General features: G+C 38.0%; 2 protein-coding genes and 2 long non-coding RNA genes across 14 annotated transcripts; 1 reads left to right on the top strand and 3 right to left on the bottom strand.

Annotated features, from left to right (window-relative positions):
* Positions 1 to 31,234: 31,234 nt before the first annotated feature.
* On the top strand, positions 31,235 to 57,705 carry LOC308187896. The gene is made up of 4 exons (XR_013944993.1): positions 31,235 to 31,544; positions 43,689 to 43,771; positions 51,793 to 51,866; positions 53,046 to 57,705. It is a non-coding gene; the product is annotated as an uncharacterized lncRNA (long non-coding RNA).
* Positions 57,706 to 66,096: 8,391 nt separating this feature from the next.
* LOC308187879 (uncharacterized protein) lies at positions 66,097 to 143,926 on the bottom strand. Of its 10 annotated transcripts, XM_080576305.1 has the most exons (6): positions 130,300 to 143,926; positions 112,807 to 112,883; positions 111,981 to 112,100; positions 109,476 to 109,506; positions 108,425 to 108,446; positions 96,910 to 107,984 (listed from the first exon to the last, which is right to left on the bottom strand). In XM_080576305.1, exons 1-6 carry the CDS (start codon positions 130,354 to 130,356, stop codon positions 107,971 to 107,973), a joined length of 321 nt encoding a protein of 106 aa, XP_080432431.1. In that variant the 5' UTR covers positions 130,357 to 143,926; the 3' UTR covers positions 96,910 to 107,970. The 10 variants fall into 10 exon arrangements, 4 of the variants coding, with proteins under 4 accessions (XP_080432434.1, XP_080432433.1, XP_080432432.1 ...); XM_080576308.1 differs by lacking the exons at positions 96,910 to 107,984; positions 108,425 to 108,446; positions 109,476 to 109,506 and adding exons at positions 66,097 to 70,510; positions 87,188 to 87,253; XM_080576307.1 differs by lacking the exons at positions 96,910 to 107,984; positions 108,425 to 108,446; positions 109,476 to 109,506 and adding exons at positions 74,550 to 83,813; positions 87,188 to 87,253.
* A 7,601-nt stretch (positions 143,927 to 151,527) lies between these two features.
* On the bottom strand, positions 151,528 to 178,354 carry TMEM47 (transmembrane protein 47). Of its 2 annotated transcripts, none has more exons than XM_080576303.1 (3): positions 177,838 to 178,354; positions 163,998 to 164,138; positions 151,528 to 155,316 (listed from the first exon to the last, which is right to left on the bottom strand). In XM_080576303.1, the coding sequence occupies exons 1-3, from the start codon at positions 178,061 to 178,063 to the stop codon at positions 155,138 to 155,140; spliced, it is 546 nt and encodes a 181-aa protein (XP_080432429.1). In that variant the 5' UTR covers positions 178,064 to 178,354; the 3' UTR covers positions 151,528 to 155,137. The 2 variants fall into 2 exon arrangements, with proteins under 2 accessions (XP_080432429.1, XP_080432430.1); XM_080576304.1 differs by lacking the exon at positions 151,528 to 155,316 and adding an exon at positions 158,806 to 163,259 and having other exon boundaries at positions 177,838 to 178,284.
* An 80,216-nt stretch (positions 178,355 to 258,570) lies between these two features.
* LOC308187889 lies at positions 258,571 to 265,535 on the bottom strand. The gene is made up of 5 exons (XR_013944985.1): positions 265,436 to 265,535; positions 263,926 to 264,041; positions 262,115 to 262,207; positions 260,958 to 261,121; positions 258,571 to 260,847 (listed from the first exon to the last, which is right to left on the bottom strand). It is a non-coding gene; the product is annotated as an uncharacterized lncRNA (long non-coding RNA).
* Positions 265,536 to 268,484: the final 2,949 nt, after the last annotated feature.

Genomic DNA, 268,484 nt, shown 5'->3' with positions numbered 1-268,484 from the left:
GGGAACGAGTTAAAGCGTTTCAGTAGAAGAGGACTAACCCTGTTCAGTAGGTCAGAGGCTGAAATTGTTGGGTCTGGCATACATAGCAAGTTACCAGGGCAACGCTGCACTCTGTCACCAGCATAATGCAGTGCCCACACAGCAGCATTTGCATAAGCCTGTCCCACAGAGATCGCTCATGAAGGGGTGGCACTTTGAAGCAGAAGCAACAAAGGCCACTAGGCTTATGATAAAAATGTGAACTCTCACAAGAAAGTGCCTGCCTTTGTTTTTGATTAACAGCACAAACAGTGGCACATCAGGTGGAGCTCCGGCAGGTGCTAATAAAGTTACCTAATGTCTCTTACTCCTTAGCCCTAGCTAAAAAGGCTGCACTCACAGGATGGAGACAAAGGGGAGAAATCAATGTCTTTAAAAAAAGAAAAAAAAAAAGAAAAAAGAAAAAGAAAGAAAGAAAGAAAGAAAGAAAGAAAGAAAGAAAGAAAGAAAGAAAGAAAGAAAGAAAGAAAGAAAGAAAGAAAGAAAGAAAGGAAGAAAGAAAGAAAGAAAGAAAGAAAGAAAGAAGTAAAAGCCTTGAAGTCAAACATGATTAGCATTTCTGTGATTTTCCCCCACATCACACTGCAGTCAGAGATCTACTTGTCATCATCTCAGCTACCTTATGTCCTTGATAGTTCAGCATGATATTTACAGAGAAAAAAGGAGGAGAAAAACTGCCATGTCATTTTCCAACAAAAAAAAAAAACATGTGGTGTTGGTTTTGCTGAGCTAGAAAACATGCATTTATATATATATATATATATATATATTCTTAGCATTACATTAAATGTGTTTTCTAACATATTCTAACATTATTTCCTGGGAAGGGATCACAAATGTCACTGTTTTAGGGGATATGAAAAACAAACAAACAAACAACAAAAAAAAATAGAAATGTATTCTGTCCTCTGTCTGTTCATTGTGTTTTTAAAAAAGAAATGATCTTTAAAAAATAAATGATCCTCTAAGACTCTGTACAGAAGATGACAGTGGAGAGAATATACCTTCTAGTGTCTGATTGGTTACTACAGAGAAAATGTGAATAGCAATGAAAGTGAACCAAAACCACAGTTTAACAGCAAGACATTTCTTTGTCCTCACATTCGTATATGAAATTATAATGTTAAAGTGAAAATGTGGCAGGTTACAATATTTTGTCAACAAAATATTTGTTATCAAGACCAATCACATTTTCTTTTGCCAATAAGCTATTTCTTGTTTTAATGCACTTCTTTACAGCCATGCACCATGGGTGAGTTCTCAAAACCCTGTCCTTTGACTTTAATTATAGAAAGCTCTGTTTTTCAATTTATGTGGGAAACATTTTTTCCTCACTTGTCTGTGTGTCTACATTTCTATAAATACTGAATGACATCTGTGCTCAGCTCTCGCTCAGGCATGTCCTACTAAGTGATGACACCATCACTACACTCATGGCATGATGGGATCGCATCTGCTCAATCATTCCTTGAAGCCCCCAACACCACCATACAGTCAAAGCAATATAAGCCCAACACCTTTTTACTTATTTTGGTTTTGTAATATCTGACAGTTGTTCCAACTGCAGGTGTTCCCCTAACATCTATGACAAAAATTAATACAAAATTCTATTGGTCTATTCTCCCACATGCCCGGTGACAGGACAAGGGGGAATGGGTTAAAGTTGTGCCAGGGGAGGTTTAGGTTGGATATTAGGAAGAACTTCTTTACCAATAGGGTTGTTATGTATTGGGATGGGCTGCCCAGGGAAGTGGTTGAGTCACCATCCCCGGAGGTCTTTAAAGACATTTAGATGTAGAGCTTAGTGGTATGGTTTAGTGGAGGACTTGTTAGTGTTAGGTCAGAGGTTGGACTAGGTGATCTTGGAGGTCTCTTCCAACCTAGACGATTCTGTGATTCTGTGAAGTCTTAAAAAGAAAGTACTTTGGTCATTTTGATGCTTCAGCCACGTCCTTAATCAAGATTAAAAATAAAATAAAATAAAAAAAATTTACAAGAATCATCCCTTTTCATATTATGAACTTTTTAGTGCTATGAAGTTAGTGGTGAGATTGATGAAAATGCTAAAGCATGGTGGACATTTCACAGATGCACAGCTGGGGAAAAAAAAAAAAAAAAGGAAACCTTTGAGAAAAGAAGCTCCTGGCTGACAGCACTGAGCGGAAGAGTGGGAAAAGTCAGTGAATACCAAATAGTATGGGTATGGTCCATACCCAACACTGTGAAAGTATTCCTTACCTCAGAGTTCTGACTTTTTTTTTTTCTTATCATATATCCTCTCATCTGTCAATCACCTCATGATCTTCTGACTGACAGCAGAAGGCAATCTCTTTACCACAACTCTGAATGATTCTATTAGTGAGAATTATTTAATAACATGGTATGTTTTATCTCTGCCTATCTTGGTTTTAGGTGATCTCAGTAAGAAGCTAGAAAGACTAGAAGGAACTTGAAGAAAATGTGTAGGTAGTTGCAAAGGGAAGAAGAAGGTAAGCCACAAATGCCCTTTTGTGGAATGTGAGTATACTACTAACGTTCTTCTAAACACGAAACTGAGATGTGACCATGATGTCAGTATTAATGCACATACACAATGCTCCAAGGGAGCGTGGGTGGTAGAAAAAAGACTGTTTTGATTTTCTTTAAAACAAAGTAAAATCAGAAAATGTAAGACAAAGAATATTGTTTTAAATTGTTTCTCTATAGAGTGACGAAAATTGCAATAGAAAAAAAATCCCCAGATAATTAAACTGAATTATATTTCTATTACATGTTTGAGGAATGAAGAATTTTGTATTCTTAAATTCACTGCCATTGTGAGCATGAGTATGTTTGCCAACATGTCGGTGCTGCCTAGGCCCTCTGTGTTAGCTAATTTTCTTCTGATGGTTGTCTCTGATCCTCTTCCTTTCCATTATCATTTGTCACCAGGTAGGTAAAAGCTGATGCTTTTTGAGCTTGATAGGCTGCAGGTTCAATACCAAATTGCCTGCTGGTCAATGTAGTGAACTTTGAAGGCTGAGCTGCAACATTACATTAGCAAAGGAGTGCTGATTTGTTTTTCTCTAACCCAAAGGCAATCATTATAAATCTAAATAAAGATATTTCTGGTCTGTAGGAACTGTAACACTGATTACTGGGGATTTTTGTTTGTTCGTTCTATTTTTTTCAAGCTATTAATCAAAACTTGCCTACTATCTCCAACACATTCTTCATCTTGGTTGGAGATTACAAATACAGTAACTCAAATTTCTTTGGAAAGCTTATAGTTCTACACCTCAAAAAAAAAAAAAAAAGTGTTTTATTCTTTCAAGTGTAGAAAAAAACATTTGTTCTGCATATACATGCTGAAGATGTTAGAGTTTTGTATCTCAGATCACCTACAGATTTCTTTGTTCTTTGCTACATTCCTTTTCTCCGTCTAACCACCACACTGGTAACAGGGCTGAATGCATTCTTATGACATAATGGGATTTTTTTTCAGTTTCCTGGTAGAAGAAATAAAACACAAAAGAAAAAATGGGTAGTGGAATGACTTTGATAGAACTGTCTCTGATAGGTACTTCTCTTCTCTGGATTTGTTTGTTTTTATGTCAAGATTTTTTAAAAATAACTGTGAAAATGAGAAATTATTTAATATATCATGTCTCTGAGTGGGGTACTCATTCAATTACTCTAAGAATTGTTTGTTATTGCTTGTGATCCTGCTGGGCAGTGTGTATAGTTCCAGCTGCAGCCCTCTGAGGAGAGCACACACTACAAAAGTCGTGCCATGCTATGACATCACTGTTAGAAGAAAAAAGAAAAAAAAAAAAGACATCCATAACCTTCCCTATTAATTTCATCAAAGCTTTCAGTCTCCTTCTGAAAGTTTCCAAAGACTTAACTAGAAACAATTAGAAATGGTAAACAAACAGAAAACAACAACTTTAGTCACTGTTTTTTTTTGTTGTTGTTGTTTTTTAATTCAAATAATCCAAGGTTAAGTTAAAAAGACAAATCTTCAGCAGAAAAATCCGCTTAGTGGCAAAACAAGAGAAAATTCCCCTTGACCAAGTCTTCTGGCTGTATCGATATCATGTGCCCGTGGGCATGTTTCCTAAAAGGACATTATTTCTTTGAGGCCTTGAATTTTTTTCTCCTAAGCAGCAGAACACGTGGGGAACTCCAGCTAATAAAGAATGCAACATCACGTCTCCTCAGCAGCACCACTACCGGGAGCGCATTAAGCCTGTCCTTTGCTCTTCACAATTGCTTCCCACAGAATATCAAATCATGTTGAAGGTCTCAACACTTATCTTCAGTGCTCACCAAGGCTATATCCAGAGAGGTGAACACAGAGCACGTCAGAGCTTCTGTGTCCTAATAACATCCTGCCTTCACACAGGGATAAGACTGGGGCACGTGGAAAGCCCCATTTACCACTATACCTAGGTTTTTGTAGGAAAGAAATCTGCATGTATGGAGGAGAAGAAAGCAGTTGCTTCAGATGAAAAGCAAAGCAAGGCAATGGGTGTAACTATACACCAGACACAGGACTGAAAATTTCAGACAGCTTTTTCTGGCACTTGAGACTACAGAAATAATGATGACAAAAAATGCAGCCCAATAAGAAAGATGTGATTTCATCTTTAGCAAAACTGCTGACACAGATGCATGCCTATTAAAGAGAGAAAAAAAATATGACAACAAAATAGGCCATTTAAAGTTCTTTAGGAAAGACAAAGTGATAAACACTGCAGCTGAGGCCAGCTTGCTCTGCAGCATGCAGTGCTCATTATATTTTACACAGTTTCACAGTACTTTACATGATGGAATACTTAACAAATTCTTTTTATAGACACAAATTATTCCTGTAGTGACTGAATACTATTACATTTTAATTAAGAATACTTAAAATTACTGGATAATAGAAAGTGACAAGGATTTGTACTTCCGGGCTGTCACATTTTTCACACCAAGAAGTACACATTTTTTCACACCAAGAAGAACACATTTTCAACACCAAGAAGTAACAAAGAAAACACAGTTTAAAATGCTTCTTAGAAAATATTTCTTTCTAAAATGCAGTTTGGAAAATGTTTCCAATTCCTAACCTGCATTTTAAATGAGCTGACATCATTGTAACCTGTAATATTCAAGTCATGAGATTATTAATTATTCATAATTCTATGAAAAGTGCTACTAAAATCAGCCAAAGCCGCTTGTGTGAATGAAAAAATATAGAGTTGGAGGGTTTTTTTTTGTTGGTTGGTTGGTTGATTTGTTTCTTTTTCTTGTAGTAGAATTCAAAATAGCTCTTATTTTTAAATGTGAACATTTTGTCTGCTCAATTTAATATCAAAGCTTGATGCAGACAATTAAAACTGGACATACACAAATGAAAATGCAAATTTGAGCTTTGAATAAAAGTTGGAATCAGAACAAATCTTTGGGTTTTGAAAAGTTGTGTTTACCTTTATAATACTAATTACTGCAAATAAACATTTCTGGAACCAGAACTGAGAGTTCATCAGTTGACTGCAAAACTGTGCTAGAAATGTTTTGGGTAGACTTAGGCAACTGGACATAAGAGAAGTACCAATACTTTGAGTTGAATGTCTGATTCTTTGTTTTTCGCTTCATAATAATTTCTGGGAACCAATATAGTTCTTATGTCTTTTCTAGGTTGATTTCAGTTTCTTTAAGTAGACTTTACCATGAAGCATTAATTTGACAAAAGATGACCCAGTCAGCTAAAAAGAAAGCCGTGATTTGAACTGAAGGATTAGATGCACACTTTTCCAGTGTCACTTTTCAGTTGATCAGATTTGAATTATGAACTACAAAGGAAAAAAATGAGATGGTTAGAATTAAGGACTTTTTCTTTTCATTAACAAATGTAAGATTGCAGGAAAAAGTACAGAGCAGCATGCTATATGCTACACTATCACTTTAGGATCTCTTAAAATTTGTATCACAACTTGAAATGCCTTTTGCAGATGCCTCCTTGTTGCAACTTCCTTTAAACTCAGATCTGTTCATGAACTTTCATTGAAGTATAATGCCAGGAAAAGTAAAAGACTTTTTCTCTTCCAGAATGACATATAGCCCTCTTTCCCACCCTTTTTCTTTTCATTCACCTAAGCCACCAGTTTTACCTCCCTGGTGTTGCAGATCAGTAGAAAAAAACTGCAAGGGATCAAAATGAACAACCTGTGCAATCAGCACCAGTTTGGGATCATCCCTCCTAAGTAGCTAACCTGGGAATATCAGGTTATAAATCCTAACCGTCTACAAGGGTTATCCAGAAAGTTTATAGGCTCTTAAATTGATTAAAGCAGAACTTAAACCAGCACCCACTTACAAGGCTTTCAATGTAAAAAATAAATAAATAAGTAAATAAATAAATAAAAAATTATAAAGCTATAAAGCTGCCACGTGCTCTGAAGGCCAAGAAAGTTTGAGGCCCTGATCAGCATGTAACTGAATAATAATATATCTGTGCCTATTTAGAAACCAGACAGCTAGAAAATAACCTCTTGCCACACACTGCAACACAGACGCATACCCACAGAACCCATTAAAAAAAAAACAAACTATTGTCTCTTTCTTCTTGTGTTGGGTTGGCCCTGGCTGTGCCAACAGTCATACTCCCACCCAGCCACGAATGTTCTGCTCTTACTTCCTTCCTTCGCTCCAGTGTGGGCTGTCCATGGGACACAGGGAATACCTGCTGGGGTGCCATGGGGCATCTCCACCTACTCCTCTGACCTTGGCATTCCCTCTGTTGTTTCTCACTCTTTTTGCTCCCTCCTCCTCTGCCTCTCTGTCATTTCTTGCCCTTCCTGATGTACATTCTTCCAGAGTAGCCACCAGCTTGGCTGATGGGCTCAACTGTGCCCTGTGATGGGTCTATTTTGGAAGGGGATGGAACGGGTTGTGTCAAACAGAAGGCAGCCCCTGATCTTTTCTTAACAGAGGCCATCCCTGCAGTGCCCCCACTGCCAAAACCTTGACACCTACACCCAGTACACTCCTGCATTTTTGTGTTATTAAAACAACAAAGTCTTTTAAAATTTACTGAAGATCTTTTCAGCTCTGGCAGTTTAGTGTTATGTGATTGGGCAATTCAAATTGTAAAGATTAAAAGATTATGGGAGACTAAAAATAAGTAATTCAATGTCGTATTTTTTTCCATGCTGATATCATTCTTGTGGTTTTGTTTCATTTCTGCAAACTTGCCATCTGAGAAATTAAATATACAAAGCAGTCTGATTTTTTATGCTGTATGCCCTGAGCAAAAAGTGGTCTGTGAGTAGCCATCCTATTTCATGGCTATTTGTACATGTGAACATGTTTTATGTTTCATTTCACAGTAAGCTACTGAGCAAACACTTTTCCATGCATTCTCTTGTATTATTTTAACAGCCTGCCTGCAATGTTTCTGCCTTGTTTTTTCCACTGCTGCAGTCTCCAATACAGATAAAGTTCATCCCAATATCTGAACATGAGGAAAACCACACAAATTCCCTACACTATGCAGAGGCAACTGCCACAATTTCTTTTTAATCTTTATGTAGGATCTTAAACTGGTCAAAAAAGCCTCTCACAGTGCATCTTATCAGGGGGTGTGTTCCCTCCCCTCTGTATAGAGAAATTCAGTTCCTGTTTGTGGTGGTTTTACAGCAGTAGGTAGCTTAGTACCACCACACTATGCTTTTGCTCTCCTTCCTCAAGAGAACAGGTGGACAAGATATAACAAAACAAACAAACAAACAAACAAACAAAAACTCATGGGTTGAGATAAGAATAGGGAGATCACTCAACAATTAACATTATGGGCAAAATAGCTTGGGGAAGATTATTATTATTATTTTTTCCAACTGATATCAGACTAAAACAGTAAGAACTGAAAGCAAACTAAAAACACCTTCCTTCCCTCTCTGCTTCCCTTCTTCTACCTTCTCCTGCCAAGTGCTATAGGGGAATGGGGAATGACGGTTGCGTTAAGTCCACAACACTTTGCCTCTGCCTCTCTTTCCAACTCATGCTCTTCCCCAGCTCCACGTGGGATCCTTCCCATGGGATGCCATCCTTCCCGAACTGAGCCTGCAGGGGCTGCCCACAGGCAGCAGCTCTTCCAGCACTGCTCCCACACGGCTCCGTACCGCGGGGTCCATCCATCCCCCAGGAGCAAACTGCTCCAGCACGGGTCCCCCACGGGCGGGCGGCAGCTCCCCCCAGACCCCCTGCTCCTGCGTGGGCTCCTCTCCACGGGCTGCAGCTCCGGCCCGGGGCCTGCTCCTGCGGGGGCTCTCCATGGGCCGCAGCCTCCTCCAGGCCACATCCACCTGCTCCACGTGGGCTCCTCCACGGGCTGCAGCGTGGAGATCTGCTCCGTGTGGGACCCATGGGCTGCAGGGGGACAGCCTGCTCCACCAGGGGCCTCTCCAAAGGCCGCAGGAGAACTTTTGGGGAACTTTTCCTCTGTGCCTGGAGCACCTCCTGCCCTCCTGCTGCACTGACCTTGTGGGCTGCAGGTCTGGGTCTCACTCCTCATTTTCTCACTTCTCTCTCCCAGCTGCTGCTGCACAGCAGATTTGTCCCTTTCCTAAATCTGGTCACTCACTGGCTTGGCTCTGGCCAGCAGTGGGTCCCTTTTGGAGCCAGCTGGAGCTGGCTCTGGTCTGACACAGGGCAGCTGCTGGGCTTTGCTCACAGAGCAGAGCTGCAGTCCCTCTGCTACCAAAACCTTGCCACATAAACCCAACAGACAATTGAATACAGCTGCTTGACCCAGTAAGGACTGCAGCAAAATCAAAGTGAGTTGTCCGAAGTGCTTTATCCAGGAACACAGGAAATTGCACAGAAACATCCCCAACCTTTGATATATCAGACAAATAGAGGGAACCAAAACTAAAGGTGCATTTCTAATAGGTTCTGGTGCAGCCTGCAGATACCTCAAAATGAAGAAACACAGCTGAGAGAAATTCCTAAGAAATGCTCTACTAAACCACTCAGGCGTGCTGCAAACAGTAAGGGAGTATACACCTGATGGTTCTCAGGACCTGGGTAGATTATGAAGAGACGTGAGAGATCCTACTTCAAATGTTCCAGTTATCAAGTACGTGGGCATGCAGCTCTTGTTAGGTCTCAACTGAGGATCTGACCCTATTCCTTTTTTTTTTTTTTTTTTTTTTAATCAGTACTCCATCCAGCATAAAGCATAAAGTTTGTGCTTCACTGGTAAACACACTCCCTCTTCTCTGGGATTAACTTCTGCCTTTGGAGTTGGACAATTTGGAAACTTCTTAATTAAACTCTGAGTGCTTATACCCAGCACAGTACTTGACTTAGAGATTACTTCTTCATTATCTAACTTGCCAAAATGCTTAAAAAAAAAAAAATAAAATAAATCATCAAAACATAAAGAAGAGGGTATAAAGCAGAGGAAGAGGGTCAGCACGAGCATGTCTGCTGCCATTCACCTCCAGCAATTGTATTTAGTGAAAATATTGAAGTACACAAATGTTAGGTGTGAGCGTTAGTTAGAGATGAACATAACTTTTGACATCAGTAAAAATCAGAAAAAAAAATATGCAAGATTTGGAGTGTTTCACTTTCACATATCTATTTATCAGCAAAAATGTAGGGAGGAGATTTTTGACTATAGCATTTTCCTGACCAACAGTTTTCAAAGTTATGTTTACAGTCCCCAGAATTTTTTAAATCTTTACTTTCATCAATATGAAAAATGTATTTTCCTGTTTTTGCAGACAGACCTGTTCAGACTCAAATATCCAAATCCTATTAAAACCATTCTCTCTTTTTGTTAAGCCTGAGATCAGTATGGTCAAGTAAAACAGCTGATGCTTAAACACAAGTTTCAGAAGATGAAAGAGCAGAAGTCAAATATAATACCAGTGAAGTTGGCCAATTTTCTTCAGGTGCAACTGAGATTATAATACCAGTTCTCAGGCTAGGACAGATTTTTTCATGACAAGCTACCCTTACATTATTTCAGTTATAAATTCTCTTTGCAGAAAAGAATAAAAGACAGCATCAAGGACAGAGGTGCTGGTAAGTGAAAGTGAACAACAGCTTTTTTAAAAATATACAGGATATTTTTATTTAACTTCTAAAATTCCAGGGTAGAGGAAGTAAACAACATTTTAATGAAAATGTACGTTAGGATGTAGAGGTGAGTTAAAGAAAAAATCCAGAACCATCTTCAAAAATATTAACTACTTGCATCAAAAATAAACAAACAAAAAAGTCCATATGCCAGCTAATCCATGGATTCTCATCTATGAGCTCTTTGTAAAATACATGAAATGACTACAGCAACACCAGAAATGCTGAATATATCTGTGTTTATCCAGGCACAATGTACACAAGGCAGATGTTGGATTGACCTCTGCTTAATGAAATCTGTTTGATGCTTTGGTTGTTCTTCTCAACTCATTTGAAACGTCCATGAGGGAGAAAAAATGTCAGTGGTGCATCTTTAAATTCCAGGAAAAGAGCTACCCACACACCTCGATGGGAGGATGCCAGACCCAATCTAAGACAACACCATGGCAACATTATCTCAAAGCATGTCTCAGACTTCTTTAAATAGTTAATGTAAAAGAAAAAGAATCTGAGAATAATGGAGTTATAACATTGTTTTCCAAATGTTAAGCTACAGCTTGCTGTTTCAGGCAGGATTCAGGAAGAGAATATGGGAAGTGATGCTATCTTATGGATTTCCTTCTCAGACAAATCAGTGACTGGTAGACAAACAAGGGCAGTGAAGTGGGGAGAAGAGGAAGGAAACAAAACTTTAAAAACTCTCAAAACCTCTAGTAAGAAAAAAATACATAATACCAAAGCACTACTGCTCAGAGCATATATAGTAAAAGTGTTTCGCTTATATTGTTAAGAAAACAATGTTGTAGACTAACAGATAGGCTAGAGAAAGGAGTAAGGCATGTCAAGCAAACAATTAACTAAGAAAGCAGCAGAGGGTATTAAAAAGCGTGGGAAGGAAAAGAGTGGCTTTATGAGTTTGATGTAGCTTTCATTGAATAGCTGTATTGGTTTGGAATGATGTACACAGCATGCTTTGAGACATTTTTGGACTATCTATAGTTTGCCACAGCAATATAAAGTGGCATTCAAGAGTAACACTTTGAGGAAAAAGTATTAGTAGATGCCAATTAAAGTTAATATTGTGACAAACAACTGACTACCAGTTTTCTATTCTTAAATTCAAAAGGAAACACTTCACTCTCTGACTACTTCTTCCTTAATTGCCTTAGGAATAAGAAAAATGTCTTGTAATTGCTATTATGTTAAATTTTACCTCTATAAATATACACAACACCATCAAGGTCAATAGATATAAGCAGAATGCTCTATACTTCTATTTTGTCTGAGAAAGGACCTTTCTACAGATGAGAGGGAAAGCATGCATCCAAAAAATAACAAGTACAGGTTATCTACTGCTCTGATGATTTGTAACTCTGTCAAAAAAAAAAAAAAAAATGTTTATTTATTTATTTATTTCTATTTTACTGAAACCGTAAGCTGATAAGTAAGAGGTAACAGGAGAATGAATGTGAGCTCTACTGAGCAGTCGATTATTGCATGGAATTAATATGGAAAGTATCTTAAGGGGGACCTGAAAGCATCAGAAAAGCTGTTTGAAGACATGCAGAGCTATAGAAGAGGGCTTTGTTCTTCAGATACGGTTTTATTTCCTAGCAATATTTATGCTCTTAACAGATGGTGTTTGCTTCTTGAAGCTCCAGAGAGTCAAAGGTAAAAATAGTACCATACAAGAGTAGTGTTTCAAAAGCATTTTTAGAAGGTCAGTTTTCCCTTCAATTTCCCTTCACAAATGTTTCCTCATTTGTCTGAACTCAGTGTTAGCTTTCAGTTTTTACCAGTACGTTCATATAATTGCCTTAATGCTAACATGGAATTAGCTTTAAGAAATCAGACCATGAATGTATTAGGCCATATCTGACAAGTGCAGTAGCAGATATGGATTGGTTTTTCAGGAGTTTAGGATTAAATTTGACTTGAAACCTCTGAGAATAATTTAATTTCTGATACCCTCTCCTTACCTTACCTCCTACTGCCTCACTGCAAAGCAGCAATTCCATTCCCATTCTTCCCTTTCATTTTGATGTAAAACTTGTAGGAAAGAATTGTGATAGTGCCTCCATTTCTTGCAATCTCTAAAATAGGTAGATACAAAACAATGGGTTATACTGAGTTATGAGTCTGGTTGATTGGTGGTGGTTGAATCAAACGAATCACAGAAAGGACAAAGGAACTAAAACAATTATGTAAATGTAAAGTTTTCTTACATATCTTTTTGAAGCTATTTGAGACAGAAAAATCTGCATATTCCCACACTTCTATCATTGTCTATGTTAACATATTGTTTGCACTATGAATTAACACACAATACAATGATTATTCATTAAACATTATGTTCAAAAAATGCCATTGAATTATGTTTGCATTACTGTACCAGGAGTGTCATAGCAAACGCTATTCAAGTTTCCAATCACAACTTACTGAATGTGCAAAACAGATCTACAAGGAGAAAAAGACTAGCCAGTGGAAGTCAGAGGAATGGCTCACAGGGTAACAACATATAAGTGTGAAGCGGTTCACCGAAAGCAATACTCTTTAGCCAGAAGTATCCAAATAGCTGCCTGTTGCAGGTTTCTGCATCAGTTTCTTCATTATATTACTGAGCTAGCACAGAAAAATTTGACATAAGAAGGAACTCTTTTAGAGTCATAGAAATGCAATCCTTGGTTGAACACAGCATTCAGTCCACTGAAGAAATGAAAACTTTTTTTTTTTTTCCAGAGCTTTTTGTTTAATTTCCCACTGTTTCTTTCCTGAGGGAAACATAATTTTCTTAATAACAGTATAGAATTTTTAAAACATTTTTACAGAGCAGTGCTGTGAGTGAGGGTAATGGTTTCTGGCCACAGCCTCAGTAGATGTTAGGGTAGGTGGGGAACTGCTCTGCTGGGTATCTGTAATGGTATGTTTTTATTTATTTATTTATTAGTTTTTATTTTAAAATAAGTGAATCAACCAGAGCATTCCTTACCTTTCTGATGTCAAGGAACAAAAATGATTTTAAGGTAATTATTTTGCTAGAAGTGATTTTGACTTTCACATTAAATTTGCTATTTTCATACTCAAGAGAACTCTCTTCTTGCTTGCACCCTTCTGTCTTTGCTTATGTACAATTGATATAGTAGCAGTTTTTAGAAAGGCTGAAACAAGGTATAGTAGACAAACATCTAACTCATGAACTAATGAACCCAGCTCACTAAAATTTAAGGCATATTCCTGCATGTTGAGGACAATTTATTTATTTATTTAAAGGATAGTGCATATTATGAACATTTTCATACTTTTCCACCTGCTTGAATATTCTCCATGAAATGTTAAGTCTTACGGGCCTGAGGCAGCCCAGGATCCAAGTGGGGGAAAAATCTCTCATATATTAATTCCTGCCTTTTAAGTTCTACTCTCTGCTAAGGTCTTAATAAGATTTATATAAAACCTGGAAGTTGTTCCCAGTTTGGGTCCTTGGAAGCATACTTTAGTTTTAAAGCTGCTCATTTTTGGGTTATCATCTGGGTTGGAAGGTGAAATAGTTGCTCACTTTTTAAACTCCTGCTTCTGCCTTTCTCTCAAAATTATACCCAGCTTTGCAGTCTTGTTCAGAGTCATCAGCCTCATTTCTTGACAAACTTTAGCCTTGCATTCTTTCCAGCTAATCTCCTGTCTTTCTGCATTCACATATCCCTAATGCTCTTAGGAACCGTTCACAACCACACAAATCTCACTAAGAGGCAGAAGTAGCCCATAGTGAGGATCCTGTTTTCATATTCATCCTTCATGCTGAAAGTGGCAAACTCTTGAGCTAACATTACACTGAAAAAGCTGTTAGGAGCCTTCAAATGGAATTTTCTCTTGTAAAAAGTTTGTTTAAGAAAAAGTTTTAATACAAATGTAGTTGAGAACAATTTAAAACAAAAACTGGGAGAAACAGCCATCAAAGGATAGTGCTTTGAGCCACTGCTTTTCATTTTTCATTCCCTCCAACATAAGTTTTCAGTAGCCTATTACAAACTGATTTATATTGGAAAGGTTATTGTTTATCAGCCATTTTTAAAAACATATTTCCTTTCCTTCACTTGCTCCTCATTTTTATTTATTTATTTATTTATTTTTCCTTCCCAGCTTACAAAGTGTCAACACTTCAAACTTCCAGCTGGATGTCATGTGTACCTAATGGGAGCAATAAGATGACCTCACATGGAAGTCTGTGTTGCCATATCATTAGTCTTACTGCTGTTACTACAAGGCATTCTAGTTTTTACAAATTTGCGAGCACTAACACCATCATCTCTGGATTCAGTAGATATTCTGGATTCAAAAAACACTTCAACAAATTGCTTTTAAAAGAGTTACCAGGGGGTGCTTCCTCGTTACTTTTAACATGTATATCTTTTCCACAGCTCTTGGCATTAAAAATTCAGTGTTGCCACTGCTTCTCTACTGGAGTTCTTTTCATGCAAAGTACATTCAAAAAAATAAACAGATGTTTTTTTGCTTACTGATGTTTTAAACCTGGACCTTTTCGCAGACTGTTTCCAGCATGGCCAAGAAAGAGTGGCGGTGCTTCAGGCAAGGAAGCAGGACTTTTCATATTGTCTTTGTTGGTAGAGAAAGAGCTCCTAAATGCTTCCACAAAGGCTACAAACTGGTCGTGTCTTGAACATATATGGAAATCTCTTTAACAAAACATTGTTTTCCAATGTAAGTAATGAGCTAATAACTACTTCTATGGATATAGTCTATCATGCCAGAATCCAAAGGCTTTTTGTTGTGTGGCCAGCTCCTCTTCAGTACAATGCTCTGGGTTTCAGCATTCGCTTTCAGAAGTCAATAAAATTCTCAAAGAAGTCAATAAACATAATTCTTTAATTTTAAGGTAATCTGAAGAAAAAAAGAAAAAAAATCTTTCAGAAGATTTGAAATATCCTGGTTTGCCAGTTGGGACCTAAAATATAAAAAAATTCTGTGTTGAGTGTGGTATCCTGAATGTTTGATGTGTTGCTTCAGCGTCATGTTTCTCTCTAGTATCTTAAAGGAGTTGTGATCCAGAAATTTCCCTTTTACCTCAGCCTTTATTTTCCCATAGCCTGTCAAAATCTTTAATCTTAGGTTAGGTGCTTTTATTTATTTATTAATTTTTTTATTCTGTGTAGAATATCATGTGGTTCAGTAGCTTGCCAGTTCTTGAAAAATAATTGTTCAGTTGTCTGTGAACTAAGATGGATTTTCCAGCTGCCAACGTACTAGACTTTCTGGGATAGTGTGTTGACAATGTACTTTTGAAGTAATGTATGATTTCAAATTTGTGTTTGCCCTTTCTCAGCAGGCCAACTTTGTACTTGTTTGCATTCAAATCTCCCTACAAACTCTTTCCAAAGAAAAGTGGTACCAATAGAATCACAGAATGGCTTGGGTTGGAAGGGACCTTAAAGATCACCTAGTTCCAACCTCCTACCATAGGCAGGGACACCTTCCACTAGATCAGGTTGCTCAAAGCCCCATCCAACCTGGCCTTGAACACCTCCAAGGATGGGGCATCCAAAGCTTCTCTGGGAAACCTGTTCCAGTGCCTCACCACTCTCTGAGTGGAGAATTTCCTCTAACATTTAATCCATATCTCCTCTCTTTTAGTTTAAAACCATTCTCCCGTGTCCTATCATTGTCTGCCTGAGTAAAAAGTTGCTTTCCAAACTGTCAAAGCAGTCAAAGCATTTCCATGTCTGAAGAGGTCATGAAACAGAGATAAGTGCAGATGTGACGACCACCATATTGCCAGATACTGGGAACAGAGCCAGGGTACTCTCAAGCTAAAGGCAAAAATTTCCACAGCTTTTACTAAAGTGTAAAGTTGCATATGCAGGATGGTGGCAGAATTAAGTCCCTCATGAACTGGGTTCCAAAGTGAGTATATAACAGTCAATTTAAGAGATGAAAAATCTCATCCCATGTGTTAGATAATCTATTACTAGCTGGGGATATTGTATGAGCGTGCCACAAGATGTCATGCATTATATCAGCATGAACAGACTCAGAACCTCTAAAATTTTTCAGCTTCATGTGCTCAGCAATTCAGGAAAAATCATATTTCTTTTTAATAAAATGCATACATATTTGGACAAGCACATATATTTTCTCCTTTTGTCATAAATCAGCCATTTTCTTTCAAATGGGTTTTAGTTTGTTTCTTTCTCCTGCTGAGAAAAAAAAAAAAAGGCAAAAAAAAAAAAAAAAAGCTTGGTCTCTCTTCTAGAATACCTCTTTCCTCTATTTTTCTGGATGAACTCAGAAGGGTCCTATGATCCTATGATTTTCCTGTACCATGTCATATTCCTCATCATTCTCTTTAAATCCACAAGGTAATACAACAGTTTTATCCTTAAGATAAACAAGCAATATTGGAAAGAACCTTTCTCTAGTCATTTGAACATTAATTTTTATGCCCAGCTGTTGGTAGCTTCCTGAAAGGCAGATGATAAAATCTATACCACTAAAAATCAAAAACGTATTCTAAAGTGTCAGCAGAATACTATCAAAGCAATATGCTTTCAGTAGTCTGGAATCCTGAAGGGGAAAAAAAAAAAAAAAAAAAAAAAAACCTTTAATTATGTATTGATCTTTGGAAGTTTATCAGACAAAAACCTTGTATCAACATATGTAGAATTCACATCAGTACACAAATATCAAACCCACTGAATGTTTTAACGATGTTCATAGGCCTAGCTGTGTAGCTGACTCTCATTTGCATTTAGGTTTTCTCATTTGTTTGAAAAATGAAAAATACTGCATTAACTCCAAGCCTGACTGAGCTCAAATATGTACCCTAAACACATTGTGTGGCACTTAGGCAGCTATGTTGTAAACAGAGGAAAATGAAGTAAATTAGATGACTTGAGGTGGTAGGAGTTTACAGATTTCACATGCAAGATTCTTTTACACTCTACAAGGGAAATATACTATGCTTTGTTGTACAGTATACCACTATTATGTATCTGGGTGTATTTCACATGTTCAGTACAAAGTTAAAGCAACTTTCAGTTTGACTTCACTTTAAACAACCAACATGGATCCAGAGAATAGCCAAAAAAAAATAAGAATTTTAACTGTGACACACTGGTGAACTGAGGTCCACACTCATACAATGGTAGCCTGTGAGAGGTAAATTACAGAAACAACAGCTATTGCAATCTCTGAAGTTTCTATTTGATCAACATCTATGTAGCAGACGATCCATAACAACCTGTCATTTATCAATAGTGACATCCTTCACCTTTGCCTCCAGAAAAAGAACCATACTTGGTTAGTTTACATAATCCAAGGAAAAAGACTGCTCGTACAACTTTTGGCGTGACTGATGGCGGACACTTAGTCTGTCACATACCTGTCCATGTTAGAAACTTTGGAAAGAAGACTGTGTCTTCCCAAGTTTTTTGCACTGTGGTAAGGTGATAATGGGTGGAAAATTAAAACAGTATTAAAGCTGGGGGCAATGACTTAAAGTACCTTGTATGCTGTTGTTGTGGGTTAGAGCTGGTTGGCAGCTAAGCCCCCTGCACAACTGCTCACTCACTACCCCCAAATGGGATGGGGGAGAAAATCAGAAAATTAAAGAGAAAAACTCAGGGTTGAGAGAAAAATAATTTAATAGGTAAAGCAAAAACTGCACACAAGAAAAGCAAAACAAGGAATTCACTCATTACTTCCCATCCACAGGTAGATGCTCATCCATTTCCAGGAAAACAGGGTCCACCACACGTACCAGTTCCTTGGGAGGACAAACTCCAAATTATTTCTCTTACCTCCTCTGCCCAGTTGTATTGCTGAGCACGATGCCATATGGTATGGGGTATCCCTTAGTTCAGTTTGGGTCAGCTGTCCTGGCTGTGTCCCCTCCCAGGTTCTTGTGCACCCCCAGCCTGCCTGCTGGTGGGACAGTCAGAGAAACATAAAAATCTTGACTGTACAAGCACTGCTCAGCCACAACTAAAACACTCTGTGTTCTTAACACTGTTTTTGTCACAAATCCAAAACATAGTACCATCTAAGCTTCTATGAAAAAAATTAAATCTATCCCAGACAAAACCAATACAGATGTGGAAAAGATCTTGAGATTTGCCAGATCAGAAGGTATAAAATAATTATTTGAATTTTGATAGGTACATGTTCCCCAAATTGGAACTCCCAATATGGATTGTTTTAGAAAAAAAAAAAATGAAGGAGAGAAAGCACAAACATACAGACAAAGCTAGCAAGAAGTCAATTCCCAGGAAAGAACAGTAAGGTCATTCAGAAGAAAATCTGTTATGGCAATAAATCCCCTCAGAATATCTGGGAAATAAGGATGGTGAAAAGCACTGTCTCTCTCCCTGCAGTGGCAGTCTGTGCTATCTCACCACTGAGTCAGATCAACTCAGGAAAGCATAGCACATTACCCACCTTTCTCTGAATGGTGAGGGAGACATCTGCCACAGCAGGATACTTACATAAACTCCCTGTAGCATAATGCAATTCCACTCATGTTTCTAAACCCTCTGTCTTTTGTACAAATCAAACTAGGAACCTAGGTTCTTGTGCACCCCCAACTTGTAGTTTGTACAAGTCAAACTAAGAATCTAGTCATAGTATGAAAAAAATCCTCAGCTGTTCTTTCTCTGAGTGTTTGCATGGTCTTTCTACTGACTGGAACAGTAGCCAGTTTTTGGAGTCAGTTTACGGACATGAAAGACTTCCATTTTACTTCAATAGCCTGTAGGGAATCATTGCTATATCTCTAATGAGTTATATTTTAATCTAAGTCTACTCTAAGAAAACTCATTTCCTGACAGGACATTCCAATTAACTATATCTTTGTATAGTTAAATATGTATCCTATGTAATGATTTCATCTAAGCATCTGGTTATTTCTTTTTGTTTATTTGTTTGTTGTTTGGTTTATTAATTAATTAATTAATTAATTAATTAATGTATTTTCCTGGAGAAGAGAGGGAATGTCTTTTTGAACTGTGAGATTTATTTTAACATGTGAACACTTTGCCATTCTGTCTGCAGTCTGATTGCCACCAGTGCTAAGCAGTGAGCACTGGTGTCAACTGCATCACCCTTCATCATGTTTTGGGAGAGGATTATCACTCAGGTGCACTCACTAAGGTCCCTTTGGATTTTATTATAAATCCTGTATGGTCAAACTTAATGAGTCAATCAGAGTATCTGAGCAGGCAGCACAATTCAGAGACCCAGGGATTTGACTGGTCTTGCTACAATTTAGTTGAGAATAGCCTCTGATGCAAAGTACTTAATTTTCATGCTGCTGCACTACCTGTCAGCTTTCTCCTGTTTTCTCCCCAAATGGCTAGACTTAGAGGGACAAATGGCACTTTATAAAGTGCCAAGCAGTTGTTTATAGAAAACAGTTTTGACAGAAACATTACAACTTTCCTCTGGTTTTCTTTGTGTTCTTTGGATAAAGAAGAACAAACACCTGGTTAGGCAATCATTTGTCATGAAAGAAGACCTGATAACTCAGTACAGAAAATAGTGGAGGCAATCAAGTTTTGGTTTGAAAACAGCATTCTGAACATATGAGATTAATCACTACTACCCACTGGCAGTGAAGCATGTTTCAGACTTGCTCTTGTTTTTTTTTAGTGCTTATGTTCATCTCTAAGAAGTACTACACTTTTGATCTATCATTTTAAAGAAAGATTTACTAATTAGAAAAAAAAATCCACCTTCAAGTCGGAAACTATTAATAATGATTTACCTCTTTATTTAGCTCTCTACATTTTAAAAAGATTTTCACACTTTCATCTTTGGAGGCAAAAATGAAAGTTAATTTACTATCTGAATAAATTTAGAAGGTTTCATCTTTAATGATACCTTAAATAATGCTGTACTTAAAGTTTTTGTGGCAAGCTAACCTAGCCTTAACAAGAGAAATCCTGACTACATAAAACATAAGATTGACTTTACATGCTTTTTGTCCTGGAAGAAATACAGTCTTTGTTACCAACTGCTATGATAATATGTTGCAGTTGAAAGGCTAGTGAGACAAAAAAGAAAAGTCTTACTATTTGGCTGAATTTGTTGCTCACTGTTTTCAGTAACTTCTACGTATATGAAGGAAGAACTGAAAGCCCTCTTGGTTGTTACCTCGATGATGGCTATGACAGAAAGGTGCCTTATAATTGGGCATCTTGAAGCTGTTCCTCACCTATGAAATTTATTGAATTTCTCTTGAAAAGAAAAGAAAAAGAAAAGAAAGGATAAGGAAGGAAGAGAAAAATGGGAAAGGGAAAGGGAAAGGGAAAGGGAAAGGGGAAAGGGAAAGGGAAAGGGAAAGGGAAAGGGAAAGGGAAAGGGGAAAGGGAAAGGGAAAGGGAAAGGGAAAGGGAAAGGGAAAGGGAAAGGGAAAGGGAAAGGGAAAGGGAAAGGGAAAGGGAAAGGGAAAGGGAAAGGGAAAGGGAAAGGGAAAGGGAAAGGGAAAGGGAAAGGGAAGGGAAGGGAAGGGAAGGGAAGGGAAGGGAAGGGAAGGGAAGGGAAGGGAAGGGAAGGGAAGGGAAGGGAAGGGAAGGGGAAGGGAAGGGAAGGGAAGGGAAGGGAAGGGAAGGGAAGGGAAGGGAAGGGAAGGGAAGGGAAGGGGAAGGGAAGGGAAGGGAAGGGAAGGGAAGGGAAGGAAGGGAAGGGAAGGGAAGGGAAGGGAAGGGAAGGGAAGGGAAGGGAAGGGAAGGGAAGGGAAGGGAAGGGAAGGGAAGGGAAGGGAAGGGAAGGGAAGGGAAGGAAGGGAAGGGAAGGGAAGGGAAGGGAAGGGAAGGGAAGGGAAGGGAAGGGAAGGGAAGGGAAGGGAAGGGAAGGGAAGGGAAGGGAAGGGAAGGGAGAAAGGAGAAGAGAAGAGAAGAGAAGAGAAGAGAAGAGAAGAGAAGAGAAGAGAAGAGAAGAGAAGAGAAGAGAAGAGAAGAGAAGAGAAGAGAAGAGAAGAGAAGAGAAGAGAAGAGAAGAGAAGAGAAGAGAAGAGAAGAGAAGAGAAGAGAAGAGAAGAGAAGAGAAGAGAAGAGAAGAGAAGAGAAAGAAAAGAAAAGAAAAGAAAAGAAAAGAAAAGAAAAGAAAAGAAAAGAAAAGAAAAGAAAAGAAAAGAAAAGAAAAGAAAAGAAAAGAAAAGAAAAGAAAAGAAAAGAAAAGAAAAGAAAAGAAAAGAAAAGAAAAGAAAAGAAAAGAAAAGAAAAGAAAAGAAAAGAAAAGAAAAGAAAAGAAAAGAAAAGAAAAGAAAAGAAAAGAAAAGAAAAGAAAAGAAAAGAAAAGAAAAAAGAAAAAAGGACATACTCTTAATATTGTTAAAAAATGTGAGGACAGTACTTCGAATTCATTGCAGATAAGCATCAGCCTGAAGGGACAGAACCAGAAATAGCACTATGAAAGACATAGTACAGTCATGAAGCTCCAGAAAAAGCACCCTCAATCTAAGAAAGATAATTGTAAAAGAATATTTTTACTATAATGGTGATTAGCTTCTTCTGGAGAAAACAAAAACTTCTGGTATTGCTTCTTCTTCCTCCTTTCTAATTTCTACAGTGAGGTGGAGAAAAGTGGTTATATACATGTATATATGTTCCATGCAATGGATAAGAGGATCTTCACCAAATTGTCTGAATAATGGAAACTGCACAAGACCTGAATTTTGGTTAACGTTTTGAGTCAGAAGAGGTAGAGCTAGATATATTCAGATCCTGCATACTTGCTATAGCATAGAGACAGATGGCCAGAATACACTATCTAGGGTAATGACATGCTGTTTCCTTCCTCAAATTAATTGTGAGGAGAAAGCTATGCATTCAGCAGCAAATTTGTTACACAGCATTTATTTTTTATTTGTTTTAGAACAAATTATAGAAAGTGTGAAGCTCCTGTGAAAGGGAATGTCCAAAGAATTATTAACAAACACAAACAGGAACACTAAGCCAATACTTCCAGGCACCAGAGTTTCTAGCTCTTTCATGTTTCCCACTGTCTTAATGAACCTTAATGAGAAAAAAAATGAATGTGAGGGCCTCTGAGCTTCATACCTAGGCCAGGATGAAATAGGAATCAGTTTCACTGTGGAAATTCAGAGATTCTTAGTGACAGCTGATTTTGGAGGATGCTTGAGTACACCATGGCCTCTCATACTGTGGCATGGGTGAGACTGGGCTGCACTCATGGAGGGTAGTTGCTTCAATTAAGAACAAGCTGCTGAGAACTGCCTGCAGGAAGCCATTTAAGGCAGAGGAGAGTCTCACGCTTGATTCAGGGGGTGGCCTCCTTCCTTCATCATGCTTCTTCTCAGATTTCAATTTGGACATCCAAAGCTCCAGTAAATATTAAATCTATCTAACACTGAGATGCCAAGTGAAATCTGCCCAAGGATGTTTTTAACATTTGTCCACCAAATGCTCCCTGAGCCATTTCAAAACATTGCACAATTTGTCCCTAGGTCAAGTGATTTTTAATGCTGATCAAACACTTATGTTTTCCCCATCTTATGCTTCAAACTTGGTTTCTACATAAAGTGCCTACACATTGATTTAAGCTTCTAAACTCTAAGTAATTTCCAATATATTAAAATGCATTTTCCTTCATTGCCTTGGCTTATTTATTTGTGAAATGACATCTGAAATGTCTTTATTTGGTTTCTATCCCTTTCATAATGACACCTTTGTTTGATAGGACATTACAGGATGTCAAAAAAAAAAATCAATAATGAAAATGAGTGTAAGCTGCAGCTGATGTACTTATTTCTTAATTGATACATGCTGGACACATAATCCTCAGCTCTTGATTATATTCTTCTCTTCACACTCTACTTGCACTGCTTTTCTGGTTAGAAAAAACTTTTTGTTTGTTTATTTTTGCTTTAAAATAAGCTATAGGTTATTCTTTTTCTGCAAGCACATTAGGTATAATTTTTCTTAAAAATGAAAATATACATTTTGCAACATATACACCAACCTTTACTCAATGGATTATATTACCAGAACACTAATGTTATCATGCAGCCCAGATTATGTGTACACGCATGTACAGAACTATTCAAGCAAGGCAACATACACATCTGTTTGTAAATGATTTTAGAAGGCAAAGCTGTTTCTGTCCTCCTTTCTCTATGGCTTTGTAGCTTGAAAATCAGACTGATTACCAACTAAGCATATGTTGAGTAAAGTAGTAAATCTTTTCATGCAGCTTTATTGTTATATTCAACCTTTTATTATTATTATTTTATTTATTTATTTATTTATTTGTTTGTTTGTTTTAAGAAAGGTTCCTTTCTTTTGCATTTCTATTTTTTCATTCTTTTGCAAACATGTCTGTGTATGTTCTTTACCACTGGATGGTGCTCTCAACATACAATAGATGGCCAATCCCTGAAACATATTAATCTTAAATTCCCTAGATAATCACCAGCAAAACTAATTTCAAAAACTAATTTTTATCAGATTACAAAGGAAACTAAATGAAAATTGTGATCCCCTCCCTGCAGCAGCAAGGAAGGGTGGAGAAGGAATGTTTCATCATATCAGCCTGACAGTCATTCCATGGAAAAGTGTATTTTGTTGAAAAGTATCCCTTTTTTCCAACCCCCCTCTTTTCTACTTAGAGGACAAGAGATGATCAAGAATATTGTCTTCATTTAAAGCCTGCACAGGCATTTCAAAAACAGCTGGCTTTGATTGCTCTATCTTGCATTCCTTCCTGACATTTTCAGTATAGCAATGTGTGCTCCTGCAGCCTGCAAAGCTGAGCAACCTTCTGCTCTGATACTTAGATTGTTTGCAATTTTTAGGGAATTGGGCTTTTGGGGGGAAAGGGGAAGGGAGAATGACAGCATAAAAAATGGCAAAAAGCTTTTCCCTTTTAAGAGTGACAGAGACCTGTCTTGTATGAAAAGCAGAGGGGTGAAAGTAATACAAGTCCTACTATACAAAGAATTTTTTTTCACATTTGTTTTTGCTTCAGTATCAAGACAAGCCTCAAGTTTTGAAGTTTTCTGGAGAACCCCTCCTATGCTTTTAAAAGGTCAAAATAAATTTGTTTTAGGTTGATCAAACCTAATTTGATTTTAAAGAAACCAAAACCTACACTGAGCTTTAACTAATACTGTGTGAAGCAAGTTGAAAGGAAAGGTCATTTTGACTGAAAAACTTTTATTGCTATTGTTTTTAAAAGCAATCCAAAACAAATTTCAAGAGCATTAGGAAACATATGGAAGCAGTCACGGAAGAAAGGTTTCGCAGTTTTCTATTAATTTATTTTTTTTCAGTTGAAGAAAGACAAAACATTATTAAGAAGTTTAGTAAACTTTTTGTTCAAAAGTCTTTATTCTTTTAATGTATCATTTTATATTTACTCTGAGAATAATCTACACTAAATTACTCTTTAGATGGTACCAAATATGTAATCTCCTACCATAGATACTGTTCAGTGTCCGTTTTGAGTGTGATGGATTAGGAATGGTAGACTCCAGTACAGCTCTTCCCTTCATTTGTCTTTCATTTACTGTCCAGTCCTGCTCATTTGTGACCACACAAGAGTACTATTGCAAGTTATCTTTCTTACCATTTTAAAATTCACTCCTGAGCTTCTATTTGCACCTCAGAGACTCAGAGACATGTTGTAGAATACAGGATATCTGTTTATATGAGTAAAATTTCCGCCTTGAATCAACAGGGTTAATGATAAATCTTTGTTGACATCAGGTAACAAATCAGATGTACCTGAAGTTTTTAAGCATATTTTTATGTGCATTTAATGACAGGAATGTGACAACTTTCTTTTTGTCTGATATCGTTATCACAGTTTTTAGTTATATCTCATCAAGGTTTATTTTTAAAAGTTGCCTTTTAATTTCAGCCTGACAACATAAGAGTGTTCCGTACAGCATCTCTCAACACTGCTGAATCAGCAGATGCAACACTTGATACGATATGCATGCTGAAGCTTGAGGTTGCATAATAAACACGAATGCTTCATGCCCTGAAAAAGTAATCACCTGGAACACAGCACATAAACTGCAAGCTAAAAGCAGATTTCCTTTTTGGTTGTCTTCCCCAAGTAGGCATCAAAAATAGCATGGAATATAGTGCATTAAAGAGTATATTACTTTAAGTTTAGATTTAGATTTCTTTTCTAGAGTATAATATTTACAATTGGGCTTACAGGTTTTTGTTGTTGTTGTTGTTGTTTTTCCTTCCACATGATTTAACACAGCAGACTGTATTAAAAACACCTACATTTTCCTCTTTATTAAGAATATCTTTCTCTTTCAAATGGAAAGTCTTTTCTTTACAACGCTTTCATTTCAGAGAAATTATTCACCCCTGGGACAAGTAGCAAGTAAGTCTTTAAAAAAAAAAAAAAAGTTGAAAATGATATAAGTTTGAAGTGAGACACAAGTGATTCACAGTCCTAGTTCTGGTCTTCACGACAGTGTGAGTTTCTTCCTTAACAATGCTACAGAGAGCTTATCTGTGCTTGCTGGAAGTCACATGCATGCGGCATGCACTCTCTTTGAGCACTCTCTGGGGCAGCTATAACACCGAGTTACACTGTGTGGGGATTATTAATCAGAATCTGTCTGACTGAAATAAATCTTTTTAACTGTAACCCATCAAGCCACTAATATCTGAATACTGGCCATCTCATTTTATTTCCTTATTCTCCTTATCAGTATCTCCACAGCCAGCTGTACTTACAGCTCACACTCTTGAAGCTTTTCTCTCCAAGAATCAGTCTGTGCACCTCTCTGTTCCTTTTCTGATAAATTTCCATTCCCCACTGGTAGGCGTGACATAACGCTTGCCTCTTCTCTGATGTCCTTTGGATGTTAAGAGCTTGTGGTTGGTGGACCAGGAGCCCTTAATAACTGTGCAAGTGTATCTACACACAGAACATAAATATGTGCATATTTCTTCCTAATGGGTGATTCTGCCAGTCCACTGCTCTTCACAAGAAGTATTTTATTGATAAAAGAGTTGAGGAGAGGAAAAAAAAAATCTGTCAAACAACTCTGGAGCTGGCCAGTAGGAAATAAAGGCAACAAACAGGTATCATCAGTACTGCTAGAGAGGAAAACAGAGGTCGCAAACATTTTGAAAAAGCTGTGTTGTTTCTCTTGTGTTCACTAGACTTTACTGACAAATGCTGTTCAATGACTAAGTGTGAATCTTTTTCCTGGATAAACTATTGCCCAGGAACTAGGAGGGTGGAAACAGAGGTTGTGTGACAACTGCAAGCTCTCTTGTAACAGCTGCAGCACAGAGAGGACAAGTTCTCTTTCACTAGTAAATAAATAAATAAATAAATAAATAAATAAATAAATAACAATTGAGTAGAAACTAGGAATATAATTGTAGAACTGTCCACCTCTCCACATGTGCCAAAACAAAACACCCACCAGAGTATAATTTGAACTAAGACATGAACATTGGGCCTTGCTGACAATGTTGTATACTCTGTAGCTTTGTGTCACACAGCATACTGTGACTTCATCCACAGTAGAATCACACTGATCCTAACACACACCTAGGGAAACACATCCTCCCCTTTCATTCCTCAGTTTCCCTGATTCATCCTCTGCCAACTCTGCATATGTATTCAGTGTTATTTATATTAGTCTTCAGCATGGAGTGGGTATCCACCAGGCATCCCAAAATGTAAAGACTATTGACACCGCTGTTTTCAAAGCAGAAGCTTACATTGTTTAATCATTGGGCCTATTCTTCTTTTTTTTTTTTTTTTTTTTTTAAAGGAGGATATTGCAGAATCATTTTCATCGTAATCATCTCACTTTTACCTCAGTCTACCTCAGAAACTGTTACTTGGTTATTTGACTTACTGAATCTCCAAAATGTACTATTTTGAGTGTGAAGCTTTATGGACTGTCATAATTATTATGGTCTCAGTATAACTGTGTGTCCAATTAGTCACTGAAATTCTATCTACATAAATGTTTGAAGAGATACTTCCAGTGGGCTTGAAGGAAAAGGACTAGCCAGCTTTCCTCAATCTGAAACTCCCTGAACCGGTTAATTACTGCCATGTCTCATCTCAGTCAAAAGCCAGTAATGAGTTCTCTCATTTATATTTTTGTGCCACTTTTTGTGAACTACATGATTCAGGGTTTCACCCTGAATACTGAATCTTGAGACTCTTCACACTGAAAAATGCTGACCAAAGAGGGAGGAGGAGAGGTGGCTTTTCTCTCCCACTGTAACAGGGAGTGAAATGCAGGAGAAACCCAAGATAGTATAATGGGGAAATACAGATATTATCAAAGCAAAACAACACCTCTGTTTTATTTTATTTTTTTTTAATTAAGAAGTATGATGACTTCTTATGATGGTATCTCCACCATGGTGAAAATAAATGCATTTTGAGGAGAAAGATTAGATCCATCTATAAAAGCTCCACCATGGAGAGATGTTCTATAGAAGGTGCCAAAAGGGTGTAAGCTATATGCAAAGATACAGTACCTTGTGTGGCTAACATGTAAATTACCTTAAAAAGGAGAGGGCCATTTCCAGTTAACTTAATTCTCAATGGAATTAGATAACACATTTTCACCTTTTATAAGTTTATATACTTATAAATCTTATAAGTATAGAACTCTACTATCTGTTTTTAATGTTGTGAATAAATTATGCTGCTTGCATTTAACTTTAGTCTGGCTTCAGATAAGAGAAATTTCAGTGTAACTGGGTAGCAACAAGATACCCACTGTCCAAAACATCATAAACATCATTAAACCAGGCACTGAGGTGCCTGAAAGTATTCTGGTTCCTCAGCACATTCTCCAGAGTATTCAAGAGTCACATAACCAATTCCTATAGAAGCTGCATGGGGCAGGAGGAATGATCATTTTACAATGGTCAGGAGAAGAAGAAGGAGAGAAGTATTCCAGCTTTTGGTGGTAACTGAGAAGATCCTCTGGGACTCAGTGAGATGCTGGGGAGCATGTTGTAAGCAACCTTCCCCAGGGAACATGCATCTCTGCATTCCTTTTTGTTCATCATCATGCCAAGAACAGCACTCAAAATCAAAAGGAGACCATGATGTCACTTGATAAGAATTTACAAAAGAAAGAACATAAAAAATGGCTGCCAAAACACAGAAAATTTTGTGCGCAACTCCAGAAAATTTGTGAGATTCTTGTGGCAGAAAAGACGGGAAGAAAGTGTAACAAAGAAACAAAAGCAAAAAAACACCTCCTGATTGTACCAACTAAAAATGTTGACAGTTCTAACTGCTGCAACACTGGGTCTATAAAGTGAGCTACTGTTTAAGCCTGCAGTATACTGATATACCTAAGAGGAGCCTTCTGACCTTATTAGCATATAAAAACTCCAAAGCTGTTTTGTCTTCATATCATAGCCACTGACTAACTGGAAACAGAAGACTGGAAAAGCAGAATAGATACAACCTGCAATCTTTGCCTTCACAAAATTGATATAAAAACTTCTGAATTCTCACATTTTTTATTCTTTTAACCTTTATGGGACAGCTACACCGTACAATCAGATTACCTTTATTTGCTCAATACTGCATATTTACATGGCAGTAAAGAATATTTGACAACAGCTGAACTAACACATGCGGAAAACTTCGGCAGCTGAAGGGCAAATAATTCATTAATGAAGATGAATGGAACATTTTTGCTATTGTTGTTGTTATTGCCAAATAATGCCAGCTGTTCTTGACAAAACTGTTTGTGAAATTCGAGATTTTTTTTTTTTACTAATTATTTTTTTTTGTGTGTGTGTAATTCTTTTAATGTGAAAGTTGATGATGAGTCAAAATAAACTGTTCCTGTAAAAAGGAGAAAATTCAGGTCCAAATGATTTCCAATGGCTCATAAGAATTATATTTTTGTGATATTATATATATAATATATATGGTACTTACAAGCCAAAATTCATTCAATTCTGTTAAGTACCGCCAGTAAAAACAGTTTCTCTCTTCTGTGATTTTCTATACTGTCAAAAGTAAAAAACATTCTTAATCCAGTAAAAGTTAGAAGGTTCACAGTATAACACCTCTTTAAATATAGTCTTTAGATGCTAGGATCATTTTGGTCACGTCAAAGTGCATCTGATCATGCATTTTGTGCAGCTGGAGGGAAATAAGCAAAAGCTTTACCAGCATTTAGAAGTACCAGTCCTCTCATGCTCTAGCTAAGGCATTGAAAGCTGTCACTAGAAATGCTAAAGATGCAAGTATTCTCTTGAAGAATTTATCTGTCACACATTGACCTCAGAGGTGAATGTCATTTTATCTGTATGAAGACTGTGAAGGAATTTGGAGAAACACTCACCCAAATGATAGGTTCACTTGAGGTTTCTAGAGGCTTTGTTTATATTAGTATGCTGGGGCACCACATGACATGTTGCTGGTGTTTAGTTCTTTGACTGTCTGGACTGGGCACATGCTGGAATGTGCCTGTTCCTGTCCAGGGAGCATGACTTTCTTTTCTACAGGGGTTAGTTACCTTCAGGTTATATCTACACTCACCTTTTGCAGGCCTACAGTCTCCTCCTAGATGTACACAAGTAAGCTAGTGAGGTGAGTGGTGAACCCAATTACTTAGCTCCATGACAAGGAACTTATCTTTTCCAGGAGAAGGAAAGAAGTCAGGGAACAAGGTAAACAATGACAATTCAGTGGTTTCTAATTTTGTTTTCATTCACTAAATATATTAAACAATTATTTCCAACATTATCTCAAAACAGCTGTGTTCAGGTATCTAATTTTACGCGAAAACCTTATCCACATATGTGAGTGAGAACACCACCTTCATTTCAAGTCTCTGCTTATTGGACTCAAAACCAAACATTAAATCCCAGGTTAGTCTCAATCTAAGAGACCTGTAGTTTGACCCTATACCCTCAGTACAGGAAGGTGTGACTATAACCTTATGGTGAATAACTAATAACTAGTTTGCTAACCTGTCACTAGACACGTCAACAGGACTTCAGGATAGTCTATATGTACTAATTCCTAAAACAGGCACTAATCTCAGTATCTCTTGATGCTGTAGGATTGATTAAAAAAATATATTAATAACAATAATAAAATAAAAAAGACAAATATTACCTAGGTTCTGTTGAACAGAAATTAGTAAGTATTCTTTTTTCCCTTTACTTGCTCCCTTCTGTCTTGTAAGATGAGAAATACAGAAATATTCACTTTCAATGTAAAGGTATATCTATTTACTCTAAATATCTTAGTCTAAACATCATCTGTTCAAAATTCCCAGTAATGGCTACAGTTTAACCAGTAATGGACAATCCTCTGAAGGACTGTATTTTCCTTTATGTCTGGTTTAAGTTACTCCTACTTCATCCCTTACAAAGCATCCTTCTCATTTCAACATCTTTCACCAGAGATGTAAACCATTCTGCTTCATTACAGCATTTTCAATGGAACATAAGAACATAAGCTACTGCCTTGTCTTCATTTTTTTTTTTTTTTGTCTGAGTTCTTTCCCCAAGGCTAAACAGTAAATGAAGTTTGTTGTTTTTAGAAAACAAGCTCTCTTCACAAAGGAAAGTTTATCTTATTTTCATGCCTGCAGAATTCAGCCCAGCTTTGTTAAATGTCATGTTTTTATCCCCAGGAGTGTAAAGTGAGAACACCGGGACTATTGACTTAGGTGAAGATTTTGGTATGGGAAACTGCGAACAGGTGGATATATTTACTAGTACTCTGGGGTGTGTAATTACAAGTGGCTTGCTTGACTGCTTCCTGGACATATAACCAGATGAGGTAGTGGCAACCCAGAACTTGCTTCTGACCCTCTAGTAAGATCAGTTACTTTCTGTTTTCCTTTTGGACAACACCTGCAGCACCGCAATACAAATAAATTGTGTAATCAGCACGGTTAATCCTCACATGAATTAGAACATTGTAATGAGAAATGTTGTCTTGGTGACAAAACAGCTCTGATAAGATTATGTCTCCAGCCCCATGTTCCCATCACTGGACCTGCACACTGACTTGCGTCATGGCAGCTTGAGTAAAATGATCCAACCATTTGTTGATGGTGCTTTTATTTTCATTTTTCTGTTGTTTTCTAACCTGAATGACTCTAGTGAATTTACAGCAAGTCTTCAACAAACATTCATCTGCACAACCACAGGGGTGGGGCAGATAAGAAGGCACAGGGACTTCTGAGTTTGCTACTGAAAAAAAAAAAAACACACCACACACACCACATTGCCTCCTAAGCCCAGTATGCCATCACAGCTCCTCACCTGACTACCCATTTGTCCCCGTGCATCATCATTCGTGATGCCAACAGAAGCGGTGAAAGAAAATGCACAACTACTCTTGATAGGAAGAGAGCAGACACCAGAAAGGTACAGCCATGACTATGGTTATCAGTAGCCCATTCAATTATATGGCTTTCTCACCCCGTAAGATTAGTGCCTTCTCTTACTTATTGGGGATCCTTATTTTACTATTGCTTAACTGCACTATATCTACATTAAAAGCCTATACAGTCACAAATACTATATAGTCTTTAGATTTATAATTTACATTTTTAATGTTGTTTTTTTCTTTTGTTTTGTTTTTCCCCTTGGAGCTGAAAATGTATTAAAAGTGCTCTTGAGTAGCCTGTTTCCAACAGGTTCTATGTGTTGTCTCAAAGCAGGTTTCTTAGACTTTTTGGCTTGTGCATCTTTTAAAAACTAATTTTCGTATGATATTTACACATTTCAGAGGCTTGGTGATATAATTGTGAAAGATTTGTGCACACACTCAAGGACATGAAGAGACCTGAGTAGGCAGAATATATGCTGAATCTGAGCTTCATTGCATTTCAGAGGAGCAACCTGGGTGCATGTTTCTTTCACTCTATTGTCAGCCATACTTCGCCCACCAAAGACAAGTACAATATAGCCCATATATTTCCATGGTAAAAATGAAAATACCACCAGATAAATATCTAAGGCACACTCAAAAATATTGTAGAAGAATCTGGAACTTTTAAAAATAATGCAAAACATTGGCAGAAATTTCCTTTCTTATGTTTGTGAGAACACCACTTATATCAGCCTTTACCATTGGCAGCACATAAAGGGAAGATGGCTGGTTTTTAAAGGAAGCATAGTCACAACACCCAGACTAGCAGCAGCCTGGATTCTCCAGAGATTGTCAGTGAGAAGCACCAAAAGGGACTTAAGGCATAAACTGCTTTTGAATATTAAGCATATTTGTTTTCACCCTGGATAAAAAAAAATAATAATAATAATAATAAAAGGTTAATTGCACAAACAAACCATATTACCAGGACCATAAGACCACTTGAATTTACATCCTATTTATTGTTACAGCTGCCAATACCCTCAATATGAAGTGCAGCAGTACTATTTCAAGACATTCAGAACACATTTATGGAATTTTGAATGTGCTAATATAATAAATCCCTGGCCATGAAAGGAAAAGAGGCCTTTACCTCGTTAAATTTCTCACATAAAAATCTCTAATAGATTTGAATGACATATTAGAAGCAATGTTACAGGTAGCAGAACTTGTTAAAATATAGAAAGTTTTGCTTGAAAGGGAGCTCTGATGAAATATCCTTTCATCTTTAAATCAAAAGTAAAAAAAAAAAAAAAAAAGAAAAAAAAAAGTTGTAGTTCTAAGAACAGAATCATTAAAACAAGTGGTCTTTTGGACAATTTAAGGTACCTATTAGAACAACAGCTAGAACAACAGCTTTAAGAAATCTGAGTTCCCTAAGTAGGTTTGGTAATTAACTTTTGTGACCATTTTCTAAAAATAACCTTCTGTTCTCATGTACCATTTAGATTTTGTTGAACTGACATTTTCTAGTGAAATATTGTTCTTTCAGAGTTTTCAGTCGGCTCTCTGAAATTGCTCTGTCAGAGCCTGTATATGTTAGCTTAAAAAGCAAGACATGCAGAGCTGAGCTATTGTCCAATTCTCTTTCCTGTGAAGCAGCTGCTGAATTTGTCCCCTTATTAATACAGCAGTCTGGAAGGGGAAGTTGAAGGATTTGGTAGTGCTCCCTTTAGCATAACTCATATGTCAGTCCTATTTTGGTGTGTGTGTGTGTGTGTAATATTTTAATGCTGTAATATTCATGTAGAACAAGTAGAGTCACAGGGGAAGACATAAGCATTTCATTGCAGGTCCTGGGTGCCCGTCACCCCTGACAGAGGAGGGGTCCTTACAGAGGACAACTCAGAGGCAGACCCTGATTCAAACAGAGTCACTCGCTGTCCATCAACTCACTGTGCTGAGAGTCAAGAGAAACAAACAGATTATGTTATTTGGCTTGTTGGTTACCTACATTTAAATAGTGCTAGCACTGCAAAACATAGTTAAGGGGCAGTTACCTATTCCAAATGACCCTGGAGCTCCATACGAAGATTTTAGTATCATATTGTGATAGTCATTTTAGTATTACAAGTTTCATGACTGTTAGATTGTTCAGGACTGTTTTTAGGAGGGGCTGCAAGAGAGGCTAAACAAGTTTTTATGATATTTCTTCTGTGGGATAAACAAGCTATGTGATCTTTCCCCTCCTTCCCTTTAATAAGATCAGAATAGTATTTTCATTCTTCTTAAAGGCTCCTTCATTTCTTCCTTCACTACCCTGCTGGCTACCACTCACTAAAAAGAAGCATTTCTGCTTGCATCATGTAAGTGTCTGAACCACTTCTTACAACTAAATAAAACTTCTTCATTTAGGTCTTTGGGGTCCAAGTTTCTGTTAGAGTGCTTGACACAGTGAAAGAGTAACAGAACACTTACATAGGATTAAAATGCCAGAATGGTTTTGGGGTAAATTGCAGAGCATTCACAATGCTAGTCAGAATAAAATAAGTAAGAGAAAAACCAGCCAGGAGCTTCCCTCCCTCTTAATCTCATTTGACTGTAAGTCAGTCTCTCAATTCTGTTCAAACATATTTTTGACAAAAGTTGAGTAAGGAGCATTTTCATACTGCCAATACCATTATTTTACAAGTTATAGCCTTCAATTTTGTCTTCCATGAAAGGAATTATAATTGAGGTGAAACTTAATTATATGCTTCCTTTAATCAGGTGTCTTTTGAGTGTTAATTCATCTGGAGGACTATCAATGCTAAAAACAGTTTCAAGCACAGGACCAGCTCATGTCTCAGACCCTGGTTACCAGAGTCATAGTCCTCTCAACACAACATAGTTAAACATGGCCCCAGTGACACCTCAGGAATGCACTTTGCTGTTTGTTAAGTTCAGCCCTTTGACAGCACATACTTGACAATGAACCAGCTTTCTGTTGAGTGGCTGCTCTAACAGCACTGTTTTATAATGCAGCACATGTTCCTGTCATCCCCATATACCTGTGTTCCAGCTTCATTTCTACCTGTGCACCCCTGTGCCAAACTTCTGAACTTTTTAGGTTAAACATCACTGTGTATTAGGCAACATGTATAGTGAAAACTAGTTTTATGTAACATGAATGAGAAAACCAAAGTTGGTCACTAACTCTGTTTGGAAGTTATTCCTTCCAGAAAACAAATTTTAAGATGAATAAAGTCTGGAAGAGGACACCCCAGAACCTGTTTGCTGGAATCAGGGAAAGGTGTTTCTCCTCATGAATCAACCTGCAATGCTTACTAGATATTGTATTATTTGAGAATTTAATCTTTGTGAAGTGTTAGGCTGAGATTTTCAAAGCTATGTTTGAGATTCAAACATTCAGTTCCCACCGAGATGAAAGTTGGAAGCAGTAAGTCTTTGCATGATTACCACAGCAAAAGTAGTCAGAGGACTGTGAATGGGGAGGGCATGGCTAAGACAGGCAATAGCATATGGCTGACAATACAGCAATAACAGCAGTAATGTTGATATAATTTACCACAGGTGATTTTCTGGAACAACAGGCATCAACAAACAAATCCAAAACAAACCAGCAAATCCAAACAAATCCAACAAACACTGTAGAGATGAGGATTCCATATGAAGAGGCCACTCAATCATTCTTCATTGGATTTACCACTGGCTTAATTAACAAAAGCAGAATTTTCTTGGTAATTATTTTAAGTTCAGAATTCAGCTCTATGTCAGTTTCCTTTAACATTTATTTTAAACATATTTAAACATTCCTTAAACATTCCTTAAACATTTAAAATACAGTTCTTCAGGTGACAAGGCCTGATATATACTTGGATGGGAATTAAGTAACTAAGTACTGTCTGCACAGGTCAGTACTTAGTACTTATTACAAATAAGTGCTTTCATAAAGTAATAGCTATTTCCATAAGGCTTAGTCATTATAATTATGTTTATACACTTTTCAATTTATATACAGATCAGTTTGCAAAGTAGGTCAAGTTTGACATGTGGCTCCTCTTTTTCTAAGTAAACAAGAGTAGGTCCAAGACTTTCATAATTGATTATTCATTGCCTTTAAGTGGGTTCTGGTCTGGGATGTGCGCGGTGACCCCGAGCTGCCTGCTGTATTTTACAGCTATTCCTCAGCTTTGAGTTTTCTCATTAAAACCTGTCTGACGCTTTCTGCTTAAATGCAGGTCTCCACTGCTAAAGCGGTACTTTGCCACTGGATGGAGCTCTCAACACACAATTGACATCACGCCCCCCAAACTGCCACATTCATTTCAAGGGCTCCCTAAATACAGAATATAAATATATAATGCTTGGTATAGTGCATCTGAAATAACAGAGTGAAATCCAGTTCTGAACGCATGTAAAAATAGTGCAGGAAAATAGCTGTTCACATTTAATCTTTCAAAACAGGGTTCATGAATTGCTGTTTGTGTTAACCCCAAAGAAATGAATTAAGTGGTAAGACTGAAAATATGTAGTGATGTGTGCAAGGCTCAGAACAGTACATCATACCTGCTAATAACTTGGAAATTGCCATGAGGTATCACCAGGCAGAAAAACAAAAACAACAAATAGATTAAAAGTAAGGAATGTTGCAATTCTGCTCTTTATTTATTCATTCATTCATTTATTTATTTATTTTGCCTTTTCACTTTGGGTATTTGTGTAGTTCATATAACCATAATACTAGGGATGCATATGACTTTTATTTTTTCTCTAGAAGTAGGGAGATGCATTTTTCACATTTTACGTTTACTGAATAGACACAAAAAGGAAGTGTCATTGTAAAGGTCACAAAGGAAGTTTATAATAGATAAGCAAACAGTGTGAGACTACCAGGCACCAGACTTGTGTTTGCAGCATCAGAACTCCCTCATTCTTAATAGTCTTCTAAGAATTTAAACAGATAGAGCTTTCTATCTTCTGCGTTAGGAGAGGTTTTTTCTTTTGCAACTGCTGTTGCACACCAGCCATGTTCATTGTTCATTAAAAATTAATAAATTACGATTCTAGTTAGACAATGTAAAGGCGTAGGTGGAATCAGTAAAAGCTGCAAATTCTGTAAATATGCACTGTGAAGGCTGCAGCTTCTAAGAAAGGAATAAACACATGAGGGTGCTGCATGGTCTGTGACAGCTCCTAACTTTAGTAGGAGCAAATGTGAGGGCAGCAGAAATAATTCTGCACTGATGCACATTTCACCTGTGGCACTTCTATTTCTCCTATTTTTGTTCTGAACTAGTATGGAGGAGCATATTTTAGTTATTTTCTGCTGAAGATTAGCGATCACACTCTTCCCCCCCCCCCCCCCCCTTCCCTTTTCCCTGTGTGGTCACTCTTCAAACTCAGACTCCACTCATTTTTCCTCATGCAGACTTTGCCATTTCCTGATTAGGCAGATTTAAGACTAGTAGATGCTGCACTCATTCTCTTTTATATTGCTAAAATTGCACTTCTGTCTTTGTTGCCATCTTCGATTTTTTTTTTTCCTTTCCCAAGCCCCTGCCTTAGACTTTTGTCATTTTGGTGAAAAGAAAAGCTAAAGAAATTTCACTAAAAATTAAAATTTCACTACCAATTAAAATTCACTCCTGAAAACTTGTCTAATTGAAAACTGGAGTCAAATGAAAGACAGCTGTATTTAAGCTTTTTTTCCATTTCTTTCTATGGAGTTGTTTTCACCTTGTGACCGCTCACAAGGTCAATTTTGCCATTCTTGCCATCCTTAAAATGCACTATCCCCTCACCACCAGTGCCATCTTGCCTTCTAAATTGTATAACCATAAAGAAATTTCTCATTACAGACATATAGAATTCAATAATAAGTCTTTATACTTTGGGTCTGCAAAGCAGAACTGCACAAAGACACATTCAGAACAATTGGGGGCCTGAGGATAATTTGTTAGGACAGAATTATTTCCAGAGGAAAAATTCAAGGTGCAAATGAAATAACTGCTGTTGTAGAGCTGAGAGACCCAATGGCAGGCTGGAGAAGATAGACAGTATATATTTTACAATGAAAGAAAAGAAACTAGAAGAAGCTTCACCTTCCAAAACTGTATTAGGTTTACTTATACTCTTCAGCAATTCAGTTTCAACAATCAGAACACACTTGCTTTGGGAAAATATCATCATTCCAGTTCATGGAAACAGACTGCTCAAGAGCCTATGGCAGCCTCAGCATCCACAGCCACAGAGCAGCAGAACAGCTGGTGCACCATGTTGTTCTGGGACAAACACGAGAACAGGGTGTCCCCAGTCAAGTAAAATGCTTGGTAGCTGGGCTGAGATTAACAAACAATGCTAACAGGCAGCATCTCTTAACCAAGTGAGCACTCCAAAAAAATGTCTATTGTCATTCACAGGAAGGCACTCCCCTTCCCATAGTGTAGTTGAAGTGACTGCTGTGGTCATAGAGCTTTCCTTTAGCTAGCCATCCTGCCTTATCAAAACATCCTCTTACTGAAAACCAAGCAAATACTTTGGTTTATGCATATGAAAGAGTCACGAGGCTCAAGCTGGGGACTCTCCTCCCTTCAGAAAATGTTCTCCCCCATTACTCTAAAAAAATTATGAGGTTCCAGACGTTTTACAGTTTCTTTTCTTTTCACTAGTGGTAGAAAGGTGAAAATTTCCTGTAACAGGGTATATTATATTTCTGAAGGTTCTGAGTAGCATAACCTAGTTATAGCAATGAATAAATAAATAAATAAATAAAACCTTACATACTATTCACTGAAACATAGTTTGGCCGAATATCTCATTGAGCCGCATCAAAACTGTGTTGTGACTTGTGCCAGTGGATCACGTATGCTCCTTGGCAGAGTAGAATTTGACATCTGAAGGATGCATTTTTAGTGGCAGTGTTTGGAATAGTTCAATTACAAACAGTACTTTCCAAGGATACAGCCGCTCAGTGTAATGATTTCATCTGTTTCCTTGGGGGAATTATGTGATGAATCCACACAGAGCATCTGATTGCATTTACCACCTGCAGGTGGTTTTAAAGTCCTTTCTTGTTTATTTTTTTTTTTAGGAATTTTAGAGCTTCACTTACCCAATGGGTCTGATTATGAGTTTTAGAAAGGGTAGTAAATTACATTTCATGTATGGGTATCACTATAACAAAGTCTATTGCTGTATATCACTTCCATAAGTTGTTTACTAGAGAACCCTACCAACAGGGACATATATTTCCTACTGAGGACATTTGGTTATAGGAGAATGTTGAGTTTCTAATGGAGCCCAAAACTACCTTTTAAATAGAGCCCGTAGAATGAACTGTATGGCAATAAACCTTTCTGCAAAATATGTTGGGCTTTCTATGGATTCCATAACACATTTTGAATTAGGTTTATTTGCACTTGTTTATCATGTCTGCTCGCATTTAAGTGAAGGAAGATCTCTCCTTGGTACTACAGCATACATCTCCATCTGTTACTGCACACTCAAACCATTATATAGTATGCAGTTGAGAAGCAGAGCTCCATTCCAACATTTTACACTTTTACATTAGTCTATAGTCTTTGAGCACAAGCATTGCCTCACTTTTGAGATCTCTGACTTAAATTGTTTACTTAGAAGACCTCTATCTAGTCAAAGAACAAAGAACACACAAGTATGACAAACTCTCATAGACCTGTTATTTTCATAATCAGTAGGATATGTTATGTGCATACAAACTTAAACAAGCACTTTAAAATTAATTCATTGATTAAATCCCTACAGGTGTTGTAGTAGGACTTTTATGCAGACTTCTGCAAGGCCTGTAGAAGTAGTTGAACAGGTCTTCAACATCAAGTACACTTTGAACACCAGCTTCCTTTTATTTTGACTCGTTTCACACAGTATCTCTCTGATTTGGCAAACCGTGAAAGTGCAACCACAAAGAAACACACAAACATCTAGATAGTCTGAACATTACAGAATCTTTATAGCTTATCAGTTTGACAACATGTTTTAGAGCCCTCTAGGGAACTTCAAGAGTTGTAATCCTCCAAAGGCAGATCAACAAAACAGGTCTCTTGTAAGGGTGGGATCTTTTTAAAGCACTTTTACAAGAAATGCTTACAAACTTCTACATTATGAGATACAGCAGGAAAAGAATTATGATTAGCAGCTTATATCCCCCTTAAGCTGTTTACTGTAAAAAGCAGTAAAATAGCTGAGACTATAGTTTCCTCTGCTACTAAGCAATGAATGTTGATTTTGATTCTGCAAGTTTGAATTCCCAAATTATCAACTAAGTTTTATTCCATTTTTCTAAAAAGAACAATTTTGACAGAATGTTTCTGCCCATCAGTCTTTTAAAATGTCACTTGTGGGTAAGATTGTACAAGGTACTTCATAAAAATTACAACCATAAAAAAAATCTCCTTTAACAATGCCTTCATAATGGATTACCTCATGTAGTATATTTTCATTAGTTATTGTATTACACATTGAAGATGTGGTATTTCAGTTTATTCTTTCTTCTCATTTGGAAGTCTGGCAAGGAGTGGAAGTGAGAAAAATGATCTTATCTGATTCGTCCCTCTCCATGACAGAGCCACAGGAAACCTAAATCTTGATATAAGAATCTACCCAACTCTCACAGACATGTTCCAAGCAGGTACAACATCCTTCTTTAGTGCAGTCAGTCATTCTGGGTGTAACACACCCTACAAAAGCTTGGGACTAGCCTGCTTTCTCTGACTGCAGGGAAGAAAAAAAAATATATATATATAATAATAATAATTTAAAAAAAAACACTCTGAAAGCTATATCTCCCACCAGGGATTCTCCATGTACATTGTTTAAATCACCTTTTCCCTCCCATGTCAGTTTCCTCTCAGGTGTGTGTCACAAAGGAGCATCTGCAGGGTCATTCCTATCTTGGATGGGAGTATTAAAAAGAACAGGGAAATAGGTTCAAGTTCTCTTCAAGCTCCTCTTTAATTCTGATTGCCCATATCAGTGTGCAAACTGGAGCATTTTTGCCTTACTGGAAAAAGTCAAAACAGGTGGAGATGCAACAAAACAGGTGGAGATGCAACATCTGCTACATCAACAAGCAAGCTGCTTTAACTACTTATTTTCTACATTCATATTTCATTCTCTTTGTGTCATGATACATCTGAGATGGATAAGTCTATCCAGTCACTGGAAATGGAGCCCAACTTGGCTCCAAATCTCTTTTCTAGTAGTCTGTGAAGATACAGTGGCACCTCCAAGCCTTAAGGAACAGATCACGTGCATGGGACAAATGTCCCAAGCCCCATGCCCTCAGCTGTGGGCACAGACACAGCAGCTTGTAGCTTTCAGTTCCAATAAATATAGGCACGTTAGAGGAGCCTCTTAGTGCAATGTAAGAAATATGTCTCCTCCAAAGCACAGTTTGGAGTCTGCACTTGACAGTGTGACACAACTCTTGAGAGAGATTGAGGATGACAAAATACAGACATCTGCATCTGATTTTAACTACAAAACAGTGTAGAGTGACAATGGAGAGAAAGGGGATCTTCTAGGGCATGATTTATCTCATGCTAAAGATGACATTGTTACCGATTAAAAAAGGAGCTAAGGATGACCAGCTGAGATGCACACAAAACACTGTAGTTGTCTAAAGTTAGTGAAGAGTAATCTCCCTTTATTTCTTATACTTTATGAAAGTTGGGGGTTGAGACACACCCAAACTGGCTTTCCCATGGAAAGGAAAGCAGCAGCATGAGGTCAACAGTCATCTATCTGGGCATATTGGGTTATAGCTAAAGAGAGGAGAATTAAGACACAGACCAGGATTCATTACTACTTCTGCTACATGGCTTGTTCGAGTGTACATTTGCAACAATGAGTAGCCCCAGTCTCAGCACCAGGCAGTCAATTTTTGTTTTGCTTTGTTTTGTTTTTTAAAGCAAAGACAAACTGGGATTATAATACACTAATTACACTTCTCCCTTCAAATTATTTTCAGTAGCACCCAGGCCTTTAATCATGATCTTTAAGAACTACACGACCATAAAGTGCTTTCTACTTCCTGAGCAGTGTCAAGCTACGTTTATTTTATTTTTATATTTCCCAAGAGATGCTATAGTGGGTTATTATCTCCCTTTTTATCTGCATCCGATTTGTCCACTGCTAATTCCAGTTTCTACAGTCCAATAGCTATGACCACATAAGCTAAATAGTTTCTGAATAAAGTTAACTATTAAAATGCGGCTGATGTTATGTCATAAAAATGTTATAAAGATAATGGTGCAGAATTCAATCTTGGTTCTTTATTTCCACATAATATATTCCATATTTATGTAATACTTATTCTTGCCCTGACCTAGCTTGCTGCATGGAATCAATCTATATGTGAGCCATAAAACATATCAATGCATCTATAAAGTCAGCAAGATATTCTTAAACATTTTTTCCTCCCTAAGTAAGACAATTGTATGAATCTAAATAAATATACTCCAAGTAATAGAGGCTGTATTAGAAAGTTTAATAACACTACATTAAGACAACATATTGCTATTAAGACAATGAGCTGAGCGTTTCAAGGTTCTTACCACCCCACTTTGTATGCAAAACTCATCTTTCTTCATAAGACCTCATGTATTAAGTAACAATTTTTAGTCCAGATTTCCTAAGGAACTAAAAGTCTCTTAGATCCAAGCTTCTGTTTCACCTGCTGATACAGAGATGTACACTCCTCTTAAGTGAGTGCTAATAGGCATATTTGTTCTAATTGTAAGATGAAATCAATGTAAGATCAACCTTCAGCTACATCCTAGAATTTAGCACAGAGTTATGCACACACCCATATAAGTAAAGTCATCTCATGCACAGTATCAAGGCCTTAAAATGTTACATTTCTGGAAAGAACAAGGGCATTACTGGCTAAAAAGGCTAATAAAAGTAGCAGTTTAAACTGTCAACCACAAAAGCGTTGCATTATACATAGTAATGGTATAAACAAGATAATAAAATAGATGAAGGGCAAGAGGTAATTGGAAGTCATGATACTTTTTGTCTTCTTGTGGTGGCATGGCTCTGCAACAGGAAGAGGGAACTATAGCACCAGTTGACGCTAGCCATCACAAAAACTGTCCTTGCTGGAAAACACCTACAAGCCCCTGCCACCCTTTAACATTTTTCAGAAATCCCTCCCAAAATACTCACAATGTGTTGTTTAAGTTACCCAGATCAGATAACTGAAGTGAGAAGCATCTCTGCAACACAGCCGGTCTGGTTCAGCAAATGCCAAGGTCTAATGGTAAAGTAAGAATAACGAGTATTCAGCAAAACTTAAGGTCAAACATTTGGCTAAGTATTAGAAACAAAAGTTTACAAGAAAAAAAATATAAAGGCACTCTTCATCTCAATTTAAGAGTTTTTGTTTATTTGTTTGTTTTTTACTTTGGCTGTTAGAAGCCATTAAACAAGGAAAGACAGGATACACAGCTTTATTTTTTTCTTGATGTTGTCTTCAGTTTTACGGCTGTATTCTTCACCCTGAACTACAGTGATTACAGACTAAAAATGTAAATGTCCCTACAGTTCTCCAAAATCAATTGTTTTACAGTTTAATCTGCAATTTCCAGCCCTCGTATTACACTTATTCCACTGAATGAATATAATATAGAGACTGCTGCAAGTGCTGTTAATGACATGCATTTCTCCAGAGTTTAAGTCCAAACTTTTTCATCCCTACCCATAATTTATAATAATCTATAATTTATGAAGCTCAGCATCAGTACAATATCAGTTTTCTGCAATAGCTACATGCAATAGATTGACTTTGTGACAGAGCATTTTGTCCAGTCCCCTTTCCAAACAGGCACTGTAATTTTTAGGGGTCTGTTATCAGACATAGTGAAGAAAATTATGTATTCTGAGCTATTTGATACATATACACATAAGTCGATTTTCCTTAATTGTTTGATGTGAAGACTTTTTTGGAGTCCTCCTGAACCAGCTGACTGACATGAAATTATTTTCCTCTAGATCATGTAAAACAGACAGAAGGTGTAATGCATTGCAACATCTAAGGAAATAAATTTAATTTCTTTCCTTTCGCTCCCTATTTCTCCTTGTAATCTAATCACAGCCAACCATAATAGTAAAATTTTATTTCATGGGGAATTAAACATGAGCTGTTTTATACACAGAACAATCTAAACTGAAGAACATGGGAGAACCTGGAGTTGCTGAGTCTCTTCAATTGGTCAAGTAATAGCATGGAACTACCACTGTAAGTGCGCAACAAATTAAAATTCTTGTTTCACCTACTTCTAAAGCTGCAATAATCAAAATGGTTCCTTTACAATGGTCCAAAAATCTGTGATGCAATTTCAATTAGTAGGGAGCCATTAAAGAATGACCTCAACTAAACTTTTGCAGAAATTTGAAAAATATACCATCTTTTTGTTTTTGTAAGTTAACAAATCTTTGCAATTATCTTCTCAGTATTAAGCATTATATTTCTGAATATCTGGATATACACTGCATGACAGTATATCACAATGGAAATTAATCAGTAGGTAAAAGAGTGCCAGTAGAGACAAGTGAAACAAATGAAGAAGATGTAATTGCAATTAGTATAAGCTTGTGTACCTTAAGAAATTTGTTCATATCTTCTGCCATGAAAACAGACTCCTAATAGTGTTGAATAATATGGAAATTATTTGACTGTGAATCAAGACCTCTGAGTGGAAATCAATAAGTATAATCATAGAATCGTTAGGGTTGGAAAAGACCTCCAAGATCATCTGGTTCAACCATCACCCTACTACCAATGTCACCCACTAAACTGTGTCCCTAAGCACTAAGTCCAACTTTTCCTTAAACACACCTAGGGATGGTGACTCCACCACTTCCCTGGGCAACATGTTCCAATGCCTAACCACTCTTTCTGAGAAGAAATGTCCTAATTTCCAAACTAAACCTCCCATGACGCAACTTGAGGCCATTCCCTTTACTCTTATCAGTAGTTACCTGTGAGAAGGGGCCAACCCCCAGCTCCCCACACCTTCCTTTCAGGCAGTTGTAGAGAGCAATAAGGTCTTGAGCCTCCTCTTCTCCAGACTAAACAACCCCAGTTCCCTCAGCTGCTCCTCACAGGACTTGTGCTCCAGGTCCTTCACCAGCTTTGTAGCCCTTCTCTGGACATGTTCCAGGGCCTTGATGTCTTTCTTGTACTGAGGGGTCCAAAACTGAACACAGTACTTGAGTTGCAGCCTCACCAGAGCAGAATACAAGGGGATGATCACCTCCCTGGTCCTGCTGGCTACCCTATTCCCGATACAAGCTAGGATGCCGTTGACCTTCTTGGCCACCTGGGCACACTACAGGCTCGTGTTCAGGCAAGCATCAACCAGCACTCCCAGACCCTTTTCCTCTGCACGGTTTTTGAGCCACTCTCCCCCAAGCCTGTAGAACTGCCTGGGGTTGTTGTGGCCAAAGTGCAGGACCCAGCACTTAGCCATATTGAACCTCATCCCATTGGCCTCTGCCCATTGACCCATCTTGTCCAGGTACCTCTGCAGGGCCTCCCTACCCTCCAGCAGATTGACACATTCCCCCAGCTTGGTGTCATCTGCAAACTTACTTAGGGTGCACTCAATTCCCTTATCCAAATCATCAATAAAGATATTAAAGAGGATGGACCCCAACACTGATCCCTGTGAAATACCACTGGTGACCAGTTGCCAGCTGGATTTCACTCTGTTCACCACTACTCTCTGGACCAGTCCATCCAGACTTTTTTAATCCAGCAAAGAGTGTACCCATCCAAGCCATGGGCTGCCAGCTTCTCCAGGAAAAAAAACTGTGGGAGACCATGTCAAAGGCCTTGCTGAAGTCTAGGTAGACTATGTCAACAGCCTTTCCCTCAACCAGCAGGTGGGTCACCCAGTCATAGAAGATGAAATTGGTCAGGCAGGACTTGCCTTTCAGGAACCCATGCTGACTGGGCCTGATCCCCCGGTTGTCCCAAATATGCTGTGTGAGTGAATTCAAGATGACCTGTTCCATCACCTTTCCTGGCAACGAGGTCAGGCTGACAGGCCTGTAGTTCCCTGGGTCCTCCTTACAACCCTTCTTTTTTAAGCATCACATTAGCAAGTCTCCAGTCATTTGGGACCGCGCCAGATGACCATGACTGCTGATAGGTGATGGAAAGAGGCCCAGTAATCACATCTGCCAGATCCCTCAGCACCCTCGGGTGGATCCCGCCTGGCCCCATGGACTTGTGACAGTCCAGGCAGAGCAGCAGGTCTCTAACTGTTGCCACCTGAACTGAGGGGGGTTTCTTCTGCTCCCCTTCCCAGACTTCCAGGTCGTGAGACTGAGTACTCTGAGGATAAGTGGTCTGGCTAGTAATGACAGATGTAAAGAAGGCATTAAGAACTTCAGCCTTTTCCTTGTCCTCATTACTCATGTTTCCCCCTGTGTCCAGTAAAGAATGGAAATTCTCCTTGGCTCTCCTCTTGCCGTTAATATATTTGTAAAACATTTTTTGTTATCCTTGACCATAGTGGCCAGGTTGAGCTTGTACTGGGCTTTGGCCTTCTTGATTTTCTCTCTACATATGCTGGCAACATCCTTGTACTCTCCCCAAGTTTCCTGTCCCTTCTTCCACCAGACATAAACTTTCTTTTTCTCCCGGACAGTCAGCAAAAGTTCCCTGTTCAGCCGTGACAGTCTTCTACCCTGCCGGCTCATCTCACAGCACACGAGGAGAGCCTGCTCCTGTGCCTTTATGACTGCCTTCTTGAGAAGCGCCCAGCCTTCATGGACCCCTCTGCCTTTCAGGAGTGACTTCCAAGGGAACTTCCTTACCATTGTCCTGAAAAATTCAAAGTCTGCCCTCCAGAAGTCCAAGGTAACAGTTTTACTGACACCCCTCATGACTTCTCTAAGAATAGAGAACTCTACCATGTCATGGTCACTCTGCCCAAGACAACTCCCTACCACCACTTCTTCCAGCAGTCATTCTCTGTTCATGAAGTGCATGTCTAGCAGGGCACCCCCTCTGGTAGGTTCACTAACCAGCTGAGTCAGGAAGCTGTCTTCCATGCACTCCAGAAACCTTCTAGACTGTTTCCTCAGGGCTGTATTGTATTTGCAGCGTATGTCTGGGAAGTTAAAGTTCCCCATGAGAACAATCCCTGGTGATTGAGCAACTTCCACCAGCTGCTTATAGAACGCCTCAGCCGTCTCTTCCTCCTGGTTTGGCAGTCTATAACAGACCCTACCAGGATGTCTGCCTTGTTGGCCGACCCCCTGATCCTTATCCACAGGGACTCTAGCTTATCATTCCCAACCCTGAGCTCAACAACATCAAAACACTCTAATATAGAGAGCCACACTACTGCCCCTCCTCAGTTGCCTGCCCCTTCTGAAGAGCTTGTAGCCATCCATTGCAGCACTCCAGTTGTGGGAGTGGTCCCACCATGTTTCAATGATGGTGACTAGGTCATAGTTTGCCTGCTACACAATGGCTTCCACCTCCTCCTGTTTGTTGCCCATGCTGCATGCATTGGTGTAGATGCATTTCAGTTTTGCCATTGCCTTCACCCCCAACCCTGGGACTGATTCCCCAGGCTCATCTCTACTGAGCCTCATTTCATCCCTGTTCCCCTTCATACCTAGTTTAAAGACCTCTTGATGATCTCTGCCAGCTCCTGGGCTAGAATCTCTTTTCCCCCTTTGAGACAGGTGGGACCCATCAGCAGCCATCAGGCCAGTGCCGAGTAAACCTCCTCATGATTCAAAAACCCAAAATTCCTGCAATGGCACCAGCCTCTCAGCCACATACTGACCAGCTGGACCTTCCAGGTCTACTCAGTATCCCTCCCCACCACTGAAAGGATAGAGGAAAACACCACCTGTGCACCCACTCCAACCAGTAACCGCCCCAATCCCCTGAAGTTCCTTCTGATAGCCTTCAGGCTTTTCTCAGCAATTTCATCACTGCCAGCCTGAATTATTGTGAAGGGGTAATAATTGGAGGGGAAAAACAGGTCAGGAACTTTCCCGGTGATGTCCCTGAACCAGGCCCCAGGCAGGCAGCAGACCCCTATGGGTAGTGTCCAGCTGACATATAGGGCTCTCTGTTCCTCTCAGAAGGGAGTTGCCTTCGACCATTACTCTTCTTTCCTTCTTGGTAGAGGAAGTCTTGAGGCATGGAGTTGACTTCTTTGCCGTAGACAACCTCTTGGGTGTACCTTCTCCCACATCCTCACCACCCTGTCCCTCGAGCTCCATGGCCTCAAACCTATTGTGTAAGAGCACCTGGGGAGGTGAGGCAGGTAGGGGGGGGGCTTGCCGTCAATGCTGAGTAGGGACCTATTTCTATTCTTCTCCATCTCTCAGGTCCCCTCCCTCCGCCTGACAGTAACAGGGCAGGGAGTCCATCACTATTTGGGGTGTATCACCCCAGTGCCTTTCTTTCAGGCATGGCAGGGAGTTACTCCACCAGTCTAACTGCTTGCACTCCCTGATAGTCCTTAATCTCCCACGTCCTGCTTGAGCTCTGCCACCAGGCTGATCAGATCTTCCACCTGCTCGCACCTCATGCAGGCAGTATCTCTGTCACCCTCCATTGGTAGCAACAGGTTCATGCACTCCCTGATTATTAAATAACCCTGATTATAAATCATCACTCCCTGACAATTTCTCTCTCAGGATCCTACTTCAGAGTTTATAGGTCTCCAGAAAAGACTGCCATTTTAAGTAACTAAAAAAAGCTAGAGTAAATATAACTGCACTACTTGTATAATAGTGCAATTTAGCAATCTCTTCAAGATTTTTGATTAAGAAGAAACAGGCTACAGCCTACTGAAAGACATGAAGTATCCGCTATCCAGCAACCCACCTTCCGACTGATTAATGTTTGACTGATGGGCTCCTTTACACAAGTGCACAGGAAGAGTTTCTATTTTTTTACCCTGACATATTAGTATTTTAGAAGAGAAGAAATGGAAAATGAATTAGGGTTTTTCACTTTGTGTTCTCTACAGAGTTCAGATGATATTTAAAATAATTAAAAAAAAAAACCAACCACAACACATGACCTAAAGACACATACACACACAGCCCAAAACCCATCCATATGAGGTGAGTTTTCCAGTGCTCATAAGCCTGACATAATGAAGCATTTATTCTCTTGTATTTTCTGGATGCATTTTAACTTTTCTTTATAAGAATTATCTAGAAAAAAAGAAAAAAAGTCCTTTGGATATTCTCTCATTAGTATGCTTTGGCAACTGAAGGTAATAACATCAGTCAAAGAATACAAGACAATCTCCAACTTAGCCTTCCAGCAAATGTTGTTAATGACCTATCACATATTTCACTGAAAAAAGAAATAGATCCACATAACAGTCACTATAACAGTGGGCAGACCAGCAGGCTGCTTCATCTGCTTTTAATTTCTAGTTTTAAATTACACTTGTACCTATATTAAAAGAAGAGAAGGAGAAGGAGAAAGAAAGAGAAGGAGGAGAAGGAGAAGGAGAAGGAGAAGGAGAAGGAGAAGGAGAAGGAGAAGGAGAAGGAGAAGGAGAAGGAGAAGGAGAAGGAGAAGGAGAAGGAGAAGGAGAAGGAGAAGGAGAAGGAGAAGGAGAAGGAGAAGAGAAGGAGAAGGAGAAGGAGAAGGAGAAGGAGAAGGAGAAGGAGAAGGAGAAGGAGAAGGAGAAGGAGAAGGAGAAGGAGAAGGAGAAGGAGAAGGAGAAGGAGAAGGAGAAGGAGAAGGAGAAGGAGAAGGAGAAGGAGAAGGAGAAGGAGAAGGAGAAGGAGAAGGAGAAGGAGAAGGAGAAGGAGAAGGAGAAGGAGAAGGAGAAGGAGAAGGAGAAGGAGAAGGAGAAGGAGAAGGAGAAGGAGAAGGAGAAGGAGAAGGAGAAGGAGAAGGAGAAGGAGAAGGAGAAGGAGAAGGAGGAGAAGAGGGAGGAGAAGAGGGAGGAGAAGAGGGAGAGGAGGAGAGGGAGGGGATGGGAGGAAGAGGAGAGGAGGAGAGGGAGGGGATGGGAGGCCAGGCAAGGCAAGGCTAGGGGAAAAGAAAATAGAAGCCTCTAGATATTTGTGATACCTTTCCTTCCTCCACCTTCAAGCCTGTTTCCATATGATTTCATGTGATACCATGACATTAACAAAAGTAAACCAAGTTAATGTGCATTAATACAAGTTTCAGTTTGGAAGCCTGGTGTCAGATTTTGGAGGTCTTTTTTTTTAACAAAGCTTTGGATAGTCATATTCTGGGTTATGGAGAAAAAAATAAATATTTACCTTAAAGAAGTTGTAGTAATAAAACATAAAACCACTACTAAACTAATAATCAAATTAACCCAATGAATTCAATAACCTGAAATAAGTTCACAATGTTATATTGTTTATAAAAAAGTTTCCATGTGCCTAACAATTCAATGTAGTCTGAATTTTAACCTGTGGTATTATTGCAATAAAAGGAAAGGCTGCAAATCTATCTCTGTAGTTGAATGTTTACATGTAATTTAATAGTCTAGTAAATACTAATAACAAATAGCTATGGCCTACATAATGATAAAAATTTGACTATTGTACTGGGTCTGGAGAAGTAGGTGCAACTACTATTCCAATAGAGAAAGAGAAGGAAGTTTGTTTTTTTTTTTTTAATATAGAAAAATGTAATTTTAAAATAATTTTTATTGTCAAAAATATTTTGTGTACCTATGACAGAAAGGATATAAAAATTATTATACTCTGTTCATTCAGAAATCAACCACAAACATTTTTCCCTATAGATCTTTTCTATATTCAAAAGGTTTTGCTCTGCTATACACAAAAGAGGATCAATTATGTGCCTTGGGAAACATGAGAATGGGTCCACAGGTTACATCTTTGAACTTGACAGTTAAATTTCCAAACTTGCACAGCACAAATCTTGAACTCGGACATAAATTTAAGATGATTTTTTCCTAATAGAAGGCTGAGGACTGACAGAGAAAGAGTTTTGCTTTTTAAGAGGTTTAAGGAAAAGAGAAGAGAGGGATTTAATGAGATATTCTAGAACTACATGACATAGTAAAAGGAGAGCCTGAACAATGAACATGCCCAAGAAATCCAGATTATAGTATTAGCACTATTAGCCATATTCAGAAGGTCTAAATTCCCCCCAGGTCTTTCTGGCAGTCAACATTTCCAGCCCTTATTACTAGCTGACTAGTCTTTAGAGATTTTTAGCCAAAAGCTAATGCCATGCAGAAGGATCTGGACAATCTGAAGATATCACAGGGTAACATGCAAGTTTACATACTGTAAAGGCTCTTTTAAACACACAAAAGTTGTCCTGGTCTATGTTTCAACCACTCTAGTTTTCTGTTCTTGAGGAACATCAAGGAAAGTTTGACAACTTGATGCAATTTGTTGTGTCCTTCCAGAGCTTACAGAGAACCTGAAACGATAGCTCATGTTGGCTGTGACACACCCCAACACTCTAAAATCATCTGCTTCCCTGAGAAGAGAGCTCTACCAGGAGTCATAAATCAAAGCCTTTGATTTATTCAATGTAAAATCTCAGGTTTAGGGAAAAAAAAAACATGGTATTGTAGTTGTGGCTATAGTGATGTAAATGAAAGTAGGCTGTACCTAAATTAGTGAAGCTGGGGAAAAATACAGTGCACTGAAAAGGTTACAGATGGTTCTACTGTCACAAATGACAAGTTCAGTCAGCTTACATGAAAAATAAAGTGCTACTCTATCAAGGATAAAAGACGCAGGCTTATAATCAACTTCATCAGTTACTTCAGGAAGGATCTTTTGAAGGAGCAGGGAACAGAGTTAATTACATGCCCTTTTCTTTGTCTTTTTTTTCTTCCCTATGCAAACTTCATATGCAAGATGCACCTATGAAATAAACCTCTCATGAAGTAATATTGTTGTGTATGTGCTTGAAACCCATCAACATGCTTTTATTTTGCAAACATATTCAGAACAGCTTTAGGCTTAAACAGGCCTTCTCTTGACTCAGAAGCAAATAGGAAATCCCTTCTCAATCTCGTTTTGCAAACTGGTAAATTAGATTAGTGGAACCAAGCTTTCACATCTCCTCTTTATACAGATTAATAGTTTATTTTTATGTTGCAGTATGAACTGCTACAGTAAGAATCATAAACTGTTTGAGCAAACAAACCCTGCCTTAGGGAGAGGGGATTGGGTAAGGATGAGGAACAGAACACAGTTGACCTTCAGGAAGCTCTGTCTTGGCTGAACTGCTGCCCCTCCTGGTTTCTGCAGAGATCTCCCATAGCATGTGAGGACACCATGATCAGGAGCGCAGGAGACCAATGGCAAGGATTGATCCAGTGCAGGTAAAAACATTTATTTATAGGGTCTACTAAGAAATTTCTGTCTGAAGGAAAGGTGTCTGTGTTATTTCATTCTCTGGGCTTCCTTGAAGCAGAAACGGCTGCTTTTGCCAAACTGCTGAACTATGCAACTAATCTGCAATATCCACAAACAGAGGTTGGAATGAGATACTCCAGTTTATTTTCATTTGATGGGGCTTAACTACTGAGCAAAGTATTTAGAAATCAAAGGCTAATGCTAACTCTTTTTACGACCTCTTTCCCTGCCATACATGGCCTTCTTGTAGTGAAATTTTCTTTTCAGGATGAAAATAGGAATTTAGATTGGACAGACTTCAAAAAAAAAAAAAAAGTAAAAACTGTGTTTGTAAAGAGACATAGGTAACATAATTAAGTTTTCTGTTGAGATATTTTTTTTTCCATGTTTGTAGCACTGACAACTGAAGTGAATTGTGCAAAATATATATATATATATTTTCTCTGTCTTACAAAACGAACACATGTTAACTGCTCATAAAGTAAGTTGTGTACATTACTTTAAAATATTTAATTTTGTTAAAATCTGCAAGTTCTTAAGGCTGTGGAAAACTACTTATCCTTACAAATAAACTATCTTAAGGCACACAATTCTGTGCAAGCTGTTCCTTTTCTATGTTCTTTTCTTCCTTTTCGTCGTCTTTTTTTTTTGTTTGTTTGTTTGTTTTCATGTAACAAATGTTCACTAAATTAGAAGACACCATCTCATTCCAAAATAAAACAAAATAAAACCTATGAACCAATTTTTACCTGCTCCTGTTTTTCCACTTAGATAGAATGATGTTGAATAAACAAAAGATGCTACTGTTTTAGTAGGCCATAACTTTACTCTTAGGTTTACAAATTTTCCAACATAAACAACTAAACAAAAGAATGTGACCCTGAACCCAGCAGCTGGTGTTGACAGGAGCAGTCATGAGACATTTCCAAACATGCTGCCAAGGGTTCCTTACAAGTTTTGTGAGGAGACAAAAAGAGAGACCTCACCAATATGTGCATGTTGCATTTTTATTTTGGTTTGCTTTTTTTTAACTGTCATGGTTTCACAGGTCACCTTTAATTCCTATGGAAAAAAAAAAAAAAAAAAGAGTAACACTGCTTTGGTAATTTGCCCAAGTATAAATCTGCTTCTTTGTTTTTTTGCAGAATTGGAAACTCAGTTTATACTGAATTTAAAAAGTGAATGAATCAAAAATATTGGAGGAGGTGGAAAAAAAAAAAAAAAGAAGGATTTTTTAGCTGTAGAATATATTGTAGAAAGGTCAGACGTATCAGCCTCCTGCTTTGTTAACTCACATCAACAATGACTTCAATGGACTATTCTCTCTTTTAATATGAAGATGGGATAATTTTGCCAAAGTCTTCTCAAGCAATTGGCAAGTGAAAAGTCCTGCATCTGGGCCAGGGCAATTCCAAGCACAAATACAGCTTAGGAGGAGAATGGATTGAAAGCATTCCTGTGGAGAAGAACCTGGGGGTTTTGGTTGATGAGAAGCTCAACACGAGCTGGCAATGTGGGCTTGCAGCCCAGAAAGCCAACCATATCCTGGGCTGCATCAAAAGAAGTGTGGCCAGCAGGTCAAGGGAGGTGATTCACCCCTCTACTCTGCTCTCCTGAGACCCCACCTAGAGCACGGCATTCAGCTCTGGAGCCCAAGCACAAGAAGAACACGGACCTATTAGAACGAGTCCAGACGAGGGTCACAAAGATGATCGAGGGGCTGGAGCACCTCTCCTGTCAGGACAGGCTGAGGGAATTGGACTTGTTCATCCTGAAGAGAAGGCTCCAGGGAGACCTCATTGCAGCCTTCCAGTACCTAAAAGGGGTCTACAGGAAAGCTTGGTTTGTCAGGGAGTGTAGTGATAGGACAAGGACCGATGGCTTTAAACTAAGAGAGGGTAGATTTGGAACAGATATTAGGAAAAATATTTTTACTGTGAGAGTGGTGAGGCACTGGAACAGGTTGTCCCAGATGTGCATGCTCAGTCTCTGGAAGTGTTCAAGGCCAGTTTGGTCTAGCTAGAGGTGTCCCTGTCCATGGTAGGTGGGTTGGAAGTAGATGATCTTTAAGGTCCCTTGCAACCCAAACCATTCTATGATTCTATGAATTTCGATTCCACTAAATGTAAGGTCTGCATTAATATTTTACCTTATACCCTTCTACATATCTCACATTAGAAAAAAGTCTCATTATTGAGATTACTGTTGTCTATGAACAGGGAAACAACTATAAGTAGGGTCTGGAAGACAGGAATCTACCTTCTGATTTTGTTTTACGAGGTCTTCTTAAAGTATCTGTTAACTGTGGTACCACAATTGTGAAGCTGAATTTGGTATGAAATTCACCTATAGCTGAGAAGACTGAGAGAAGGGAGTTGATATCAATATTTGCATATATTCTGGTTTTATTGTATTAACTGACAGTGTAGTTCCAGCTATTTTGAATTGGGTTCACTAGAAAAGCAGATATTTTTTACCTCTTCAGTACACTGAACAGCATCACCAAATATGCAATACATAAACAAATGTTCTCAGTATACTTCATTTTATTGTTTAAATAGTATCTGATCACTTCAACTTCATTTATTTTGTAACTCTACTACAGGGCTAGTTCCAGTTAAATTAACATTTATTTCAGGCATCAGTAGAGCTGGTCCTAGTAAGTGTCCCTGAAAGCACATCCCTCAGTCCCATTCTGGAGAGTCTTCCTATGAAGCATGAAAAATACGTATTTTAAGACTCTGAAGACATTTCCACATTAAAGGTAGATTTTTTATTTTTATTTATTTATTTATTGGTAAAGCTTTGTAAAAGCAGAAAAGTTTTCATTCGGACCTTAAACTAGTGAATTTACATTGCAAACATCAGGAAAAATAAATAAATAAATAAATAAATAAATAAAACAGAGTTAGTTTGTAGCTCCAGATTGTACAACTTTGAAAATCCATTTTACCTTCCTTTTTCTTATGCCTATCCTCCTTTCCAAAACACATTACCATAGGTCGGAATTACAGTTGTATACTTCAGACATATTGTACATTGACTCTAAAAATTTATTGCAGCTGTAATGCTTGATTTGGGTATAATTAAAACAATCATGTTGTATGAACACGCACAAAGGCAGTAATTCCATTTTCCATTGTTTGTCTGAGAATAACGCTTTAAGAAAAAAGAAAAAAAAAAGAGAGAGAGAAAGATTTAATATAGCATGTGCTATACTCAGGAAGAAGGAATTGCTAGAGAATGCAACTGTAACAGCTTAATGTAACTAGAAACCATTTGGCCTCAGTCTCATATGCATACAATGTACACATGGGGTATATGGGTAAGGGTAAATGCAGTGGTACTGCCCAGCCTCTACAGCAGCTAGAGAACTGCAGTAAAAGCACATCATGGAAATCCTTTGACTTGCTTGGGTAAACTTACAGAGTTGAAATGTAGTGTTTCTGTCACCATTCTGTACGAACTTACATGTTTAGAGATCTGTGTTAAGAGGATCGGCATTACACTTGACGGGTAACTCAAAGAAGGTGCAATGCCTGAGTCCTTGTGACTTTGGGTCTCCATGTTAGCCTCTTCCCCAACTATCCCTGATACCTTTTGCATTTATGGCAGAATTGAGATTAAAGCTGTGGGAATCTTTCAGGAAGTGATGCAGTTACAGACCCTCAACAGAGTGGCAAGAGCCAAGCAGGTAATACACCAAAAAGAGCCCTTAGCATATATATGTATGTATGTACATGTGTATGTATACATGTGTATGTATATGTATACAGATATATTTGTTCATATATATACTGTTCATTGAGCCATCATTGTGACAAAATTGTGAAATAGAATAAAAAGGTACAGGAATAGTTTGAATTACATGTAGCATGTTCAGCCACGGTGATCCTATGTCTGTGTTATCAGTTTTGTTAATGCTTCTATTTATAACCTATATGAATAGCAAGATGCAATTATCAATAATGTAGGTTAATTGGATCCTACTTTTATCCAATTAACCTTTGCAAATGATTAAAGTTAACTCTCTCTATACAAGAAATGTGAATTGTCAGAATTATTCAGCTAGGTCACAGAAATGAGTAATCTAAATACTGAATTTCTTCAAAGGATTAATATCTTTATGAATTTTAAATAAGATTGATGAATAAACTGAAAAATGTTGAGGAAATTAATTTCTTACTCAAAGAATAAGTGACAGCAAGTCTGTGAATGATCTGCTGGATTTCTCCATAGATTTAAATGAAAATATGTTTAAATGAAAATTGTAATTAATTTTCAATGAAAGAATAAATGACTTTGAAAGTACATGCAATCTGACTACAAACATACTGAAGAGAGAATTTAGCGCAGCTGGAAGTATGTTGTTCCATCTCATAACATTTTGCATCTTCCTTTTTTTTTTATTCTTCTTTTTTTTTAATTATTATTATTTTTCTTATATTTGCCTACCTTCAACTTTCATGTCTTTAGCTGTGAACTCTCTGCTCATAAATAATTAGTAGGGAGAAAAGAGCAAATTAATCTTAATCTCAGCACAGTTCATCTATGTGTTCTTTGGGAGTCAGTTCAGCATGAAGAAGTGATTTTTATTTTTTTTTTAAAGTCAATATTATGTACATTTGTTTCTTGAAGAAACAGAAATGCAACATTCATCTGACTAAACTCAAGATGAAAGGGTGATATTAAACAACTGCAGTAGTCATGGGTGGGATGATGTGAGGCATCAGAGAAAGCTGATGAACCTTCAGAGAAAGAAATAAATTGTCAGTACCAGGCCAAAAAGAAACTATAAATTGCTCCTTAAGACATAATCGTGCTCCATGCTGTTGTCTCTACCTTGAAAAAATTGTTCTGAGTCCCATGCAGAAAAGCGCTCCTTGTGTCCAGCTGAGTGATCCAAGACAGAGACTTAGTGGCAGGACTTCATCCTAATGTAAAGTGTAAGCAAAGTTGTACCAACTGAAAGAACTGCAACATCCCCAGAAGGACAGCCAAAATGATAATACTTAATGAAGGATATGTATTTAAAAAAAAAAAAATCTGTTCCTCCAGTTGAAAATATGTCCCAGAATTTTGGCTAAATATTAGGGCTGCCTTTGTAACAGAAAACAACTTGTAAGCACATTAAGAATCCTTGCAAAACACCTGCATATATTACCATAAACCTACAATAAGAAGTGAACAGTAAATTTGAACCCCAAATATTGTGCTCAGTCTGGTGGCTCCCACAAAATATGTCAACAGAATCAATCAAGTTTTTATACACATACCTAAGTGGAGACAAATTCAGCACCAAGATTATGGTGGATACTCAGCAGTATCCAAAGTCTTGATATTCAGACACATTATTTCCTCTTGTAGTAAAGGGCAGATAGCACTATTTTTTTTCTGCAGTTTGCATATATCTTTACTACTAAAACAAGAGCACAGCAAAACGAACCATATCCACATTATTAGCTGGCTGTGATTGTTAATTTACTGGGCTGAAATCAATATAGGGGTCAGGAAGCAAATGTTAATTGTACTTTATATGCTTGTCTGAACCTGCTACACATTGTTATAGAGTGCTAAAACTCTCTAAGAGATAAGGCTATACATTCCCCTGAAGGCAGTTTGGAGCTGACCCACTTACGTCTGGAATTAGAAAATTCAGTTCTATTTTGTTGTAAGATTTTGTTAATCCATACCTATATCTTGGGACACAATGCCCAGTGCTCCATTCCTGCCTTCATCTCAGGCTGCCTTTGGTGTTCAGATTAAATTCCAGCAGGCAATGCCAGCATTCTCTCCTGGTTCTGGCAAAACCTATTTTACAAGTTCCACAGAAGAATTCATTGAACATATTTTTAATCTATTATTTAGAGTTATTTATAATAAAGCCAGGATCCCATGCCACCTCGATTCCCATGGATTACACTTTCAGTCTTACACTCTCACTTCGTTTGCTGCACTGGTAGTGTCAAGGGTAACAACTACTAAAGCAAAAACTGACAAGGGGCAAACACTGCTCTTGCGGATAACAAGTTGATTAAAAATAAACAAACAAACCAAACCAACCAAATGAACAAAAGCACAAAACGACAGACACAAAAGCAACCTCCATGCACAACACCAGTAGTAACAGGCTTTCTCAAAATGAACAAGATAAATTATCTTCCCTGACTAATTAGTAAATTAGTAATGCTCAGGAAAAGAGGAATGTGCTAATTTCCCAGAAGGAGGATATATCTGAAGCCCTATTCCTTGACCCTTTAAGTAGCACATTAGGGAGAGACTCAGAGTTGCTGTATCTTGCAGTTTAATTAGGTGCATGTTTAAGAAAAACTGATTATTTGGTAGACCCTTAATCTGCAGTAATCTCTCATACAAATGCATAACTGCAAGATGGGTTCCTAATTACATTTTATCAACTGTTCAATCTATTCAGAGTCCAAAAGAAAGGCATGTATATGCAGTTCTTTGAATGCTGTTATCCACTATTCTTTGTATTTCTTTTGTTAACTTTCTAGAGTACAAGTACTAAATAAAACAATGTAGCATAGCAGGCCAGAGCAGAATACTTTGCTTTCTCATTTTACATTTTTAGTTCTTTTCGAGCCATATTCAGTAACTGTCCACTTTTGACATTGTTTCTTGTTATTTTGCTCAAATAGCCGAGGAGGGATACAGCTCCACTGAGCAAAAAAATTATTAATAAGTCTTCCTCCATAACATTTTTACTGTTGGTCCCTGTAAAACTGGCAGAGTAATTGGAGCTGGGAGTGACAGGAAAAGATTTTACAGAGAAAAAAAGTCAAATACTATAAGCACTAAGATTTTTTTCCCTGGTTTTAGTTTTACACAGAGAGAAATATGCAAGATGATTTCTTCTAGCTGGAGTATTTTAAAGTCTTCCAGAAATGAATCATAATATCTATAATATGCATATCCATACTGTAATTTAACTGGTCTTTAGTACAATGAATCTCTAGTGTGAAATTTCCTTGTTAATGATCAGTATAAACTATGGTTCTTAATGCAATTACGAATCTAAGGCTTACAGTCTATAGGCAAAAGAGTAACAATACGATATCATTAAACTTCTCGTTTCATTCACTGATACCTATAGGGAATAAGCAGCCATTATTGTAAGCATCTTACTTTTTCTATCAGCATACATTGAATTACGTATTATAGGCGCTTCATTCCCTAGTCTAAGTAAATAAACGGTTCCGTCACTAACTGTTTCTCTGTTAAATGTCTTTTTTTTTTTTTTTTTAAATAACATTAAAGGAAAATAAGGCAGGGTAGATAGGAAAAGAAGCTTTCTTGTGATCAAAAGCAAGCAAGCCCTCCAGACCCTTTGGAGAGGTTCTTCTATTTGAAGGAAGATCCGACCTACCACTACTATCAGTCATGGGAATCCTTTGTAAACATGAATCATGCCCTACCACAGGCCACTTATGCTAAGGCCTGGAAACCAGCTCCATCCTATTGAGTTTCCCAGCAGAGCTAGTGTAGCTGCTTCCCACAGACTGCAAAGGTCCTTGTAGATGCTAGGGCATCCCTTCCTCCACCTCAGCTGTGTCAGTAACCTGATGGAAAAGGCTTAACACCTTTTGCTTCTGTAGGAAAGCTGCACTTGCTCTGGTTGGCTTTGAGCTGATAATGCATTGTGAAAGCCAAGAGCTTTCAGCTATAACATCAATAGGAATAGCATCAGCTATTGATTCTCAGCTAATGTCTCTTTCAATAGCACATGGTCTTTCAGAAGAGTAAATGGGCCACATGGTTTTTGGAACCACAAGGAATAACCTGGGTGAATAAGCAATGTTCTGTAAGAATGTTTTCCTGGGTTGTCACCCTAAACCCAACATTTATAGATTAGAAAAGTTGAGTGAGTAAAATCAGAAAGGTCTTTAGAAGATATTTAGCCAGCTAAATGTCAGATATTTCTGATGGATAATTATTTAATCTATTCTTTAAAATCTCAGTGATGCTGACTTCATTGCCTTCTCAGACAATGAATTCCATTCATTGTCATCTTTATACTCAGCACCTTTTTGTCTACCATCTAATCTAGATCTTCGTTGCTGCAAATTAAGTTTGTTACTTCCTGTCTTAACCTTTGGAAAGAGCATATTGCCTTCCAACTTGTAGAAGGCAGTCTATCTGTAATTGGAGACTTCTATTACATCTTTTCTCTGTGCATTGTCCTCTAAATTAAACAGCGTCAGTTCTTGCTATCTTTCTTCACACAACTTTTTCTTCTAGACCTCTGATGCACTCCTGTTGTCTGCTCTAGATTCATTAAAAGGTCACATGTAAACCAAACACAGTAATTCAACTGTGGCCTTATTAAAATGAAAATATTCTGAGCTTTACACATTCTTTAGACAGCCTAACATTTGTTTTCTTGGTAATCAGCATGACATTGTTGATTACCACTCAGTCTGTGATCCAACTTATTCTCTCTAACCATTGCACTTTGTGCATGTTCCTAATTAATTGTTTTCCTGTTTCCAGGCAAATTTTAAGAATAATTCCTTAAGATTAATTAAGACTAGATTTATTCATTAATTAAAATTTTATTTGGGGAGAAAAATTTTGATAGATAAGAACATATTCATCCAGTTACTAGCTCCTCTTTAATAACATTTTTGTTTTAGCAGTTTTGTGTTAAAGAGCTGTTAATCCAAATTGTTATAATGGATCTAATGTATGGAAAAATGCCCAACAAGCGAATATGTAAACTGAATATTATGTGGCTGAGGAGAGGATCTGTTAGAAACCTCATGTATTCACGCTTCTCTAATAGAATATTTAATTAAATATAATATTGTCATCTCTTACTGACTTCCACCTACAGTCAAGTTTCAAAACCAGAAGATAACATTGCTGCTGTGAAGGAGCAGCCACCAGATTTAGTACAACACTGCATTCAGCCAAAGAGAGAATACTGTAACCTCTAACGCTGTCAACATAGCAGTCGAGTTTTCATATTCAAAACATTCATCTGGATTCCTGTATATTAATTCTCTACAGAGAAAGAAGATTTTACCACAGTACCATGAGAATAAATATGTCATTTAAGGCTACTGATTCAGATCCTACTGCAGTGAGGGACAAGGAGGAGACAGGAAAGATACCCCAAAAAAAGAGCTGTGGATGGTAATAAATATTTTAGTGCTACAGGCTACATGGTTTTGTTCACTGTAATACTTTAAAAGGTCTCCTTCTTAACCGACAGCTTTTAGATCTCATCTCATCTTTCAAATCTCCCTAACAGGGCTATACAACCCTTTTTGCACAACACTGTGTTCCACCTCTTCTTAGCAGTTATATTTATCTTTGGGGGCAGGGGCACCTCTTCCTCTCCTTTTCCAGGACAGAAGCTTGCAGAAGGATGATGTGGCCAGACAGCTAGCTGTGACTTTTGTGCCAGGGACACACCTGCCTAATAACTTACCCCTAATATTTTCTTCCTTCTAACTGAAGGAACGTATCCTAGAGGTTACTTGGTGGGTTCAGTGATGCTATGTGTAACTCCTGTATATGTGAAGGATCCCCAAAAGTATAAATAGACTGAGTGTGCAGAAATAATTTCTGGATTTTCACAAAGAATCAAAGAATAATCCATTTAATGTTTACAGCACTGAATGATTGATGCTTCCAAAATCCATTTTAATGTCCTCCTTGAAATATCGTTCCTTTATTTAATCTTTTTGGTTTATTTTATTTCAGCAGCTAGGTGCATATAATCTCCTGCCTTTTAGTGGTATTTGATAAAATAAATGTAGATCTGTTAAAATATGTTTCATTTAAAATAAATTACATACTTCCATAAAGAATGATTTGGTACTATGTTTGTACATAAAATTAGATGAGGTGACTAAAAGCCAGTATCACAGTAAGAAGCAAGCAGCATTCAGCTTATGATATATTAAATAAAAATATTCTAATAGCTATACTGAGTTCCTGCAGATAAAGTTTCATGCTATATTGAAGAACTGAAAATTTACAAAATGGTGTTAAAATTAAAATACACTTGAAAGCAAAGGACACAGTCAATGTTAGAGAGCTTATTAAGGACAGTGTGTATACTCTGGGCTTTAGCCTCTGGGATTTTGGCTAGTGCTGTAATAAACTGAGTAGCTTCAGTGAACATCTCTATCTCTAGAAAATAAGTATACAAAATATCCAACAGAATCAGAATCAGACCATCACATAATAACTGTCCTATATCTGAGAAGTTACCCTAAAAACATTAATATGTTATAAGGAGAGAAAAGATTGCAAGAGCATCTTGAGAGATAGGTCTTAAATGGCTAATAAGTCCATCCAGTAACAAAGTGAAGTGGCGAAGCCAGAAAGGCCTTTTTGTTAGACAATTCATAAAAAAAAAAAAAAAAAAAAGATGGATTTTGTCAATGGGAAGGACTATGGTAAACATCTGGAGTTGAAATAAACCATTGTGTTCATTTTATTTGAACTGATTTAGGAAGAAGCAGGAGAATACTTGAGACAGAAAATAATTAATGTAAATAATGCATGGGAAGTTTTTACACTGATGCTTTCAATTGAAGAAATGTGATTAGCATTTCACTTCCCGATTGGCAGTTTTAGGTCACTGGCCTAGTCTAGCATGAATAAAATCAGCGAATGAAAAATGGCAATCATGAAGCAAAAATTAAAGAAAGGCGATTTGGAAAGGGAACTTTTGCTACATCTAGTAAAGAAGATTAAATTTAATACCTTATTTAATGTCACCATTAATCTGTCATTGCACTGGGTCAATATGTGCAGAGGCAAATGGAGACAAAGAGGAGACTCTGGGTAATGGAGCTTATGTGCATTTCCTTCACTTTGAAAGTTTGACTCAGTAAAGATTAAACAGACGGAAAATGATTATACCCGGCCTTTGCAGTGCCCTTGAGCTCTGGGGCCCTCCCTAAATAACTGAGTAATCACAGATGATGACTTTAGGCTCAGAGGCACAACCCTTGGAAAAGCATTGCCCCAGTTACAGGTAAATTCATTTGTCAATGTTTTTCAGGTTCTGGTACAACTGAGTACATGGAGCTGCCCTTCAGGTGATATATTAAGCCCCAAAACTGAAATGTTTTTTTCAGTATCAGTGATATGATGCGTTCTTCACACTTACCATTATGAAAGTCCATGTTTTTAATTTGTAAATAGATACACATATAGATACACACGCATATACATGTATGTGTATGTATATGCATGAATATACATGCACAAAATATGAATACATATACACAAAAAACATCCTAATTTTTAAATAAATTAAAGTGCATCTGCACACTAAAGTTCAGGCATATGTTTAGATCATAGCGACTTAAGTATGAGCATAAAAACAGTTTCCTGAACTGGGTCATACTACCTGATTTAGAACATTTGTTCCTGTAAATGCAAGCAAGTATGGAGCTTATTTTCCATTACTTTTCACATGGAATAACTATTTACATTTCTCATTTGGTGTTCGATCACAGATATAAATGACAACCTTAAGACCACAAGAAAGTCAGACCATGCATGCATTTAAATAGTGTTGTGGGGTTTTTTTTAGTATACAATGGTAATAATCAGAATGTGCCTGTACCTGTAACCATACGTAGAAATAGAAAGACTTTCTGTAGATCATTGTAAGCAAAAAGGAGGTAGTTGTGGGGAAATAATGATAGTAATGACTTTGTGAGAGGGAAATATGAGAAATTTTTAAACTCTTATCACTTGAACTTTTTAACATTTATGAATCTTTTTAGTGTGTCAAAGTGGCCTTGGAGATACTGAAAAATTCTTGGGCTTTGTGCAGTCAAACCCAGGTCTCCAATAAGAATAACAAAATAAATGTTACTTCTAAAAAAACTATTTAACATTCTCACCAGAAAGAGAAAGAACTTTCAGTTTACCATTAAGGGACATTACACTATTTTTCAAGTATGAAAAGGATTATATGAACAGTAAGATCTATATCCTACGATAAAACATGAGTGTAAGAGGAAGGTGTTTTTTTTTTCATTTTCTTTTTTTTTTTTTTTCCCTAAATTGGCGAAGTAACAGTGATACAGAAACACACATAACCAACAGAAAAATGTAATAGAATTTGTTTAGATCTCAGTCCCTAAGTTAAACTATGTTCTTGAATCAAATTAGAAAGATATGTTAACATGACAGTGTTAGAGAGTCTGTCAAATCTAATTAGACCCACTGATTGTCTGAAAACTGGCTGGGAAATTTTTAGAGTCAAAGTCTCCTGCCTTTGTTTATTACGCAGTTAAAACATTTTATTGGAGAATCTGAAGACAAAAGGTGAGTTAAGAACATATAATTTTGTTTTCTTTTTCAAAACAGAATACTTTCCTGAGCATAAAAAAAGGCAACAGGAAATAGCAAGAGCAAATTAGACAGAAGATACTAATGGCCAGCAATCACACATAAGATTAAGTTTGAATAAGGAGAAAAGTTATTTTTCAGTAGGAAATCTGAAATAATGGCAGCATGGAAGTCATATATAGCTCCTTTCTGTGATTTCATTAATGTGTGTATAGCAGAGAGAAAAACTAGATGCACATGTGGATAACACATGAGTGGATAACAATAATGAATCTGGGTCTTTGGTCTTGTGGGTACTTGACACATATATTCCCCCACAAATTTGGCAAGGACTTTGTATACCTCTTGTGGAAAGGTGTAGGTATTTCTACATCTGAATTTTACTTAAGGAATGTTTCTAAAGTCTTTTTGGGGGGTGTTTTAACACTATATAACACTGCCAAAGAAACTGAGAGCTATAGCAGTTCAGATACTACATTTCTCTTGTGACTGGCACAGACTTGTGTATGATTGCAAATTAAGACATATGTAATGATAATGACACAAAATATTCATTCTAGGCTTGTATTTCTAGGGGCTTATACTCATCAAACCTTTCATCTGTTGTGTCAAAAGCATCAGTCTGCTTCTTGTCAAAAAGATATATATATATATATTTATTTCTTAAGATTAGGAAAATAATTCAGCTGTTAGAGGAATAAGTCATTTTCTGTGTATGCTTTGTTTTTAATGCTACCTATTCTTCCCCAGGTAGTGCCAATTAAAGTAGGATATGGAAGTGAAAATGTAGGGTCTGACTGGCCTGTGCTGGTGTAGCAACAAAAAGAGAGAAGCATTCTGCTCAGCCATAGCAGCAGGGGAGCGTATGTAGTGAGGGTTAGGAAAGCCAGACCGTCTCAGACACTGATGTTATCTCGACTTCAACCAGTCAGCTGCATCAGTGTGCTGGAGAGCATAGGGTTCTTGGTAACAGAGTTGGAACAATCTACTCCTTTTTGATATTCTTAGGCCAAATTTAGATGAGAATAACAATATACTGCTCTTTTGGGACAGCAAAATTTACTTTCTAAGGGAAATATTATTGTGATTGGATCTTTACTATTTCTGAAAATCCATGTGATTAGGAGGATCAGAGTCTTGAATTTTAAAATGAATCTTTAAAAAGTGAGAAGATTAACTACACTGAAAAGAACCTTGTGATTATATGGTTAAAATAAGTAGGAAATGCTAACATTTGTATCTTTTAATTCAACTCTCTTGTGCAAATGTGCATTATTTTTCAGACACTATTTTCTTGTGCAGTACTGAAGTAATGAGGTCTGCTCAAGACACAGTGTCTGCAATCCATCAGCCTCCCCTAAATCTGTCTTGGGTTGTGAACTACTGAGAGCTGCATCTATAATACAATTTTGAGACCCTGCTGAAATATATGCCTTGGCTTAACTAACTCCTCCTGTGCTTAACTGTACCACAGCAACTGGCTTCAGGCTCCCAGAAGGATCGATGCAATACTCCTTTTAGTTGTTGCATGTCTTTGGCCACCAGTAAGTGAAGGTAATAATACAAGTATTGAAGGCTTCTGAATCCAAGTGCTTTAAGTACAAACTTAACAAATGCCTGTTAGTAGTCTGTGTTCAGGGAGACTGAAGACTATAATCTTATGTTATCTAAACAGTTGAGGTGCAGTCCCCATTGTAATCATGCAAACATGATTACAAATAGCAGAGACAACATATCCTGTTTTGTTTCTGAATATGAACCTAGGAAACAAGGTGTCTAGTAATAAAATACCTGTGTGGATTTGACAGTATCTTAATTCAAAGCCAACGTCCTTCCTGAAGCTGAAACAAAAGTGAAACAAATTAAAGGCAGGATAATTTGTAGGATAATCAATTAAAAGTCTGTAGCAACAGGTGTTTAACAAGCACAATGTGACTCCCATTTAACCAATTCTTTATTTTGAAAATGAGCAGAAGAGCAAGAGTACTTCTAGTTAAGTCTGTTAAGAAGCCCAAAGAAAATTCTAGGACAAAAGCAATGCGCCCATGAATCAGAAACAAAGATCAAAGAAGCAAACAGTTGGAGGTGCTCAAATGTCATTAGCTGGAGTATCTCATCTATCACCTGTGGGTCATGAAATATGTAGAATTCTTGATAGAGGCAGTGAAAACTGTCAAGCTCAAATGTTGGAAGTTAAGGTTCTAAGTGCATTTAAGGTATTTGTACAATATGCTAGGCTAACAAAGCTTGTATTGTCTTAATTTTGGACCTATTTAAACCATGTAAATGTCTAAATTTCATTTGTTGTGCTTTCCATTATTGTCAACAAAGCAGAAATATTTTCAAGTTGTCACTTTTGCAAGTACTCAATTCCATCATTCAAAGATTAAAAGTGAAAAAAAACAAAAAACAAAAAACAAGCAAAACCACAAAACAAAACAAAACAAACAAAAAATAAACAGCAAATGTATTACATTACATCCGGCATAGGACTGAGATTCAAAAAGGCTTTTAAGAGCTTAAGTCTCAATGAATCTCTTGAGACCTGGGCTCCAAAATGTGTTTGTGAGTCTGTGTGTCAGTATATTAAATCTTCTACTAAACGTGCTGCCAAAATATTTAAGGAACATGAGATGTTTTTAATAATTCAGATATAAATACCCTTTATCTCCTCTCCCATAATTCTCCTAGATATAAACTTTAAAATGTGATTTATTATTAGAAATAATAATATATCATGAAGCTTCTTAAGAAACGGTCCACCTTTCACCTTTCCCTAAATTAAGGACAATGCTGTTATCTTTTTCTTTCTTTTTTTTTTTTTTTTCCTTTTTCTCGTTTTAAGACCTTTGAAGAATAAGAGATTATGAAGTAATATACTTTTTTTTTTTTCTTGCCTGTACTTTAAAGAGGCTTCTTTGGCACATAGTATTTTCTCTGTACTGCAAATCATAAGTATTTTTCAACTACTGTCTCAGTTTAAACAAAGATCTCAGAATACTGAAGCATCTCTGTGAAGTTCATAGATAGATTTACTCATTTTTAATACGAGACTTTAAATCACAAAATCTCAGAATGGCTGAGGTTGGAAAGGACCTCTGGAAGTCACCTGCTCCAATCCCATACCCAAGCAGGACCACCCAGCACAGATTGCCCAGTAACATATTCAGGCAGCTTTTGAAGATCTCCAAGGAGGGAGACTTCACAACCTCTCTGGGCAGCCTGTGCCAGTGCTCCATCATCCTCACAGTAAAGAAGTGTGTCCTGATCCTCAGATGGAACCTCTTGTGTTTCAGTCTGTGTCCACTGCCTCTTGTCCTGGTACTGGATACCACAGAAAAGAGCCTGCCTCCATCTTCTTTGCACCCTTCTTTCAGATATTTACACATGAACATGAGCCAGCAGTGTGCCTTGGCAGCAAGGAGGGCTAACTGTATCCTGGGGTGCATCAGGCATTGTTAGATGGTCAAGGGAAGGGATTGTTCCACTCTGCTCTTTGCTGGTGCAGCCTTACCTCGAGTACTGACTCTATTTTTGGGCACCACAGAATAAGAAAGATATAAGAAAGTTAGAGAAGGTCCAGTGCTCTTAGCCTTCCCTTATAGGAGTGATGCTCCAGTCCCTTCATCATCTTTGTGGCCCCGTGTTGGACCCTTTCCAGTATGTCCATGTTTCTCTTGCATTGGGTAGCTCAGAACAGGACATAATACTCCAAGTGTGACCTCACCAGTGCTGAGTAGATGATTTGTCTGCACAGGCTTTTGCAGACAAGTTTGTACTTGTTTTGCTCCCAGCTGTCCAGAAGTAAGACAAGTTGAGTCCAGAAGTAAGACAGGTTGAGTTCAAGACCATTCTGCATGACTCAGTGCAGTCATATGACTCCTGTGAGCATATGGCACACACATACTGTATTCCACAGGGAGGAACTTCATTATATACACGAGAAATGTCTGCAGTCTTGTCTCAGAGAACAGATTTGAGGAAAGCTCAATAAAACACATTAAGGTACTTCTTTTAATAATGTTGTTCATTGCTTTGGTAAGACCTGGAGTGTTATAGTGAGAATATGCTCCTTTTTTGTCAAGACCACAAAAAAAAAAAAAATCTTCAGAATTTTCACTTTCACTTATCAACAGTCTCACATTTGACAAGATGCTCTGAAACTTTAGTTTCTTGATATGTGAGAAAAATATTTTTTGTGTTTTTGTAACCAGTTCAAAAGGAAATTAAATGTGAGATTTATAATGAAATTCTGTGGATCTTAGCTGTGCCTATACTGAATGACATGAGAAGGGACCTGAATGAAAGGATAAAAGGATTAGTTCATGCATATGACCACCTGTTTCCTGGCTGTAGCCTGTAGTCTATATGGCTGCAAAAAAAATTTATAATGTGTTATCCTTAAAACCAATGCAAGAATTCCAGAAACAAAAGCCTTACTAGCAAGTTTTCATTTTTTTATTTTTTTGTCCATAAAAGTTCTTTGTGCTTCAAATTTAGTCAGCAGTCAATTGTCCATTCATTAATATCTGCATTGCTACCTTATTAACAAGCATAGAAACACAGTAACTAACTCAGCTAAACTTTTTTTTTTCTGGATTCTGTAGGGTTACCACAGTGCAAAAGTGCACTGAAATCACAGTCCATGTGCCTTTTACCTTTTACACCAGAGGCCAATATCAGAATTACACAGTTAATAAAAGAATTGAAATTATAGAATCATTCACGTTGAAAGAGACCTCTAAGATCATCTAGTCCAACTTTTAACCTAGTACTAAAACATACCTCTAAACCATGTTACTAAGTTCTACATCTACACATGTCTTGAAGACCTCGAGGGATGGTGACTCAACCACTTCCCTGGGCAGCCTATTCCAATGCTGCCCAACCCTTTCAGTAAAGAAATTTCTCCTAATATCCAACCTTAACCTCCCTTGGTGCAAGCTGAGGCCATTTCCCCTTGTCTTACCACTTGGTGCTTGAGAGAACAGCGCAATCCCCACCTCATTATAACCTCCTCTAAGGTAATTGTAAAGTACAATAAGGTGTCTCTTGAGCCTTCTTTTCTCCAAGCTAAACAACCCCATTTCCCTCAGCCACTCCTCATAAGACTCATTCTCTCGACCTTTCACCAGATTTGTTGCCCTTATAAAAAATTGTTTATACAGCAAAATTTAAATCAAGAGACAGAAGCAACTTCACTTATTCTTTTGGTCAGATAAACCAGGTAGACTTCATTGTTAGTTATAAACTGTCATTTACATACCTGCCTGCTGGCTTGTCTTCAACTATTGGTTTGACTTTTGAAGTCATATTTAAAAAAAAAAAAAAAAAAAAAAGTTTTTTTTTTTAAATCATACTCAATAAACATCAAAGTTGCTGAGGTATACTGCCTAAATGCACAAAGTTCCTTAGCATCACTCAGTAAACTTCTCTTACTCCAACTTAAGTGTCTCCATAGACAAAATGACCTGGCACTTCAAGATTTACAGCAGTCCATTTTTTCCTGTAGGGACAAATGCTCCCTGTTTATTGGTATCTGTGAATATTCTTTCCAGAACAAGAAGTATCTCCTCTTTAAGAGTCTTAAGCCACCATCATAAAGCCTCCTGGCTTCGGACAAGCTCTTGAGCTCTGAACAATCTTTTCTATTTAAGTGCATGTAAACTATTCCTCCAGGGTCTTAGCCTCACTAATGTCATATCTGGAGAATGTTAAGTCTGTCAAGTAAATCTGTAGTAATGTTTCTCAGTCACTTCATTATGATAAATACATGTTAGAAAATTTTATTTATTTTTATTTTATTTATTTTATTTTAATACCTCTTGGTTATACCTCTTGGTTATACCTCTGCTGTTTCTACTGATCTTTGTGTTGGCAGACAGCCTGCTTCTCAGTTCCTTTTGAAAGCTGGTATGTCAATATTATAGTAACTTTGTCCCCTCTCTCTCCTGCTCAAGGTTTCTTTTTTTGGGAACTCGATAACACATTTTCTTCTGTAAAATCTAAATAATTTTAGTTTTTGCTTTCATTAATCTTCATACATATACAATATCCCCTATATATATATATGACTGTAAATATGTCTGAACAAATGCATCTGACCTGCACAGTCCACATTATTTAGCATGCCTTTACTAAGAAAGAAAATAACATAAAAATAAATTCATTATCTCTCTTTAGTTTTGTCTGTTTTTGGCATTCCTTCTTCATTCTTCAGCTTATCTTCCTGGTTCTTCATAACAAATTTTCACCTTCCTTTTGTCTGCAAGAACCAGGAAAATCCACCTAAATTTTGTAACCTACTACCTTATCAAGTAAAGTGAAATTTAACCCCTTCCATTCATGTTGCAGGTCCTTTGAACCTAATACATCTTTCTTTTTTCAAAGGCAGCACTTTCTATTTCTGCTGAAATCCTTTTTGAATTAAAATTGGGCAAATTATCACTTATGCAAAACTTATTGACATAGTTTCAATTATTTTCTTCATCTCATAATAGCCTATTTTTAATGTACAATATTTGTACAATTTTTTTTACAAAATTTGTACAATATTTGCAATGCACTTGCAACATGCATTTGCATTTTCCTGTGGGAATGGGAATGGGAATAGATTCTAACATAAAAGTCCATATTTTAAATCCCCTTTTAATATGATTCCTAGTAATATTTTTATTTCCAGGCACAAAATTCGGAGCTTTGAATCACGGTTCTCTGAACTCACCCTGGGTCAACATGAAGTAGATAAACTGAAAGCAATAGAATTACCTGGTTTCAAAAGAAATTTAGGAGAACTACTATTTACTCTCTAATGGTGAGAAATCTATAGTTATCATTCAAGTATTAGCATTCTAGATTCATGCAGTAACAAACAATATTAAGATTATTAGGCACAGATAATAGCACTGTATCTTGCAAACACATTTTGCCCTGCTCTGTGCTATCTTCCATGTGTCTGTTCACCCCTGCTGTTTTGCTTGGTCCAATAATACCTCCACACCTGCACCCTTTCCTTCTCCCAACTCCACTTCTATGGAGATGTTAAGGGACAGTATCTATTCTATGCTTTAAATCTTGCAAGAGATCAGACTGAATCATGAAGGCAGAAAGCCACATACTGGGAAAAAAAAAAAAAAAAAGGAAAACAAATATCATATATTAATATAATAACTAGTCAAATTTGATAAACTGGAAATGTGGGATATGTCTGTGCTTTATTTCTAGAGCATTGGCTCCATTAACACAGATACTAGTCTTAAAAAACAGAATCTGAAAACTGTCTGCAGCATGACTCCACAAAAGGTAACTAACAATTACGTGTATATTCACAGACAACAGTTAAAAATCAAAACCATAACCATTTGTTGTGATGGAAGATGGGAAGATGTTACTGTTTTTTTTTTTTTTTTGGTTTGTTGTTTTATTTTTTTTCCAAAACCAACTCCTACTTGAGAGGCATAATTTTAAATGCATTTATCCGGCCTTCTGAACTATTAGAAATCTGTACTACCTAACATAATTAGTACTTTTTTGTTGATTTGCCTTGCTGTTTATTCTTGGTTATGGTGGCAAACTAAGGATTTCACTGGCTGCTCTGCAATTTTAGAGCATCATTAAATCATAATATATGTCACACAAGTTGTCTGCAGCATTCAGTACAAAACAAAATAAAATAAACTAGAAATCAGGTTTCCTGTGTCTTGAAAAAGATGGCTGTACCATTCAGATTAGAGTTTGACTTCCTCTGAAGGAATCCAGTAAACATTCCTGCAACCTTGTTAAAATGTTAGAACTAAAAAATAACATGCGTCAAACTGTACATGCAATGACTTACATCACACACATCTCACTTTACCTCCTCATCTTCTAGCACTTCTTCTCTCCTATATTTTTCTTGATGTATTTCTGATTTTCTCATCTCCAAGATTCACTTCCAAACCACCATCAACAAAAAAACACATTTAAACAATTTTTTTTTCATATAGAAGCAAAATCCAAATCAGTCCCCCCCTTTTCAGTTCATAGAAGTAGAAAGCTAGAAGCTCCTTATGTCAGCAAGAGTCCTTTGAGCATTCTTTCATTAATCCCCCTACAGTTCTATTTTTATGCTACTGCACTTTAGCCAACTTTAGCATTAAATGGTCCTTACCCATGTTTCACATTTGATAGTTTGTTTTTTGTTAATCACTGTTTCTCCCTCAGGTGGGCAAAAACATATTTTGTCTTTTTTCCATTTTTTGGTCAAGGACTACATGACAAATAGATACAACATAAGTTCCACATCAGTTCAGGATTTTACGATCGCAAATGAAATGAAGAATGCATACTATTGCTGGACACAGATTATATTGCAAAACACAAATGTTGTGATAGGCTAATATTGCTACTGACACCATTAAGATCCCTCTAGGGAAAACATATTCAAAGTGATTCCCAAAATTTAGTGCACGAAAACTCTATTGTGAAATTCTAGTAAGGAAAAATTAGAAGAGGAATTACCCCTGAACTATTAGGAAAAAAAAAAGGGGCGGGGGGGGGGGGAGAGAGAGACAGAAAGAAAGAAAAAATCAGAGAAAGAAGGAATGTAAAAGAGGGAGTGAAATATATAAAAATAAATTTATGAAATATAAAATTATACAGTTATTAACCCTTTTGGACATCTTAGGGTGAGACTTCATTACTGTGGGACTTCAACTTCCCAGACATATCCTGGAAGCACAACACAGCCCAGAGAAAGCAGTCTAAGAGGTTTCTGGAGAGCGTGGAAGATAGCTTCCTGATGCAGCTGGTTAGAGAGCCTACCAGGGGAGGTGCCCCACTAGACCTTCTGTTCACAGTGACGGACTGGTGGGAGATGTAGTGGTCGGGAGCTGTCTCGGGCAGAGCGACCACGAAATGGTTCAGTTCTCTATTCTTGGCGAAGTCAGGAAGGGGACCAGTAAAACCGCTGTCTTGGACTTCTGGAGGTCTGACTTTGAGCTGTTCAGGACACTGGTTGGCAGAGTCCCTTGGGAGGAGGTTCTGAAGGGCAAAGGAGTCCAGGAAGGCTGGGCACTCCTCAAGAAGGAAATCTTAATGGCTCAGGAGCGGTCTGTCCCCACGTGCCCAAAGACGAGCCGATGCGGAACTAGACCGGCCTGGCTGAGCAGAGAGTTGTGGCTCAAGCTTAGGAGAAAAAGGAGGGTTTATAATCTTTGGAAAAGAGGGCGGGCTACTCAAGAGGACTATAAGGATGTTGCGAGGCTGTGCAGGGACAAAATTAGAAAGGCCAAAGCTCATCTGGAGCTCAATCTGGCTACTGCCGTTAAAGATAACAAAAAACGTTTTTACAAATACATCAACACAAAAAGGAGGACTAAGGAGAATCTCCATCCTTTACTGGATGTGGGGGGAAACTTAGTTACAAAAGATGAGGAAAAGGCTGAGGTGCTCAATGCCTTCTTTGCCTCAGTCTTTAGCGGCAAGACCAGTTGTTCTCTGGATACCTGGTACCCTGAGCTGGTGGAAGGGGATGGGGAGCAGGATGTGGCCCTCGCTATCCATGAGGAAATGGTTGGCGACCTGCTACAGCACTTGGATGTACGCAAGTCAATGGGGCCGGATGGGATCCACCCGAGGGTACTGAGCGAACTGGCGGAGGAGCTGGCCAAGCCGCTTTCCATCATTTATTGGCAGTCCTAGCTATCAGGGGAGGTCCCAGTCTACTGGTGGCTAGCGAATGTGACGCCCATCTACAAGAAGGGCCAGAGGGTAGACCCAGGGAACTATAGGCCTGTCAGCTTGACCTCAGTGCCAGGGAAGCTCATGGAGCAGATTATCTTGAGGGTCATCACGCGGCACTTGCAGGGCAACCAGGCTATCAGGCCCAGTCAGCATTGGTTTATGAAAGGTAGGTCCTGCTTGACGAACCTGATCTCCTTTTATGACCAAGTGACGCGCTTGGTGGATGAGGGGAAGGCTGTGGATGTGATCTACCTTTCCTTCAGTAAGGCTTTTGACACCGTTTCCCACAACATTCTCCTCAAGAAACTGGCTGCTCATGGCTTGGACTGGCGTACGCTTTGTTGGATTAAAAACTGGCTGGATGGCCGGGCCCAAAGAGTTGTGGTGAATGGAGCCAAATCCAGTTGGAGGCCGGTTACTAGTGGAGTCCCCCAGGGCTCAGTGCTGGGGCCGGTCCTCTTTAATATCTTTATCGATGACCTGGATGAGGGGATCAAGTGTACCCTCAGTAAGTTTGCAGATGACACCAAGTTAGGTGCGTGTGTCGATCTGCTCAAGGGAAGGAAGGCTCTGCAGGAGGATCTGGATAGGCTGGACCGATGGGCTGAGGTCAACTGCATGAAGTTCAACAAGGCCAAGTGCCGGGTCCTGCATCTGGGGCGTACCAACCCCAAACAGTGCTACAGGCTGGGAGATGAGTGGTTGGAAAGCTGCCTGGCAGAGAAGGACCTGGGAAGTGTGGCCAGCAGGTCTAGGGAGGTGATTGTCCCCCTGTACTCGGCTCTGGTGAGGCCGCACCTTGATTACTGTGTTCAGTTTTAGGCCCCTCGCTACAAGAAGGACATGGAGGTGCTCGAGAGAGTCCAGAGAAGGGCAACGAAGCTGGTGAGGGGTCTGGAGAACAAGTCTTATGAGGAGCGGCTGAGGGAGCTGGGCTTGTTCAGCCTGGAGAAGAGGAGGCTCAGGGGAGACCTCATCGCTCTCTATAGGTATCTTAAAGGAGGCTGTAGAGAGGTGGGGGTTGGTCTATTCTCCCACGTGCCTGGTGACAGGACGAGGGGGAATGGGCGAAAGTTGCGACAGGGGAGGTTTAGATTGGATGTTAGGAAGAACTTCTTTACTGAAAGGGTTGTTAGGCATTGGAATGGACTGCCCAGGGAAGTGGTTGAGTCACCATCCCTGGAGGTCTTTAAAAGACGTTTAGATGTAGCCCTTAGTGATACGGTTTAGTGGAGGACTTGTTAGTGTTAGGACAGAGGTTGGACTAGATGATCTTGGAGGTCTCTTCCAACCTAGACGATTCTGTGATTCTGTGATTCTGTGATTCTGTTGAATGCAGAAGTCTGTTTACATTTGCAGTTCTCCAAGGAAACTCTCTGTTCTGATATCATGATCTTCCTATGTTCAGAGAATAACTGTTATTATTGAGAAGTTGTTTACACCTAGTATAAGTAGACACATATTGTGTAGATCTGAGAATCTGAGAAGGTTATTTTGTACAAAACCAGCACGTGATTGTACTGGAGGGCTTTCTATGAAACTGTAACTATAACAAAATAACCCTTTTTCTATTAGAGAAGTGCTTTTTTTTTTTTTTCTTTTTGTCTTCTAACTAACCAAAAAACTTTTTCAGCTGTCTAACCAACCATTTTGAGTCCCACAGATTCCCTATAGGAAGTGACTTAGGCCCCACCATTGTCAATTTATCTCCTATTCACTGTTTAGTAGATCTATTTTATTCTCAGCAGATGTTCAGACTGCCTTAATTACTGATGGTCTGGTCAGAAACTGTATGGCACTTATTTCATGAGCTGCTGCTGCTACCCAGAACTGACTTTATGCTTTTTTTTTTTTTTTTTTTTTGCTAATGCTTCCTTTTTACTTTTAAGCTTAGAAGACATTCCTATTCAACTAAAAACTGTAATGTAGCGGTCTTAGGATTTTCAATTTATATAAGGTAGACAGAGAAAGTATTAGAGAGTAGTGAGATCTTTTGCTGAGATGTTGAGTCCTCAGTACAGCCAGGTGCAGAACTCCAGGCACTTGGCTCTCATTTACTAAACTGAGTATTAGGCAACACTGCCTTCCCTGACGCTCCTTGTGTCACATATCAATCCACTGGATTAATATGTGGTGAGCAGAAGTACTGGATAAGCAAAAGTTGTGAAAGTGAAATAAAAAATGGCCTTTATAATATTCACTTTATTCTGAGTTTAGAAGTGATTTTTTTATTGTGAGCCAGCAGTACCGTTGAGCCACCTAAAGTTCAATCCTCCTCCACAGAGAATTATTACAAGGACTATATTACAAAGAATTATTTTGACTGAAGTCAAAAAATATGGAAATGAAAGTTACTAACACACATTTTGCAACTAACACTCTAAGGCAGTGTGAGAGATGCTTCTATAGCTTATGCAATGAAATGGTTAACCAGAAGTTGCTATTGTAGCCAGCCATAAGCCAAGCCAAGACACTTCTCACAGCTCACCTCTACCCTTCCTATAAGTAACAATTTAAAAAGTGGTATCATATTACATGAATATTCAAGATCTTTAGAACAAGAAATGGGTTTCTGGTAGATCTGTGCATTTCTTTCCCTATGTATACTTTCCAGATAGGACCAAAAGTAATATGAAATAATGTTCTTAAAAACATTTTTCATAAGACTAGGCCCAGCAAAGCTAGAATCTCATGAGAAAATTTCTGAAAGCTTTCCAACTCATTCCTCTAGATTTAATTGACTGGAATGGCCTTCAGTCATCTTAACTTTCAGCTGTTTATTCAAGACAAACATAAATGATGAAAGTTCTGTAGTTGCCTATCACTACTACCATGATGCAAAAGCATATGATTAATCCTGGCCCCATTTAGCATCACTGTGGTCAGTCCCCACAGGAAATATTATTCTTGCCATGGTTTAGGAGCATTTAATCTGATTTGACAATGCTCAATCTACTTCCCAAGTCCTTGATTGATTTCTTCTTCTTTGCTATGGTAGTATGACCATTGTCTTTTGATTAAGACATTAGCATTGTATGTGACCTACATCTTTTGCAATCTAGTTTTCCATAGCTCATCCAAGAGTACGATTTATCTTAAACAGATCAAATACCATAATAGTTGGCCCCAATAGGTGCTTTTAAAAAAATGTTTTTAGTACAGTGTAATGGCTGTTTCAAAGATTCCAAAGACTTAAACACTGAAAAAAATAGATGTAATTCAGCATACTAATCATTTACCAATTATACTTTCATTTGGGTTTTAGTGGGGTAAAGTATGTTAAGCAAAAGTAGCAGTCATATTCAAAATGTTTGTTCTGATGATCAAGATCTATGAACTACGGATTGTTTTCATAATCAACTTTCTGCTTTGGAAACTTTAAAGCTCATCATGTCCCGTTCATGGAAAGCCTAAACCAAACATTTGATTCCCCCCAGATTTAACTAAATTGCTGATCTTGCAGTACAAGCCTTCCTTTCTGATGCTAATCATAGACACAAATCCTTATGCCAGTCCAGCTGGTATAATAAAGTGTCTATCATTTCACCTTTTCAATAAAGACATTGTTGAAGTATTACAGTCTCTCAATGTGTTTGTAATACAGCAGAGTTCATAATTTAATCTTTTAGTACATGACTACAGAATGTATTTATTTATTGATTGATTTACCAATCTGAGAACATGCTGCTGTTCCATGCATGGACAAACAACCAGATAACATATCAGGAATAAACATCTTGTTGTCAAACTTAATTAGAACTACAGGTGGTCAAGAACTCTACTAAGACACAAAGATGAATAATGAAGACTTTCAAGCCTTACAACCTCTTTGTGTCTTTCTGTGCCATCAGTATTTTAAATACACATACCCGCACAATTTTCTTTGCCCTGATGGCTATAGGGCTGATTAAAAGAAGTAAATGCAAAGGCCAAATCCATCAAGCTGAGCTTTAACTTCCTAACATGGTGCAGAAGGCCATAGATCACTTCTGAACAGGACTTAAGAGATTAATTTGTGCCAGCAGTCAATGACAGGCTTGTTAGGAGAAAATTCCAATGATGCTAACCCTTCAAAAAGCTGGTTATTAACTGCATCGATGACTGACTCCTCATTAAAGATCACTATTACTGTCTTCCATAGTGTTTCCCCTTTGACCCAAATGGTTAGTGAATTTTCAGGACTTCCAGTTTTTGCTGTAAAGAGAAGATAATGATGACATTTTTCTTTCATTGAATGCTCCTTATTTCAAAGAATGCAAATGATCTCCTGCTTCCCTGAACCAAAAAGGAAACAAAACAGTCAGGAAGCAGTTCATTGGCTCACTGTCTTTTTACAGAATTCACTGACTTTCAGCTTGCTCTTCCAGTGCAAATCACCTTCAATCAAATATATCAAAACTTTTTTAAAGCACATTTTTATGATAATACAACAGACTGGAAATCCTTGTATAGATCCACCCCACAAATCATTAATATTTCTTGAGAGTGCCTTAGTTTTATGCATCAGACACACACTACCTTGACACTTATTCCATCAGTACTGTTTGCCTGAGAAGGCTTTGCAGTTACCGACTTTTGAGTCAAATACACCCACTCTGCCACCAACTCAGAGAGTAATAGTGCCTCCTGCATAGCTACATGTCTATGAAGGAGAAAACATACCCTGTCACTTCCTCTTATGTTACACAAGGAAGAAGATGGTAAGGACAGCATCTACTTAAGAAGACGGTAAGGACACCATCTTCACTTTGGGACGTGCCTTAGAGCCCAGACTTGACAAAACTGACCAACACTCAAAGATACAACCAGAAGCAAAGAAAACAAAGATTTCAGTGTGCTCACAGGGAAAATAAGTTGATTTTAAGAGGAAAGCCATTGCCCAGGGGCCAAGTCAGGAAACAGGACAAGTGTTAAAAATTTCCATGAACTTCATGCCAAACAGATGTCCACAACCTTTATTTTAGACGAGTATTATACATCTCTTTTATTCTTTATCAGAGAAAAAGCTTCTCTTCCCCAGGGCCTCAGGGCTTTGCACTGACATTTCAGCCACCCAAACCACTTTCCTGCATCTTTAAAGTCTTCTGAAATCAGGTCAGGAAGAACCAGGCCTTGACCACCTACGCCTTGAGCGAAGGGTTCAGTGAGAGGTACACAACTGAGACATTTTTTAGCTGGAGACCTGTCCTCCAAAGTCCTCCAAATTAACAGTCTTGACAGAGCAATGACAGAGCAACTTTTTGCTCTAGGCAAATCAAAGTTCCACAATACAATTGTTTGCATGTTGGGACTGGCAATTCAGAAGGGGAAAAAAAAAAAATGTAACTAAGCCATCTGCCCAGAAAGGCAATTATCCCAGATCTATGACTACACTTGCATTGACATAGAATCTTTAGTAATACCCTCTGCTTTTTACACACTACGTTTTTCTGCCAGCTTCTCTTTCTGACTTTTCAGATCTCTTAGGCCAGCTTCTCTGCAGAGGACTGCAGTGGAGGTCAGGCAAAGCCTCCTTTTCACAGAAGTCTCTATGCATACAGAGACATGTAATTCTATGGACTGGCTTACAATTCACACTTTTTCTCACCTCCTTCTGTAGAAGCATCTGCTTCTGTGACATGACCTGAGAGGAAAAATGAAAAGATACTTGGCAATTTATGACAGAGGAGACAAGATCAGAATAAGCAATAGCTACTCTTCAAGAGAGATTCAATGGTTCTCTAAAATATTTGAAAGCGAGAACAGACTGGGATAAAGCAGTGGGTCCCTGCAATTGTTAGGGCTGGTCAGACTTATCTGCTGTATAAATGCTTCACTGACAACACAGTCCAGAAAGGACAGAAAAATGGCAATAGATGCCCTTTTTTAACAGCACTATTTTGCCAGAACAGTTTTCTGAACACACTTGCGAACAAATCTGCCTGGAGTCTGATATGCAGTGACATTAGGGTGTAGAAAGAAAAATATTTTCATCTGAGACCAGAGCCAAACTGATTCTCTCCCACCACTGGTATAAAAAACAGCTCTTACCCAAGCATCTCTGTTAGAAGAAGCTCCTGTTCTTGGCTCCACAGAAGGCATAAGTGAAATATACAGCAAGAAACAGGACAGTCCTGTGTTGGAGATCAGAGCAGCACTAGAATCAGGAATTTGCTGGGTACCGCATGCTGGATGATAGATATAGGCTTCTTGCCCTGTCTGTCCCAGAGGACCACATATAATGAAGCAGGATAACAGATTGTTTTCAGCTATTGCTTTCTGATAAGCATTCACAGATAAGGTTGAACCGAAACTGTAGGTCATGCAGAAGTAAGGCCCACACACTCATCTACAGTATCCCAGCGTGTTGATTTGACAAATAGCAGGTGTTTACTTGTATAGGCACTGAGGTCTATACTGCCCAAACATTCACTGCTGGGAATACAGGTGACTGTGATTGACCACTGGAGCCTTGTGTTCACATGCCATCTGCATCTAATCAGATGGGGTCACCAGGGATCACAGAATCATAGAATCATTCACGTTGAAAAAGACCTCTAAGATCATCTAGTCCAACTTTTAACCTAGTACTAAACCATGTTACTAAGTTCTACATCTACACATTTCTTGAAGACCTCGAGGGATGGTGACTCAACCACTTCCCTGGGCAGCCTATTCCAATGCTGCCCAACCCTTTCAGTAAAGAAATTTCTCCTAATATCCAACCTTAACCTCCCTTGGTACAAGCTGAGGCCATTTCCCCTTGTCTTACCACTTGGTGCTTGAGAGAACAGCGCAATCCCCACTTCATTATAACCTCCTCTAAGGTAATTGTAAAGTACAATAAGGTGTCTCTTGAGCCTTCTTTTCTCCAAGCTAAACAACCCCATTTCCCTCAGCCACTCCTCATAAGACTCATTCTCTAGACCCTTCAGCATCTTCATTGCCATTCTTTGGACATGCTCCGGCACCTCAATGTCCTTCTTGTAGTGAGGGGCCCAAAACAGAACACAGTATTCAAGGTGCAGCTGCACCTGGGCCAAGTAGAGGGACAATCACTTCCCAGTCCTGTTGGTCACACTATTTTCGATAAAAGCCAGGATGTTGCTGGCCTTCTTGGCCACCTGAGCACACTGCTGGTTCACGTTCAGCTGGCTGTTGAGCAATACCCCCAGGTCCCTTTTTGCCAGGCAGCTTCCAGCCACTCTTGTAGTGCTGCATGGGCTTGTTGTGCTGCAAGTGCAGGACACGGTTGAACTTCCTACAGTTGCCCTCAGCCTGTCGATCTGGCCTATCAGATCTTTCCACAGAGCCCTCCTACCCTTGAGCAGATCAACACTCACACCTAACTTGGCGCTGTCTGCAAATTTACTGTCTGCAAATTTAATGATTTATCATTGAGTACTGAATTTACTCAAATTTACTCGATCCCCTGGTCCAGATCATTGATAAAGATATTGAAGAGAACTGGTCCCAGTACTGAGCCCTGGGGGACACCACTAGTGAGCGGCCTCCAGCTAGACTCCATTCACCACGACTCTTTGGGCCTGGCCACTCAGCCGGTTTTTAATCCAACAAAGCATACACATATCCAGGCATTGAGCAGCCAGCTTCTTCAAGAGAATGCTGTGGGAAATGGTGTAAAAAGTCTTACTGAGGTCTAGGTAGACCACATGCAGAGTCTTTCCTTCATCCACTAAGCACATCACCTTGCCATAGGAGGAGATCGAGTTCATCAAGCAGGACCTGTCTTTCATAAACCCATGCTGACTGGGCCTGATCGCCTGGTTGTCCTGTAAGTGCTGCATGATGACACCGAAGATAATCTGCTCCATGAGCTTCCCCAGCACAGAGGTCAGACTGACAGGCCTGTAGTTTCCTGGATCCTCCTTTCGGCCCTTCTTGTAGATGGGCATCACATTTGCCAGTTGCCAGTCTACTGGGACCTCCTCTGATAACCAGGACTGCTGATAAATGATGGGAAGTGGCTTGGCGAGCATTTCCACAAGCTCCCTCAGTACCCGTGGGTGGATCTCATCTGACTCCATAGGCTTGTGTGTGTCCAAGTGGTTTAACAGCTCACTAACCATTTCCTTGTGGATTTTGAGGGCTTCATTCTGCTCCCTGCCCCTATCTACCAGCTAAGGGGACTGAGTAGCCAGAAAACAACTGGTCTTACTGCTAAAGACTTTGGTAAAGAAGGCATTAGGTACCTCAGACTTTTCCTCACCTCTTGTCACTATGCTCCCCCCGCATCCAATAAATGATGAAGACTCTTCCCACAACCCATAAAGGATAGGATCCCACTCCTCTACAGTCAATCACGCTGTGCACAGAAAAAAAAAAAAAAAAAGAAAGAAAAAAAAAAAAACAAACATGGCAGGAGTGTATTGGGTTTACATGGCAAGGTTTTGGTAGCAGGGAGCTACATAGGGTGGCTTCTGTGAGAAGAGTCCAGCAGCTGCCCCATGTTAGATAAGGGCCAGCTCCAGCTGGCTCCAAAGGGACCCGCTGCTGGCCAGAGCTGAGCCAATAAGCAATGTTTGCTCCTCTGTGAGAGCATATTTAAGAAAGGGGGAAAAAAAAATGTTTCACAACAACAGCTGGGAGAGTGAAGAGTGAGAAACAGCTTTGCAGACCCCAAGGTCAGTGAAGAAAGAGGGGGAAGAGGTGCTCCAGGCTTGGGAGCAGAAGTTCCCCTGTTGCCTGTGGAGAAGCCCCTGGTGGAGCAGGCTGTCCCCCTGCAGCCCATGGGTCCCACACGGAGCAGATCTCCACGCTGCAGCCTGTGGAGGAGCCCACGTGGAGCAGGTGGATGTGGCCTGGAGGAGGCTGCGGCCCATGGAGAGCCCCCGCAGGAGCAGGCCCCGGGCCGGAGCTGCAGCCCGTGGAGAGGAGCCCACGCAGGAGCAGGGGGTCTGGGGGGAGCTGCCGCCCGTGGGGGACCCGTGCTGGAGCAGTTTGCTCCTGGGGATGGATGGACCCCGTGGTACGGAGCCGTGTGGGAGCAGTGCTGGAAGAGCTGCTGCCTGTGGGCAGCCCCCGCAGGCTCAGTTCGGGAAGGACGGCATCCCGTGGGAGGGACCCCGCGTGGAGCAGGGGCAGGGAGGGACCGTGAGGGAGCAGTGAAGACAAAGAGTTAGGGCCTGACCGCAGCCCCCATTTCCCTGCAATGCTCAGGGGGAGGTGGAAGAGAGTGGATGGGGGGAAGGTGATTTTAATTTTTCTTTGTTTCTCACTTCTCCAGCTTGTTAGTAATAAGTAATAAATTTCTCCGATCTCCCTATTCTGAGTCTGTTTTGCCCGTCACAATAATTGTTGAGTGATCTCCCTGTCCTTATCTCAACCCTTGAGCCCTTTTGATTGTATTTTCTCATCTTTCCCTTTGAGGAGGGGGAGTGAGAGAGCAGTTGTGGTGGAGTTCAGCTGCCCAGCTGGGTAAAACCGCCACAGGAGATAATGCCTTAAGCTCCATACGTGTGAAGTTGCATCTGTAGGAATCCACGTGTGTAGTCTGCCTCTCTAATCATGTCAGTAAAGCAGGCTGTAGCTCCACTTTATATCTGTCACTGAATTTAAAGAGAATTAAAAATGACAATCTATCATTTAGGAGAGGAGGAGTCTGCAGGCACAGAAGAGAAAAGGGTTGATCTGTGCACAGGTGTTAGTCAGAAGTCACTGACCAATGTGTGCTTACAAAGGTCAGTCCTCTGTTCCACAAACTGTAGCATCAATATGTTACAGGGGGAGAAGGATAGTCTGATTTTACGTAATTAAGGCAGCAAACCTGAAGAACAGCACAAGCTGTTAAATGAAGGAATTGCAGTAATGTATTGTAAAAGCATCAGCAATCCAATGGTGCTGGTCTGTGAAGGGAAGATAAAGCAAGTAAGTGCAAATGGTTTTAGCTGTACATTTTAATATCTAATGTTAAAGATGTGTCAGTGTTTCCATTTGCAAACCTCTATCTCTGAGTATAGAGGTTGTGGCTATGGAAATGAGCCCAAACTGAAACTCGACATGTTGTCTCAGAAAAAGGATTTTTTGTTGTTGTTGTTGCTGTTTCATTCTTGTAAAAAATAAACAAGAGGTAAACAATACATGTAGTGTTAGAAATGTTTCAAACATTTTTTCACTGTGTCATAAAAATGTTTGCAATTTGAAATGGAAATGAAGTTCAGAAGCTATTGTGACAGACTTTTTTTATAAAGAATTCAATTAAATTTTAGCATCTTAGCAAGTCCCAGAGCCAAGTCCTCAGTAAGAAACAGGGCTGTGAGGAGTGTCTGTACTCTTCCTGTGGTATACAGAGATGCATCAGTTGCTGTCATGTAGATGAGCTTTCCTTGCATCAAGGACACTTCCTTAGCTCAAGGATATAGGAGCTACTGACCTCCTTCTCTAATGGCTCCCTCCCCTTTAGTATATACCGTCCAGCTCCATTTGCTAGATGGGATTACCTACCCTCCTAACCAGGCAAATTTCAAAAAAAGGATCAACAATTTTTCCCTTTTAAACCAAGCTTTGAGAGAAAGCTGTTTGTTGAATACAAATTTTTCATGGGAAGTCTTTTTTCCCCCATACTTTCAAGCCTAGTAGAACATAAGAACAAAAATGAAATTAAAAGCATATGATTCACCCCCTTTAAAACAAACAAACAAACAAAAAACAACAACTCTTTACTCTCTATAATTTCAGAGGGATTCCAATATAGTACCTCTATCCCCAAAGTTCTGAGAAGTGTGCACTGTATTTAATCTTCTTGAGTTCACCTCTGTTTCACATTCTGTGAACCTGCACTATACTTTCAGGAATGTTTTTCAATGTAACAGATATTAAATGAATATTCAAGAGTATTTGTAGGAAATACATCAGATTCCTGCACAAGCATTCATATCAAAAACATGATGCTAAGAATTAAGCTCATTCAACCAAGGAGCCAAGACCACAGCATGCAATCTGAGTGCAACTAATCAACTCTTCTCAAATTATTAATATTTAGAGAGAATTGCTGGGGACCAAACTGCAACTGAGAACTATTTGAATAGCAAGCCCATTTGAGAAAACTTTGTTTTGCAGAACATTCACAAAGAGAAAAATAAACATGATTTATTGAATATATAGCTCCAAAATATTTTCTCATTCCTAGAATCTACTCTGTCTAAAATAGTTCCTATGTACAATCAATTAATAAGAGTAGCAAAAATGTGCTGGGTACATGGTGGGGCTGTGGAATAATCTTCAGTATTCATTTTTGTACAAACACAGAAGTGCACAACCTTGGAAACAATGGTTTGAACTTCATTATCAATATATTTTGTGGGGGTCCTTTTTTTATTCCTCCCTCTCCCCCCCTCCGCCCCTCAATTCTGGTTGCAATTCTGTTCTCGTTGGTATGGTATTCAACTGCCTGTGAGAGTAATTATAACCCAGTTCCATTTAGTACTGTGTGCAGAAATAGTTCACTTAGATTGTTAAATAGTATTTCCCACTTCTAGCTTGCTCTAGTCTATCCTAACATCTGCAGAAATTGATATCATCTGTTATGTGCTAGATTAATAACATTTCTTTCCTGAATAGTATTATTTGAGTTGTTCTGTTTGCATTAGTTATGTTTCTGCATAATTTAACTAAGCAGATTGTGAAGATGAGGCCAAAATAGAGGTTTTCACCACTATTTTGTTAATGTTTAGTGCTTTATTTCTAAAATTATTTGATAGTCTTACAGAAATATATATATATGTTCTTTAATATCTACTCTTTTATCTGGATTCAAATGCATTTAATCTTCAACATCTTCCGTACAAAATCCCAAATTTCTTAACAGACAAATTCTTTTTAAAGGAGCCCAGCCCATCTCTTTTGGGATAATGAAGGCATCCAGTCATGCAATTATAAGTCATATTGGGATTAATGGTGTAGCTCACTGAGCCCTATACTGCTATCTCTTCTATCTGCAGATTATCAGTTTCACTAAACAAAGTGTATAAACAAATGTATTTGTGCTGTTTTTTGTTGGTTTCTTTGTGTTGTTTGTTTGTTTGTTTGTTTCATTTCTGGAACAGCAACAGAGGTTTTTATAATTTTCACTTTTTATATTAGTTGTTTCCATGAATTATTATTTACAGGGATGGGAGTGATTAGCTCTCTGATATCATCTTTCTTTAGAGTGATCATTGAAAGGATAACTTCTTTTCCCTTGTTTGATGAGACTGAAAAATCCTACACATTACTTTCACTAAGCCTTCACAGACTATTGTTTACAACTATGCCTCCTTCTGCCCCTCTGGTTTTGAAAGTAAAATTCCCTGTTGGAAAGTACATTTTTAATGCCTTTTTTTTTTCCCGTTCTTTTTCTTCTTCAAAGGGAACTGTTAGAAAAGAAAAATTGAATCTGAAATTTCCACAGACTTCTAAGGTTATTGCTGACTCTACTCATTCAAGCACTATCATTATCAGTAAGCTCAGGAAAAAAAAAATGTGGTCAATGTATGTGTGAAGAAAACAGGTATGTCTCTCAGTTATGGGATGATTAAAACCCCAGTGGAACAGATGAGATGACAAAATATGGAATGAAGATGAAACTTCAAAAAAAAAAAAAAACCACACACCACTCTATCTGTTTAGGTATTGAATGAATATCTATCAAAAAAATGTAGGTTCTTCAAAAGTGATTGCGTTTACAGAAGCCAATGCAACCACTGCTAGTTTTCTAAAACTGTCCATAGCATTAGTTTACTCAGATATAGAAGTAGACAATGCTTTTATTCAGCATTGTTAGATGCCAGCTCTCCAAGGCTCTATACGGTTTTCAAATACGCCGTAATGCAATGTCTCTTGCAGAGAAGCAGTGGTCCATGACATGTAGTTTAAACAATCATTTTTATTTAGCTGACATTTCACAGTCACCTGTATGGTCAAGGGGCAATTCTGATCTTGTCTGACCTCTCAAACAAGCAGTAACCTGACATCTTTTCTTCTCACCAGTAGTGTGTTATGCTTTCCACTCACACTACATAACCTCTGCTCAGAGAAGCCCCAGACTATTCCACTCTGCTGCTCCTTTCCAGTTCTGGGGACATGTTCTGTAGTTTGCCCTATCTGTGTCTATCTATCAAGGAGAGGTCTACCCTTGCCGTGAATCGTCCATGACAAGGAGGACAACAAAAACTTTTGATCTGCTACTCAGAATTGGGAAAATCAGAGCCAAACTGCAAGAGTCTGAAATTTGGTGCAATACCTGAAGTTAGCCCAGTAGGTGAAATTTCAGGTTGACCTGAACAGCATCTTATGAATGCTCATGGTGCTGTGAAGAATAAAAAAGAAAGTGAAATGTTAGCATGAAGAGATTGAGTCGAAGTAAAGCAACATAACTAAACCAGCCCATTTTCTGAATTCCTTTCCTAGCGTCTAAATTCACTATGAACCATTTTGTTATTTTCAGAACTTGCAGTTACAACAGGCAACTTTCTTTGTACCTGAGAAGGCCTACAGGAATCAGAAGACACAAGGAACAGAAAGGTTTTGTTCTGAGCAAAAGGAATCTTATGTGGGAAAGAAATGACTTGCATAATGGGAATTTCTATAGGTTTGCTAGAAATCATCATGTTGACCTTAAGGTACCTCTCTTTTTTCCCCATCCTCTGATTGTCACTGTTATGTAGTTATCAGAGATATTTTAAAAATTATTTTAGCACTTCTTAAAGCAATTGCATTGATTATAGCAAAGATATTCTTCTGGAGGCTTAGCAAATGAAGCATTGGGTAACAATATAAAGACCTTTTCACCACTAGGTCATCATTAACATGATCTGGTCAAATACTTAATGACAGAAAAATGCTGCCATCTAATTAACAGTGCATTGTGGCCTATATATAATGAGCTGATTTCAGTCCATATCCTGTTCAAAACGTAAGAAATAATCAATTTAATTGGGGATTAATTGGCACCTGACTTGTCAATCTTGATAATCTTTAGGGCATAGTCTTTATTTTGAGTGTAAACACCTTAGGGGAGACATTGTTTATTACTACGTTTGAAAAATTCTGCACCATCATCCTTGCAAGTGTTATTTTTGTCACAGATCCAAAACAGCTTACCGTGCTATTCTTGTAACTGGAGAAAAACAGATGAGCTGATTTGAAGGACTTTCAACCTACTGCCTTTGAAAAAGCATTTGAAAAGTAAGCATTATCCTCAGATTAGTGAAAATTCATACTAAGGGCAGAGGTTCATCTTTTGGTTTGGACAGATTCTCAGTTTGTTCCAAATAAGTACGCCTGTCTCATGTTATCATGTAGAAAAATCTTCTGGAAACCAACAAGTCTCTCTCTAACAGAGAGTATAAAGAAGGCAATAAACATGCCTGTCTCAAACCTTAAAAATCTATCAGCCTTTTTGTACCTAAAGCAGATAATGCAGAACTTTGAGTAGGCTTTTGTCTTAGTATGCACATAATAGTGTTACAGGGAGCCACACAAATATATCTCTGGGGCAAAAGATCCCTGGATCACAGTGAGTAATGCCCATAAGTATTAGCCACAAAATATACATAACCAAATAATTCAAACTGGCTAAAATAAGTAGATACCATAAATTAGAGAAAGAAAAAAAAACTTACTGCACGCATGGAAATTTCCTCAGAAAACGTTTATCTTCATCTCTACAATAAGATTCTTTATTAACTACATAATCTGGGATACACTCAGTTTTGCTGAACACAAGAGGGAATAAAAAGGCCTAAATATGCTAAGCCTTGCTTGATCTATGCAAAGAGATTTTTCTCTCTGCAGAAGATTTGGTGAAGTAAAACCACATTTGATAAACATGAGCACATGGCTTTGGTTTTATGGTTCTTACGCTAAGCTAGGAGGGGACTAATCAGACCCTGGAGACGATATGAATTTGACAACTGACCAAGGGATAAATGGCAGGAAACTAGTAGGGGAGAAAAAAAGAAGTGACGATGAAAATAAGTTGAGGGAAAGGAAAAACCTTTTTGACAACATCAAAATATCACTACAGGAACCTTTAGTTTTTGGAGGGTAAGTAACAATGAACTGAACAAGGAAAGTCAAAGCTGTAGAAAGATGAGGAATGCAAGGCTATCTACTGCAAACACAGAGAGAACAGAGCCAGAGGCAAGTATGACTAGCTTTGCTGGTAGCCACAGTAGCCGGGACTCCAGGACTCTCCACACTCTTTTTCATTTTGAAATCCATCTTTCACTCCCAGTAACTAAGGTCACCACATTGGGGCATTCACTGTTTGCCCTTATGAAAACCATTCTGAATATGACAAATAGCATTTGTATTTGCCTTAAGTCCTCATCAAACCCACCTGCGGGAACAATTCTGCTTGCCTCCCTGAAAACTCTAAGTAGAGTGGATATTCTTACAAGATTTCCAACACTTCTATATTTTCAGGAATATCAGCAGAAACTTTTTTCCAAAGACACCATTTCAGTACAATAGATTTATCTTTGGAAAGATGAAAGTGTAAATATGTGATGGAGGATATTACTGCAAATGGACATTCTCTTTATAGGCTTATGAATTTAAACACGGTGCCACACTACGTAGTTTGGAATCAGCTTGTAATTGTCTAGAGTATAATATGAGTAAAGAAAATTCGTATTTGTTCACAATAAATTTCTTAAATGTATTTCAAGTGGTATCTGTGTATATGACCTTGTTTCCAATACAACTGTTTCTACTAAATTACTGCTCTTCCTTAGAACTGACAGGAAAGGAAGATGGCACCAGCTGAGAAATGGAATTTTATTCATGAAAAGTAGCATAAGCTGGTTCCAGTTTCTCTTCGGATAAGAGAAATCCTTACAAAACATAAAAGAAGTTGCTTTTTAGGGTAGGAGGCTCTTGAATTCAGCAAGAGGAGAACCTTCAACACATTAAAGATGCTGGCATTTTGTGAGGGAGATTCCATTATTTCTTTCAAATCGTCTTTTCTCTTGACATCTCCATCATCAGCAGAGCTTGTTCACAGCTCAGCAGCCTCATGTGAAGCACTATTGGCTTCTCAGAATCCCATGGGGAGTAGGGGTCAGGTTGGGCACTTCAGGCACAAATACATTTTGAGAAGAAAATTGCACCAAATGATAGGTTAATGGCAGTATTCATGTCAAAAGCCAGTGGAACGTGAATGGCCTTCAAATAAGTATTGCTCCAGCCTACATATTCAATGAGATCCATATTCAATGCTTCAGGTTCAATCAGTGATTTTGATAAGTATGTGGAGAATCTCCAAAAGACATCTTTCAGCAAGGCATGGAGGGTACATTTTTATAGTTGGTTCTACAGAGGAAAACACAGCTGCTAAAGAAGAACAGATAAATACAGCCACATAAATACTTTCTGAATCTTTGAGTAAAAATAAGAGAAGAATGTAGAACAGCAGCCTTTATATAAATACAGATTTTAATATCGTTTTTTCCTAAGAGCAGCAGAAGTAGTAAAGCATGGTGGATGCACCGTGTCTCCCTGGCAATCCCTCTAACTGCAAGATGTTGTATTCATTTCTGGTTTCCTGGACACTTTCTGTCTGTGCAGGATGGGCCTGATATTTTTGCCAGTTCTGAGAAACAGCTCAGTTTTCCTCACTGAAGACACTAACTCACACTGCAGCATTCTACTAGTTTTCTTGAAACTTGCAGTATCTTAATTCTTGAGATTTCTTTCCTTCCACCAAATTTGATTTCAATGGGATTAAAACTTCATCAAGTTAAAATAGTTTTAGGGGTAGTGGTCAAAAGGAAGCTGTTAGTGAGATTATCTCAGCCTGTTTTCTTCAGGGAAGTAGGTGAAAAATGTACCTAACAGAAACAATTGTTCCAACTAGATGAGGACCTAACATTAAGCCCTGCTTTGAGATATTATTTCTGCTTGAAGTAATAAATGTACTATTTATTACTCAAGTTCTCTTTGTCAAACTGTTTGTACTGCTTTGGTGAAATTTATATTATTGTTTTGTTGTGGGGTGTATAACTCCCACATGCAACCTAGAAACCAGAAGATTGGTAAGAATCAGTACCAGGTAAAAAGAAAAGTCAACCTTTTTGAAATAACTGATTTTAATGGTAGTTTTCTGTAAACATTAATCAAGAAAGACAGGAAATGGTCTAAAATAATGTAATACAAATATCGCAGGAAAGAAATACAGAAATAGGCTGATGTTTATAACAGAAAGAAAATAATACTGAAATTCTTATATGTTTAAACAGGACAAGAAACACTAATAAGTGGTCAGCTTGTTAGGACTTAAAGTTAGCCAAGCATCACATATTAAGATGCGAGAAGCAACTAACTCATTTCCCTGGAGGGTGGGAACTTCAGCATGAACAGGAGTTCAATGTCAACAGCACGCTTTTTCAAGGCCAAGCTCTGCTTAGCTCTGATTTTCTAATCTGTGATCTAAAACCTGTATTTTTGCAAATATAAGTGCATGTAGTTAATTTGACACCTTGCTTCTAAGGCAGACTAGACCTAAATTTCAATGAGAAGTCTTTTAGTGTTACTATATCCTCACTTGCATTCACTGTCACATTTGCTATCTGTTGAATGTATTAGGATTTTTTTTTTCTCAGTGTCTGGATGACAGTTTACTGGAGTTTTGGTCCATGACTTGGGCATTTGGATACTAGGTAACAATGACAGATATTATCAGCTAAGCCAGTATTTCTCTATACGGCCAGATATTTTTAATAAACAAGATCCAGTTTAAGAATTTTGGTAGGAAAGCTCAAACTTAATAGGCTGAAACTTTCATAAACAGGATTGTTGTGAGGATAAAAAGATGAAAAATTGCTTATTAGCATATATTACTGAAGATGGATATTCTCTAGATGGGTTTATTCACTGGATTTAAATTCTGCCATGAGCATATGAAGAACAGGATCAAAAGGAGCCCCCAGACTCTTGGGTTAAAAAGACAGAGCTCTCATCTCTGCTGGTTATTTCTCTTAATGCACTTTTCCCCTTTTCCAAATAAATCTGTTTCAGTTCCCTCAGATCTGATTTCTAACGCTACAGATTATTATTATTATTTTTTTTCCTCTGGGTAGAGCTCTGCTGAGGTTCTGACAACGTCCACTGTCTTTCTCTGCAGGTGCTGGTTGTCATCCTCTCCACTCAGCTGCAGACTCTCTGATCTTTCAAAGTCTGCTAGGAAATAAGGTGTAGAGACTTACTCAGCCCTACTTCTTGTCCTGTGTTTTCTGTCAGCTTCTTCCCTCCCTCTCTCCATTTATTTTCACCTGGGATTCTTTGATCACAAAGAAAAGTTTGGATATACCACAAATCACTCAATGTGCTCACGGCAGACAAAAGGTTGGAGAATCAATAAAACAGAATTTTGGCCAGTTTCTCATTTCTACAGTTTTGCACTATCTGCACAACCCTTAATGCCCCATTAGAGTCTGTGGGAGGTATTTGACAAGCAATGGTGCTCACACAGCTATTCCCTCCTCTCCTTCCTGTTCCTCGGAAAGTGGCTTAAATAGATTTCTCAGCACAGCACTGGTCTCAGGCACCCACTCACCGTTTATCTTCCCTAGTCATTAATCACAATCATGTGCAATTTAGAGCAGTTCTTGGTCTTTTTTCCCTGAAATGAAAGAGTTGCTCTTGTCATGAATATTATTGGTCATGAATCACAGTGATTTCCAGTCATGCCATCAATTATAAACATAGCTAATTGGAGTGCCGACAGGGCTGCATCTCTTCACAAAGAGGATCCTGCCATGAATTTTACTGGCCATAAATCACTGTGTCTTCAAACAAGAGACTCCCCTTCACTCTTTTCCACTGACCTGAATCCAAGGCACCAGTATTGGCTTCCTGGAGTTATCAGGCTATGCGATGTCATAAATCCACATCTAATCAGTTCACCAAGGAAGATACTGTATCTCTCTCTACCCATACTGCTTGCAAGTCTCCCTCATGGCTGTCATATCTTTGCTTTACACTGGCATCATCAGGGAAATTGGCAGAGTTTCCTTACAGGTCTCATGCCAAGCCAATATTCCCCACACTTTTTCCAGGCAGACACAGAGATAACGTCTATCTAAAAAATGATTCTCATTTCTCTACTCAGACGGACAACAAGTGCTGCCTCCAAGCAGTTTGTCAGGACTTCTGGGTTGTATGCTGCTGCTGCACAAATGCTAAGTAGTAGACAAAATCTATCACTTTTTTTTCTCAACGATAGCATTCATGGGAAATGGATCTTGCGTTGGACTGTGCACAAGGAGGAGGGAAGCTGGGATTTTGAATTGTGCCTAGCAAAAGAACAAGAAAATTGATTGCCTTCTGCCTTTAACTTTAAGCACAATGCAGCAAGAGAGAACAGAATTCAATAGCTCTTCTGGATGTCATGCAAGATAAAATCCCAGAAAAAAAAAAAAAAATCAAGACGAAATCTGTTTCCTCCTCAGATGAAAAAAGTATCACCCTACAAGGGATGGAGGAAATGGACACTAATGTGAATGAATTCATCAACTCCTACAATGCCAACTTCTCCCCCACCAAAACACATCACTTGCAACACAACAAATTCTACTTTTTCAAATTGCATTAATGCTATTCACACAATTAATCACCAAACCACAATATTCACTCATTACCTCAGATTTTCGGTGACCAAGAACTTTCCCTTCTGGCTTCCTGACATTACCATGGATTCTTTCAACTACTCCAAGTATCTTAATCATTTTTTCAGCATACTGGAGTATACTGAGGTATGTGGGCCTCAGACATCTAGGATATCTAGTCCTCACAGGTTTCAAAAGAACAGTAAAAGACCTGTGCTGCAACCCTGGAGCCAGTGCCTGGGTGATGCCCATGATCTGCACCATGATTCATGACATGACCTATGGTGTGTCCAGACCAGGCCCTGTGGTGGCTGTGGAGAGCTGCTTTGAGATGCACCTGCCCTACAGACATTCCACTAGGACTCGCACTTACATACATAGCAGTAAATACAGATTTTCTCAATGAAGCTGGAGTAGTTGGTATGTACAAGCAGATGCAGGGCTGCCTACTGCCCGCTTGGGTTTGTCCTGTATTTAGAGGCCTCCCTACTGACTTGCTTACTCCCCTCCAAACCTCATCCAACACAGCTTATCTCTACTCCTTATTTTTAGGTAGTTCTGTTACCTAGACTTGGACCTGTCCCATCCCTAGTCTCTATACCAACATAATCATTAAAAAACTAACTATATTCTAACTGCTAGTCCTAAAAATTAACCAAGAAAGTAGTTTAAGTTGTTTTAAACACAGCAATCAGCAACTTACAAGGTGCTAACTCTCTCTACTGCAGCAGATCCCCCAGACCACTGTGAGACCACTGTGAGACCACTGCACTCTATCTTTGCCAGTACTTCATCCCTTTTAGTCAGCAGCTGTATGGAAAAGGGATTGTGAAAAGATTTGACAGAAATATTTTTTGAGTCATTTGGTTAGCTTAGTGGAAGTAACCACTTTATGTGAATTCAAAAGCTGATTAGGCAAGAACTGTAAGTACAGGCACGTGAGAAGCTCTGTTCAAACAGGAGTGAAATTGCCCATATTTCCAGCAATTCAAGCATTAGTGAGCTTAGCAGAGCGAAGACTGACCATTCTAACAAACTTCTGTCTGGCCAGCTAAAACCTTTCCATTACCTAATTTAACCACTGTGCATATCTTCCAAAGTGATTATGACAGTAAATTGTTCACTTTCCCCATTGAAGATGATGTATCTCCTTCAATTAAATCAGAATATAGATTCAAAAATGACAAGATGACAATGCCTCATATGACCTTTTCCTCCATTTGCCTAATGAATAAATAAACATCAGTTTAACAATAACACAGTTTATCATGGTCTATTGTCTGTTTCCAATTGCCCTTAAGCAATAAGTTTACTGGAAAAAAAATGTTCTGAACTTTTTAATATAAAACATAAAAAAAACCCACGTTACTAATCTAGGGATAACATAAGTCCCATGCCTGAAATATTTTACATTTGGCAAAAGAAAGAATTCCTTACTCAGTCTCAACAAAGGGTGAATGATCTTATACTTAATTTCAGATACATATGGTCCATCAAGATTAGAATAAAATCATTGAAGGCCTCCATTCTTTTTCCTTATTGATATAGTACAACCGGTGACACAAAGTCAATGATGTCTTAAAAAAAAATGCAAAATGAAGAGTCCAAGAAAATAAGAGTGAGAGGAATGATGGATGCATCACACAAAACTCCCAGTACACACAACTGAGTTGTAAAAGAGAACATGGCTTAGGGCAGAGGACAACAACAGGTAGAATCCACTGGATTACACACTTCCAGTAGGGAAAGCAGGAAAATATTGAACTGTGACAATTTAATTGGGAGCCAGAGAAGGAGAAGCACAGTGAACTCTCCACCCAATTATACTGTTGTTATTGCATATAGTGGTGTCCCCTTAAATCTCATATAGAGCAATCCCAAAAGATAACATATTCTGTCTCTGCACTATCCACCTACTGGAAGGTTTTTACAAATGAAAATTAATTATAAATGGCAGCTAGTCTTATCATTCAGGGGTAAAGTACACCTTGCCCAATCTGTTTGCATCAATACAAATAATAGTTAAAGATTATTTTTAATATATATGTAATTATATACATTATAATAATCCCCAGATAATATTCTCTGCAGCAAGTGTAATGGAAAGGATATACTGCTTTGAAGATGAATTGCTAAAATCTAATGTTCTGCACATATTTATGATAATTCCAAGTTAAAGTTCACCCACCCCTTTGTTCAGCAGATGCACATAGTTCTTTCTAGTTGATGCAGATAATTGCCATTGTTATGTTTGGGAACTATGGATAGAAATCGCTCCTCTCTTACTCTTTTTCTTTGTATGCCTGGGTATTTCATTTACTTTATTCACCAAATGATATTAGAAAAAAAGCTTATGCACTCGGATGAAAGGTGTTTTTAAATATATATATATTTGAAAGTCCTAGATAGAATTCTGCCTGATCACTTCTCAGTAGGAGTGTCATAAAAAAATATATCCTCATAAAGATATTCTGTATCTCCAGCGGGTCCCTGGTATCTTCTGTGTTTCTGATGCTGCAGGAGCATGATTAAGTTTTGTTAGTATTTATTTTTTACTTGCTATTACTTTTTTCTTTTCTCTTTGGCAAGAGCAAACCAGAAAACCCTGAACCATCAAAGACATTTACTTGCCTAACATTAATCAGGGTGGTCTCATTATGCAGCTTTAAGCTTTTCCAGTATCAGAGCTTTTGACTGTACAGTTGAATCAAAAGTCGTTTTGTAGGTAGGGTAGCCCGCATAATGGCACTATGGTCCTTGGTAATACTGTAAGGTAAATAAATAACAATTGTTTGAATCACAGGAGAAGAGAGAGTTTCTAATTGGGGGAAAAACAAAACAAAAGAACAACAACAAAAAAAAAGAAAGAATGCACAGAGGACTGCATTTTTCACTGATGATTTGAACGAATTAGCAGCTTGCCTCCCCTTACAGAGGGAAATGGCATGTAACAGATAAGCAGCTGTACAAAAATAACAAACTTCACTTACTATATGCACCACTGGAGCTTGCTGCAGTTGTGCGTGTTTTTAGAAAATTATGTCCTAAGCACTCTTATTTTTACCAGTGTTTGTATAATGAGTATTCTGTTCTAATTTATTTTTAATGTGCACCTTACCCCTTACTGCCAGCCATTCTTTGAATGAAGTGCTGCTTCTCCATGGGTATTTCTGCATAAATATTTTATAACTGAGCTAAATTAAATAATTAATTAATTAAATAAATAATATCTATCTATCTATCTATATATATATAAAACACCTTATAACTGCTTGAGGATAAATTGCTAGAAAAGTGTAAGCAATCCTATTTTGCTTTCACATTTATTTTTGGTATTTTACAACGAAATCTCACTGAGGCAAACTCACAATTTTATTCCAGTTCACACTAAATGGCAAGACGATAAGTTCATTATCAACACGAATAGAAACGAAACATAAATACACTAGTGATACAGGACACCTTTGTCATAATGGAGATTATAGAGTAATGGCTGCAGATCTACTGGAACCTGATATAAAAAACATAGCTTTGTACACCATGCTAACTCTGTAGTAGCTTTTGCATCACTTTGCAATCAGGATATACTATGAAAACAAATAAACATAAAATGTTACCATGTACAATGTGAGAGAAGTTAACACCATATAAATTTAAAATGAATCCATGGTAGATAATTATCTTCTTCTGAACAATGTTAGAAACTACCTGACTGAAATTGTCACCTTTTGTGATCACACTGAATGCTTCATCAACACTCTGTGATAAAGAATCAGTTTTGTGTCAACAGTGTATACCTGTAATCAGTCTAAAATAAATGTCTAATATATTGGTCACTTACCATCTGTGATCTTGATGTATCTTCACAGAAGAAGAATAACAGAAAATGATGAAATGCGATGACAGATGCACGCGTATTTAGGGGATATGCCTGTGAGGACTGAATTCCTCATTTATTTATCTTCATGTTTGAGAAAGTTCAAATAAAATGATTCCCAGAAAATTAATAAGAGAATAGGGACTCAAAAAAGTTTCATTACAAGATGTAAACAAGCTCTTGGAAGCACATGCTTGCAAACTGTAATCAGTACGAAAGCACAAAAGAAAAAAGACAATTGCTTTGAATCACAATTAACCTCAGTCAGGACAGTTTGTTGCTGCTGCTGAATTGGATCATTTTTCTTTTTCTGAACAAAACCAACAAATTTCTTTAATGTATGCCACAATGACTGGATGCCTCAAGGGTCTATGTAGTATTCCTTTGCATAGAAAAGATCCACCAGAAGTTTGATTAAATGGAACTAAAATAGATTTGCTTTGCTGTAAACTGCACAGAATGAGAGCACCATCTTCTTCCAAAGCCAGGAGACAACTTAGGTTGGGCCTCAGCCATCAAGGGCAAGGGCAACTGCATTTCGTGATAAAAAGCTATAACAAACCCAGGGTACTTGGACACATCAAAACAGAAGTAATTATTTGTTTAACATAAGAAATCCACTTACAAGGAAAAGTCAGTAAAGGTCATCCTAAATTCCCTGTCTTGGAGAAGACAGATATTGCTAATAAGAGCGGGAAGCCTAACTGGCACGATCAAGGTTTACAGTATAGTTTGGAGTGCTACTGAAGATTATGTAGATACACAAACACTGAAATGAAACAGCTTTGCTTAGCTTGCTGCCTCATTAATGAGCACATTGTTCCATCTTAAATAATAATGGCAACCTCTGCTAGGCCTTGGCTGAAGTGAGTCCAGCTTCAGCCTGTCTTTCCTGAAATGCTGACATGTCTATCCAGGAAGACGGAAAATAATGTCCCATTTTAGAAAGTGCCTGACCATGAAGGCTGGCAACAAGTTACACTGCAGCCCTTCTAGCTAACAAATAGCATAGGCTTACTGAGAGAGAAGAGTTTTCCCGCTTCGAGTGAGAAAAATCCCCAACAGGAATACTCACATCCTCCTTCCCCAAACTGAACAGATAAGAATTAATCTCCTTTTCTTGTTGTAGGGAAGTGTACTCACTGTGCATCAGCCCAAACAAGTTTCATCCTGAGGCGGTACTGCCTATCTGCTATTAGCAGTTTGGGCTTCTGGGCAGAGTTGTCTTGCTAGTCTTAAACTGGTCTTGACTGTACTTAAGCTGAAGCTGTCTTCTCTGCTTACTCTTTCTGATAACTTCCTTCCTTGCTAGCTGTCCTTATCCCAACTGCAGTCACTAGTTCCTCTTGCTAGGCCCTTTCCACTAGTGATTTCTGCTAACCACTTCTTTCCTCTGTCTGTTCGTGTCAGCCACGTGCTGCTCATGCCAGTGTGTGATGGTAATATATTCTCAGGGCAAAAACAGTAATACACAGATGCCTTTGCCACGTTAACTTTCCTTCTTTATCTTCTGGGCAAGATGTTAGCAAGTATTGAATTAGGTATCTGCTCAGCCCAGGCCCTTCAGATATAGGTGGGTTGCTCCAGTAAACAGTTGTGTTTTTTTTAACGGTAAACTACTTTTGCTACAGCAAAAGTATTTCATCCTGTGGTGGTTTTACCTTGCTAGGCAGCTGAACTCCACCACAACTGCTCTCTCACTCCCCCTCCTCTTCTGAGACCCAGTACACATGTATAACATTCTTTAAAAAACTGTAGTCTCAAAGGAAATGCAAATGAAACCTGTTTAGGTTATTCCCCATGTTAATTCTCTTTAGACTCCTTTACCCTTAACCAAATGTCCCTTGTCATCTAGACTGTCTCCTTGTGGGACCTCTCTAGGGCTATTTTTAATCCTGATTTAAAAACAAGTGTATACAATTTCAACAATTAATTTTAAAATGTGGCCTTATATATAGCAGCACTGGCACAGCAAAACAGAGGATAACCTGAAGTGCAGGAGCTGTATGTAATGTGTGGCTGGTAGTGACAATAACGGGACCCTCATAGAGCAGATTTCCCAGGGGAAAAAAAAAAAAAAGAAAAAGAAAAAAAAAAAAAGATTGAAACAGCACCCTTTTTTCTTATCTGTGTGTTTCTGAAAATACCATGGGCTAATGAAAGAATATTGCTCTAGAAAACAGCTCCCTGGGGTCAGATTCAGGTTAGATATTTTCTGGTGCCACATAGAGATTACAGCCATAAAAGTAGTTTCCAAATAACTTTCTATGTACGTATCCTGAATGCATTGGCAGACCAGATCCTGCAGCCCTGGCCCAGCCTCTTTGAATCCTGTAGGTGCTTGGCCTCAGTGCCCTTTCACTGCAGCAGTCCTCGGAGGCAGCAGCAGCTGCTATCCTTTCACTCATGCCTATGCCTTGCTCTGCATCCTGGTTTCACGTGTGTTGCTGAGCCTTCATAGGGCAATGTTTGCAATCCATATGCTTTTTTCTTGATAAAGGGAGACATTTCTGGCAAAACAGAGAAGAAAGAGAGAAGCATTGAATCTGTCTCCAGTCCTTCACATATATTTTGAAAACATTTTGGAGAAAGAGAATGCAGCTATTTCTTTCCACTGATGATTTCTGGGACTTTGTGACTATCCAGAGCCTTGGAGTTCACTATAATTACCTACTTGCATAGCTGCAAAGCGTTAGGGGCAGGCACTAAGAGGAGTACCTCTGCCACAGGTGAAGTTATCTATGCTGCAGAGTGTCTGGAAACCCCGGGACCCACTGAGCAGGATTCTCACAGATCTAGATGTCAACAGCTTTGAAAGATACGGCTCATTTGCTGCCCCTGCAGGCTCCCAGAGTTTCTCTTTGGTGAGGAGGAGGTTGCAAAATGAGGCTTGCATTTCTGTGGGAAAGATATCCATAGGCTTCTGTGCAGATGAAAATAGAAATTAATTCAACACCTGTAATGCTGTTTAGAACTGGAGATGCTGGAATATCAGCATCATATATGAGATGCTCTTGACACTTAAAGTAATTGGAGGTATTCATACCACATCGTTTGAAGGCACCTGCCCTGTTTACATGAGTTTCTGTTCTGACTTACCCAGCAGAGATTCCAATGTCTCTCCAGTCACTGCAGAGACTTCTCTAGATACTGGTCTAGCTGCACTGTTATGGGCAGGATCTCTCAAATTCAGGTCTAGGTCTTCATTTCTGACCAGCCACATCAATCACCTACATATTGGTGTGTATACTCTGGCTCCATTTTGGCATGTCAGTTTGCCCTCTGGGTGAGGAAAGCTGAATGCAGAGGAACCGGAAGTGGGTATTTGAGTCCTTCTTCAGTTACAGTATGGAGGCATCTACATTATGCCAGTGTCCAGCTGGCTGGCTGGCTGGCCAAAGGCATTTGAGCAGGTCTTTAAGCCTTCCATTGCCTTCATACCTTGCCTCAGAACCACAATGTTCAACTTTGTGTTATCATTGCTACTCCACAACAACGATCCCTATCTGACAGGCTGCAAAGAAACTTTGTCATTTCATAAATCACTCACAATATCATATGTTTAGAGAACAGTTAGTAGAATATGAGAAAAATCAAGTAAACATTAGCAAAGAACATGTCTGAATTCACAGTTTTACTGCTAACTACATTTCTTGCCAATTGCATGAAATTATTTTGTGAGAGATCACTGGGTTCACAGCTCTTGTTCACTAGGAACAGGGAAGAAATAAATAAATTGAAAAAAAAAATTAAGAAGTTAAAAGCAGTACCGAGGTGCATGCCTAACACAATTAGTCTTCTGTTACTACAAGGATGAAACAGGATGTTTGGCCTGGAAATCAAAACCAGTCCTCCCATTGCCAGCAGTCAGGTCAGGTGTGGCTCTTGCTAAGGCACACTGGAAAGTCAATAGTCTGGTTTTAGTGTCCACAGGCACTGAACTAGATTGCCCAGGGACAATGATCCAAAACACCTTAATCTATCATTTTCATCAAGACATCTGATGAAGCTGTTGATGTAGATATTTGGATTGCTAGAAGTTTGAGAACAAATGAAGTTGTTAGAAGACTGGAAAACTGGGACTAACGCCTTATGAGTTTCACTTAGGGAACACAAGCTGTCCAACACTGCCCCATATGTATATTTGTTCAGGCATATGTACTACAACTGTATGGATAAAAACTGTCTAGAACTGTCTTCCATTAGTACTTTGCATGGTCCTTCTCAGGGGAAACCAGGGGCTAATCAGATATGAGCACTATATCTTGTTCTGGAGACAGCAGTGGTCAAGCGCAGCAGAAACCTAATGCCAAAACAGCTCACTGCTGGCCACATATAGCAAATCTGCCCCCTCTGCTATGCAGTGCACATATCAGGAAAACTCCACAGACTGCTTTTGTACGGCCAGATCTCTTCCCAGTCACACTAATAACATGTTGCCTCTCACATAGCAGAAAAAATCCAGCTTCTCCTCACTTCATGGAACTCACAAAAAATCTCTTCTCTCTCTGTTAGTCTGATCTGTGAGTCTGTCACCTGGGTATATTTCACAGCAATGTCATTTCTCTCAGACTCTTAAAAAAACAGAAATAGCTGATGCACCATCTGTTTCCAAACAATACTTCTGGAACATATTTTGCCAAATAAGGTTTCCTTTTTTTTTTTTTTTCTTTAGCCTTGTTAAGACATGCTTTGAAACAAAACTAATAAAGGTAATATGTTTGATAAACATCTTGAGGTCACTGAATTTGTTACTTCCCTCTTTTTTCCCCTCTGTTTTTCAGGAATCCCTAACACTTCAGTTTCTCCTGGTCAATTGCTGTGCCCAACTCTACAGAGACAGAAGGAAGACTCTTGCATTCAGACTTTGTAATAGAAAGGAGGTGCAAACATCACAAGGAGAATCACTAGAAGACATGAGGAAAGCTATGGAGAATAGCTAGCAGGCAGACACTGTTTTCACCAAAGATCTCTCATCTCTCAGGCAGAGGACCAGTAGAAGACTTTTAGTGTTTCCACTCCCAAGATTTGGGAGGTCAATTCTCCAGCTTGCGAGTAACTCGCACCTGGTGAATTAAAGTTGCAAGAAAGAAGAAGAGGGGAGTGAAGTGGGGCACTGTGTGCATTTCATGCTGGTGTTTTACAAGTGTGGAAGATCATCTTAAACTTGATCTCTCTAGTGGTTGCCTATATCCCTTGTCAAAGACCTCTGCTCATTTGAGGGTGAGCCATGGTCATGATCTCACTCCCCTGAAACTACTGCCCAAATGAAGGTAGCATTGCCTTAAAGGAAGGAACATTCTCTCTACCTCAGGTAGAGTCACCACATCTGCACAGGTGTCAAGGGTAAAATACGGAGTGAGAAATCTTTTGGGACAAAAGCTCCCCTTCCATTTATCAAGTCTGATAATGGATTTGTTTCAGCTTCCTTGCTGCAGCAGTCTGGGTGCCCTGAGTGCAATGAGTTATTTATGGAGGCTGCAGCTGTGACTGACATAATCGGTATATGAGTCTTCTGGACACAGAGGCACACAGGATGTGCCTGAGCAAGGTGACCCAGAGGAGTCAGGTAGTGGATGGAGCGGCTTATGGTGGAGTGAACTGAAGGGAACCAGAATAGCTACTCTCCCTAGGTCTGTCCCTCATGAAGTGTGTGTTGCTTGACTGACAAACTTCATTTCATGTTCAGGTTGGTACCAACAAGGGTAGTGACTTGCCTTAAGGTCATATACAGTACCAATGCCAAAAGTTATTTTAAAGGTATTTAAATACAGGATATTTAATCACCAAGTGAAAGGTATTGGGATAAGGCACTTCTGAAGTTTAATGTGAACCTTTGGCTATTTTTTTTCCTCTTTTTATTTTCAAAATTTCATCAAAATGATAAGTCTACTTAAACAGCGCTGGGAAATTGCCATAGAAAAGTGGTACAGGTAGTTTTACTGTTAAGGCAGATCTAAATGAAATACAATGTGATTTATTTAAAGGCAAAAGACTGTGGGATCCTTACCAGAGATTTGCTTTTTTATCCTTTGTGTCTACTCCTCCTTTTCAGTTCTAGTCATGTCATTGAGAAAAGGAATAAGAATAAAAGCCACTCCACTACTAAGATCTCAAAGAAATTCAACTCATGAGGTACAAAAATTTTATTCATTGGCATTGGCTCACTTTCTCATCTCCAGCTGACTGAGGCTTTGCACTCTGTGTGCATATATTTGTCCATCAGGCAACTTTCTGTAAACCAGCTTTTTCTCTCAGATTTTGAAGTGGTGAGAAGTGAGAGTCACCTATCATCCAGAATAATGCTTTAATCCTCTCCTAGTACTGCTAGCACCTCAACCTGCTCTCATGTTCAGAGAGTATTTTCTTGGTCATAGGCTTGTCATAGTGGTCCAAATTGTTCTTATACTTCTCTCTCTTAAGGTAAACAACTCTTTTAGTGCCTGTACTGACACTGAATTTAGCTAAAAATGAAAGAGAAAACCTCATCCCATCCTCATACTCCCCCTCAACAGCATTCCTTGCTTCATTACCAGCCACTTTGCAAGGTTCCTTCAGGTAGCAGGAGCTCCCATCAGGGAGCCCAGACCTCACTGCCCAGTTCCACAGGCATAATTTTCTTGGCATTGCTTCTTCATAAATTCTCCAGCTAGGAATGCACTTACAGTGGGACAAGTAGAACATTGTGCAGAATTAAGCTACTTTTCTTTTTATGGTTAAGTCTCTCTAACTGGAACGGTTTCTTAATCTTACAGTGTGATTTATATGGTGGTGCAATTTTACTATTTTAGTTACAGATTAACTCAGGAAACCTATACACACACACACACACACACACACTTGTACATGATCATGTATATATATCAGATGATCATGTATATTAGCTGCAGTTTAACATTGGTACAAACTAAACCTATATAAATGTGGTTGCGTCACCATCCCTGGAGGTCTTTAAAAGACGTTTAGATGTAGCCCTTAGTGATATGGTTTAGTGGAGGACTTGTTAGTGTTAAGTCAGAGGTTGGACTAGGTGATCTTGGAGGTCTCTTCCAACCTAGACGATTCTGTGATTCTGTGAAATCAGACATAAGCTACTGAAAAAGTTTCCAAATCAGTGTTTAGCTTTTTAAACAATTGCAAAAATAAGCCATTTAAACTGGTAGCATCCCAGATTATGCTAGTAGCCATCTTTTCTCTTGGTTGAAAATTATTGTCAATACATATTTCAAGCAACATTTCACAAAATACTGCAGATCCTGGAAGAAACTACAGAAAACCAGTCTTGATTCCCTTAAACAGCTCAAAAAACAGATAGCAATTATTATAATGTGCAATATATAATGATCACATTCATGATAAATTAGCTTCACTTTCCTTACAAAACAAAGGGAAAATACCGAATGTGCCATAAGGTTGGTTATGACCCTGCACATAGTCAAGCTTCCAAACCAGTATTTTTTTCTAAAAATAGCTTAAATGCATTGTCCCAGTCCTAGTGAGGATTATTTGTGTCACGAGCCTGGTACTACTAATAAAAAACTACAATAGCAACTGCATTTCTAGTTCTTTACAGGATCAGTTCTTGACTTTTTACTGAGCCATAACTCAACACTATGGCATACAGAGCTGGCTTCATATGGTACTACAGTCTGACACTATGACCAGATAAAAGACGGTGTTCTGGATGCAGATGCATCATTCAGAAGATTAATTCATGGGATTGTTTACCATCACAGAAATAGGTACATGTGTCAGTGCTCTTACCATGAAAGCAACTTTCAGACTAAAATTGTTTACTTTCCAACCTCAAATAAAAAACTAAAATTTTGAGGAATGAATCTTATTTGCAGTAAAGCTACTTTTCATTGCAGTGACAGTTCAAAAGCTTTCAAGTGAGTATAAATTACACTTCCTACACTTTAAAAGCTCTTTATCTTGTCAAAATGGTATCAAGAAACTTCTTTGTAATATGTCTCCAATGAGGTAACCAAGCACCCCTTTCCTTTTTCCTAACTAGGTCAAATGATTTTTTTTCCTAATCAGGTGATAAATAAATTACAAAGTCCTAATGGCCCCTATTTTTCCTCTAAAATTCACATTGTAAAATATTTTCTAAAGTGTACATGTGGAGTGCGTCCAGTTAGTGTGTCAAGCCTTACAAAATTATATTTTGAAGAGAAATTGTACCAAGTCTTTAATTGGTGTCAAAGTCATATTTTTCCAACATCTCATATAAAAATAATAAAAAAAAAGATTATTAATTAATGCTGTAGATAGACTGATAGACAAATAATAGATAAACTGAGACTGAGTAATGTTAAAAATAGATGAATAAAAACCAACTATATATACATATATATATATATTGGCCACCCCTCTATCTCCTGTGAGAGAGAGGAGAAGGCCATGTTCTAGCATGTTAAATAGAGTAATAACACTCTCCATACAAGGCTTGCTGCTGGAGCCAGAGCAGCTCATCCTCTTTTCCCTCTTGTTAAGAGGGAGCTATAACTTTTGTTCCCCTATAATCAACCAAATGAAACCGCTTCTATAAACATTTAAGAAGAAAATGGTTGCAATGAAATCCTACAGTTGTGGAGATTGTCTCACCTAGGAATGTCTGGCACAATAAGACAAATAAGGAAGAGCTCCTTCAAAGATCACTTCTGTGGGTTTTCTCATGCAGCAAGCACGAGTGGCCATGAGGAAAGACCTGATTTCTAAGAACTGCCTAAGTGATACTCTCAAGCTGAGTCTCCAGCTTGGCACTGCCATTTATTATTATTATTATTAATTATATTATATATCATAATAATACAATTATATACATATAATAACATGTATAATAATAATAATAATAATTTTTTATGGCAAGAAAACTAAGAAAACTGCAATACCCGTTGTGCTGGCTGAACTTTCTAAAATGATTATTTACCTTGAAAACAGCTAGAGCTTATCTCTACAAAGATCCAGCCTCTACAAATACTTACATGCATATTTAAAATTATATTCTGAAGTCAAGTGGGCTGCTTGTATGTCTACTGCTGAGTGTTTATCTAAGCATTTCCAGTATATAAGCATTCATCAATAGAGAATGACTTCTCATGAATCTCCTTACATTATTATTCAGGACAGGCATTATGTTGCTCATTTCATAGAATCATAGAATAGCTTGGGTTTGAAGGGACCTTGAAGACCATCTAACTCCAATCCCCCTGCCATAGGCAGAGAAGCCACTTCACTACCCTTACAGTGAAGAACGTCTAGTCTCCTAATGTCTAGTCTAACTCTATCCTCTTTTAGTTTAAGACCATTCCCCTTTGTCCTATCATTATCTACCTGAGTAAAGAGTCCTACTGCATCCTTTCTACAAGACCTCTTAAGTATTGAAAGGCCACAGTGATGTCTCCCTGGAGCCTTCTCTTCTCTGGGCTGAACGTGCCCAGCTCTCTCAACCTTTTTTTCATAGGAGAGGTATGAAGATATTTCAAGATACTCTTTCTTCTAATTATGATTCCAGGCATACTGTCCTTACTAGAATAACAGCAGGTAGAAGCACTAGCAAGATGTGAACTTTGGAAGGTCATTTAACTACCAAGAAGGCCAAACAATCCTGTACAGTTTCAGAGAATGGTAGAATCATAGAATGATTTGGGTTTGAAGGGACCTTAAAGACCATCTGCTTCTAACCCGCCTGCCATGGGTAGGAACACCTCCCACTAGACCAGGTTGCTCAAAGCCCCATCCAACCTGGCCTTGAACACTTCCAGGGATGGGGCATCCACAGCTTCTCTGGGCAACCTCTTCCAGTGCCTCACCAACCTCACAGTAAAGAACTTCTTCCTCATATCTAATTGAAACCTACCCTCTTTCAGTTTAAAGCCATTACCCCTTGTCCTATTGCTACTCTTCCTGACAAAGAGTCCCTCCCCAACTTTCCTGTAGGCCCCCTTTAGATACTGGAAGGCTGCTATAAGGTATCCTGGAGCCTTCTCTTCTCCAGGCTGAACAACTCTAACTCTCTCAGCTTGTCTTCGTAGGAGAGGTGCTCCTGCCCCTTGATCACCTTTGTGGCCCTCCTCTGGACTTGTTCTAATACTTCCATGTCCTTCTTGTGCTGGGAGCCCCAGAGCTGAATGCATTACTCCAGGTGGGGTCTCACAAGGGCAGGGTAGAGGGGCAGAATCACCTCCCTTGACCTGCTGGCTACGCTTCTTTTGATGCAGCCCAGGATACGGTTGGCTTTCCTGACTGCAAGCCCACATTGCCAGCTCGTGTTGAGCTTCTCATCAACCAACACCCCCAGACCCTTCTCCACAGGAATGCTTTCAATCCATTCTCCTCCCAGCCTGTATTTGTGTTTGGGATTGCCCCAGCCCAGAAGCAGGACTTTGCACTTGGCCTTGTTGAACCGCATGAGGTTTGCACAGGCCCACATGTCAAGTCACTCAAGGTCAGCTCAAGGTAGAAAAAAAATCACAGCTTACCTTTTCACATCCCAGTATACGCATCTTCATAATTCTCATAAGGTTTGAAGACTTACTTCCAGTTCCCTGAAGTTTAATGGTGCCAGACAAGATAGTCATTGCCTCCAATATGGGGATGATGAGACAGCAAATGGGAGAGGAGTAGTTTTGTTCAGTTTGATCATGTGAGAGACATGAGGCAGACTGTGAAGATTACTTCAGGCCTGTTGCTCCATTATGCCTGAATCCCATCTCATGGGACAGGTATCCCAGGAGAAGAAGAGAAAGCGAGACACCTGAGACACCTTGTCACCAGACTGACAGTCAGTCCCAAGAGCACTGCAGAGTGGTGTGTCTCTTTTGCCAGACTGACTGGCACTAAAGCTCTACCCCAGTACAAGAGTATTAGGCTGTGTGAGTTCACAAGTGCAAAAAGCAAAGAGGGGAAAAGTATCATCAGAGATACTCTAACAAAGAAGTATGTGATGTAGCTGTGGCCCTTCTGCACCAACATGCACCCTTCATACCTTTCCAGACTGAGGTCAGCATCTGCAGATGTAGAGGAAGAAAGGAAAAGTTGTGCGTTAATTTTACATATCCTTCTTCTACAAGAGTGGAAGCTGTTCCGTTTTTTTTTTTTTTTTTTTTTTCTCCTTTCTCTATTCCTCTTGGAGGGTTAGCCAGCTGTCTGAGCTGGCCATAGGCAAAAAAAAATCTCATAAAATGGCCTAATATCCATACTTCTTTTGCTAAAAAGACCAGGGCATGTTAAATTCATGATGACTGGAGAATGCAAACAATTTAAGAAATTGCAACTCAATCTGACTTTTAGAATATTTGAGTAATTTGAGGTTTAGATTTCCACAAACTTGCAGGAACTAAATAAATACATACCCTTTGTGGTTGTGGATTTTATTCTGTTCCTTAAGAAAACTTACATTTTGACTGAATGACTAATAGCTATGCAAACGAAGAAGAATTTGGCCCTAAAATACTTGCAATTTTTGCAAGATGTTTTTATAAATTTTCAAGTCTAACTTTAAATTTATCACTAGCTAAAGTTTAGCAATTTTGCCTTGTTTTTGCCTGCAGTCGCAATTGTCTTAAGACTCTCATCACTATTTCGGTTTAAATTAAAATGTTGACTGCAGAACAGCATTTGTTCTTTTCTAGTAGAAAATGAAAGTATTGGCAGTATTCTGAGATGTTCTTCACTGCTTTTGAAAACACTACATGAGCTTACATAAAAGAAGAGCGGGACTGGAGTTAATGAAGCGCCTTCTAAACACAGATCATTAGCTAGCTATTGTGGTTGTCTGAGAGCAATGCATTGCTTCACTAGGAAACAAATAGAAGTTAACTGGATCAATTGTACAGTATGCATCTTTTGAAACAGCATAACTTGAGTGTCTGAAGTAAAATATTCCATATAATATAATGCACATCCTGTATTCTTGTATCACATGGCTACTCTTGAAATGTTAGTTTCTATTTAACCACTTGTTTTCTCCTCATACTAGAATGTAGCAGGTAAATTTTTAGCATGCCGAATAAAAAGTGCAGTTTAGCTATACTTACAAGTGCTTTTACAGGAATCGAGGTGTTGAAACTGCAGGATGGAAAATGGCTTCATTAACTTACATTATTAGGAAATGTTCTGATAGAACACAGAAAATTACAAAAAAAAACGTGTTAATAAATATTAAGAAATGTTAAGAAATAGCAAAATAACAGTGGATGTATCATACTTTAAGGATTAAGTTGCAGAAGTATTTTTTTTTATTTTAATCTTCAAGAAACTCTTTTAGTTATGAAATTACTTAGCAATTTAAAAACTACTTATTTGAATTGGTCAAATGAATCATGCTGAAGTTTTTGATGCACCAAGAAGAAAAGGAGGCTCTAGGAAGACTGAAAAACTTTTTGATACATCCAAGAAGGAAAGAAGATAAGTTACAGGACAGAAATTCTCTTTTAAACAATGAAAAAGACAGTTTAGTGTTCCTTAAAAAGAGTCAGCTTTCACTCATAGTTTTTAGAACAAAAGTTTGAATTGTTCCTTTTGGAATCCTAATATGCTACATTGTTCCAAGGGAGAAAAAAAAAAAAAAAAGAGAGAAAAAAAAAAAGCTATCTTTAAGACCCAGTAATATCTAGAAGATATGTAAATAAATGAATGGAGGCAGAAGTGTTCCCACAGTTTGGCTACTCACATTTTCCAGAATTTTATTATCCCAAAATAATTTAAGAAAAAATTGCCAAGTAAACTCAGTACAATAATCCAAAATTTTGTATTCCTTAATTTTCAAAGCTTGAACAAACTTTGTGATGAAGACTTTTTTTTCTTTTTTCTTTTTTTTTTTTTTGCTAGCTTTACTATTCCAAGCCAAGAATTTCAGAAACTTTTCAGATGCTACTAAAGCTATGTTTTTTTTTTTTTTTTGTCTACTATTTCATTGTTGACCCTGCAGCTAGACAAAATAAATAGCTCTTCAACTGGAATTGATATTGAATTCCTCTTTCTCAAGTTCCTATGAAAAATTATTATAGTCACTCTAATAGTAATTTGCTCATCTTCTCTCTAACATTTTAAACAAAATATGAAATTTTGGCTCAAATGAAGTCTGTGGAAAAGTCCTATTGATTTTAAATCAGAGCAAAATTTTTCTTACAAATAAGGAAATACAATTTTTCCTAGTTGTTAATCTAATCTTCTGTCATCTTAATCCTCAAAATCTTCAGTGATTTGATCTTGTACACAATATTTCAGAAGTAGTTAACCTACTACTATTGTTGTCGCTGTTTTTGTTGTGTCATAAGTTTTGTTCCTTCCATTTACTTTTGAACCAGTGAGCATAAAGTAATATCTTTCATCCCAGAGAAAGTGTAATAAGTGAATGATTAAAGCTATTTTTGTAAAGCCTAGCTTCCTTTCTAAGAATGCAGTACATAATTTAGAAAATCTTGCATGAACACTGTATTCTCAACTTATGCAAAACAGTTTGTTTTTCATATTGCTTTTTGTGGTGTTAGGTTATTATCCTTGTTATTTATATTATTTTAATGCATGGTGTGAAAATGTCCCAAAACTCATAATTTACCGTAGAGTTATTTACCCTTAAATCATGCTGAGAAACAGTGTGAAGAGGTGTAAAACTATGACACTGTTTTCCACAGGAACAGTATTTTCCTGGAGTCACTGTCCTCTTGTGGTCTGCCTCAGCTGAGAATAAATCTTGTTCCTGTTCTGCCAGTTTTGTATGAAAAACCCTTTCTGTAAAATTTGTGCAATTTTCCTGATTAACTGTTTGAGTTTAGCCTTTTATTATTTTTTTTTCCCTTAGAAAATGTCAGGAGCTTCTCTTGAGCTTTCTTAAGATTTTTCAAGGGAATGCTCTCTGTCCGCATGACTTGAAATGTAATACTGTATTTCTATGCATCCAGCCTTGACAGAGCTATTACAGAAATTCTTTATCATTCTTAAGTCCACATATTAAACCATAAATGTGAATATGACTGAGAAGTGAAGTTACTGGGAAACCTATGCATGTAAATAGTTATATGTATTCATTTACTTCTAAGTACAAAAGTGGAAGAAGACTTATAAAGCGTGTGCTACATGAAAGCTGGTAGATATTTTCCAATCATTGCTGAGTATCTGCCAGAAGACATAAAAAGAGAGAGGAAAGTGCTAGTGGAAAGGAGAATGAGGAATTATAACAAGAATCTTTTTTTTTTTTTTTTTTTTTTTAAAATCCATATGACGTACAGCAGAACTGAATGCATTTTTTTTTTCCTGGGAAGTAATGGGTATTAATAACAGCGATAGAGCAGTAAGAAAAAGCACATGTCACATAATTTCGATTTCAATGCATCAGCTTCTGCTGTGAAAGCATTTGATGTTGCTTTATCAACGTATTTAAATTTGAAGAGTGCTCAGATGTCTTATATCTTTTTTGTTGTCAAGGTTAGAACTGGTTGGTTTTCTTTTATCACATTGGTTTTTTCAACCTTAATATAATATAAGAAGAAGCATAAGCCCATGACCAATTTTTTTTTTTTTTTTCCTGTGCAAAACAGTACCTTGAGTATTGTGAAGGACCCAGTTCTGTTGAAGAGGAAACGATGCCATGGGAGGAAAAGCAAGACATTTTAATTCTGCATGAGTGTATGAGTGGAAATTCCTTGTACTTCCTAGTGTTCCTAATAGGAAAAAAAAAGGAATATCAAAGCAATATTATTTTTATAATATATAATGACTGACCTAAATAATGACAATTCTGTACATATGCTACCAATATTGTCTTATTTTTGTAAATGTTCAAAGCTATGAGTAAATCTTTGAGTGCTCAAAATTACGGATGACGTTGAAGACTGAAGAACCTTTACATGCCTCTCACCTCAGCTTTGTCCTTGGATATACTTTGAACAAGGTTTAGTAAGAACTTCAGAACTGGGTTCCTGTGATTTATTTGTTTTTGCCAGGAAACAAGTGACGGCCTTTTCACAGTGAAGCCAAGGCAAATAACAAATGCTTCTCTTACATTTGTAAACACATTTGATATTCATTAATTTTCTGAACAGAGAAAGAAGCAAAGAAAAAAAAAATAAACTGGCCAATGAATCCTGCAGAGTAAGTATAAAATAAATAAAGCTTTCCAGAAACTCTTTACATTGAGACAATACATGCATATATTTTTAAGTATACCATTATAAAACTGTATATGCTGTTGTATATTGCAATCATACATATATTGTAATATTCTTGACTATCAGAATCATCATACATTGATTCTGCAGCTTCTCTTAATTAGGGAACTATATAAGCAAGTAGACTCCAGTTGGGCAGGATGTCTCCTGCAAACAAAAGCAGCAAAACTGATATGCAGACAAGTGGAGTTTCCCTCACCTCTCAGTCCAGACTACAAAGAGAAGTCTGCTTATCTCTTGATGCTCCCAGATGTCCCAACAGAAAAAGGAATAAAACTGTTGATAAGGATAAAGAATAAGAATAAGAAGGATAAGAATAAAACTGTTTGAAATCCAATTGCTCAAATAATGTGTCAATATAGAGTATATGTTAATGACACTAGAAAGAGCAGGACGTTTCACTTTAAGCATGTGGTAACATTTTACATATTACACAACTATGTAATTAAGTGTGTATACGCCATGCAGTATACTGCAGGTGGGTATTTTTATTAAGACCTACCTACAAGATATTGCATCAGTTAAAATGAACAAAGGTATTGTAAATGACAATTGGAAAGTCTTTTAATGAAAGACGGAGTACTTGGGTTTGGAAAATTTCACTACAAATTGTTCTCTGCAGAGTTTGTTAATTGGCCCTTTTTAGGCCAAATGAACAAGGTAACATATTCTTCTTAGTCAAACCATTTTAAAGCTATTGCAAAATGTGGACAAGTTTTTCCATAATCCAAGGGTAAGCAAATTTACACATGATCAGTCAGAGAGACATGCTAATATTGCTAAGATTTGGAAGGAGGTATATGAGCATTTGGTATTACTGTGCTTAGATTAGGTTTTCTGCTGATATTAAAAAAAAATATTTTTTTTTTTAAATGAAGAAATATTCAAATCCTAACTAATGTAAACATGTGGTTTCACAGTCACCTCTGCCTGCCCCATAAATTACACTTCTGCCTTTTCCCAAATGTTCTGTGTCCATATTCCCATCAACTCCTTTGTGTTGCACCGAGTAATCCCAGACATTAAGTGGACCAGTTCGTTTCATAGGTCTGGCTTAGAATTAGTCGTTTTGCTCCTCATCAGGGTTAGCTTCCACCTGGCAGGAGGAAGGCAGCAATGGGGGTGAGTAGCCAGGGATATCAAGAGGGTTGACCGCCTTTTTCAGAAGCAGTACAATCTTAGGTAATCTTAAAACCATCATATAACAGCACTATTACTTTACCAGCACAAAACGTTTGGATTAGGCAACCTTCATCCTTCTGAATATAGCAATTGACAAGTCTAATCAATACACTTTGACTTCTCCTCTGGAGAAATAAAGTACCTTGTGCAAGGTCCCACAGGATGTCTTTGGAAGCAGAACAGAAATCTTCTGAGCTTTAATGGTTGAGATATACCCTGCAGAAGGCTTAACTTCTTCTGCCATATGTAGAACATTTATCACCCTCTATTTCAGTATCTGAGGACTTTTTGTCATTTTTTTTAGAATGTTCATCTATGAACAAAGATATTTGTAATAAATATTACAGCTGGGGGAACTCCAATGATGCATCAGACAAGCTGCTTACTGAAAGTGCTCTCATGATAATTTGGGGATCTTTTGGTATTATCTCCTAATTTTGATAAAGAACATTTTTTTATTTTTTATTATTATTATTGTTCGAAAGTTGAATGGCAAACAGGAAGCTCATTCAGTGACTGTGCAATGTAGGATGCATTCCTTACATGTGATAATGAATCACTTGGGGAAAGAACAGCTGCATATGACTCCTCTAGCATAATAAACCAAGGGATCATCAGTTCCAGGTGCAACAATTTACAGTGTTAACATGCAATAGAACAGAGAGTTGATTTTGATTATAAAGGATTCTTTGAATAGCCCAGAAAAAGATTAAGTGGCAACAGAATTTAAAATTTATTTTTGAAACCAGCTGACCAAGGAAGTCCAGATTGCTGTGTAAATTACATAACTTCCCAGACAGAAAAGGAATGCTATGTGTGTAATCACCTACTTTACTAAAAATGCACCACGGCCTTTATTTTAATCTTGTGTTCAGTGAGTATGGAGCTAAAATGTTTTCCATCTGCTCCTATTTTCCTTGGATAACATCACTGAAGTTTCACAGATGGAGGTGCAGACGTCAGGCAAGAGTTACTTGAGCAAAATGATAAAACCAAGTATTTACAAACAAGCTGGAGGAGAAAACAGTGGTAGAACAACCATGAATATTATTTTATAGCCTCTTTGTTCATGCGTTAGCAGTCACTGTAAGATATTTTTATATTTGTTTTCCATCAATACATTCTATAGCATTCTTTTTTCCTCCCTAGATTTTGGATTCCTTTGACAGTATTTTCTAGTACTTAATATAGTAAACACATTACATTGGGATAGAAGGCAGTTGACTGTGAGAAGGCATACAGTTATACCTGTGCTTACAAGAAAAACTTATATCCTCAGAATAATAGACTCAGAAATATCTCCTGCTATTTCTAGTGCATATACCAGCACTAGGGTTTGGGGCAAGGAGAAGACATCAGCAATACTTAATTTTCTGATGTGTGCTGTAAAAGGGGAAACATTTTAAAAACTCCAAAAGTTCATCAGAACAGGAAGTTTTTCTTCTTGTTGCTACTGCTATTCTTGGCTCCTATGAATGCAGAGAAGAGATATCTTTCAGATTAAGACTAACGACTTCAGTTTGGGGAACAAAATTAGATAAGGTATTTTAATATTCCACAGTGTAATTCCATGTCACAAATGCTCCTGCTGGAAGCTTAGGGCACTGGAAAAAGTGAGAAGCAATCTACTCCATATGAGGTGGCCACAACTTTATGACTTCCAAATGAAAACACCACCTGCTAATTTGAATAGATGGCTGTGAATGTGATGGATCATATGCAGTACCAGATGGCGCTTCGTGCTAGACAGCACCTAGATAATACAGAAGGTAGGGGGAACAGCTTGATACGCTGGCAGCTGTGGAGGAGAGGGAGCAGTGTTGGTGGTGAAGCTGCAGGTTGCTGTCCTTGCTGGGGCATCCTGAGAAACCAGAAAAGGTGGACTAGCCAGCATCATTTGTCTGTGAGCAGCGTCTCTCTCCAAAAGGCTTTTTTTTTCCTTCCTTGTCAGGCAGTATGAAGTCATCAACCAGTCCTGCTTCTGAACTCTACACTGAATGCTGGAAAACATCCCAGGGGCACAAACTTCCAGCCTCATCAGCAGTGGACCCCACTCAGCTGTGGTTGTGGTGCCTGTGTGGGACTATCCCATCCTGGCTCCCTTCCCAGGCAGTGTCCCAGCTCCCAGGGCTCTTGAGAAGGGAGCTAGACTGGAGTGAGTAGCCAGGTCTGCGCTGAGAAGTGGCCCGAGGAACAACTGCAGACTGTAGTGATATTTTTCAGGCCTGACTATCATCACTTTTCCGCACTTTCATTGGTAAAGTTTCCCCCCAAGGTACCGTACAGCAAATGCAAACGAGCACGGTGCAGCTGCGCTCTTCTGTCCCTCCATGCTTCTTATGCTTGCTCTGGTGTGACTGATTAGCAAAGAAGGTGGGTAAACAAGATACTTGCCAGCTGAAATTTCCCTTTCATCAAGGATATTCCCAGTTGGACAAATGCTGCCATAGGCTGACTATTTTATGCTGCCTAAGCAAAGTAATGGAACTGATTCAGTAAAAGGGATATTGCCCTACATATTTGCTATTTAAATAGCTTTCAAATTTAAACGCAGTCTCCTGATTATTTTTAAAGTGCTCAATGAATAAAAAGTAAGTAATGTAAAAATAATTTCATGTTATTAGGGGACTTCAGTGTGGACCAGAAATAGTGAGGATATAGTAAATTCAATTGACAAAAAATACTCAAAGCTACACAAATAATAAAGTATGGTGCTTGCAATTCCCAGACTTCACTCTAAGATACTGTTTTGATTAACTATAATACTACTTAGATAAAATATTGCCTATTTTAAGTTCAGTATATAGTCACAATAGAAGTTCTTACTGGTAGAGTCTTAATTTCATAGTTATTTTTGATTAAAAAAGAAGACAGGTCAAGACTGGATATAAAGCCATACCATTATGGGAACATCTGAAGTTCAGACTGTTAGGAGTGAAGGTATATTTCTGGTTATATTTTTACATGTATTTCATGTCCCATGTTTATATTAATTTTAAAAATGTCATTGGAGCAGCTAGACTGTCTATAACAACAAATTCCATAGCTGTCTCTTTTCTTTTATTATTTTATTACATATTCATAGAACTAATTTTTCAGCAAGTTTGCGATAACTGAGACATACCTGAAAGACAACCTTCCAAAGCACATAATACCAAAATTCTTACTACCTGCTGAGCAACTTTTATTACTGCTTCTTCTGTCAAAGTGGGGGTAATTTAGAACCACCCTTCAGAACTTCTTTGCAGCACATCAATGCAAAAACTTGAATTTATCTAACATGGCCTAAAATTAGCAAATGTCTGCTGTGAAGCAACCTAAGCAATGCTATCACTTCCAGGGTATAGAATAATTCAACCCAAAAGGGACTATAAGAGATTTTACCAGATAAATGAAAGAAAGTCATGAATCAGTTCATTTCATGAGCACAAATGTTCAAATGTTCAAGAGGATTTAGAAAAGAGTTGAAAAAGAAGAGATGGAACTATAATCTAAATATTTGGATTAAAGTCAAAATATTGATTCTATCTTCTGACCTAAAACATTTTCCTAAGAAAAGGTATCTGCAAAGGAAGGGGTACTGAAAGGAAGAGAGATGTAGAAATACCAAGAGAGAGTCACATGTGGGAAAACTGAGAAAAGGGTTGGTACTGGGACATTAAAAATTGTGTAATTAAAAGGAAAACTCCATTACATTTAATCTAGGCAGGGATCACATCTTCATTTGCTACTAGAATAACTGAGAGACTCAATTTTTGGCAGTTCTCTGCAATAATGAATGTTGACTGGTAAAAGAAAGGTTAGAGAAGACATTAATATGATGTTAACATTATCAGAGAGGGCTCATATGCACGGCCATCAGCACAATTTTTGAGACATGTCCTAGGTCAACCCTGCCACTTTTCACCTGAGGAGACCTGCCAAACAGAGAACCCTGAGGCTGCTGTGCCTGGATGCCAGCACATTGGACACGTACTACTCTTCCTCAGAGCCTCCCCAGGAGGAATCTCATCCATGCTTTTCCCTGCAGAGGTCCAGTCCTCAGGAAGCTCTCTGGCCAGCACACACTACTCTCCAGTGAGGAGGAGGAAAGGAGCACAAGGCAGATCAGCTGAAATTAACCTCAGCACAGCAAGGCAACAGGGCAGTCAGGCACAGAGGTGATGTGCCACCACACCTCACATCCCCAGTCTGCTCCCAGCCAAGTCAGCCCAGTTTGAGCCACAAGCAACAGCATGCGCACTCTGATTTCACAGGTAATTTCATTCACAAGAATGAGTTCTATTCCACCAAAGAAAAACAAGAAGGAAAAAGGAACCGTGTCTGTCATGGTCCACATTACTTAGTCATTAACTCAGTGCCTAGCTCAGTTTTGGACCCTTCCCTTAGTTCTCTCACATCTCAAGTTCAGTTTACTCATTGTCTTTTAACTCATTACCTCTTTAGTTAACATAATATCTCTTTACAGTTATTTCCCTGCACACTGAGTCATAAGAAGTGGTTCGTAGAATCATAGAATTATATAATCATAGAGTCATAAAATATTCTGAATTGGAAGGGATCCACAAGGATCATCGGGATCCAACTCCTGGCTCCCTGCAGGACCACCCAAAAATCTGAGCCTATGTCTGAAAGCATTGTCCAAACACTTCTTGAACTCCAGCAGGCTCAGTGCTATGAAAACTTCCCTGGGGAGCCTGTTCCAGTGCCTGACCACCCTCTCAGTGAATAACTTTTTCCTGAGTTCACTGTCATCAAGAATGATTACAGACAGCCATCAGGGCGGTAGGTCCTGAAAATGTGTGCTTGTTTTTTAAGGATTGAATTAAAATAGGAGAAAAATGTAAGAAAAGAAAGGCTGCTCCAGGTGCCAGTACTAGAAGCAGGGAGTTGAGGTAGGATCCAACCATCAGGGCAGGGTTTTGGGATAGCTCTTGTCATATGTTGTCATTAAGTAGCAAGATGAACTGGTTGTGCCTTGCCTCAGTGAACCCTGCTGGCATACAGCACGTTTACAGACTTAGCCCGCACAGTGGAAAAGAGATGAATTCATCAACCAAACAGCCACAGTGTAAATCATTGTCTATATTATTTCAATCCCTTTCACAGCATGGGGTCTGCAAAGTAAAGGTCTTCAGCTATGACTGTGCTTCATTGATCTCTCCCTGGCAGCAGATGCTTTGCAGGAAAGTTAAGGGTTAATCCATCTTGTCTCTGCATTATCTGAAGCATGAAGAGTACCATCTAAAAGAATGGAGGTATGACATACTGCAAATAAAGTAATTCAGTCACAGCACTGCCCACCTTAAAACTTCTCTGCTCCTTCCAAATCATAGCAGGAATCAAAAAGAAAAAAGTTTCAGACTGAAATGACATTCATGGTCTGCTTAATGACATATAAAACTTATCAGATTTATGCTTTAAATCAGAGTCTAGAAAGAATAATGAACCTACAGTGAGACACACTGTACTCAAAAACAGTACGATTCTTACTTGTCCTAAAAATTGGCAGGGTGTCATCTCATTTTTCCATTCTGGTAGAAGCAGACAGGATTAAAATGAGCACAAAAACAATCTCAAGTAAAACAGATATGACTCAGGGCTCAAAGCAGAGACAGATCAGCTATCTTGTGACACCATGCTGGAAAGGCTGGTAAATAGAGGCATGTTAAACTACAGTCTAGTGCATGAACCTTGGGTTTATAGAAACTGACAGTCTTCAGAAATATCTGCCTCAGCCCAGTATCTTCCTCAGAATATCATTTATGCTGTGCTTATCTTTGTTAGGCTTATGAAACCCAATAAATATCTTCAAAGAAAAAGTATATGGCATCAAAGTAATAAATAAAGTTCATCACCAGTTTATGTACATATATACTTTTCATCCCAGCTGGGAGGGTTGAATTCTTCTCAGTCAGCCACGTGGCTTGCCAGCACTGACATCCTGGTTACAGCTGAAGTCAGTTCAGGTGCAATGCTGAATTTTAGGATTAAACATGTCCATTACACAGGTTGCTGTGGCAACAGCTATGCTTTAGAACTGAAAAGCTGGTTTCATTATGGCCTTCTCTTTCATTTTCTGACTGTATCCAGTAACCATTTCATCAGGTCAAATGTTTGGAATATGCCCAGAAGATGATTTAATTTCAGTAATTTACATAGCGTCTATCCCAGGGTCCCTGAGTTCTGAGTTTTGGTTTGAATACAATGCAATAGAGCCCTGGCCTGTGCATGCCAAACTCATTTGTGTTATATATTTTGATACAACATATTTTGCAGAATCAATAATTTTAAGCTTAGCTTGTTATATAGATCTCAGTTCAAACAGAAAGCCAAGTATGAAAATGAAACAAACACAAACAGGTCTGAATCCTTTTTTGTTCTGACTGGAGTGTCCTGGCCAGTTCAAAGGCCTCTGAGAAAAACAGGTAGGTCACTACTGCTCACATTTCAGGCTTTGCTGTTTACCTCTGTGTCACATTTCACTGCTTTTGTTGCTTGAAAACCTCTATGTGTTATTGGCACTCATAGCATCAATGATTCTCTTTTCCCTCCCATGCCAATGAAACACAAGCAAGTTTTCAGCTGCTGTTTCAACAAGTTTGTCTAGGGTGGCTAACTGGGAAATGATACATTCAGCAGAGTGTAGTAGCATTTAAAACTTGCAAAACCATGATGATGCAAACTACAGGAACTCTCCCAGACCTTCCCAATCAAGGCCAGCATAGGCAGACCCTGACGCACCGTGAGGACTTGGTTATAAGCAGTCTTGCATATATTTAGCCTCTTCCATTCTTTCTCCTTCCCTCCCTATTCCACGGAAACTCACCAAGTGCTCCAGCTGGCTGGCTGCTGGGAAAGGGTGGCCAGTGCAGACAGGTAGGCCCCAGCCATTGTGGCCAGCTCTGACACAGGCTGCTGAAGCTACCAGCAGCACTCACAGGGCTGACAAGCTGATGTAAAGGTCTGTCACCTACCTAAAGGCAGCAAGGCAGTGCCACCAGCCTCCCGGGAGTCAAGACAGCTCCAGATGTGATCTCCTGAGACACCTGTGCCAGTGTGCCTGCTGCTAACACTTGTGTTGTTACCACCTGGAAAGAAGGAAGGGCAGCAGCTTTCCTTACTGCATCCCTCAGAGCAACATCAACGACATTAATTATTTTTCAGTGAGAGGAACATTAAGAGGAATAATCCCACCCAGCCTAATTAATTTACCAATCTTTGTATTGAATCAGTAATCATTTTCATCCCAAGTGCCTTTTATTGCAGATTGACTGTTATTTTTAAAATACTCACGTTCTGCTGATAAGATCTTACATTGTGTTTCTCCAAGATGACTGGTTACAGCAAATCTATTAATAACTTCTTAATGAAGTGAGATTTTTTTTAATATGTCTTAATCTAAGCTGTGCTAACATTTCAGTGTGAGAGGAATTAATTTAGAAACTTCAGATATGGTTTTCGTTTAAATAAGATTGAGTGTTCCAAGATTCGTACATCAGCATGGTTTTCTACCTAAAACGGAATTTTACAATATTAGATATCACAATAGTAGGTTTCTGTTTATTGTTTATTTACCTTGAAGAAATAGCTGTCCATTAAAAGGATATATTCTTATTTTCTTTTTGTCAGGAGCATGTTCACAATGTTCTCATTCTTCTGTTTCCTTCCTGTGAACAATGCCCTAGACATTGCTGATACGCAGCTATGGCATTCACAGGCATATTAAAGTTATTTACAAAATTGTTGGAAGCAGAGGCAGTCTGGAGTACACATCCCAGAATATATTGCCTTTAGAAACTCTAGTTATAAAGTCATTTCCTCTAGTTTAATCAGAGCCCTGAAATGTTTCGAATGGCGTTGTATAAACAAAGCAAAATATTAAACAATATCCTCCCTGTTTCTCTCAGCGAATGAATAACTCTGTATTTCCCTAGGGAGAGAAACTCCATAAGACCTGAAAGAAAATGAAGTTAAAGGATTACAGTATGACCTTGAAAGAAAAGCTGCAATCAGGGTATTGCCACATTTCATTTCAGCTTCAATTAGAAACACCTTGAAAACAGAAAAAAAAAAAAAAAAAGGAAAAAAAAAAAGCTTTGTGGCTCACAGAGGAGTACTTGAAACTTAAAAATATAGCTACAGCCCATTTTGACCTGTTCAATGGAAATATTATCACCACAGTCTATTAATTCAGATATCTGATCTGTATTGTGAGAGAAAAACCAGTTTCCTTCTTCCTTGTAAGATGGTTTTATCAGATGATAGAAGAAATGTCAAGGGAGAAAAAGAAAACTCTACAGATAAATAGAAAGAACCTTCCAAGAAAGCTCATGTGTAAAAATAGTTTTTGGAAAAAGCAAACTGACAGGTCTCAGCTCTGTTCACTAGGTGCAGTCAGACACACACTTACACATCAAAGCAAACCAAAGAAATAGAAAAAAAGAAAAGGAAAATAATAATAATAAAAAAAAAAGAAACAGACGTCTTTAGCTCAGGTGTGATATATCAGTTCAATCTTTATGCAACCAACATGGCTCCAAAGCCATTTTTCTCATTAAGGAAATCCTGAGTGGGTTGCTTTCATATTCTTTAGCTTATTCTTTACGTGTCAGTAATGGAAAGGAAATGCCCACATGGGGCAGCGTAACTGTTATTAATGCAGACTCAATGTTTATTTATTTATTTTATTTTTGAGTAAGGGAATATCTGCCAGAACATTACAGGAAATGTTGTATAGGAAAGTTTTCCTTTGCCAAAATTTATCACTTCTTGTAGTGGCTGTGAATGAACTTACAATGATAAAGTGGGGGAAAAAAACAAACAAACAAACAAACAAAACCCACCATATAATTCCTACAATTCCTTGCTACTGTTAGGATTCCTTGCATTTCTTGTCCAGGGCAGAAATAACCTTATTTTTTTGTGTATTAAAAGAAGATAAAGCATACTGGTAGAGAAAAATAAGTCAGTGTTAATAATTAAAGCCCCAGCTTCAAGATCACTGATCAGTCAGTTTCTATTCTCATCAAAAGTCACAGAGGAACTTGCAGTACACACAAAAGATAAACAAGCCAACATGCAAGACCAGAGCTTTCTGACTACATACAATTTTCACCCACAACTGATATTGCAATTAATGACAACTATTATTGTTTATGTCTAAATGCAATACAAGTATACATATATTACCTTATTAAAAGGTATTTTCTGTTTGGGGGAATAGTAGACAATCAACTTTAAGGGTTCTCTTTACAAATAATGAGTTAAGATAGGACCAGTATACTTTTTGCTCTAGGAAAAACTGCCAAGTCCCCAGTCCAAGATGATCTGTCTATGAAGAATTATAATAATTTGCACCATGTCATATACTCACCTCAGTAGTATGAAACTACTTACCATCTTCCCTACAGCCAGCTAAAAGACCATGGTAGAGATGTTCTCTAATGTTTCTTGTGTGGTTTTATGACTGTCTTAAAGAGAAAGAGCAAGCATGTGAACTAATTATACTGTCACTTTTCCAGAGAACAACCCCAAATAGTTTATTCCATACATGAGTAGGTACTCAAGAAACAGAAAGAGTAATCTGTGTTGCACACTCATGTCTTGAGACCTCAAACAACCCTGAAAAGTTAAGTAAATGTGCACTCATCCATAAAATAAAAATAAATAAAAAATATTTGGTATTCTACAGAGAAAAGCTCACCTCCCCCACTTCATATATTTATTCACTTCTGTGAAGGCACCAATGAGTCACATAGCAATTCTCTAAATTATACAGAGTACCTCACAAAATTGTTTAACCCAATTACAGGCAAATTCCTTACTGCCCCAGAGAGTGGATAAAGAGATTCAATACATTTGCACACATACAAGGCCTTTTCTGTGCCTCTTATGTACATCTTTCCAAAGGCTTCTGCCCAGTGACAGTTACCTGCTAATGTTATAGAATGACTGCCTGTGCATTCACAAACAGATAATAAAGAGCACCACTAAGTAGTATTTAGAAAGATAAACCTTTGTTTCCGGGTTTCAAGGAACAAGAAGAACAAACTTATTGCGTGCATGTGAAAGTTTTCTGCTTTCCTACAGCTGTTTGCTGGGCATGGTGCAGCAATATGTTGGACAGGTGTAAGCAGGGCTACCCCTCTTCTTCATTAAAGAAGTAAAAAGTATATTAAGAAAAATAAAGTATTAAAGAGCTTCCATAGAAGCTATGCAGTGATGTGTGACTCACAGCACTTAGATGTCACAGGCAAGTTGCATCAGATTAAATGTAGAGCTCTACAGCTGACCTTTTAAGATACAAAATAAATGCCTAAAAGACAGCAATTGGCCCCCAAAGTCCCTTTTCTTTCCTTTGACTAGAAAGAGAACTTACTTTGTAAACATCTAAAATAAACAGGATTTTTGCTGACTGATTGCAGTAAAGACATATATTTTTATTTTTTTGAACTTCCTTTCATACCTTTTTATCATATCATGCTTGTCTTCACACTTGGTGCTGACTTGAGTGTGCTGCTCAGCTGCCTCTCGATACCTTTGAGTACTGGAGACAGAGTATCTTCACTAGCCTCAACCTATACCAGTGGTAATAATCCCAGCTGATTCAGAAAAACAAACAAACAAAAAAACAAAACACCACCAACAAAATAAACCTACAAACGTAGCCTCTAATGTAGCAGATAACAGATTTAGTGGCTATTTCAGAAACTCTCAGGCAACCAAGAATTTCATAAAGGTAGTCCTGAAGCCATTTTAAATCCTTCCAGTTACTGTTGGAGTAAAATATTAAATTTTAATATAGTTACCTGAAAGGGGTGCAGGGAAGAAATAGCTGCTTTTAGTACAACACAGAACTATGAACCAATTTTTATTAACATTTTCTGTGTGAAAATTATGATAGTGGTGAGAGGCTCTTCTATCTGCCTTTGAGGATAATAAAAAGCACTGCAGTAATTGCAGAGCACTTGAGGTATTCTCTCAGTGCTCTGTGATTTTTCATTTCATAGACATTTACAAATTACTGGTTATTTCACAGCTCCAGGACCTGTCTTCAACAAAATTATGGAAGAAATATAATTTCTAACCCCCTCTGGTGTCATGGTGGCTTAGCACTTGGAGGGATGGGGAGTGCATTCTAGGTGGTCCTTAAGATAGTGATATAAGGGTTAACTCGAAGCATGAAACAGTTTGAGAAACTATTGATATACAATAATGCAGCACATAAGCAGAGGTTGTCTTTCTCATCAGAAATAGGCAAGTGTCAGACTAATTCAAAAATGGCACAATAAAAAGATTTTTTCTTAAATTAATCCAGCAGTGAAAAGGTCACTACAACAGTCTTTAGATGAAACTATCAGATAGAATAAATGGGTAAGATCCACTACTTTTCCCTCCTCATGGACCTGGCCCGCAGCATTTCTGGAATAACGTTATACTGTGTAATCAGATCTGTTGCATGAAGTAACCCTTTACCCAAAATAAATGTATAAACCTCACAAACTGTGTTTTCACAGTATAGCACTGCCACAAGAAGGAAAAAAGTTTTGCCATAACATCTCAAGCAGAACACCAGCATACCTGCACTAAGAACCAGAGGGAGTTCATAGCAGGATAAGATATGTTAAAAGCAATATTACTGCTAGGATTAGATTTCTGTCCAGGATCCACTTCTCCTAAGTGAATGTACTAAAGTAAAACAGAAAGACAAGCTCACTCTTGTGTTAGCAGTATTATTATTATTATTATTTAATTATGGGTCAGGAATCAACGGTCAATCATCCTTACACTAATCTTTCTAAGGGCTTTGGTAACTCTGAAATCAGAGACTGTCTGAGGTAAAGAGCGGTTCACCAGTGCTGGTTAAATGAAGACCAACAAGAACATGCTGTAGCTCATGTGATGGAGTTTGTGGAGATATTCCTTTATTAGTTTGCATATCAATAAAAAAAAAAAAAAAAAAGCACACTGACTCAGGCCTCCTAATGCTTACAAGCTGGTTCCTCGAATTAATCAAATATTCAAGAGAACATAACCAACACCATGGCATATGAAGTTTGTCTTTTTAAAATGCATAAATGGCTTTTCTTTCTTCCAGTGGACCAGATTTACATACTTTTTACTTTGGCTTCACTCTATTGTTCCTATTATCACTAATAGAACTAATCTTTGGTTAAATCTTTTGACAAAGTCTTTTCTTAATCAATCTTTTGTTAAATTTAGCATAGATGCTTTAAGGTAACCATTTTGTTTGAAGGTAAGCCATAAATATTCCTAAATTTTTATTCTCTACAGAGGTCACAGTAATTATACTGAAGTTCTTCTCTGGTAAAAAATAATTGTTCAAGTTTGGTAGCCTAGGGCATACGCTCAATCAGGTGAATACACCTCCTACTCCACTTCAGACAGCCTCTGATTTCAGAGCTACAAAACACTTCATGTAGATTGGTAAAAATATACATGATTATTGATTCACTGGCCACTAAGATTAAAATGAAATTCCTTTAGAAACTATTAGTATTGTTATGATACTTTTGTAAGAGACACAAGAAGCTGTAGAAAAAAAAAACTGAAGATATCTATAGAAAACAAGAAAACTTTCAACAACGTACAGATGAGCTAAATGAGTCTAGCTGCATAGACAAAATAATTATTATTACAAAAATAATTGTTTCTCAGTTGCATTGTTTTGAAGCAAGTTTTACTTAAAAGCCATCTGGATAGAGATTCCTAAATCATTTCAAGAATGAGAAGTTTAAAAATCACAAAACCTAAGAGAAAGGTAAGAAACACCTAATGTCAGCCTAAAGCAAACAATACAATTGATGGAGCAATTAAAGCTTTCCACCTATGCCAAATTATAGAGCAAGCTGAGAGAAAAAGATCTTGTTTATATTATGAGAAAACGAGCATCCTAGAGCAAAGGCAATAGATTTAAGTGAGTTAATTGGAGCAAATAGTCCCATATAGCATTTTTTTGTTTCCTGAGATATCATTATGAAAAGATTCTGGAGCTAGAAATCTTCTTACAGCATATCAAATTCAACTTTGGTACATATTGGCTGAGAATGGACCACCTGAGAAACATTTACCCCACATTGGCATGAAGTCTGGGAGAACTTTTCTTTATTAAAAGCTGAATTAATTTAGTAAAATATGACTTCTGCTCAGCTACTTGCACTGTAATGAACAAGTTGGTAATTAATTACTTACACCTTTATCAGTACAATGTTGGAGTCTGTTTTATTTTTCAGACAAAGGGGTATTTTCAGTAAATGTGGAAAAATAATAGTAAGTACTATGAAAAGAACATATTTCTGGAGAAAATTAGTTATGTGTAATTATCAAAGCCAGTTTTCTTTCTTCAACATGAACTCCACATATATTCCTAGTGACAGAAAACTGATTTCTACCAGAGCCTTAAGACTTCAAAAGCAACTATCTTTTAATGATACAAGTGACTTCTATATCTAAGATCTGATGATTTCATACTGGAAAAGACTAGAACCTGCTGATTCCCAAAAAAAACTTTGCTAGCATCAGGGCTATAACACACGTGAAACAGTTTTCATATAAAAGCAACAACCATAGAAAGGGTCCCTCTTTTCTCCACACCAATCTCACTTTTTGAGCTTCTCAAAGAAAGATCAAAATACTTTTGCCATCAGAGAAGCCACTGTGAACAGCTATCAAACAAATGGTAAACTGTCACGTAAATTATGGAGTATAGCTAATTCTCTGTCACCTACCAATAGCAGCCATAGAACCAACTGAGTAACAGATATAGAGAGGGAAAAACAAATAAGTGCGGTGTTTTTTTGTTTGTTTGTTTGTTTGTTTGTTTTTTTCTTACTTATGTGCATACTGGAACCAACTTTTTTATAGTTTCCTGAAAGAAAACACCAAACTGTGAGATCTAATGCCGTATTTATTGTATTTAAATTACAGAAGCAAAGATGCCTACGTTGTCAGTCAGATATTTTGTTTAACAGAAAGCTGAACAGAAGAGCATCTGCTGTCTAAGAACTGGCATCAGTCAGTGAGCCTTGCAGACTTGCAGGGACATGCAAATGACAGATAAGGCAAAGGGGGAAAGATTATAGTGAGAGCTGCCACCACTTCATAACATTGACATTGTACATTTTAGGGTGAGAAGCAGCAGTCAGCTGCAGAAACCAAGCAGACCCATTTTTCTCCATTTGGATAAAATCACCCTGAAATGGCCATATTCCCATAGAAAATAGGTGATCTGCCAGAACTGAAGGAGATGAAGGGCAACAAGTTTTACTCTTTTTGCCTGCAGATAACCTCTGGCAGGCAACAAACACAGTGAATTAGAGAGGGACATCCTGGCACATAACAATAGCAGGTCCAGGTAAAATCATAGAATCATTAGGTTGGAAAAGCCCTCCAAGATCATCTGCTCCAGCCATCACCCCACTACCAATTTCACCCACTAAACCATGTCCCTAAGCACCAAGTCCAACCTTTCCAAACTTTCGACCAAGTAATGGTTGTTGATTGCCTTGGAGAAGCTGGTTGTCTCAGACTAACGATGCAATATCATCATCTTGTACTTTTGTTTCTCTTTGCAATATCTGTTCACACCAGACCCAGGCAACATTAGTACTATTGTTACATAGGCATGGCTGGAAAAAGGCTGTGTGCTTAGCAGAGAAGATGAGAACAATTTTGGTGCAGAATGCAACCCAGATATCAAACCCATGAAACAGGCTCCTTGGCTCAGAATAATTTCAGAGCAACTTGTGTCTAATTCATGTCCACATCGACATCAATATTGTGATAGGCCAGTTCCCAAAATTAACTATAACATTTCCAAGGTCTTTACCAACAATAGAGAACAGCAAATGTTGAAAAAACAGATGCAGTGGTTTCAGGTGGGGGGGGGGGGGGGGGGGGGGAGGAGGTTAAAACTGAAATGTGTCTTGATACTACATAAGGTAACATGACATGTTATAATATGAAAAATTCAGTGCTATGACAGAAGTAAGATGTAAATAAGAGGAAAAGTTTTCATTTTTCCTTCACACCCGCTAGACTGGTTTGCTAGTTTTCATGTTGTTTTGTGCTCCTTATGACCTAAGCAGGGCAGGTGAACAAAAGAGTGAAGCATATGTAGCGGTTAAAAGTTGTCTTGTAGCATGGCTTCAGGCCTAAGTGAATTATTCACCAGTGACTCAGCACATCTTCTATGAGCAGGAATATGGCTACTGGCTTATTTTTGTATCCAGGAAAAACATCTGATTAAGATAAACGAGTTAGAAAGAAATTTACCACTTACCACCAAAGCTATAAATAATGTCTGCAAATGACCAACTACTGGCAGTGTTCCTTGAAAATATTTTTAGATACCTTATCATATCACATTTAACCTAAAATGTATTATACTGCGGTCAACAACATTAAAGGGTTAATAACATTAGCTTCCCTTAAGCTTCTTGATGTCTTATTTGAATTTCTAAGTAAGGTTAGGACAGGATAGAAATCTCCCATTTAATGCTTAGTATGCTACAAAAATGAGACATGAATAATACCAAAAGACAAGTTACTTCAAATTTTGCTTTCCTTTCCCCCATAATACTGAGGCTGTTTGAACACCAGACAGCATAGTGAGATACAGATACTTCAACCCAAGGCATTCCTTTTCTATATTAAAATGGAAAGTCTTATTATTAAGAATTATGGAGGCTTTTAACCATGGATCATACATGCTTTTATCTTCTGTGCCCACAACAAATTTTTCCTCAGGTGGTCAGACGCAGTACTTGGCCTTCTAGACTTAGAACTGATATGAAGTTTCCTTTAAAATGAGTAAAGCTGTTTCCATTGTTGTATCATTTAGTTCAAGAGGAAAGAAAAAAAAAAGCTCGAGGCATTGGTTCTACATTTTTAAATTTGCAGCACAGGTACAGGACAGTTAAATAAGAGCTCCAAAAGCCTTTTGTTCTACAGGAAGATAAGTAAGGAACTTGCCTAGACTCGCACCAGTTTGCACTATGGTAGTCTTGTCCCATGGATCTGGTAGTCAAGCAACAATTAGCTGTGGCTAAGTATACAAGCCCGTTTCTGCTATCTTATATCAGAAGGTGTTCATTTATGATGAATTTACATCCTGATTAAAAATATATAATAATAATAATAATAATAATAATAATAATAGAACTGGACAATATTTAGTAATGTTTGCTTAAGGAATTCCAGAGTGTTTTGGAACACCACAAATAAGCAAATAAGCTACTCTGCACTTAGAGAGTGAAGGATCATCTTCAATCCTGTCAGTCAGACAGTGGATATAGCTGTGAATGCAATTGCAGCCTTGACTCTAGCTAGCTAAGGCTACTGCTGGTCTCCCATTAGGACCAGTAATGTGGAATACAGCACAAGCTGCTAAATCTGACTGCAAAAAATTGTTAAGTCAGGTATTAATAAACCACATGTTGTCAGAGCTAGAACTATTACTGTATCCAACCAATTAATTTAAACTTACCTTTGCCATATCAACTGTTGTGATTGTAGTGTACACATGACTTTGTTTTTTCACCATGTTCAACAACCCATGATCAGAAATTATGCAGTCAGGAGCAAGAGACTTCCATCAGTGATTCTCCCAACACACCGTGATCCCAAACTGACCATTTGACCAGGACAGGCAGATGGAAAGTTCACCCAGAAGAGCCAGATGACAATTGATGCTCTGAGCAATACTTGGTATTTCCACCCAGCCTCTCACACAAGCTGCAGACATGCAAAACAAGCTCCTATTCACAAGGAAGAAAATGACAAAGAGAAAAATGTAGCACAGGAATGTGCCTACATCCTCTGTCTCTATTTGAGAAGAGCACTTCCTTGTGATATGTTATGCAAACATGTAGGAAAACAACACATCTTTTTCCTGAAGAGCTTATCACCTAGAAAGCCAAAACAAAGACAGGGAGAATGAAAAGATGCAGAGAGACATGAGGTGATTTATGCAAGGAATTAGTAACAATGTTGTTCCCACTATATTTTAAGCTTGCTGTTTTTGTTTTAGACCTGAGACTTGTATGCCCATAACTTCAAGTAAGGTCAGGCAGGGATCAAAAACTTTTTTGGCTTACAGTCTAACATGATGTCCGCAGCTTCCCACATGAATCAAGTGCCTGGTAAGACTCTGGACAGACACTACTGGGAGGTGGATTTATGTTGGGATTTGGACCTTTATTTTGAAACAAAATTAACCTTTCAAGAGACTCTGGGTGTAGCAGCAAGGGTTATTTACAAGTGTTAGTATCTGAAACGCAGTGAATTATACACCTAAAACTACCCAAATTAGCTGGAGTACACCAAGGACATAACAGAAAGGAGAGCTAAGCGCTCGTATGATAAACAAACACATTAGTAGCACACACTAAAACATGCCAGTGATTACCTCTGTTTACAGTCTGGGTTTTCTCTCACTGCTATAGGGTATGGCAGTCTTACACCTACTGCAGCAATAGAGGTTGTGTAGTCACACTTTAAACTAGACGATTTGGGCGCTTGGCATTGTAACCACAGCGGTACAGGTATCAGCATGAACTAATCTCCCTAGCATTTGCCCAGCTCCTCAGGTGGGCTTTACAGAAAAATGTGCTCCTTGATCTACCAACATAGACCTATCAGCAGCTGTGAAGCTAGTTTAAAGCTAGCTTAGCTATATCCTCTTGTATTGCTGTCATTCCTTTAGAGAGGGATCTTGAGAAAAACTTGTCTGCAGAAGGTGTTCAGAAAAGTGCTGTGAAAATTGAAGTCCTTTCACAGGCTCTGTATCAGTTCTCACCAGTCTGGAGTGTTGCAAAAGACAAAGTACGATCCCAATAAGCAGGAGTAGCATACAGGGAAACGTCTAGTGGAATTTTGTGGAATTTGTTTCAAGCGCCAATACCAAAACCCCAAATTATTGTGCGCTATAAGGATATGCTAACAGCAACAGAATAGTTGAACCATCCAAACAGAAAGTATGACATACAACAGTAAATGAATTAATTAAACCAGTGAATCAATAACTTTGGGAGCTACTTTGCACAGCCTGAAGAAAAATGAGAACAGGGAGAAATCACTACATTTACTTTTAAGTAATACTTGGGAAAAGAGTTCATAAGGCATGTATCCATAACTGGTCAACTCACTACTTAAGAGCCCATTGAGCCCTGCTAGCAGAAATACAAGGTTGATAATTTGATAATTTAAGACACTGAATTTTGCAGGAATTGCTAGATAAAATCAAATTAAGGTAATCAATGGTGAAAAAGGATCTCCACATAAAAGAGCTGTGTTGTTTGTTGTTGTTGTTTGTTTTGTCTTCTTCCTTGATACACACATCAGTAAAAAGAAAAACTTGCCTATTAAGTGATCATGACAAGTATCACTAGCTTGGAGGATAACATCGTGTTGATATGGTTTTGTTTTATGAACCACTTTTAAAGAAGCTTTTCACAAAGTCCTTTAGGAGCTACGCTGAATTAGGATTGATTTGTTTAATGGCTGCAGCAGAGCAGGAAAAAAAAAAAAAGAGTCAACAAATGGAGGAACACACAACTAGAATTACATTTTACAATGCATTTTGTACCTATAGACTACTCCAACTTGCAGACAATGCCAGTATTAGGTTTCAATTGATTTTTACATGCTGACATACCATTTAGCTACTAAAGGCACTAGACTACACTGTACCAGACATATTCCCCTATGTGAGATTTGTAAGGCTCCCATTTAACTGAACTGTACTGTGTAACAAACTTCTGAGAAACCATCACAAACAACACATAAGCCACAAAATGGGAACAGTAAAGATAGTCTTTTCAAGATCATTCAGTATGAGACAACAATTTACAGCAAATCATAACTAGCATCATTAAAGAACAAACATTCAGTAGGGACAAGTAGCTTCATCTGGCAAGCCACAAAAAAAGCCTATCCCATAATTCTGAAAAATAATTTTTCACATTTTCTCCTAAAACCCATAAAGTAAGATTTTACAGGATGACCGAGAAGTCAAAACATTCATGCCTGTACTGAACAAGGGCATACAAGAAAACAATTTTGAAAATCAGGAGGCAGATGAGAGCTGGTCTTTTAAGAGAAGAGTTAGGCAGAAAGAAACCTGGACTGAGCTGAGTTTACTGTATTGTGTTCCATGGCTACTGGCTGAAGACTTTCAAAGTCATCTCCTTTGTTTTAGGATTAAAAGGAGGAAAAAATAAGCACATTTCTTTCAGGCAAGTAATGTTTGTTATGCATGTAGAAAGACTGCAGCAAATAGGATCCAACTTCTACAGACAGATACATGTCTTAAGAATGAAATTTTATTCCTACAACCTTGTATCTAAGGGAAAACAACCAGCAAAAATAAAATGAACCCTTAAGAAAAGCTCAGCCTAAGGATCTTGTCTGAGACAATAGCAGCTTTATCATTCTCTTTAGGGAAACCAGAAGCAAGTCTGCCCTGTGACATGAAAGCAGGACTCCCTGTTACTATGTAGTATGAGATGTTGAGGTGTGTACTATGAGAACACCTTGACTGCCTTGGAAGACCACAGTCATATTTTCTGTGACTGAGATGCCACAGAGCATGCTCAAGGGATTGTGTTACAGTGAAGGAAAGAACAAGGAGGATGTGAGAGAGGAGTATAAGTGATATATAAAAATGCTCACAATAGAAATTTACACTAGCTAGCAAATGTCTCTCTACACTTATGCTACCATATTCATCTTAAAACACAAACAAATGAACTGTAGTATTTAAACAAATTTACATAGAGAACTTCAAGTTATCTCAGAAGATCTGTGCAAGCAGCCATAAAGATAAAAATGAAATCTTGTAGTTCCTGAGGCAGCTGCGTAAAACATGTAGATTTATACATAGAGAAGCTCCAAATGAATAATGGCCAGGTGTTCTCAATTTCCATTCATTAAAGAAGCTTTTTGTTTCTAAACTAGAACTTTGCCAATGGTTTGTCAAACCAGAGAGTATTATTCTTGGGTACGACATCAACAATAACCTTTCTGTATATCACTGCTTCTATGAAATAATTTACATCAAGACAAAGAGATTTCACAGTGACTAGTCCTGATATGTATTTGCTATTTTTGATACTCAGTTTGAGGCCATTTGGAGAGTTTCAGGGAAAACCATCTAACACTTTCTAAAGAATGGGTTTTCTTCAGTTGGTCTCCTAAGCTTTTTTACATGGAGTCACTTGTGAAAAATAGTCATTCCAAATTTTCAGGAATGGGTACCTACAGAAAGGATATAGCTATATTAACAGACCTAGATGAGTGAATCTGGATGTTTTGTTGTTAATTTCTTAGACACAAAGAAAATTCACTTTCCCACAGGAGCAGAAAATCACATCAGCCGACATAGCCTAACACTAGCTGCACCTCTGAGAGAAGGGTACATGGTCTACCCCTTCAGCTTGCTGTCTGACTTCAGCTTGCTGCTGCTGAGATGACTCTAGTGGGACCTAAAGATAGGGAGGGAAATCCCAGGAGATAGTATTTGTAGTTGCGGTTACTATTTAGTAGTTCAACACCTGCTCACTGGAAACTAGAAAGCAGATACATTCATTTTACTGAGGCCACTGCACAGCCATCCAACTGTAAACATTTTTTTACCACCCTTGACTTAAATCTAGTATAAGTGGGTGACCTAGAACTGAATGATTCTGTTTCACAACAACAAACCTCTGAAAGATAGACATTGTATGCCTGCATTTCCTTTCACTAAGCAGTAGTTCCTTACTGAGAGCATTTGCATTCACAGTGTCACTTTTTTATGATAACAGAGGTTTCACAGAAGATTAAAGATTTGCTATCTGGAGATGCTTAGGGAGACAGTAGCTAAGTAAAAATACATTAAGGAAAAAAAAATCCAATAATGAAAGGAAAACAATTTTCCTATATCTACACATGCTTTTCTTAGGAAAGAACAGTGAGACTGTTCACTGTTATTTGCTAGGCAACAATTTCACAAACAGAAATAAATCCCACTGAATTCCTGTGAATTAGCTTTAAAAATAGATTAAGCATAAACACAATCCTTACCATAAGTCATGCAGGAGTAAAACTGGAGGGCAAAAACTGAAGGAATTAATAAGGTGTTCTCAGTACTTGATAAGGTGAAGCTGACAGCAGCCTGTAGCAACTTAGCAAGCTAAAGGGAAAAGGAAGGTTTTTTCCTTCAGCTCAGTCCCCTTCAAATATACTTGCAACAGAAAGAGGGAGTTGTTAACCCTGTAACACTGACATTTTAAAAGCAGAGATAATTATAAACAAGGTGAACAAACCCTACCAAGCAAATGGGTTTAAGTGGAATACTTACAAGGTCCCTTTTTTTTTTTTTTTAAGAGCTAAATATGTGCTAGACAATTTTAACGAGGCAGTGCAAACTGGAATTATCTCAAAATACATTCACTCAGAGATAACACTATCCAATTTCTGTTTGGTTCAGGATTTCACTCACAGTAGCAAATACTTATCCTGTGTAATTAAAAGAAGCATTCATACAAGGAACATGAGGTTCTTGAATATGAATTTAAATATAGCAGCCTAAGAAAGCAGTTAAGATTAAGAATGGATTGAAGTTCTAAATAAAATCATTTACAATCCCTACACTTTAGAAAGCTCAATAGATGTATGTATATAATAAATTTTGAATTCAAGGTATCAGATGTCAGCTAGAGTAAACTGTTTAAATAAGTTGATAGGATGATAGTACCTGTGTGTAAGGACCTTAAACATTTTCATACTGGAGTTGTTGTCAAAGCCTTTACCTACATCTTTCGTATATGATTACTTCTACTACAACATAACAATGAAGTGTTTTTCTGTTATTTGTTTTTTGGTTTGTTTGTTTTTACACTGGCTAAGTCTGAGCAATGCTAAAGCAAAATATGGTTCTACTCTGAAATAGCTCAGTAGATTTGCTCTATTGACACTCAGCCAGATTCTGTCACTTCAGTACCAGTTTCTCAGAGGTATTTAGATAATGTTAACAACTAAAATTAAGTTGTAGATCTTTCATTTCTTGTTTATTTCCAAGCACATCAAGATCAAGAAGGTGACTGGGAACAGCCAGATGGAGTTCTCAGGAAAAAATCGTGCCTCAGCAAACTGATTGCCTTCTACCAGTCATCTACTATTTGTGATGACTGATAGCATGGATGAGAGGAGAACTGTAGATGTTGTTTATCTTGATTTTTGCAAGGTCTTTGATGTGTTTTCCCACAGCAGTCTTAAAGCCAAATTAAGGAGATACAAAATGGAAAAGCAGTGTTGAGAATTGCCTGGCCATCCTGGCTCAAAAGTTTATCACCAGAATTAGTAGGCACAAAGTACATCTAGTGGCTACTAACCAGAGGCATTCCTCAGGGAACAACACCGGGACCAATACTGTCTTTATTAATGACCTGGATGATGGGACAGAAAGCACTCTTAACAAGTTTGCAAATGACATTAAACTGGACAGAACAGCAAAATACACTGGAAGCCCTGTATTTGAAATGGGGTAGCTCACTGTATGGGCTTACTGGATAGGGAATAACTGGTTGGGGAGCAGCTCTGCTAAAAAAGATCTTCGAACAAACTCAACATGAGCCAGCAATGTGCCCTTAAAGGTCAAGAGTATCCAGAGCTTTATTAATAGAAGCATAGCCAGCAGATCCAACAGGGTGATCCTTCACCTCTGTTTGGCACTCGTGGCACCACCTTTGGAGCACTCTGCAGTTTTAGCTTCCCCAGTACAAAAAAGACGTTGACATACTGGAACAAGTCCAGCACAGGGCAGCCAGGATGGTCAACAGGATGGAGCACTGGGCATATGAGGACAACCTGAGAGAGATGGTTTGTTTAGCCTTGAGAGGAGATAGGTAAAGGGAAATATTGCAGTCTACAGGTGTCTATACTGGCAGGTTGTAGTGGATACAGAATCAGACTCTTCTCAAAGATACACAGGGCAAAGATGTGAGGCATCAGGAATAAGTTGGAACTTGGAAAATTCTGATTAGATACAAGGAAAATGGGTGGCCAGGCACTGGAACAGGGGTCCAGAGAAGCTACGGGAGCTTCATCGTTGTAGGTATTCAGAACTCAACTGGGCAAGGCCTTGAGCAACCCAATCTAGCTGACCTAATTTCCTTGTTTTGAGTAAGGACAACACCAGCTGGCATCCAGACCCTCCAAATTATGTAATGAATAATTCTGTGACCCTAGCCCTTCAGATTACACAAACAGAAAAGAGGTAAATGAGGCACTTCCTTCAATATCTCCTGTGTGTCTTGGTGTCTCCACCTAAAACATCTACAAAACTGATTTCTAAAATTCTTGTCAACTTTACACTGAGAAATGGATTCTATCTACTTAAATTATCATTGGATCATCTTCAGTATACTGTCTGACCATGTAGTGTTTATCTTCTCACTGTTGGCTCCTAACCTGATTAAATAAAAAAGGTAACAAACTATCATCACATCACAAGAAAAAAAAAAAAAAAAAAAAAAAAAAAGATTCAGGGATGTTTTCAGGATTCCACAAGAAATCTGTGGGAGACCTGAGAATTTCACACGCAGTTCCTTAATCTTAGGATAACCATAACCTTTAAGGTGACCTTTCTTCTTTGTACAGTAAGAAGTGGAAAATAATTTACAAAGATAATGCAAAGGTAAAGGTACTGGAATGCAACGCCATCACATATTTCTGAAAAACTCATAAGTCTCTCAAATTACCGATAGAGGTAATCTGGTGGCAGATTATTGCAGGTGGCAGTATGTGACTGCAAAATCCTGTGGTGCATCTTTAAAAAATGGAAAGTGGGAATAAAAGTAATGAATAAGCCAAGTGAAAGAAATGCCATATGATACTGCAGATTTGGTATTGCCACAAATCATACTTTTATATAGTCAATTTCCAGAGTCTAGCTTCATTTTAAACATCTTGTGCTGAATCAGCCAACCATGGGTGCCATGGACCGACTGTAACTGTTTTAAAGCAAGATCCATGTTTTTTGATTCTGCCTTTCAAGGAGATGAGGCTGGCCTAGCCACAGGAACATATAGCACCATGCACAATGCCAGGTCACTTCCACTAAACAAGATGTGAAAAACTATTTAGCATATAATACAATAAGCTTCTAGCTTTTAACTAGCCGTGATAAATATTTTGAGTGCATTACCTGGAATATGTTATCCCCACCCTCTGATTCCAATAATAATAATAATAATAATAATAATAATAATAATAATAATAGTAATAATAATAAAGATCTTTCTGAATCGTATGTGTGTGGGGAGAAATCTCAAAATCATCAAGGTGTTACTGTATTACAAAGTTAAATGTGTGGGTAGTTCTCTTCTTAAAGTTTTATGTGCTTGTGAAGATTAGATAATATGTCAGAACAGTTAGGAGAGGATTGGGAATCCTAATTGCAGTTCTTCTTCAGTAGACTTAGTTCTCTGGCTGACCTGTTAATAAAGACAACCCTTGGACCATGGAGTGAATTACTGAAGCAGAGCAAGGCGTAATGGCCTGATGCAGTATTAATGCTAATGCTGAATTACATATTATTTAGGCCAAGCAGTAATATAGAAAAGGATATTTCCAGTGCTGACTAAATAGGGAATGGAAGGAAGAAAATTGCTGACTTCAGTGATGACTCTGTATGCAGAAGGAAGGTTTCTCTTACTATGAACAATGGTGCAAAATATAACTTTTTCACTTAAAATTATTGATGTGAAAAAGACAGACCAAATTCTCAATAAATATCAGGTTGCTATATCAAAGATTGATTAATTATTTTAAAAAAGAATATGTTTTGCTAGGAATTGAAGTAAAGAAAGATGGATACAAAGAATGATGGGAAGTGGAACCAGGACAGCTCAGACAAAGCATAGAGCTGTATTCTTACTTAAATACCTGTAGTGTCTGTAAGCCATATGTACCAAGTATGTGTGATGCTGAGGTTAATTATCAGTGTGGGCGGAGGCTTGTAATGAGGCCCTTGGAACTTATAAAGGTATTTGGCATGTTCTACCTGTGGTTAGAGGCAAATGAAACGTAATAAAACAAGACAATTCACCTTAGTACACTTCAGTGTTTCACCCTACCCAAGAAATATAAGACTTGTCTAAAGAGTATGGTCTTTGTATTATGTGGTATTAAATTTACAAGATTCTGCCCGTGTACAAAAATGAATTTGCACCAGACTTTTATGAAAATATATTTTCAGCTCTAAGCAAGCAAGATAGCAGAAAAGCTATGGGATAAAGATTTGAAACAGTGCACAAAGCAGCAGAAGTTATAAAATCCTAGTTAATATACATGAGAAAATAATTAGTATGCATTGAAGCCTTGGAAAGAAAGCAGATGCACAAGCATTTTTACTGTAGATAAATGCAGTGTGGCTGCTGCTGAATGTAAAATGCAGAAGACAACTTTTTTCATATTCTTCGTCATGCTTGATGATCTTGCAGTGGTTTGGGATGATAATTAAGTAGCAAACTCATGGAAATTAATGTTTTACCTAGTCTATTTAATCCCATTTCCAGGATGTGACTGTATGGGTTGGAATCAAGTATCCCTGTTGTCTGACAGATACTATTACTATATGCTGAGAAGAAAAAAGAAAAAAGAGAGGGAAAACAAAAACAAAACAAAACAAACAAACAAACAAACAAACAAAAAAACCAGACATAATAAAAAGCCCGCATTTAAAATATTATAAATTTGTGGGGAGGGAGTGGACAGGTTCTGTTCTATAGACCAGTAGCCAGATCTGGCAGTTGTTGTCATCATTGTAAAATACAATAATATTATTTCCTTTGCTTTCCCTGCTTTCAATGCTTCATTGTACACATTGTTCATTAGCTCTCTTTTGGGGACTGTTGAAGATCACAAAGACTTCTAGCCTTTTGAAAGAAAACTAGATAAATCACTCTGGCACCCTGAAAACCTATGGAAAAGACTATTTCCTTTCCCATTCCCACAAAATCAGGGTGCAAATTACACCAAGAATAGATATTCTGAGCAACTGCTGATATCTTGGTATTTGAGCTTACTATAAATATTCACAATATCTGGTGACAAACATAATCTTTCCCACTTCTCTTACTGTAACTATTAGATACATAACTAAAAGTTAGCTAAGCCATAGTAGATTTATTCTCCTTTGGTATTTACAATAATCAACATCCCAAGCAGAAGTAGGATTTGGCTAGTTTCAAGATTTGAAATGCAAGAGATCTATTGTGTGCAGTAGTATTGGGAAATTTTAAAATACATTTACAGGTATAGTTGCAAAGATACTATATATGATGTGAGAAAATACTCAAAAACTATTAAAGAGTGACTTTCCTGATACATAGCATAAAAGAGGATTAAAGGATCTCTATACTTTGCCATTGGTGAAGGGACAGGAAAGAAGAAGTAAATTTAGAGCCAGGCTGTAGTCTACATTGAAAATCACAGCTACTGTTTTTATATCATTTGCAAGTGCTTATGTTTGAACCCCAGGGACTTTGACTGTCTTCTTGTTTGATGAGGCTGTTCAGCACCTTACACTCACTCCAAGAGCTCATCTTTCCATCTACATGACTGATGTCAGTGCACTGGAAGCAAGTACTGGTACAAGCCAGCAGAACCAGACAAATTCTGTATAGAGAAAAGAAAGTGATAGAATGCAGTCCTCTGTATAAATCTGATTATATTTCTAATTTTTTAGAAGTCCTGCAAAGAGGAGCAGCATCAGAACTAGAATAGAAAATATTGTCCTGTGAAAAGCTTTGCCAGTGCTACTCACAGACCCTCCAAAAACTAGCTCTGAAATGTAACCACTTGTCTTGCCAAAAGCATCCTTTTCTGCACAGTAGTCCAAACCTTCTCTCCCTCCTTGCCATTAAGCAAACATTAAAAGCCCATTCACAATTTTCTATTGTTCCCAGAAGATTTCTGGCTACTACAGAGCTAGACAGCAGAAGTACAAGCAGTCACATGTTCATCGACCATCTTTTAATTTACACTCCCTTCCAGAACAGCACACTTCTGAAACCTCATCAGTTTCTTAAAACAAATTACACATCAGTTCTGACAGATTGAAATTGAAGCAAAGCTCAGCAGGACTCATCAATTCTCAGCAAAGACTAAATAGCATAGTGAGCTATTTCTAATGCCTGTCTAAAGAGTTTTTAAAAATATGCATATGGACACCTTTAACTAACATACTGTTTCATCATGAGTAACTGAAGGCAAATTGCAGCTGTCAAAATCAGAGAACAAAACATCTTTATGAAATATTGATATTTTGTGATAAATGTCACTAGCACACAACTTATTATATCTACTATATCTTTTTGATATTTCAGACCAAATTGTACCATTTGGGTGCTGAGCTCCATTGTCATTTTTTGTGCTCCCTCATGTATCAGAAGAAATTGGTCCTGCTGCTCTAGGGTATAAAGAAATCTCTTGTATCTTGAAATAAATTGAAAAAAGGAGAAAGAGGAAAAGAGCTATCTTACGGCCATTATGCATGTATTGTAAAGAAGAATTTGCAAATTTTGAATCAAGACAGTGCCAATCAGATGCAATTGGAGCAAAGTTCAGTAGCCTTCCAAACATTACATACTCTGCATTTTCTTTTTTTTTTTCTCTCACTTTTTTTTTCTTAAAAAATCTACCTTAAATTATCAATGGAACAAAAAGATATACAGTACACAAATTTAAAATCTCTGTCTTCACAATCAATATCCACTTGACATTGTCTATAGTTTGACATGGATGATCACTGTTTTCATTTTTGTGTTGTTTTTTGATCGGTTTTAGAGTTATCTTTAGACTCCTCAAATACCTACCGAGGAGACTCAGAAGAGGAAATTTCTGCCCACTTCTGTAGGGACAAAGGATACCCCTTCTGATATCTCTTATCTCTTTCCTGGCATCTGGTACCTGGTCTCCTGAAAAGGATGTTTTTTTCTTCAACTGAATGCCGCTACTCCAAGGCACAACCCATTGGATACAATTCAGATAAGCATTTTAGTTTATAGCAGTTTTGGGGGTTACATACATATCTATGAAGTGCTGTTGTAAGAAGATGAACAAAATTCCCAACTAGTATCTAACCATTTCTGCCTCTTTTTTTTTTAAGGCCACATTCCATAGGTAGTCCTATGGAAGCCAAGAATGGAGGACATATACATGCATATGCCTCCATGGATACACACATGGGAGGGGTATGTAACCCCTCCTATCTGAGTTGATTTGTTAAATTAAAGAGAGCAGTTTCCTTCTATGCAACAAATTCACAGAAGAAAATGCTAAGAAGTAACTGCAGCTCATTTGGACCAGACAGAGAATATTCTTCCCTTTGGTCCAGGACTGCAACCAATTGATTGTTGCATTGATTGTGCAACGTATGCCCGATCTAAAATCCCCAAAGTCAAAAGAAATCTTTTCACTGACTTTTGTGGCTTTGAATCCAGTTCATAGTCTACAGTACAACCTGCATTTCCCCCTCAGATCAATAAAACACCAAACAAAATATTCACTATGTAGGGTAATCCATCCTGCTCCAGCACTGTAGCAGACAAATGGTATGCCCTTTATTGAAGCCCACAATGAATAAATGAGACTTTCTGCAAGTTTTATATGTTCATCAATGTTCATTATTTCTAAATTGATTTTCTAAGGTCTGAAATATTCTTCTACCTGCCCTTACTATATGTTCTTACTTCAGTTTCTTTGACTGTTACTGAAAGTCTTGTGGCTCTGATTCCAGGCTGAAAATTCTCTATGCTTTTATGACTACAGGATGAAATAGTGCTAATTAAAACTTTCACTAAAGAAGGGTGGGAAAGGGCTTAAGAAGGTGAATACTCATCAGCAGTTTATAGGCCAATAAATGAGTTTACTGAATTGAATATCTGTAGCAATGGGAAATTTCAAACGAATATTACATAATATTCACAGGAAACAAAGCTTGTATCCAACCTTGGGGCATTGTTTCAGAAATCTCTTTCTATGAATAAAGTGAAATCTGGCCACCTGACATGCACTTTTCAGACCAATATTTAGTCACAATAATTACTGTTCATTTTGAAAGTTAATCTAGTTCTCACATCTTTGTCTTCTGTGTAGTTTGTGGAGGCCACTGATGCAATAGGATATCAGTAAAGAAAATGACAGCTTTCTATATGGAGTATGTGAAACTTTCAGGATGATATGTTGTAGCTTGGAGACTGTTAGGTCAGTTAAGACAATCATGACAGGTCACCAGATGTACCGCCTTTGCCATTCCACCCACAAAGCCATTCCTGTCACGAGCTGAATTTTCTACAGGCAACTTACAAACTCCATTGCTGCTGCTAGCAGTGTAGTGTTTCAGCCAGGCACCCCCTTGGGTGTGCCAAGAGTTCTCCTGAGGGAACTGTTATAAATTACTCTTTTAGCCAGAAAGTATATTATTAGTATATTAGTATATTGAGTAAGCGATCAGCAAGCAAAACAGCGCTGGACGGCCGGGGAGTCCATGCTCCTCCAAACGGCGCGCACCCCCCCCCTTTTTCGCAGTCCCCTTTTATCATCAAGTTCTTCTGGGGTTACGTAGCCCCTTCCTAGTACTGTGGCTGCGTCGACTGTTGCTAGGGGGTCGTCTCTGGTCCCTCTGGTGGTCGCGTGGATGAAGGCAGTAGTCTTCCTCTGCTGGGTATGTGGTGTTTTCCCCTCCTTAATTGGTCATGTTAGTTTGTCTTAAGACAGGGCAGTGGGTTATCGGTTTGGCAATTATATTGTTTATGCAAAGTTCTCTCAATCTTATGTCCGAGACATCAACAGGCAGGATGTCTCAAGGTTCTTACCACCGCCTGGGTGACTCCTTTTGTTCCTTCTTAATATAGCCATGAGAAATAATGAACAAACATTCTTTATACTTCACAGGAACCACATGCAAAACACTGGGCTCCTTACCCAGATGCTCTTCTGTGTCCAACTTCTGCTGGACTGTGACTAAGCTCAAACCTTTGAGACATGGACAATATGGTTTCACACTGATTTCAGGCCTTGCTGCATCCTAAATTCCCACTGTTGAAATCTGATGGTTGTGGGTTTTGTGGTCTCCAGGATTAGAGCTGCTGCAACATCCCAAGTGCACGGTGGCATCGATAAAATGTGGCCACAGAAGAAGGTGACTGAATGCTTAACCACTCCTTGAAGAGAACTGATGCTTTGGCAGCAAATGAAGATTGAAGCTGATCATGAGAATACACCTTGGCAAAACAAAACAAAACAAAACAACAACAAAAAACACTAAGAAAGATATTAAAAGGTTGAACCAAAGTCGCTGGGAGCAAATGTGAGGAGACGTGAGTTACTGCTCAAACATAATTTAAGCAATTGCTGCAGAAATTATTGGGGGAGTCTCCTGGGTCTGTTAGGAGGTCAAATTATATCGGAATAGCTCATTCTTGCTTCAGATCCTCTCATTGGTGCATTTTGACATTTTCTAGGACTTCTGACTCATCTGGCCTAAAGAACAGATGTTATTTGGGACTGGCAGCAGCAGCAATGAAGAGAATATCTGCTCTCTTCAGTAAGAGGTTGCAATACAGAGACAGAGGTTGTGACGACACGATGCATTTGCTGCAGTAATGAAACTGGTGCAAGTTCTCCCCTGCCTGCTTGGTGCTCACACATGACGCCTTGTTGCTAAAATGACTTAGGCTCTGAAAGGATACTCCTCAAATACTTAATTTTGCTGTGGATCACATCAGTGACTCAAATTTACCACACAGTTCTGGAAAAATATTGTACTACAATAGGTGAAGTTGTAGACCTGGGTATCATGAGCAGGAACATGAAGCCAGAAGGATGTAAAGGGAGAAGTATGTAATGCCATTATGCCCTTGGAAACAAAACTTATTTAAAGAAACTGAAGAAGACAAGATGCCCATTTTGTATGTGGGTATATTTACTCTTTTAGCCTGAAAGAAATTTTTCTCTATGGATGGTAACTAATTAATACCAAGTAAATGACAGTAAAGGTACCTAAATGCTCTTTGGAGCATCAATCCACACACAAATCATTACTTTCTCTTCATCCAATGCTGCTTTACTAGAGAGAAAAATCTCACTGCAATCTTAATTATGAAGCTTTGATGAAGCTCCACAGTACAGAAAGAATGGAAATTTCAAGGCGGTCTTCTTTGGTGTGGGCTTGGTGTTAGCACACTGTAGTCTTAACCTGAGTAGGAATTACTAGCTATACTGAACATACAAGTAACTACAAAAGTATTAATTTTGGTACCCTTATTCTGATTGACTTTGATCTGAGAATACAAGGCCCAAAGACACCAGGAAAAAAATTTAAACACTCCTTTTTAAAAAGTCCTTTATTGTCCTGAAAATAGACCCCCACAGATACTAAAAATACATTCAGCATTAGGTTGTGGTCAACAATATCTAGCACTACTTTGTGAATTACGTTTGCATGCTGCTGACTGCTAAAAGAGAAAACAATTTTAATATTACATAATTTTGATTGGAATTATTTTTCAATATGAGTTTATTGTTATTGTTATTATTTTTATTATTATTATTAATTTTATTATTAATAATTTTATTATTTTTTAATTTTCATTTTTTAAACACTTGCTGTTTCAGGTTTTGCTGGCAAATAGTGCTGAACTCATTCAATCTATTTGCCAGAGTTAAGGTCACTGCAGCTTTAGTTTTACAAAGAACACAATTTTTCTGTTTCTCTGTTAATCTTGGCATGAAAAGACCACATATTACCCTACCCAATTGAACAGTTTAGCTTTTGTTCCTTTGTTTGGGTTATACTATTAATCTGCTAGGTCGATAGCAAAAATGTGTGAACTGCTAGTATGCCAGATGACTGACAGGCAATTAGCAGCTTCCAGAGAACCGTGCTTTGAATTCCACAGATACATGACTACACAGGGAAGCAGAGGCTGCTGATCTGACTTTTTTGTAAACTTTTGATGGAATACTAAAAATTGGACCTTTAAAAGACTACTCACACGAGCTTCAGCTGCTAGAGACCAGCAAAATTGAATCAGAAGTGTGAACAGCTTTATTGTAAGCAAATAATTAACCTGTATCTATTCAGACCTTTCAGAAACTAAGCTTTGCAAAGCAGCATAAGTGTTAAACTTTTCCTGATGATCAAGAAAAATTCCCAATTAAAATTAAAAACTGAGAACAGTTTCTTCTCCATTTGACAGTTTTTGTGGGAAGGATGTGTAGTCCATAAATAATATTTTTTTTATGCTTGCTAGTTTTTTTTTTCTTTTTTAAAATTATATTTTTTTTCTCCATGTTCTTAATTTGTTACTAGGATGGCCATCTACTTTTTCTCCTATCAGCTCTGCAAAAGCTAATAATGCAAACAGCATCCTAGAATGGCCTCCCTATACTGTTCATTGATACATATTCAGGTTTTCTAAGTTTATACTTTGAAAGTATCTACGTGTTTGTTGTAATTTCATTTAGCTCTCTATAGGATAAATGTAGAATATGAAAGTCATATATCCTTCCCTACCAACATTATATTTTTTTTCCTGAGAAGATTTTGCCTGTGCAAAAAAAAAAAACACCTTCATCATCTTCAGTGTGTTAGTGTAGATCATTTAGTACAGATACACACTCACACTAAAGTGTTGCCCACTTGACAACTTCAATATTTTTTAAAGAGGTTGAAATTTGGTCAGCTGCTACCAAGACAGCTGGTTACACATTTACTTATTCATACTTTATGCACACCAATCTTGGAAGAGTCAAGCAGGGAAAAATCAGATACTCCTTAGTTTGTAGGTGTTTTGACAGTGTGAGAATAGCTGGACAAAGTCCTGTGGTAGCAGCAGTGCTGTATTAAACACCTCTCTGATGAGAAGAGCTGTGGCCCATAGACACACAAAGGTCTGAGTGTAACTGCAGAGAGAGAGGGAGAAATTGTAAGAAAATTGACACAACTCCTCAGCACCTATGCTGCAAAGCCATTTTTTGTATTGACATAGATATAGACATGGAGCCATCAAAATCTTGGGGTAGGGAGAAGGAAGAGGGGGCAGAGTAGCTTTTGTCAAGAGACTCCAGAATTTCTAGCTGCAAATAGCATCAAACCATCAAACTTAATTAATTGAGGGCATTTTGCAAGGAGGAAGGCATGAGCTGAGGGTAGTCTGGATTTGCACCTATGTCTCCCAAGAGAACAGGCATTTTAGCTTGAGGCCTAAGCCACCATGCTGCGGTAAAACTCTTACAGCCTTAAAAACAGCCATAAAAACAAGTGTGCTAGAATTACAAGATATTTGGCAGGGGTATAATGGCATTGTGCTTCAGTCAGGTAAAGGTTGTTTTCAAATAAATGGAGCACAATCTGTTCGCACTTAAGTTTCTCATAATAGCTTTGCCTGTTCCTCTTGCAAGTTGCTTTAAACTAGTCTGAATGATCTTTTATGTTTAAATGTGTTTAAAAATTCAGAATAATTCAGTAGTTTTTCTTTTAATCCAACAGCTGCAAAGCTTTTCAAATGTTTCACAGTAAAAATAATTTTCTCCAGATAGGACTTCTTATTTCATTACATGAATCCCTTTTGGCTTCCCCTCAAGCAAATTTTATTGATGCAATACTTTAAGTTGCTTCCAATTAGGCCTTGGAAATTAGGCATTCTAAACATTTCCATTAGAAATTCTTGATATTAGTTTAACAAGTACTTCGTTATACAGCAGGCATACTTACTTCAAAAGATGATAACCAGGACAAATTCCGAAATAAATGTTTCTTTTCTTGTAGCATCAAGGGAAGAAATAGGAATGGATAGAAAAACGTCAGTCTGAGAAGAAAAGAGGCAGTGTATTTCTCAGTTGCTATTCATTTCACTTTTTCTCAGACATTTAAATTTCTGAGCTATCAGCTGAAAGATTTTCCCCCGTTATTCCAAGCTAAGTATAATGTTCATCCTTGCTTTTCTATTTTCTGAACTTCCAAGTGGTTAAGAAGACATTATTTAAAAAAAAAAAAAAAAAAAGTTGAAGCTTTTCAACCTGAATACATTTAAGTATTTTAAATAATGTTAATATCATAAAACTCTCTTAGGAAAAACCAAACGAAACAAAACAAATACCAACCAAAAAAAAAAGACAAACAAAAAACATTACTTGTTCTCAATTAAAAGAATTAAGTTAATGGCTCTGGTTCTGTCTCCTGAGATAGCTCTTAGAACACAAACTTGTAGATGAAGGTGAGCATTTATACCAACAGCAGCTCTGAGTCACTCAGAAAATATTCTTCTTGTTTAGGAAGGCATTTATGAATCCATTCATCATTTGTTATATACCAAGGCATGTCTGCTACTGCAGAAATTCTTTTGTACCCTGCTGCATCATTATGATTTATCTCAGTTATAGAGAGTTTCATATTCACCAAGTGACACAGCCTTCTTGGCATCTAATATAGAACTGTGGCAGGACTGAGGACCATCCCAAACCTCAATGTGCCCTGCCCAATGCAAGTTTCATTTCACAGTGGGCCACATCACCCTTCAGGACGGGGTTTTAGCTGTGGTGCACAATGCAGTACAGAGATGCTCAGATGGTTCTGCAGTGCCCAAAGACACAGACAAGAACAAAAGCATCACAGTTAGTTTACATGTGTGGGAACCTATCAAGCGCTTGAGCTGACAAAAGCCTCTAAAGCTGCTATACAGACAGTTGACAGTAACTCAGAAGATCTTTTGGGAGTCTTATCACATTTGTCACCCCTGAAACTTGGCTCTGGGTTTATTTCCTCTGCAGGTGGGAAGGTCTCTTACTTCTGTAGGGTGTCTCCCACCCTTAAGTGGGATGGCAGCCTCCCTGTTCACTCACCCTCTCTCTCTCTCCCTCTCTCTCTGTTCATTTCATCCTGAAAGCCAAACTGTTATCCACATCAGGTGTGCCTGGTTGACCCAAGGGAAGGGCAGTCTCCTTTCAGAAAAAGATTAGATCCAATCTAGAGCACAAAATGTAAACAACTTCTCTCCCTACTGCACTGTTGTACAGCCTCTTCAGTGTGACATATGGTACAACTAAAGCAACCATGCTCACATACACAAAACAGTTCTGTCTGTCCCAATACTCACACTTCAAGTGTTTCAGCCATATTGCTTTTCAGCATCTTTGAGTGAAAGGTGCTAATTTTTTACCCTCCCTCTTATGGGGCAGGCTGCAAGCCAGTCATGCATGAGAGTGATGCAGATGGGAAACCAACCCAAGTCAGATACCATTCCTGAAACACAAAATCACCCTTTATCTGTCCCAGGATATTCTGCTTCCACCAAGGTAAATGCATCAGCAGCAGTAACCTGCTGCTAGCTCCTGGCCACAACGAAGACCTGCTGTCTATGCTGACTAGCTGTGTACATGCAGATATTTTCTTGAAATGGCAGGCCTATCATATTGGTTCATTTGCCTACTAAATCTTATAGTTCCATAGAATAATAGGACAATATTACAGAACTGAAAAAGCAGAAGAAAATGGACTGAGAAAAGAAGGTGGGAGAATTAAAATGAATGATAATAGGTAGAAGATATTAGTGATTATACCTTTTGTGACTTCCTATTACAATTCAAAATTTAGTGGAATACCCATATTTCATTCACTAAAGATTCATATATTCCTTAGAGGAATTATCAGTTTCTATCATCATAGAATCACATAGGTTGGAAAAGACCCTTGAGATCATCCAAACTTTTTCACCCGGCTGTCTGCATACAGTGTTTCCCCTCACAAATACATAAATAAATAAATAAATGGTGAAAATATTAACAAATCACGAAACTTAGCTTTTCTGTAGGATGTAATGCTTCTCATATCACATTCCAGACAAGCACTAGACTTTTTTGGGATACTTGAATGATTTAAAGTCCTCTTTGAAGCTACTGTCTCTTTGAAAATCTGCATAGCAATTCTTTTCATCAAGAGAGTGCCAGGAACTCACTAAACAGTAGAAAAATCTTTTGTATCTCCAAAATCCCATCACACCTACACATTTAACACACAAACATTCACTTGGGAAGTACTCCATAAAGGTAGAGAAACATACAAGACTTACAACCCCTTGCCCACAAATACCTAAAATATCAATTTAAAATAATATTTTGTAATGTTCCAAAGAGTTTTAGATTTATTTAAATCCATAGATCAAGAAGACATTCTGCGAGCATAGCAGTACACTCTGGGCAGATTTACGTTGCTTTGGCTCCTTTTGCCTCAGTTTGTACCCTGGAGTTTTCAGTTTCGCTTGTAGAGTTAAGTCATTTGTTTCCACAAAGGGCTCCATTGCTTACTCATGTTTAAGCTTCACTTTGATATAAACAAACCTGGACTCATACACCATCCTCCACACATTTTCTCTTGCTTACAGCATGCCATACATCCAGCCACGCTTCATCTGGTTCAGTGGTACAGTACAGGTCTACGCTTATGGTGGATACCAAATGTGGTGAGATGCAGGTCGACTGCCAAGTGTGCTGGAACATCTTTGATACATCAAGGGCATGACAGCTCAGTGTTCATATCATTAAGCATATTTGAAAAGACAGAGTTAGAGTAAATTTTTCTCACCCTATAATTAATTTCTTGCTTTGGTAAGCCAGTGTGCCCCTCTGACCCTGTTGTCAACATGTAGGCACACAGATGACCCAGAGTTTGTGTGCTCTAAGCACCGGTCAAGCCTTTGGGTAATATGTCCCCTAAGATCACACTCACTACAATGAACGTTTTAATGCAGATTTTAAGAAATACACCTTCCATCACCTCCAGTTTGCTCGTTCACTCTCCAGTAGCTGCAGGTTCCTGGTTCTGTGTGAACTTCCTCTCTCTTAGTACTCACATTTCAAAAAGAAAACAGATCTTCAGACAATCCCCATCCTCCACCCCACACCACCCATCCTACTCTCTCCCTGCTCTGAATTCCTTTTCCATTACTTGATTTCCACTTTGTGCACCCCACCCTCATGCCTGTACTCAGTCATTGCAATAGTCCACTGAAGCCACAGACTTCAGCCCCCCGTTCTCACGTTGTATTCTACTGGCTGCCCCTTCTTCATGTTGCTGCCTGCTTACGTGAGAGGTATCCAGTGATGCAAGGATGACAGTAACTTTCTGAATGGTAGAAATATCACAGTACCATATCTTTAGTGTATAAAACATGCTTTTCCATTTTTGCAGTGGCTCAAAACCAGTATCTGGTTTTTTTTCATTGCGAAAAGTAACACAACATTCAGAATCAAAACAGAAAAAAGAATTACTGTTATTGGAAATGTGGAAAAAAAAATAAATCTGTATATAAGGAAAAAGTTTCCCCACCGGAACAAGGTACTGAGTAAAGATTCAACACACCACCTTGTTATTTAACACATTTAAAACAATTTTGTTTCCTGATGTTACAATAACTGCATTTATAAACGCATTATGGGCTGTGTGAAACCCAGATACCTATCCTGTATTACTCTATAGCCAAGATGGAGGGGTTACATAGAAAAGATCCTGTGTCTCTCTCTCTCCCCCTCACTCTCTATGTATTTTGATAAGACTCCTTTAGTAAGGCCATTCATGAGCCTATGTAGAGTGGTGCTTCTCAGCCTTCCCAACAGAAATTCAGGCTGGTATCAACTGTTCAAGTACTCCACTCAGAACAAAACAGTCACATTTGATTAGTGTAACAATTTTTTATTTGTTACTTTTTCACATATAACTTCATGTAAGCTACAAAAATTGTGAAATGCAGAAATGGTATTAAGACTGCAAACTTAAAAGTTGTGATTAAAAAAAAAAAAATCTTTCCCTGCTAACAATGACCATTTAAAATGAACCGTATTTTGATGGTTTCAGTTAATAAACATACCATACATTTCTCAAAAATAAATAAAGAACAACATCAGAAAAAAAAATCAATACCATCAATAACGTGAAGCATTTAGTTGTCTTTTTTTTTCTTTCATTTAAAGACAAATTAAACTTCTAGGCACAGTTTTAGGCATTATAGAGGACACAGAGGCAATAGGTTAGTGTGCACTGCTCTGTACAAAAATACAGTCTGAATAAATTACGTTGCTAGCCATAAGATTAGATTTCACTTACCGGTCAGTTCATTGCATGTTTAATAATATACAGTTACATGCTAATCCATATATATCATTTATATCTCAAACACATAGGTCTCTCTATATTTGTTTTTAAAATTTACAAAAGCTAAATGAAGTTGTGCAAGAAATCCAGAAGAGGTGCAAGGTACTTGTCAGCACCGGACGGTATACTTTAAGCCTAAAAAATACAAATAACTAGCCCTGCTTGCAAGTTTGCTATATATATATATATATCTTTGTTCATATATATTTGAATGATAAACAAGGGATTTGTTGTGTGAAAGAATCATCCTGACAGTGAGACAAAGCTAAACAACTGAAATAACGATGGCATGACACAAGCATAATGTTCAGAATGATTAATTTGTTGTACGTACACTCAGACACCGACTTTCCTTTCTTTTTTTTTTGTGTGTGTCTAGAAAGAAACCAGAAGTGTAATTACCTTTTGTTCAGTCCTGAAAAACAACTACCATTATTGGAATGGGGGTGGGGAAAAAACTCAAGTAGCAACATAAGAAAGTTAAAGGGAGGTTCCAAGCTGATAAACGTAGATACTTACATCCAAATACTAGATGTCCAAGTGAAAGGACCTGAGAAGTTTGAGAGGTGCATCCTAATAGACTGAATTATATTTAAAAGGAAAAGCAGGTGCTGAAATCAGATCTCTGACCCAAATATAAATGAAGAACCTTGTCTTTAGGCATTCACATTTGTAATTTTTTGCCTGAACATCATTCGTATTAAGAGGCATGTGATTTTAGGAGTGCTTGTGATTAACTTGCATATGCCTTAAGCCTGACATTTAATTTCACTCAAACTCCACATAAAGAAAAAAATGTTTTGATAAATTTGTAATTTACTACTACAGTATTGTACCTTCTTGCCAGCATTGGCAAAGCACCGTGCAATACTGGTATCAAAACACGATTCTCCTAGAAAGGCATAGAAATCTTCTAACAGTGAGCTTCTCTCTACATTAACCTAACTCCCATGCCAAACTACAATGTTCTCCGTGCTGCTAAATAAAAGCAGAACTACAGAGCAGTTCAGAAAGATACAGAATTTACTACATACTGAATATCTGCCTTAAGTCAGTCTCAGAAAAAATAAATGTTATAAATGCTCTTGGGTGCCTGCAAAATAAACGGACGTATTTCTTCCTCCCATCCTTTTCCTCTTTAGGCATTGCTATACAATCCCTCTTAAGTGAAGCTATCATTTTGCTCTGTCTAATCTAATTAATCACCACTGGTCCAGGAAGGAATGCTGATACAGAATATTTTTCTGTGATAGTAAAGGCTTAGCTCCAGGGAGGCCTGGAGTTTTAGAAATCATTTCTGTACAGCAGCAACACTTTGAGAACAGCTTCTTAGAGGCAGTCCTGGGGAAGCATGGTCAATGCAGAGCCTCTGCTCCCTGGGAACTGCGGCATAATCATTAACACTGCTTACATTGAGTCATTCAGCAGTCTTTTCTGTGGAACCAGCAAAACCAGTTGTGCAGAGGTGGACATGCAACCCCAGCATATCCACTGTTGCAGAGGTCCACATAGAATATACTTTAAAGTTCTTCATTAAAAAAAAATAGTTATTTCTAAAGATTAGAATTGTATAAAAATATGTTCATAATTAATTCAAAATACCCAAACAAGCAAATCGTAAACAAAAATAAAAGTGATGCAGATTAAATACACTTAGAAATTCTCCCTATTTTAACTTGGGTTTCATGTAATGGGTACAATATCCAGATGTTTTAAGTGGGAAACATACTAAGCAAGGAGTAATTAGGTGTACATAATCATCAGCCAGTCCATTATAAACTCAGCCTTTAAAAACATAAGAGTAGCTCCTGCAGTGCTAATGTTTTAATATGGACATGATTGGGTCTCAGCTATGTTCTTGATGATCAGAAACACTAGCAACCTAACTAGATTTTTAAAAAATGGCAGTTTTTTTTTTCCTTTGCAACAGCCTTAGAAAACAATTTTTAATAAGTATTAGATTACATATGGAATAACAAGTAGTTATTTCATCCACTTGTACCTTAACTTGATGTGAACTTTTAAGCATTTCCCATAACACAGAATCTGTACAAGGGCATATACAGAAGACAAACCATTTTATGTTTATTTTGCAATGCCAACCATGACCAGGGGTACCAGTCCAAGACCCTCAAAAATGTGTACAAAGTTAGTATTTTAACCACTGCATCACAGCTCCTATTACAATTTAAAAATGAATTCTCTTTCTGCCTTTGCATTTATATTTGTATTATATATATTCATTTATACTAACAAATACCTTCCAAAAATAGAATTGAACTTGTTCCATATTCATTTTTTTTTCACGGTGATGTTCGGAAGTTAAATGGGTACTTAGGAAAACTACAATTCATTCATGCATTTTAGATGCCTTAGGGATGTATATGGTCTTTTGTCCTCCCCCTTATTTCCACCCTCCCAGCAAAATACTCAGAGCTGAGACAACTTCCAACCACATAGTCAGAAGCACGTGTCTCCTGGTTTGGACTTTCTTCAACAACCTGCTACAGCTGGCATGGTGATGTCAATTACCAATTCATGAAATCCTGTGTGTGTTTGCTTTCTTTTTTTTTTTTTTTCATTCTCCAAGAAGACTGTCGAATGCAGATATTAGACAAGTCATTAACCAGTTACATTCACTGCCCTCAACAGTTACTTGCAACTAATTCCTTAAGAGCTTTTTTGAGCAAGTAATAAGGGCCAACACAGCCTATTGTACAAGATGCCATTGCCTGTTTATCAGACATTTGAATCCTCTACGATACAGAGAAACTTCTAAATGGAGCCTATACCAGCTGCTCCCCTGAAGGCAATAGCAGATGCTGGCCTTGCATTCTCATTCCAACTAGTTTTCTCACAATGATCGCCGTCACGTAGATCCTTTGCTTGTTGTCAGGAAAAACAAAGCCTATGTATCAGCAGCTTGCAGCATCTGCCTATGTAAGATCAGCAATCCTAGTGTTCGCAGTTCTTCTAAATGGTTGTAAAAGCTGGTTACAGTGTTCACACCCAAAAGGCAAAGGCTATTTTATCAACAGAGCAGACTGGTGCTCCACAAGTGTTCTAAAAAAACTGTGAGTTAGAAAAGATGGAGTAATCCTTTTGATATTTTTCTTTCCATTAAATGATTCTAGTAATAGTCTTCATAGTTCTTAGGGTTCAGGCAATAAAGGATGGCACCCCCAAATGAAAATATAGTTGCACCCCAAGCCAGGCCATAGCCCCAGTTGAACTCATGGTATATTTTCAAGCTGACTGTTTCAATGAACTTGATTGGGTAGAGGACTAAGCTGCACACCTGAAGAACAACTGAAAAAGAAACAAACCAAATGTCAGAAGAGGCCTTAAGTCATGTCCATAAAACCAACACATAACTTAAATTCACATTTCAAAATGCTCTTGGTGCAATTTTTTCTATTAATACTGATCTTTTTGAGCAGTATGTAAATATATATATATATATATAAAACCTTCATTTCTTCCACAGAGATCAGAGCAGTTCTTGCATATTCCCTTGATGAAGAAAAATGATATTGCTATGGTATAACAATAATACTTCAGATGCCCAAGAAATAAACAGTGAAAGCAATCTTTTTCCAATTCTTTTCTGTCTCTCCTCTTTGTATTTTAGTCTGGAGCCATTATTCCTTCCATAACAACAAATCTAAGATCATTTGTTCCATACCTATTATAAATAAGTCAAAACAACAAGAAGCAAGAATAAATGAATATTAAGAAATAAAGCTCAGAATCAAATTCTTTACTTAGCCTAATAGTAATTCATTGTAGTATGTGATCCGTACTGATGTTCATGGAGACTCACTGAATTACGTATTTCGTATGCATTACTGTGTACTGTAATCAGAATTAATGATATTATTGCACAGAATAACAAGGAATCCATAAAGTTTGATCAATCGCTAAACTTTTCAACAGCAACATATTTCCTTACATTATGAATTTAGTGGGTGGGTCAGAGATGCTTCATTTTGAAAAAAAAAGCTAATAAAACAGATCAAATCCAAGGCAGGAAAAAGCTTAAAAACCATTACTTTCTACAGTACTGTCCCCCCTAAGAGTGCCACATTTCCCACTGTCTGATCCACAGATCATCAGAGGAATTCAGCAAACCTGTCCTTTGTGTTACACCAAAACAATATATATGGTAACCTGAAAAGGAAGGTGCAAGATGAAAAACCCCAGTTTTCACATAAACAATTCAGTTTGATCAGTGTCCATTCTCTTTTATAATCAGGCATACTGCTAACAGTATAATTGGGACAATAGCTTCCAGGGTAAGCAGGTGAAAGTTGCACTTAATTTGAAGACAAGAACAAGACAGATGATTTGGTGATTCTTTAGGCTTCTAGTTCTGCCATCTACAAACAAATATCATGGGAACTAAACACCATAGGAACATACAAAACAACCTTTTTATCCCTCAAATATGTGATAGGGCTCCCTTCCGGCATTTAGAACTATCAAGTTTTAAAGACTTCAGTCCGTGACTTCCCCTATAAACTACCAGCCCCCTAATTACAGACGGTGAGCACATCCACAAAGTTGAGCACATTCTTAAGAATTTGCAGACCTGAGACATACTCTGATCAAAATTCAATGGTATGTGGTATAATGCCATAACTACTTTGACATTGACTGGTTCATTATTTTTTAGACTTTTCTAGGTATTGTTAGAAGAATGAACACTATTTTTATATAAAAATTGTGAATTTTTATAAAGCCAAAGTCAAAATAAAATGCCAGTGGAAAATAAAAAGTATGACTACTTTTGGCTACAGAAGCTCTTTTGAAATTACAGTGAAATGAAATAATGTTGATTATATTCTCCTGCTGGTCAAACACTTTTTGCACACCCAAAACCTGTCATTTGCCTTTTCATTCCCACATGCCCTCTTCAGTGCTGTCAAACTGTCATCTTTCATTAGGTGCTTAGAGACTAATGCTTTCTTGTCCTCTGGATGGGGACTGTGATGGGGAGAGGATATCCAATGCTCATCATACACCCTCTAATATCTCTGCAAAACATCCACTGGAAATTCACATATCCCTACCTCTCGCATCCGGTTAGCATCTTGGACTCTTTTTTGGGACTGACAATCTAAGTAATGTTTGGATAGTGGATTTTCTGATGTGGGTATCAAAATCCACAATTTTTTTTTTAATCCTAAAATTATTGAAGTGTTTATGTTATTTCTTTTTAATTTTTTTTTGTCTGCCAGCTCACAAAATACTGCACAACACTGGAGAAATTTTGACAGGGTACACCAGGGAAAGCTTCTAGTCTTATGAAAAGATTATGCATTCTAATTCTGTATAATGAGAACATGGTTATACCCCAAAACACCTGAACATATGCTCAACTTTCAGACACATCTTTAAGACTAAAGTCCAAGATAATTTCCTCAGGTGAATGGGTGTAAGCAAGTTCTTCGGTGGCTTCCTGAACTGGAGCTGCAGCACCTCTGCTGGGTCAATACAGAAATAGCCATTGGTGTGTGTGCATCTGTATCAAGTTGCACCCAAGGAAGCTCCCTACCTTCGCTCAATCTAATACTGAATTTTAATCTATGGACTGGACTTGTCAAAAAAAAAAAAAAAGTGATTCCACTGGAACATGTGGCTAACAGAGCAACACCTACAACACATACTTTTGACATTTTTATAGTGAGGCATCTTGAATTTGCTACTACTGGTTCAGCTACACTATTGAAAAATTCAAAGGCCCGCCTGATATCAGCAGGCCAGCAGAAACAACCACACTGCATAACAGTGCTGTCACTTTGCACTATTTACATCTCCCATCATTGTTGATCCTTGTAAAGTGGAAAGGGACCAATGTAGGCTAGAAACAAGTCAGTGAAGTTACAAAAAATGACCAGTATGACCCAAAAAGATGTTGAAACCAATGACTGCAAGCACTGATCTGTGTCCAATAAATTTAAAGGGACCTGCTCATAGGAAGTGTATGTACTACACTTTTTCAGAAATACTAGTTCTTCCTGTAGAAAAAGGCTGAAAAATAAATAAATAAATCCACCTAAAAACTCTATTCAAAAAAAAAATAGTCAGCTCAAACTAGACTACTCATTTCAAGTTTAGACACATTTTTATGGCTAGTGCACAGTACAGGACAAGTACACAGAAACAAGAATAATAGTTTTACTCCATTTACGTGAGGTGTAAGTACTCACCACATTAAACATACAAAAATCACAACAAAACCTTTAAAACCAGGAAAACTGAATTTCAGTCATCTTTTTCCTTCATTTAAATTTTTAACTATAATAGATTTGATGTTTAAAAAAAAAAAAGCTTGAAAATTGGGCTTTTTGATCGGTGTCTCTTATGAAAATGGTGGTGCTGGCTAGTTCTCTGTACCATTTCTCCTGCTCATTCACATGCACTTTATTAGTAACCAATAGGTGTTGCAGTTTCAAAGACTGACATACAACAACTGTCTAGGAACTTTTTGTACTTAATATAACCTGTGCAAGAAATTGGGAAGGATCATGAAGAGGAGGGGGGGGTGATCCATGCTCATTTTAAAAATATTGCTAACTTCGAATATGCCACCCTACTACAGACAAAGACCAGGAATTTCAGCACGGGGCCCAGTTGGACAAGCAGGGAACTTTTCCAACGAATGTGTAAGAAATGAGTAAATGAGCAGGAAACAAGGATAGACAATGAGAGGGAAATATAAAAATACTATTTTGATACTTACATACAAAATCAGGAAGGCTGAAGCCCAGCTGGAGCCCAACATCAAGCTAAGAAATGGCAAAAAAAGTGTAATAACAAATTTCCACAGGTGCGTTCATTGCAAAATGAAGTTCAGAATATGTACTGGTCCAATGATGGGCAGAAAAGCAAGTCTAATGAGAGATGATGCAAAATGAAGGCTTCTCCAAGATCTCCAGGGGTCTTGGAGCCTTTGGGAAGGAGTAGGGCAGTCAGCAATGCAGGAACAAGTTAGAGACGACACAGTTGCATCAATGTCTATCAGCATCACCTCATCCCTTGAAACTTTATGAAGAACATCTTCTAGTACATCTAGTTCAACAAAGGCAAGTGCAGGCTCCTGCACCTATGGAGGAATAACCACAAGCACCAGTACAGGCTGGGGGGGTGACCTGCTGGAGAGCAGCTCTGCAGAGAGGGACCTGGGAATCCTGGTGGGCAGCAGGCTGACCATGAGTCAGCAATGTGCCCTTGTGGCCAACAAGGCCAGCGGTATCCTGGGGTGCATTTGGAAGAGTGTTGTCAGTAGGTCAAGGGAGGTGATCCTCCCCTTCTACTCAGCCCTGGTGAGGCCACACCTGGACTATTGTGTCCAGATCTGGGCTCCTCAGTACAAGAGGGACATAGAACTACTAGAGTGCATCCAGAGGAGGACTATGAAGATGATGAGAGGACTAGAGCACCTGTCATATGAGGATAGGCTGAAAGAACTGGGCCTGTTTAGCCTGGAAAAGAGAAGACTCAGGGGAGACCTCATCAATGTGTATAAATATCTGAGGGGAGGGTGTTGAAAGCATGGAGCCGGTCTCTTTTCAGTAGTACCCAGCAACAGGATGAGAAGCAACGGGCACAAACTGAAGCACAGGAAGTTGCAGATGAAAATGAGAGGGCATTTCTTTACTGTGAGGGTGACAGAGCACTGGAAGAGGTTGCCCAGAGAGGTTGTAGAGTCTCCTTCTCTGGAGATGTTTAAAATCCACCTGGATGCCATACTGTGCAATGTGCTCTAGGTGATCCTGCTTGGCAGGGGAGTTGGACTAGGTGATCTTCAGAGGTCCCTGCCAACCTTGACCATTCTGTGATTCTTGGAGTGCACCTCCAAGCATGTGCAGAATAAGGTGGCATTCAGCAGTCAGCAGGGATTCACCAGGCAAGGGTACAGAAAGGTGCCAAAATGATTGAAGCCTACAGCAAATTGTCCGCAAGAGAAAGGATGGTATCTTTATTTAGATACATGAAGAGGAGGCTAAGGAGCAATTTCAATGCAGCCTACATCTACCTGAAAATGCAACTACAAAGATGCTGAAACAAAACTCTTTGTAGTGCCAGGAAACCTAAGATGTTGGCAAGAGACAGAAATTTCAGTTTCACAGATTCAGAATGGACACCAGGAAAAAAATTTTAAGGAAGCCAGTACAGCAACACGACAATCTACTTGAATGGGTTCTACAAGCTTATCCTTTGAGATCTTCAAGACTAGTCAAGATAAAACCACAGCTGACAGACCTAAAGTTAATGATCATCCTGCCTCAACAACCTCAACAAGGAGCTTGGACTAGATGCTAGATGACCTGGAGTATCCTGTCAACTGATTTCTTTGATGCTGTTTTGTGCTTTTCTGATTTTTTTTCCTTCTTGTAGCTACGTGCACTTCCTCCTACCAAAGTCTGTCCTACTTTTTCAGACCATTCTTACAATTCCTCGAAATCAAATTTTGTCTTCCAACACATCTGTATTTTTTTCTACCTTCATTTAACTGCAAGTTTGGTAAGTATACTTTCATTCTGTTTCACAGAAATTATAAATAATAAAAAAATTATAAATTATTATATGCATTATAAATAATAGCACAGAACTCAGGAGTTAATCCAGCAGAACTGCGCTCTGACTCCCTGTCAGAATGTAAAGATATATTCTCTACATATTCTCCAAATATTATCTGCTTGTCATTCTTTTACTCTCTCACCCATATTTTCACTTCACCACAATTTCCCTAGCTTACATCATGTGAACATCATGTGAAATGTGTTAAAAGCTTACTGACCTCAAAGGTTCCTCTAAGACCTAATCATAAAAGGTAATGAAATTGTTTTGACACAAGTCACCCATATGAAGTCTCATTACTCCACAGTCAGTCAAATTTGTGCCTTAATGGGCCGAAAAGGAAGGAAATTCTTAAGACAGTGAGAGCACAAGCTTCTCAGAAAGCATTGTTAAAATAGAGCCTGTGAAAGCAAACATTTTAAATTACTTTTTTTTTTTTTTCCAGGCAATCACCAATTATACTTTCTATTCCTAAAATTTTACTTGGTTAGCACTCAGTTATCTGGTAACCATATTGTGAGTCTCCTTACGCTGACAAGTTTATGACCTTGGACATGGCACTTTGAGGATGCAGCTTTCAGAGCCAGTTTGAATCAGAAGCATTTAAATACTCCAGCAAGCATGTACGCTACTGACCCCTACTTGACCAAAAATGCTGGGAAGAGCTGTATGGGGACACCAAGTCTACCAAGCTCAATTAAGACATTTTTGTATCCCTTCATACAGCACACTGACAGGAGTCAACGAATTAACAAGCCACCATGATGGCTAGCATTGAGGTGTTTATAAACCCCAGTGGACCAAAGATAGCTCCACGCAAGTGTCCTGCAACTCTGCCTTTCTGTATGCTGTACATTTTTCCATCACCTGAGATATTCTTGCTCCTCTCCCATTACACAGAGCTGAAGGTACATATTTTAAACACACACTTCTGTAGATCATTCAATGGCTTATTCTCAGTATCTATGTAGAATTATTTTTTTTTGTCCCTTTATCACCTCTTTCAGCCTCAGTAAGTCATTCATCTTCCTCACCTACAAAGTCACTAAATGAAACCTAAAGCTGAGGGGAAAAAAAAAATCAAAACAAGAAGAAAGAAAAATGCCTGGAACCAACTGCTCAGATTCTGAAGTGCCTGGAGGTCACTTTTCCATTTGGTTCTCTCTCCCACACTGTGATGTTTTCTACCTGACACCCACATAGACCATTAATATATCTAGGCAACTCATGCTGTGTCCTTCTACCAGAAGGCGGCAGAGGGATGTGTTCCTAATCAGTCAAGCAAAATATTTTGTGATGTCAGAAGATTCATGGGACAGGGGTTTTCTAGCCTCATGGATGTTCTGTGAAAACCACAGGTTGCATAACTTCACTGTGCTGCAACCTTAACTTTTTCCTCTTCACTGGTGGATTCTTCAAATGATTCTCTCAAGATATGTCAGTCAATACTCATCTCAAAAAGTAGCTGAAAGCAAAGAAAATCCATAGGAAATGATGGCAACAATGTCAGCATCAAATCTCTAAATGATTCTCCTCAGACTTGCCAGATAACAAAGAAGAATGGGGCAGGCTGTCTTTGCCTCATCATCTCTTTTCCTTTTACAGACTTCAGGCCAGGGCTATTTAAAATGCATGCAAGCGTGTGCATGCACACATACAGGCAAAGGAAAGAGATGAACACCACTCATGAGCTGCAGCATTAATACATTTTCCTTTCTGATGCAAGTAAGCATTAAACCTGATCTCCTCTCTGGTGACAGCAACAGAACCCAAAAGAATGGCATGAAGCTGCATCAGGGGTTCAGGAAGTGGTTGGACAATGGTCTCAGACATAGGGTCTGTTTTTTTTGGGTGGTTCTGTGTGGAGCTAGGAGTTGGACTCAACGATCCTTGTGGGTCCCTTCCAACCAGGAATATTCTACTGTTCTAAACTGCCACCTTCCCCTCCCCCCTAACTTTTGTAATAAATACTAGAACGAATTTTATACACTGGAGAACAGATTAAGCTTTAAACGAAACAGTAATATTTGGAAATTTTTTATTTAAATACAAACTGTCTAAGTAATATGGCAAGATAGTAATTGCTCACACATACGCTGCCTAATTTACTAAACAATGTTATGATAAATTAAATCAAAAGCCAAATAAGAAACAACTACGTAAACTCAACAATCCTTATCACTTTAAAGTTAACTGCCCAATATGATTTATAACCTCAGAATTAGTACTAATTTTTAAAGTAATGGCACAAGTGCCTTTATTTATTCAGTCAACTCAGCAATACAACACACGAAACAAAAAGATACAATTTCTGTTCAGAAAATCTGATCCTTCCTTGCACTCATTTTCTCAAAGTGAATAAAATACAACCTACTTATATTTCTTGAGCAAATAAAGTGCATCTTAAAATTCTGTGGTTCAATCAAAGTAACATAAACAGCAGGTGGCAGCAGGAGCCTTCCCCAGAGCTTGCTTTGATTTCTGAATCTCAGCCCTTCACGTGCTGAGTTCCTATCTTTTCATATGCTTGTAAGTGGCTTTTTTTAATACATCCTGAAGACTACAGTCTGTCATTCTCTTCATTACAGGCTATCAGAAGGGGCTTAAGCTGCTAGCTCCAATGCAGATATGAGTGACAGGATGAAGGCAAACTTTTCTCGGTGAATCTCGGGAGAAATAGAAACATTCATGCTAAGGCCCAAAATACCAGAATGTATGAAAGGAAATGATTTGATATTGTAATTATACCTCACTGGACCAGTTTTAGGGACAATTCAGATGCATACGTCTCCCTTAAGATTTTGTGATAGTCTATGTAAACTGTTCCATCCTGATGTTTTAAAAACCAAACAGGGACTACAGTGTGACAGCTTGTTAAATTAATAACTAAGTGAGCAAGCTGACACAATGAAATTAATTCCTCCAGTGGCACAGGAGCATCTATAAATACCTCGCAACATAATCCTATTTATTTTCACACTTATGGCTTCAAGGTTTCACATTCGAGCATTAGTTTTCCCAGTTTAAAATTGTAAAAGGAAGAACATCAAAATATCAGAAAGGGCTTTGCATGAAGAATAAAAATGGGGCCATCAAGCAGCACAAAGTAACAGACTAAAAATGGTACTTAAATGGATTTATCTTCTGTAGTTTTCCCTGCTGCATATACTTCACCAAACCCAAAGTATAACAAGAATAAAAAATTGTTTAAGAACTGTAAGAGTGCAATTGCAAAATTGATTAATACCTTGTAAAACGGGTATTCTGAGAAACCTCACAGGACTTAACAGTCAAGAGGTAAACCAAATGCTTCTCAATTGGTATGCAGTACAAGGAACATTTTCTTTCATGAAAGTAAAGCTGCCCTCATAAACTTTTCATAATGGTGCTGGTAAACTGCTTACCTGCAGCAAAGAGCATGACTGCAACTGGTCTGTAGAACCGCCTCCGAGATCCCACACAGATAGAGATCAGACCAACCAGGAAAGCTATGAGAATGATGGCAGCACCACCCAACAGCAAAGCAAGAGTAGCTATCTGCCAGTCTATGGGAAAAAGAGAGAGAAAAACACTAATAACAATTCAATTGCAATAAAACAAGCCCATAGGCTCAGCAGAAACAACAGAATATGAGGAACACAGAGCCTGTATCAAGGTTTGGGTAAATAAACAACTGCACTTTGGATTTCTTTTTGCTAATTAGAGAAACACCTTTACACAACAGATACGACTTAACAGCAAAGTGCAACAACCTCACACAATTTTTCAAGGCTTAGTTGGCCTCATAGGGATTTCAGCTTGAGGAAGATTGAATAATTTGATAACTTGGCTTTGTCCAATTTAGAATGAGAAATTGAGGTTGGGCCAGGATTAGCTAGCATGTCTTAGCTGACCCCAAGAATGCTGTAAGTCTCTCACAGAATAGAGTAAAACTCAAACCTCTGCTTGAACTGATTAGGGTGACATAGGAAGGAAAATACACAGAGGCTGATCATGGATACATTCCACTTGAGAGGTAACAAGCCTATTGTAACAGGAATAAAAAAACTAAAGTAAAGGAAGGAGATTCTCAAAGGAAGGAAATAACACATTTTCAACACTAAAAAAGGCGAATGTTTAGCCCTTATAAAAGATGGTAATGATGATTAGATGCAGACCGAGTCAAATCTGAAATCTGCTTTAAAGTCATCCTAATGTGTCAGTTTTTCTTTTCTTCTCCCGAAAGCAACTTTTGAATCTGGCCCAGTGTGTTTTCTAATTAATTTTATGTATGCAGTTACAAACAATGTCCTTGAAGTCTTAGATAATATAAAACAAAATTCATCTGCAAGCAGATGGACACCAAGGCCACACAACATCTAACTTAAAAGCTTCTGTAGGATTTTAGAAAGGCATAGGCTTAGTGCCATCTCTCCATGCAAAAGAGTACTTAAGACTTTGTTTCTCTGCAATCATGGACTTCAAGAAAAAGAAACTGATCACTATTTACTATTGATCACTGTATTTTGTACTTTAAGGATACAATGCATATCTCGTTACTTTGAGCATACTAGCATGCATACGACATTCAGAATGAAATGGAAGAATGTGTTGTATAGTTCAAAGAAAATAAAAGGATTAATAGTTTTCAGAATGAATTTGGAGATCTTAATGCTACTAAAATAAGAACAGCAACAATAAAAATGCACATTCTCTTTCTGAAAAGCAAAATTCAGTGTTTTAGACAACAACAACATATTTCTGGTTTTGACAGGGATCTAATCTGCTAAAGATGCCTAAAATGCAGTTGTGGGGTTTGGGAATGGAAGGTTTGCAGCTATAATCACAAAAAAACCTTCATATGTTATATGAAAAAGATGGAGGAGATGAAAACAAGAAACTGAATAAAAGATCTATAAAGACGTTTCTTAAAAAGAATGTTATTTTAAAGGTGTTTGTGTGTGTACACACTTATTTTCATTCTTGTTAGAAATCTAGGCATGTTGTTTACTAATACTTTAATTACTAAGTACTCAACCTTCCAAGCCCTTTTACTCCTTGTTTTTGGACCAAAACCAGGGCTAGGAACAATCTTTCATTCTTCTACTTTCAGCATGCAATCTAAAACATCAGTTTGCTGCATGTTCCTCTGCTTTACTGTTAGTGGATGGAAATACGATTTTAGTTATGGATTGGAATGTTACGAGAAGTGTTTTTTAATGTTGATATGATACTTCAAAAACACTAAGTGGTTAGTATAGTGATGATTTAGAAAGTATTCTTCCAATATCACAGTGCATTATGGATAGAAAATACAGAAATAAATAAACAGAATGGACCATTTTGGAACACCATGAAAGGAATCTTCGCACTTGAAGATTACACAGATACAAAGACTAGACACGTAAATCCATCTTGCCCCAAAGTTAAAAGCCATAAAAAAGTGATAAAATAAATCAAAGTGCCAGATGGGAAAACTCAGAAACCACCAGTTTTGAAAGCCACTACAAATAATAAAATATTAAATATTGCCTTTGTATTGACCAGATACTGAAGTCTAATGCAAACAAAAGGTGTGCAGCATTGGAGTAGCAAACAAATGGAAAAAGATTTGAGTACACTACGGCGTTACAAAGCCATGTAGCAAGGCCACCAATCAAGTGAAAATAACTAAGGCAAAGATGATATAGGCATGAAGTTAGAATACAGCTTAGCTTCCAGGACAGAGCTATCTACGGATTTTGGAAAGGTTAAAAAATAAACAAGCTACTTTACTATAGTACCAATGTGGGAGGTAAAAGGACAAATCAGTGTTGGAAAACACCTACACTCCCAACTTAAAAAAAGAATTGACTTAGTTAAAGAAAATTAGTTTCTAGAATAAGAGAGCCTACTTGTTGATGTTGACAATAGGACCAAACTGAGGACTGAGGTTCTATATGTTCCTAAGGATCGGGTATTTAACATTGTGTTCTGTGTTCCAAAATGTCTGGAATCCTCTCCTGCCCCACCTTTTTTTTTTTTTTTTTTAGTTCCAGTTTACATTTATGAGACCATGCAACGCTAGCAGCCTTTAGGTAGACCTGCAACAATGATGGATTCTGTTTGAAGACCATCATGAAAATCAGTCCAGTCAGACAGCAGACAGACATTACAGCATAAATAATAAGGGGCTGAGTTTTTCTATATTGCCTACCATGGAAACTGTATGCTTAAATCTCCTTGTTGTCTTAGAAACACCTTAACTATCAATTCTGTAAGCCATTTGAGCTAGCAACAAAATAAATCTTATGTTGGACTAAGTAAACAAATTTCTGTATAGGCAATGCAGAAATTATTAACAGCAATTATTTTAAGAAGAGGCCACTGGATTTGTTTTATACAAAAGAAAACAAACATCCAAGAAAACTGAATCACCCCTGAACCCCTGAAAGAAGAACCCCCTGTAAGTTAAGATAGATACAACATTATAACCACATGTAACAAATGCTTTTCTACAATAACCAGGTGTAGTTTCCTCAGACTACCCAGATGTGATTTATAACACACAGCATCAAAATCGGAACAGCAGATTTCTCCTTTACATAGTGTTACTGGTACACAGAACATGAACAACATCACTATACTTTGGTGGTATCCAAAATATGCTTGCACCATATCTATACCTGAGACAATCTTGTAAATGAGTTACTATACTCATTTCAGGAGACAGCAGTTCAGTGAGACTGTTTGTGCAGAGATAAAAACGTGCATGAACATGAGCAAAATGGGACTTAAGAGATGATCTTTATAAGTTTTCAGGATTATAAATACGTGTTTACACTTAAGAATGCGCATAAATATTTTTCACTGTATATCAGTACAGTTTATTTACATCATACAACAACTAGTTAAGAAAGATGTTAGGAACCAGTAAAAACTCCACTCCCGCAAATCCTTAAAAACTTCCAGATTTTAAAAGGTGCTGCCGTCTCACAGGCATGCTGAAATTAAGTTCCTTTGTTGTTTTATACCTGCAGAGACAACAGAAAGCCTAACTTTTTCCAATTTTCATGATTTTACCAATCTGAACAACAGGAATTAATACATTTTTGGACAATCACTGAGTAATTCAAGACAGATTTCTTAAGAAAAACCTCATTTAATTTGTACTGTATTTAGTTCTGTAAATCCAAACAGTTTTTTACTGCACATGAACCATTACTATGTTTATTCCATGGTAAATCTATAGCTCAGTTCTGATAGCGATGATAACGTTTGCATAATTTTTATTATAACAATCTGCCTGTTAGTTTAGGGATGTGGATTTCAATATTTGCAAATGCATGTAAATTTGAACCCAGGTTCTTCCAACCTATTTTCAAAGCATATTGTATAAAATTCATAAAAATCACCACTTTGAGTAAAATAAAATATATGAAGTTTCTTTTCAATTAATTGTTCACAGATAATTCAGTGCCTTTTTGCAAGGACAGCCTGGTTACATTGCTCTTTGGAAATTATACCAGTTTCTTAATAATATGGAAGCACAATGTTAATTGTGCACTAAAAGGTGTGACTCTCCTACCTTCTTGCCCCCTAAAGAAATGACCTAAGGCTTTATCTGTATATTCATTTATAATTAGAAGCACCTCATTTTGCTCTATTTCTTGGGCAAAATAATGCTTCAGTACCAAATTAAAATAAGGAAAAGCCTTAAAAGAAGGATTAAAAAATATAAAAGTTCTGCAATGTTTATTTTAATAGATAGGCCATTTGTTAATGTGAGAAAGAGCAATGCAAATGGCTAGCACTGTCATTTTTTCACATTTTCGGCAAGTTCCCAAAAAGTTAAATATTCTCTCTACATGGTATTGTCTAGTAAAAGAAGCTGTGGAAGTAAAAGCATATTGTTGGAATATGTGAAGTATTTGTACATATGTTTCTTTCAGGCAACACAAGCAAACTGAATGCATCTCTTAAGAAACAATCAAGTACTCCTTTCTTTCATACAATGGTTCTTCACAGAGTCCTCTCCTCATAGAGGCTAAAGAAATGCATGCATCTGTTACAAGCTGAAGGTAATGACCTTCTAGCACTAAACAAAACACCAACACTAAAGAAAAAAAAAACAAAAAAACTTTTAACATTCTAGGGCAAGTTTTTCTGATTCATTGCAAAGCCTCCACTTAGTACATACCTGCTGTCAGCCAACAAATATTCCTAGAAATTTTAATATAGCATTTAAATTCAGGAGTATTGAATTTCAAAGATTGTGTCAAGTAAAGCATAGAAAGTTGAAGCACCCACGCATAAGGAATTAAATATAACCTACTGAATGTCATAACAATCAACTAAGATAAATAAGACTGCTACAGATATTCTTAATTGTTTCACATTAAAAATTATTTTTAAGGTTATCAACAGTCATCAACTTCACCATCAAACAGCCAACAAAAGTTTTAAAAGTATAGCAACAATATAAAAAGACAAAGGTTGAATCTATTTTCTAAAAGTACATTGGTCACATGATAGTGCTCTTTTTTTCAGCACTATCAGGTGCATGGACTTCTGTGGAAGGTCAAACAGTGAAACTCAGTGGAAATACTGAAGTAAAACAAGTATTGCATTCACCTTTAAGATCTGTGTGTATAATAATCTTATGTAATAAGTCAGTTTTTTGGAATCTTGCCTGAGATGAAACAACGTGTTTTTTGTTTGTTTTTTAAAGAAGTTGCTCAGATGAATTGTGCTTTTACCTTCTAAGTTCAAACCAACCAAAAAATAAAATTAAAAAAAAAAAAGAAAAAGAGTAAAAAATATTTGGCTGATATGCAGATGAAGGGCAAAATGGCTAAACCTGGGAAGCCCAACATTTATAAGTTATTTGGTTTCTACTCTTCTTTTACAGTCAGCACAACAAGTACAGTCTCTTGAGACTGTGTAGTCTACACTTCTTCACACTACAGAGAGAAGCCCTTTCTGGCAAGATCCATACCAAATTTCCATTAAGTTCCTCTAGCCACAACCTTTCACAGTGGAACCTTGTACAAAATAGTAATAACTAAATATTTTGTGCTCCTTGTCAGTTCATACAGTATACTTATTACTGCTAGTTGCTGTACAGATGCACTCTGGTTTCTGCATTTGCTTTTATGGATTCAGATTTTTTTTAAGTATGAAAATTGCTTGTGTGTGTGGCTCTTCAAGTTACTTCATCACTTAAAAAGTGTTAGCCATAGCTGTGGGAACCAGACAGCGGTGGCTGGGTGCATCATTTTCTTAAGACAGAACTCAGATACTCCATCAAGGCATTCTTCTACTTGTGACTTCAGTGTGAACTTGAACATAAGATATAATAAAGTGAGGTCTCAGCTGTAAAAATAAGCCGTTCAGGGAAGAGACAAAGCATTTTTCTGCTTCTTTTGCAACAGGAGATTTATGTATTGTGCTATTACCTCAGAACTTGGTCGTCTTCTACACACAAAGCCGTTGATACCAGGAGTCTTGCACAACACAGGTGGGCTAAACAGTGAGGTTTTTATGTACTAATTCATCAGGATTTTGGCAACATCCAAACAGAAATTTGAGCATTTTAAGCTGAGTGTCAAAATCCTTAAGTGCCTCCTAAGGATAATTCAGAGGTTCCACATAAGGCATCAGTCACTTTCAATTTACTATACAAGAGGCTTGCAGGACGGTTTAGTGCTCCTGATGCTGAGTGGAAAGTCATTTAAAGCCAGACAAAGAAAAAAAGAACATGCACAGAGATGTATCCAAAAAACAGCTAAGTGGAGCAAAATCAAGGATACCCGTGTCTTGCTGAGACATGGGATGCCAATGTCTAATGATAGCAGCTGACTAATGAAATAGAAAAGGCAGATGCCTCCTTAATTGCAATATATTAGAGGACTTCTCAGAAACTGCAAGATCATTGCTTCTCATCTCCAGACCTGAAACTCTACTTCCCTTTCCAGAAGAATATAACTACTGGGTATGACTGATACCACTTTCTTCCATCTGCTAGACCCAGGCCATAAAAATATAAGAAAGATCTACAGAGCATGTAAACAGATATGATGGAATACGAATCTGAGTCTTGCTTTCAAGTCACTCTTACCTAAATGGTCTGTTCTGACTTTCCACCAACAAACAAAAATGCCTGAACATTACTGGGAGGCAGCCTGAGTTCAGTTTCTCCCAAGCTTGGAGGGAGAAGTCGTTAGCAGTCATTTACAATGTTGGGTCTCTCTCACTTAGGCTTGTTCTTGCTTTACTCTCCTCCAGAGCAAGACAACTTTGATCAGAGCAAAAGACACTGGCTCTGTTCCAGGTTAGGTAACAGCTGGTTGGAAGGAATCTATCATCTTAATTCCTCAGCCTGGGAAGAACTTGCTTGCTAGATCCGAGGACTAATTAGGCAGCCATTGTGCAGATGCAGGCAATGCTACAGGAAGTTTTTTAAACCAAATGCCACTGCCCACGTGGATTTGTTCGGGAACGATGGTAGCACATCAGGCACCTCTTCATTCACCTTTCAATGGGAAGCAGAGCTCTTGGTGTCTTCCACCTGAGGATGCTGTTGAGCAGGCTGGGTAAAATTTGGTTCCCGGAGAAGTCAGCAGCACGCAAAGCAGATACGGTCTCAATTTCTCAGGATGATTTCAGCAGTCTGGCACAAGATACGCAGTGCATTAATCTGTCTGATGTTTCTGTTTCAGCTGCTTTATTAGGCAGACTGTGGTGGCCCTGAGACTACTGGACTCAAACTTTGTGCGCTTCAAAAACAGTGCAAGTTTTATCCTTATTCTCTACAGGATATCAAACCAAACAACAAAAACAATAAAAATATGGTAACCATCTCTGCTGCTGCTGTTGTGCAAAGGAGACAGATTTTGCAAGACAAGATGGTCTAATGCCTTGGGGGGTTACAGATGTATGAGCAACTTGAAACATAGCAGGTGCTTGCTCCTCTGCACACTGACACACATCTCTCCTGAAGATTAAAGCTTGCATTCCTTATTTATAGAAAATACACACTTTGGGAGGGTTTAGTATAACTCCTCTCTTTCTGAGTCATGGCCTGCCTGCACTTCTAAAATCACTGAGTAAAATTCTTTAAATGAAGCACCTCTTCAGATAGAGTCAAGTGCTGCCATTATACCAATCTTTATTTTATTATTTAAAGGCAACGTGCATTGCACATCACTTTTGACAACCAATGACTTCAAGACAAGCACAGCATTACAGAAAATCAAGTAATCTATAATTCATTCACAGAATAATACAACTTGTACTCAGGCACTTCTTCCATTGGCTATGTGACATTCCTCTGAGATAAGCTTGCTACTACACCATTTGAATTATCGGATATTCATTCATTCAAGAAAAAAATGAAACACCCACCTACAACTCCAAGAACATCAGAAAACCCTGGAAATCTTAGAATTGTGTCATTAGGAGAAAAGTGTGGGAGATGTGTTATACAAGCTTTTCAAGAAAAGCTCACCTTTTCTGACCTCAACCATATATACTACTACATTTCAGTAATCTGAGGAAGGAAGAAGTGCACTTCATGTTGTAACAGAAGTGTAATTATTTCCTACAGTTACCAATGCTCTTCAAGCAAGCTGGCCATCTTTTGCAGTTTTCAAAACTCATTCCACTGTTCCTTGCAGAAAACAGTTAGCATTTAGAATAGTTCTAATAGTACTTTCCATCAAAATGATGGCATTTATATTATAGAACTGGAACAAGTGAAAACACATAAAGCAATACAGCTGGATAGACTTTACCCTCTACAGCTTGCTATCTTGAATCTTATGTGGTCAGCCCTGGACACAAATCAGTAACAGAGGCAAGGTTGCTCTATACTTGATTCTAAATATAAAGTCTCATCAAATATTTAAACCACTTACAATCTCCCTAACATAAGGAATATCTTTTAACTTACTGGTGCAAGGGTTCTTTATTAAATAAAGACTGAGAGACTGAGACCAACAGGATAAGTTGTAATGAACAACAGCAGTAACAATAACCCACTAAGATTAGAAGTATTCCTTTATCTATTTTTTTTTTAAAGAGCGTTATCAGTCATAATGTGTATGGTGCTCTCTGATCAGATAAACTCACACAAACTTCACACTTTACACATCAAAGTGCTATAACTATATCTCTTAGCTGGCTGGAGAAGGATGGCTAAAATGGTAGCTTGCCATCAAACTAAAAGGTCTAGACTACTGTGCAGAAGTCTTAGATGTGTTACGCTCACAGAGTATGGCCTTGGGTAGCCTGAGACTAAAATAAGCGCTCCATTTATAAAAGGGGGAGCATAGCTTAAAATATTCTATTTGGGCTAAGGGGAGAGGTAATTAACAAATTCAAGGCATTCTGAACACATTCAAGAAGTCAGATAAACATAAGGCATAAACAGAGTATCAGTGACCACAGAGTCACAGAAAAAATTTGGTTAGAAAAGACCTCTGGAGGTCATGTCACCCAGCTCCCTGTGGAAAGAAGGGCCAGCCTCCAGTCAGACCCAACTTCAAAGCTACATAAGCTTGCTCAGGGTCTTAGGTGGTGAGTTTGAAGTAGTATAGCTTTTGATTTTATACCCACCTTCAGATAAAGTGTTGGGGATGACTATTAAAGAGAGTAATATGGAAAGTGCCAGACTACAGTTTTTAAAAATAAATTCATTGTTTTATTAATTCATCTGTACATTGTGTGAGCTACTTTCTTCAGACTTAGTTAAATCACATTTGTTTCCCTTATTTTATATCAAACTATCAGCCTTGCTAAGGTTTTTACAAATGTGTCAACATCAACTCAGAGCAACGATCCACATCTTCTAATGAGGAAGCTGCTTTTGAGCTAGAAATTTCCCGTTGGAACAACTGCTTAGATTCAAAACAAGCAGATACCATCCAAGACCATTGAGCCATGTTAATTCGGATATCGGCATCTAATGTATAATTAAGGTTAAAACTCTTCAAGTGCTACCAAATGAGCAGCCTCTGATTTTATTTTTTTTTCCTTTCGAGAACGAGTTAGTACAGAATTATAAGCACAAAACTAGATTCAAGTCATTTTACTGCATTATGCTTTAAGTTAAGCTTACGTTTATGGTTTGACATTTTTAAACCACTAGGCTTCAACATGTACAGAGGCCCTTTTGCATTTATTTCCTTGAGATTGTTTTGTTTTTCAAACATTCATGGGTAGCTTATAGAGCATGTAATAATCTTAAGGAAAACTGAGTTTTCATAAACAAATACATAGGTTATTAAGTAACAAAGTCATGTCCCTCACCCATCAGGATAGTTTTATACTGGTTAATAGTATTCATTCAAATATATTTTTATATGCACTATTTTCACAATAAACTGAAATGCTCCAAAACGAGCCATTCTTCTCTATGAATAGTGTGCGTGTGTGTATATATATATATTTACATATAAAATGTAAAATACATGATTTTTACCTGACAGATCAGATTCTGTGGAACCATTCCACATCATATTTATGTATCTTTGATTTAGAAAACTATAAAGTCTGCAGTGAACTGCATAAATTCAAATCTAATACTATTAATTCTGAAAACATAAGGTAACTACCTGTACAGGTATAGACACATCATGCAGTTATACATAGGATGTATTTAATTTTAGGCAGATACTGAGACAGAAATAAATATTCATACATAACTCCTGATAAATCTGTAAATGAACCATTGCAAATCAGACTTAATACACTTCAAATGAGGTCTAAAGAAAATTTTGTTTAATGACACCAAAGAGAGATTCCAAACCCTGTAAGTTTTCAGTTTAGTATCTGGGTTTAAAATACAACAGACTTAAAGACAACCTGTGCACAAGCCAATTTAAGCTTTGATCATAGAAAATAATTTTATGCCTAGACAGCTGGTGGAACTGTAAAGCAACATTGCTGGATTTTATCACAAAGATCTCCACACTGGCAACTTTGTTAAATTTTCAGCTCCAAAAATTGTTATTAGTGGGAATTTTAGAATTTCATACAGGGGAGAGGAATATGCATGAATATATTTCTATTTCTTGCAATTACAGAAAAAAAATAAAAAGATGACTTATGTAGACTGTAAAGACTGAAAAAGAAAAAAGCAAATTAAGATGAGCTCTTTTATATCTTGAGGTTTTTAAAAATTAATTTGTCTATTTCACATATTTGAACTGGCAATACTGTGCAGTACTTACACAACTTTAAAAGCAGTATGAAAGCAAAGGATTGCTTGCAAACTATAGGAAAAGGCCTCAAAACAGTGAGTGAATGCATGCAAAAACACACCCCAAGCACTAGCATTACTCAAGGAAAACACAATTATTTCCTGCTATAACAGCCAATGTAATCATGTTCTGTACATTTCCTTCTGTTCAACCACTACCAAGTTGCCCTTTTGATAGCAGTCAGGGGTCCTACATCTAATTACAACAAAGGTTTTTAATTAAACCTTGAATATGCTTTAACAGCGTCTAGCATGAGCTTGCCCTTGATGGTGCCACTTGAGGTGCTCTCCTTCAAGGGATGATGAAGTAAATCTCTTAAAACCATGGGTGAAGATGCCTTTTCCTTGTGTATACTACTGCTTTTCACAGCTAGCTACCTACAAAGCTGCTTGCATCGGTATCAAGCTAAAAGAGCTTTCCCTGTGGGAGCTCTCCAGTATCTCCAAAATATACCGCTTGCTATATTCTTGATGTAGGAGAAAAGCACACTTAAAATATTAAGGAAACACACAAAATGGTCTCGAATATGAGTCCAGTTCAACTGGATGAACTTACTGGGAGCCCTTCCACTGACTTTAGTAGGAATTATAACACACTAGCAGAACGTGAAGGCATACAGTACAGTGTCTCATATTTCAGGTCTCCTCTGAGTGCAGAATTGTGTGCCAAACATGAGGAAAATTAAGGTTTTGTGTTTTGTTTTTTTTTTTTTTTCCCTAGTCACCTCAAATAAAACAATCATTCCCTTCATCCCCAGTAGCTTGTGAAACCTGGCTCCACTAGACAGGAAAGTATCTAAGGAAAATAAGTAAAGCTCATTCAAGCAACTTGAATAAAACTGAGCAGGCAGGAATTTTCACACAGTATAGAAGAAAGCTTCAGGAGAGGGCAAATTTTCAACACACAGTGTCCCACAAAACTATATTTTATTTCTATCCATCCACACTGATTCGTCTTCCATCTTTCCATAAACAAATTGGTAACTAATAAAGCAACGAGATAAATTAGTTGCCTTACATGCTGTTCCAGAAACTGTCCTGCTTCTCTTAATGTCCCACTGTGTGCGTGCATGCGTGTATGCACATGCGTGGTGGGGCACAGATTGAGGGGGGAGCCCAATGAAGTATGTGTGGGGCGGGGGGATTTGAAGCAGGTTCTCATTCAAGCCAGCTAAAAGGTCCTTCTGCAATCAAGGGGATACTATTTCAGGAGACAGAGAGAAGGGGCAAAGGATTCACGTTGCTAAGGAGACAGTAGAAGCTGACATTCCTACATAAATTTCCATTTATACCGGGGAAGGAAAAGAAAGCTCTCTGAAGTTTGTGTAGATACCCGGGTAACTGATTGAAACTGACGGTTCTTTACAATTCATTTTGAGGATGTGTGATTTAAAACAAAATCCAAAACAACATTCAAAACCTCAAATATTACTCCACACAAGTATAGAAAGACAAGAACAGGAGCAAAGGAACCTGTGCAATTTCTACTCAAACAGAGATCGGCAATTTCCTAGAACCTGTAAGAGGATTTCAGAGAAGCCAGAAAAAGAAAAGCCATCTAGAACATGCAGACAGTCCCTTGCCCCTTTCCCAAAACAAGCATCTCATCCCTGTGTGGTTTACCAGAAGCTGGAGAGCACAGTGATCCAAACGGATGATTTAGCAATGCAAGCATGTGTGGGGGGAGCATGGGGGTGGAAATGAGGGGCAGAGGTGAAGAAGAGAGGCCAGCTTCATTTGTAAATGTTTCTGTTGGGATTCCTGATATTGGAATCAGCATAAAGTAAATAAAACAACACATGAAAACAGAAATGATTATCGAACTACAAAAGAATTTACTGAAAAAATATTCAACAGGCAGCTTGCTTGTATCACTCACAACCAGTTGAGTGTTTTTTTTTAGTACCCCAAGCAACAGCGAAATGGCATTAAAAATAAATAAATACTTATGACCAAAGACACAGAAGCCTGAAGAACAAAAGAACATCAAGAAGTCAAAATAGAGAATGTGGCAAGAAGGAAAAGAAGTATGAAAGACGATGGCAGCAATAGCAGTACATGATAGAAAAAGACACGTACAAGCACACCCAGAGGGATGGAGAGAGCTAGAATCCAGATGTCTTCACTTGGGACAAAATAACATTTTATTTTATTTAAGATTTGGAAGCTTCAGCTTTCCATGCCTTGTGACTTCTGGGGATGTGGACGTAAATGATAAGACCCTTGATCCCCAACAGCTTCTCCTCATATGATAACAACGGCCACAAAGAAAAATAATCAAAAGTAGCCTAAAGTCGTGATCTTTTGTGAAAGCAGTCAAGCAGAGATAAGGAATCAGTCACCTCTTCCATTTACAGAAGCTGTCCTCAAACCTCTCCTGCATCCTAGACCGTTACGCGGGGAAGGGAAATAGCAGACGGTGGACTGCCGGAGCCCTCCCCAGCGCTTTATTTCCAGAAATCCCTGCCCTCGCCTTCTCTCGCAAGGCGGAGGAAGAGGGGCCGGAGCCGAGTGGCACGGGAGGGCGCCCTGCTGCACGGCGGGTGGGGACGGCGGGCGGGGGGGCCAGCCCAGGCCCCGGGAAGGCGAAGGGGAGGAGGGGGAGGCCGGGAGACGAGCACGGAGCGGCGGGGGGCCGCGAACGGTGCTCAGGGCGGGCGGTCAAGTGGCGCCCGTACTTTTCCCGACGGCGGCGGCCGGAGCGGGGCACAGGGCTGGGAGCGGGGCGGCAGCGGGCGAGGCGGGGAGCCCGGGGAGGAGAGGTGGCGGCGGATCAGGGCCCCGGGCACCACTCCGGTACGGAAGGGCTGTCCCCGGGAGCTCGGACCTCGTCCCGAGCCGCTGGCAAACCCGGGCGGCCGAGGAGAGCCGACTTTGGGATGGCGGGGGCACGCCGGCGGGGCAGCCCGGGCACGGAGAGCTCCTGGCGGCCGCGGTGGGGCCGGGGGAGGGGGAGGCGGCTCGGGGACGGGGGGGGGGGACAAGGCGGAGGGGCAGGGGGAGCGGGGACAGCCGTATCTCACCGCTGTGCAGCGTCGACTCGCAGAGCCAGCTGTCCAAGTTGCCGGGCTTGCGGCAGGACTCCCAGAGGGACAGGTAGTACTGTTGGTCCGCCGTCACCCAGGCGGGGCTCAGCACGGCCCCCAGGTCCAGGCACAGCGCCAGGAAGATGCACACCAGCCCCACCAGCTTCAGCGGGGTCAGCACCGAGACGCGCACCTCCTCCATGCCGCTGCCGGACGACGCCATGGGGACCAGGAGGAAGATGAGGAGGAGGAGGATGCTCTACCGCCAACCCCGAGGGGAACAGGAGCGAAAGCCCGGCTCCCAACAGGAGAAGCGGGGGGCGGGAGGAGCAGCGAGACCAGCGCTGACTAACGGCGAGGAGAGGCTTTCGCAGGCAGCACGGCTCCCTCCCTCCTCCGCCGCGCTCCCGCCCCGGTGTATCAGGTGCAGCAGCTCCCCCTGTCGCGCTCGGCTCGGCTCGGCTCGGCCCGGCCCGGCCCGGCCCCGCAGCGCTCCTCCCCCGGCCCGCCCCCCGCCCTGGTGGCGCCCGGCCCCGCACGGCTCGGCACGGATCGGCCTCTGATGGCCGCGGTCGGGGCGAAGTTTGGGGAACTTTCCCCGCTCAGCCCGGGCAGAAACGCGTGGAAGCGGCGGGTGCGGCCGGGGCTGGGTGCCCCGCGGCAAAGCGCCGTGGAGCGGGGGAGCGGAGAACCGGGAGAAAAGAAAGGCCACCTCGGGTTGGGGATCAGCAGCGGCTGACCTTGATTCCTCTTCTCGAATGACCTTTAAATCACAAGTCTTCAGTATAAGGTTAAAGAAAGAAAAAAATCAAGGTTTCGTTGTTCGCGCACGGGCGTACTGGTAATTCCCTTTTCCCTCTCCCATCAGCTACGTTTCTGAACCCAAATTAAATCTTAAGAACGGATGAGTACTTTGACCAGCTTTCATTTCATCTCTGTTTATTTTGCTTAATTAGCATTACAGTACTGAGAATGTCAAGGGTGAATATTTTGGCTAGTTATTAAACATTAGTACTAGTATAATTCACTATCTCCCTCACAAAACAGAAACACATACAGAGATGTTGTATAATGTCCATGAAGGACTATTAAAAAAAAAACAAACCTCAGATTTGAAAGGGAACAACGAACAACGTGACTGAGATTTGAGGCAGAACTATAAAAATGGGAAGGGAGAAATCAAGCCCCAAAAGCCATCGTCAAGTGTAGAAACAGGAGAAAACCCTGCTCCATAAGTCTTTCTTCAAACTATAGGAATATTCTCAGTAATTTCAAAAGGTGCATGGTTAAATCCTAATGATTTAGACAACTTTCCTCACTCTGTTTCACTCTGTAGTCCTTTAAGGCAGGAACAGAAAGAATATTATTTATATTGCAGGCTCCTTGGAGCATGAACAGCTTTACTCTTACAGCTGTTTACTGGAGTAAGTGTTTGAGGTGTAGTTCTGGTTTCTCAGTGACATTGCATTGGATTACACATTTTGCAACAATTTCTCCTTTTCATAAGCATTTAGGTGCCTGTTAGAAACACAACCACCAAAATTCAGTGCCCTGATACCATAGCAGGTATATCAGGACGCATATACAGGGTGATGTTAGCAGGAGTTAGGTGTATTTCAAAGGCCTCTAAGCTATAAATATTTGTGAAGCTATTAACACCAGTCTGTCATTAATCCTGAAGAAGAAATGCATTTCCTTGTCCTGCTACTGCTAACATTTGAAATTATTTTTTTGATTTTTTTTTTAATGTCTGATATAATTTGCGTAAGTATATACCAGAAGCAAGTATGTTAACCAATTGGTTTGTCTGAGTCATGTTTCTATTACCTCTCAATTGTAAAATGATAATTATTGGAAGAACGTAGCAAATAAAATTTAAAAAAAAAAAGGGAAATGATTTAAAAATGGATAAAAAACATAGTTGTGCCAAGCTAAGCACACTATCTCAAAACTGTATGAAATGCAGACTCATGGTTCTGTTCCAGTATTTCATAAAAAGAAGGAGAAAATAGCAACAGTTGAAACATATGAAAACTTGGGAAATTATGTACAGAAATAGCACTGGTATCTATGGTTAATGTTGCCAGCACTTTCTGTACAAGGCTCAATTTGTTTTTACTTTATTAAACCCTTGTTGTTAGGGCTGGACTTGCCTCTGCAAGATATCTGCATTAAATTGGTTTATATTTTTAAGTTCTAAAGCTAAACTAAACTTTAAGCTAAAGTTCAGTCACGTGGGGCCTGACAAATACACATATTCACTGTCTACAAAACAAAACAAAACAAACAACAACAACAAAAAAAACTTCATCACATTTTAAAGTGAGAAGTAGAAAGTTGACACACAACCTCCCAAAACACGAAAAGCACCACAACCTACACACCATGCCTCAGTTTGGTATGCTCAAGGGAGCTGTGTTTGTGTCAAATTCTCCAGAGATTTAATCCGTAGTGAGTGTGCTGCATCTGTTTAGAGCTTCTGTGTCTGAATGAACAGTGTATCAACAAATGAATGCTGAGACATGCTCCGGCCTGGGCCTTCTGGCCACCCACCAGCCCTGGAAGTACCTGGAGAGCCCGCTCTGGACATGAGAAGGAGCAGGGAGATTTCCCCCCACCGCAGAGATGTCCTACACAAGGAGCACGGGAGACACAGCACAAGCGGTGGGACTGCTTGGTCCTAAGGTACGATAAGATATCAGGGGTCCAAAAGATGGGAAGACAGACTGGGGTACTTCCCAGAGTACAGGGAGGGCTGGAAAGAAGGAGGCAGAGACAGCCCGAGTGTGCGAGCAAGGATTAGGTGAAGAGAGGGAAAATGGGAAAAGACAGCATGGAAAAACTGAAATAGCACACTTTATAACAAAGTAACAAGCACCATTGCCTCAGAAATTTGTCTTTGAATTACGGAGTACTATGACTATCTTTTTCCCTTTGGTAAAAGGATATGAAATCAACTAGAAAACTCTCTGCCCTGCCTCCCTGGGTGGTCAGTCTACAGAAGGAACAACTACTGAAACTATTAGTTTAAGTGACAAAAGATCTCCTGTCTGTCACTATGACGACCTGACCTTTGCTGATGGCATAAGTTGCGGGTCAGTGTAATTTCACAAAATGTGCATTTGCACTGTACAAATTACTCATTTTTGAAGTGTCTGAATGACTTAACCTGGATCGAGGTTGGAAGCTCATGTTGATAAATGAAATCAATTGCAAGGATGTTTTAAACATGTAAAACACTATAAACTTGTTAACTATTCCCAAATATGAGGTTCAAAGCACCCAATTTCTCTTATCGTCAGTGGACAGTTCAGGCAATTCTCAACCAATCTGTACATGAAATTCCTCTTATGAAACAGAAAATTATATACCTTCTCCAAATCTGACAGACACATTAACTGCTGTTTATGAGAACTCGTGCTAAAGTCACAAAGACCATAGAAGAATCCAAATGTAATTAATACTGTTGTAATCAGCAAGAAGTTAGTATGGAGGTACAATGCAATAAAAAAAATAAATAGCAAAGCTTCTAAAAAGGTACGGATTGGCTGCTTTATCTCCTTGGTCAAGCAGGGATCCTCTGGAAACATAGTTAATGCTCATATACTAATTTAGTGTGTCAACATCAAAGTTATTCAGTACCTATGCAGAAAAATCTGAATTAAACCTGTCTAAACCTTGTAATTTCTAAATGCTACACTTTGGAAGAAAAATATATTTTGAAATACAATATGCTATTATATATATATAATTTAAAATAGAATAATTCTAATTTAAAGCATGACCTAGTATTTTTCTAAGACATTTAAGTATGTTATAAAAGTAAACATTGTAAGAGCGCATTTTTAAAATGACACCCTGTTTCTCAACAGAGATTTTTCTTAGGATATCACAACAGTATCAGCACTTACTCTTTCTCTGTCTGTTTTTACTCCAGATTATGTTTTGGTCATCTTCTCTTTCTCCCTCTCTGTTTTTTCCCCTCCTCTTTCTTTCTGACTTCTCTGTTTTTCTTTTCGCATTTTTATCTCTCTTGTAGATCATACCACTACATCCATAGACCATAGAGTCAAAGAATAGTTTAGGCTTGAACGGGACCTTCAGAGGTCATCTAGCCCAACCTGCTGCTCATAACAGGTCTAATCAGATCAGGTTGCTCAGGGCTGTGTCTACCTGAGGCTTGAACATCTCCAAGGATGGAGATGTTGCAGTCTCTCTGGGACTTAGTGCCATGGTGTTTGAACATGAATGTGGTAAAAATAGATCCTGGTATCTAATCAGAATTTCCTGTGTTCTACCTTTTCCTTGTTGTCTCTTGTGCTATCACCACGTACCTCAGAGAAGAGTCTGGCACCATCATGTTTGTGTCCTCTGCCCAAGAAGTCGTAAGGTCTCCCACACCTTCTCTTCTCAGTGCTGAACAAACCCAGCTCTCAGCTTCTCATATATCAAGTGCTCTGACCATCCACATTGCCCTGTGCAGGACTTATTCCAGGATGTCAATATGTTTTCTGTACTGGAAAGCCAAAACTCTGAACAGATCATTCCAGATATGGTCTCACAAATGCTGAATAGAGGTGAAGGATGAGCCTCCTGGTCTGCTGGCTACCTTCTTGCTACGACAGCCCAGAATGCTGTTGGCCTTGTTTGCTGCAAGGTCATATTGCTGGCTCTTGTTCAGCTTGTTGCCCACCTTGCCCACAGGGTCTTTTTGTGCAGAGCACCTTCCTAGCTGGTCAGTCCTCGCTCCGTGCTGGTGCATGTAATAATTACCCCCATGGTGCAAGGTTTTTATTTGCAATCTTAATCTTTGCAAAGTTCCGGTCAGACTCCAGACTTCATCCTGCCCAGGTTCTTCAGAACCACAGTCCTGTCCTTCAGTCAATAGGCAGCAACACACGCACACCCACACACACACCACTCAACATCATCTGCAAATTTGCTGAGAGGGCTCCTCATGCTGTCATAAGTCCCAGCTGCAACACCTGCATACCTGGTAAAGGGTCCTTCCAAGTCAAAGCTGAAGAGGTTTACCTGAATCTGATAGACACTACATAAGGAACACTGAGCGAGACAAGCTTTTTCCCCCTTCAGTCATGATCAAGATTCTTGCATGAGAGCAGTAACAAGCAGTCAAAGCCCTGTCCCATAGGTACTGAGCTGCCTTCTACCTCTGGTCTCAATACTTTACAGAATCAATAGGAAGAGCTGTGTGGTGAAGGGCTCCTGAGAAGGTTCCAATCTTGCAAATGTTAGAAACTATGAAAATAAGATGTTGATTTCTGTGGGGCTTCTTCCATTGTGCATAGTGTCTTAATACTAGCAATGATAGCAGTAGTACTGAGGCAGCAGTTCAGTTATCTTTCCCTGAAGGGAGTTAGGGTCTGAATTATGCATGGGCTGAGGTCACTGCTGCTGTCATGTGTATTTTTAAATTAGTTTCTAAAGCCATATAGTGTCCAATCTGGGAAACACATCACCACTTAAGTGCTACTGCATTTTCCTTTACCACAGTGGACTTGGCACTGTGCAGCAGAAGGCAGAAGAAAACCTTTAGTTTCTTGATAGTGGTTTAGTACTGGCTGTGCCACAAAGAGCACAAAGAGTTACTGAGAAATAAATTAAAAAAAAAAAAAAAGAAAAAGAAAAAAAAAAAGAGGCAGAAGCTGAAAAAGCATAGAAAGTTTTTATCTTACTAGGAATAAAAATACTAACAAAATGTTTTTTGAAAATTGTGATAAAGCTGAATATAACATACCTAAGAAAACAAAAAAAGTAAGTAGAAACTACTCTTTGCAACATATGGTAGATATCCCAATGGAAAATGTATAGTTAAGTTAACAACACACAGAAACTTCAGTGCTTTGGATTTATCTAAACCTAAGAAGATGGGCATCATTACTTCAAATTTTAATATCTTTTTTTTTTCTTTGCTGCAGAGGCTGAGATTGTAAAAATGTTATCTCTTGATATATCATCACCTCATATGGTCAAATGAGCTACTGTGAAACCTCCCAGACATCATATCTGAGAAAGTGTATTTGTTCTGCTTGTTGATGCCTGTTGGAATTTCTTTCACAATGTTTTGAATCTTTCCCCTAATCGTTGTCATTTGTACTTCTGACTGAATGCATTTCTTCACTCATATATTTTAACACATCTCATATGCCTTCAAGCATCAACAGAAATGCATTTTTCATTGGCTGGATTGATGTTGCTTTGTTTTTTTCTTCATTGCATTTGTAATGTGGCATGTGTTTTTGTTTATTATTATTATTATTATTTTTTGATACTCAAAATGGCAAAGTATTTAGAGAGAGCAAGCAGGTTCATTTCATTCTGCTCTTTTAAGAGAATGCTTCTAACTGCAATATTAGAGCCAATCTAATTAAAATTAATGACAGAAATCAGCATTTAATGAAAGGGACCTATAGGAATTTACAGAACACATCAAAAGCCAGGATTTGATTTGCATCTACACTCCTTGATTACTTTGGTTAGTGTGAAGGCCACCTAAAAAGCCGTATCCATCTATGCTGTGGATCTAGCTCCCCTACTAGTTGGCAAGGCAGCTAAAGCAGGAAGTGTCACTGCAGTTCCAGGTGAGAGGCTGGTCCCAGCTCTCTGCTCCTACTGGGGTTCACCTTCCTGTGGCCCATTTGGCACTGCAAAGACCAGGCACAAAGCGTCCTCCAGCAGCAGTCCTGCAGTTCCCTTTTTGCAATTACCAGCCCTTTCCTCTCTCCTCATGCTTCCTCTCATTCTGTGCTGCCAGTGAATAGAAATGCAGATGAAGAAGAGCAGCTAGTGCTTTTTGAGGGCAAACCTGGAGGCTAATTATAAATCTTCCCTCTTCCCGCTCCTCCCCCCACCCCCCCCTCCCACCCCCCCGGTATTCTAACAAGGCTATTGCTTTATTATTGTATGAGAGATTATGACTGTACTCTTTTCACTACCTTTAAACAAATTGTTCTGATCTTTCTCTTAAATGCAGAAAAGGACAGTATCCTGTAGGGTGTTTTTTTAATAACTTGAGAATCTGTAACTGTTTTAGATCCATCCAATTTTTTGTAATCTCCTCTTCTGTCAGATTAGCTTCATGCATGCTTAACATTTAGCAAAAAATAAACTTGAGGCCTAGCAGCTCCCTTTCCTCCTGCTCCCTCCTCCACATCATACACTCACCACTTGTTTTTAGCCAAGAAGGGGTGCTCTACAGCTCCAGTTGCTATGTTGTTCATATTAAGACTGCCAGTAAAAGATTTTCATCTGGCTTCTCTCAGTCACACAAGAAGTAGTAAAAATAAAAGTAAAGGGAAACTTGCAGTGAGAAATACATCCAAGAAAGGCTTGCAATGAGCAGTCTTAAGAACTAAAATAAATTCTTAAGGGAATCAAATACAAAGCTTCAGCAAATTGGAGAAGTTTTAGAAGACTGAGAAAACCATGGATTTTAATTAGGACATTTCTCTAGATCTATGTTTAAGAGTTTTGTTCATCAAAATTCTTAATTTCCATAAAGAAACAATACACACAAAGTCACATTCCAAAATTATTTTAAAACTAGAAAAATGAATTTAAATGGGGGAAAAATAATCTCATGGCAGATTACAGTTACACTTTCTTTTAACATGTGCATCTCTCCACTGGCTGGTTAGGTAAATTTCTCAAAACCCTAGTCCACTTAATCTGGGCAATGAAAATCCACTGGTAACATCACTGGAAAAACAGTGAGTCACATTTCTTCTGCTTGTTTACCACAGTCACGTATTTCTTCCTTCACTGGCTATCTCCCCATTAAGAAACATGGAGAATGAAGGAGGCTGTCATGGCTTATTGAGAGATATGAAGGTACTTGTTCATTTGAAGCAAGACATTAGTTATGGACCCAGGGAACAAAGACCTTGTGATGAGTATGAAATTAACAGAAACAACAGTACAATAAAAATTACAAAAATAAATTTGTAAATCAAAAGACAAAAGTAGTTTACACCAATGTCTCATATATTAAATCTACCTTCACTGAAGCACAAAGCACGTACCAGTCAATTATTGATTGTGAGAAAAGCCATATGTCAAACACAGTATATGATAGATTGAAGAAAAATCACTTTGACTAGCATGAAAATTAAACCCAGTCCCAGATTCTTTACATACCCCAAATCTTATTGATTTGAGTAGATGAATATGTTAGGAATGCAGACTAGGTGCAGAAAAAGACCTGATAATAAATATGTCATAAATTTTTGCAGTATCTTTTTTATTTCCCATCTCCTTCAAACATTTGTGGTTTGGTATTGCTTTTTAAAAGTGAAATAAAATAAATCAAGTTCCTTTTCAATTTCAGGAGTCCAGCGGGGTACACAGAGATCTCACTTTTTCTTTTGTCACTTACAAAAACAGTATATAATCCCCACAGCTTTGTATCTTTCTGGGACCACAGTGGGATGACAGCCAACTAACTGCTGGCACCAGTGCTGCTGATTTTGCCCTGCTGCTGGAGTTTTGGCTGTAGGCAGCGGGTGCAGAGTCACACTAAGAACAGATGCCTGTGGTACGCTGCTCATTTTGTGATGAACCTTTATAGATCTCTTGCACTGTACATCCTTCCATCTCCAAAATGTGCATGAGAAACTGTCTTTGTTTTGAGTAGGATTCAGCTGTTTAAAGAGCCCCATCAGTGTAAAAAAATGAAGGAAGTGATTCACAAATGAATGCAGACTAAATGTACGAGCAGTGTGAGGAAGCAGGGGAGCCATGTGATAGGTGCCTGCCTTTGCATAAAGACAGCTGCAGGCTGTCAGTGCGGGTCTGGTGTCTGAGAACAGATTCTTGGCTATGTAGCATCTTATGTTTGGCTCTCTAGAAATGGCATTTGGCATCCAAGAGCTGACCAGAAACAATGGCACTATATTGAAACCAAATGAATTTCTAGAAAGAAGGATGTGAGACAGGATCTGACTGGAAGAGTTTTTTCCTCTCTAACCCACATCAACTTGTATACCATGACCCTGCTTTGACCTTGCCCCTGAAGTTGTTTGCCTGACAGGGAAATTCTCTTTGTGAATGTGAGTGATGTTACAGTAAAGTTTGGTCAGCCTCTCATTTATAGTCATTACTTTACATTGTTCTGGTAGAGTGAAATGATGTAAAGATATTCCAATACAAAAGAAAATCATGTCTGGCCTCTTTTGTGCTTGATCGCACCAATTCCTACCCTGCAAGGAATATTCCCATACTTTACATTGGGCATGTCTTTAGTACCCTGGCAGGTTCTGGTCTCCTTGTGCTTCACCTGGCAGAGAGCAAGGCTGGAACGAGCCTCACAAGGTGCCTCAAGGAAGTTGGGAAAGAGCAGAAACTTTTAAAAACTGCAGAATTTGCCCTGGCAATTGCTGAGAAAAATATATATGAATGTCAAAGTATGTATCCATAATTCTCCATTCATTGCTACTTCTTTAAGTGAGTTACTCACTTGGTCTACAACCACTCAAAGTTTTAAATTTACATTTTATTTTATTTTTTAATATATGGAAATTGTGCAAATGACATCCATGAGGATTGGGATCAAATCCAAACTGGCTCAGCCATGATTATTTTCAAACCTTGTTGAATTGTGTGACAACTTTAGCTTAACGCCAGTATTTCTGTTTAACACATAAGCATCAGATGGTGCTGTGTATGAACAAGCATGCATGGACATGATAAACTAGCATCTCCATATTGACTTGGAGTGACTCCATGTCCCTGGCTTCAAAACTATGCAAATTAAGGTTAGTCATACTGAATTTGTCTCCTCTTCCCACTCCAAGCAAGATGCAAGAAGTATGTGAATTTCAAATTGTAGCAGCAAAAGTGGTGTTTTTTTTCTTTTTTTCTCTTTTTTTTTTTTTTCCCAGAATGATTTCTTAATTAAAATTAATGAATTCTGTGGAAAGAATACTGCTTCCCAGTGTGGGAAGTAGACAAAGGACTGTTGTGAGAATTAGAAATAGCCATGCAATTTGGAGACAATAATTTCTGTCATATATTCAATGTCCTTCTCTCAAAGCATTTGAAAATTATGACTCTGACTTCCACTCTATACATTGGTTTATTTCTTTTACTAATGAGCCATATGCTTTTGTTCTTGCTTTTGGTGGCTGTTACATTTGTATTTGGAATTTTATAAGACAATGTAGTATGTAGCAGTTCAGTAAGTTTTTTTGAAAACTCGACCAGTCTGACCTTTCTTACATAGGAGGCTGGGAACTCTATCTTTCCTTCCTTCAGAACGGTGTGCTTTTTCTGCAGAAAGAGAATACAGAGAAATTTAGAAAATAAAAAGTGCAACAACTCCTTAAATCTCTTTGCACTGCTAGCTATGAGGAAATCTCATGATGACTAGGGGAAGTAATAGGGAAAAATGCAGTGGAAAGAATACTGGAACAGGAATTGAAGAAGAGCAGAGATTAAATTTTGAGAATCCAAAAAAAAAGAAATTGTAAAAATAATAAGAAAAATATAACACCAAGAATAACTACAAGATCATGAAAAGAATGATTATGTACAAGTAGGTATTCAGGATGCACAAGAAACAGCAGAAAGATTGAATTGTTACTGAAACTGTTGAATGTCAATTCAATACAATGGAATTTGTAGTCTGTATGACAATGTTAAGAGAAATCAGTTGTGGAATCTCAGATCTGTTAGTGCATCTGAGTTACTGAATTTAAAGACTTCGATACCTGATAGTCTAGTGCTATTTGTGACAGACATGGAAAAGAAAGACTACATCTAAATACATAAAAGTTTGATGCTCCTTTTATAGACATTTCATATTAAACAACTAATGGGAAGTGGAAAGAGCAAAAGAAAACACTTGGAATTTATTTTTGATGCAGTGCATAATCTGAACAAATTTTCTGAGTTTAAGGCTTTAAGAAGATCATAGGCTAGGATAGATATAGATGCAAGACATCCTAACGAGTGAAAGCAAAATCTAATGCTAGTGAAAGCTATGACTTAATTCAAAGCATAAAACCAAACAAAACCAAAACCTCCACAGCTATGAAAAAGCAGCCCTAGAATATATATGTTAGCATCAGATGAGATAAGACATCCAATAACACTAATACTGTAAATATGAGAATTCATACTTTAAGGGACTAAGCTCATACCATGAAAATAATGAAGATCCATAAAGTGAATGTACAAAGAATATTTATGGGAGGAAAGACATCAAAACCTGCAAAAGATAGAAGACACTAACCTACAGTTTAAATAAGATATATGTCTAGCAAAAAAGGCTGAACAAAGGAGTTAAAATGCCATGCAATAACACTTCTAGATCACCTAGAAAACCTAGAAATCCACTAAATGTTCTTCAATAAAATGATGAGCAATTCTTTCATATTTCTAGATGTAATATGAGCAGTAAAGAACGATGACAAAATTCAATCTGCATTTAGGTAAATGTGATTAAATTGAATTTTAAATATAAAATTGCAGTGGGAACAGTTGTTGCCACTATTAAAAATACCAGCACACAAGGAAGAAAATATGTAAAAATCTTGTGTGACTATTAATCAGTCCATTAATATATCTTCTTTATTTTTTTTAAATTTTTATTTTTATTTCTTTTCTTTTAATCAACCTCTGAGAATACTAGGCAATGTTGTTGTATTACCGATAGGATTACCAGCCATATAAGTTATTCACACATCCACCAAAGAATCCGAAAGACAAGATAAGACAAACCATGCAGGTAATATATCTGAAAAACTTTCAAGGCTATGAAACAAGAAGTACAAAACAGAGGTGATGCTACCAGCACTGTATTTGCTTTCAATTTCCTTAATGTTTAAAATAAAGATGCTTAGAGTAGTGCTTTAGTACTCAGAAATTAAATATATTTTAAAAGATTACAATGTTAATTTGAAAATTTTGATTTTAATGCATTTGCTTACATAAGGAAAAAATAATAATATAAATAAATAGGTAAAAATGTTTGTGGAATTAAACTGAAACAATAAAATTCAAGGGTCTCCAGGTCCTTGGAAGACAATTCAGTATTGATAGACATTGGTAAAGAGACAGGAAGGAACCTGTTCTAAAAATAAATTCATTTCTCATGGGAACAACAGGTACTGTCTATTTCCAGTAACTTCTTATCTTAAGATAAAGAGGCCAAGAAATAAGGACCAACCTCTTACCAGACTATTCTCCTCACCAGTCACCTCACTGAAGCAGCCAACATAGACAAAACAGGAGCTGAACAGTAGAAAGTAAGGAATGTTATTATTAGCATTCTACATGTTTCATACACCAAATTCCTGGAAGGCACATTTAAGTTCCCTTTCTATATGCTGTAGATATCAATGTAGTGAATAGTTGATTAGGATCCTCTTGGGGGTCTATGAAGACCAAATAATATTTTTACCCTTCATATATCTTAGGCTGATATAGTTTCTGACAACAGCAACTGTTTAGAAGTTGCTTAATTGACAGGTTCGAGAATACTGTAATTAAAACAATATGCATTTTTGCAGCCATAGAAGAAGATAATGCAGCATAAACATTTGGTTATGATTATTTTATATTATGTTAACAGTTTTGTTGAATAATTATGAGTTCTTATATTTCAAAAAATTATACCGATATATTATCCATATTATGCTATGTTATCAACTTTATCACTGTCACAGACATATAACTACAATATCCAATTCTGATTTGTTGGTCCAAAATAACTCCAGAACAGATCATGATACACTGTTCCTAAAAACTGCATGTTGACTCTGGTCTAAAAGGAGATTTACAAAAATCCTCAGTAATTAGGTATTTCTTTTACTCTAAGAAGTTCGTGTTTCTTATTTACTGCTACCTGCATACTGAATAATTACACTCAATAAATTGGTTCCTGCAATGCCTTTCTCAGATAGTTGGATAAGATTAGTCACAGCAGAAGCTACCTTCATTCTTTTAAAAAGGCAATCTTTTTTTTTTTTTTTTTTTTTTTTTTTCCCAGAAACGTAGGCATTCATTTAGATGAGGACACTGACTGATAATCTATTTTGAATTGCAGTATTTTTTTTAATTGCTTTTTCACATACCTATTGGTTGTGGAAAAGAGTATAAATGATGGGAAAATTTCTTATTTCATGGTTTTATTTTATCTTCAAACATTCATGCATGCACTTAAATCATAAAACATACATATGTTTAAATATGATCTGCTTAAAAATATGTATCTATGCACACATGTACTTGAAGTGGAGAAAGAAAAGAATAGTTGTCTTGGTATGTTTGATAATGTCCCAGATACACGCATAACGTTATAGAAATAATTTTAGTACCATTGATCACTACTGTTTCCTTCAATTATTATATTGTAGTACAGAATCAAACATTAATTTAAACTCTGGTAAAAATTATCTATACTTAAGCAGGGAAATTTTAATATAGCATCATGTATCCAGCTGCAAGACCTGCAGAAGGCTGCGGTTCAGCTACGTGCCAAATTTTTTGTAACTTCATTCACAGGCAATGAGATTTAATATAACTCTATTAACCTTGATATAACTCAGGATAAACAAACTAGAAGATGCGAGTCTGTATATACATGACAAAAATTCCCGTTTTGCTAAAATTATATAACTTTGTGAATTAATGTGGAACTCCTAAAAAGATAATGTCAGATAGCTATTTTGAAAACTGAATACAATGACAGTGAGCTTCAGTTACTCAAATCTCAGTTCTCTTGAAAGTGAAATTATCATTGGTCTACTATTTTCTGTGCTCATTTTAAAGGTGTGGATGAAAGCATATCCCATGGGGCAAGCTAAGAGGAACTTCAAGGCCTTAAATTAATCATTATTCATATATCTTCTTGTGAATACCTTGCTACTCTAGTCCCACGTAGATAAGTTTAGCCACATGAAGTGCAACTGTTGTTAAGAATCCTGCTGTCTTCTATCAAACTTTGTTTGTCAGCTGAATTTCTTTTCTAACATTTGATTTAATAGTTTTAGGCTTGGACATTGTGCATAGATTGCTATCAAATGGTTTCAATAAAGAAATAGATGACAGTGCTTAGCTATGACATTTGGCATAGAAAAAATAAATGATCATTTACATTCAACATCATTCTCTGAAACACTCATGTCTCTCAGACCATAGTCCTTTTTAAATACTTTTTCCCATGCTAGAATTCAATAAGTCAAAGATATAACAAAAATACTTTCATCAAAGGTAAAGAGGGTCTCAATTTTGGCTCATCACCACCTTTTTTTTTTTTTAATATGCATAATTATGGCAATAATTTTTTGTAAATATGAGTAGGTGTAAATATGAGGTTTTGTAAATATATGTGTTTATGTACCAGAGGTAGTTATATATACTACCAATGGTAGGCTTATTAATATATCTTTTCAAGGTTTATAATGTTCTAGATCTTTTAGCAGTTTCACACATCTGCCATTTAATTAAAAATAACCCCTTACCAGAGGAACAAGTAATTCTTTCCTGCCCCAACACCCAACATTAATGATCTCTTCAGACCTTGTCTAAGGCCAAGGTTGGACAATGTATCCTCAGTACTGTGCAAGGTGTTGGTTTTTGTTGTCATTTCTTAGGTTAACCTGACACCTGGCAACTGTAACTCATCTATGGTCTTTTATCCAGGTGGCACCAGTGAAATTATATGCTTAATTCCCCCAGAAGCAAAGTAAATCCTTGTATACAGCAAGGATTAGGTTATCTCCAGGTATCTCACCTTAAAATAATTTCGTTGTGTGTCAAATGCTGATTTGAATACAGTTGAAGAGGCTTAGAAATAGTACTTATTTCATGTAGATATGTACAATTAGGCTTATGTTAATTAGGAGTGTAAATCTGCTCAAGCTAATTTTAATGGCAAAACCCCAATTAACATCAATGCAAAGAATACCAAGTCCTGATGGCTTTGCTAGTGTCCATATATACGCACACAGGAATTGCTTCATTCATCAGTGACACTCAGCAATCACTGTCTGTCTAGAACAGGCATCATCTCCAGTAAAATGTCATTTTATTATTTGCCTTTCAGAACAATGCCCAGACTTCTTGCTGGATTTCTGGCACTTTGTTTTATTTTGGGTGTTATAGTGTCCTTAATTGTACATCTTCCAATTTGAGATATACTGTTTTCTTTGGAAAGAAATACAATGAAATTAATTTCTTCTGGAAAAGAGTGCCATTTCCTTTCAATGGATAAAAATAAACACAAATCAAGTAACCATGTCTGATTATATGAATCCTACTTCTGGCAGAAAATGTCTCTGTAGAATGAGGATAAATATGGTCAATGGATTTGCTCTGAGTATACTCTACATGTAGGGTTTCCCTGTAAAACACAGAAAAAGCAATCCTCCACCATCCTTCTGGGAAGCTCTAAATTTATTTATTTATTTATTTATTTATTTATTTATTTAAATAAAATGGAACACCAGGGCAAGGAGATGTACCCCTCATGTGCAAAAACCAGCATGGGGCTCTTACACAAGCAGATGCACATGCTCTGAGGAAGCAGGTCTTGGGGAAGTGTCCCCCAATATACAGGTTGCAGAGATAAACTGCAGCATGTTCCCATAATAGCAGGTAGGACCTTCACTACTTGGAAAGGAAGATCTGTTTTAAAAATTTAACTGATACCAAAATAAAGGTGAGTTTCTCTATATTCAGTTGTCTCTTGCCTCAATTTTCATACTGCAATTTTTACTGATTTCTTTTTTTTTTTTTTAATTTAATTCTTGCTGTGTAATAATTTTTTGTCATCTGAAAATTAAAGAGGAGCTTTTAAGCTCTTGACCTGCACTCCTCCGCTGGTAGTATTATCACTTACTGCTCTGATGCCTATTTCAAATTCTTCTGTTCTCTTTTAAACTTCACCTGTTTGCAACCTAAGGAGACACTTCCTTTTCTCCTACATCAAGCTAAGAGTAAGTCATTTAAAATTAACTACATATAAGGTCAGACAAAACAGACAACATTCCCATGACTTGGGACACCAAAGATGGTCTACAGGAAAATGTTATGACTTTTCTTCACATTTTAGTCCCAACAATAATGAGTTTAGAGAAAACTGGGTGGTATAGGTCTGGAACTTGAGAGCTGAGTAGAGTATGAACAACCACACTGGCTGTTGACACTAGACAACGCTCATAATTGCTTACTGAGAATTTGCAGTGTTCTTCAGCAGAAAACCTTCATTTCCTGCCTATCATTTAAAAGATTTCTTGTAAAAGTTTGAACTTGTATCACAATGAAAACAAGTCATGAAGGATACTTATTATTTCCTGATTTGAAGTCTCATATGATTTGTTATTTACAATACATATCTCAAAGGCAAGGCTCAGGATTTGAATTAAAGGTTAGTTATATATTTTCTAAGTCCTGCTTTTGTGAAATGTAATAGTCACAAATAGCATTCAAATGAATTTGGGGCTTATCGTAGGATTTTGTGCTAGCAAATCTAATTCAGTTCTTCAGTGCAAATATATAAATGAGATTTCCAGTATTTTGTATGAAAGTCTGCCATTTCTGTAGTATTCACTGCAGAAATAATACTGCCAGTATTTTGAAAACATCCACCCAGATCTAACAAAAACACAATATACCCCTCACTTCAATAGGAAATACATTACTTATAAAAATTAAAAATTGCTGTTAGGTTCCTGCGTCTAACATTTTAGATTTGTCTACTCAAGAGACCTTTTATTAACAGTATTTTTTAAACCAAATACCTATCTAAGTTGCTTGTATGTGCGTGTCTCATTTGAAACATAGCCATGGCAAAGGTGGTTATCATAAATTCTGGACTACTAAGTTGGTGTTACTTGTCTTGGAAGCTATTTACCAGTTGCTTACATCTGAAGAGAAAGCTAAAGGAATAGCTGCTTGCTTTCTTTTTCAAAATCAAATTAGAATTAATGCTGCAAAATTAAAACACCAGATTTAGGTAAATGGAAACATTTCTTAGCAGACAAGCAATTAGATAATGGAAAAATGTTTTCTGCTGATGAACCTGAGCCACCTTCATTAATTACGTTCAAAAATAAGTTAAATACATTTCTTCTTGCCTTACTCTATGGAACATCATGCTCCGCACAAGAGGTCATACTGCATGAGCTGAGAGATCTTCTCCAGATGAATAATCAGAGATTTTACAAGAAACAGAAATAATTACAGATCAGTGGGTTTTCTTCATTGTTGCGCAGTTGGAATATACTGATTTGCTACAAATACTATTTAAAAGAATCTCAGCATCTCTCTTCTAGCTAAATAAAAACTTTTATACTTGTACATGAACTCAATGCTTTCACACAGATTCCTGACATAAATTAAGGGGTCCCAAACTCTGGGTTTGTGTATACTACCAGTGGTACAGACCCAATTCAGAAATGGCAAATAGCCTGACATTTTGGCATATTTTACATTTATAAATAAATCTACAATTAAAAAAAAAAAAAGGAAGAAAAAAGTATTGCAGGCTCAAGATATTTTCCTATTCATTTTTTTAGTTTAGGTTCTGCAGTAGTGACTTACAGCCTTTCTTCAAAAGAATATGAAAATACACAGAATAATAACATTTCTTTATGATGATACTGCGACATTTTCTCGTGTGTTACAGTGATACGATAGAGTTGCGTTTCTAAAATCTTACACATCTGCTATTTTATCCTCAGGCTTTTGCATCTATAAATTTTACATCCTGGTACCATACATAGGAAAATGATTTGTGCATATTAACCTGGTTACTTATTCTTTTCAGCTAGTTGATAAGCAAGGATTCAAAACTGGACTTGTATGTGAACATGCAGTTTGTGTCTTCAGATCAGGGGAATCCTTTTTAAAATTTTGCCTCTGGGAGTGTGTGCTTATATAAAATAAAGTCTACACAGATTTACAAAAATATGAACTTTTTTTTTTCCAGCTTATTTTACAAAGAATGGGGCTATGTATTTTGTAACTCAAGAAAAATTCAGAACCTTTGCTCAGTTTTTGTTTTTAAATGCAAAATTTTCTTCCTCTTTTTGTCTGACTTCATCATTTGCAGGAGAGTAGGAGATATAGGAGAATATATTCTCTTGTGCACAACTGTGGACTGGATCCTGTCAAGCCAAAAAAAAAAAAGTCCCATTTAAAGACTAAGTCCACTGAAACTTCTAAGGGAACTGATTTCTTCTTCAAGTAATGATGCTTCAGTGAAGCATTTCTCCTGCTTCACCAAGTAAAGAAATTTTAGGTCTCACAGGCTAGAACTGCGAAGCCAAGCTGACACTGAAAGGAAAGTCAAGGCAAAGCTGAAGAGTGAGTTTACCTAGGAGGAAAATCAGCTTCAGGGAAATCAGGAAATCATTTCATCTCAACCACCAAAGGAGACTAGGAACATTCCCTTGCTGATGAAGCCCAGGTGGGAAACAGGGACAGGACCTACTGCAACCGTTGAACTCTCTCTCTCCCAAATCCTGCTTCCCCTGCACAGGCTTTACATCCATCCTTTCCATTTGTAGCACAATGACTGCCACTTGGTGAGGGGAGACTGCTGTCCCAGATCATGGGCCTGGGGTAGGTGCTCCTTTCCTTTTTCTAGATGAATCACATGTCAAGAAGTTACTCAAAGCAATGAAACCCCTCACCTGAGAGATATTCTATGCATCCTTTGCACAAATGTGCAGTTTGCTTGCCTTTGTATCTGTAGAGCATAAGAAACTGCAGAATCAATGAAGTTAGGTTGTTCATTAAACCTTACCTTTTGTTAATGCACATATAAGGTTTTTATAGGCAAATGTGTTATTTACATAACTCTATGTTATTTGATCGATATTATACGCATTGCCTTGCAATACCTAGGGTTACAGACACAAGCTTTTCTGCTCAATCTGTACTTGAACATGGTTGCTTCTGCTTTCTTTCCAGTTTGAGGATGATCTTAGTAAAGGAATTACATGTGATTCTCCAGTAGAAGTAGCAGTTCACCTAAGGTCAGCCCTAGAGAACAGAGCCAAAGAGTGCAACCTTTAAATCCCAAAGCTTAATAATAATAATAATAATAATAATAATAATAATAATAATAATAATAATAATAATAATAATAATAATCCAGATTTAAAAATAAAATAAATATCTGATTACAATTCCTTAGTTAAAATGTATTAAGCTAGCTGTACACAAATGTGAATTACTTTCTGCTAAGCATATCTAAGGATTTTTTTTTCTTTTACCCAGATTGTGCTGGGGTAGGATGAAAAGATCAAAAAAATATTCATATACTTATATGGAAGATTAATCTCTGAATCTAAATCTTTAACTCCAAACTTAGAATATTATTGACATTTTTAGATTTTCTTCGTATGCACATATACAAACACAAACATGCATGTGTGCTCATGCACACACACACAATTAGTACCCATAAATATTTAAGAATTCCTATATTTAGATATGGATTTGCCATATAACAGCATTTTGCAAGCCATGTTTATAGTATTACATCTACAATGTAACCTGCAGCAGGACTGCTAATCAAGTAGGAAAAGAAATCATTTAATATTTGGTGATGAAAATTGCTTTAGAGTGACTGATTGTGCTAATCAATCTTCCCCAAGTAAATCACCACTAAAAGATGGTCGATAATTATAGGATCTTTCCCTGTAGCTGAGTAAGAAGAGGAATAAAAATAAACTCTCACAGCAAAGCTGTCCTCTTCAGTAAACACAGCAGTTTGCTTTGCTTCCAACATGTTGGAAAGAAATTTGGATAATGTGTCCAAGTTGTCTTAGCTTTCAGAAATATAATTCTTGTGCTGATCGAACTAACACTGGTAAAATTGGCCATTAAAACTAATGTATTCAACAGTCTTCACAAGCCATCCATGAACAGATTGCAGTCTTACTAATTTCTTCATGATTCACAAAACTTTAAGAGGTTTTATAAAAATGTGGCCTTTCTCTACTGTTCACAAGTTTTATAAAAATGTTTTCCTTTCTCTACTGTTCACAAAATTCTCTGATAAAAGTAGTTGGTGAAGGTCAGTTCCAGTAGGAAGCATATGTTTTAATAAAGTTATTATTATTAAAATAGTTATGAATAAATACAAATACCTAAACCACTGTAAGCCCAGCAAAGCAAATTCAGAGGCTTCAGCCATAACACTGTTCCTCCCCAGGCCCTCCCCTCACTCCTTCCCCAGAAGAACTGATCCAAATAACACTAGAAGTACAGTACACCAAGGACGTATAAGAACCTATACAGACCAAAGCAGGTACATCAAACGGGTAAGACAGAAGCACTAAGAGCTGCAACAGGACAGTAGTATGAAGGAGTTGCTTCCATGCTTTGTGAATGGTGTTTATCAGAGTTATGTGAAGCTCCGGGGTCCTATTAGATTTAGGCTTTCACTTAGCACAGTCAGAAATCTCTTGGCTCAGAGTGGCTGGGAACACCTCACAGATCCCCATTCTGCTCAATGTCACTGTGACAGAAGTCCCAGACTGTTGTGGAACTTCACATATCTGGTATGAAAGTGCAAGGTAGTTCATACATGGCAAGTCAATACTACAGACTGCCACTGTGCTTTGATTGTTCTGCTGACTTCTTGCACAATTTTAATGCCAACATAGGGTTTACTTTCAACACATTCAGCAAGTTGGGGTCCAACTAACCAAGTCTTTGGCTATTATCTATCAAGATGGCTGCAATCTTGTGGAAAAAGGTAAGCTAAAGAGCCTGCATCAAAATATGTAGGAGCAGAAAATATTTCAGCTGAGAAATTTAGCTGAAAAGTGAATTTCTATACTAATGATGACATTCAGGGTGCACTACTGGAGCCTCTTTGAAAGAAGATTTCTCACCATCATTAAAGTAATGGAAGTTGGTGAAGAGTTAAAATGCCTGTATTTACCCAAAGCATAGGTTCAACTAGGAACCAGGCTCTCACTAAGGAACCTATCATGCATATCTAATTAGCCAAAGGATACTTGGACACTGCACTGATGAGTGCTACAAAATCTCTAGAAAATAAAAAGCGCAGAGAAACCAATAGGCTGTTTTTGCCCAACCCTATGTAAGTATAACCACCAGTAATTTTTGTAGCTGTGACTTTATTGTACAGTTATTCACTACAATAAAGTAGCAAAACTTCCAAAACTTTTTTTTTTTTAAATGATCTTCAAAGGCTGTTACCACCCATAACATTAAAAAGTAGATAACATTTTTTCTGGATTAATAGCTCACAGAATACCTCTGTATTGCTCCATTAGGCTATTTCATTTGTCTATCATTCCTGAAGATGACAGGAAAGTCAGATATTTTATTCCCATATTCAGAACAGCTTCTCTGGAATCCTTGGATCTTTTTGGTCTCTTCTTCTAAGTTTTAGCTCCTGAATTCCACTGTGAAGATACCACTTTGATATGTGAGGGGAAATTTCAAGCAGTTGTGAGAGATGTTTTCCACAAGTGAACTATCTCTGGTATAGTCTTGAAGAAGATGGACCCTTCAGCCATCTGAACATTGAGAAATATTCAACATTAAAGCACAGAATATATCAGATTCTTTCAGATTAATGTGCTATTTTAATAAGTGAGTGAAAAAATGTGTGCCAGCCTAGTTTCTAAGATTACTTCTCTGCTCTTTTTACTTTTGATATGTGAAAATAAGAAAACTAAGGTAGCTATTCCTTATTTATTTATTTACTTGTACTGGAGTTTTAAACATCTACTCTTCTTTCAAAAGCTAACAGAATTTCCATGTCTGTTCAGCTTGGGATAGGAGCAGTGGTACTTATTTCCCCTTTGTCTTTGTGTAACAAGCCAAACATCATGTCCAAGAGCAACACAAGTGTTTATGACGCTTATTTTTTCCCATACTGCATTCTCAACTGCCAGCAGATACAAGATACTGGTTACTGCTTTTGGATGACAGCACTGACACTTTCTTGGAGGCACCTGTTCTGCTCTTGAGTTTCCGCTCCTGTTCACTGTCCTTTGTCAAAGCTGCTGCTGAAAACTGTGTCTGGAGAAAAGATATTTTGCCAACAATTTATAGCTGGCTTACAGCTCAGGTTTGATTCTCCTCAATGGGCCTTTATTTTCCTCCTTCAGCTAGTTTTTGTGTCTTAAAGACAAAACTACATCCTTCAAAGCCAAAACAATTTACATTTTTTGAGATTAAAACCGACAGTTTCTGAAGGTACTTCTCAGTATATACAATAAGAGGAATGTTTCCACCTGCAGCAACAAATTACATACCCTTGTCAATTAACAAGATTGTCCTGCTGATATTGGCAACTAGGTCAAAAGGACCATTAAGCCAGGAATCATTGGATGCATTAAGATTAAAACTCTTAATGTACAGCAGCAGATGGTTGATGTTGACTTGTTATTATTTATTCACCAAAAAAAGAACATGGAAAGAATTTACAACTCTGCATAGATAAGCCTGGACTTTCAAAATATAAGTGTAACTTTACATAATTCTCATGTTTCAATATATTTACATGGTCAGATTTTAACACCAAGGCTCCAAAACCTTGTTTTATCTTGTATTATAGTACTGTAAGATATACTCTTTAGTAGATTTTGTGCTCCCCACTTGGAGATCCTACAGGTCCATCAGGCAATACTTCTTGCAGACAACAAAACAACAGAATAACAAAACAACCACTGCAGAACAACCTAAAACATTTCCTTTCACAAGGGCTGAGCATAACCTGGAGTGTCCTTAATGAAATCAAGAGACCTGTCTCTCTGATGGTTGTTATTATCCAGCCACTAAAACAATCTCCTAGCATCAGATATATATCATATCATATCATATCATATCATATCATATAGTACATTATATTATATTATATTATATATGCATAATATATTATGCATCAGATTCAATAAGATATCATACCTATTTCATGAAAGAGGAAATTGTGAAATGAAGAGATCTGGATACCAGACAAAGAACTCTACATTCTGCAGAGCTACAAGCTTTTGTACAATACCCTTCAACATGATGATTCCTAGACTTGAAGATTGAAAAGACAATAGGGTCTTCAACCCATATCAGATTTATTGCAAGAAATTTCAGCTGAAGAAAGTCTTTAGCTGTTTTATAACTTCCTTGTCTCCACTTCCATATACCGGTGAAGCTTCTCCAAATACACCAGGTGTGTTTGTGAAGTGGCAGTAGTGTGCTGGGAGCACACCAGTTCCCACACCACAGCCAGAGAGCAGGGGGCTTGTTCCTAATAGTAGCCCCATGTGCCAATTCCAGTGTACATGACATAAGTCCACCATAACATGTTTAGTTGGATTTGCATAACATGAGCTTTCAACCAGGGTTTCCAACAGCTGTTACTAAACTATCCTGAAATTTGCTTCCACTTGTTTTTCCACTTAAGAGATACGTCTTTTAATCTGCTTTAGTCCAGCTGGGTTGTGAAATGCTTCCCTCCAATCTTAGGATGGAATGTTTCTGCTGTGCAGTCATTGCAAGAGTCTGCTCTTCTCTCAGTACAGATGAAGCCTTCAGGCACTCATCAGGAGAAGGAAGACCTTTGATTTCAATGTGAACACGATTTTGAAGAGCTTCTCTCATTCACGTTCTCCATATAAGACAGGTGATGAAAACATTGATGATATTATTACCTCAATTTATTTTCTGAGAGACCTAGGTATGCTCACAAAATGATTTGCTTCTATTGAAAATGCCAAAGGAGTGAATGTGCTGTAGTACAAAAGACACCTCTACTGTTATGGATCATTGACAAATGCCCAACACATACTTTTGCTGAAATCATCTGGTGCAACTGGACTTCTTACACATTCTAGGCAGTGTAGCTCGGGCACTGAGGGGAGCCAGTAAAACAGACAGAGGCACACTCATTAGTGTACTAGTATTAGTTATGTGTTATATATTTCTTCCTACCAACAGAAAATATCCAAGCTCACAACAGCCTGAATAGTAGAAAATCACCTTTCAATGTGACATCGTCCCTCCTATGTAACAAATCAGGGATCAGATTGAGGCTGGTCAGGACAAAAAAATGGAGCTATCCCAAATCAAGACAAAAAAGCCAAGCTTTCTGAACCAGAGATGAAAAACATTCACAAGTTTTGGACTGAGCATGTAGGTAATCTAAAACACACATTCTTCAATACTTTATACTGGCACCTGGATAGGAGCACTTTAGGTACATTTCAAGTTGTCATTTGACTAGAAGCAGCCTGCCATATTGCCTGCTTTCCATATTGCCACACATACTGCCCTGAATAAATTGTAGAGGGACCCAGCTTGAGGTTGCTAATCCTGTATCCCTCAGATCTCAGATTGAATAGAAAGAGGACAAATTTGTAATTTAGCAATTTTGATGATCCTTACTTGGCAATCCAGCCTCACCAGTCAGCACAGTGCACAGCTGATATGTGAGGCTGTAAAGTGTTATTCCTTAGCTACCATTCACTAATGAACAGAGTGATTTACAGAGCATGGACTTCGGGTTTCTCCACTTACTGCTGCCATATGTAGCTCAGAGTATCACAGACCACTGCACTGTTAGCAATTCTGGCCTTGGGGAAAGGTGAAAATGAAATCTGGCTACACCATAGATGGGCTTAAAGGGAAAAGGATTAGTTCCCTGTGTTTTCTATGGCATTGGCAGGACCACCTTGAGTCCTGGGTGGGTGGTGGAATCTGGTGGAACCTGAAACCACCCACCCAGGACTAAGGTGAGTCCTGCCCATGCCTACCCACACATTCTACTAATAGCAAAACTGAATGAAAAACTCCACATTTAAAAATTACTGAAATATTTTCAACAATGACCTAAGACTTCATTTCAAAAGAGCAACAGGCAGACTTTTTTGTAACAAGTAAACCTGAAAATTTGTATTCAGATATTAAATGCTAAAATCCTTACAGAGAACATGTAAATGGAACTCAGCACAAAGCAAAACCCACTGAAGTCAAAACATGTATGAAATTCTGCTGAAGTAAATGGGCACAAAATATGCACTCATTCATTGTGGCACCAGGGACAAATCTCAAACTAGAGTATTACTCAGTCTTTTACTTTAAAGACAGTTTATATGGAAGGTGATAATTTTTATTTTTATGAAGAAAATGATAGATTTAAAAAACATACCGAACATGGAAAGTATGTTATGCTGGAAACAAAATCTAATGGGATGTTGACCTCACCAGAGCTTGTTTTCACAGACTTAGCTCTCTCTCTCTCTCCCTCTCCCTCTCTCCCTCCCTCCCTCTCTCTCTCTCTCTCTCTCTCTCTCTCTCTCTCTCTCCATATTTCACTGTAACTCTGATTTTGCTGGTCTTCGTTGTTATCTGTCTTTTGGAGGTCACTGAAACACTAAACTTTGATGTAAGCTTTTTTTCCTTTAGACCTTTTAAATACTTAGGAGGCTTAAATTTTTATTTACATTTTTAATTCCAAAGCTTATAAAAATTGTTTTAATAGTGGTAAATATAGAAAGTAATTAATAGCTCCACTAAGTTCATCCAAGCACAGCCTTTGAGATGTCATAATAAACTATTAATTCTACAACTAGTACCAAATTATTTGGAGATTAGATTTCACCTACCTTGAAGCTCTTATTTGAATGTTACAACTCTCTTCTAAATCCACTGATTTATCATAGAAATGCTACCAAAAACAGTAGAAAAAAAAAAAGACAATTTACAATTATCAAAATATCAGACTTGATAGACAGAGCCTAACAGCTGACAACTCCTTTGCTTTTTTGGGGGCTACCCTAAAAGGGTAGTGTGTTTTGTACTTATCTTGCATTCAGGTAAAAAACAAGTCAACATGGCTTCAGTAAAGGCATGTCATGCTTGACAAATCTGGTGGTCTTCTGTGATGATTACAACATTTGTGGGTAGCAAAAGAGCAAGTGGCATCATCTACCTGGACTAGTGCAAGGCATTTGACACTGCCGTCCCCCATGATATCCTTGTCTCTAAATTGGAGAGATGTGGATTTGACAGATGGGCCACTTGGTGGGTAAGGAACTGGCTGACTGATTGCACTCAAAGAGTTGCAGTCAATGGCTCAAAGTCCAAGTGGAGATCAGTAATGAGTGGTGTTCATCGGGGGTCAATATTGGGACTGGTGCAGTTTAACATCTTTGCTGGTGACATGGACAATGGGACTGAGTGCACCCTCAGCAGGTTTGCCGATGACATCAAGCTGTGTGATGCAGTTGACATTCTGGAGGGACAGGATGCCATCCAGAGGGACCTGAACAGGCTTGAGAAGCAGACCCGTGCGAACATCATGAAGTTCAACAAGGCCAAGTGCAAAGTCCTGCATGTGGACCGGGGCAATTGTAAGCACAAATATAGACTGCATAGAGAACAGATTGAGAGCAGCCCTAAGGAGAAGGACTGGGGGTGTTGGCTGATAAGAAACTCAGCATGAGGTGGCAATGTGTGCTTGCAGCCCAGAAAGCCAACCATATCCTGGGCTGTATCAAAAGAAGTGTTGCCAGAAGGTTGTGAGAGGTGATTCTCCCCCTCCACTCTGCTCTCGTGAGACCCCACCTGGAGTGCTGCATTCAGCTCTGGGGCTCCCTGGACAAGAAGGACAAGAAAGTATTAGAACGAGTTCAGAGGAGGGCCACAGAGATGATCAAGGGGCTGGAGCACCTCTCCTGTGAAGACAGGCTGAGAGAGTTGGGGTTGTTCAGCCTGGAGAAGAGAAGGCTCCAGGGAGACCTCATTGCAGCCTTCCAGTACCTAAAGAGGGCCTAAAGCTGGGGAGGGACTCTTTGTCAGAAAATGTAGTGGCAGAGCAAGGACTAATGTTTTTAAACTAAAAGAGGGTAGATTTAGATTAAATATTCAGAAGAAATTCTTTACTGTCAGGGTGGTGTGCATGGGAACAGGTTGCCCAGAGAAGCTGTGCTTGCACCATCCCTGAAAGTGTTTAAGGCCAGGTTGGACGGGGCTTTGGGCTACCTAGTCTAGTGGGAGGTGTCCCTGCCCCATGGCAGGTGCGTTGGAATTAGATGATCTTTAAGGTCCCTTCCAATCCAAACCATTTTATGAATTAATGACTTTCACTGTGTAACAAGATGAATAATAATGCATTAATTGCAACCATCAATAGCTAACATGACCATTTTACTAAATTCGCATGCTAAATGTGTGGAAAAGCAATATGTTTATTAAAAAGAAAGCTGAGAGAGAGAGAGAGAGGCGGCGCCAGCAAATAGTGACACGTACATGAGAAAATGAGAGCAACAGCCTGCAGTGAGATAGAATCATAGAATCATAGAATAATTAATGTTGGATAAGAACTCCGAGATCACCTGGTCCAACCATCCCCCCACTACCAATGTCACCCACTAAACCATGTCTCTAAGCACTAAGTCCAACTTTTCCTTAAACACCCCAAGGGACAGTGACGCCACCACCTCCCTGGGCAACCTGTTCCAATGCCTGACTACTCTTTCTGAGAAGAAATGTCTCCTGATTTCCAAACTAAACCTCCCCTGGCACAACTTGAGGCCATTCCCTCTAGTCCTATCACTAGTTATCTGTGAGAAGAGGCTGACCCCCAGCTCCCCACAACTTCCTTTCAGGTAGTTGTAGAGAGCAATAAGGTCTCTCCTGAGCCTCCTCTTTTCCAGGCTAAACAACCCCAGTTCCCTCAGCTGCTCTTCACAGGACTTGTGTTCCAGGCCCTTCACCAGCTCTGTAGCACTTCTCTGAACATGCTCTGGGGCCTCAATGTTCTTCTTGTACTGAGAAGCCCAAAGCTGAACACAGTACTCGAGGTGTGGCCTCACCAGAGCAGAGTACAGGGGAACAATCACCCCCCTGGTCCTACTGGCTACACTGTTCTCATACAAGCCAGGATGCCATATTGGCATTTTTGGCCAACTGGGCACACTTGGTTCATGTCCAGGTGAGCATCAACCAGCATCCCCAGATCCTTTTCCTCTGCACAGCTTTCCAGCCACTCTGCCCCAAGCCTGTAGGATTGCATGGGGTTGTTGTGGCCAAAGTGCAGGACCCAGTGCTTAGCTATGTTGAACCCATTAGCCTTTGCCAATCAACCTAGCTTGTCCAGGTCCCTCTGCAGGGCCTTCCTATCCCCCGGCAGATTGACACTTCCCCCCAACTTAGTGTCATCTGCAAACTTACTGAGGGTGCACTCAATTCCCTCATCCAAATCATCAATAAAGATATTAAAGAGGATGGGCCCCAATGGCCACCCCTGGGGAACACCACTGGTGACTGGTCACCAGATGGATTTCATTCTATCCACGACAGACTTAAAATATGCTTTTGTTTCATTTTTTTTTTTTTTTACTATGCCATTTTTAACATGAATATCTCCTTTAATAGGGTAGCAATAACTTTCTTCGAGTTTCCTAATAGTATCAGAATTTAATACAACCCAAAATTACTCACATCCAACACACTTTATAAATTGGCCGGTATTCTACTTGGTTTAGGGGAAAACGTGAAGACCAACTTCCAATTGTTTAAATTAGTATACATTTAAATAATCCTGTCATCTCCCATTTAAGTACCAAAGCTCTTTCAAACTTCACAGTTCAGCCAGTATTTGAATGCATGTTTAACTTTCGGTACATATAGTTCCAATAGGGAATAAACACATGCTTAGATAGGTTGATGAAATACAGCCTATATATGCTCCAGTTGCAGAACTACTGGTCAATTAATGACAAGGAGAGGGGAGGGGAGGGGAGGGGAGGGGAGGGGAGGGGAGGGGAGGGGAGGGGAGGGGAGGGGAGGGGAGGGGAGGGGAGGGGAGGGGAGGGGAGGGAAGGGAAGGGAAGGGAAGGGAAGGGAAGGGAAGGGAAGGGAAGGGAAGGGAAGGGAAGGGAAGGGAAGGGAAGGGAAGGGAAGGGAAGGGAAGGGAAGGGAAGGGAAGGGAAGGGAAGGGAAGGGAAGGGAAGGGAAGGGAAGGGAAGGGAAGGGAAGGGAAGGGAAGGGAAGGGAAGGGAAGGGAAGGGAAGGGAAGGGAAGGGAAGGGAAGGGAAGGGAAGGGAAGGGAAGGGAAGGGAAGGGAAGGGAAGGGAAGGGAAGGGAAGGGAAGGGAAGGGAAGGGAAGGGAAGGGAAGGGAAGGGAAGGGAAGGGAAGGGAAGGGAAGGGAAGGGAAGGGAAGGGAAGGGAAGGGAAGGGAAGGGAAGGGAAGGGAAGGGAAGGGAAGGGAAGGTTGATTTCCCCTACTCCAAAAGCACGTAAGAATAATTAAGTAATGTTCACCTTAAGGTCACTCATTACAAATAACAAAAGAAACAAAAAGAAATTTAACATTCCCCCACTCCCCCATCTACTTTCTCAGTTAACTACTACAGGAAGAAGTCTGTAGTTCTGTAAACTAGGTAACTAGGTGTTGATACATGCAAAGGTTGGTTATTGCTGTTTAGAAAATCAATACCGTATTAAAAAAAAAAAAAAAACACTATAGTAAATGTGGAACATCTCCCTTGGCAAATTGGTTGTTTGATGACAATTAATGACCAATTTTTGCAAACACAGAAGGTAAGACTTGCTCTAATTCCTTTGCAGTTGTAATACTACTCATATTTCTAAGCTTTATGTTTTCCTGCTATCAAAATACTATCAAACATACTTTGAAGTCATGTTTTTCAGGTAGCAAAATCAGTTTGGAGTCACTCAATTTAGGATAAATGCAGAAAATTACATTAGCAGAGACTAATATTTGGTATGTGAAACATTTTTGTCATGACAGAAATCTGTCCAAAACAAATACAAATGGAAAAAAATGTTGGCAACAATCTAAAGGTTAAGCAGAATTCCATGTAGATATTTAATGAAACATTTACAGAATCACATAATCATCTAGGTTGGAAGAGACCTCCAAGATCATCTAGTCCAACCTCTGACCTAACACTAACAAGTCCTCCACTAAACCATATCGCTAAGTTCAACATCTAAACGTCTTTTAAAGACCTCCAGGGATGGTGACTCAACCACTTCCCTGGGCAGTCCATTCCAATGCCTAACAACCCTTTCAGTAAAGAAGTTCCTCCTAATATCCAACCTAAACCTCCCCTGGCACAACTTTAGCCCATTCCCCCTCGTCCTGTCACCAGGCACATGGGAGAATAGACCAACCACTACCTTGCTACAGCCTCCTTTAAGGTACCTATAGAGAGCGATAAGGTCTCCCCTGAGCCTCCTCTTCACCAGGCTGAACAATCCCATCTCCCTCAGCCGCTCCTCGTAAAAAGAGTGCAGAGCTGGGTGAGTTACTAATTGTCCAGGGGTTTTGAGGATTTACATTTTCTTGCACTCTTTCAGTAATGTGTTATTCATTTTGCTTCTAAGTTGGTTTAAAGCATGGTCTAAAAGCTATTGCATATCCTAACTTCCTTGTTAAAAATTTATGAGAACTGTATTTCACCATCTATCAGTCTGCCTTTTCATCCAGCCAGATGACAGGAGGCTCAGTACATTGGAACTTGTCTCTGTTTCTTCCCTTGGTCTTTTTAACTAGGAAAACACAGAATAAGCATTAGGAAAGTGTGAAGCACATGTAGTAGGTTTTAATGGACATGGTTAAATCTTGGTTCTTCTGAAAATATTAAACCTTCAGTCAATAGGTAAAATTCTTTTATTCTACCAGTTCATTAAAGGGTGAGTACTCCACTAACAACAGAGCACAAAGTATCCTTACTGGGGCTATTATTTATGGCTGATTTTTATGTAGGTTTTCTCAGAGCTGTCATTTATGGAAATGCAGACTGGAGAAATATACGATAACGATAGTTTCAGTATGACAATACTAGCCATTTTTTTTGTCAGAATATATTGAATCTTTAAAAGAAAATAATGCAGTTCATTTGCTGTCACTAGATGTAAATGATTAAATAAAATTATAAACATTTTTCTCTTCCACTTTATCTATTATATTAATGATCTCATTGAATATATAATGGTCTTGAAACCATAAACAGAACTAAGAAACATATTTCATACCTATATATTATGATAAGCTGATCTATAGGTATATCTATATTTCTATATGTAGTAAATGTGATCATATATATATTAAAAACAAACAAGCAAACAAACAAAAACCTTCAGCCCAGTATACATCACCTTGTGTTTCCTGCACAATTTTTAGTTTAGACCTTTAATAAAAGGTGACAATAAAATTGGTCTGATTCAGCTCCAATTTCAAACTTTCTTAAACACACCCATCTCTTAAACACACTCGCTTATTCCAGAAGATTCACACTGGAGCTTGTTGCTGTGAAGTGGCTGATCAAAAAGGTAGGTATCTGAACATGTAATGGCAAATATATATATATAGTGAGTTTCTGAATCCTCTGAACTGAAACATCTCACCCTGAATCAGAGATTGGATTCTTTCTGTAGGTACATCACCATAAATAGGTAAGACACTGATATCAAACAGGGTAGGAGAGATGAGAGTCAAACAGGAGGCTGGGTCTCGAGAACTCAGTGATGTTGAGCTGAATTCATGCCTAAATGGGACAACTTTGTGACCAGTGGGATCTCAATAAATATTTGGGACAGCAGAAATGGTGCTTTTCACCCAGTGCAACTATGCAGCACTGCATTCACTGCTCTGTAGTCCCAAGGAAAAAAGGGGTCATCAAGGCACACACGCTACAATGCAATCTGCTCATTTGCTATCCGGAGTACATAGACGACTTAATTGCAAGTGATATGGAAGTCTTTTGGATTATTACAAGAAAAGACAGGAGGAGGAACTAGGGTACTATGACCCAGGTTTAGGCAGATGACTCAGACAAAGCAAAGTGAACAAAAGTGGGAGGAACAACCTGACCAAAAGCTTTCCAACACTTCTTTGCAGAGAAGTGACAACCTCCCACTCAATCTGAGGACAGCTGAGCTTCCCTCCAGCCCCTCAGCCTCCATCATCTCTTTCTTGGGCTGCTGTGCCTCAGAGACTAGTGGAGGAAGCTCAGGGTGGAGGTACCTGTGCCAGTGCCGCACCCAGAAGGCCTCACTCAGGCAAGGTATCCTTTACCTAGCATCTGTGTATCATGAGGAATTTGCTCATGCATCCAAGCTGGAGCCATGGAATGAAACCCCCCTTAAACAGGATTAGACATAGTGATTAAAATGCCAGCAACTCTGCTTTATGTGCCTATCTACCAGGGAAGATATTTGGGAGACTGGGGGTGGGAGGCTGATGCAGCTATTCCTATTCTAGTCTCTGCATGGGCTTTCAATGCAAATATATTTAAATTTCAAGAGAGTTATATGTTCAACAGTTAGTAAAGCTAACTTTAATTAACTCCAGACAAATAAATAATTGCAAGCAGGTAAGCTTTAGTTGACAGAGTTTATTTCACCTGATTTCCATTCGGTAAAAATGTCAAAGCTGTCAAAGTGTATTGATTTGCCATTTTCTGAACAGGAAGATATTTGGATTATTTCAAAATCTTTCATTTTGAAGGTTATTTATAGTAAGAACTAAACCAATGCAAAGGAATATATATAACTGAGATACTTTAAATCAGTAGACATCTACTGATCTTGTTATATGATACTGTTTCACCATCTCTGGTCAGTTGATATGCATCACATAAACAGTCACAGGCAACAATGGAAACAGAATCTACATTTATTAATTTTAGTAGGCTGCCACTCAGTCTCTTGCATGCTCCTCACTCATCATATAAATAGGACTACACCTGTGCTTAACTCTATGTGAGAAGCATAAACCACTTTCTAATATAAGTAAAAAAATCTCACAAATTTGGTGACCCTGGATTTCATTAATCTAATACCAAAAGGAGTGCTCTTCCAAACCCAGACATCTGTACTGGCACTGGAGTCCCAGGGCTTGTTCAAGTTCTCTACATGGTAGTGAATTCTTGTTAGGTGTAAAAATCTATCTAAAGGCATAAAGTCTGAATTTTTAAGACTCTTAGTATGACTTATGTAACGTAAGTGAAAAATGATTCATGACCATGCCTTAATATAATCTACCCAAAAGAAAAGAAAAGTCCTATTCTCTGATTCCCTGAATCACCGCCTGCTTGCTAAGGCTTAGTAGCTTGGTGCGTAATGCCTGTGGATACAGAGATAACATTCTTTCAACCCTCCAAACATGTTATGTCAGGTCGCATCGTGTCCTGTGTGAAGTGGCTTAATGCGATGTGATGCACTGCAGCCCAGCTCTGTGCCCGGCCTTACAGCTGAGGAGAAAATTGAAGGGGCTCTCAGCCACACCCACTGTGATTTGAATCCCTGGCTTTGGGGACAGTACTAGGCTCAAATGTGGCATTGATTTTAAGCAGGTTTCCCTATTCATGTCATAGAGTTCAGATGGAAATCAATGGCACTACCTCAGGCTGGTGATGAATATTTGCTCCTTATGAGCTTGGCCACATCATCTTCTCTGTTGCAGAAACCGAAGGATAAAGAGAAGAATCACTACGCATCTGCAATGAAACACACTGTGCTGAATATTTCACTACTCACTGAAGCAGCTTTACTGTAACTCAACAGACAGCTGAAGTTTCAACTTTGAAAATAGTAGCACCTTACTTGCATTAAAACTGACTTAATTACTGTTTTAGCAAGTAGCATACAGTGCTTATAAGAGTCATGATTTGACTTCAGTGATTTGAAGCACTACATTTATTATGTTGCTACCGCAGTATTAACTCCTACTTTCTCATAGTATACAGTAGGGTAATTTACCAGTCTCTGCTGGAGAAGGACTGAAGTAGAAGTCTATCCTGATTACATCAAATAACCTTTCTTGTCAGTAGTTCCATTAGATAGTAGTTATCCAAATGCAAATGTAGCGACTCTTTGGCATACTTCTAGAAGCAAAGTTCACTGTGTTCTTCTCATCTCCTCATTCCTCTTCCACTCTTTATTTATTTATCTTTTTAAAAATATTTTACCTGAAGTGTTAAGATGTGTAGTGTCAACTTTGGGGTTTTTGTTTTCCCTCATTTCTCTTTTCACTTCTGACCCTTCCACATGGCAGAAGGAGAGATGCAGTATTCTTCCAAAAGCTAGATTTTCACTCGGGTTACCAGAATTAGAGAAGCTTCATAAAGGCTCAGATGCTGACACATCACTACAAATTTAACAGCACCAATAAAAGACTCTCTAACCAGTCACCATTGTTGCTCCACTCACTGAGGGAAGTAGAGATTGCAATGCTTCCCTCAGCTTGCTGAATTAGGAACTCATGGCTTTCCCAGTGAAGCAAGGTTAGAGAGCATTTGTGGATGGTACATCTCCTGCTACCTATACAGGAATGCTTACCCATGTGTGCTGATTAAATAAATGTAAGTGGTATCTTTTCCAATATACTTCCTCACACATGACTGCCCCAAAACATTCAAATTAAGGGTACTATCCATTTTCACAGGTAAAAAACAGAAACTGAGAGCAATAGAATCAGCTCCAAAGAAAAAAGAAAAAAAATATTCATCTATGGATAATATTTTTAGTTTACCACATTCTAACTAACAGGTAAGGGGTCTTTATTTGAGGGATGTTTTTGTTTTTGTTTTTTTTTTCCTAAGGAGACTTAATTATTTTCTGTTTCTAGCAGATAATTCTCTGTACAAGAACAGTCTTTTTTTCCCCATTCTTTTCGTTTTTATTTTTTTAAAGACCCCATTCACATGTGTTTGACAAACTACTGGAGTTTCTGTTCAGAATTACTGAAACTACTTTCAATGATTAGGTAAATTTTCCTTATGCTAATTGTGCTCCTGCCAACCCAAAACTAGAAGACTGATAAAAGAGAGTGATACTCTAGGAAACCTCATTATCAATCAGGGATGGCTTTTTACATGATATCATTTTAAATACAGAAAATCTTGTCCTGGGACAGGGAAATCCTCCTTGTCAGTTATCACAAAATAAATGATTTTAAGAAGAAAAGTTTAGCAGAAATTGGAAGTTTCAGTTTGCTATAAAAAGCTGCATTTCTTACTAAACCTACTCAGATATTTATCTATTGGACTTCAATCCTTTATGTGACAGGCCAGTGATCTTCTCTCATGTATCCAGGTAGGTCAAACATAACTGCTTTTAAAGTCATATAGATTGACTAGTAGGAAGAAAACTTCTTCCTCCCCCTGTGCACTATGTAATATGAAAATACTTCACTGTGGTTTTTTGCACTCATAAAGCAAAAGGCTTAAAACTCTCATGTAAATGAGAGTTTTCTGGCTTGGAAAGGGGTAAGGTTTCAGCAGTAAACCAGGAGCAAGAAATAATTGAGTTCTAGTGCTATCGCCACTGCCTTTCTGGCCACACTCAAGCCACAACCACATTTTCAAGAGACTGTTAATTTATGTTATTGTCATGCTTTCATGTTCAACTTGAAGCATTGCACATATTTGTTCAGCCAAGTACCCCAAATCAGTGGTCTTCTGAATATTTTGGCCTCAGAATCCTTATGGCTTATGTTTCTACACCTGTTATCCTAGGGTGACATTTATGTATCTGACATGAAGTTTTCAAAAGGTATTTCACTAGAACTAGTAAAGTGTTTTCACTAGAACTAGTAAAGTGCTCAGGCTTGTGTACACATTCACCTATTTCAATTGCTTTCTTCTCTTATTCTGCCTTTAAATTCTTTTTTCTGATGAAGTAAATCTCTTCATCGGTCCTTCTCACAGTTAAAAAAATACACACAGACAGAAGTTGGGAAAGGCTCCCAAAGCCCATATGTTGTACAGCATGTTTCTTGCATAAATATGTCATGGGTATTTTAGTAACCTGCTGCCTTCTGGCATGAGATGTATTCAGCTTCCCATTGTTTTCACAGATTGTCAGAACAGGGGAGGGGGAGGATGAAAATCATCAGAGGCAAGTCTGATACTTTTCTGCCTTGCCAGGGTGTATTCATTTTGGGGGAACACCAGGCATCCTCTGATTTGCAGATGTGCTTAAAAGCATGAAACATAGTGTTATAGTAAGTCCTATACCAGTATATCACTTGCTGCAAATCTCAGAAGCAAAGGAGAACAAAAGCCAGTGTTGGGATCATTCAAACAGGAGAATCTACTCATGCTCCTCTCAGTCTTTACAATGTACATTATTTGTATGCAAAAGAGGGGACTGATTTTAAATTCAGATCTTTTCTCTTCTTCTTTAAAACTTTCTGATAATGAACATTTGAGGAGATAAACATTATTTGCAGCTTTAATTTATAAGTTAACCATCATCTAATTTGGGAAGTGAATTTATTGTCTGTCTGGTTACCTCCAATACTTTAAGTCCTTATTTATCAGCAGAAACCACACACTTTTAATTTACTGCGTTAATTTATAGACCTTGCTCAAATCTTATTTAACAGACTGATTTATAAACATATGACAAAATGATCCAAATGATAAGTGTTAACTTTTTCATCAGATTTATGCATTCCAACTAAGAACATGGTTGTATGTCTTTGGTTGGTTTAAAAATGATAACATTAATTAGTTCTCTAGCTGTCTGATGAGAAAATATCTTCTATTCTGGCCATTAAGTCCTGATTTATCTTTTTGATGTGTAACTATATCTTATAATTTGTTTCCACAGAGTTCTGATTTATGAATGCAATGTGCTAAATTTTAAAGCATAAATTTCAAGAGCTCTGAAATAGATGTTAAAAAAAAAAATCTGACTGGAAAAATAATCCTTGAGAGCATAAAGTAGACTTCTTCACAAATTTGCTCTGAAGCTTGAGGAAACTATTGAGGAGTTTGCCAGGAAAGTTGTCCTCTGATATTCTTTCTACATGAAGAGTGTCTGGATCTTAAAGCACTTACAACTGCTAGAGACAGACACACAATTCAAGTGCTACAAGCACTGATGCTACAGTATTTGATCTGACTGAAATGAGATAACCAGAGGCTATTGGGTTTAACTTAGGGAACTGAAAGACAATTTGGTTTCAGTATAAAAATTATTCAGTGTTTTTCTTCCTCAGGAGAATAATAAAGGTGCATTTAACTTAGCAGGCTGCTAAGTCTGCTGCTTATCTGAAGCTATTTATTGGACAAAAATCTTAAGTAAGGAGTTTCTGAAGCTACTTATTGGACAAATTCTTAATTACATACCTGCTGAAGTTGCATATTTTTCTCCAACTACCTATTGCAGGATTTATGTTTATCAACACCACACTCTCACCTTCAGAGTGTTGAGATACAGCCTTTTGGCAAAGATACTTGCAGCTGTAGGGATACTAGGCAGGGTCAGAAGTCACTGGGCAGGGATTAGTCCAGCAGAGTAATGACCTTCTAAGGCCTCTTGTGCCTAACAAGAGGGATTTTATAGCTCTCATAAATGTTACAGAAATGCTTTTCACCTTTTTAGGTAATTTCCCACTAATTTGGAACTTTTGCTTAATTTCCCACTAAGCATTATATTCTAAAAAGACTTGTTATTCTTTTGAAATAACAAGTGCAAGCATTGGAACAGAAAAGGGCCATGTATTCTCTGTATCCTGCTAGGGCCAAAACTTGATTCCATTGAAATAAACAGATATTGCTATTTTTAGAGATTTTGAATATTTTAATGTGCTTGGACTCTGGATTTTAAAAACAAGTAGGAGCAACAACTTTTAGATAAAGTGTGCAGTTATTCATGAAAACCTGTATAACGCCAGTGACTACAAAATTCAAGAAAAGCAATTTTGGTTGGTTTTGTGTAACTTAACAGACACACCACAGAGAAAATGTTTCATCACCTATCCAGATACTTCTAAGGACTACAACATGTAACTACTAAATAAGTCTTCCCTCACTGTGACACTATTTCAGTGACACCCAGACTTAAATGAAACCGAAAGGAGGTTTGTACAACATGTAGCTAAGATCGGTAAAGAGGACCTGAAAAATAACATTGCAAAGAATCTAATCAACCTGAAGTTTACACCCCCACTTAAAGCCTCAGTATCAAAATATAATAATGCATTTCATGCTTTATTTCATAAAAATAATTACTAGATTGATTTTCATACTATAATATTGCATTTCTTGAAGTGGACCTGGAATCAGTGCAGAATCCAAGTTTCTCCATTTGTGTGTATATAAAACCATTTAGTTTGATCACAGAATTTTGGGGAGCACTAAAATCAGAGAGGGTTTGGGAAGCATCTCTTATTTCTAATGAGATTTGTTATTTAAAATGCAGTTTCCATTCACATGCAACATGGCCATAGTTCAGTAGTTAACCATTGAACATTTCAAGTTGGTACTCAGTCTGAAGAGTCTGGGAGGAATTTTTCTTAAAACAGTCTTGTCATTTTTGGAATTTAGTCTACAGAAAAAAAGAAAAAAATGTTTTTTGCACTTTACAGTTCTTCTAAATTCTAACCTTTAAGGAAGAAGATCTAGAGTTCCTGTGCTTTGGGTTTTTACATTTGACAGAAGAAGGATAGTATTATTTTGTGCCAAGTTAGAAAAAAGAAAGTAAACATTATTATAGAGATAATTACATAAGAATATAACTCCCCATTCCTGGCTAACAGAGAATTGTTTGGCCTTGCTACTCCATATAGGTAGCTTTGAGTCAAGAATTGAGACAAACTAGGAAGATGCCAGTTCCATGGTTAAATAATTATGCAGTCTCTTGTGCTTGAGCTAGCACATTTAGAAATAATTTGAGGTAAAAATTTCTCCAAATTCCCCCAAAATTTCTGTGGGCATTTCTACCTTGTTAAATAAAGGAAGAAGGAGAAAAAAGACTAGATACTGCACCCCAATCCTCCAAATTGACCACCCTAATAGTCTGATAGATAGTTTTTCCAATAACAGACCCAAAAGAGACAATACTAAGCATATGACACTGTTTGGTCCTATTTGCCTAAAAAACTCTTCCAACAATCTCTCTTCAGGATTTATGCTCTTAAATGTACTTGTATATTCTTTTGTAATGCCCTCCAGCATGCAATACATATCCTCTATTTCACACATAAAACAACTCTCTGAGTTGCAACAGAGGCCAATTCCTTGCAAATCTTTGGGCTGCAAGAAACGCACACACAAAATAATAATTTTGTTTTAGAGCCACAGAGGGCCACGGTGGTCTCAGAATAAAGCTGGGGCCTCACATTATGTCAAAGACCTAAACTGTTTGCTCTAGGGGGATCTAATCTTTAACACTGTGGACACAAAGCCAGCCCATGGTATGTGGCATTGGAGCCAACAATCAGTCCCTAGCCTTATTTTATTTATCAGTAAAGGAATAGTCAAGATGGGTTGTGCAGTATTGGTTAATTCTTTACGATTCAATAGCTGAATACCCATCCTCAGTGAACAGGCACATATCTCCCACACTTCCCCTGCTGTCAGAGTATGTCTGTGACACAGGCACAACATGAGTGCTCTCTTTCTACCCTATGTCCAAAGGGAGGAAGCTGCCATGACTGTAATGATGTGCAGTGGATACTTCAGGGAAGGGCTGACACTGGGCCTTACAGCAAGGATCTTCTCTCTTTGATGCTTACAGGCAGCGTCATTAACTGATAATGCCCAGGCAAGATGTGCAAAAAAGACAAACATATGACAGCAAATACAGTGAACCAAGGAAGGAAAGGAAAGGAGGAAGATTTACTATATCTCAGTCTGCAACTGTTCTGCTCCTCCCATGGATTAGCGCAAGGAAACCAGTGAAGGACTTCTGCTTGGAGATGCAGTAGTAGAAGAGACAGCAGGTAGTTATTTAAATTAGCCAGTCATGTAGGTCTTTCATAGTCATTGGCACGAAAAAAAGATACTAGCAAAACACAATTCATCTCAACCTAAAATAGGCATCTAAAATAGGTCAAATGTGTAGCATCCTACATTTGATAACAGAAGGTTAGAAGACTAGCTCAGACATTTGTGTTGCAGAATCTAAAGTTAGGTGAGATGAATCCCACCTGTATTGACTGCCAAGTGGGAGATGTTTAAGGACCCAGATCTGGGAAAAAAATCAACCATGACAGGCTAGAAGGGGTGGGTTGGAAAAGGATCAAACAGGGAGAACAAGGAGAGTCTCTGTCCCCTGGAACACTTTCCCTCATTAAATCTGGACCAGAAGCTCAGAGTCCTGAATTTCCAGTCCCTTCCTTTGCTGTTCAATAAATGCCTATGAAACACCCTGGCAAAACTATTGTGGACTAACACCAATACTGCAGCTGACAGTGTTAACTATTCCATTAGCTTAAGTGACACATTCAGCCGTTTTAATAATTCCCAGTCTGCTGCTGACCTATGCAAATATCAGTATGAATCCACAAGATGGAAATATTTCTAAAAACCAATGAAAAACAAAACACCAAGTAAATTACACACATGCACAGAAATACATTAAAGAACATTATTCATCTCCACAAGCTTAATAACATTCTTTTAATGATGTTTGTGTCACAGTAATGGTTTAAATTTCCCTGGCTCTTGAGCATGGATTTGTAAGCATCCAAAACAGGACTGGGATTTCAATGAATATCTATCACATCAAGAACTATATAATGGGATTAAAATCGAAAACCTGAACAGAGCTACAAAATCCATTATAAACAACTTCCTAACAACACTGTACAATATTAAAGACTTTCCTTTCTCCAGACCCATCATCTCATCCCTTCTCTCCAGCTTATCAAGCACCATATACTGTACTCAATCCCTTCAACACTCTCCATGTACTCATTAAGGTAACTTTCTTCACCTGCAAAACCTACTAAATTTTACTTGTCCTCCACTTCATTTAGGCAGTCTCAACTCCTTCATTCCTATATTGTCTCAAAGCCCAATGTATGTAAGCACAGTAGCTGACTGCCATCCTTCTTCAATGTTAATGGAGCTTTTAATTCCTTTGTTAACCCTTTGAAAATGCCAAGCAAAGATTTACAATCTCCCTGTCCCTGCAGGGCCTCTGAAAAGGAAACCATCCAGATGGCAAAACACAGTTCTGCAGAAACCTTCTCCCACAACTGCCAAATGCAGGAATGTGCTAAAGGCTTTGAATGCTCGGCACAAGAAATTTCACAACTCATTAGCAATGCCACATCAAAATAATAAAGAAAAAAAAAAAAAAGAAAAAAAAAGAAACCCAGCAGGATGCAGTCCCAGAGGTTAGCTGGCAGCAGCCTAGATGAAAATTCAATGTCAGGATTTGCACAGATAATGCTTCTTGACCACTATTTTGCACTACAAAAATGTTACAAACCTAAATGCATAAAGAAGTTGCAAAAAAATTACTGACTAGGTCACCTTTGAGGACACAGCTGCTGAAGTTTAATGCTCACCCAGTATCAGTTCAAGAATTGGAAGTTCAATTACTTTTTTTTTTTCTCCCCTCAAAGAGAACGTACAGCTGCTTTTGCCAACCTATTTTTTATATTAATCATTCCTGAAAGAATGTTGGGGGAGTGTGAAACTGATTTTAAACTCCTTTTGGCAAAAAGAAGCTGCAACTGAGCTCTGGGAAATCTGAAATTCTTTCCCCTAACACTTAGTGCAAGCTGACCTTTTCTCTGTTCAGCACTGAGGACACTGTACTATCTACTGGTTACCCACGACAAACTTATTTTTTCCAGCTCCATGGATTCTTTTTTTAAGAAAGAGAATCGAGTACATTTTAAAGCAAACCAAGTTATTTACTGCCACATTATTTACATTAACTACTTACTCTTCTTATCCACAGGCAAACTTCAAGTTTGAGAACTCATTTGGTGTTGATGGTGATTCAACAAATACATTCTGCAAATGTATTTCAGCAAGTGGGAAGCTCTTCAGCTGCTCAGTACAACCATTTGCTTAAAGAATGCATCCATTTATAATCTGATTTTCCCACTGAAGGAGTAGTGGCTCACTCACAAGGCACTGTTCCTGATGTTTGAGTGATTACAGTGTGGCCAGCTGGCCAGTTTCCAGCTACCCTTAGCTGATCTGAGCCACTGCACACATACAGCTGATCAGCACAGGGACACATGTCTGCATGTCTTCTGGTGCCCTTTTATTTATTATTTAAGGTAGCAGCCTTAATTGGATAACCAGCCAAATATTTTCTGAGCATAAAATAATGAAGACATGATATGTTTATCTGACAAATTTTAAATGAGTAATTGCATATTGGAGTTCACATTCACACATTGCTTCGTCTGTTTTTCAGATGATTACGTGTGAGAAGCAGAGCACTCCAAGTGCTTCAGAATAAGCCAAAAGGAGATTGGCGATGTTGTGGGAATTTGTACGGCACTTCAATAGTGTAAGCTGAGGATGCTGTATTTGCCTTCTGCTCCTGATTCAGCCCCTGCCCCTTGGCTCTCTGTATCCTTCTGTTCCCTCTCACTGTCTCCCTCCATGCCTGACTGCCCCTCTCACAATGTTGACCTTCTTCAGGAGCCAGGCACCTCTTTCCCGCCCAGCACTGAACCTCCTCTCACCCCTACTGTTGTGTATTGCTGATTTCCTCTGTGCTCATGGGAACAATCAGTGAGGTACTCTGGAGACCTTATCTCATGCTTTGTGAAGACTGTCTCTCCACTTTTGCATTAAAAAAACAAAAAAAAAAAAAAGAAAATCATCTCCAGTCCTACTCAGCAGCACAAAATTACCATAAGCAGAATTCCTCCAAATCCAGAAATGGAGTTCCCAGGTCCAAGGACATTTGAGTAAATGACTTCAATCACTACAGGTTTTATGATAAACTTAATTAGATAGGCCAAGTCATAACAAAATTATTTGTTAAAGCATCTGATATGATTTGATCTCTGTGTTGGAAAAGAGAGTAATTCCTACATTGCACTGCTTCTCATAACTTGCTCCAAAGTCCTCTTAGTGTGTGAAAACTGGCATTTGATCACTGTCTACAGTTTCACAGGTCCCTCCTTAGGGAACTCCTAAATTACCCTAATATTTTGGCTGGCATGACAAGGACATCCTTGAGGTAGGGTTTTAATTAGGTCACATGACAGGACCAATAGTAGATTATACAATAGAAGGACTGCACTGTTTTATGTAGAAGTATGTAATCATAATGTTAGAGTCAAGGCTGTCATTTTCATTATAAATCTTATTTATGCTTGGGGTTGCTATTTCAGTTGTAAATATTTTCTTCAGACTAAAATCTGAAAATCTGACAAAAAAAAAACATAACTTGGAAGCAAATATTTATTTTTTACGGAAAAAAAAAAAGTAGTTTGATACTTCACTGTCTCATGTAATGCATTCAGAGACAAAATAAAATCAACTTCCATTAATAAACAGGAAAAAAAAAAGGAAAAAAAAAAGAAGAAAAAAAAAAGTAGAAACACACCATAGCCAAACAGTATCTCTGGGGAAGGAAAGAAAGATATTCATAAGAAAAATATTCCTTTGGGAGGGAAGTATCCTACCTCTCTTTATGACAAAAAGTAATAAAAGCTCTTCCACAGGGTGATTTTGAGCAAAAGCACTGCCTTTAGGTGCTTTGAATCTATCCCATGCAGGAATCTGTCTCTCCGTGCCTATAGGCACAGGCTTGCAGGCTGCAGAAAGTTTTTCATAATATTCCTCTTAATGTTCTAATAATGCTCTATTCATTAAGTCAACAAATTAAGCAGTTGCAGCAGTTACAAAGGTTTTATGAATCAACAAAAAAAATTGCCCCTTTTTCTTCCTGTTTTGGGTGTGAGCTGAACACCCATCTTGCACTATGCTTACCATGTTCTTACTCCCCACGACATCAAGTTATGATGTCTGCTAGGGTACTACTTATCCTCAAACATGCATTCTCATTAACAAGCTGATCATTTGGGTGAGAGAGAATATGTTGCAAACTTAATCATATTTGCCAGCATGCCTGCCTATAAAGTCCAAACTTACAATAAGGTGACTCACTGCTTAGTATTCTTAAAGGAAGAGCAAGATCCCAGAGGACCAAAGCTTATCATTACTGCACACGCTGAGGTCTTTTGAGAAAACACCCTGAAAGCTCTATATAAGCTTTCTTACAGAGTGTAACTAGTGTTAATTTGTGGGGATGTTTTGTTCAAGAGAAGTATCTATTCAAGGAAATCTGTACTTCAGAGGCTGGAGCAGGCTAAGCTTCCTTCAAAGCACTCCGCTGGGCTGTAGAAGGTAGCAGCAGGACTTGCGACACATGTATTTTCAATTCTAGTCTCATAATTGTAGGAAAGGACTTACTGGTAATTCTTTGAAGCTAAATCAGAACCCAGCCCAACCCATGTTTTTTTCCAACTTCCAGGTACTTAAGAATTTCCTCTTTCATGTGCTGTTTTCTGTTTGTTTGTTTGTTTGTTTCTGAAATCAGCAATCCCCCCTTTGCCCTAAGCCACTGATGCTTTATGCTTTGAATATAAATTAAGGGACACTCATCAGTTTTGACTGTGTGCAAAAGTAGAGCTGTCCTGGATCAGACCAGTGGTCACTCTCCCACCACTGTTTCCAAAAAATGTAAGTACAGATTTCTAGGAAAGAGTAAAAACATATTTTGGTACTTCCCCTATGTAGTCTCCTGGTTTCCAACGGTCTGCAACTCGAGTTTTTTGAGCCAAAAGTGGATTCCAAGTGCCCAGAAAACCTTGAGGTATTGTCTAGAATCCCTGGCTGAAAATTATGCAGAGATCGATATGTGTGTGAAAAAAATTGGTCACTCAACTTAGATACCCTATATTGTCTCAAGAAAGCACTGACAAGCCTTCATTGACCATATGACAAACTAATGCCCCACAACAACTTTGGCACTTAAATGCATAATAATAGGCTAAAACATACACTGTTAGTACTCATTTCATGTGAAAATAAAACTAAGTTTTAAATTTATTTGATTTGGGGTTTGGGTACGGGAAGAAGAAACTTTGGAAAATAAAGGAAGGTACCAAAAACAATTTATCAGTGTTGCCATGTGCTAACAACATATGAAGTGCTCTTTGGGATGTATGTAAAGGCCTAGAGAGCAGCTTACCTAACCTAACTTGGATGAATAGCAGTGTCCAACCTGGTTTGGACTCCCAGCACTGGGCTCAGCAGTTCAGGTCTGCCTAGAGGTTGGTTTCCACTGTGAAATATCTGATGTAGCACTGTAGCCACAAGCCAAATCTTTTGCTGGAATCAATATTTCAGCAGATTTCTTCAAACAGTTTCTTTGGGGGAAGGAGGAGGAGATTAGCTTTGTGTTTTTAAAGACTGAATACATTTGAAGATTTGACATTATTGCCTGGAGTTATTGATTTTACAATACTTTGTAAAAAGCCCTTATTAATTTTTATATTTTACTTTTTGTATATTATGGTGAAGTATGTATTTAGAGCTGTATTTGTAAGAGCATTGAGTTTGCAAATATACTTTGCAAATATACTCAAGCTCTAATAATTACAGAACCTGATCCTTCTCAGTTTTTTCCCTGTAAGATCCATTGAATCCCTAAATGTGAATTTAGAATCACACCTTAATTTATTTTTTTTAAATAATAATAAAAAGGAATATATACATTGCCACTGTTAAAAAAAAAAAAAAAAAGGCGCATGTACCACACCTAAATGTAATCTAGTTGAAGTAAAATCAATTCCACAAACCACTTTTAGATTTTTCCTTTAGTTCGTGGATTTAAATTGCTTCTAAAATCTCATTAACCAAACCTCTGTATGGAAGGAATCTAACTTTGTTATGACAAAAGAAGGCTGTACCCGACCCATATACACCCTTCACATTCATTTTCACACCTCATGCTGCAGAGATAAAAATACTCTATTTTTGGCAGATGTGATCTTGTGATGACCTTAAGCTTTGGTACAACTTTAAAATTCAGAATACGGAATAGCAATTTAACATTAAATAAAGTGTAGGAATCTTAAAGGTATGGATGCAAATGATTTATTTATGATAACTTAAATTTGAAAATCTTATGTGTATTATCTTATGTGTATTGGCTCTACTTGTATGTTTCTTATCTTGAAGATTTTCATGTATTTCAAATTTGATTTCTGATCTTTTATCTACTCTAGTGTATTAAAATCATGTGGAAATGCACGTAAAATTTGCACTTGTAAAATAATAACGTCCTTATTCTATTGCAGAAGGCAAAGGTTTCAAAATCCAATATGCTTTTAACCTGCATATATACACAGAGTCAGAAACACTGTAGAGGGACTATTATTTTCCAGGGTTTTTGTTTGTTTGTTTGTTTTTAAAGTATTATTATTACTATTTATTTTTTTTTTGCCATATGAAAGTGGCAACCTTAGAATAAAAGTAATCTGGAAGATTCCAATCAGATTCAGTTTCAGATCAAATCTCTATCTTTTTGTTATTTATTTCTTTTTTCACTTTTTGGATTTGTCTATCTGCACTGACAGTCATAATGTCTCTTCTGATAGCTCACTGCCTTGGGTATTTTATTCTGATATTGATATGATTTAAAACTGCTGAAGGACAACCTAACCTAACACCTAGGTGGAGCTGATCTACAAAACTTAAATCTGTCTGATTATCCTCATGCCTTTTTAAAATCTTCCATGATTTATATTTGCAACTGTACATAAAGAAGAAAAACTGTGGTGACTAGTTAGCTTTAGAATAATAATACTATATTAAAGTTGTTTGATTTCTAACAACTTATGTTTCCAAAAAGGTAAGGGATGGCTATATTTGTACTGTTATCTACAAAACAGTACCCTGGACTTTCTTACAAATGTATGAATATTTCATTGTTTATAATGAAAACTTACTCCTGTTCCACAAAGTTAAAATATTTTAAATAATAATAGAATATGAAGAGGTATATTTGGGGTGAGATACCAAGAACTAAAGCAATGGCAGAAGAATTCTCTCTATGATCTTTGAATGAGTAGCATAAGAAATCAGAACTGAAATTAATATTTCCTGAATCACTTCATATAGTAATTCTAGTCTTTAAAATATTGCTTTAACAAACTCTTTCATCTTTTCTATCCAGGGTTCATAGACTCCTATACATTTCACATAACAGCTCCACAAAATATTCGGACATACCTAAAGTCAATCTTTCCTGCCATCATCCCTTGGCCCAGTGCTCAGCTCCATCTTCCCATTCTCTAACAGTTCTGGGAGCTGCTTACCTGAGTTCTGACATTCTTTTTACACCACGTCAATGAGACCTCAACTGTCAAGTCCTGACTCATCCCTTTTACTCCGTTCCAGAACCAAGTCATGGACACTGAGTTATCAAGGGCTCTGATCTTAGCCCTTAATACAGGATTTCTGATCCTATCACAAACTCTGGCCTAAGAAACAGTCAAATGCATATCTGCCTTAGACATTATTCTTGATGAACTAGCAATAAGAGATGATGAGTTGCTCTAACACCACATAAAATAATGATAGGCTTATGTAGCAAAACCTGTGGTAATGGATTACATTTCAAGAGAGTATGAGTTTGATGTGAGAATTTTAGAACTGGAGGAAGTCTTAAAAATTGTCAGAGTGATTTTTGGCATAAGGGTCAGGGATTACAAAATCCATTGAGATAAAAGTCATCTAATGTTGAATATTAGAGTAATAATAATTAAGATTAATTCAGAATATTTTAACAAGAATCATGGTTCTTGAAAAAAAAAATCAAGAAGGAAGGGAACAATAGTGAACAGAAGGACAGTGTGGGGTTGCAAGGAATGTTCTTCATATACCCTGCCCAAGGACCAGATCCTGAACATGTGCCTTCATGAAAGCTATGGTTCCCTTCATGGCCATTCAGCTCTGGTGCCAGAAGAAGTGAGAGACAAATATGGGAAATATGTATAATTGGTCAAATTATAACCAAGCCTAATGAAGTTTTCTGGGAATCCTGCAGGTTATTGCAGGGACTCCAGGGCTTATTCTGAGCATGGGAGGGCATAGTCTAAACCCAAGAAGAAAAAAATGATTAAATTTCAGATTAAATGACAAAAATGACAAAAATGACAAAAATTAGAGGTGGGGAAAAAAAACAGTCAGAAACGGTCAAATTAGTTTCCCTAGGCAATAGCTGAAGACCTAATTTTTTAAACCTAGTGAGATAAAATACATTGAAACAGAGGTTGGTTTTTCACAGTCTCTTACAGGTTCCTTCTACTACAAACTTCTATAGTTTTTACCCTTCCCTTTGTTCCTCTTCTTCTGTCCTAACGCACACTGCACACCCTTCCTTACCATTTGAATGCCCTCCAGTGAACACAAACCAGCACCACTAGCACCTGTCACACTCAGTTTCTTTTACCTTCTTTTCCAGAAGGGGAAGATCTCTTGCAATTTAAACACTTTCCATCTAAAACTAATGATTTATAACATTATTTTTTTTTCTTTTTTTTTCCCCTATGGAGTTTTAAAATACAAAGTAGGAATAATATTATTTTTAATTATTATACATAAATAAAAATGTAAATTTATTAGGACAAATGTGAACAGAAGGAGAAATAAATAAGAAGATATAAGAAGAAGAATGAAAAATTGCTATGCTACACTGACATAGGTTTTCTGCAGCCATACTATTGGCCATTGCCATAATAAGTTTCTCTCTCTGTATAGAGAACTTACGCTAGCAGATATAAAAACATGAAAACTCCAAAGAAATCAGAAACAGAGTTTACAGGATGATGTCCCAAATTAAAAATTAGTTTCAGATTTCTGTAAAGGGAATTTTCTTACTTTAGACATTTCAGATCACTATAGGCATTTTAGTTAAGTCATATTGATGACACCACATTTTCTTTCCACTGTGAAAGTGAGATTTTCTTCTGCTATAACATTTAGAGAAACCCATTTTAACTGGGCATATAGAATCTGTTTTGCATTTGAAAAATATGCTAATTTCCACAGGATGTGTTATTCATATCATGCCTACTGTAATTTACATAACTCAGGAAAAAGTATTCACATTCTGGGTTTTCGTTTGTTGCATAGACAATACTGATAATGCTCTCTATGTTGTATGAGTGTCTTAAAATGCAGTTGTTGGTCACCATGGAAATTTAGAATAAATAAATAATCTTAGCATGCAATTCCCTTATAAATTAGTATAATGTTCCTTATACTTAGCAGCAGTATTTTCTGAGCACTTTAGCAAATGTTGTGGTAAAAGTATTCACTTATTCAGAAAGTGCAAAAGGGTATACTTTTAAGAGCAAGCACTGAGGCAGGTAGTCTAGGACTATACATATTGCTCCTAATGGATCAAAGTTGTTTAGTTTGCAAGCAAAAAATGTTAGTTTTCCATCTTCCTAATATTTGGAATTTGAAAATCAAGATGATTTTTCTGGCTTTGATATAAATATGAAAAATTGTGCCACAAGTACTTAATAAAGTGTTTTTATTTATTTATTTATTTTTCCTTGCATGCTTTTGCTTTTGCATGAACTACAAGACAATGCAGCTCTGTAGTGGTAAAATAGTTCCATTAAAAATGAAAAATTATAAGACTCATTTTTTGGCTTTTACAGGAAGTAAAACACAAACAGATATTCAAACCTAAAGAATGAAAAATTGCTATCACAAAGTGGGAAGAAAACCTAGGGAAAATACTCTGGAGCCAGAAATCAATTTCCATCTCTTCAATAATCAGGTAAATAAATTCCAAGGAATAAAAGAGATCTACCCTCTATAATTTACATAGCTGTTCCTCCTCACTATCTTTTAACCAGTGGAGAGAGAAAAGCTGCCCTTGGGGTAGCATCTCTCCCCCTCTCTCAGAGCAGTGGAGCGGCTGCTACTTCCCACCCCTTAGGGCCCTGCTTCTTCTTACCTGCAACTGTTTGCTTCACCTCTTTCTTTCCCTTATATGGCACTAAGAGAACCCCCCATTTTCCCTCAAAGCATATTTTTCAAATAGGGCTTAGTGAATGCTCATACTACATATCTGTGGCTCTGTGGTTTCCACTTCCCTTCCCTATTCTTGCCAGGCTTCCCCTTCAGTCCCTTTTTATGCTCCTCTCTTCACCATCTCACTTCCCTACACCTATCTTCTCTTTCTACCAGCCTACCTTTGTATGGTATTCTGCAGTCTGTTTTAGAACTCTATTTTTAGTTATATTTTCTCAAAAGGAAGCATGTCTCAACAAGAAGCATGAAACAGTGAAGTTCTTTGTGAATTCAAACCAAAACCAAAACGTGGCTTATAAACTATTACTTGTCTGCTACCCAAGCTTCCACAGATGCTTGCTGAACACTACTTCATTGTTCTTGTTATTCTATAGGATGTCAGAAACAATGTGGTCACTATCAAATGCACTTTAAATACAGATTTTGTTGTTTTGCTTCAGGAACCCAACCAGTGTCTTAAATACTGTTCAAAGTTTATCTTGGTTGCCTGTATTCCCTGCTGCTTGATCAGATGTTGATGTGATCCAAGTGCTCTATTTCCTGTCTTCTGATTCTATTCTGGATTCAATAGATTCTCTTTTGCCAGAAGTTTTAAGTATAAATCCAGATGTTAGCTACTTAGAAGTTAATGCATTTTAGCATGAATTGTTTCAGTCGGTAATGCTTAAAAAAGTCAAAAGCAACATGTTGTCCCATAAAGACCTTTATACAAGAACTCATCAAAATCAGAAATGATTCACCTAGATCACCAGCACCTGCTCACTCACACAATTCTTCTTATACACACAATTTTTAGGGTATGGTTTATGCCATTTAAGGATTTGCATAGATCAGCCATGAAGTATTGTTGCCTAATAAAAGTCGACAATGAAAACAGTGGATACAGACTATTCTTGTAACTTTCTAAGGTTTCACAGCTTTGTGGGAAAGGGATACCTTAATAAGAAACCAAGTGCTTTCCATTTACCAGTCAGCCAATTCCAGATTCTTCTCATGCAGTTTAGGAGAAAGCAAACTACTAAGCAAAACAAGCTCCAAATTTAAATCTCTGCATAATAACAAGTATTCCTATTAAAGACATATCCGGTGTTTGGTAAATGTGTAGTCTGACTGAATGTGTGGAAGTGTCTGTCATAGTCTGTTAATTTGATTCAAAAATATCCGTTATTCTTTACGCCATTCTCAATCCTACTTCATTTAGTGGAAAAGATATTTCAGATTAAATGGTAGAAAATGTTGGTTTCTTCCACTGTATTACTGAAAAGCTAATTGTAGTATGTCTTCTTGTTTTGCAGTAATGAATGGAATTTGTAGCACGCTTTGGTGAGTTTTGTAAATTATTGAGAATGACTGATATATTTCAAGTTTACTATATTACATAGGACTTAGATTATATTACAGTTGTGTTTAAGAAACAGTCAAAACCAAAAACAATAATTATATGACTAGTGCAACTGGAAGAGAAAAGAAAGAGTTTTATATATAAACTGTATTGTGATGAAATCATCTGTATGGAATCCTCCATAAAATGGTATGGAGCAATTTGGTTGAATTTGGTTGAATGAATGGTGCAATTTGGTTGATAGTCGGCTGAATATGAGCCAGCAGCGTGCTCAGGTGGCCAATGTGCTCAGGTGGCCAAGAAGGCCAACAGCATCCTGGCTTGTATAAGAAGCAGTGTGGCCAGCAGGTTTAGGGAGGTGATTGTCCCCCTGTACTCGGCTCTGGTGAGGCCGCACCTCGAGTACTGTGTTCAGTTTTGGGCCCCTCGCTACAAGAAGGACATGGAGGTGCTCAAGAGAGTCCAGAGAAGGGCAACGAAGCTGGTGAGGGGTCTGGAGAACAAGTCTTACGAGGAGCGGCTGAGGGAGCTGGGATTGTTCAGCCTGGAGAAGAGGAGGCTCAGGGGTGACCTCACCGCTCTCTATAGGTACCTTAAAGGAGGCTGTAGCGAGGTGGGGGTTGGTCTGTTCTCCCACGTGCCTGGTAACAGGACGAGGGGGAACGGGCTAAAGTTGTGCCAGGGGAGGTTTAGGTTGGATGTTAGGAAGAACTTCTTTACTGAAAGGGTTGTTAGGCATTGGAATGGGCTGCCCAGGGAAGTGGTTGAGTCACCATCCCTGAAGGTCTTTAAAAGACATTTAGATGTAGCCCTTAGTGATACGGTTTAGTCGAGGTCTTGTTAGTGTTAGGACAGAGGTTGGACTAGGTGATCTTGGAGGTCTCTTCCAACCTAGACGATTCTGTGATTCTGTGATTCTCTGATTAGTCATGCTGTTGAGCAGTGTCCCTCACTGGCATGGGGCTGTGCAGTCTACTAATGAACTATTTAAAACTAACATCTAAAAACCATTAATAGAACCTTTTAATAAATCCACTTAGACTACTTTTTAGAGTTATATTGACAGGTGGGCTAAATTTAAACAATTTATACTATATAATACTATAAAGGAAATGTCCTGTGGCATATGTGACTAGTACAATTTGTATGACTAATGATATCACCATGATCAACTTTCGCTAAATACAATGCTGTCAAATATATAGCTATTAGTAAAGCAAAGCTTTCATGTTTAACAGAAGCATCCATATTGCAGAAGATGATCTGGGAAACTCCATTGGAATGAACAAATATTGTTCCCATTGATGCAATCAAGTTCCTCTCTGGTGCAATCATGTTATGCAGTTTTACACCTGGATAGCTGAGATGAGAATTGGACTATTTGTCTTTTCTAGACTAATATTCATACAAACAGCATTACACCCCTCTATGAAGCTGTAATATTCATAATAATTTTAGTAAACACTTACTGCAACGAATCACACAACTCCTTTAAAAAGTGCTGTTTTCAGCTCCTTAATTTTACAGGTATTACTATTGTCACTGAAGTGTAGTTTCTTTCTCTAATCAAATCAAGTCATTATCATAACTGCTGAGCCAATGGAGAACCCATATGGTAAATTATTTCATTTCTACACCATGTTTCCACCATCCTTTCAAGATCATAACTGATATTTTCATAGAATCATAGAACAGCCAGTGTTAGAAGAGAACCACAAGAATCTTTGAGCCCAACTCCTGCCTCCACACAGGACCACCCAAAAATCAGACCATATGTCTGAAAATGTTGTCCAAATGCTCCTTGAACTTTTACAGGATCAGTGTCATGACCACTTCCCTGGGGAGTCTGCTCCAGTGCCTGACCACCCTCTTGGTGAAGAACCTTTTCCTAACATCCAGCCCGACCCTCTGCTGTCACAGCCCCAGGCCATTCCCTCAGGTCCTGTTGCTGGCCCCCAGAGAGCAGAGATCAATGCAGGTCCCTCCACTCATGAGAAAAGCTGTAGGCTGCCACAAGCCTCCCATTAGTCTCCTCTTCTCTGGGATGAACAATCTAAGAGACCTCAGCCGCTTCTCATGCATCTTGCCCTCTAGACCCTTCATGATCTTCATAGCCCTCATTTCAATACTCTCTAATAATTTTATGTCATCCTTATACTCTGGTGCCCAAAACTGCACACAGAACCTGAGGTGAGGCCACACCAGCACAGAGTAGAGCAGGACAATCCCTTCCCTCCACCAGCTAGCAATGCTGTGCTTGATGCACCCTGGGGTACAGTTGGCTCTTTTGGCTACCAGGACACACTGCTGGCTCATATTCAGCTTGCCGTCAACCAAAACACCTAGATTCCTTTCTTTAAGTCTGTAGGGCTTCTGTCCAGCCTCTCATCTCCCAGTCTGTACATACAGTCAGGGCTGCCCCTTCCCAGGTGCAGAATCTGGCACCTCTTCTTGTTAAACTTCATATTCTTGGTGACTGCCCAGCTCTCTAATTTGTCAAGATCTCTCTGCAAGACCTCTCTTCCCTTGAGGGAGTCAACAGCTCCTCCCAATTTAGTCATCCTTAAATTTACTCAGTATACATCCAGGTAATTTATGAAAACATTAGAGAGAACTGTCCCTAAAATGGAGCCCTGGGGAACCCCACTAGTGACTGACTGCCAGCCTGATGTAACCCCATTTACTATAACACTTGGACCCTGATCCATAGGGCAATTCTTCACCCATTATGCTATGTATTTTACTAGCTTTATGCCCAGAAGAATACTGTGAGAAACCATAGTAAAATTTTTATTAAAACTATATTAAAATCATATTAAAATATTAAAATGAAAATAAGTTTGTTAAGCAGAACCTTCCCATCATGAACCCATGTTGGCTATGACCAGTGACCACATTGTCTTTTAGGACATTTTCAATAACTCCCAGAGTACCTTTTTCCCATAATTTTACCAGGCACTGAATTGAGATTACAGCCTGTAACTACCAGGGTCTTCTTTCTTGAAAACTGGAACAACATTTGCCAGTTTCCAGTCAACTGGGACCTCTTCAGATTCCCAAGACCATTGAAAAATAATTGAGATAGGTCTTGCAATGATATCAGCCAGCTCTCTGAGTACTCTGGCATGAATCTCATCAGTCCCTATATACTTATATGCATTCCAGTGGAGATTTTCTACTACAACCACCTGAAAGTTTTCAATCAACTTTAAAATGATGGTTTGATAATTATTACCTAAAATTACCTTAATTCCCTGCATTTGAGCTATATATATGCTGAATACATTACAGTTTTTGTAGCTCTGTAATAGCAAATATAGGAAAAGAACATGTAAGGAAAATAAATCATATGATGGGAACATTAATTTATTTATTAAATTGCCTAAAATTTTTGCCATGTAGAAGCCTAGGAAGGAACACATAGCCTTGAAAAGTATGTGTTAGATTATAGGAAATACAGTAAGGCTATGGCCCTTGCATCTTAAATCTACTGAAAACTTCTACACATTGTCATTCACTGCAGGTAGTCATTCCTGTTTTGTAAGGAAGCTAGTACAGACCTGCATGTTATATTTCCAACATTGTTTTTATTTTTGAAGCTAAATCCTAATGCTAAAGGACAAAAACAAAAAAAACCGCTTTAAGTTAAAGTACTAAAAGAGTCTGGGTAACAGGCTGCTTTTATTCTTTACTTCTTATCCATTTTTATTTCATGAACTGCTGCTCAAAATTGTAATGTCATGATTGAACTGAAGGAGTGAGAGGCTTCATGGTACCATGCATACAATCTAGTGGAGAGGTCCTAAGACCAACCTAAGCACTGACCATTCCCAAGTTATGTCATGGATCAGTAAAAGCAGCTGGCTCTGAAAGGGCCTTTAGATGCAGGAAAACAAACAAACAAACAAAAAACACAAACAAACAAACAAAAAAACAAACAAAAACAAACAAACAAACAAAAAAAACCTCAAAGCTGGTTCTACAGAGCACTTCAGAATGAACCTAAGAGCCACTGAGGATGGTGAATGTGTCTTGCCCACAAATGAAAGTGGTAGTGGTCAGAGACATCATCAAGTCAGAGTAAAGCTGTCAGTAGACATGCTACACCTAGATGATAAGTATACCCGTTGGATCTGAATCTTGAAATAATACATTCTTAACGTAAAAATATTTGCACAACAGAGACTTTGGTTTTATTCAGGTTCTGCAAATTTCTGGTGGTAGAACAGCTGTTCTTTCTGCAGCCAATGAAAAGAGTAGTAGTAGTGGAAATCTTTGTTTTTGATCACCTCTACTGGCCTCTATGTTTGTCTTGTTTTCTTGACAGGAGGTTATCAAATCATTATTTCACAGTGTCGTGAAGAAACTTGGTATACTGAAAGAATTCCTGTGAACCTAAGCATTACTTCAGAATGAAGAATTCACTATGATAAATGTTTCTGCAGCAAAGTAAGAATGACTTACAATGTATTTCAGTAGCACTTTAGGTGTCTTATCCCTGATTCATCTGGAATCACTGTCATCGAACTAACCACTATTAATTTATATGATATCCATGTGGATGTCATATGCAATCTCTGTAGTAGTAGTGGAAATCTTTGTTTTTGATCACCTCTACTGGCCTCTATGTTTGTCTTGTTTTCTTGACAGGAGGTTATCAAGCTTCTATTTTAACTCAGCAGTAATTTAACTAATCATTAGAAAGAGTATCTTTGCCTAGTGAAATAATTTCATATTCATCATAATAATACCAATCTTAATGGATTCATGTGATATTACTGCCACTATCATATGCATTGCAACAAAAACTCCATTATAATTTAGTTGTAATGTAACTTTATAATAAATGATTGGTAGTATGGGGGAGAAATGGCATTGTAAATTTTAGAGACACTATATTTTCACACAGTACCTTTATACACTGAAAAAACAGTGTAGAATTGCTGGTGTTTTCAGAGAGGAACTGCAGAAAAATGGCTAACAAGCAGCAATAAACCGTAAACTGTTTATTAAACCAGGGTGTCTATTACACTGAAATAAAATTTGAGAAATAACAAGTGTTCAATTTGTTTAATTTTTACTTAGGAAGGAATTAACAAGCGATTATTCACAAAAAGCTTGATTCTCACATCATAAAATTATAAAATGTTTTGTGTTGAAAGAGTCCCTTAAAGATCATCTAGTTCCAACCTCCTGCCATGGAAAGGGACATCTTTTAACAGATCAGGTTGCTCAAAACTCCATCTATGTTGTAGCAAGTAAATATGTTGTAGTCCAGATAGCTGCAACCTAATGAAATCATATCTGCTCAAATGGTAAAATGTTCTCTCTGCTGAGTCCTGAACCGTGAGACTACATTTTGGTGGATCAGTCTGTCTTCTTATTATGTTTTCATCATTTGTAAAGATCTCCTTCTGTTTGGACTCAACACCTCAATGACTTTAAAGCCTGTATTTTTTTTTTTTTTTTTTTTTTTTTTTTTACTTATACATAAGAAAATACAGTCTGTTTCCATTTGAGCCTTATTCAGGTGTTATGTTAGGTGCCATGAATTTGAAAACAAAATCCAATAATTCATAAGCAAACTGCAGGAAAGGACTACTCACTGGTTAATGTATGTGTAACCCTAAGTCAAGCAATTCCAAATGTTATTTGCTGATATTTATTAAAAAGTCAATAAACAGAAAATCAAAAATAAGTGCAAATAAAGTATCATAGGTAACTGGCTGACATACAAAGCAGTGCCACTGTCTGCTTCTTTTTTAACATCATTCCTATTGCATTTCCTCTGCCATAATATATTAACTTTTCATTCCTCCTCATTGATCTTACTACTCTCTGTCCTCTCTCTCTTTCTTTATACTTAACCATTCCCCCTCTACCCTCCCTTGTTCCCTAGAAGTATCCCACTTCTATCTTGGCTATTAACTTACTGTCTTCTCTTCTTCCTCTCCAGTAGCTTATTTTCCTTTGTCCTTTCATTCCCTTTTATCACTGTCTTGCCAGAAAGAACTACATTCTTTCTTGTTTTGGAGAAGAATATGTTACTTTGGAAAGCCAGAGAAAGATCAGGGCTGTGATATTTCTTATTTTCTTCTTCACTGATCACACAGAGGATGAAGCTTCTAAGAACTGGGGTTCCTTAAACTGGAATTCAGGCACGCAGCTGTCATGACTGCTGAGATCCAGCAGGAAAGGATTTCAGTGATGTAAATGATAGCTCTAAGTACGGGGCCAGCACAAGAGAGTAGAGGTTGTATTTGGAGAAATTAGACAGAATTTTACTGTTGTAGCTGAAATTCTTTGTCTTATTAGTCAGATGGTTATCAGTGCAAGCAGACACCCATGTGGGTGGTGATGGAGTTCGACACTGCATACCACAGGACTTTTAAGGAGAGCTGACTACTGCCTCTACTTCTTCATGTCAACTATCATGAACAAGGAAAAATTTATCTTGAGGCTGTAATGAAGTATGAGTTGTAGGTGAAGGGCAGAGGTGACTGCCTCCCAGCGGCTGAATGCTGACCAAGAGCTGGAGTACTGAATGTTGGGTCGAAGGCTGTGAGGCTGAGTTAGGAGAGAGCACATTGGTACAGGAGAGGGGAAACAGACTGAGATGGCTGCCATAGGAAATGGAGCAATGTGAGCAATGGAGGACCAAGTGGCTTTGCTCAGGTGGGTACAAGACCAACATTACACCAGGGAAAGGGTATTTGAAGCTCCAAGAGCCTTCCAAAGGGTGATGCTGTGAAGGTATGTTGTAAGAAAGGAGCAAGTACCTGGCTAGAGATCTCTAGCCATAGTCACAGATTTTAAAGGTCTGGCTTAGAGGGCTCAAGGGAATGCAAGTCCCCAACAAAAGATTGTAAAAGTTGTATCAAAAGAACTATCCAAACCATGTCTGTGTGCTGAAGATAGTCACATGATTATTTAGATTACAAGTGAACCTAGAGACAACAACCAAAAGAGCAATCCCAATGCACTAAGTGCAGTTCATCTCTGTACCAGAAGGTGCTCCTAACTCTGGAGGGTTGAAAAGCTGAACTTCAAAGGCAAAGGTGAACAGTGTAAACCTTGCAGCCTCAGAAGCACTAAGTGACCTTTCCAAGGTGAGAGCTAGGAATATTACCCATCTTTTCCAAATCCTCCCTCAGTGCTCTACATGATAGTCCATATTTCCCAGCAACAGTCACACTTACCTAATTAGTTTTGTTTCCCTGGAAACCTGCATGACAGAGCAGAACCAATTATTGTTTTGTTGAGACCTTCTAAGGCCAGCTCTAAGAATGGCAACAAATGTTCAAGACCACCACCAGCTCACCAAACACCAGCTCACTTTTCTCTTTTTTCTTCTCTTTCCCACTTTTTTTTTTTTTTTTTAATCAACATAACTGGCTTAGGGAACTCAGATATTTCTCCTTTGAAAAGTCAGGTGAAAAAAAAAAATGCTTATGCTGTTGCCTCTTCTGGCCAGGTGATATGGACATGGTTGGTAAAGGGCATAAGAGCCATTGTATATGATTTGCCTTCTCTCACGGTTCAGTTGAAACAAATGTCTGAACATTGATGTGACTTATAAGGTGAAAGTGGATAAAATTCATGGAGAAAATGCAGTTCACCTCCCTGTCTCAACCAGCTATTTCTAGGGATTCACCTCCCTGTCTCAACCAGCTATTTCTAGGGATTCAACAGAAAAAATACGTGAAGAAAATCTCTGCTGTCTTATGGATATGGGTTTGATCAGGCCACGTTTAGTCTGCAAGTCAAACAGTTTACAAAAATCTTCTTGCCACCATTAAAAATAAGACATTAGCTGAGTCACAAGACAGAATGCAAATTCTAAACCCTTTGAAACCCTCAGGGGACTGTGTCCAAGATATTTATTCTTGATACCACAGTCCAATAATTTACTTGGCATATACTGGTTCACATTTTTAAAATGCACAAAATGTTGATGTGTCTAGATTTAGGGGTTTTGTTTGAAGTCTACTATATCAAAATATTCATAATGAAACCCATTAGTTTTCAAATATTTATTTTTTATATTTTTTTATTTTATTTATTTATTTATTTTTGCTGTCTGTCCCAAGATGAAAAAACTGTTCAAAAACAAAGTGAACAAACTGCATGAACAAACTGTTTTGCTTATAAATGTTTACAAACTGCAGACTCTTCAGTTACTGTACATAGTGTTGGATGCTCATGTGCACAAAGTAGTTTCAAGTTGCATTTGCTTCAGATGCCAGAGAACATGATCACAGAACATGAACACAGAACACTGGGACTTTGCAGAAGATAAGAAGCTATGATGGAATAAATAAATAAATATATAAATAAATAAATTTATACTGATTCTTCTAGTTTTCTTACTTGTCTCCTACTTCTTTTCAATAAGAATGGTGTCAATGTGTGACTTAACTGATTATCATGTAGACAGCATAATCTTGCATATTCTGCATGTATTCCATGCAAATTTTACTTTATACACGCTGAAGTCCAATGTTTTCTCTGGAAGGTAAGTATTTGAGATCATTTTCAAGAACTATGTTCTCATGTTCATAGCCCATGTACTCAGACAATTTACCTGAAGCAGAAAGTAGAGACAGGTTAGAATGAACAAGCTATACTGAATTAATTGTGGTGCTATTAGGGAATGTACATTTAGAATAAACTTTCCAGCATAGTTTCTACATGTGACCTACATCACTGCGAGTAATAGTAGTATCCCTAGTACTATTGAATAAATAACAGTTTTTTGGGTTTTGTTTTGCCTTGTTTTGTCTTGTTTTAAATAAAATATTCCACAGATTAGATGCAGAAAGGCCAGTCCCTTTTCAGAGAGGACTGTCTTTCATTTTCATATACCTTCAGACAGTACATCAGAGAATTTATTTCAGCAGCAAACAATAACAGTCATCTAGATGGCCTGTCTATTCCCTTTGTAGCTCACTAATTCTGAAATAATTATTTCGCTTTTTCAGTACAAGGTATCACTAGGCAAGGGAACACACCACTTACCTACATATCTTTCTCCAGTTTTCCCTCTCACTCTCCGCTTTGCAAACACACTATCATTCCTGCACATCACTGCAGACTCAGCAGTGTCTTTAAACAACCAGTTAAGCATTGAGAAGGTGGAATTCCATCTGGGCAGGCTGTTTCACATTGGCACCTCTTAAAAGATGCAATACCAAGAAAAGAACAGCTGAAGCAGCTAAAGACATGTTTTATTTTCACCTAAGAAAACAGACACTCAAAATTAAGTCTTTTATCCTTTCTGCCCTCTCTTATACCCCACATGACACCGAGGTAAAATCCCCCTCCTTGAAGGGACACACCATGCTTACAGTAGTGATGAGGATGTGCACAGGAAGAGGAAATCTGCCCTCTCTTGATCTTTTCTAACACAATTTTAACATGACAAATTCTTAGCATGAAAATAAGTTCTATCCCATATAGTTCAGTCTCCCAACAAAGGAATTGACCACGTATCCCAAAGTAGAATTTCAGCATACGTACACACAATAACACTGAATGTTATCACTACAGTGTTACCCAGACAAATAGAATCATAGAATCGTTTAGGTTGTAAGACACCTCTAAGATCATTTGTTCCAACTTTTAACCTAGCACTGCCAAGTTCACCATTACACCATGTCACTAAATAGACAATTATTGTATAAAAATTCAGGTCACAGCTCCCCCAAACATGGCAAAACTGTTATTAACCTAATTGTTATAATGTGAGAGTGTATTAAATACAAGATTGGAAAAATACTTTAGCATATATTTCCATTTATTATGCAGGTAGACAAGAGAACCCAAGGGATGAGCAAAAGTTCTTATTTCCTAGTCCAATGCACATTTGTATTAGGCAAGAAGAAAGATTGAAAAGGAATAAATGGCAGAGGAAGAAAATAGGAGAGTAATGAAAAGTAATGCCTGAAGTAGACAGATAAGGAAAGAAACAGAAGAATGACAAGGCAAAAAAAACAAAGAATTGAGAAGGAGGATGAGTCAAGCAAGGTAAGCAAAGAGGAATGACAGCTCATGACAAGATTTGCTCTAATGGCATCACCTGGCTTAATTTCCTCTTAGGAAGGCTGGCTTGCAAGAACAATCAAAACTTCCTATGGATTCACACCATGAGAAATCAGATTAAACAGAGATGTTATATCTATTCACTTTCAATCCCTCTTCTTGTTTCCATTCACAACTGAGCACAATATTGATTAATGTGTATTGACAGATGTCCCTATGGGATAGGGAAGCATCACCCTCCAGACTCCAAAGTAACACACAGTGAAAATAATCAACTTGCTATAGGTCAAACAGGACATCTGTGACAAAGCAGGAAATTGACCTACTCTGCCCTGTTTCACTCTAATGTTCTTAACAAAAAGATCAACTTCCGGGAACACTTATCAGCTTAGTGATATTGACCACAATGGTTGTAACTTTCATGATGTTCAATGGACAGCCTGCCCTGCAAAAATGTACATTTCTAGACATTTGTTTTGTTAATGTCTGCACATCCCTAAATCAAGCAACCATTTTCTGAAAATCTGTAAAGTCTAGAGTTAATATTTTCAAGCTCACCATGCTTCTTCACAGGTGGTAAAGCCAAAGGGAGAAATAGTGATTTGGCAAACAGTGTAACAACCTTGTCCAGCATGAAATGTTGGCCAAGAGCAGTGAGATTCTGGCTAAGCTCCTCCAGTGTGAGAGAGACAGCAATGAGTACCTGTCACAGGCTGTGTTCCGGGTTAGGACTGGCTTCTGATAATAGTCTCATAATTGCCCTTCAAGTAGAATTCTCTCATTCTCACACATACATTTATTTAGCTTATTAGAATTGTGGAAATGAGTCCATATCCTAGATACTGAGCTCTTCCTCTCTCTTTTAAGGCAGAATCAAAGCAATTACTGATGGAATATTCTCTCTGGGACCCTCTTCTGGGTCTGGATCAAATGAAACATCAAAACTTTGGAAACCACCAAGACTTTTCTAAATTCTTCAAAGCTAGATGTTTTTCTTTCCCCATCTTTATAACATCATCAGGATTTCTTTTATTCTCCCCAGATGGTATCTCCTCTCCAAAGAATGATGCCCTTTTCTCTATTGTGCTGTCCTCTTAAGGAAAATATAAGAGGCTTCTTGTTTTTCTGTGTTACTAAGTTTCATCCATAGGCAGGCCTAAAAACAGTGAATGTCTTATTGGTCCAGGCACATGGCATTCTCTACATGTAGTCTCACTACTCTAGAACGTACTTAGCCCCTTTCTGGGGCAAAACCTCTACTCCAGAGTAGACTGTATGAAATATCAGACCTTCAGGGGGACTGGCTTTGAAATATGTGTCTTTGGGAATCCTGAAATATTGTTTCCACTTGCTAGAGAAATACTACAAATAAGTTGATTCACTGATGAACAGTCTTGAATGAAGTACAGTTTCATTCTGCAAAGAAAGAGTTAACTGAAAATATGAAAGACAGTTTTCAAGCATATTTCTCTAAACTAGATTTTTCTTCAGAATAACACCATAGCTAAGAGCTGTTCAAATTTTTTTTTTTTTTTTTTTTTTTTTTTGCCAGAGGGGGATAACGAATGAAGGAAAGAACCATGACACTACTGCATTTAGATTAAGGAAGTGATACATGTAATGAGATATGTTCTAGTGAGGGTGGACTTCATTATCAGAATGCAGAAGACAAGTCATCTGAATGTGGGCATTTCAACACCTGTTTCTGGAAAGAGGATATAGCTGCCTTGTTTTTCATGCAATATGCTTCCCAAATTTTGATTAAACCCTGCTTTTCATGGTAGCAAATTGTAATCCTCAATCTTATCACAAATCATGCTAATGCTTTTCTGTTTTAAATTACCTGATGGCGGAGCTCATACATACACTACAGTCATGCAGTTAAATGCAGTTAAAATTTACAAAAGCACCTTTCATAGTTCACAATGGGCAAACAGATTTTTTTCTTTGTTTTCAGAAAGAGGTGTTTAACGGAGGAAAGCCTCAGGCCAAGTAAAGTTTGCAGGGAAACTAAATCTGAACTGTAGTCTGCCAGTAGGTGATTCTCACTGTCACTCTTAGGTCTGCATAAGCCTCTCTAATTCACAGCACAATTTGATGACACAGGTTTAAAGACAATACAGTAATACAACCAGCCAACAGTTTGTTACCAGAACTCTGCCTCTGTCCTAAGAATGTCTAGCTATGACTTATCTCATTTTCGGGTAACGTGATCTGTTATTTTGGTCTGAATTTAACAATAACAGCAATAGAAGAAATAGAAAATAGGAAGGAAAACAGATTTATACTGAGATCACTGTAGCAACAAGAGCATATTTCCAAATACCCAGAGCCAAATAGCAGTTGGTACTTCAGGAGATAGGATTTTGGTCCCAGTGAAGGCTGGCAATGAGTCAAACAACAGAACAGTGCTGCAGTAGATGGGGAAAAAATACCTCTCCCTGAGAACAGTAACCTTGCCTCATTCTGCATTTATAAATTCCTGCTCTTTGCCAAGGGGGAGGAACTCTACTGCTCTAAAAACGTTTGCTACCTTAAAACCTAGCAATGTCTTTACATAAATTCTTGGTTTTCTTTTTTTCTCTCCATCAAACATAAAAGAAAAATCAAGTGCTTTAAACCAGGCCAGATTGGTTTCATTTTTTACCCTAACATTAGTCAAAATAAATATCCCTCAGGAAATAATTTTGGCATGTAACCGAACAGCTTAGCTATTTTTTTTCCTCTTAATATGGATGTAATTATGAACAATACAGTATGTTCTTATTGCAATCATTGTGATAGAACTGCTAGCATTTACACAGTAAAGCGCTCAAAGGCAGATTTTCCTTTGTATCACAGCTGCAGTGGGTGTCATCTTGCTTAAAACGAATGACCATTCAAATAATTTCTAATATTGGCTCCTGACTCAGAAGCATTTAAGAAAATTGGTTGCAGCCAAAACTTGTAGCTGCTGGTATGTGAAAACTCTGAGGACAGAAAAAAATAAAAAGAAAGGAATTTCATAGTCCTTTCTTCCCTCCCCCATCTAAGTGCTTTAACTGTGGATGTGTGCTCATGGAGTTGTGCAGTTACAGAAAATAACACATGCAAAGTTGTCACCTCTCAGTCCAAGCTGGAATTAGACTGATGGAAAGCTTTGGCTGTAGCCTTGTTTCTGCCTCTCTGGTCTTAGTACTTGTAGGCATGTGGGGCTTAAAATAGTTTTATTGCATGGTTTTATTACATGAGTGATCTATTCTCCATGGAGCTGGGCATGTTTCCTCTGCTGTGCAATGACTTTCCCTTGTGAAGGACTCCCCTGGAGTTCATGAACTTATAGGTGCTAGGCTAAAGAAAAAGGAAGCTGCACGCATGTTTACAGAATTTTGGCTACATTTTTTCTGGCTGTGAATTCAGTTATTTAATGAAATTTGCCATTTTAATGCATAACATTTCAATTTACCATTTCAGAAGGAAAACTCAGCACAAGACACTTGTAAAACTGTTTGAGGAAGTATTTGGGGCCCACTTCTTGTCAGATGAACAAGACCTGTGCTAAGCCACCTCGTCACCCACACAGTTACACTGCCTGTGCCAAACAAGACCCCCACTTGATATGGCCATCACAGTGGATGAGAAGTTGAGCTTGGAAGAGTTGTGTGATTCTTCACACCCTAGGCAACTAGGGAGCCAAATGCAGAAGGAGATGAATGGTGTACAGTATTTGCCTCACTGCTTCTACCTTCTCGTTCATTTTTTTTGTAGCCAGGCAGCTTACACTCATATTGACAAAACTTAATCATAATTAGTGAATGGCCCTTTGTGTCCAGAGTGTTTTAAACCAGGCTCAGAAGTCAGCCTTGCTTGATTTTCAATGTTTTGGCTACTTGGTAGTTAACAAGGCTTAGAGGAATGAATTTGGACCAGCTGTGGCTGCATTATGTCATGGTTTGGCAATGGGCTCCAGCTGACTGATAATGAACCACAAAAACAGCTGGAATTATTCCATCCTCTCCTCTGCAGCAAAATTCCACTTTGCACTTCACTCTGAAGTGGCTTCTTCACTCTACAGTGGCTGGTGGGCTTCTACTGAAGATGCCTCCATAGGTAACAGGACTGAAAAGGGATCTCAAGACAGATGCATGAGTTTTCCTTTCGGCTGTGTCATTGGATCTGAAGCAAGAGTCATGCTCCTATGGAAGCTGTGGCTCCTAAAATGGTGGCATTTCCATTACCATAATTACAAGTGGGCATAGAAACCGGTTTTCTCCCATTTTACCAGTTCTACCTTCACAGAAGGAATGGACCAACAGGACTCAGGAGGATCATCACAGCCAAGGTCTTGATCTCCTTGGCACACTAATTACTCCCCTTCATAAACTAATGAAGTATCACCTTGAAAGTAGTTTTGTTGCCCTCCCAGCTCTGATAGCTGTCCTGAGAGTAGTGACTAAAAAATCTTTTAACAGTCTTAGTTTGCAGATGCTAGGTGCTTATAAGTACAATTTAAAGTAATTCACTCATTTTATATGACATGCAAAAAGCGACATCCCATCTGTTTTCTCCTGTTCATCTAAGCATATTCAGTCCACAATTTAAGGAATTCCTTTTTTTTTTTTTTTTTAATTATATCAGTGATGATGACGTACAGCGCCTAATTTAGACTGATGAGTATGATGAGTATTATGTAAAACTGTAACAATAGGACAACCTCTGCTCTGCAGTCCAAGATGAGAATTGGTAAATCAGCACAGCCAGAGAAAACAGCTAAGATGGTGAGGGATGCAGGCCACTCAGTGAGTTCTGGTCTAGGTTCAACTAACTGAACTGGATGTGATAAATATCTGGATATGACATGAGAAATCACTGGATATGACAGGTAACAATGACAGTACCTGACAGGAGGTGCAGATAGCACCATAAGGAATGGCTGAATTTCATAAATGGTTAGGAGGGAGTGATGTGAGAGATGGCCAAACCTCACAGGTAACTGAAAGTGAAGTTCAGGACCTTCTGGGGAGCAGAACTTGGCAAGACCAGCAACACCTTGGTAACGACATATGAATGACATATACAGCTGAGTTTACCTCTGTCAGAGATAGGGCAAGGAATACAAATTGGACTATGGATGTAGGAAAACTGGGACTGATAATGAAAAGTAATGAAGGGTGGGTTGTTTAACTGGAAAAGGATTTGTGAGGAGAGAGTATCAAGAGGTGGAAAATAGGATGACGATATATTTAAATGGTGTGTTTGTTATTGTTCAAGGATATCTGTGTGGTTGCCTTGCACTTTATTGTTGCCAATACAGCAGAACAATAAACCTGTTTGTTGGACTATAATATATGCCTTGTGCTTGCTTCCATGGCCTAGAGGACCTCAGAAGGTAGTGCTGTGCCTCCCTTCGAACTGGCAAGGGAACAGAAGTACAGATGTCTTGAATATCCTGGTGTTATCAAGTTTCAGACTTGACAGATATAAGGCAAAAATGAGCTGACTGTTGCAGTCAGAGTGCACTTCTGAACTAAATCTCAGTGATGTCTCCACTTTCTGAGCTTAAGTTCACTTCAAGGAGAGGCACTTGTTTGTGCCTGAGAAACACAAAGTGGATTCTCTTCATTTAACACTAAACTGGAAGAGATGAACTAAGGGGGGGTTGGGAAGGTTTCACAGTTGAGAAACTGTCATTTAAACCACTTTTCCCAAAAATGCCTTGTAAGCTATGCAAGTCTTTTCAGGTGCCTTTTTGACTTTTAGTCCCCATCTAATTTTCTTAGGTGAGCTTGCTAACTACATAAGGGATGTTCTAAGTTAGCGACTTCATCTGTGCACCTCCTTCTTCCCTTTTAATATCAGTGCAGTGCTTCAAAAAGCAGTGGTGTGAACCTACAAAGTTTCAAGGTGCTTGAGTTAATAACACTCAAAATATTTAGATCACACTAGCAAAGAAATTACAGAGGATATAGGAGAGCACAAATGTAAATTACAGAGGATATAGGAGAGCACTATTTCCTTATCAAAATAAATTGATTTTATGAATCAACATAAAATGTGAGGTTTGCAGAAATGGCAATACTCTAAAAATTTTATATATGACCATTGAGGGCAGAGATTCTTACAGTTTTGTCATATCATTTTCTCCCTCTCTATGGCACAAAATAAATGTATGAGACTTCCTAATGAAATACATTTTCCGTGATGATGTCAAGAGAATCTTTCTTCAGGAAAAAAACAACAACAACAACAACAAAAAAAAAACAGTTCTGCAATGGCTGTTACTGTAAAGATATGAACAGTGACAACTTACTAGTTCTATTTTATTTCATCTTCTGTTTCAGACCTCACAGAGGAAACATAGCTCCCTATTCAGTAGATCTTGCTTTTTCTGAGCCCCCTATTGAAACAAATGTGCATTATTTTTATTTATTTTTTTGTTTAATTTTCTGTACATTTTCCTGGGTTAGATTGATCCTCCTTGGATGAAATCAGACCTTTTCTTGGGAAATCAGGCTGATGGTCTGTGAGAAGTTCCTCATCCACAATTGTAAAAAGACACCAGTTTGTTCTGCCCACCCTTTGAGATGAACAAGAGTTCCGTGAGGTAGACCAGCACAAAGTTCATGCTAATATAAAATCTGCCACCATCAAGGCTTTGAACAAGGTGTTGTGCAGCTAAGTATACTCTGTTCAGAACAGGGGGAAGGACAGGGCGTGGTAAATCAGCCTGCAAACATGTAAACATACCCTATGTATAATCAGGCATGCTCTGACATCAGCCACAGCTATGGATTTCTTTGTTTCCAAAAAGGAAAGAAAAACAGAGATTACTTAAAACAGCAGAGGTTTAGCAAATGTAAGAAGTGACAAAAATGAAGTCCATGTTTTGCCTTTGGCTTGAAGGTGACCTGGAGATTTCATGCAACCTACTTTGCATAAAAGCAGGACATGGTTATTTCATTACAGAAGCACCCATCATCTCTCAGCTGAAAAATGCAATAGGCACTAGCATCACTTAGTGTTTTCACTGCCAAGGCTCTGAGGCTGGCACCTAGCCAGTTCAGGTGTGTCCCCACTGCATACAAGAACAGAACAGGTAAGCCTCTGCTTTTGAAAGCTCACAATTTTAGATTTTTTATTTTATTTTATTTTTTAGTATTAACCCACAGGCCTGATGCTGTGCTCTTTGTTAGATGTGCTGTACATCACAGGACAAGCAAAATGGATCTTGACACATCCGGGTCCTCCCAGAAAGTTCTCTTTTCCCAACTGTGAGTGCTGCAAGAGAATACTGTCCACTTACTGGATGCTCATGTACTGGAATTCTCAGACATATAAGCACTGAACCCACAGACATAAACCCTCAATGTGCATATACAGTGAGATCATAAAGTTGATCCTTTCCATTTTCGGTAATGCTGCCTGATATTGGCCTTACATCTTGTGCACAGATTTACTGTGTAGCACATGCTCAAGGGTTCTGATTAGCACCAGACTCATTTTACACACTGCAGCATAACGGGTCATATCTTTCTTAGTCGGAAACATGAAGTAGAAACATGGGAGCCCTACAAAGAGCTTGCAAACTAAGCATAAGACAAGATATAACAGATGGAAATGGACAGATGGGGGACTAAAATATAGGTGGTTGTCCTTGCACACCAGCAGTTCTTACTAAGTGGGTTCTTAAAGAGTGAGAGATGATGGCAATAAAATTAAGCCTTTTCCTAAAACATTGTTTACTAGAGTGTAAGCCAGCTTGGAAAGTCAGAGCATCACCAGAGACTACCTACGTTCATTCAGTGGGTAAAGGAGACAAACGAGAAGCTGGAGAAGCTCAGATATGAAAGGAAAACTTTCACTGAACTTTTTAAACAACAAAAGAATTTACAAAGAAATCATGACTAAGCAGGAAGTATGAACTATATATCGTGAACAAATCAAAAACAGATAAATATTTTTAAAAGAGAAAACTATTTAGTAGGTAGCTTGCTCTTTACTTACTAATACTCTTTGTTGTGCACAGAAAGCATGTAATTAATTGGATCAACTCTTGTTTCCCATGATTGGAATGAAAGTAGTAAGAATGTTTCCTCTTGACATATCCAACAGCTGAAAGCTGACAGAAAGTTTTGAAACACGATTTATTTCTTGCAAATATACAGAGAAGAACTTTATAGAAAATGGACCAAGAGGCCAATTTTTACGTTTCCTAAACCACAGAGCATCAAGATTTTTGTTTGTTTGTTTGTTTTTTCCTTGAGTTGAAATGTTGTCTTCAGCAGAGCATTTTGGCTTGGACTGACAAAGTATTTATTAATCCTTTGTGTTAGAAAAAGTGAAGCAAACTGACCAACAAAACTGGTAAACTGGATCAGAAACAGATATGTAATTATAGCAGTTACTGCTTGAGACAACAGTGATTCCTTGCTTCTATTTGTTCTTGCAATCTTAGATTCTTTAAAAAGCATCTGATTTATCATAGTTTCACATTTTAAATACAGTTCTTTACAGAAGAGATTGGCAAGAGAAGGAGAGCAGTTCTGTAATTTAACACATTATTTCATGCTCCCCAGGCACATCCCATGGTGCAGCAAGTAACCATTCCCTAGAATTTAAAGAAAAAGGACTTGAGTCCTGCAGGGTGGGGGTTTCCTCAGCATCTATGTACAGCAGGTGGTGGGATCCCCATCCCTGGCCACTACAGAAAATGCAGAAATAATAATGTGAGTTTTGATATCCAAGACTAGCTCTTTGTACTGTGTGAATATAAGATAGGGACTGAAAAGCTGCCAGCCCTGTGTAGTATCTAGGAAAATGATTCTGCTTTGGACACTGCAGTTATAATTTTTTTTAGGAAATTGCCTCAGCTGAGTCAACTCAGAATAGTTGTTCCAAAATTAACACTACCTTTTAAAAAACGCTAATTAAAATTTAATCTTTCGGCATGTAAGATGCCCTTCCTGGCAAAAGGCAAAAAATAGCCCAAATTGGAGGGGATGGATGTGGGTGGGAGAAACTCACATAGCTGAAGCTGTAGCTTCAATTGGCCTGTGAAGCAGCAGGACCTAGGTAACTGCTAAAGGGAAGGAATTCCTTACTGCAAGGGTGGTGAAGCACTGGAACAGGTTGCCCAGAGAAGCTGTGGATGCCCCATCTCTGGAAGTGTCCAAGACCAGGCTGGATGGGGCTTTGAGCAACCTGGTCTGGTGAGAGGTGTCCACGCCTATGGCAGGGGGGTTAGAATTAGATCATCTTTAAGGTCCCTTCCAATCCAAGCCATTCAATGGTTCTCTGAAAATTCCTGGTATTCTCTCACACTGAAATCAGTGCTCTGACCTTACATGAAATTCAGCAGCCAAAATCAACATTTTCCTTGGTATTTCAGGATAAGAAATGTATCAGGAGGTGGCCTAGCAGTGGGTCAAGTGAGTTGTGGTAATATAAGCAACTGCTTGTGTTTCTGGAATGAGACCTACTTTGTATGACTGAACTGAATGCTGATGCCCTTTCACATCTCACCAATTGTGTCTTCCTGACTCTATTCAACACCATGCAGTGGTCACCAGCAGAACATGATCTGTGAAATTTCAGCTCTCACAGGTAGAATCTAGGACCGGATTTAGTTTAAATCCTATCATATAACAATTTATTTTCTTATCTATAAATTGGAGGATGTATGCCACATCACTTGCTACTGCTGAGCAGGAGGTCAGTTTAATATACCCTTATAAAAGCACTGGTAATCAGCTCAAAAGTGCTATTATGTTCAAAAATAAAATTAAATAGAAGGTAAAATATATTTCTGCATTAAGCTAGCACAGCTACAATGACTACATCATAGATAATTTGGCAGAGCATGTATTAAAATATCTGTCTTTGTTCTTCAGAGCGCAAGTCTGCTCTCCCACACATGGGTGTCTCAGGACACTGCAACATACAAGCATAAGAATGGTGATTATTTGTTCCCTGTATGGCCACAGTGCCTTCACATATTAAAAGTTTTTTTTTTTTTTTTAAATTATTATCATCTTTATTGCATTATCAGAAGGTCTCAGATGTATGTGTGGTTTCACTGCCTGCTGGGTTTCCCAACTTAGAGGTCCAGCCTGACCCTCCCTTGTCACAGATCCATGCCGTTCCCTCAGGTCCTGTCACTGTCCCCAGAGAGCAGAGATCAGTGCAAGTCCCTCCACTCCCCTCATGAGGAAGCTGCAGGTCGCCATGAGGCCTCCCATTAGTCTCCTCTTCTCTGGGATGAACAAACCAAGAGACCTCAGCCGCTTCTCATACATCTTGCCCTCTAGACCCTTCATGATCTTCATAGTTGTGCTTTGGATGCTTTATAATAATTTTATGTCCTTCTTATACTGTGGTGCCCAAAACTGCACATAGAACTTAAGGTGAGGCCACACCAGCACAGAGTAGAGCAGGACAATCCCTTCCCTCCACCAGCTAGCAATGCTGTGCTTGATGCACCCTGGGGTACAGTTGGCTCTTTTGGCTACCAGGACACACTGCTGGCTCATATTCAGCTTGCCATCAACCAAAACACCTAGATTCCTTTCTTTAAGTCTGTAGGGCTTCTGTCCAGCCTCTCATCTCCCAGTCTACACATACAGTCAGGGCTGCCCCTTCCCAGGTGCAGAATCTGGCACCTCTTCTTGTTAAACTTCATATTCTTGGTGACTGCCCAGCTCTCTAATTTGTCAAGATCTCTCTGCAAGACCTCTCTTCCCTTGAGGGAGTCAACAGCTCCTCCCAATTTAGTCATCCTTAAATTTACTCAGTATACATCCAGGTAATTTATGAAAACATTAGAGAGAACTGTCCCTAAAATGGAGCCCTGGGGAACTCCACTAGTGACTGACTGCAAGCCTGATGTAACCCCATTTACTATAACACTTGGACCCTGACTGGTAAGGTAATTCTTCACCCACTGTACTGTGTATTTTCTAGCTGTATGCTGGGCATTTTTGCCCAGAAGAATACTGTGAGAAACCATATTAAAATCTTTACTGAAATCCAAAAAATATTACATCTACTCGTTTCTCTTGGTCAACTAGATGGGTGATCTTGTCACAAAATGCAATCAAGTTTATTAAGCAGAACCCTCATCGGAGATGGACTGCTAGGTTTGACAGATTATTGGTTTGACTCAGTAAGATATTTTATATGTTTTTACGTTACGTGGGTACTTTCATTAGCCTCTTTCCCAATACGAACACACATATTGTGAATTTTGGACTTATGACTGTTGTTCCTAGAAGACTTTGGAGTAAAGAGAGTCTTAGCATTGTTCAGCCATCCTCATCTCTTTGCATTTAAGCCTATGTATTCATTATGAGGTGGATTCTTTGTTTTTACTCCCCATGTATGATATCCAAGCTAAAGCTCATACCTTCGGCGTAAAGGTATGATGTTCCTCTTCTATTTGATCTTTTTTCAAGTATGTCCTCATCCTGCCTGTAATGAATTTTTAAACTATTTATTTCTTTTTCCTATTATTTGTTTCATAGTGTTTGTCCTATCTGATGTTCACTCAGTTCTGGCATGCCGATATATTCAGAGAGTACTTTAGAAATCAATAGCTAATAGTAATTGCAGAAACCAGCTAAGTTGTTTGTGAAATTTAGTCTGGGACCTGGCATAGAAAGACAGGGCTTTTGTAAGATGTTGTAAGATGTTTTGTATGTTGTAAGATGTACTACATTACAAAATAACTCCAAACTGCAAGAAGAGTGAGACTTCATAAGCACTTCACATGGAAATTCTGGCTAGGAGTCGAAGACTTGTTTTTAGGTGGCATGCCAGCATACATAAGCTGATTTTGCAGCCTTCCCAAAGACTTTTCTGACACTGCTAATGAATGTGTCATTTCACTCCTTTTAAAACTGGCTTGACATGGTAGGAAATGCTTGCTTACTTGGAATGCTTGTCTTTCATTCTTGAGGGCCCTAATGATTTTAGTTCATTCCGTCCTTTGCCCTTTTCTTCCTCTGCTTTGAATAGACATGGGAGGAGCTCCTGCATATTAATCTTGTTAAGTATGCTAGAGCTGGTAGTCTAAAATCTAAACTGCTTGATTTAGTTGCCAGAGGTAAGTTTCCTCTTTATTTAACCTCTCTCTGGAGACAGATGAACTGCTCTGAAAACACAAGGTCATACCTTTGCATAATGGTGACAGTAAATTAATGACCTTTTACAGATCTAGTTCATGACTTTCTGTACTATCTAAATCCCAAGAAAAAAAAGTAAAATGCAGATGATTTCTCAGATTTTTTTTTTTTTTTAACTTCATGAATTGTTTTTATTACCTAAGTCATTCAATCTTTCCTCAATGGTACATATGCTGCAGGTGTTATGTTACTTGTCAGCTCTGGACCCACAGTACTAGGTTACAGGTTCATCAGCACTTAAAACTAAAACCCTCAGTATGAAAAATCATTAACTCTTTTTATGAGAAATCACCTCTCATTCCCTCAATCTCCCCTGGAAAAAAAAATAAAATAGAGATGAAATAAAAATAAAAACACAGAACAACAAAAACAACAAAATCCCAACTAATTAACTCTCCTTAACTCTTCCCATTACCTATAAATTTGTGATGCTCTGTATTAAAGCATCCTTCAGAATCTTAATTTTCTCTAGATAACTGACAGTTATTTTCTTGTTATACATCTATAGCAGTGAAATATATCCCTTGGTTAACAAAGAAAAAATTGTTCTATGAGTGTGAATTTATATTTATTATAATAGTCCTTCAAGTGGGCTAGTTTATGTACTAGGTGATGTAACCAGCTCACCATTTTCCATGTCCGTCCATCTGACCAGCACTGCACTCTCCTTGGTTTGTAAAACTTCCAGAGGTTGCAAGCAAAGGGGGCAAATGAGTCTTTGCTATGTTGGCAGCTCACAGGCAGAACCATTATGTGGCTCTCTCAGATCATTAACAGGGAATATTATCTGAAATTGACCTTGTTTATACACTAAGTGCCTTTGGCACTGCTTCAGGATACTTAACATGAACAATTATCTGAGAATAATATGTGCTTTTAAAAGACTATATTGCTTAAGGAGTATCTCACTGAAAAAAAAAATAAATAAAAATAAAATCTAGGGTGCACCAGCATTTTCTTTTCAAAAGGTTGCATGAAATATAACTTCTTGCACTTCAGATCATATTTGTCAGGCTGCTGGGAATTTACACTTAAAGTAGACCTACCAGTTCATTGTAATCTATTAAGGAAAGAGCCATCCAATGTCTCTATTTCACATTATTGCCCTAAGTTTTTTAGTGTATAAGCAAATTGTAGTATTTTGGAAGACATGCTATGCTGAAGGTTCAGATCATGCAAAAGTCTACATGAAAACAGAGAATGAATTGTGTGAGCACACAAAAAGTTTGCTCCGTGTCTTAGGTACAATTTTTATCTCTTTTTCTAGAGGGAGAATTGTCCTTTGCAAACTGTATGTTCCTGAAGGGCTCAGGTTTTTAGACAAAGGAATTACCAAGCATGTTGTGTGAACAGCTTGCTTCAGGACTGATATTTAAATATCTAAATAAAGTAGTTATTCTCAAATAATACCCATAACAAAAGAAGGGATAATAATCATTTTTGTATATTATAATTTCATAATTATAATTTTATAATTATAATGAAATTATAATATACATAATTCAAATAAATGTACCTCAACCAAATAAATGTATATCAGGCTGCTGACTATAACTGGGACACATTAGGCTGACAGAAGTTATTATTACTTTTAAAGCCTTATACATATGCAAAAAAATAGATTACATTATGTATAAAGTGTGTAATGATTGGTGGTAGCAGGTGAAAAGTTGCTACGTGTGGTGATGGTATGTGCACTTAGACGGTTGATGGAAAAGCAGGAATGTAAATATCTTCAAAGTTGAAGTGAAGAGAGCAGTACAAGCCCAGGCTTCTCCTGTTGGAAGACCATACTCCCCGTGGGGTATAGTGAAAGTTTAAATGAAAAGTCTGAAAAATGTTATTCTAAGATCCAAACTAAAGACAGAATCTCCTAGAATTTCAGATTACTAAATGGAGATTCCAGATTTTTTAGATATGCATATAATTATGCCCGAATTCCTCTTCTCTAGGGAAAGATAAAGTATATGATGTCTCTGTTTCTCCAGCAACATTCTTCAATTGGAATAAGCTACAAGTCATAGCTGTCCCATCAGTCTTTTCAGTCAGGCATCACGAAGTCTGGCAGGCAACTGGGAGAGCTGCTTAGCCCTCTATAATTTCTTTGATGCCACTCTTGAGCAATACAGTTTTACTTAACTGTTCTTTTTTTTTTTTTTTTTTTTTTTTTTCTGTAACATGGTTGTCTTGGGCTTAACATTTTGTTTTTCTGGCTTTTGCCAGAACATAACTGATATAAGATAATGTAATGCCAAGGGCCTCTCTTCCTAATTTTAAAAGACCAGTATATACCAGTGCAGAAACATTCATGTCTCCTAATCTTCAATGATTTTTAAGATAAACATTTATACACCTTTCTGGACATTATTGGGGTAATAACAATAGTTCATATAGCCTCCAATAAAGGACTCATTCCCAGTTTGTTAACCACACAGTATTAGATTCTCACCGTTCTGCAGTCAAAACAAGTAAGAAAAATATTGGGTAGAAGAAAAGAAATGTCGATCCTGTCTGACAGATGAGGAGATAAGGGCAGATAAAGAGTTCACTCAGAAAGCCTATGGCAAAACTGATAATTGAATGTAGACTTTCCAAATCCCAGGCTAGTGCCTTAAAGAAAATTGCTGCCTTACTCCAAAATATTAATGCTTCATTTCAGTTTTATCTTAGGATTCCATATCAGAAAGATGAAGCAACTTTCATATACCGGTACAGGAAGTAAATTTCCAACACAGCAAGATCTTTTTTTTTTTTTTTTAACCTTATTATTGCAGTTGTGTTGTTTGCTTCATCAGATTTATTTATTTTTAATTAAACACCCTAATTATGTCACTGATCAATTCAACACTTTTGAATGCCCCTTCCAGTGCTTCTGTATTTGTGTTGTATGCTGAAAGGTATCCAAAAAGGATATGACACAGCACAACACTTAGACTCAGTAAAAAGCTCTAACAGTTGTCTGTAACAGAAATTTAGAAGGGAATTAAAAAAAAAAAAAAAGGAAAAAGAAAGAAAAAAGAGGAAATTGTGACTTATTATCTCAACTGTATTTACAATATCAGGAGCCCTAGCAGATGAGGAATTGCCATCATTACCTAGGAACCTAACGACTCATGAAACCAAGTGCCAAGGTTAAACATGCCGTCTAAACTATAGGGTTTTATTATCTATTTCATCAGATTTGCTCAAAGAATAGCAATATAGTTTATATGAATTATGTGTTCATCAAAAGGCGGTTGCTAGCAGAGCACAGGGTGTGTAGTTCTCGGTGCAACCCATATGGATAAACATCTAGTCTGCCTTTTGGGGACAATTTAAATGTCTACTGAAACATACACATGTGCTCTGGGGAGACTAAATTATTCCAATTCACTTCACATGTCCCTCCAACAGCAATTTTATTTCATTAGGAGTGTGGACAGGCCCTAGAGATCTGGAAAGAGCCTCAATTTGTAGATCAAGGTGTTCTTTAAAACATAAAAAGGAACAGAAAAAAAAAGTTATAAATAAATAAAAAGAAAGAAAAAAAGGAAGAAGAGATGAAGTGTAAGGAAGGATTGTTGTTAAAGTAAGCAACAATGCTATTAAAGACAATACCCACATCAATTCTAATTTGTACAGAATGCTAGAAAATTGACAAGTGACTATAATATCTACATTGGACAAAAGAGCAAGTGTACTGCACAGATATTTCATAGACAGTTCCTCTCTGTAGCATTTTTGTGTTCATTTGTTTGTTTTTTCTCTCTCCAGTTTTAATCTAATCTCCCAGGGCCAGACTACCATCTGCCTGAAGTTCTGTCCTTGATGGGACTATTCAAGATAACATACTTGTAAATGTAAGTTAGTTTTGGAGACAGAGGTGAACCCAGGTAACAGAGTGAAATGCAGCCTGCTGCATGGTGAGGCAGGGAAGGGTTTATGTCCTTGGTTCAGCTGAGAGCTCAGGACTACCTGACTGGCATGGTCCCTCTGCACAGGCCTAAATTTTTCCCTCAGAGAAGACCTTTTGTAGCAGGATATACTGTTGCCAGGGCACTGGCCTACTCCGTGTCTTTGCATTTCTACCTGAAATGTTTGAAATTTATCTCATTCACCAGTTGGAAAAAAAAAAGTGCTATGATTTCATTATTTCCAAATGAAAACATACATCTGGGCTTAAAAGAAGGAGATGAAGTGATATTCAGCTGAACCCTGATTTTGTAAGGTTTGCAGGACTAGATAAGAGAGTTTATGAAATTTTTATGTGGCTGGTCATTCTGTAGCATCTGTTTCCTGTGACTATCGATGCATTTTCAATATTGTTTTGGCTGTTTCCACCTAGGGAAAAAATCCATGGCAATGTAAAAAAGATACCATGGATAATTATTATTATTTTTTTTAATACGACCCACATGATCTAAATGAAACCTAAAAATCACCTAAGGAAGAATAAAGCCTCTTATTTTTTGAAATGGCAAAGAAATTTAAAGATGTTTTTGATACAGCAGAAATAGCTGACAAAAAGCAAATTATCAAGACAGATTTCAGTTGTCTGATCCGGTGGGTTAATGCCAATTTACAACAGTTTAAGGGTCAGGGCAATGATACACGTGAATGAAATACTACTGCTTTTTGCAAACAAGGATAGTAATGCTACCTCTGTTGAGTGAGCATACCTTTTTACTATTAAAAAATAAAGCCAGTTAAAATGAGGCTTCTTTTACAGGAGAAACTGTGACTCCTAAGAAATGAGTCTAATGACTGTAGTTCTTGAAATTCTGAAAGGAGAGTTTGATATAAGATAAAAATTGCAACAGGTTAAATCAATAAGTTCTGATCAGGCCTCATGATTTTGAGGATTTCTCTTTCTGCACAGATCCCTAATTGTATGGTATGCCCTCATGGATATACCTATCTTTGATAGAAGAGGTGCTAAGCAAGTGTTGTTAAAGATCATCAGTTGACAGAAAAGTATTCACATAAAATAAAGGCTTGCAAAAGAATAGTCAAGAACTTAAGCAGACAATGTAGTTATAAGCGACCAGATATTATCTTCAAGCACTTGAAAATAAATACAAATGAATTACCCCGTTGTGATTCTCCTTTCAAAAATGTAGGCTAATTTTTGTGGTTATTGTGGTTGTTTTTGTAGTTAATCTAGTTAAGACTGTACAGTGGAATGTATACATGGGTTTAAATATACTACTGAAAAGTTTTGATTAACGTACTGGTTTTGTTAAAGCTATTTTGAAGGCTGGAGGCAGCAACTTTTCTGAGAGTGCCATGACACAGAGTTGCTTAGCCTCTTGCTCTTCTTGGAAAGGGCCAGAGCTAACAGAAAAGTGTGCAATAAGCCGTAAGCTGGAGAGGGGTCTTTTCCATTAGCTCTTCTCCGATAGTATCCTACCTACCCTTCTGCACTGGGACCTCTGCCATATGGTCACAGCACTGCTTGTTGCTGTGGTGTCCCCTGACAACAGACACACTTGTGGACACCGAGAAGAGCAAGCCCTTGTCCCATGTACTCACAAACTGACTTAATTTCACAATAATCATGAGCTGAAAGTCTGAACCAAGTCTTCTATAATCCCATATTTTTCAGAAAAGGCTCTAAGGGCTCTAAGAGCTAGCAAGGGTAAAATCTGTCACTTTCTTCTCTTATTTCTCCCATTTATGAATAACAGGTCTGTAAAAGAAAGACTGGCTATCCCTGGCCTAATCAATTACATGTGTTCATGGATCCATGATCTAACTTTAATCTCATGTGAAAAAATATAGGTTTCATTACTTCAAAGTTTTCTAACTTCTAGCTATGTGGAAAGTCTCCCCTTCTTTACGCTGTGAGACAGGAAAAATCCAAGTTCTCGGATGTCCTGTTTTTCCTGTTTTCTTTGATTTTCCTCACTAGTTCACAGAGAGTTTTTCACATATCTATCTTATCTTTTTCCTCCTTTCCAAGGTAAAAGCAAAACAAAGAAAAAAAAATACACACACACACAAAAAAGAACCACAAAGCAAACAAAAAAACCCACCACAACAACAAAAAACAACATACACACACAAAACAAACAACAACAAACAAAAAAATCATGTTTTGAATCTCCTTTTAGGAAAAGTTTTCCTTAGCTTCCATTATTTTCCTCATCTGCCTCTGCATCTGTTAGTCTGAACCTAGAGTGAGAAACATTGCTCACATACAGAAGAACATTATTGTGTTTCCACATTCTGCTTCATTTCATTACTCATGGGTCTAACATCTCGGCAGAACCTTAACCTGTGTTCAACAGCGTGCAAGTCCCATCACTAAGTGCCAGCAAGATTTACTTTCCTAAGTGTACTAATTTTCTTTTTACTCAGCTACATTATAGCTTGTGGTCATCAACTGTGAGTTTCACACACTGAATGCTGAAGTTTCTTTTGTGCCCTTGTAGACTGGAGGGCATAGGAAGGTATTTGTGCCATCTGTTTAGGACTACTTCAGATACCTGAAGGACAGTTCAGAAAACCAGTTTAATGTTCAATGCAGTCAAGAAAGAAAAGTAAACTCACACCTAACAGTTGTTATGGGTAGACCAATAAAAAAATTCTTAAAGGTAATTGTTTTCCATCCTAAATAACTTTGTAAGACGCGTATTACACTCTTTACCTTTTCCCCAGATTAATGCATACTTTAAATATAGAAATTAATACATAATTAATTCTCTCATGTATTTTTAACCTTAAATTTTGCTTTACTCCTTTGTTGCTTGTTGCTTTTTTCCTGCTGTAACTTCTTTTCAAAAAACCTAGTTAAATGTTCTTGGAAGCCCTATATGAAGGATTGCCAGTCATTTTCCCTTCTTCAAAAGAAATGACAGATACATTCAAACATCCCATAAAATTTTAAAAGTATAGTTGTTTTAGCCATGATTTCAGAAAACATTAGAAGAACTGTCAATTTTGAGAGTGATGTTCTTAGATAAAAATGAGTGTTCAGTATTTTGGGAGAGAGGTTGTTTTTTTACTGAAAAAGTCAGTCAGTCAGAACAAATGACAGTACTTTCAATGACCAGTTCCATGATTTGCACTATTCAGCATGCATGGGATTTGAGGGACAGGGAGGAGAGCACAAGCTGTGGAAAGGAAAATTCTGGAAAGACATTGATTGAATCGCTGTGTGTGCACTTAGGTAGCATGCTGTGCTAAAGCAGATCTATGATTCAATCATTTCAACAGATAGTCTGTGTCATGAGAATAAGCCTGAAAGGATGAGCTTACCTATTCCACAATACATGAAAAATAGTATGAAAGCTGTTATGAACTTCAGTGGACTTAATGGGAACAGCACAAAAGTCTGTTTGTGAAGAACCCAATAGCAGTTGGAAAAAAAAAAAGGCGAGGGGACACAATTTTCTCATATTTTTGTTATTACTTCAGTTGAATGGATTATTCTGGTAGTTCAGTTATAACTCTGTATTGCTGATCAGGAAACTTGCAAATCTGTTAGCAGTTTGTGGGCATGGTTATTAGTGACGGAAATAACTAGATGAGCAGAAAACTGATTTTGGTGTGTTGAGATTGCTAACTTTTGCTTTTCTTCAAGACTTGCAAGGATATAGCATTATAAGATATATAAGGAGAGGTTTGTGTGCGCGCGCGTGAGAGAGAGAGAAATGTGCCCTAAGTTTTGCATTTATGTGACAGACATTTCAAGAACGAGAGCAAGTCTAGGTTCAAAGCCTTCAGCTCTACTCTAAGTTAGGAATCCAAGTTTTTGTGCACCTGATACATTCAAGGACCACATGTAAACGCAGGGAAGGAAACTCATGTGTGCAATTTTAGCAGCTCTTTTTCCATAGAAGGAAGAATGACTGTCATTACTTTCAAGTTTATTATGATAGTTATTTCTGGTAGTAATTCCAGTACATTAAATGATGTGAAACATAAACCAGTCCCATTATATTTCAGCAGTAGCCAATTTATTCAACAGCTGGGAACATGATCAAAGCAGTTCTTTCTGTTTGGGCAACTGAATCACAGGGAACACACATCATCTGCTGGCTGCTGACACAGCACTCTGTATCAAACAGCAGTCCAGGAATAGAAAAAGAATGGTACAGTGCACATATTTTAGAAAGGGATGCAGTCATATCACAATGCAGTCATATTTGTTCTCTGTAGACAGGATGAATGGAAAGACTGACAGAGCAGCATTGCAATGGCAAATTTACACAGGAGTACCAATGCAATGAGTGTAACTAGACAGTCTGAGTATAAGACTTGTGATGCTCTCCAGCCACTGCTCTAGAACACAGTACATTTGAAGCTGCAGGTTCATCAGTGCTCTCCAATGCCAGTGAAGAGAGAGCTATGAAAATTACGTTTCAGCTTCTTGGAGTGTTCACACTGGACATTTTGGGTACTTCTTTATATTCTGCATATTTCAAAAGTTAGTCTACCATATAAAACTTCTAAGTCTGTGAGAAAATTTATTCAGAAGTACAAGGAAACGAAACAAATTCAAGCTCAAGCAGCTAAAATTTCCTTTCTTTTATCAAGACCAACTGTAGTTGTAGCTATTAATAAAACACAACATTTGGAGAGTTCTGTAATTTACTTTCCTTGCTTATAGTTCCTTTTCTTTTAGTGTGAGTGCCTGCAAAAGAAGGAGAGCCTCAAGAGGTGTAAGGGGAAGAGAGTCAATCCCAAATATCCTGAACTGAGAAACAACCAGTGCCAAATTACTTCACGTTACAGCTCTGAAAGACAGATAAAGACTTATCTTCTTTGCATGGGTGCAAAGGTGAACTGGGATTTTATTGCATTTCCCTCAAGTCACAGAGGGAAACAGTCAGATGTGCAATAATTCTTGTCTTATGGTTCTGCACTGTTCTGCAAGACTATGCTTAACATGAAATAAGAAAGAAAGAGTCACTGCAATTAAGGTTGTTTGGCTTGGCAAGCTCTTAAATATCAACTCTTGAGGAAGCAGGGAGAAGGCAGCTGCAGACCCCTTGCCTTCTCTGCTGCGGAGACAAAAGACTGAGTTTCATTAACAGTTATACCTACGGTGGTTCAAAAATAATTGCCATGTAAAATGCATTTGTGTTAAAAGCAACTATATAATAATCCTGAAACAAACCTTACTAACAAAATTGAGAGTTTTGCCAGAGTAAAATGTAAATATTTCAGCCCTGTGACCCTATATGTGTCCTCTACTCAAATGTTTCCCAATCTCCTCTTAAACACAGAGGGTTTATAAGCTAATTTAAAACCTACTGCTCAAGTTCACATCAAGTCACAAGATGCTAACATTTAAACCCAATACAAACCTCTTGTATTTTCCCTACCTGCATTTCTGCTTCTAATTGAATTCTAATTCATTTAGCTGGGCTGGTAATGTCCTGTCTTTCTGCGCTCACACACTAAATGCTGTAACTCAGCTACCACACACAGAGTGAATGAACAGTTAGAGGAGTTCAAACCCTTCTTTAAAGCCTGTGTTTGTCAGAGGGCATGCTCAGCCTCCAGCGAGCTGCCCCATTCTTCCCCAGCCCAAGCCTTGTGTGAAGATTTCCTCTCCCTCTATGTTAGCACTACAACCCGATGCCCGTAATCTTTGGCGTAACAGTCTTCCTTCAGTCCTCCTCTGCCTGGAAATATTCATCTTCAGGTTTCCATTTCCTGAAATACAATTAATTCTGTGTTCTGACATCCCCAAATCCTTTAGGTCCATCCTCACTCTAATATAAATCCTTCAACAGAGAAATATGAACAGGTAAATACTTGCTCACATTTTCCATCCCTCTTCAATGCTATAGGCCTGTCTTTCCCAGTGAACTCAAGAAAGGAGAGAAGCTGTTCTGGGAGAGCATGGGGCATTTGGCAGCTGTCCTAATTCACAATTCATGGCATGGACAAGATAGGCATCAGAAACCAGGGAAAGTCACTGGCGAAGCTGAAAGTGTGGAAAAGAGACAACACAGGGACAAAAATTTTAGTACAGAAACCTCCCATACTAAAATGCTTAGAATTTTTAAAAGATACATAACAGCAGTGTTTGAGAACTTTAATTGAAATATTGCTTTATATTACAAGCATATTTCATCCCTTCTTTGGGATCACAGTTTGAAATAAATGAGTCTTTTATTATCAAGTTGGCTTCATGTTATACCAAATTAACTTTCATTAGTTTAATTACCCATAATATATTCAGGTGAAAAGAAAACAGCATCCATTTTGCCTAGAACAGCAGATCAAAAGTTCTCATAGAAAAGTACTGTTTAATGCAGAGGGAGTATGAGATTTTCTGACAATGAAAATAGTTACCCCTGTTAATAATACCAGAATAATAATTCTGCCAGTATTGGTCCAAATTAAATCCACCTGATTCTAGAAATTTCTGTGCAGCACTTAAGATGGAAGACTAATCCCATTCCTAATCCTCCCACCACAGAGAAGACTCATGCTCCTCTATTTTCTCTTCTTCTTTCCTCTGATTATTTAGGGCATCTATAGTGACTCTACTCTACTTCATTCTTAACTTCAGTTAATTATAAAGCTGTAATCATCAAATCTTATTTTGCTGAAGACAAAATTAAACTGTGGAAGATGTTGCCACCGGATGTTTTTTCTGCCAGATTTCCTTTGGAGAAGAAAGGATTTAAGCTCCCTTGAACACTAAAAGTCCCTCACAGATTGTGAAAGGGAAAAACAAAACACACCACAAGCCTTCCTTCTCCCTCCCCACCCCCAACACAAAAACAAAAAAGAAAAAAGACACACCACCACCACCCCCAGAAACAAAATAACTCTGTGGATGCTTAGCAAAAACAAACAAACAAACAAACAAAAAAACAAACAAAGCAGGAGGGTACTAATCCTTGAAAACATTTTGTGTAAAGAATTGCTCATACTGAGAAAGAAAAGCAGACATCACAGTAAACCTGACCTGTCAAGCTTCTTCCTGCAAATGTGATGAAGAACCCACTTGTTTGTAGCTGAGGTGGGTGGAAGAAGTTGGGAGGTGCTCTTCTTAAGTTCTCTGTTAAAAAAAAAAAAAAAAAAAAAAAAGCCTCCATGCTGAAGTCACACCTGACCTCAGGTTTACATACAAATGTCTCAATTACTTCCATGTGGCTTTAAAAGTTACAGTGTCAGAAAAGAGCATGCTAGTCCACTTGTAAACATTAACTCTGAAAAGTGCTTTTACTTTAAAATAAAGCAGAAGGTACTCAGTTAAAACTGGAATTCACAGCTCTCCATTGTTTCAATTGCATCTGATTATTAAATTCCCAGAATATTTTGCATACTCATTCAAGAAATAATTTATTCATTTTGAATAGGCTAGAAAGGAAGAAGTATTATAGCAGCTATGGGTATGAAATTTATGGAGATGTTTATGATTTATGTCTAAATTAGTACAGATAAATATATTCTCAATGACATAAAATTCTTTTCAGTTTTCTCCTGAGATGGGTATTTTGTTTTAGATTAGCTCATATACCGGGCAACTCAAGGAAATTTCATTTATATCTGTTTATACTTAGCCTAGTTCCATGAGTAGACTCAAGCTTCTGTTGCCACAGTTCTTAGTGTATCTTCTAGTTTCCCTGATTCCAATGCATTAGTCTTGGCCTACTATATTCACAGGGGAATCCATTAACATGCTCCAGGTTTGATGTGGTTGACACTATTTCAATATTAATCCCATGCTGTGTCATATGTTGCATGACAATAGTAATTAATGGTTTCCAAGATCCCATATATTTGCATTTACCATTCCCCTATTATAAAAGCAACATCTATATATACTCCCTTTAAGCTATTTTAAATATAAATAGTGGAATTAATTCTATTAAAATAATTAAACATGCATCCAGTAGAATCCCTACTTCTTTAAAACAAACAATTTGTTTTTGTGTGGAGCTTGTTGGATGACTGCTTCTACAGTGAAATGCCCAAATAAAGTCTTTTTATTCCTTCCTCTAGAGACTGAAAAACAAAGCAAGTGTCAGCCATTTCAACCACACTGAATGATCGTGCTGAGCAGTACCAGGACAAAATCATTTTGTGGTTATAGGAATTCTGAGCCAGACCTACACTACATATTTAGCTGGTCCCTGTGGAAAGTTGAGAGCTGTTCAAAAGCACTGATTTCATTATCATAGATGAAACAGAGTCCTCATACTGAAGAGTTATGCAAACACCAGTAACGTGTCAAGGATTGCCCTAGAATATCACTGGGCCATGGAACCTCCCTCACATACAAATGACTCCCTTCCTCCCCTTCTCCATCACATGCACCACTTAAACAGAGATGGTTAAAATGGCAGAAAAAATATTTGGGTGCATTTCAACATATTTAAATTGTAAATGAAAAATCTTATTGAAAATTTAAATTTCAAGAAGCTCTATATCAAAGTAGGCAGTAATAATTAGACATACCATACAAGCCTTAGATTGCTATTAGCTGGAGTTATAGTTACATCCCATTCTTTACTGAATTAGGTTCAAAAGTGAAGAGGTCAGTGACTAGACAAAATCACAGAAGATTCAAATTAAATTTCAAAGAGCTAAGATATACAGAGCAATCAATATGCTTCTTTCTCCTACCATCATGCAAGTAGTGGCCAAACATAAATGTCAGAAAGGGGACACAGATTTGCAGATGTGAGGATTACAGCTGGTTCCAAGCATTCCACATCTACTACCCAGAAACAAATACATCAAAATTACTTATAGAAAGTAAGTTTTTCCTACCTTGTGAAGGACAAGAGGTGTCCTTTTTCATAAAGGAATGCTGAATGAATTCTATGTTTACTGCTGTACTGCTTGAAAATTAAAATTTTTGCACTTCAGAAAGATCAAATTCAAGCCTGGATGTATAAGAAAAAAGAATTGTATAAGTTCACTAGGAATCTTATTTTATATTCCTTTAAATGGCATAAAATCTCTTAGATTGCACTCTGTGCATTTCAAATTTAAGTGTTAATTAAGGTGCACTGAAAACATTCTATCAGAATTTGTGTACAACACACCATTTAAGCAATTTCAAAATATTGTATTAGACCATTTTAAACCTCTTTGCAGGATAATAGGATGATTCAAATAGCTGTCACAGAAGTAAATATAAATCACAGTGTGACTAATCATAAACTAGCATTATTATAAAACAGTGCTTTTTTTTGTCTAACTGAGCACTCAAACACTGTTGTGTTTTTCAAAGCATGCATTGGGAGAAAAGCGTTGGTGAATTTATCTAGTTCAGAACTGAGCTGAGGTTATCCTGGTCATTCAGGTGGTTTATATTTTACAAATATTTTGTTCAAAGACCATGCTTTTCCTGAGTAACAATAGCTGAAGCATCAAATTATTAAGGCACTTAAGACATTTATAACAGGACAGATTAGAACAAGTCCAGAGGAGGGTCAGAAGAATGGACAGAGGACTGGGGCACCTCTCTATTGAAGGCAGGCGGTGGGAGTTGGGGTTGTTCAACCTGGAGAAGAGAAGGCTCCAAGGAGACCTCACTGCAGCCTTCCAGAACCTAAAATGGGCCTACAGGAAATCTGGGGAGAGACACTTTGTCAGGAAGTGTAGTGATATGACAAGAACTAATGGCTTCAAACAAGAGGAGGGTAGATTTCTATTAGGTATTCAGAAGAAATACTTCACTGTGAGAGTGGTGAGGCACTGGAACAGGCTGACCAGAAAAGCTGTGGATGCTCCATCCCTGGAAGTGTTTAAGGCCAGGTTGGATAGGGCTTTGGGCAACCTGGTCCAATGGCAGGTGTCCCTGCCCATGGTGGGGGGGTGGAATTAGATGACAATTAGCTTGACATTAGATGAGAAGATTAGCAACCATGCATCTCCTCCCCATATTTCTTTTCTTCTGGTATGCCACTTGGTCCTTTTTTAACAACTGGCTTAAGTAGCTCCTACCCAGTAACAACAGTGTGTTTATGTCATTGCAAGCAGTGGTGGTGTGTGCATCCTCCCTCCCTCCCTCCCTCCCTCCCTCCCTTCCTTCCTTCCTTCCTTCCTTCCTTCCTTCCTTCCTTCCTTCCTTCCTTCCTTCCTTTCTTCTCCATGAAATTCCTATAAATATTTTAGTTGGATTAAGCTGAAATCTATCTATGAGAGACACAGCATAGTGCTACTGTTTATCCTCCTGGCTTTCATTTTATCGTTATTGTACTTATCAGTGACCATCCATGGATGTGAGGCTATTTACAGACAGAATAATGAGCAGAATGATTTTCAAGCCTACAAACAATTCTGCTGCTCAGTTCCACTAAAGCCTTTGAGAAGCAGGCAGGTGTCCTCTCCAGTTTTCCTTGCTCTGACGAACAGGAGAGCAGAAGTTTGGGAAGCTGCCTAGAATACAAAAGGAGTCCTTACATTGATAATTTTTATACAGGAAAAAAAAATCAACTTAAATATTTAACATTGTCAAAGTTCACACATTCCTTCAGTGCTTCATCACTACATTCATATTGTTTTTATAGAATAACCATGAGAAAAGAAAACATAATTAGTTTCTTCTCTCCCAGCTGCAATGTGATGGGTTGTTATGATACTGTGATTTGCCCAAAATTTACCTCATTTTGTAACAGTCCTAAATATAAAAATGGAAAACTAGATAAGACACACTTTCAATATTAGCAGTCCCTAAGCCTTTGGCAAAGAATTACTAATTTGCCCATCAATATTGACTTTGAAAGTCAGTTCACTACCAGATTTATAATAGCATGTAATCAAACTTTCACTCGGCACCAGGTTCCATTGGTGACATGACATAATCCATTTTCTATGTGTTAAAACTAGGGTAAGCTCCTTTTAGTGTTGAAATGTCAAGCATGCAGCCTGACACATTTTGATTGAGTTTGGACATCCTGTTGGGCTGTCTGAGAAACTTACTTTTAAAATGGAGTTTATGAAGAGCCTATGGTACATTTATCTTCACAGCTGTTCCTTTGTTCTGCTCACACAGCATGCTGCAAAGTGAATTTTTTCTTTCAGTTCATAAAATATAACTAGCCAAACATGTTTCTATGTAAAATTTAAAAATAATATCCATGATTAGATAAGAATCAAATAAAAACCTGACAAAAGATGTTCTACCACAAGTTCCATTAGACATCATAAAAGAGGAGAACAGCAGGATAGATCAGAAAAAAAAAGTAAAACACAAAGAGATGAGGGACAAGTAACTGAACAGGGAGAGCTGAATATGAGATGAGACAACAAATTATAATGGAATTGAAGGACAAAGACTTAAAAAAGGTATAGAAAGGAAAAAAAAAAAAAAAAGAAAGACTGAACGGAGGCTGATATTTTTCAAACCGCAAAAAAAAAGGTGGAGAAAAGAAGGTTTTTTTCAAATTCTTTGCAGTAACTGTTCTGGCCATCTCTGTGAAAGAAAGGAAGAAAGCAAGAAAGGAAGGAAGGAAGGAAGGAAGGAAGGAAGGAAGGAAGGAAGGAAGGAAGGAAGGAAGAAAAGAAAGAAAAAGAAAGAAAGAAAGAAAGAAAGAAAGAAAGAAAGAAAGAAAGAAAGAAAGAAAGAAAGAAAGAAAGAAAGAAAGAAAGAAAGAAAGAAAGAAAGAAAGAAAGAAAGAAAGAAAAAGAAAAGAAAGAAGAAAGAAAGAAAAAGGAAGGAAGGAAGGAAGGAAGGAAGGAAGGAAGGAAGGAAGGAAGGAAGGAAGGAAGGAAGGAGGGAGGGAAGGAGGGAAGGAAGGGAAGGAAGGGAAGGAAGGGAAGAAGGAAGGAAGGAAGGAAGGAAGGGAGGGAGGAAGGAAAGGAGGAAGGAAGAGAGGAAGAGCAGTGTGTGTGTGTGTGTGTGTGTGTACGCACATTTACTGGTTAATCCTTATTCCTTTAATATGCCTTACTTTGTAAGAGTAATTGTAGGTATCTGGACATTAAGGAGAAATGTTTAATTTTAGAAATTGTAGATTGCCAGAAGTGTATTTTTTTCTTTAGAAATTTTCTTTTGTGATTATTTATTTTATTCTAGATTAGGATACATTCAACTTTTGTTTTTAATTTGCCATAGAGATACCACCATTCAGTCATATTATGATCAGTGACAGGAATTCCATTACAACAAAAGCATTACAAAAGATAACATTCTGAACAATTCACCTTTCTCCAACATGTAAAAAAAGGTTTTTGCCCAACATTCAAAGGAGATGCAGAAGGATTTGTAGCAGAACCCCTTGTTCTAGCCTGTAGTATATAAGTTCTGTGCCAAAGTTTGTCAGAATGTTTCACAAGCCTGTTGGAGTCTCATTCACTTTTGGAATGACCTTACAAACGTTAGCATCTACACTAACCAGACTCCACCATGCTCTCCGTTCTGCTCTCCATTTATATTCCTGTAAAGTCCTTACAATATTATAACAGATTTCACATAACTCTTATTAATAAATCTATATAAACGGGTATACACTGTAGATTCAACTTTTCTAGTGGTTTCTAGTGGTCATTAAAACACAGGATTGGCAGCTCTATGACCTGGGATGGTGCTTTATTAGCATATCCAACCTCTCATCTTGTGGTAGAGGAAAAATACTTAATCTTCCTTTAACTTCAATTTAAAATGAAGTCCAATTGTAGTTCCAAGAGTAGTGATTTTAGTCCTCAGACAACCATATAGCCTCCTGCAAGGAGTCAGAATTTAGGTTTTAATCAAGTTTGTCACTGAACCCAATAACACAGGCTGGAGGCTAAAATTTTAATGATTAATAAATCTTATTTGAATGCTTAGATGTATTAACTTACTCCAAGGTACTCCAAGAAGGAAGAGATATTCATCTATAAATGTGTGATCCATTCAATGGATTCTTCCAACAATACAGATAAATATGTTTCACCATTTATGTTTGTAATGGTAACAAGCAAACGAACTATACTGACATTGATTATGAAGTCTACAATATATGTTGAGGGCTGAAGAGGTATTTTCTTGGAATCCTGGAACAGAACACTGTGGAATCAGAAAGACTCTTTAGTGAAGGTGGCTATAAAAGAACACTGCCACTCTCCTGTTTACATAGAATAACCCAGTGAAAATGAATATTTAGTTATTTGCTGATACATTGACTGAAATTGTTTTCATTTAAAGTGAATAAGTAGAATCCACAGACATATGGGGAGAAGAATACTTTGTTATATTGTAATAAATTAAGGGTTATGTTTTTAACTAGTCAAATAAGAATAAAACTGGTAACTTGAAAAAATGCTAATGCATTACAAAATTTGTATTGCATCCCAAGTGACTAAATCCTGCCCAACTTATATCAAAATAAATCCAGATG

Source organism: Anser brachyrhynchus (assembly GCF_964034855.1).
Source record: "Anser brachyrhynchus genome assembly, chromosome: 1".
NCBI lineage: Eukaryota > Metazoa > Chordata > Aves > Anseriformes > Anatidae > Anser > Anser brachyrhynchus.
This window is presented reverse-complemented; position numbering and strand designations above follow the sequence as displayed.

Excerpts from the sequence above, each read along its gene's own strand:
- TMEM47 (XM_080576303.1), bottom strand. The coding sequence starts at position 178,063 with ATGGCGTCGTCCGGCAGCGGCATGGAGGAGGTGCGCGTCTCGGTGCTG. Across the intron at positions 164,139-177,837 it reads CGAGTCGACGCTGCACAGCG|ACTGGCAGATAGCTACTCTT; the intron begins GTGAGATACGGC and ends TTTTTCCCATAG. Across the intron at positions 155,317-163,997 it reads AGTCATGCTCTTTGCTGCAG|TTGTTCTTCAGGTGTGCAGC; the intron begins GTAAGCAGTTTA and ends TTTCTTTTTCAG.
- LOC308187879 (XM_080576305.1), bottom strand. The coding sequence starts at position 130,356 with ATGGTGAAAAAACAAAGTCATGTGTACACTACAATCACAACAGTTGAT. Across the intron at positions 112,884-130,299 it reads CAACAGTTGATATGGCAAAG|TTTTATTCCTTTTTCTGTTG; the intron begins GTAAGTTTAAAT and ends CCTTATCAACAG. Across the intron at positions 109,507-111,980 it reads GGTCCTTCACAATACTCAAG|TTTCAACACCTCGATTCCTG; the intron begins GTACTGTTTTGC and ends TCCATCCTGCAG.